Below are 288,358 nucleotides of genomic sequence, written 5' to 3'. Positions count from 1 at the left end.
AAAAGTATGTTATTTAAAAAGGTGTGCCAAGAATCAATTAATCTCCCTTCATTTCTTCAATCAACTCACATTAACACTACTGAGTCCCAGCAAGCTGACACTTATTTCCCCAGATACAAATTGTTTGAAGCAATCCAACAACATCCAGTCAAGTTACAGGAGAGCCATGAACCATGAGGAACTAATGATACGTTACTGACCACCCGTTGGAAAAAATAATATCAAAGATAATTTCGTTCACGTACAAAAACTATGCCGTGGTCAACAAAAATCAAATTGCAGTATGCAAAGCATGCCGGTCGATAATTACAGACAGAGCCGCTTCAACTTCCAACTACGGTTGCTAAGGTATACAATTTCAGGGTACAATAACAGTCTCAAAAAAATATTGTGGTTTCATGATATCACAGTATTACAGAATTTATATTACTATTAGTCACAATGACCCTTAAAAGGAATGAAAATGAAAGGGTTATTTTTGGTTGAACAAACGTTTTATTACTTTAACTGAAATTAAAGAGATTCTAAGTCTGGATTCAATTTTTTTTTTCAATATCGTAGATAAGCAAATGTACACGGTATGATAACGTCATCTTATATATCACGGTATACCTTAAAATTGGTATATCGCTGCAACCCTGCTTCCAACAAACTGACATTATGACTTATTTGGGAATTGAAACTCTAGGCTCAGGACTTGGGACTTTTACGTCTTGACTCGGGACTTGCCTGCCTTGACTAGAGACTCATAAAACAGTAACTTGATCCTACCTCTTCGCGATACAACCCAGGTTCTGCACGTAGTTATTTGTCACCATGAAAAAATAAAGACATCAAATGGAATAAACGCTGTCTTCAAAAGCAAACCTCAGACAGCAGTGTACTGTATTCGGATATCAAATGAGCTTAAATGACAAACATCATTTGCTGACTGAAGTTGAGTGAGTCAGGTGGCTGAAAGGCAGCCGTGTAATTACTCTATTCAAACCTTCATAATGATTTTCTCTCCTTCTATTGAAAGGGTGTCACAAACACTGAATAACTGCCAATTACTAACAAGCTGAATTAAAATGTTTGTGATTGGATTTGAGGCTATTGAATCTGGCAAATTAATTTAGCAACTGACACAAAGCCTTGAACACCTCAGACAGAGACACAGCTAAGCACACAGTGGTAAAAGATAACAGAGGAACAAGTGAACAGCAATTTCATGTGCTTAAAAACACTGTCAATCACTGCTGATCAATTTAAATGAAGGAAATGTAAGACTTTGACATAATGAAATACTGACGTTGTAGGTTCCCTTTCTCTACACCAGAGGGCAGACAATCCTTTACAATGTACAGCTGCAACTTGGATTTCCAGCATTATACGTTATGTCAGCAGTAAAATAAGAACATTTCTCTCCCATCAGCAACATACAGATGATTAAGTGAGCTTTAAGCACAAGAAGGTGCTTCAGTTTTATGTCTTTCTTTTCTGGCAGGCCCTAAGCTTTCCTCCCCAACCTTCACATCAAGACAAAGCGACCCAAATACCACTGGAAAACCTCCTTTCATAATTAAGAGGAAACTTGCAATCACACAGATTTATTAAATACCATGAGATCCCATTCTTCTAGAGAAGTGAATGCAGCTCATTCACTGTACAATCTCAAAATGCCAGCAGCTTTGACTACTTTCTTCTCCCTTAAAATCAAGACAATCTGACTTGGGAAAGAAAAAAGTGACTGCAAATCATTTGCATATTTTGTTTGCAGTTGGACAGTCCATCTGGCTGGCTGAAGAGGTTCCGCTTCGACGAGAGCCTCCAACCAACTTCAATTTCCTCGGAATTCACAAACATTATCAAAGCTTCTTTCATCCTCGTCTGTGCCGTATCAGAATACAGTGACTGACAGGAAACTGGACAAATACCGCCGCTGGGAAAACTCCAGAGACTTTTCGAGGCGCACATTTAGCCAAAAATCCCACTATTTTCACATTCCTTTTCCTGCCTCTGTGCTGAGTCTTGGCCTCAGTATCCCAATAATAAAACCTGTTGTCGTAGGAAATGACAAGTGTTTCAGGCAGCTGTCTGTCGGACAAATGAGTAATTCCGTAACACCACTCACGTGAAACAGATTTATGACTGTAATGAATAGCTGATATTGAGCATCTAGGCTCTGACCTCATCTCGTCCCACAAGAATATAACGAGCCCAGCACAGCAGAGACTAGGGAGTGATGATAATATACTCCACCCCAGGGGGACTTGGACTCAGAGCTACAGGTGGATGCTGGGCTAGAGTTTATGAAATGCTATATATGAGCAGCAGAGGCAAGTGAGTGCCATGTACAGCAGAGCGGACCAAAGTGCACCTCAGACTATATGAGAAATATACTATAAGGTGAACAACTTCAATGTACAGTGTCACTGTTCCCCCAAAAAACACCTCCAACCACACATCTAATGAAATTAAATGGATAAACCTGACCCCAGAAGTCAACCTTACATGCAGCGACATGCTAGCACACGGGACAGTTGCAGCAGATGTTACCAACTTATTTCAATCAGAGTCAGATGGAAATTAGCCTGAGGTTGGTATTGAGTGCTGTTGAGTGTAGCAACAGTGTAAACCATGAAACAGCAGCTCAGCAGATTAAAATATGATATGAATAAGGAAGGAAATAATCACCTAAAGCTTGAGTTTTGAGTTTAAATATGTCTCTGACTCTTAGTGGGTGAAGAAAACGTGACCCTCTGTAGAGCTGCAACTATTAATTCTTTATTAAATTAATCGCCTGGTAATTTTAGGATAGATTAATCAATTTTAGTAATATTTTAAGCTTCTTAAATGTGAATATTTTCTGTTTTCTTTGCTCCTCTATGAGAGTAAACTGAACATTTTTGGGGTTGTGGACAAAGCAAGACATTTGAGGATGTCACTGTGTCCTTTAGCCAACACTGACTGACATTTTTCACCATTTTCTGTCCTTTTAATAGACTCAACAACTAATGGACAGATTAATTGACAATAAAAATAACTGTTAGTCGCAGCTCTACCCCTCAGTGTGATGAAAAGCCATGCTGAGCTTCCCAAGAAGTCTGTTTCAAAATGTAACACTTATACAAATGGACTGTGTGCAAGACAGCAGCCATGTTTAAATCCCTGCAGCCAATTTACAACATTACTCTCAATTACAGTGAGCTAAAGAAAACCCCATGTGGGATATATGCAGCAAAACCAACTCAGCCAACAACAACAACACACAAACATCAGCATTCATCATCATAAATCAACGGCATGAAAAATTCAAGATGCTTGTTCCAAACAACCCAAAAGAAAACAAGCTCAACCATTACAAGTAAGCTGAATTATTCATTTTTTAAAAGCCTACCAATGAAAATACTTGACATAAATATGGCAGCGATATTAAAGCAGGAGACAACAAACAGCAGGCAACAGCCCCGTTAGCTTAGCTTATGGCTAACCAAGCACAAACACCAACCGAACACAGTTAATGTTAGCATTAGCAGCATAAATTTACCTTGCCGAAGTTAAGAAGTGAATCCCCATGTTATGTTGCAGTACAAAAAATCTTTTGGGAACAGCTGCCATGGTCCTGACACAGAAACAGTCCAAGTTCAAGTTGAGTTTGGTGAAGAGAGCTAACGTTATGCTAATCACTGTTAGCATAAACACCTGACAAGGTGACGCTTAATGGCGGCAGCGGCGTTATTTCCTCTTCAAACTCAGCCTGAAGCAACATGCACGGTATTTGGACTGTAAGCAAGCTAGTTAGCATATAAAATGTTTTGTGAATAAAGCAGCTAGTTAGCAAAACAGCTGTAAGGTACCAAGGCCACCCAGAAGGAAGAACGCTGGCAGTTTAAACTGACCGCCTCGCGCGCAGTGACGTCACTGTAAAGGGTGTGTTGGATTTATGCTACAAGGTAAGGCAGCTCTACCTGGGCAATTCAAAGTGCTTTACAGAGCAATAAAATATAAAACATAATAAAAGATACAGATTTACAATAACAGAGCAAAAATATAAAAAGATATAACAGGTAAAATTAATTAATAACTGAGCCAGTCAGTGGAGTTTGTCATGTGTGTGTAGCTGCAGATGTCTACCTTAAGAAGCTAATGTTGTTCAATCCAGGGGTGTAAATATAGACAGTGCAGGCCCTGGGGCCCATGGGGTGGGGTGGGGGGTGAGGGTCTTGCAAATTATTCAGGTTGGCACCTCTAAACTACATCTGTGTTTGGAGCAAAACTCATTAAATTAAATATTGTGCCATTTAATATTGCCATATGCCCTCAAAATCAAAACCCATCTCCATCATAATTTTCTTTTCTTTTCTTTTTTTTTCTTTTTTTCTTTTCTTTTCTTTTGTAAACTAGTCAGAAGCAATGTATAACAAAATTCAATGCTTATTCTACATCAGTTGTTCTCAAATGTTGTGCTGCGTCACACTGGTGTGTGGGATTTTGTGATAACCACTCATTGTTATTGCAATATTCAACTGGACCTATACTAAATGTTATGAATTTTTCATTGACTGTGTCAGTTTGTTATGTGCACCTATTTCCAAATAAAAAACTCTACCTTAAAAGAATTAATTTCATTTAGAAATCCTTCACAGGGAACCCACTTGTCATCGTATGCATGAGGGAATTATAAGTGTTTGTGACACATCACATTATCTTTCATTATCTTACGCTATTTATTGTTTAAAGCGACACTTTCTGGAAATTTTGCAATTTTCTTTGTTTAGGTTAAAATGCTATTAATAAGCTGATGGCACACTGAAATGTAAGTGAATTCCACCAGAGATAAAAACTCAATTCTCATATGGTTCTAAGAAAACTCCGACCAATCACTGCATTTGGACCGAATGCACTGATTGGCAGAGCATCCTGTCTGTCTTCCCCATGTGGAGGCCTCCGACTGACGTAACCGCTCGCGTAACATTGTAGCCTAGCCTGTGAAACATTAGCGTTATCTTCCTTTCCACTTACTAGTAACGTTAACACTACTATCTAATGTTAGTACTGTAACCTTATTCTAAAACCCATCAGTCATCACTGACCCCGGATAAGTTTCAAAACTCGGGGGTTGCGTTTGACTGTGCAGGACAGGTAACGTTATGTGTAGTTTGCTTCTAATATAACATATAACGTTATATGACACAGCATCCAGTTGCTAATGGCTAACGTTAGCCTACCGTAGCATAGCCTCTGAAACATTAACGTTATCTTCCTTGTGCGTTTCCACTTACTAGTAACGTTAACGCTACTATCTAACGTTAGCACTGTAACCTTATTCTAAAACCCATCAGTCATCACTGACCCCGGATAAGTTTCAAAACTCGGGGGTTGCGTTTGACTGTGCAGGACAGGTAACGTTATGTGTAGTTTGCTTCTAATATAACATATAACGTTATATGACACAGCATCCAGTTGCTAATGGCTAACGTTAGCCTACTGTAGCGTAGCCTCTGAAACATTAACGTTATCTTCCTTGTGCGTTTCCACTTACTAGTAACGTTAATGCTACTATCTAACGTTAGCACTGTAACCTTATTCTAAAACTCATCAGTCATCACTGACTCTGGATGAGTTTTAAAACTCTGGGGTTGCGTTTGACTGTCTTGGTTGTAACATTACACTCGCTCTCCTCTTCCGTGTATCTAACGTTACCTTGCCAACGGCTATGTCTGTCATAGACGTAATGGAGGAGGGGGGAGTAGGCCTTTGGAGGGAGGTGGAGTTGCAGGAGCAGGGGGATGGGACTTTGGAGGGAGGCGGGAGTTGTGGATGTTCAAATTTTTTCTAAGTGCTGTGTGAAATGAAAGAAAGGTAAGAGTAACTTTAAACAGATGTGTTATTGGTGCTTTGATATAATTTTAAAAAGTTAAAAGTGAATTTTTGAATCATTTTGTCAATAAATATTTCATGAGTAATGGTTGGTTGACAACTGTTATTTGATATTAGTGAATAAAAACAAACATTTATGTCGTGATAAGAGTGATAACACACGTCATAGAGGCTGTTGTGCACAGATATAAATACAGGTGTGCCTTGAGATTTTGGCTTGTGCTTTGGGCACAAAACGTTTGATAACCACTGGTCTACATGAACTAGAAAAAACAAGTTTCAAGTGTGTCTCGTGTATAGAAGAGGTGGCGGGGCCTTTTCCTTGTCTGTGCCCAGGGCCCCATTGTCTCATAATACGCCCATGGTCAAAGGAGTTCTTGAGGTTTAACACATTTCTAAAGGTTTTGGCTGCCTTTGACTTTTGGAGTATAAACAGTTTTGAAAGAGCCTGGGAAACAGTCTTTACAAGTGAAATGCCCACTGGCCGAAAACATAAAAAATAACTGCAAGCTGCTTGACAATGTAATCAAAACAGCGTCTTAGCTTATACCTCAGTAGACTGTGTGAAGAAAGAAGCAGGGTAATCAGTAATCACTAGCTACGCCAGGGAGCATTTCTATTTCTGCAATATGTGTCCAAAAGAGATAAAACTGCATAGCACTGTATATCACAAACAGATGTTTTGGGCTGAGCGCTTAATATCCCACAAATGTTCGGAGAGAGAAGTGAGCAGGACTTACAGGACTCTTCAGTTTAATATCCTCAGCTTACTTTGGGATGACTGTGTCTGATAAAAAGAAGAGACTAATCGCCAAATTACTCAAATGCAGATTTTTATAAAGATGTTTGTTTCCTGCTTTCCTCATCAGTGGGCATGACTGGGCCTCACACAGCCTCTTCAAATACAACTGGCAGACTATCAGAGCACTCAATCAGCATGATGGATAGCAAATGTTTGTTGCATAAACTTGTTTATCCAAATCGTTTTTTCTTGTTATGTAAAGACACTTTCCATTAATCACTGACACCGCGAGACAGAGAGCTGTGATTCAAAAGATGATTTTTTTATTTTCATCCAGTTTGTTTGATTTAGGATCACAGGAGAGTTACGAGCAGGAGACGTAGTCATCGTGACATTGTTGGTGGTCTTTGTCAGCGTTTTCTACCCTGGCTGTGATGGTCAGAGGTCTTAAATTTAGGACATAACTCAGAGACCGGAGACAAACATCCCTCACATTAAGACGTCCCACACCACCAGCTCAATCTGACAGAGGGCTGAGGAATGATGGGAAAGAAGAGCAGGAGAGTTTAGAGATACTTGATGAGGAGTGAAAAGATGTTGGAGAGAGAGAGGCCTCTCTGCTGAAGTCAAGCTTCAAAGCTTATCCAAACTGACAGTGGAGAAATGGACATGGGGACAAAGTTCTCCCAACCACATCCAACATCCTGTTGTGAATCCCACAAATGTGACCTGAATGTGACGTCCATATTAAAGCTTCAGGGACTCCATCGTCATGCTGTCGGCATCCAGGCATCTTTTTCAAGCGATGAGGGTCATTACAGCAACAAGAGGACGACAGAGCTGACTCCTCTAATTCAGGGCAGAGGCGGCAGTAGCTTACAGCAGGTTTTCTAATGTTCATATCACTGATATCAGATCAGTAGCTCCTGTTTAATGATAGTCTTATCCAGCAACACCTCATAATGTTGTATGTGTTGGTATGAAATTGTATATCCATACATACTGAAATTCTGAGGCTCTTGACAGTGCCTCATTGGTCTGGAAATGAGCACTTCTGTCCCTTTTGCTACACAGGGAATACTGAGTTTAATCAGTTCATTGTTGGTATATAATAGCCAGCCTTATCTCCTTGTGGTTGTTTTGTGTCTTTTGTCATTCATTTTGTATCTCTTTGTAGACATTTTGCATCTCCCTGTGGTTGAGTTGTGTCTTCTTGTAGTTTTTTTGGGTCTCTATGAGTTCATTTTGCATCTCTTTGAGGTACTTTTGTGTCTTTTCTGGTCATTTTGCATCTCTTTGTAGTCATTTTGTGTGGCGTTGTGGTCTTTCTGTGTCTTTTTGTCATTGTTTGGGTCTCTTTGAGGTAATTTTTTGTTTGTTTTATTTGATTAATTTTGTGTCTCTTTGAGATCATTTTGTGTCATTTTTGGTCATTTTGTGTCTCTTTGTAATAATTTTGCATCTCCCTGTAATTCATTTGTGTCCTCTTGAAGTTCTTTGGGTCTCTTTGAGGTAATTTTGTGTATTGCTGAGTTAATTTTGTGTCTCTTTGAGGTACTTTTGTGCCTTGTTTGGTCATTTTGTGTCACCTTGTGGTTATTTTGTTTCTTTTTGTACTCATTTGTTTCTCTTAGAAGTATTTTTTTGTCTCTTTCTGGTCATTTTGCATCTCCTTGTGGTTGTTTTGCATCTTTTTGACATTGTTTGGGTCTCTTTGAGGTAATTTTGTGTATAGCTGAGTTAATTTTGTGTCTCTTTGAGGTACTTTTGTGTCTTGTTTGGTCATTTTGCGCCTCTTTGTAGTCATTTTGTGTCTCCTTGTGGTCTTTCTGTCTTTTTGTCATTGTTTGGGTCTCTTTGAGGTAATTTTTTGTTTGTTTTATTTGGGTAATTTTGTCTCTTTTTTGGTAATTTTGTGTCTCTTTGTAGTTATTTTGCATCTCCCTGTGGTTGTTTCATGCCTTTTTGTAGTGTTGTGTTGTTTTGTCTCTTTTTATAGTTCTTTGGGTAATTTTGTCTGTACTTGAGTTAATTTTGTGTCTCTTTGTGGTCTTTTTATATGTTTATTTGGTCATTTGGTTTTGCTTCTTAGTCATTTTGCATCTCCTTGTGGTCTTTCTGTGTCTGATTGTGATCATTTTAGTCTCTTCCTGGTTGGCACATGTTAATTTGAGTGACATTTTGCAGGGCCTGTGCCCAGTGCGCCCAGAAATTCAGCCATGCCTTTATCTGCATGTTTGCATCTTAATTATCTGCCCTAATGGCTCTGTTTAGTGCTGGCAAGTCTCCATATGGCTAAATTTATTGACTCAGCTATTTTTATCAGAGCAAATCCTGAACAATGGAGGATGTGCTTAAGCAGATGTTTCTTCTGTGTTTTTTTCTGTCCTCCCGGGCCTCTTGTGCCCCTGCAGTTTTGTCATTGTTCAGCAAGGTTTAATGGATACAGGGTCGTTGCTCTGCATTAACTCCCACCTCAGAGTCCAGCCAAGCATTTCACAACAAGGACAGTACAGAATTTTAATGTGGTTACATCTGTGCCTGGGCGGACCATCTCCTTCCTTGCAGCAGCTAAGCTACCAGATGTCCTTCAGAGTGCCCGGAGAACATGCAACACAGCTGTTCTATCACATCCTTGATGATGCATTGACGAATCTGATAATCTTTTCGTTCGTCATCAGTGTGTCAGCAAAGTTTAAGGCAATGATTTCCACTTCCCTCAGACAATAGAGTGTTGCAGGGATGGTATTTGTAGACCATCACGGAAGTTAGCGTCACTCTGGTCCCCTCAACAAAAAGCCAGTGGGATTTTTCCATTGGTTTTGAATTAGTTGCTGACAAAAGTTTATCATACATGTTTTGTTTAGCAAGATTATCTTCACAAGTGAACACCACTTTGATGATTTTTGAAGCGTAAATGCAATCACCAGAAGTAAAAAGCCAATGTTAAGGTATAAACGAACTAGACCTTGGTTGCATGACTCCGACAACACCACCATAACGAGACTGTAAAGTCGCGTTCGGGTGTGATGACGCTCTGTAGTCTCATTTAGCCACTTGTTAGCAACTGTCATTTTTAAGAGAGACTTCAAAATTGAAGAGTGGGGTATTTACTGACATAATTTATGTCGTAAATGGGATATTCTCTTGAGCTAATATTAACTACAGATCATATTTTAGGCATCTAACTTGAAAACCATTCAAAAAACACATCGTCTTCCAGATGAGGGAACCAGGACTGCTAAAATGCTAACTCATTTCTGAGTTTTAGGACTCATTCCTGCACCACTGCACCATAAATAACTCACAACAGCTAAATGTTGCATCGACTTTTATTACATTTGATTGTGCTCATATGCAAATTCATACTTCTAGCAGGATTGTCCTGCAATTCAAATTAATACCCGTCCCTGTTATTAGATGTGAACATCTGGCCTGTTTCGGTCACATCCAGCTGGATCCTGTCCCAGCCACGGTGAATGTGGACAAAGAATTGGAAACACAGGTGTCCAGGAAGGGAGCGTTTTTAGGGAGGAATCTGAAGGCGGCCATGCTGAAACGCATCAGGATCCAGGCCACAAAGTAGTACAACTGACATTGTTACCGAGCAGCCTGAGGTCTAAGTGTGTGATGATAAATAGATAAAGAGCTTTTTCAACACCCAGAGGTCTCCAATGGGGAGACATTCCAACAACCTCCCCAGACCGCAAACAACAATAAATTGTCCGAAATTGTAGGCCTTTGACAAATGTTAATAGTTTCAGCAGGGATCATAAAATATTGCTAGGACTTGACAGAGCCAATGTGGAAAGCAGAAAACCATAAAAGCAAGTTTTAGGCTGTGTAAAAGACAGATGTCCACAGTACTTTTTGTCTCAATTGGTCTGAACAAACACTTTACTGTGCATGATGACAAGTTATTGTCCACATACCAGTGACAATATTTGCTTTTGAAATTTAGCAAAAGTTACTTTTATAGATTATTGGCTTTAAAATAGTCATTTTTACTTCTGCCATTAGGTGGCAGCAGAAACAAGCTATAAACACAGCACTAACATCCTGTATTATCACCTTTTAAAGGTACACTGTGCAGGATTATCCCACAGAATAAAGACAAATACAAAAGTAATCCCTCTCAATAATCACTTCAAAGTGTGTGGCAGTGAATATATCTGTAGTGTTCCTGCCCTCTGCCTGTGTTTTCCAGATGGCATCCTCAGAGGCTGAGAAAGACCTCCCAAAACCTGCAGTTTCTTTGATGGCCAATTGAGGCTGGCTCCAAACCAGACTCAATCCCCATAGACCCCCATGTTAAAATACACAGCTTTACAGCAGGAATAAACATGTTTACAGTCTGGTACAAAAACAGTTTTGGTCTTGATAGCTCATTTCCACGTCCATGCCAAATGTAAGAGGGGGGTTGATAACTCAGCAATTTACACATTATTAAGTCTCAAGGTTAAACTGCAGAGTTGCTTGAGTGACAGGCTTTTGTGAGGCACCGCTACAGTCTGTAAGACAGATCCACCCCTTTCGCCCAAATGTAGCAAGAGCAAGAATGCCAAACTTGACGGTAGCTACGTCCATTATTTTATACAGTCTAATTTTCTTCTTTTTTGGCTGTGGTTGGGACGTTTCTGGGCTGCAACTTTTGGGCAGTGGTGTGTAGCCTGCAGCCAATAACAACAGACAGGTGAATTTGGGACTTAATGAAAAAGTAGCAATCAGGTAGCAGCAGTATGCATCCAAGAGAAGGCTATTTAAAGTGCGTACAAAGCCTTTTCCAAACAAGAGTGAGTCTGGAGTTGTTTTTCACTTTCACTGGCAAGCATTTAAGGAGAGGATAGGGATGAAGGGCAATGCGGTACTGGCTCTTTGATAGGATACTAAGTGGTTAGCTTAGTTAGCTTACTAAAGTATTGACTTTTCCAAAACAAATGTAACCTTGCTTCGGTAGTATAGCAGCTTGCAGTAAACATAATAGCAGTGTAGGGACGAGGGGCCAAGTTTAAATGTTCTTTGCAAACATACCTTTAAGGTGACATGTCCATTACTACGAGTGACTCCTTTTGCGTACATGTAGTCATTTGATTTGTTGTTAATGTAAAAATTTTGTTTATAGCAGACTTGTTGTACTCCAACTAATATCTGGACCTGCAGTTTAATTTTTGACGTTGGCTCCACCCACAGCAAACTTAAAACTGCCTACTCCTGCAAGATTTGCATTGGGTCCCACAGGACCCTCGGGATCCCAATGCAGTCCTCTGCACTGTAGCTTATCGAGCAGTTACATAGCAACATTAGCTTTCATTTGGAGTCATGTTTCTGGCCACGTGGCTAATGCTAGTCCAATATTTACTCTGCTTTTTGCTCTGTTTAGGTCTCCACCAACTTGGTCCATGACTACGAGTGACCCCTTTTGCATACATATCGTCATTTGATCCATTGTTAATGTATAAATATTGTTTATAGCAGCTTTAAAATGTAGAATACTATGAGTATGAGTAAAGTTCCAGTCCCGTTTCATATTCATCTCTTCTTACACTATTCTGAATCATTTTACAAAAGTGTGAAAATAGTAACTACAGGCTGGTTGGGCTCTTTCAATATCCACACATTCATAAGTCCCACTTCATATAACTCATCTCATATAAAACATCTTCTCTCTCAGTGTCATATGGTCGTTCATCACTGGCTGTACTTTTGAGGTTTTCTCTTTTTTTAGCAGAAATCGTTCCATAACTGTAATTTCACAAAATATCAGGTTTGACTCTGCTTTGATTGTGTATGTGGTCAGTACTAAACCAGAAGAAAGAAAAACATCTCAGTGTGTCGCACTAATCAGAATCAGGTTTAAAACGTCCACAAAAACAACATCTAATGAAACGGCATCAGCTGAATCTGCCTCAAAAATTTAATATCTGATCTTGACATTTGAAATCTGCTCGCACCACAAAAGAAATACCACCACCTGACTGCTGTGTGGTGTGATCCTGATACTTAATGTTACAACACTGGATATATTGACTCTGATCAAACCAATAAAAAAAGGCTTATATCTTTGACTTGGCTGGCAGAGCAGGTTGGGATTTTCTGAGTTCCAAGAAGGAGAACATAAGCTGACACAGACTTCAGGACTCAAAGCATACTACTCTGCATGTGTGCCGGTCGAGCAAATTGACCATCGCCACGTTTTCACAGTTTCCATGGACACAGGAGAAGTACTGCTAAGATTCAACACCAGCCTTTTACTTTCCTCTGTGATCAGAACAATTGAGCCAAGTTTGGAAGCACACACAACCAGAGCTATGCAGAAATAGACTTATTTTTCAATGTGTAATTTTTAACTGGCCATAAACTTCCTTTTCCATGTCATTAAAATTTACATTGACAGCACCGATATCATCCTCGTGGAGGAGTTTGTCTCTTAGTTTGAGATGAACTAAGATACGGCTTGCACATTTAGTTTCCCTGCCTGTCTGAATATCAATAATGCCAAGAGTTGAGATTCACCCATAATGAAATGCACATGATTCAAAGTAGTAAATCCAAGGTTGTAATACAACACTTTCTGGATCCATAAATGTGTCACATTACATTTAGGTGGACATGTAAATAAATAAATAAATAAAAGAAGGCGGGTTTGTCACTGTCAACCACGGCTGTACCTGTTCGTCCTCAACGAACTCTTCACACCAGAATTTATTAGAAACATTGGCCACGAGCCAGTTTGACACACTCAAGGTTGTGTTTGATGGATGATAACAAAATGTGTTTGCATGTATACTGTGCAGTTTGGTCTGTATGTGTGTACAGAATATGTGGCATTACACACGACAGCCAGAGTCTCCCCTCATGCAAAAAGAAAAACACATCTGTGAGCCACTGTTGGTGTTGTACTATGGTGGCTGAAAAGGGCAAATGTGCTACAGCTTCAGAAACAATGCTACTTTAAAAACATGAAAATCCAAAGCAAACACAAGGACTGAAACATGCTGCAGATGAAAATAACATGCAGCAGAAAGCCAAAAAAAAATAAATCCATTAACAGCAAACATGCTGCAAATACTGAAACAATACAACATCAAAAACACACTAAGTACTAAAACAAATACAACAGGAAAATGCTGCATATCCACTCAACACAGTGGAGGTGGTGGCACATTGCTGCAGTGCCTTACAGCTAGAGGGTTCCTGGTTTGAACCCAGGGTGGGCGACACAAACCCCAGGGTTGGGGTGCCCCTGTGCAGAGTTTGCATGTTCTCCCCGTGTCAGCATGGGTTTTCTCAGGGTACTCCAGCTTCCTCCCACAGTCCAAAGACATGCAGGTTAACTGGTGACTCTAAATTGTCCGTAGGTGTGAATGTGAGTGTGAACGGTTGTCTGTCTCTATGTGTCAGCCCTGTGATAGTCTGGCGACCTGTCCAGGGTGTACCAGCCCCTCCGCAACCCCTAACATAAGCAGCTATGGGCAATGAATGAATGAATGAACAGCAGAGGTTCTCCCCCAAACTGAAAGAGTGACTCCAGCAGATTCCAGGTACAACATCTGAGGTCTCTGTCCAAAAGACACCTTATAAGGTGGTTGAGATTGACCGAACTGACTGGTGATGGCTAACCAACTGGACATCATGTTGCTCAATGAACAACAGACTGGTGATAGATGTAGCGATACTGAGCGACAGCAACATCAAGAAGAAGGAACATCATAAGCTCGAAAAATACCAAGGGCTCAAACAGGAGCTAGAAAAGATGTAGGGAGTAAAGGCAACAGTGTGCCAGTGGTAATCGGAGCACTCGGGGCTGTGACCCCAAAACTGGGTGAGTGTCTCCAGCAGATTCCAGTTACATCTGAGATCTCTGTCCAGAAGAGTGCAGTCCTACGAAGAGCTAAGATACTGCGCAAGACCTCAAACTCCCAGGCCTCTGGTAGAGGACCCGAGCTTGAGGAGGTTGGCCCCACAACCCAACAAACACACAGACAACAACTCGCCTTATCAAACTTGACATAAGGCCCGTTTCCACTGAAGAAGTTCCTGGTACTATTTGGGGGGCAGGAACTACTACAGGAATGTCCTCTCGCTTGGCCCTCTCAATCGCCGTGTCTCCACTGAGAGAGTGGAGTAGGAGGAAGGTTCCTGTAAAGTTGCGGGCTCTGGACGTGATGTAATCGTTGCGTGACCATTTTGACCGGGGCGACGTAGGGGCGTAGGGACGCCGTTAGCGGTGTCTGTAATAACTCAGTAACTCAATAAACGGTCCATGAAAAAAAATATTTTTCCAGCAGATGTCTTAGTTACAGCATGATTGAGCTAACTGGAGTAGTTTCATGTCATATCCGACAACGGGAGGCTTTTAACAGATGACGTCCTGATGTTAGCTTTGCTGCTGCTGTTAGCTGTCCCTGTCAGCTGCAGCCACTGATGCTTTCTAGACATCGTGATTTCCCAAAACTGAATAAATACCACACATAGCAACACAAAACTGCTTTGCTAGCTCAATCATGTTGAAACTAAGATATCAGCTGGAAAAAATATTTTTTTCACGGACCGTTTATTGAGTTATTAAAGACACCGCTAACAGCTAACAGCTAACGGCCAGCCCAGCTAATCTACGATAACCATGTTATTAATTACAAAACGTGCACACATAAATAGTAATGTTTGTTCAGTCATTGTGTTAGACTTTATAAACATCAGATTAGTCTAAACGGTGATATAGTGACATGGAAAATGTGATATAGCTAAACTCTGCTGGTTTTCTACCTGGAAGTATTGGTAAAAAACAAGGTGATTTCCTCTATAGTGAGCCGGTGACAGTTGAAAAATAACTCCCTTCCGGGGTTCCGTTCCCCTGTCGGGAGTTATTTTCAACAGTCACCGGCTCACTATACATTATCCCTTATGGAAGGAACTGAGGTGGTTGCTGTGTTTCTGGTGTGTCTCTTCGTTTACATGGTGGCGGAAGCTATGAACGAGCTAACCCTCGTCTGCTGAGTTTTAAAATGCCGGCTGTTTTGCTGCTTTCTGTTGACGTCACATCCCATCTTGAGTATATCCAATCAGCACCAAGTAATCCCCAAGCCCCAGCCAGGAGTTTCTCGGGGCAGTTCTGAGTACCTACTCCGAGGCAGGGACTTGTTTAGCCCCTGTAAAAGTTCCGGAACTCTGTCCTTCGGGGGTGGTTCCTGAGGTGGAGACACGCACCAATGGCCCCGGCCCTGGCCCCGGCCCCGTAAAATTACCCCAAAGTTCCTGCGGTGGAAACGGGCCTATAGGCTTACATTATGACAGGCTCATTCACGTTAAAATGACCTGGTGGTGCAAATTCACGTTACCATACAACGAGACAAGACTGAGTAACTCTGAGCTGTCAGCAAGTTGCTTAAAGGATGTACTGTGAAGTCCGGGTGAGAAGTATTTTTCTGACCTGCAATTTCTCCGCACCTCCCTTATCTTTATCTTTAACTGAGCCCAAAGGGTGAGGGGTTTAAAAATGTCACTGGGACAACCCAGTGTCAATTACCTCACTGGTATGCTAGATGGCCAGTCCACCCCTGTTCTGCAGTACAAGTTACCATGGCAATTTAGCAAGGATAACAGAGAGCCACCTTTGTAGGTCGGAAAACTCTAAACCACCAATCTAGCTTCATGGTACATCCCTCAGATAAATCAGTGGTTGATTTTTGAAGCAGGAAGAAAAGTGGAGTAAAGAGGCAACACAACATGTGCCTGTTTTTTTCCCCGTTTTGCTTCGTTTTTTTGTTGGCAGTGTGTTTTGGTTGTCTTTCTTTTGTATTTTCACGTCTTTTTGAATTCCCATTGTTTCCCATTGTGAACGGTTGTCTGTCTCTATGTGTCAGCCCTGTGATAGTCTGGCGACCTGTCCAGGGTGTACCAGCCCCTCCGCAACCCCTAACATAAGCAGCTATGGGCAATGAATGAATGAATGAACAGCAGAGGTTCTCCCCCAAACTGAAAGAGTGACTCCAGCAGATTCCAGGTACAACATCTGAGGTCTCTGTCCAAAAGACACCTTATAAGGTGGTTGAGATTGACCGAACTGACTGGTGATGGCTAACCAACTGGACATCATGTTGCTCAATGAACAACAGACTGGTGATAGATGTAGCGATACTGAGCGACAGCAACATCAAGAAGAAGGAACATCATAAGCTCGAAAAATACCAAGGGCTCAAAGAGGAGCTAGAAAAGATGTAGGGAGTAAAGGCAACAGTGTGCCAGTGGTAATCGGAGCACTCGGGGCTGTGACCCCAAAACTGGGTGAGTGTCTCCAGCAGATTCCAGTTACATCTGAGATCTCTGTCCAGAAGAGTGCAGTCCTACGAAGAGCTAAGATACTGCGCAAGACCTCAAACTCCCAGGCCTCTGGTAGAGGACCCGAGCTTGAGGAGGTTGGCCCCACAACCCAACAAACACACAGACAACAACTCGCCTTTTTGAAGCAGGAAGAAAAGTGGAGTAAAGAGGCAACACAACATGTGCCTGTTTTTTTCCCCGTTTTGCTTCGTTTTTTTGTTGGCAGTGTGTTTTGGTTGTCTTTCTTTTGTATTTTCACGTCTTTTTGAATTCCCATTGTTTCTAAAGCTGCCGAACATGTCTCCTAAAGAAATGTTTTGGTCCGTTGTTGCGCATTTGCCCTTGTCAGCCACTGTACATTATTGACTTCAATTTATGCTATGTTTAAAAAGCATGGTTCAGTCACTGTGTGATATTGCATTTGCTCTTTAATGTCTCACTTCAGTCCCAGATGACACTAACTACACGTTGTTTGTCAGAGAACACTGAGTTCGGCCATGTCGTGCTGAACAGTACAAAAGCATTATGTAATATTTTTCCACTCTCAGATTCTCTATCTCAAACCATTTTCATCAATTACAAGGTGCCAAAGCAGCAGCAGGGAGGTATTTGCCACTGAGCCTCTAACCTGTCACTCTGGGCACTGACGTCCAATTAATGAGAATTCAGCCAGGGATTTTCTCCCTGTAAGAGATTATGGAGGGAGGCAGGAGCCATCACTCTCCCACCTTGGGTGTTCCTCACTGAGAAAGACAGCTATTGTCACAACATCCCTGCCTCTAGCTGCTCCGCTCCACTGCCTGATAAGTGGCTGTTTGATTTGCTTCTTTTCAGACTATGGCAGATATTAAAATGCTTACATTCTGACTGTTTCAGACATCAAGTTTAGGAAAACATTGCATACATTAATATATGTTGACTATGTCTCAGTAACTTCTAAACTACGGTACATACAGCATATTCTGTAAAAGCCAGAGATCACACAGCCAGTGGAAGATACATATGGTCCACATGTAGCGTTTCTCGTGGCTGTAAGCAGTTTTGGGGTTTTATTTTGATTTTGAAAATTGCACAGCATAAACAACAGTTATTTATTTCTGGAGCATTTATCAAAGCAAATGTTCAAAGGAAACAACAGCAAGAACAGAATACGAAATAAATGCAAGAGAAGGAAAAGTCTTAGGTAAACACAAGTCTGTTAAAATTATCTTAGAAAATAATGAAACCAAAAATAAGCAAAATTCTCGGTTGTACAATACTTGGCATCAACAGCACAGTTATATTTAGGAAATGTTTGTGTTGGGCAACTGAAACACTCAATTAAGACCAAGATCATAGTTCAGTCAGGAACACTTTAGTTAAAGAAAACTTTATTTCTATTTGCAGTAATATATTTGGCAATATGGCTCTGTCCTGGGGCCTCTGCCTTTCCTAGGCCTATGCAGAAAGCCTCTACGCACCTACACAGACAGCTAAGGCGGAGAGAGCACATCTCTCCACCCTTCCACGTACCTGCATAGAAAGCCGACAGAGAGCACACCTCTCTGCCCTTCCATGCTCCCACATGGAAAGCCTAAGGCACTGATAAGTCAGACACAGCATGAAAAGGAGGAGCTGGGGTGGAGGCAGGTTGCAAAGTGACTTAAAAAAGAAGCAGCAACAGTAGGCAGGCCAGAGCAGTTTAAATAGGGCGCCCTGAAAGAGATTCGCCAATCGGTTGCATAGAAAGGAATCATGTGATCTATCAGCTGACTCCCTTCCATCAGTCAGCTGCGCCATCAGATGATTGGGCTGTTTGAGATCAGCTGATGTAGCTGGGATGTGAGCTGAGCTTGACATCGTGTCCTGGCTGTGGTTGATCAAACTGCAAATGTTCATTTCAGGTCTATCATGGGATGTAACATTTGGGACCCCTGCATAAAAGTCAATGCGTAAAAGTCCTATGAACTACATGTCCATCCACCCCAACCTCCACATTGCAAGAAGTAGTCCACATAACTACATAAAGGAAAAACATCTTCTTGCCTTGCCACAGAGAGTTGCATTGGTCTTATGGCTGTATATTGGCTATAATTTGTCAATGGTGAAAACATAACTGGGCAACAGAACTTATTTTAGAATATGAGTTAGGATCTTGGTCAAACAGCACTACCTAAAAGTTACCTACATCACAGAACTCATTCAGACCCATGGGTCTGTTTCTTTAAAGTAGTATTTTTTAACCTGGGCCCCATTTTCCAATGTTTTTATGTCTAAGTGACTAATGGGAACAAGAATATTTTAAATTAGTCCAGTATTGAGTCTGACGGCTGCAACTGACAGCTGTGAAACAGGCTGCAACATAACCACTCAGGTCACATGCACCCTCATTGTACGTCCACTGAAAGGGTTTGTGAGTGCTTGTTTTTGCCATTGACAGGCTCAGACTGTTAATATACGCTTCTGACAAGATTACGGAAAGGATCCCAACAGAGACAGACCTTTTGGTTAAAGAATTTAACCATGAACAACCCTGAAATCACTACTGCCAAAATCACCAGACTCCAATTAAATAAACAGTGATTTTAGAGTGCATACTTTAGAGCCAGCATGGTTTCACAGCTACCTGGGTGAGTTAGTGATTATTGGAACAGTGGAAAAGATGGCGCAAGATGGTGTTTGTGAGTTTTGTTTTGTTTCTGCTGGCTTTGAATGAAGTGTGTAGTATTGTGATTAAATTATTGTTTATTGAAATGGAGTCTGGTGGGTTTGGCAATAGATTTTTTCGGGCTGTTTCTGGTTAAACAAAAAGGATCTATCTCTGTAGGGATCCTTTCCATAAGTAGTCAGACATCATGTCAGTGGCAACAGCAGAAAATGATGGTGCCCTGAATGGTTACTATGCAGCCTGTTTTGCAGCTGCTGGCAGCAGCCCTCTCACTTAATACTGGAGCAATTTTAAATTTTGTTGTTCCCTTTAGTTACCAAGAGACAAAAACGTAGGGACACCAGTCCTAGGTTTAAAGAAGTCACCCTGAAAGCCACAACAAATTTGCAAACATAGCCAGCTCTGTCACCTTGCCATCTGTAAATGCTGGTGAACAGACAGACAAATTGGTTTAGAAATCCTTTACCATGCTGTAAAGTGATTCCTCTTGTAAAATAGACCTCCATCCAGAGGCATCACAGCTCCAGTGTAATGGTGCATTCGGAGAGCCCTGACACTCTTGCTGTTGTGGTTGTTTTAAGGTGTGCAGGAAAGGAGGATTTTCCTTGTCTCAAAACCTTTGATGTAAAAATGCTACAGCTCCCCGGGCTGCCTTCCACGTCTCGCCCCTTCCGTCAGTCCTCCGCCCAGACAGTTCAGGATGGGTGTAGTCTCGATGAGGAGTGGGCGAACAGCGAATGCCTGCCTCGCTGGCGAAAGACTGTGCCAGCCGAGCATAAAGTCTTCCAGCCTCGAGCTGTCCACCCACTCCAGATCCTGTTCGTCTGTGATTAGCCTGCAGCCTCAGCCTCCTTTAGCTGCTATTCAGAATCCATCTCAGTCTCAGGTGTAAAGTCTGATCTCCATACAACCTATTCAGACTTTTCTGCATGCGATGTCTATCCACATCAGTTATGTGTAATGAACCAGCGCATTTAAATTGGGCAGCGCACAGGCAGGGCACTGATTATTATCTCTGCTTTAGTTTGTCTTGCCTCAGGTTGATGAAATGTCAAAAGCTGTACTTATTAGTTGTGCAAATGTTCAGTGGAATCCCACTTCTCCTTATGACTAAATATTTTAAGCCCAGGGCTAGACATCATAGTCTCTGCTTAGAAATAACTCCCAGCGTCGGGCTCCCTGTGATGAAACCTTTATCTAACACAAAGAGAAATCTTTTGTGCTGGCAAAATAAGGTTTTAATCAGGAGTGTGTCAGTCTGTCTGCTGGCTTTGGGCTTTGTTACTGTCTTCTTGGGAAGGCTCCATCAGCTGCTGTAGTCGTGTTTGTGTGTGTGAGTGTGAAAGAGGGAGAGAGAGAAGGAGAGAAACAGCTTCGCGAGGAACAGACAGCGCTGATGTGATGAGGTGTGACACACAGGGCATTGCTCCATCCCTGTGTTGCAACGTGCCCGGACGCTCCACAGAGACTTTGTACGCTTAAATTGCAGCCGCTTGTGAATGTGCAAATTACTGCAGAGTCCAAACAGGTCCTGGCTGTAACAGCCTCGGCAAATGAGGCAGCTTGAAGAAGAGCAACCAGTTAATTAGCTTTCCCAGCAAAGGGATATCATGTGGTGTTAGAAGACTTTCAATGAGTGCTCTTTGTACTAAACTAACAGCTGCACATCCAGTGTGATTTACTGGTCAGGGCTGCCACTGTTTGTTTGGGAATGCACATTTTGTGCCAGTTTGGACTTTAAACACACCCCATGTGGTTGAGGGGAACTCGCCTCTGCTTCTCCCTCGGACACACAGAATTACAAACTGGTTAAGAAAGAGATGTTTAAGTTCATCCCCCCACAGGAAAGAAGAAACTTTCCTCTGGTTAAAGCCTGCCCCAGACAGGGTGGGAGGAGATGGAGATGAAAGCAGATCCTGAATGTGTCAATGTATGTGTCCCAGAGAGCTTTCTATCTTTGTTTTACTTCTACCCACACCAATAAAATGACTCTGCAATGTGTCAGCAGGCTGGACTGCTTTGAATCTATATCAGAGACTGAAAAAATGTTTCTTTTTGAGTCACCTGCCAGCATCTAAAGGAGAGAAGTGTACTGTCTGTCTCCCTGCCTCTTCCCTCTCCTCTCCCTCATCTCCTGCTCTCTGTGTTTCTCCCTCCCTCACTGCATTTTTCCCAGACTAAGGCGTCCATGGACCCTCTGGCTCCGCTGCTTTCGTCAGTGACTTGGAGCGCTCTGAGAACTTTGTGAACTCTCCGTGTTGGAGTGGGAAGGGAGAGGAAAGGGGAGCAGTTGATGGGACGCAGCCCGGCAGCAGCAGCAGGCTCCTCTGGAGACGGCATTGGGACTCACAGCTGGAGATAATCCCCCGGGTCATGACAAGACAGCGCCTCAGCCTCCTAACCCCCCTGGCTCTGCTGGGACTCCTCGTGGGGCTCGCGGAACTCAGCCGCGGCTCTGCCGGTGAGGATGAGGATTACTACATGCAGGAGCTGCTGACAAGAGAGCAGTACAACCAGGTCCAAGTGCTGGAGAAGCCTGTGGCCTCGATACCTGACAGGCGTGGGCACCCCAACCAAAACCCTGGCAAGAAAGTGCCCAAGGGAAAAGCAGACAGCAGCAGGCAGACGGATAAAACCACTGCTGATGCAAAATCAGGTAAAAGCACTGACATCTCTTTAGACGGACAACTTGAGAACTTTCTCACAGTCTCAGTAGTAAAAGTAAAAACTGCATTGTTGCTCTGGAAGTCCTTCACAACATCATCTTTACAGTGCCACAGGCAACCAATCAGCACTAATGATGTCTTTAAATCATTATAGAAGATCAAAGTTCTGCTGAAAGTTTTGAAGCAACTTTCTGAGCCAGTGTTGCCACTAGATGACAGTGTATGGCTGGTCATTTGAGCTTTTTCCGGCATTAATTTTCATCAAAATAAGAGTAAAAATAAAAGTAGTAAGGATGTGTTTTGGACTTTAACAGTAAAACACAAATGTTAACCCCCAAAAAACCTTTCTGTGTTTTTATTAATCAGCTGATACTTTAAAAAAAGGAATTTTCAGAACAACATAAAGCTGAAAAATCAGTTAGTTTTTGGACATGACTTCAGCTGACTTCAGACGAGCAGCTGATCTCAATTCACATGGTGATGGATGTGCAGCGAAAAAACAATAACAACGACCTCCTCAGGTAGTCTTCCTCCCCGCTCTCCCCTCCCCGTACACATAGATCAGAGTCTCTGTGCGGCTTCTGCACAGCAGCAGGATTAACAGCCTCACCCACGGCAGAGGTCAGGACTTCGTTACACATCGGAGCCAGAACACATGTGAAATCCACGTTTTTTCCCAAAGCAATGCCGTCCTGCTATAATCCACATAGAAACACACGGCTCACAGCTCTCTGTATGGGACACGCAGCACATGCAGTAGCAGGTTTGTAGGTATGTTTGAGATCCTGCCAGGCGATTGGTAGACAGTAACAGGCGTGAGGGGTTTTCAGTTGGTTGGTGGCAGATAATTTAGAGCAGCTGTGTCGACAGTGACCTCATGTCTCAGGCATCTGGATTCACGTGTCTCAGCAGGGATACCTGCTGCAGGTGGTACTAGAGGAGGAATATGATAACAGAGAAATATTGAGAAGTCACTGCTTCTCTTTGATGAGAGCTGTTTATCACACTGCTTCATAGCAACAAGATGCATTACTGCTGTAAGAGGCCCATGAATACTGCAAGGACTGCTTAAAATCACTGACAGCTTTAGTTTAGCTTTAGTGGAAGTTACAAGTCACAGAATCAAATGAAAAACTGTACTTAAAGGAACAGCTCACCCCCAAATAATGACCTGGTCACTCAAGATAATCCTCAGACCTTGTGAGGAGTTTCATGTGGGAACTATTTTCTTCCTCCCGCACAGAAGGAAACGTGCATTGACTCATGGATGAGAAGCTCATGACAGTGTGACATGTACACAACAAAGGTGTAGCATTAGGGTTCGATGTGAGGTGGTTGGGTCATTCTTGTTGGGAGTACACAGCAAGGAGATAGATATTCTCCTAAGCAGCACTTTATGGCTGAATCCAAATGTCCGGACTTTACCGCACTTGCAGACTCGCCAACTTTGCAGGTGCATTCCCAGGAAGTCAGGGAGTGCTGAGGGCTGCCCAAAGCTACAATTCATCCAGTCCACAAGAGGCCTCGAGCGGACTTTCAGCAGACTTCCAGAGAGTCTGCTTGGGGTGCAGACTTCAGCAGACTTCAGTGATTTAATAAGCCATGATTCATTGCAATACAGACATGACATTATGGGTTTTTCAACTGTCGAAAAAAAACCTATGATTGTGTAAAATAGTTACTGATAGTTAGGCCTATTCAATACTTGAATTGTGTGGGCCAGAAATAATATTAAACCACATCATGATACACAGATATGTAGAGGTATAGGCTGTAGAGGGACTGAAAATACATTTTATTATTGCAGCCTATCAGGCTATGCAGTGAAATAGGCTAAACAATTGGCTGAAAAACAACAAAAGAAGGTTTCTAATGTCAGTAATGCCCAATTTATTGAGTTATAGTCCTGTCCTTATATAGACCATTTCAAACTTGACAACATAAACATTCTAATGGGTCCCTTGGTACTTCCTGCTAGAATGTTTGTTAATGCAGTAATGACAGGACCAAAGCTGTTGCCCTAGCAACAGAGCATCAGTGAAACAGTCTATACAAACATTTTCTTCCAGTGAGATAGCGGAAGTACCAGTAAGCTAGTTAGTCCCATAGACTGTCTGTGGTTAGTCCCAGTGGCTACTCTACTCGTCAGCGCTGGTTCTTTTCCAAAGTAATTTGCCTTCAGTTTAGCAAATGCTGATTTATTTTTTAACAAATATTTAACTAATATTAACTTAGCATTTTCTAAAATGTCTTTGTGGAGCTCTGGTATCTGTTGCACTGTCCGTGTCTTACTGTAACGACTAACAACCAGCCCAAGCTACATTTTTGTTTTTGCAAAGGAAAAAAAAACCCAATGCTTTGAGATGGCTGTCAGAGATGGCTTTGGTATGATCACATAATCCAGTTTGAGCTATAACAGGTATATTTCTCAGCTGCTCTTGGAAAGAAGAACAGAGTCCTGTAAACAAACTGTTACCATTGGAAATCGCCCGTATTGGTTTAGTGCCGGAAGTTGCACCCATAATTCACGCAAGGTATCATGGCAGCTAGGACGAAGGTGGATATATGAACAGCAGCAAGTAAAACAGTCTCGAGGGCTGTCCATCAGTCTCTGCCCTCGCAGACTTTACATGACGACAGTAAATGCTACACAGTACATACAACTGAAGTCCGCGAGAGCTCAGTCTGCAGGTCCAGAGGGGGAACATTTGGATTCAGCCTACCTTTCTCCACACTTCAGCAGCTTTACAACAACCAAATGTCCTGGCTACACTTCCTTGTTATGGGTCACATGTTTCTTAACTAACTAATGAGAAGCAAGAAGGAGTAAGACTGAGACAATAGTTCCTACCTGAAACTGCTCACAACAAGGTCTGTGGATTATCTTGAGTAACCGGGTCATGATTTCTGGAAAGAGACATTGCTGTTGAGTTTTTCAAATGCATTTTTTTGGCGTTTTTAGCACCACAAGCCGAGTGCCATCTAGTTCCATTATATTAGAGAGAAGACAGACATGTCTATGGACGATGACAGCATGCGTTTTCTCCAGGTACTCCAGCTTCCTCCCACAATCCAAAGGCATGCAGGTTAACTGGTAACTCTAAATTGTCCGTAGGTGTGAATGTGAGTGTGAATGGTTGTCTCTATGTGTCAGCCCTGTTATAGTCTGGTGACCTGTCCAGGTTGTACCACACGTTTCGCCCAGTGTCAACTGGCTCCAGCCCCTCCTTGACCTTCAAGAGGATAAGCAGTTACGAAAATGGATGGATGGATGGAAGGATGTTAGATAAAGAAAAAGGTTGGAGAACTTTCCCAGTCTATAGAGAAGCATGGAGACCTTCAACTGATCTGAAAGCATAAAATAGTGGATTTAATGGTCCAAGGTACAAAAAGTATGTCAAACCTCACATTTTTATATTGGGGATTTTAATTATTTCACTCCATAACCTCAAATTTTCCTGTTTTATTATGGTTAAAAGACAAAATTAAGGGCGACAATCTTGTATCTCAAATATTGTATTCTTTTCACAAACTATGAAACTTTTTTTATTTGAAGACTTTTGTACTTGAGTATAATTCTAAACACAGGACATTTACTTTGTTTGTTCTCTGATTATTGCCTGTACCTCACCAGCGTCGAGATGATCATATCTCAGAGCCTTCTACTCTTTATCCGTTACACTGAAACCACATACACAGCTGGGAGCATTGTGGAGGATTTAACCTGTCCCCAGAATGAGACGAGGAAAAGACTTTCAGATGTGAGAAGGATTGTTATCACGAGGGGCCTATCCTGACATGACACTCTGTCAAATACAAAGCACACGCCTCACTTCCATGACTCCCTGCCCCGGCGCTGTGGAGCTAGAACAGTGACAGTAAGGTTTGGCATTAAAAAAAGGAACATTGGCACTGAAAGAAATTCCACTGTCAAATAATACAGAGACATTAAAATTCTTTTATTTTTATATCTTTTGCATTCTGATGTGTTTTTCAGTAGCATTCTTCTTCTTATCTTTTTCTTCATGTCACTTCTTTTTCGGCGTGTTTTTTCCAGTCTTTTGCAGTTTAAACTTTCTGTCACTTAATGGGATCGCAAGAGAGTGTGATTTATATAGAGTCTGCATACTCAGGGGGGATTTATACTTGTGCATCAACTCTATGCACGTAGCCTACGCTGTAGTGAGCATTTATACTTGTGCGGTGTCTGTGTCACTCTGCAGTTACACCTCCAAAACACTAGTCGGCGGTGGGGTTTCTGTGAAGTGCTGTAAAGTTTAGTTGATTCAAAACACACATCAAACACACATTAAACATGGCTTAATAGAGACAATTTCAAACACAAGTACACAAATCAGCTTCACTATAACTCGCAGCATTCACAGACAAACACTTGTCTTTATCTGGAAACATTTTCCCCACAGATACAACATGCTAACGTCATTAGCACAAGCCTATGGCATTTTACATTGTATAAATTAGCCTAGAGGCGCCAGGGACAACAGCAACATTTAACAATGGTAAAGTTACATAATTCAGCTCCATTACAACTCACAAGGTTCACTGACAAAACAACTGTCTTATACTAAACACATTTTCCAAACAAATATAACATGCTAACGTTAATAGCACAAGCCTATGGCATTTTACATTGTATGAATTAGCCTGGCGACAAGCAGAAATTTCCTCTGCTCATATGAAGCAGGGCTGCCAAGTTTCAGAAAATGACAAGAGTGAGACTTTAGTGTCACGATGCGTTCGGAAACATTTTTTTTTAACATCGATTTGGCCTGTTTTAACGTCGATTTATACCTTAAGACTGATGTCCTCACCTCCATGCCAGCGGCTCTCCCTGTACTGTGGCCTCCTAATGCTAGTTTTACAGTGGTTCTCAAAGTGGATTCCAGGGACTCTGTGGGTTCCTTTAGGGGGGTCTAAATTGACCCTTACAAGGTCTGTACAAATGTGTACAAATGGAACCAAATGGACCCATTGGGGTCCATTTGGTTCCATTTGTACACTGTCAGAGTTAAGGATAGACCTTGAAATTTAGAATTTTGAGAAACACTGCTTTAGGAGGGTCTAAATTGACATTTACAAGTCTGTAACTCTAACACACACACACACACACACACACACACACACACACACACATTGAGACTAACGTTAGAGTCTCTTTTTCAAGTGTGAACTGGCCAAGAGAAGAGGCAAATAAATGTTACACAGCTCTGCAACAAATACAGGACAATGATAGACTTATAGCAGCCTTAAAACAGTACATATTAACTAGGAAACTCAACAGCGAATCAACAGTGAACAAAATTGGGTAGTTACCTACCGTCCGTCTTCTAGCAAGCAGGAGAACGTCGAGTGGGTTTTAAATGTCGGCGCTGTTGTGTGTGAAAGACAGTTAGAGACGCCAAGACCCGCCTTACGTTGCTTCTGATTGGTTTATATTGCGTGGTGCCTTCCGTGGTTGGTTAGATTTAGGCACAAAGGACTGATGGATTGGTCTGCGATTGGTTATCTCGGTCAGTCAATCAGAGTTACTCGAACTACAGCAAGCCGCGAGGACCAAAGTTTATTATCATGAAAAAAATAAATATAGAGTATTGAATGGGGAAATATAAGCGTGAGAAATGTCAAGTGTGGCGTGTAGTGTGAGAATGGGTCAAATTGCGTGACTGTCACACTCAAAGCGTGACGCTTGGCAGCTCTGTATGAAGCCAGGCTAAATCACACACAAAACTTAAAATGCTATTTTTGTGGAGGCTTTATTGTCTTCACAATTTATTGTTTCTTATCTGTGAAATTAAAGTAAATAAAAGCTTTGTTTCCACTGAGGGAAATGGTTTCATCTACAGAAATAGACAGGAGGTCTGCGTCACCGCGACATGTTACATTTCTGGGAAGGTGCACGTCAGGCTACAGCGTAGGCTCTACTTCAACATAGAGCCTATGTCGTAGGTAGGGCGTCATTTTGACTTTAACTTAGCTTTAAATTCATATGATTTTTGTTGCTATTAAGCCACGTTAAATATGGTTTGGGGTGTGTTTTGAATCAACTAAACTTTACAGCACTTCACAGAAACCTCCACCGCCAACTAGTGTTTTGGAGGTGTAACTGCAGAGTGACACAGACACACCACCGCACAAGTATAACTGCTCACAATGGCGTAGGCCAGGTGTGTAGGCTACGGTGTAGGCTCTTCATAGAGCTGACGTACAAGTATAAATCCAGCTTAAGAAGAGAACATCTTTCTTTCAAGTGTGATATGATGAAAAAAATCTTAAGATTATCAAAGATTATCAAAAAAAAAAAAAAAATCAAAATAATTTTTTTTTAATGCCTGCATTTTACTTTCCAGGAGAACTATTTTTCAGTGCTCATGTCTCCTTTTCCAAAGCAAAATGTAACTTTCCATGCCATAATTTACTGTCAATTATGTTCTAGTTCTACCGCCATGCCTCTTGTACAGTCTGCTTTCATGACTGATTCGAACCTTGAGGCTCCTGGTATCACTGTATCAAAGATCTGAATGAGCATTGGCTCAGTCACTGTAAGTGGGAGACATACTGTAATTGAAAGTGAGGAGCAAAAGAGTTAAATGTTTTCAAATTCTGTGCCCAGAGATTGTCTCTTGGTTCAGACCCATATCCTGAATCTATCCATATGTGTAGGACTGAATCCAACCAAATACTTTGTGTGTGTGTGTGTCAACACTCCCTCACCATTAACAACAATGAATCAACAGTTTTAACGGTCCAGTGTGCAGGATGTAGGGGGATATATTGGCAGAGATGGAATATACTAAAAGAAGTGTGTATCCTTTCGTGTGTAATCACCTGAAAATAAGAAATGTTGTGTTTTCGTTACCTTAGAATGAACCACTTATATCTACTGCTCGTTTAAGGAGATTGCCATGTTGCGCCATGTTGCACCATGTTTCTATGGCAGCTCAAAATGGACAACCCAAACACTGACCCTAGATAAGGCCATTTGCATTTTCGCGCCAGGAGAGCATCAAACATTAAACTGCTTTATCCGGTGTTTTTACCAGTTTAGATCACCATCTATGTTTGTTTTCAGAAGAAGAGACCTCTGTGGATAACTCGGCTCCCCATAAAAACTTCCTGAACGTCTGGATCTTTAGCTATCAGAGAAAAAATGTGAGCACACTTTAGCAGGTGCTGGGGTAGCTGCCCATCTGGGGTGTGCCAAACAGAGTAGGAAAAACACTGATTTGTAACGTGAAACGGCTTTATTCAGCTTTATTCTGTGTTTTTTACCAGTTTCAATCTCCTGGTCCATTTGTTTCGGAGAGGAAGAAACCTCTGCTGATAATTCGGCACCCACTACAAATGCCCCGCACAATGAACTGTGAAGGAATTGTAACCAGGAGAAGTTGCAGCCTGTTGCAATCTGCAATGCCATTAAATCCCCCTAGATCTTACATACTGTTCCTTTAAAGGTGATTCGACCTGTCCCTGCATTAATGTCATTTCCTTCCACAGTGAAAACAGCCAACAAAAAGGCAGACAAGAACAAGAAGAACGGCTTGAAAACCCCAAACAGCATCTCAGAAGGAGAAGGACAATACAGCTCGCTAAAAGAGGGTGAGTGAACAATCGGTGACACTCTGGCTTATTATGGGAAATTCATGATCTCATAAAAATTCATCTTCCCTCTGACACGCATGGATCATTTCTCTGCTTTCACGGGAGCCGTTAGGATGAGAAAAAAGAGACAAACTCTCTCACAGATGACAAATATTTTGGAAAGGGGGAGAGTTTTACAGAGAGCATTTTCCCTGGGAGGAAAAGTTTGGCACTATAAAATGAGGCTCTCAGAAGTGGAGTCAAGCCACAGAGGCACTGATGTCTTCTTTGCCTATGAAGCATTGTGTTTGGTTTCAGTACATCATGGTATATTTATTTAACTGCAGCCAGGATGCCCCAGAAGACTTCCTGTCATGTCAGATGACAGATTAAACTCACTTGACTGAGAGCGTGATTTAGGGGCAAAGCACATGTGCTTTGACCTCAAACTTTCCACAGCTCTGAACGTGGTGGTATTGCCCTTATTAGACTTATTTACACAGTGTCAGGCATCTCTAGCATAACGGGAAACTGTATTTAATAATTCTGGGAGGTTAAGAGTGGCTGTGGTGGCCAACTGTGAATTTATGTGTTTATGTTGCAGCTATTGTAAGGAACCTACCGAGGCAGACAGAAAGGCTGCCATTTTTAATTTGGCACCGGGGAATGGGAGCAGAAAGTTGGATATTCTCGCATGTTGGAAAATGGGAACTCCGTGCCGACACGCCTGGCACAAAGAAGCCCACGCAGTCGAGATCTGGAAGGCTCAGGCTCCCAAAATCACGTTTTCACGGCTGAACCTGTGACTCAACACCGATGTGTTTTCCAAAATTGTCTCAGCGTCTCCTGGTAGCAGCTGATTTATGTGAAATGTAAAAATTATACACTTCCTATAAGCAGCCTCATCCCTCAACGTTAAAAATGGTTTAGCCTCCTAATTTGTAATTAATTGGCCGTTATTGGAGGTGTAGCAGAACCTCAGCGTCTGCCACATCCACACATACTGTAACAATAGGGAATTCATTAAAGGGGTGTCTAAGACCAGGGCAGATTTTCAAAGTTTGATTCAGCAGATATACTTGTTCATTATTCCCATTGGACGTAACAGAAATGTGCTGAAACAGGATGTTTCCGCTCTGATTTTGCAGTTTGTCACATGTGCACAGTCAAGCTGTGGAGGCAAAGTTTGGGCTGTTGAAAAGTAAAGATTGTTTCATAGGTCAGTGTGCGATGATGTTAAATAGTCTTGATGTAAAAGAAAAATCCTTCACTTTTCAATGAAAGGAAGAAAGAGAGACTGTGTAGGGCTGGAAGGAGGCGTATAGGTCAAACAAAACCAGACTTTCATCAAAGAGACCACAGTTTGTGTCATGTGTGAAACCATAGGTCAGTGTTAACATGATGTTATGTTAGTTACGTACGGTTATCGCGCACTGACATCACTCATGACATGTATTTATGTCAGGTTTTGTAAACATGCTTATTTTATCCCAAGGCATGGTCATTCGTTAACCTAAGTATTTTGATGCCTAAACCTAACTGTGACCGTTTCACAACAGAAACGCTAAAGGACGCCCTGTGCGTAGCTATGAAACAGCGAGAGATGTGACAAATGTCTATATTTGCAACCTGGTCTCATTCCAAAGTTGTCGAATAGCGGCGCTTGGGCAGTGACTTCCAGTATCAGACACAGATGAAAAAAGCTATCTTTTCACATTGGCATGATACGTGGCCGGTTGCTGTTATTGTTTAACGGTGCCCAGCGTCGCTAGAAAGAAACCCTAACCCAGACAACAACGTAAGTTACAGGGTCGAAAAGTACCAGTAGGGTGGATGGAAGGTGTGGTGGATGGGTCCAACAACCACCGACTTTCACCCAGGAGGCTGGTGTTTGCTTCCTGTTTGTATGTAAAGCCAAACCCTGTTATTTATTTTTTTTCGAAACCTTAACATGTGGTTTTGTTGCCTAAACCCGACCACGTGATTTTGTTGCCTCAATGTAACAGCATACGCTTGTTGTTGAAGAAAAAAAAAGAAGCTAATTCCCAGTGTTGTACCGATGTTGTAGATTTATTTTGAAAGAGACTGTATGCAAACTGTACATTTCCTGTGAACACGGAAGTGTATTTTGACAACAGACATTGCATGTAACAGGCTGAAGTTGACACGGTGTCCCAGAACGTCAACAACAAACACATCCAGGCTACCTTGCACGCAATATTTCGACGTAGAAAGTCCATGACCAAATATCAATTTGGGACGAGGTCAAAGTGAGAATGTGTTAGTGTTGGACGACCTGGGTTGTTACAGCCTTACTTAGTCTGGTATGACTAGTAGCTTATGTTGGCTATTGTTAGCTAACGTTTTTAAACTCTAGGTCAATGGCTCCCATCTGGTGGGTTGAGGGCCCATTCTGAATGGACTGCAAATGACTTGCGAATAAGTCAAGTTTGTTAAACACACTTTATTTTGAAGTACAATGAATGTCCAGCACAAGCTTTTATTTTCAGGTGCTGTTTCCTGTCGTAGAATGAGTTCATTAATATGCACTGTCCCTTTTTAAATAAATAAATTGAAATTGAAATTGAAAGTTTATTTGCTCATAGTCACTCAGTGGTTTTGTCACAAAACTACAACAAGAAACATGATTGTCATTTCCGACTTGCTGTCCCATTCTTACTGAAAACTGTTCCAAGATGGCGACTGATTCATTCAAATGGAAGTTGTTGGTTGCTGGGCGCTGATGCCAAAAAAGTTGTTCAGACTTTTCCATTTTTGGACAACATGCAAATTTAATATGCTGCCATTTTTGTTCACAGGAGCCACTGTGCAGCAAAGGTTAGTCTCGCCTCAAGTGTACAGACACCACTTGGTACGGTGCTTGACTAAAGCAGTTTGAAGCTTTCAGTACATAAACATGAGGATTAAAACATTTAAAGTATTTCAATACCGCACCACCAGATGTGAATAAAGATCTCATAATGTACAAATCCCACTAAACTTCCTGCCTCAGCAGTAACATCCCAAGTGGCCTCGATAGCAACATATGTCTGTTTTGTCTTTTCTATTACACATTACTGTTATGGCCAGATGCTTTGTCCCTGTGTGGGTCCTCCGTGAAGGATTGCATTCAGATGGTGATAATGATTTAGGGCTTTGCAACATGGCAGGAACCCATTTATTTTTGCCCTGCTAACCTCCATCCTTTGGGCTGCTTTGAGGGCTTGGTTGTCCCTCATGTTCCCTCCATTCAGGAAGTCTGTGGACAGATTCCACGGACGGAGGGTTTTAAATATAGGAATACAGGGTCACAAGTATCAGCACATGTGCTTTATTGCTGTATAGAGTTACTGTGAATACTACACTAACCGGCCTTAGTTACCAGTGGCTAGTTAATCAAGTTTTACTCCTCAGCTTTACAGCAGGAATGAATTTGCTTTATGCACTAAACATAAATTGTCTCATGCATGTGTGGATTTTGGATGCCGATCTTCTCTGTCTCTGGCGTCTTTACAAATCCTGGTTCATGTGATTGACGGTCCTCAGTGTGTCAGGCTCATATCAGGCTGCTGGAACAGTTACACGATGCAAAGCCAGCTTCCTTTATGGCTCAAATATACTGCAGGACTTCACATGCATACATCCTGTAAAAGCAAAAGTAAAAAACCTACAGTATTCTCAGAGAAAATGTCTTCGTCTTCTCTGTGCCTGTTACACTTGTGAATGTGCATGTGCGAAGACAGTCCTGGCTGTATGACAGCAACATGCGCAACATATGCTGCATGTACAAACAGACCGGTGCCCAGTCGGAAATTCTTGCTCTGAAATTCTATCGCCGTGATCCGGGGAAGTCTGCAAACGGCATGATCTGACCCAAAGAGCTGTTGGGCAGCGGGGATTTCACACACCGACCTTGATTTAGCCGTTTGGCACTCACTGGTTGATATCCATTGTAGTGTAAAAGATGAGCCAATCTCACACAAAGAGCTCCATTTAGTGAACACCAGCTTGGTCTCTGCAATCACTTAAAGACAGGCATTTGTTCAAATGAACTGCAAACTCCCTCCAGCAGCAAATGAAAACATTCTTAAGTGATGTGCAGCCTTCTCTTTTAAAGACTGTGTTTTTCTACAATGAAGGCGGAGTGCCTCGAAGATGGCTGCACGCCTGCCAAACCGTTGCTGTGGCATCAGTGGGCGTTACTGGATAATTGCCATACTCAAGGACTTAATTACAAGATGATTAGTCATATGGATGACTGCTAATTGCCATGGTCTGGACTGCCAGTAAAGATATGAACTTTGGGAGTTGTTGCATTGTAGATTACTCACATCCTTTGGTTTGGGCTTAGAGGATACCTGCACATTATCAGTAGTCTAATCTTCCACAGTAATGACCATGTGATTGTGAAGTGGAAACATGAGAGTCAGGTCTGACCTAAATAACCATCATCAGGGTGATGTCATCAGGGTTATCTCAGCTTGGAGACCTGAAAACACAGAATGACAAACAGCACAGGTCAAACAAAAAGACATTATTAGGTCGCTTGTTGGAACCACAGCACGAACTAAAATTCAGGATACCTCAGCCTCTGCTGCTTTGATTTCTTTTTTTAATCTATCTGTGTCCCAACTTTATGGAAGAGCAATTTAAAATTGCTGGAGTGCTCTAAGGGAACTATGTCGTGCAAAAGGTCTTGAAGGATCCAACAACTTTTTATGATTTTGACCCGTTTGTCAGCTCATCCAGTGTCTGCTAATAGGACTGGCACCAAACAGACTCTCAGTCTACAGCACATACCAGTGTTTAAGGATACAGTGGGCATGCATTAAAGGGACAGTTCACCCCCAAATCCAAAATACATATTTTTCTTTTTACCTGAAGTGCCAGGTCGTTCTCAATCCCAACTCGTCAAATTACCACCGCTTAGTCAGTGGATCTTGACGTCAGACTCCGACAGTGCACAGAGACACCCTTCACAGCAACCGGGCAGCAGCAGTTTGTGACCGGCAACTACCGTAGTAAAAAAAGCAAGAAAGTCTGCAAACAAACTCTGGACTTTCACCCTGGAGTCCGCCGTTTATTTCATGTGTGAAACCAAAAGTCAATCGAGTTATTTTAATAGCAACGTAATGTACCATTATGGGTAGCTAAACTAGTGTCGTATATCACGTGACGTACCTACAGATGTACTAACTGTACGATAGTAAAAAACCTTCTTATTTTAAGGCAGACTTTGATGTTTTTTCTAAACCTAACCATGAACCTTTTTTTGCCTAGATGACATAACCGTAAAAAACGAGGTGTACGTTTATTTTGAAAAAGACTGAATGCATGTAACGAGCAGAAACTGCACGTTTACTGTGAAAAGAGAAGTGTATTTTGAAAAGACACGTTACCTCTCTAAGTGACAGCTTACCGGCTCTGAACTGTAGTTGAGAACACCCTGGTTTATTTACATTAATTTTAACTTGGCTCATTATTAGCTGGTTGCTAGCTTCGACCACTCTGCGGAAGGAAGGAAGGATGGTGAGGTGTTCGGGTGCCATTCACAGCAATGGCTTTATTGCAGTCTTCACCACAAAACAACAAACATGGCTTTCTCATGAGGTCAAACAGTAGCCCTGAGCTTATACAGACACTTAACTCTACTGCTATCATCACTACTTGCTGCACGCGTCTTCACCATGACACCCCGAGAGAACTGCTTCCCTCCACATACACAATGAATTACACATCACACCCTCACGTTACTTTCAAGGCCAGCATCCTTAAAGGGGAAAAAGGGTGAGCCGGTAACACACGGTGCATGTAACAAGCGTAAATTGACATGCCGACCTTGAGCATCCAAAAGTGATCCAGAAGGGTATGTAGCGCATCATATTTTGAAGTGTAGGTCCTCTGACAAATCAGTGGTATTTGACAAGTTGGGATTATAGTGTTGGTGGTGCTACTTGTCGGTCAAGATTGTTCTGAGTTGCCGAGTGAGGAGATATCAGCTGTAGAGATGTCTGCCTTCTCTCAAATATAATGGAATTACATGGCACTTGTGGTGCTCAGCGCATAAAATAATGCATTTGAAAAACTCAACTGCAATGTCTCTTTCCAGAAATCATGACCTGGTTACTCGAGGTAATCCACAGACCTTGTTGTGAGCAGTTTCATGTGGGAAATATTTTCTTTCTACTGAATTACACCCACCAACTGTATCACCGTGCAGAAGGAAGTGTGCATCTACTCATGGAGGAGAGACTAAATTTGTAAATATCCCATGTAATTATGAGTCAGTAATTCGTGTGTAGTTTTTGGGAGGCTGCAATCATGTGACATGAGTAAAGAAGGAAGTGGCACTGTAAGGTCAGAGGTTGGGTGGCAGATATGTTACAAAACACAGGATTTTCTCCAGGGACTTTCCTGAAGATATGGGCACTCAGAACCAGGTGAAATTTAGTTAACTTTGAGTCATCTTAAGTTACTTCACCACCATGTTTTTTTTCCTAAACCTTTCCTCCATAACTTCATGATAGGTATGTTATGTAATTCATTGGGCGCTAATTTGAGGGACTATGAACCATTGTAAAATATACACCTGCCAACCATATTACTGCGCAGAGGGAAGTGTGCATCCACTCATCGATTAGAAGCTCATGCTCGTGACAGTGCACGGTCACAAAACACAGGACTTTCACCCAGGAGACAGGTGTTCAGGCCTGTGTGAAACCAAGTGTTATTTTTAAGATAAGCCATCACCGTGTTTCTCTTCCTAAACTTAACCTACGTAACGTTAACGTAGGTTAAGTTTATACAGTGATAGTTGGCAGGTGTTGTTCAGTAGAAAGAAAATAGTTCCTACATGAAACTGCTCACAGCAAAGTCTGTGGATTATCTTGAGTAACCAGGTCATGTTTTCCGGAAAGAGACATTGCTGTTGGGATTTTCAAATGTTCCATTATATTCAAGAGAAGGCAGACATCTCTACGGCTGATATCTCCAACACTCTGCAACTCACACCAAAACAATCTAGACTGATAAACAGCACTACAGGTAAGAGGAAAAATATGTATTTTGATTTTGGGGTGAACTGTCCTGCGTAGGTATTCAGCAATGTAAGAATAGAGCTTTTATTAATTCAAACCCTTCTGACACTGAAGTATCTTTCTTTCATCAAATTATATATCTCTTTCACCAGTACCTCTAAACATGCTTGACAGGTTTGCAGCCGCAGCTGCTGCAGTTTCCCATTTTCTCCCTTTCATGATACTGCCTTCGCCACTTCAACAGTTTAATCAGGAATTCAGGGTGCAGTGAGATGGCTGCGATAAGATGCAAAATTACAAGAAAGGAAGCATTCATAGTGTACAGTCATTAATCATCTGTGAAGATTGAAACAATTTGAAATTCATAACAGTTTAGACATCAAAGCCTTCGTCACGCTGTTAGACTCCATTTCAGTCACACAGGCTCACCTGCTGTAGTTTGGGTTTCAGAAAAAAATAGTGTGGGAAACATTTGATGCACATGAACTTGTCTTTGTTTGTTTTTAACAGGTGATGAAATTAGCTGCAAATTAGACTCATTTGAAGAGAATATTTCAAGATGTGAAGAGTTTCCATTTTGAGTTGTTTGGTTCGGAGGCAGATGAAGAAACAGCAACACTGATAATGGCCGCCATAATAGCAATCACTGTCTGCTCTAATTAGGAATGAAACAGTTGGTTGTTCGCTGTGTGTCGACTACAGTACATTTTCTGTATAAAGCTCCTATTAATAGACCTTCTCATTAACAAACACACTGCAGCTGCTGTCTCGTTTGCTTCACACATTTGAGCTCGCTGTGCAAAAAATCTAAATTGCTCATTACTATCGAATCAAGAAGTCAGGAGCTATACTGTGCTGTAAGCAATGCACCACATGATACATAACATTACCATCACCATCACAGACCAATTTATCATTCTCGTTACCCAGAGTGCCCTCCCATGGGACTGGAGACATTGAAGATTGATGATTTCCAGCTTCACGCTTCAACTACAAAACGCTACGGCCTTGGTGCACACAGAGGTCGTCTTAACATTCAGGTAAGCTGGGAATGCAAAGTGCTGGTAGCTTGGGCAAGCTTAGCAGAAATGTTGGGGCTCGTATTTTACCCTGGGCGATCTCACCTTTCCTCTGAAGCTTCCATAAAAGCGTCTTTTTCCCCCCACAAAGCTGCAATACAACAGAAATATGATCCATAGATAGCATCTTTTAATTTCAGGATCACTTTAAGTTCATATTCCAGCTTCATGAAAAGATGCCGGCCGCGATAACTGTGAATGACATTATCATTCTGCTTCAGCATATTTTTAATACTCATCTCAGCAAAGAAAATAATGTTGCAATCAAACCAGGGGCACATTCCCAAACCTAACAGAGAAGACTGGCATCTGGGAGAAAAGGTATTTCCTGTTAGTGCAAGCTGTGTTGTGGGGGTATTAGCATGTGTACAGTCTGCAACGCGCCTCGTCTTCTGCAGGCTGCGCTGCTCCGGAGCCACACAGTTAGTGAAACATGCACACATGCCCTCTTAATCCGCACAAGACGGCAAGGCATTATGTTTCAGGAATCAACAAAACAAAAGATTTGTTTGTTGGGTGTGTGTGTGTGTGTGTGTGTGTGTGTGTGTGCACCTCTGTGTGTGAGTGCCTGTCAGGGATCATAGACAGGCAGAGATAGTGTCCGTTGTAGAGAACAATTATCTGTAAATCAGGAGGAAAAACATAGAAAGCAGATGTTGCCTGTTGAATCGGGCCTGTGGCCAGTGAGCTTGGTTTATTTCCACTTTCATAGCTTGCTACAGTTTGTTTAAATTCCAGACACCAACAGCTCTGTGATGAATTTAACTTTCTTTTTCGGGGACACAGTGAAACATGAACAACTGAAATACTCGACAAGACGAAAATGACACCCTCTAAATTTGTAATAGTTGTTAAAGAAATGTTCAGAAAGTGAAAATTGTGCCGTTACCCTGCAGAAAAAAGGTCCTTGGTCTGCACCTGGATCAGGACTGGCACCAAAAAGTAATCACCCTCCATATTTCATTCAAAATCAGTCAACAAAGTTGTGACATATTCTGCTAACTGACAGACAAACAGTACACAGAACAGACTCCGGCTTGGCAGAAGTATTTATTTGCAAATCTCACAAATCGTTCAGCAGTAAACTTAGACATGCATTTTTGCTTTAGGAATTTGGTTCAAGGCAGCTAACAGTTACGTCTTGGCTGGGACGTGCTCCTTCTAGCTGCCTGCAAATGAAAGCCTGGGTATCGTTTAGATTGTTTAGTTTTCATTTGTACACATGTGAAACATATTTTTTATCTTTTCCATTTTGGACTTGGATCCAGACAGGAAGTTGGATCGATCAATATGTTGAGCCACGCAACACGATAACATTTGGAAGATGTGTACAGTGTATGTGTATATTTATAGAACTATGATTCCAACTTAGTTTCCAGAAATCCAGCTCTAAATCCAAAATCCAAATCCATCCAATATTTCTTATATTTCTTCAGAGGTACAGGACAAATGCTATTTCATTAAAGCTGGGGTATGCAGTTTTCCGATAATCTGACCACCTGTTTGCATGTGCTTCATACAGTAACCAAGTGTGTTATTTATTCAATCTTATTTTGTTGCAGAGGTATGCACAACACATTCACTCAGTCCCCCTCTTTCTCTGTTTATCAGAAGAAAAATGAGACAAAGTTTAGCTGGTGAGCACCCTGCAGTCCCCCTGGCTTACCCCCTGCCACTGTTTCCCTGGGTGTAATAGCAGGCTGGTGGCCAGCATTAGCACCAGGTCTAACCTGTGTAACGGCAGCAACAGAAAGTTTTCGGGGAGTTGGAGCTGTCTGATCCGAGCCTGGAAATCCAGACTCAAATCTAGAAAGATTTTGAGTCTGACCCTCACCAATACACCCTTCCTACCCAAGGGGCGGCACTAACTGAGGCATATTAAATGCCGCTGCACGCAATTGGATAGCACGATGGCCAATCAGAGCAAAAAACAAGGTGACGTATTCATTGCACTAAGCCCCATTGCTTTGCCGACCAGTGGGGCTAACTGATATATTATGCTTTTGCCGTATCCCATCGGCAAAACGGCAAAAACGTCCTTCCTGGAAACGAAGGCTTCTAGGGCAGTCTTCTGTTCCTAAGTGTAGTTGGCTTAGTGTTTCTTCCAAAGCTAAGTTGAATGGACGCGGTCCTTCGTCAGCTGCCGTCTTGGCTGTTTACTTTTCGACTCCTACAGCGCAGCGCTGTCCTCATCATGTTACGCCCGCACAGAGCCCGCCTCTGTCAGATAGACTGATCTGATTGGTCCGATGGCGATTCACTGGGCTCTGCTCGTCGGGGCCAGATCCCCGTGCAGAGCAAATTAGAATTTGCTAGGGGCGGGGCATCTGGATTTCCAGGTTAGTCTGATCCCTCAGCACAGGTTGAATTTGGGTTGCTGCAGCCATAACTGTGGGTCAGTTCCCAGAGCTGCTGCTGCTCTCCTTCTGGTAAGGTTGTCTGTAGTGGTGGGAAGTGACGAGGAGGACGAGATTTGATTCTTTAGCTAACGTTAGCTACATAAGCATGAACTTGAAATGGCTCTATAAGCAACATTATCTCTCCATCACTGAAATGCAGCACCGATATTAACTTGTGTTTTATTTAATTTGTTGTCAGGCCTTCTCTGCAGGATACTCCCCAATTGAGGCTTTCACTGAAGGGACGTACATTTGTAGATCAGCCAATAGGAACGCCCTCTCTCTCTTTCATGACCTGTGATTGGCCAGAGTCTCCAGTCATGGGCTAGATTTTCTAAAGCTTGAAAGCAGTGCCAGGCGGAGGTGCAGAAGTCTAGTTTTCTCCCAGACCACTTGAATTACAATGTAGGTAATTATGGGAATTTTGCCCCATGACACCAAAATAAAACTGCCTGCCCCAGATTTACTTTTTCATGTTAAAGACTTCGATAAAGACTTTAAATGTAAAGTAAGGAACGTTTTGTCCCAGTTCTAAACTTAAAGGAAGAACTCACCATCTTTTATGTGGATGTCAAATCATTGCTGATGTTTAGGGTAGCCAACTGAAGCCATAAATCCGTCAGTGCGTGCTACTGACAGAGAAAGCTGAATTCTCCTGCGAGTATAGCGATGACAGCAGTGCCTACAGTACATTTACTAGGATGCATTTCGTGCAAGCTTCTGATACCCAAAGGCAACTCAGGTCCTGAGTGGTCCTGGTCGGCCATATCCTCTCACAAGGCTAATGCAGCTGCAGCCTTGTCGGCTCTCTACTGCATTACTACAGCTGCATACTTTGGCTTGAATAAATACGGCTGAAGATCTGAGACAGCCAAAACTCAGAAAAATGTATCCTCGTCCACAACATCCTCTGCACTCATATTTTTGGATGCCATATTTGCATTTGGAAACATAGCTAATGTGCAATACAAGTGAGGAGAACAAGGAAGTCCTGTTTTTTAGCAGCATCTAGAGCACACCCTCGGGCTACTGGGGGTGACAAATGATGGTGCTGGATGCAGGAAGAACGACAGATCTGCAGCCTTCTCTGTCAATGTAGCTCTCACTGAGGAATTTATTCTTCAGTGGACAAGATTTACGCTCAACACGGAGCGGACATCCACATTAAAGGTGACGAGTTTTCCCTTGAACTGACATAATGCACCCTGTAGTGGTAGTTGATGAGGGGGGTGTACAGCTAGGTAGATGGGTAGGTTACAGAGGAGGAGGTGGGTTCACTCTCCTAGAGACAGAGACAGAAAAAGAGGAGGGTATACCCTGCATCCTGCGTATACCCTCCTCTACGCCACTGTCTTTGACGTGAGTATACATAAATGTTTATAAATTATGCCAAGTCCCATTCTCATGTGTTCACATCTTTAAATAATGAGCCAGTGTACATCAAAGAGACCTGACAGTCACTATAAAGAGGCAGCGATAGCATGCAGTCAGCATGTGGCTGCAGTATGTCATTGTGATGTTAACATTTGGACAAAGAAGATGAACGATGTGACCTGTCAGCACACACGCAGCATGTGTGTGACTGTTCACACATGTCGCTCTGAGCCAACACTGTCAACTGGCCCAGCGCGCGCTTCACGGAGAGAGTGGTGTTTTATGGATCATAATTAATTTAACATTTTCAGCTGTTGAACAGAGCAAGTGTCAAGAAAATGTGTCCTCACGTTCCATCGGTATCACGTACACTGAGACCGTTGAATGCTGGGAAATGGGGAGGAAAAAGCCCAGACAGTGATTTCAACGCTCAGCCCTGTCTCACAGATGTGTCCTGTGTTCATTCCCATAACTCACCCTCACTGGCTTTGTTTTTGCCTTTGTTCACCCAATTTAAGTATCATCCAGTCTATTTCGGGTGATGTAACCAAAATGTACAGTAGCTATGCTGCCTTTGTCACGTTAGAAGACACAGAATAAACTCTTAACATCTTAGCCTTGTTGACTTTTGCATGCTTCACCCTCTCCTCTGTTAACTCCTTCAATAAATATGTAACAAAAACAAGCAACACGGAGGCGGTCAGCATTACCAGTCACTGTGTTGCAACATACACAGACTGTGTGTTTGTGTCTCCACATGGACATCTGGAATAAAATTCTGCTCCACACGGCTGTTTCTGGCCCGCAGGCTGGCCTTTATGAAGATGACCTCTATGACGGGGCCTGGTGCGCTGGGAGGGATGACCCGCTGCAGTGGTTCGAGGTGGATGCCAGGAGGCTGACAAAGTTCACAGGGGTCATCACACAAGGCAGGAGCTCCCTCTGGTCGTGAGTAGGAACCCCGCAGACATGCACGCAGAGATGCAGATGGTGGAGGACGAGGATTTTCTCGTCCAAGCTAACTTTAAAGGATGAATGTAGGGGTCGGATTTTGTGCCAGATCTATTTCCACCACAGAGTACGGCTCAATTTGACTCACTCTTGGTACCAGGTCCTTTTTTAACTTTTGTTTTCAACTACAGAAAGTAACTGCTTAGCGTAGGCCGGATTCTCATCTGGTTGCCACAGCAACGCCGCATGAATCAGCTGTGACATCATCTTCAATGCCACACTGACTGAATCCTTCCATCTGCAACCAAACAGGGGAACTCCTGCATTTCATCATTTGTATGGTGTAATTTATGGCATAATTGTGCAGGTTGTTTAGGTCGAGAGAAGGAAAATATGTGGCTGCTATTGATGGTAGCTAGGCTATTTAAAAATGGTGGGTTTGTAAAGGATGTCCCAGTGACGATTCTCAGACCAATCAGTGGTCTGCAGTCTTTTAACTCCAACTTTTAGTATGAGTTCAGCTTGCTCCAAACCTCCTCCGAGGTAGTACCACAAAGAGTGAGTTGAGTAGGGCCGTGCTGTAACGTACCATGCAGTGGAAATATGGCATCAGTTGGTTTAAACCCAGGCTCTGGTGTTTGAAGGTTGTATTAAGAGAACATTCAATTTTCTAAAACGAGAAAAGAAAGCTCTCATATATTGATGATCCAGCACATTAACCATGGATCTTTTTGAGCTATGTCAGATTTTATCAGGTGTCCGCTTCAGCGGCAGCCCTGGCTGGAGGCATTACGTTTTGGGGTTGTCCGTCCATACATCTGTATCCATATTTTTTCAAATCTGGCATAAATGTCCACATGAGCTCAAAAATGAATGAAATAAATTTGGTGGTCAAAGGTCAAGGTAACTGTGACCTCACAAAACTAGTTTTTGGCCGTAACTCAAGAATTCATACGTTAACTAAAACAAAATTTCACACAAATGTCCAATAGAATGAAATGATGAAGTGATGACATTTTATATCCAAAAGGTCAAAGGTCAGATTCACTGTGACATCATAATGTTCAGCAAAAACATTACTCAGTGGCATAACCAGTGTTGGGGTTAATGCCTTAAAGTAATATATTACATTTTAGCAGTAATAAAGTAAGGTAACATGCTACCAACAGGATTTTAAACGTCACGTTAAACGTTACCACCCAAAATACACTGTTTATTGTTTTCATTTTTCATTTATCCACACTGATCCACACTGAAAAACAACAACCCCTGAAGGTTACACTACAATAAGGGTGCAGCTGGTAATTTGCAAATCTGGGTGATGGCATAGCCTGCTGTGCGTTATCATGTTCAGTGTGTTTCCATTAATAAACCCTCAACGTCTACAACATATCCTGTCCTGCTTTTGCGTCCTAAGGCTGCTAGAAAGCAGCAGGGATAAAGAGCTGGTCTCCAGTTTGTTTTTTCCTTGTCCCAGTGATCGACACATCTGGGTGATGTTAGTATATGTTGGACGTGTTTCCATTCGCATCCTCTACAAAAAATGCAGAACAACACCAGCACACCGTCCCGTTCTTATGTATAACTCTCTCTCCGGTGCTGCTGTAGCTGAGCGGCACACCAGGAACCAGCAGGTGGGCCTTCCAGCTCCGGTGTATTAATTTGCGTTCGTCATAGTGATTTAATCGCACGCCATTCTGTTTGTCGTGCTAACCTCAATACTTGTCGATTGTGTTTAATGTCATAACCCCAAAAATATTTATCCATAGCTCATAATTATCAGACGTTGATCCTCTGCCTGTCCCTCTCCATGTCCAAGGTTATTTATTTATTGTAAATGGTTTAGGCTATTTAATTGTTCTATATTGTCATTGTAGAAGCCTAAATTCATTCTGATTTCATTCATATGTGGATGGTAATTTAAGTTCATATTTTCTGGTGACAATTTATGTTTATTCTGACAAAAATGACTATTTCAGGTTAAAATATTTACAGCTCATATATACAGAGTAGTACGTTCATGGTTTAATTCCTTACATTTAAAAATATGTGTATGGTTAAGTTAAAAGGTTAAAAATTCTCAATTGTAAGGTTTTGTGTGATATTAGTGAGTATACTGAGGTTCGCTAGTAAGTTTGCATATTTAATTGCCTGTTGAAACTTAAGTATCGTGGTGGGTGTGGTTACCGCAGGAGACAGGCAGTCAGGCAAGTGGAGTGGAGCCACACAGTTTTTTGACCTCGTTATTCTTGTCATTATCTTATTCTCTTTTTTGTTTTCGTGTGGATAACTTTTGTACCGTGGTTTATTTTTTGAAGTAAACAGTTGAACTGAACCAAGAGGATCCTGTGGAGTTTTTCGTATCATTTTTGTGGATTACGAGAGGGATATGAGAGTGTCAAGCTTAGGCTTCATTAACTAGGAAACTACAGTCATGCTATCATTAATATAAGCAGGGGATTTTAATACAAAGTGGTAACCACTGTATGTGAATGCATAAATGGGTCAGAGCTGCACAGCACTGGATTTGAAATGAACTGTAATAAACTGGAGCTTCTGTGCACTGAATTTCATGGAAACCAATCCAATAGTTGTTGAGACATTTACTAAAACCACAAAAGTCAAAACTCATGGTGACGCTATGGTAAACAGGGAATCATCAAAGTAAGTAGGATTCATCCTCTGGGGCCCACAAATATCTGTGCAAAATTCCATGTCAATCCATCCACTAATAAAGTTGGTCTAGACGAAAGTGGTGGACCCAGAGCTTGCATGGCTAATCAAAATCCAAACACAATAAACGGCCAAAAATCTAATTACATTATGGCACAAGTTTGAATATAACTATGGGAAACTAAACCTGGATGTAGACAGACAGCAATAATTGTTCCAGAACTTTAAACGATTCTTGGATTTTCCTGTAAAGCCAACTGGAAAATTCTACCTCACAAATATAAACAAAACAAGCTTTTCAATCTGGTGCACATGGCGCAGCAGAACCCTCGCTGGCATTTGCCCTTTTCACAAGTCTTTTCTGATCCCTTCACTGTGGGATTAGGGATTTATGAATTTGATTGATTGGAGCACTGCCTCATTCTTTCATCTCTCTTAAAAGGTCACCACATTAGAAAAATAACGCAGGAGAAATAAATATTTTACAGCACTGTCGGCTTGTTCATCACGCTCAGATGATGAGGGAAAGAAGAGGAAGATAAAAAGTAGGGATTATCGTTTAAACTTTACACATTTCAGCACTTTAATTATATTTACAGTAAGTGTTTACTGACATAGCATGAGTCTGCTGTGCGCTGCTAACAGTGTCTGTGAAGATATTATAGTACCATCAGGTCTCCATGGCAACCTATGTGTTTAACTTCTAAATACAAAGAGATGGGCATAATCTCACCTCCCACTGCCTCGGCTCAGTACATAAAGTCTGCGGGTCTTTTTTGAGTATGCAGACATTATTAAACATTTGCTCTAAATATAGGACCCGACTTAACATTCCCATTGCTTCAATTACTGTGCCAGAGTGTGTGTTACTTTAATACTATGAAGTTAGAATATGTTATGTATAACTGTAGAGTAGCACCCTTTCTAACATACTTCACACTAAAAATCCCTGGGTCAAATTCAATCACGTTTGTGTCAATAAAGCATCGAGGCAGTAATGGCGTAAATTTAACTACAATAAATAAATAAATAAATAAAAAATATATATAAATATTAAAAAAAAACTATATAAAAAAATAAAGCATTATGGCAATAAATAAATGAATAAATAAACAAACAAATAAATAAATAAATAAGAAAAAAAAACAAAAAAAAACTTTTGACCAAATAATTACTTCAGTTGGTAAAACAAGTGAATTAAGTTTGTTCGAATCAAGTTAACAAGTGAGATTAACTGGGCTGACAAGAAATAAATCAGTGAAAAAATAATTATAATATATAATATATATAAATAGTTATGTGTGACCAATTGAAGTCATTTTTTATTTTTTTTTATTTTTTCAGTGGGATAGGAAACCATTGGGTCACCAATTAAACTCAAGACAGTATTTGGACTCAGTGATATTTATTTCTTTTTAATTTTTTTTTTATTGTTTATTTTTTTTATTTACAGCTGCCTTATTCCCCCAAACTAAAATATGATTATTTTTGATTTTTGAGCCAGTAGTAGACACACATTTTTAATTGATTAATTTAATTTTTTTAATTGTTTAATTTATTTATTTTTTGTCCTTTTTTAATGAACATTTTTTACATTCAATAAGTACACTAACAAGAGAAAAATAAAAGAAAAAAGCAAAGCAGTACAAAGGGAAAAAAGTCATGACAAATTTCCCTAATTTAAAGCAAGGTGTCGTATATGCTACATACAATAATCATGTGGAGTCTCATTGGCTAAATAAACACATAATTTTCTCCGCCGTGTTTCTCCCAATTAATTTTGAAGTTGTATACAATACGTTTTACCTTTAAACTTTAACTAATGCATCAACAGTTGTGGAAAAAAAATGTGCATATGATACACTTATTATTAGCAGTCAGTATGTTGGCATTTACATTCCTGCAAACCATGGATATATAACGTGTATATTACTGTGCAGAGGATATGTTAAACTTTGTGTTTCTTTACATGTGGTTATGTTCAAGCACAAAACCCACCTGGTAATGATTAAGAGTAGATCATGTTTTGGGTTAAAATGCCTGCTTCTGGTGGCACAATTGCAGCTGAAAATTCTGCCAATGTCTTGCTTAAAAACAACTGGTGCTGTTACTTGTTGGTCTCAAACAGTCATCTGTAGCTTTGAGGCTGTGTCAACCAAGTGTTAAGCCATCCATTATGCCCTCTACCTCTTGATGACAAAGTCAGAACTACGTCACTTTAGAAATGCTGATACGTATGAAACATATAAATGTATTCTATCTGCAGTTTGCAGAAACATACAATGCCAACATTTTCTTCTGGTGACAGTTTGCAGCTACCTAATGACCCTGCCCATTTTTTCATTTGCTTCATTTCAGTTTTTCCACTGAAATTGCAATTCAAAAAAATGTAATTCAATTAAGAACTCGAATACTGCATCAAAGCAACTCATCATCTTGGGTTTAGGAGTCGGTGCTTCAAGTCCGTGTCTGGACCAAATGTAGAGTGTGGACTGGTTGTTGGAGAGGTGCCAGTTCACCTCCTGGGCACTGCTGAGACGCCGTTGAGTTGAGCAAGGCACCAAACCCCCAACTGCTCAGGGTGCTTGTACATGGGCATCCAGTTTGCTCTGACATTTCTCCTTTTAAAGCATGAACTGGTCCTGTTTGTGCATGTGTGTGTATTTCGGGCCTGAGGGAAAACTTCAAATTTCCCCTCAGAGATTAATAAAGTATATCTTCTTCTTCTTGACGGGTGACACAATGGTTCTATCCACAGGGCACTGGGTGAAATAAATCCTATCTTGAAGCTACTGTATATTGAAATTAGGTCAAATGTCAAATGTGCTCACATACTGTACAGTACACACACACACTTTATTCCATGAGCTCTTGAGAAATCCACTCTGAGCTCCCAGAGGACTGTGTGTGTGTGTGTGTGTGTGTGTGTGTGTGTGTGTGTGTGTGTATGTGTTTTGTTATGAAAAAGGTTAACCTGTAGTCATACTGATTGCCCTGGAAATATTCAGTCCAAACTTTTCAACCTTGTCGCCAGAAAAAATGTCGGCACTAAACATTTCTGAAAGGACGGCAGATTAGATACCGCACACCAGTGCAACTGGGCTGGACAGCCACAAAAAAGGTTCACAGGCTGAGATCAATGCAAAAACATTGTTCATTTATTTAACCTCAAAGTGCAAAAAACAATAAAAAGTGAATAAAAACGGCAGCAAACGTCACAGTCCTTGACTATCATCAGTGCTACTGACGTAAGTGCTTCACAGAGCAGATATAGACACACACAGATTCCTACCAGGTGTGATGAATCAGTCAGCTGGTGCCACTAATTAGATGAGATCAACTCTGAGGAGCAGAGGACTGATGACCACATCACAATAACCTGTCCAGTGAGTATTGTACTATTCACAACATCCTTAAACACCAATGTAGCAGAACATAAAAATATACAAATGTACAAAAAACACAACTATAAACAGAATACTAAAAGAAGATAGGAAAAGATATGACAAAGCATGTCCACTAAACATTTCTGCAAACCACAGATAATTCACATTTGCACATTATTATGTCACAGGAACGTTGAAACTTTATGGTTATGGGTAGAAAAAGTTCATGTTTTGGCCTAAAGTACCTCATTTAGGGGCTCAATCCAATGCAGCGATGTTGCGGTAAAAACAACTGCTTTTCATGCCTAAAAAGCCACAGAAAAAAACAATGATGGGTTTCTACAAAACACCCACATTTGGTGTCGAAGAAGCCGCTTGGAACAGCAGTGATTCACTAAAAAATACCTGGTTTTGTAGTCTGCAACGTGGCAGGCATCTGGCATGCCAACCACAATCCCCTCCACCTCTTGGTGACGCAGTGTACTTATATATAACATTACTTTAGAAAACTTCAATTTAATATTTATGAAACATGCAAAGGTAATGATTTCGTAAAGAAGAAAAAATGGTGGCACTGTAGGTTTCTGCAAACCATGGATATGTTACATTTGCATGTTACTATGTGGCAGAGATGGGGGACTTGAGTCACATGACTTGACTCAAGTCAGACTTGAATCACAAATATTATGACTTTAGACTTGCTTGACTAACGTTGATAAAAGACTCAACTTTGACTTTGTATTCATGACTTGATGACTTTGACTTGAGACAGATCACTCGAAAGGCGTCACTTCTGTTTACGTTCAACAATGTTATCAAACACAACGGAGCTAGCCCCCCTTTAAGATAAAGACTTGAGACTTGCTTGTGACTTGCACATGTGTGACTTTCCCCCATGTCTGCTATCTAGTGGATATGTTGACACTTTCAGTCTCAGGAGAGCTGTGGTTTACATGTGGTTATGTTTAGGCACAAACACGTCTTGGTTATGGTTAGGAAAAACATAATAAAATACCCAGTTTTTGGGGCACAATCCCTGCAGGCAACGTAGTGACATCTTGGTAAAAAAACAACCACTCTCAGTGATACTATCTCTGCCAATGGGTCACTACAGAACACCCATGTTTGGAGCCTACAAGGCAAATGGAAACACACCTAAAAAGACGCTGGCAAAACACAGATGGTTGCTACAAAACACCCACGTTTGGCGTCTGAAAAGCCGTTGGAAACAGCGATGACTCACTAAAAAGCAACTAGTGTTGTGGTCAGCAGCTTGGCAGGCATCTGGCCAAAGTGACATGCCAACCACCATTCCCTCCAGATGACCAAGTCAGCTTATGCTACACCACTTTACAAATGTTGATATGATATGATAAATAACAAACATACTAATGTATTGTAATTGTGGTTTGTAGAAACGTGCAGTGTCACATTTTCTCCTGGTAACTGGTTGTTTCAACAAGACTGGATTCTGCATTATATTAATCAGGGAACAATATGGAAAACTGTATAGCAGGGGTGTCAAACATACGGCGACGAATTCCCGCTGGTGATGGATGCAACACGAATGACGCAAAATTGTTATTTACACATTATTAAGTGATGGATTTACTGGTCCGGCCCACTTGAGATCAAAGTGGGCTGCATTTGGCCCATGGACTAAAGGGAGTTTGACACCCCTGCTGTATAGGTTTATGGCCTGAAACTGTATTTTGTTAATGGCTTTAGGGCAGTTTTCCCCCTTAGAAAGGTGCACCAGTCTAGGCAATAAGAAGCAGAGCCCCCTTACCTTTTAATAAAAGGACTTCTGTCAAACAAAAAAGTAATGAACTAAAGGTAAAAGCTATATTTGCGTTTAATCACAGCCCTGTATTCATCAAGGAAACCAACTGCATCTGTTCACATTTTTCCCTGCCATCTTCCTACTCCGACTTTGCCCTGTAATAATATTTGACAACTTTTGGCCTTTGCACTTCCTAATTGGAAAGGGTGGGCACAGACTTCTGGAAACTGCTGTGTAGTTAGAGAGCATGGGGAGATACTCTATCAGGCTGTGTTTGTAATTTTCCTTCAAGGCCAGCACGATCTGAGGGTGCAGAAGACTCCGATGCCTGAGACAGAATTTCCCCCGCAATTAGCTCCGTAGGCCATGTAGCTGTCTGCGGTGCCAGCCCAGGGGCATCGAACAGCACTTTAATTAGCAGAACTGGGAATTCTTACCAGGCTGGACCAGCTCAGCACTGATGTCTTTATCCAGAAGCAAGAGAGTCCCTGTCAGCCTACATACCGCTCACCATGGGCATGATGAGACATTAAACCTTCAGTAAAGTCTTTTTGCAGACAGACATAAAGAATTTTGTGTGATTTTGATGTTTCACCTCTCTGTGCTCTACCTATGGTACTTTCCAAGAATGACACCAGTGTGTTTACAAGTTTAAGCTCAGCAACTACAATAACAAGGTATTTTTCTGTTCCAGAAAGCCGTTTTTTTCCATTTATCTCAGGCAAGTTTTGAAAGAGAGAGAGAGAGAGAGAGATGCAGGACAGACGATAATGACAGTAGCTTACAACAACATTAATGAAAGTAATAATATTAAGTATAATTCTGGCTACTGTGGTACAATATGTTGAAAGTATATATTAATATCTGATAGTATACATATGTGACAATAATCATATGTGTATAATAACAGTAGAAGTATGACTAATGATAACAGCAGCAGCAGGAGGCATCTGGCAGGACCACGGCAGCAGCACAACCACACACGTCACGCTGTCCAGGCACTGCTGCGATATGAGTTAACCTGAGAGACAGTGGAGCACAAAGGCTCCAGAGAAGAAGCCGAGTTAGTGACATGCAGTAACGGGACATGAGAGAGAGAGAGAGAGAGAGAGAGAGAGAGAGAGAGAGAGAGAGAGAGAGAAGGAGAGAAGGTGCCCGGTGTGTTATAGGGGGTCCTCCGGCAGACTAGGCCTAAGTCAGCCTAACTAGGGGCTGGTACAGGGCAAGCCTGAGCCAGCCCTAACTATAAGCGTTATCAAAGAGGAAAGTCTTAAGTCTAGTCTTAAATGTGGAGACGGTGTCTGCCTCCCGGACCGTAACAGGAAGATGATTCCACAGGAGAGGAGCCTGATAGCTGAAGGCTCTGGCTCCTGATCTACTTTTGGAGACTTTAGGGACCACGAGTAACCCTGCGTTCTCAGAGCGCAGTGTTCTGGTGGGATAATATGGCACTATGAGCTCTCTAAGATATGACGGAGCTTGACCATTTAGAGCTTTATAAGTTAACAGTAGGATTTTAAATTCAATTCTGGATTTTATAGGGAGCCAGTGCAGAGAAGCTAAAACAGGAGAAATATGATCTTGTTTCTTAGTTCCTGTTAGTACACGTGCTGCTGCATTCTGAATTAGCTGGAGAGTTTTTAAGGACTTACTACAGCTACCTGATAATAGAGAGTTACAGTAATCCAGCCTTGAGGTAACAAAAGCGTGGACCAATTTTTCTGCATTTTTTCAGGTCAGGATAGGCCTAATTTTCGCAATATTACGCAGATGAAAAATGCAGTCTGTGAGGTTTGTTTTAAATGAGAATTAAAAGACAAATCTTGATCAAATGTTACTCCGAGGTTTCTTACGGTAGTGCTAGAGGCCAGAGCAATGCCATCTAGAGAAACTATGTCATCAGATAAAAAGTCTCTGAGTTGTTTGGGGCCAAGAACAATAACTTCAGTTTTGTCTGAATTTAACGTCAGGAAATTGGTGCTCATCCAGGTTTTTATATCTTTAAGGCAGTTATGAAGTTTAGTTAATTGATTACTTTCTTCTGGCTTCATGGGTAAATACAACTGTGTATCATCCACATAACAATGGAAATTTACAGAGTGATTTCTTAATTCAGTTGACTATTCAGAAAAGTTAAATATTTACAATATTTTACATTATTAAAATACTGATATCAGCCTGTAAAACACTCACCATGGTACGATTAAATTGTAGAACTCTTCAAGGTTACGAAAACATTCCGATATCCTGAAAAAATACTTAGTACCCCTCAGTGCTATCAGTGCCCCTGATTGTTGCATAGAAGTGCAGGTTACGATCTTTGTACTGTAAGGAAATTAATGGAAGCCAATGGACGCTTGGACAGGTAGGGAAAATAGACCCTTGTAGGGTCGGCATCACAATATCATCAGTTTGTTAGCTGGAGGCAAAACACGACTCTCCACCACAGGGCTGTAGGCTACATAGGAGTCTTAAGATGTCGTCTTGTTGTGTTATTGGGAGCCAGAATAGAAGGAGTCATGGCTCAAAACTTATATCACATACAAGCCACCACTGCCTGTCAACAAAAACTAAGACAACTGTGGTTAAATGTGATTAGATGAAAGGCCTGGACAGAGGCGATCATCAAAAATGCTCACATGTGCAACATACACTTCACATCAGGTTAGGGAAAAAGTAAATACATGCAGTAGTGTGTCTGGAGCAGGTGACCATATAAAGAAATCTATCACGAGCTGACGTCAGCTTGTCTCGAAAGTAGAAAAAACCTTTGGAAACAGCGTATTCAGAACAGTCTGAAGCCTGAGGTTTTGCTCACAGAGATTTCTTCACATATGTTTACGCCATTATTTGAAACATCGGTCAATATCAACATCTGATATTTTAACAATGTATATATACAGGACAGAAAATAAGGAAAGAACCGGGCTAGCTGTTTCTCCCTGCTCCAGTCTTTGTGCTAAGCTAAGCTAACTGGCTGTTGGGTGGCTTCATATTTACCGTAAAGACCTGAAAGTGGTACCACTCTTCTCATCTAACTCTCAGTAAGAGAGCAAGTAAGTGCATTTCCTAAAATGTCAAACTATTCCTCTTCCAGAGATTCAAATGAATGAATGAAGTAAAGACAAAATGGCAATTCAGTCGGATTAAAGTTTCCTGGAATTCATAACCAAACCTCGACCCAGCTAAAATTAAAATCATCTGCATGACAAACTTCCCTTTTGCTCAGCTTCCAAAAGTTTAAGCAATAACAGGCCCAAGTGACACTTCTAATATAAATTCTTTGACCTCCTCTCACTTTGTCCTATTTTTAAACAGACTTCCACCCTGTGAGAATTAAACAAGTCTGGATGTGTGCTGAGCGACTTCCTCACAGTCGCCTCATTTGCATTGAATTCAGCCTGATGGATTTTTCTTTTCTCCTTCTCATCACCTGATTTTCTCAAACAGGAGCGACTGGGTGACCTCGTACAAGGTCATGGTGAGCAATGACAGTCACACCTGGATAACAGTGAAGAACGGTTCAAGGGACATGGTGAGTAACAGTCATGACATTTAATACTATATCTCCTGACATATATCAACAAAGTAGGTAATAATTATCACACTGTGAAGCTTTCGAGCTCAAGCGTTATTACTCTTTCTCTGCGTAAACAAGGAGTTTTGTTCTGGGTGTCCCTTGTTGACTGGGACCTGATAGAAAAATGAATTCTTGCTCGAGAGCAATTACAGAGGAAGATTTAGATCTCTGCTTATTTGCAAGCTTAATGAGGTGGGAGACAACAGTAAATATGGATGATCCTCAAGCAGATGGCTCATCGTCAGAGTTACGTCTCGGCACTTGATGTAATTGAATAGACGGAGAAACTGTATGCAGGAATTTATTTACAAGAAAACTAAAACAGTAGCCGACGACTGATCCATTCAACCTGTAAAATAATGACTTATTTTCAATAAACATGCAGATCAAATTATATTTTTGGAAATCATATCCTTGTAGCTCCCTGCTGCAGTTCACATCCCAGATAATGAAATTTTAGTGTAACTATACACTCCCTTGGCTGGTGATGTCATAGATGTGGGAGATAATGTCCCGACAGTAATTTAGTCTACAAGCTACAAGCTTCCCGCCCACCTGCTCGCACACCTTTAATGCCAAATGCCAAACTGCACAGTTTGCCTTGCAAAATGCCAAAAGGTGCAGTGAAGAGCTATGACCGTGGGTGTTAAAAATTTACAATTAACTCCCAGTGGTATTACGGTTTAATTATGTTCTGCAGGTGCATGAATGTCTGTTTGCTCGAGGGTTATGTGGACCAAAGCATGGGAACAATTCTTTTTTTCATGTCCTGTGCATGAATTTATTCAATTTCTAAAGACGTTTTAAAGGAACAGTGTGTAGGATTTATTGGCATCTAGTGGTGAGGATTGCAAACTGCACCCAGATGAAACTTCTCCCATGTGCCAAGCATGAACTCCCAGTTAGGATTCCTTAGGTGTTCATTGCTTAGGAGGTTTTTACCAGGAGCTGAATTATTCGCAAAGGTCTCTTCCTCTCCGAAACAAACGGACCAGGTGATTTAAACCGGTAAAAATACTAAATAAAGCAGTTTCACGTTGCAAATCAGTATTTTTATGATGCTGTTTTGGTTCATTGCAGCTGAGCTGCTAGCCCAGCACTTGCTAGTATGTGCTCACCTTTGCTTTCGGATAACTTAAAATCAAGACATTCAGGATGTTTTTAGCAGGAGTTATCAGCAGATGTCTTTGCATCTCCAAGACAAACAAACCTGGTGATTTAAACTGGTTAAAACACTGAGAAAAGCAGTGTCAGTTAAAAGTCGGTGGTTTTTCAAAGCTGCTTGTCATGGAAAGGCTGCTAAGGACAGTGGCCAATGCGATAACATGAAAACGCGTATGGCACTATCTAAAGCCAGTGCTTGGTTTGTCCATTCTGGGCTACTGTAGAAACATGATGAGGCAACATGGCTGACTTAGTGGATGAGGACCCGTTCCCTATGTAGATATACATAGTTCAGACTGAGGTAACAAAAACTCAATGATACTTATTTTCAGGTGATTATACACTAAAGAAAACATATTTATTATATTCCATTTTTGCCAATATATCACCCTAAATCCTATCCACTGGACCGTTAATATGGACTGTATGTCTATTAGCCTTTAAGAGTGCATTTCAACATCTAGTCAAGGACAAGAGATTACATTCTAGGCAACATCTGGCTCATTTACCACTGTTGATCAAAAGGCATTGTCCATGACAAATACAATGATAAATGAAATGAAAGAGCTAAAATCAACTTTGGTTCACTCTGCAAATAAATCCTGATCTTTATTCACCACCTGTTTGATTTTGTTTGCCTCAGTAGATCTTCACTGGCAACAGGGAAAAGGAGATCCCGGTCAGGAACATCTTCCCAGTGCCGGTGGTCGGCCGATACATCCGAGTCAACCCTCGCTCTTGGTATCACAGCGGCAACATCTGTATGAGAGTGGAGATCCTTGGCTGTCCTATGCCAGGTGACGGGTTTGTATGGACAAAGCAGATGCATGAATAATTCCTGCCAACAGGATTAGACAGGATTTGTTAAAACAGACCTTGGAGCAAAAGTACAAAATGCTCTCAGAACAACATGTATAAGCTTTTCTGATCTGATGCCACAAGAGGATGGCATCATTGTTTCCAAAACAAAAATGTTTTCTGATCTCACTCTGCTATGGTTATGGTTTGACTAGGTTCAGGCATAAACACCACTTGGGTATGATTAGAGAAAGATCATGGTTTGAATTAAATTTACTACTGTTTTAAAGGGACACCTCACCTCAAACTCAAAAATACATATTTTACCTCTTACCTGTAGTGCTATTTATCAGTGGTGTGAGTTTTGGTGTGAGTTGCTGAGTTGCTAGAGATGTCTGCCCTCTCTTCAGTATGATGGAACTAAATGGCACTCAGCTTGTGGTGCTCAAAGCACCACAAAAAGTATATTTGAAAACTCAACAGCAATGTCTCTTTCCAGAAATCATGACCTGGTTACTCAAGATAATCCACAGACCTTGTTGTGAGCAGTTTCATGCAGGAACTATTTTCTTGCCACCAATTGTATCATAGTGCAGAAGGAAGCGTGCATCTACTAATGGACAAGAGGCCTGTGCTTTTGACAGCGCAAGATTTAAACATCAGTGGTTCTAGGTAAGCTCAGGCTATTCTCATGCACTGTTTTCACATTTTACTACTAAAGTAGTGTCCCAAAATTCGTACATACCTTATGTAAGTGCGAGTCAGTAATTCATGTATAACTGACATATTTGGGAAGGCTGCGATCATGTGACCAATGCGCTGACAGGAGTAAAGAAGGAAGCAGTCCTGGAAGTTTGGAGTTTGGGAGGCGGATATGTTACAAAATACAGGACTTTCACTGGGAGTCGGGTCGGTTTCCTAAACCTAACATCCATAACTTCATGTTAGGTATGTAATGTAATTCATGAGGCGCTAATTTGAGGGACTACAAACCATTGTATGAGAGTACATTTGTGAGCTTGCAGTAGATGCACGCTTCCTTCTGCACAGTGATACGGCTGGCAGGTGTAATGTAGTTGAAAGAAAATAGTTCCTGCATGAAACTGCTCACAAGGTCTGTGATGTCAAGTAGGCTATCAGTTCAGGGAAGGACCAAAATGCAGAGTAGTAGGCAGCTTCAATGAAGCTGATAAAAACATCCAAAAACAGGCAGGTAACTGAAAGTACCAAAGAAAGAAGAACCCAAATAAACAGGGATTAAAATAGTCGAACTGACAAGGAACAAAGGGAAACACACAGGTATACATACACAGAAATCTAATCACAAGAACGAGACACAGCTGGAGTAGGAGGACATGGGCTAAAGGAGGAAAATGATGATTTACCCACAACAAAGGTGTGGTGGAGAACACTAGGGTGGAGCAAACAAGACTAATACAGAACAGGTGTGAAGGGAAGACTCTGGGAACAGGGAAGGACTAAGGACAGGTCAGGTGTGACAGAAAACAGGCGGGAAAACACACAAAGACAGGAAGTAAAACCAGACATGACACATGAGGAGAGAATCTGCAAAATAAAATAGGAAACAGATTAAACACAAATGAATAACAGAAAACAAGGAACACAAACAGAAGACCGCAAAGCAAAGTTCACAAGATGAAACAAAAACAGAAACCCAGGATCATGTCACTGCGACCTCATCACATATTGACGTTTGGTCATGGACTTTCCACATCCATATACGACGTCCAAGGTACCCTGGGTGTGTTGGTTGTTGATGTTTTGGGACACCGTGTCAAGTTCTGCCTGTTACATACATTGTCTTCTTTCAAAATACACTTCCATTTTCACAGGAAGTTTAACATTTACATACAGTCTCTTTCAAAATAAATGCACTATGCCTGGCTTTAGAATCTTACAGGATGTGAACACTCTTGGGCGAAAGTCGGTGTTTGCTGGACCCATCCACCACCCCTGCTGCCCAACCTGGTCGGACTTTTGCTTCTTTAGCTTTCATGCTTGTCCCACCGTGTTTCCCCCTGATGCAGCCGGGCGCCATTAACCTATAACAGCAACTAGCAAAGGATACATTTCTTCATTGGTTTCTGAAGCCACATGTCACTGCCCAAGTGCCGGATTTCGACGACTTAGGAGTGAGACGGGGCTCAACATGTGGATTATCTTGAGTAATCAGGTCATGATTTCTGGAAAAAGACATTGCTAATGACATATTGAATATTTTGGCGCTTTGAGCACCACAGGCAGAGCGCCATCTAGTTCAATTCCATTTGAGAGAAGGCAGACATCTCTACGGCCGATATTTCCAATATTTTCCAGCTCACACCAAAGCAATCTACTAAATTGCACAACAGGTAAGAGGACAAATATGTATTTATAATTTTGGGTGAACAGTCCCTTTAAGGGTAGGAGACTTTTGTCGTCACAATGATAAACACTTCAATCATGGTGCAATCACAGTTAATGCTGACTTCTAGTAGGGAATGAAAAACAAATGTGCCTCACTTCCCTGCACTTGTATCTTTCCATGTCACTGAGGTTTTCAGACACTTTTCACTGGAACATTTTCTACTCAAACAACAGTTCCAGCTAAAGCTTTGCACAGCGAGGTCTGTCAAGATTATCCAAAGTACTAACTGGGACATTGTTTCTGGAAAGACAGGTTGCCACTGAGTTATTAATGTCTAATTGTCGAGCGCCAGGAGCGCAACAAATTAAATTAGAATTCACTTCCTTTGCGTTGGGGTGGCGGCAGATGTCTCAGTCGCCTGGCTCAAAACACCAAAACTTTCTGCATGGCTAGATGCCACTAGAGGCGAAAGAGGAAACGTGTTTATTTGTAATTTGGCCGGGCTGAACCTAAACTGCAGGAAATACAGCAGGTGCTCAGCATTTATAGCCTTGACCCACCCGCCATGACCGATCATTCCTCTCCTCTGGTATCACTGCAAATAAAAAACAACTCATCCACCTCCTTCTTTTATGTTTTCTGATTCCCCACAGATCCAAATAATTATTACCACAGACGCAATGAAGTCATAACAACAGACGACTTGGACTTCAGACACCACAGCTACAAAGAAATGAGGCAGGTGAGTCACAGCGAGCCGAAAACAACAGATATCAGCCGCCTGCTTAGTCAAAGACCACGGGGCATGGAGCAATAAAACATCTTGTGTAACCACGAGCCAACACCAGACAAGTTGTGTCCTTGTCAAGAACAAAGTGTGCAACGTTAACAAATGAAGTGAGCGCTGCCAGCCGCATGAAAATGCATTAAGTGTCTCCTGGGTTGTGTCATTACTTATTCATATAGTTGTCATGAACAGTAGCCTGTTTGTACTGGGAAGCAGGACAGCTGTATTTGTCACTGCTTACACTGTGACTGAGTGGTTGTGACGTACAAGTGTAACGCAGCGGCTCCCCTGTGCCAAACAGTCGACGACAGGTGTCCCAAACTGCTGTTATGACCCACACTGCGACTTATTCCAATTAATACTCTGAACGTATGGCTCACTGTAACCCCTAACCCTTTTTCTTTCAGTTGTGACAGCCTGAAACACTGTTTTCCTTCTGTCTTTCTGAACCTTTGAGGCTAAAATGTGTGTCATGCAGGGGGGTCCAGCCTCAATGGACCTTCTCAAAGAAAGAAAGGACTATTTTTAAAACCTTTTCACTCTTGACATTTGTTTTCTGCAAGCACGTACCAGGTTCCCCCTGATCCACAGCAGTTTAAATAGTTCCCATGAGAGGAGTGAAAAGATATCTAGTTAAGTCCCCCCTCCACTCAAAGATGTCTTATTCTTATATTTATGTCCCCTCAAATGTCTGACCTTGATGATATTGACTTGTATTTTTGCAAAGTTTGTCACAAGAGAGGTGTTTTCAAAGCCCAGTCTCACTCCGCAGTCATCGAAATCCGGCGCTTGGGCAGTGAGTTGAGACGTCAGAAACCAACGAAAAAAGGCGTCCTTTAACATCAGCATGATATGCGTCAGGTTGCTGTTATAGTTTAACAATTTGAAACCTCCCGTACAGAGCAGACTTGTCTGTACAGAGAGAAGAGTTAGCATTAGCTAAAGTTTTGACAGCAGACTTGGTGGAATGTGCAGTTTTTGGACGTAAACTTCCTTCCACTATGTACAAAAACCCTATCGTAGCAGTATTATTGTGTGTTTCACAACCACTAATGCTGTGTGCAAGCTAACAAACAACACAAACAAATAAAAGATGCTAACTACACTTACCGTCTGAGTCTGGGTCTGACCGAGGCTCAAACATGTTCAGCTGAATCTCTCACGTTTCCTCTAGTGCATCTGTGGAGTCCACCAGGAATGAGTCCTAAAACCAGGAAATGAGTTAGCATTTTTGTCTCAAAGTCAATGGGTTTTTTGAAAGTTTTTTTGCCTGAAATAAGGTCTGTGTTTAAAGAGACTTCAGAGACTTTAACGTTTTGTTCTGTGACATAAAATCCGTCAGTATATACCCAACTCCTGAACTTTGAAGCTTTTATGTGTCTTAAAAATGGCACATGCTAACAAGTGGCTAAATGAGACTACAGAATGTCATCACGCCAAGCCGTGCTGAGCACGGCTTTACATCCTGTTATGGTGGTGATGTTAAGTTATGTAACCGTATTGTAGTTTGTTTACAGCCTAACATTAGCTTTTTACTCATGATGATTGCATTTAGGCTTTAGTAATCATGAAAATAGTGATCATTTGTGAAGATTATCTTGCCGAACGAAACCTATTTCCAGCGATTATCCGAAATCCAATGGAAAAATCCCATCGGAACCAGAGCGAAACTAACTTCCGTATCGCCCTACAGAAACGTCATCCCTGGTGGACTCTATATGTGCACTGCTCTTTCACTGGTCAGCCAAGTGCTAGCAGCACAGGGGGGCAGGGCAGATGTCAGATCCAGATTTTTTACCATGAGGGAGAAAGAGCAGATCTGCTTCAAGCTCCTTTTTTAGAGATTTTTTTTTTAACTATCAAGAGGGAAAAATATGTTAAAATATTTGTATTAGTATAACCTACTCTGAAACTTGTCTGGAGGAGGACTTTAATGACTGTCTTTGTCTTAGATCACCACTTCTTGTAATGTAATCAGTGGCGCTCCTAGACTTTGGGGTGGCCCCAAAGATGCCTCTTGAGGCCCCCCAACACCCCTGGGGTAATTTTACCTTCTCCTCTTGATTTTTATTTCAATTCTGGTGACCAGGAAGGTATGCTTGTTTCATTGTGCCAACGGTTACACCTAACGTATGTATGACAGTTACAGACAGCTAGCTAACTGTCCTATCTATCCATATCCAGTAACTATGCAAAATTTGCCAATATGAGTGGCCATTGTGGGTCCATTTCCCAAAATGTTTTTTTGAGGGTGGGCTCTCGAACATTGGCCTGGTTTGCCTTTCCATGTCATATATAATAGCCTTGGAAATACTGATATTCTCAGAGCATGGACAATTAAAGGACACTATAAAATAGCTGGAAAAATACAATTTTCCACGTTCTTCAAGGACGGATATAGTATATTACCTTGACATTACCCTGCCACACATATGCTCAGAAGCTCATCTTTAATAGCAGCATTAGTTTCAGTATTATGTTACTATAAGCAGATTAAAACACAGTCAATATTCATTTTCAGTGTGTTTCTATAAGAACAAATAAACACCTAAGTGCTAATGAAGTGTCAAATGTTTTAAAAAAGACTCTGCACTGATCCTACTAAATACAGTCCAGGTATAATTATCAAGGGAATGTTTTATTAAAGCGAAAGAAAGAATGTCACTGCTGACTTGTAATCCTCTGTTTTGTGAACCAAACCAGATGTTTGTTTAATGATTTACTCAGTTAGAAAAGTCAAGATTTAACCCAGACTTAATTAAAACCTCATCACTCCCGACTGGTTAATGGCTTCTGCAGCAGCTGGAGGAGCCACTAAACACAGATTTTTTAACAGCCTGTTAGTCCTGCTGCACTTCCTCTTTGTGTCTCCGCTCATGCCCACATGGGTAAATGATAGTTGTTGCCATTTTAATCAGCTCCTCTACAAACCTGTCTTTATAATTACCTTTACTGCTTTTCAACACGACTCCCCTCTTCACTGACTGGAGTTTTATTTAATAAGACCTGTGTCACAGTACTGGTGATATTGTTTTTTTTTTTTGTTTGTTTTTATTGAAGCAATATTAAAATTCCCAATGACATGGAGATTATTTTTGTACTATGTTGTGGCTACAAGTATGCAGCATTTAAATTAACAATACCACAATGTGAAAATACTTAATAATCTGTTCTCACTGTTGACATTTGACAGGGAAGAAAGAGATCTTTGGCTCAAGATGTCAGAGTGTTCTCTGTTATATCTTTTGTTAGGCGTCACAAATAAGATGACATTTTGTGCAATGGCGGGCATGACCAAAATAGTGCTGATTCTAACCTTGCTAACAGGACCTTTTACATGTTTACACATAAATGTACAGTAAATCTTCCACTAAATTGACAAACGGAGGTGTCAGAGTACACTATGAGGTCACTCTTACAGGAAGCTCCCTGGTATTAGCTTCCTTTCCAGACTTCTGATTGGCCAGCATCATCTTCTTATCCATCTTCTTTGTGTGGCTTTAGCGCAAAGGGTGTATCGGTGCCTGTAAGTTTGGCTTGCCCCTGACAGTGTTTTAATTGTGTTTTTGCATCTTCATTTGTACAGAGATTTTTCCTTAGAGCAGTGCTGGTGTGGACGCGCTATGTTTTGAGAAGAAAGAAGGGGGAAAACAGTTTTCAATACGTGTCAGTTTGGCCTTAAAAGCTTATAATGAGTATGCAGGGTCTTCAAGTAAAAAGCGCTACATTCATGATTGTGCATAAGCATGAGTCAAACCACTTACAAGAAAAAATTTTAGCATTATATATTTCTGCAAACTGCTATTATGTAGAAAATGCATTTCAACAAGGCTGTGGTTAACGTGTGGTTATGTTTAGGCACAAATCCAATTGATGATGGATAGGAAAAGATCATCTTTTGGTTTAAAATAATCGTTTTTGGGGGCACAATCCCAGCAGGAAAAGCAGTAATGTCTGTAAAAATCAGCCGCTTTTCGTGGAACTATCTTCGTCAAACATCGCTATGAAAAACTCATGTTTTGAGTTTTAAAAGCTGATGAAAGAACACACTGACCGAACACTACAAAACACCGACGGTTGGAGCTTGAAAGCCGATAGAAAAACAGTGACTGGTAGCTACAAAACACCTACGATTTAAGCATAAAAATCAATCAAAATACACTGACGTGTTGCTACAAAACACCTATGATTAGAGCCTAAAAGCTAATGGCAAAACACTGATGTGTCGCTACAAAACACCTACGATTCAAGCTGAAAAATCAATTAAAAAACACTGACTGGTTGCTACAAAACACCTATGATTCAAGCCTAAAACTCAATCAAAATACACTGATGTGTTGCTACAAAACACCTATGATTAGAGCCTAAAAGCTAATAACAAAACACTCATGTGTCGCTACAAAACACCTACAGTTCAAGCTGAAAAATCAATCAAAAAACACTGACTGGTTGCTACAAAACACCTATGATTCAAGCCTGAAAATTTATCAAAATACACTGACGTGTTTCTACAAAACACCTATTATTAGAGCCTAAAAGCTAATAAAAGCTAATAGCAAAACACTGATGTGTTGCTACAAAACACCTACGATTGGAGCATACGAGCTGATGGAAAAACCTCTGACTGGTGGCTACAAAACACTATGCTATGATTGGAGTCTAAAATCCTATTGAAAAACACTGATTCATCACTACAAAACACCCACGACATAGAATAGTAACAGTAAGTAACACACTATCCACCATCCCATCCATCTCCAGATGACGATGTCAGCTCATATATTACATCACTTTAGAAACGTTGATATGATTCATATGAAATGTATAAAGGTAATGTATTCATGGCTTGCAGAAACATATAGTGCCAACATATTCTTCTGGTGACTGGGGTGTTAAAAGTACCTGCAGCAAAATGTTCTTAAAGCCCCAGAAAACATGGTTTCAAAACTTATTCTTCAAATAATTAAATATTCCCTACCGAATCTCCAACAATTAAATACAAAAACTCTATTTTATATAATTCATAAAGAGCTGATGCTTCATTATTTATCTTCCACAGCTCATGAAGGTGGTCAGTGAAATGTGCCCCAACATCACCCGGATCTATAACATAGGAAAGAGCCACAGTGGGCTGAAACTGTATGCCATAGAGATCTCTGACAAACCAGGAGAGCATGAAGTTGGTGAGTATATTTAAAGCAACAGGGCGTGACTTAATGTACAACAATAACAACATGAGAGACATCACACTGTGTTCCTCACACTGTTTTTCTCTGTGTCGCAGTGACTGCATATTTAATCTTTCCCCCCATCTCTCCCTTCATATGAACCTGTTGACCAGGTGAACCAGAGTTTCGTTACACAGCGGGTGCCCATGGTAACGAGGTGCTGGGACGAGAGCTGCTCCTACTCTTGATGCAGTTCATGTGTCTGGAGTATCTGTCCGGCAACCAGCGGATACGTCACCTGGTGGAGGAGACCAGAATCCACCTACTGCCATCTGTCAACCCTGATGGGTACGAGAAAGCCTTTGAAGTGGTAGGTCTGCAAGACGGCCATCAGTGACCTCATATCACGCGCTGGGCTCTGGTGAAAACAGCACTAATATCAGCTTCTTCTTATTAGAGCACATGTGGTGCATGGCAGAAAATTGTTAGGAATGATCTGGTGGGATAGGTAACAATGTATGTGTTATATGAGCGAACATAAGTGGACATGGGCTGCCTGTTCTGCTTTAAATACCACTGGAACACATGTTGTTGGGTATCGTCTTAAATCAGCTGCAGGCCTGCTACATTAAAGGCCAGATATTTATGGTAACTAAATAGATGAAGACATTTAAGGGAGGTTAAAAGTAAGTCTGGCTTCTGTAGAGACGATGACATCATGTCATTTGGTGGCCTGATGTGTGAATGTGTGACTGTATGTACTTTATACGCTTTGATTAACAAACGATAACGGTACACCAACTCACCCTTCTGTGTGTCAGCTCTGATAGTAACCAGCTACACACCTCCAGGTGGTTGCTTTTTAATGTACCTCAGGTTTTAACAGATCTGGGCAAAACTGCATTCTCCTACTCTGCACCTTGGACATGAACAATCTCCAAAAAGATCTAAAATTAGAAACACCTATATCCATGAATGAATTTAAGGGCATCATAAAGAATGTGGTGACAGAGACATGTTTGAACAGTTGTTGTTTTATTGTGGACTTGTTTGTCTTGCCTATCTTCTCTCCAGTATAATGGAACTAGATGACACTCAGCTTGTGGTGCTCAAAGCACCAAAAAAATACATTTGAAAAACTCAACAGCAATGTCTCTTTACAGAAATCATGACCTGGTTACTCAGGATAATCCACAGACCTTGTTGTGAGCAGTTTCATGAAGCAACTACTTTCTTTCTATCAAACTACACCTGCTAACCCAACATATTCTTACTCCCAAAACTCGTCAAATACTAACGCTTGCTGGGTGGCCCTACATGTTGAAGCTCTGGTACCCCTCAGTCAGTTTTAGATGCCCAGGGACAGTGTGTCAATTTACACTCATTGTGTTGTTGTTTTCCTTGTTTTTTCATGATAAACTGCTGTTTTCACAGGAACAGCTTCCACTTGTTAAATGCATACAGTCTCTTTTCACAATAAACTTCAAAAATGTTCAAACATGTTAAAGACATGAGGGAACAAAATTTGTTACCCGTACAGAATAAATAACATTTAAGATCTACTACAATAACCTAAAAGCCTATAACAAATATAACACATAGTTAAAAAATAAGCAGCATGTTAAAGTGCGTAATAGTGCAACAATAGCCGATCGCAGTCGCAGAAATAAAAGTGCAGAGAACAGACTTTAATCAGAGTGTTCATAAGCCTCACAGCTTCTGGAAAGAAGCTCCACTTTAGCCACGTTGTTCTTGCTGGTTGATAAAATATTTCATTTTTATGTTTACCTACTCGACCTTAAGTTTATGTAGCAAAAGTATGTGGTTAGGTTTAGAAAAACATCCTAGTTTGATTCATAATAAGTATGTTTGCATATGTTCCTTTCATAGTATGATACACATACTAGCACATTGTGTTAGTATTAGAATGTGTCGGTTCTATTAATTTTGGGTTCATCTGGGACACAAACAGTGGTCTCACAGGTGAAAGTCCAAAATTTGTTTGGCCCGTCCATCTCCACTCCCACCAGCCCTATGCAGACTTTCAATTTCAATTTCAATTTTATTTATAAAGCCCAATATCACAAATCACAATTTGCCTCACAGGGCTTTCCAGCATACAACATCCCTCTGTCCTTATGACCCTCGCAGCGGATAAGGAAAAACTCCCCAAAAAAAACCTTTAACGGGGAAAAAAACGGTAGAAACCTCAGGAAGAGCAACTGAGGAGGGATCCCTCTTCCAGGATGGACAGACGTGCAATAGATGTCGTACCGAACAGATCAGCATAATAAATTATCAGTAATCCGCATGACACAATGAGACAGAGAGAGAGAGAGAGAGAGAGAGAGAGAGATGCAGGTAATGACAGTAGCTTACAACAACATTATTGAAAGTAATAATATTATAGTTATAGTTCTGGCTACTGTGGTACAATATGTTGAAAGTATGTATTAATATCTGGCGGTATACATGTGTGACAATAGTCATATGTGTATAATAACAGTAGAAGTATGACTAATGACTAATGATGGCAGCAGCAGCAGGAGGCATCTGGCAGGACCACGGCAGCAGCACAACCACACACACTTTCTCTCTCTTTATACTAGCGACAAAATTGCCACTGCCTGATGCGTTTCATATGACTGCTTAAGGGTGCCTCTGTGCCTCAGCATCTGATGCCAAGGGACCACTGACCAAGCATCGGTATGTGATGAGTTGGGAGTAAGATCGGGTGGGCCAACCATACCAAATCACTGCACAGAAGGAAGTGTGCATCGATTGCTAGCTCACCTAGCACCACTGAGCTAGCTAACGTTACAGCTCAGCCGAGGAGGATGCTATTAATGTTTACATCTTGCACAAGCACAAGCCCCTTGTCCATGAGTAGACGCATGCTTGCTTTTGGCCAATGATAAATTTGGCAAGTGTAGTTCAGTAGAATGAAAATAGTTCCTTCATTAAAACTGCTCACAACAAGGCGCGTGGAGAACAGACAGCGGGGTGCTATCTAATTCTCTTATATTCAAGAGAAGACAGACATTTCTAAGACTGATATCTCCAACACTCCTCAGCTCACACTGAAACATTCCAATAAACAGCACTACAGCTAAGAGGAAAAACAATTGTAGTTTTGATTCGGGGGTGAACTGTCCCTTTAAGCTATACTTTTGAATTTTACATTGAAAAGGTCATGAGTTGCGCTGCACCCAGAAAAAATGCCCCACTCTGCACAGTTTAGCAGCTTGTAGCCTCTGTTGTTTTAGCCTTAGCTTTAAGTGCTTCATGGTTGCCAGAGTTGACCTTCCTTGACTCTACAGCATGTTTCTTGATAGACCAGCTGTGTCCATGGACTGCTGGGCTTTGTGATCAGCAGGAGGTCTGCAGCGGTATGATTTGTTCATATGTTGCCCCTGAATGAGCTGTGATGAGGTGTGATGATGAACCACTGTCCCTTCTGCACCGGTGCTTAAACTAACACCACACTTCCCAGCAAGCCATCCGAACCATGTCACAGAGCTCCATCTGTAATCATAGAGCTGCTGTTCCCACATCATTCTCTCTTAATTTCCCTCACATTGTGTTTCCTCTCTTGTTCTTGTGCCCAGGGTTCAGAGCTCAGCGGCTGGTCTCTGGGTCGATGGAGCAATGTTGGAATAGACATTCACCACAACTTCCCTGATCTCAACTCCATACTGTGGGAAGCCGAGGCCAAGAAGTGGATCCCTCGCAAAATGTTCAACCACCATGTGCCCATCCCGGAGTGGTACCTGTCCAAAAACGCCTCAGTGAGTCTGACTGACTCTTGTATTATTAATATATTCAATGTGAATATTTCAGCAGCCCTACAGGTAAAGGCATGCAGTTTGCAGATTACGGCGAACAGAAATGTCACATTTGTACCCAAGTGAGTCCTACTCACAGCTGTCATTGTGCACAATATGAAATAACAGCCCATGTGCTGCATCTTTAAAGGAACAGTGTGTAAGATTTAGAAAGATTTAGTGGCGTGACGATTGCAGAATGCAACCAGCTGAAACTTCTCCTGGTTCTACACATTCTCACTCCGACCTCATCACATATCGACGTTTGGTCATGGACTTTCCATGTCCACATACGACGTGCTCTCTCAGGTGAAAGTCAGCGTTTGTTGGACCCATCCACCGCCTATCCCACCCACCACAGTTGGACTTTCGCCACCTTAACTTTCATCCTTGTCCCGCCACGTTTCCCCCTGACACTGCTAGGTGATGTTAAACTATAGCAGCAACATGTCATGCCAACGTTAAAGGACACCTTCTTTTGTTGGTTGAAGCAAGTCACTGCCCAAGCGCCTGATTTCAACAACTTTGGAGTGAGACCGGGCTCCATGGTTAGAACTCTTTCAGTGTTCATTGTTCAGTAGGTTTTAACTGGGAGCTGAATGATCTACAGAGGTTGCTTCCTATCCAAAACAAACAGACCAGATAATTAAAACCGGACACACAAATCAGTGTTTCTCCAACAATGTTTGGCATGCCGGAGATGGGCCGTTAGCCTAGCACTTTCTAATGGGTGCTAGCCTTCTTTCTCTGATAGCTTAAGATCCAGACGTTCAGGAAGTTGTTACCAGGAGCTGAAATTTTCAAAGTCTCTTTCTCTCCAAAACAAACGGATCAGATAATCAAAACCAGGAACACAAATCAGTGTTTCTCTGATGCTGTTTGGCATGTTAGAGATGGGCTGTTAGCCTAACACCTGCTAAAGCCCTTTTTCTCTGATAGCGTCAGAACCAGGTGTTTAGCAAGTTGTTACCGGGAGGCAAAATTTTCACAGAGGTCTTTTTCTCTCCAAAACAAACAGACAAGATAATTAAAACTGAAAACACAAATGAGTGTTTATCCGATGCTGTTCGGTATGTTGGAGGCAAGCTGTTAGCCTGGCACCTGCTAATGTGTGCTAGCCTTTCTGCTCTGATAGCTTAGGATCCAGATGTTCAGGAAGTTGTTACCGGCAGCCGAATTTTCACAGAAGTCTCTTCCTTTCCAAAACAACAAGGTAACATAAACATGAGGATTCTTATTTTCAGGTGATTATACACTAAAGAAAACATACTTATATTATATTATCATCCATTTTATATCCCCCTACATCCTTCACTGGACCTTTAATAACATGATTGCCATTCAGTTTCCAGTAACTTCCCCTACAGGTGACAAATTATGACAACTCCACTTTAACAAACAAATCCCACAGTAAAGACCATCTGCCTCTTGAAAAGGGTAAAACAGCCTCATGGGCAAACTGCCGCTGTCTATTTTGGGAGAAGCGGATGCGTTTGCTATTTGTGATGACAAGGCTGTGAGCAAAAATACACCCGGCGATCTATTAAAAGCTCATCTTCACAAGTGTTTTGACGTTACCGAGAGCCACGAGTGAGTCACACAGAGCCTCCAGAATAGCTGCTGCAGCTGCGGAGCTGGGATCCCCATCTGTGCTCAGGAGGCTGTGAAAACTAACCTCGCTCGCCTCACTGACCGGCCCCACCAGCGCTCAGAGATAGAAAGGCTGGTTTAATTAGGAGTCCCAACATCAGCAGCAGTTTTAACAATATCCTGATTTGTAACATGCAAACACAAGCCGCTGGATGGTTGCCCGTGCTGCCTCTTGATGGAAATTTGTTCACATTTCTGAATAAATATTAGTGAAATTAGTTTACAGCATGGGAGTGTGTGAACAGCATTATCACTCCCTCTTGAGAGCACGCTGCAATGAAATTGTTTTCAGCGTGAGGGAGTTAATTTAACATCAGAGTGCTGAGATGATTTCACAAATTGCATTATCCTCCCCTCCCCTGTGTCCCTGCTATAGGTTGCCGTGGAGACACGGGCTCTGATAGCATGGATGGAGAAGATGCCCTTTGTGCTGGGCGGTAACATCCAGGGAGGGGAGCTGGTGGTGACCTTCCCGTATGACAAAACACGCTCCCAGGGAGTGGCCAGGGAGTCGACCCCCACCCCGGATGACCACGTCTTCCGCTGGCTGGCCTTCTCCTACGCTTCCACCCACCGCCTGATGACTGCCGCCAACCAAAGAGTCTGCCACACAGAGGATTTCGCCAAGGAGGACGGCACCATCAACGGAGCGTCCTGGCACACTGCGGCTGGCAGTTAGTGTCTATAGCTGCCCGGGTGTTTTCCCACTGATCCTAACACTGTGTTATGCAGGATTTCTCTGCTCAGCTCTGAGCCTTTGAGCCATAGCTTTGTTTAGCACACACGAGCACATCTGCATATTCAGCACTGAGCCCCTTTGGCTGTTTCAAAGCTCCTCGGCTTTAGCTTGAAGCATCATGTAAGAATTCAAAAGCAAACAAACAAAGAAGGGCAAAAGTGATTCAAATCCATTTCACTCTTAATTAGCGTCACGACATCTTAGCAATACCTGGACAATACGCTGATCCGTGCTGCCCTACAGATATGTCTCTCTCTTTTCTTGGCAGGTATGAATGATTTCAGCTATTTGCACACCAACTGCTTTGAGCTGTCGATGTACGTGGGTTGTGACAAATTCCCTCATGAGAGCGAACTGCCTGAGGAGTGGGAGAACAATCGCGAGTCTCTTCTTGTCTTCATGGAGCAGGTACAGTACAGAGGCAAAGCGGCCCCCGCAACTGTGCAAGCAAGCCACATAAACACATGCTTTTATTATTATTACAAAGTTATTCCAGGAATATGGTGGCCCTATTAATTTCTTACTCTTCTTGCTAAAGTATTAACTAAAAAATGCTGTATCACGACCATACCAGCTGATTACATGCTCAAGACAATTTAACTGTCACCCAGTGTTGTAGTGGTAGCTACTCTCATATATTTCAATGGCTCCAAGAGGTGGGTACACCCAGTATACCTGCTTATACCCTCCACTACACTGCTGTCATCAGTAGACCTGTCATAATTCTGTTATTGACTATCATACAATAAATGGACATAATCTTGATCATTTTGCTGACCCCAACTTTGCCTGTTGTGAGTAAACAGCAGAGTTTCCTCGCCATTATAAAACCTGTTTGCAGCGATTGTCCCTTTTTTTTTCTCTCCACCCCATCACCCTCTTGTGCGAGTCTGAAAACATTACAACAAAACTTAAAAGATGACACAGTGTAGCTCATTGGTAGCCTACAGCTGCACTTTTGGAGTGGCAGACGCACAGCCCTGATAGCCATTAGCTTGCCATCCACTGACAATGAGCCAAAAAGTTGTTTGTAGTTTTGCCCTTAACCCTTCAAAACCTGAGCAAAATGGCTTGGTTTCTCTCAAAAACATGGGACGGAAGCAATGGAAGAAGAAATGACCCCAAGAAATTAGTGAAAGTAGTGAAAAGAGAAAATTAAAAACAAGAAAATTAGTCAAACCTGGAAAAAGTGCTTGAAAATATCATAATTCTGTAACATTATTTTAAATATAAAATAGTGATAATTCTAGATACAGTTTTTCCTTGGCTTTTTTTTTTTTTTTTCCCCTAGCTTTTTAAAAAATAATTTTCTAAATCTATCAATTTACGCACTTTCTGGAACATTTCTTAGCAAGTTGCTTATTGCCTTTTTCCCCCCATGTTTTTAAAAGAAATTGTACCAATTCACTCAGGGTTCAAAGGTTCAAATACTTGTGACAGGCATCTGAAAGCAGCATAAGAAAAGGGGTGTCACTCCAGGTTTCAAAGGGTTAAACAACTTCATCCTCTACTCTGTAAATCCACCAGCAAACCGTCGACTCCTAGGCTGTCCATCCACGGCCACTGTGGTGTTGTAGCCCGTTCTCATTCCCAGGGCGTCAAATGCTGCTGCTTTGCCGCACCCCCCGAGTGTGATATTGACCCTGAAGGCTGTCTTCAGCATCTCTAAAAGATGCAACGGCCCATCAGGTAACACCAGTGCGAACCCACCTGTGGCAATACAGTAGATGACATGAAGGGCAACTGACTGAGTATAAAGAGCGAGAGAGTCGGCATGCAATGGGAGGGAGGGGAGGTGCACTGGCCAAGCAAAACAAGACTTTCAGCCAAGAGACAACAGTTTGTCAATACACTGACGTCACTGACATGATGTGTTTGTCACGGTCTTTACTTATTTTAACCTAAAACATTATCTTTTTCTACCCCAAAACAAGTAGGTTTGTTGCATACTCCGAACTGAGACATTAACTACATGTTACAGTGTGTTTTCATATGTGTGTCTGTGGTGTTTGACTCACTATGTGTTATATAATTTTTTCGTTAATGATGTGGACTTCACAGGATCCTGCCTCATGTTGCAAGATGTCTTGTATTTAAATATTAAAGCTGGATGAGAAGGAAAGGCGTTAAAACATGATTAACTGTTCTGTTTTACTGATGATCATACATTATATATCATATCATCACATCATGTCATAAAACATTCTGTCAAATTATAAAGCAGACTTTGATAAGGTACGATTCGCACATGGTTTCACAGGCTATGCTTTTTATGTGTAGGTGCATCGTGGGATCAAAGGTGTGGTGAGGGACCTGCAGGGTCGCGGAATTGCTAATGCCGTCATCTCTGTGGAGGGCATCGGCCATGATATTCGCACAGGTACAGTATTGCATTTCACCTGATTCTTATGCAATGCTCTTATGAAATATGAAGTGGAGAGTTTGGAGGTCCTTTGCCGGAAAATTGCGAGCATCAAACACTTTATTTCCTGCATTCTGCTGAACTTTTATGCTTCAATTTATGATGTAAATGGAGCGCCGCCTGTGAGCTAGTCCAGGCAGTCAACTCAAGCTGCAGTGATTCATATACACACGTCATATGTCACTCCCCATTTGTCAGACTGCCCAATCGTAACATAGCATTGGGCCGGCTCAGACCAGGGTCCAACAACAACACAGCTGTGCTCCATTCGTCTCAGATTTCCTTCATTTTCAGGCTGGTTTTGTGGATTTGGAGCTAAATGTTGTGCCTGGGGCACGTCTGTATTAATGACACTCGTTACCTGGAGAGGTTGGAAAAAGATATGTTTCTTCCCTGTTCCAAAACCAAAATCAAACTCTGAAAAGTGTAGGGTTAGCTAGCTAGCTACTGAAGATATAGCCTACTGAATGTATACACATGCTGCTTTTGCTTTGTAATGATTATAACAGTGAAACAAAGACCGACCCTGCTGTACAGGAACCAGTGAAGGGAAGCAGGGAAACTCTGCTGATATTCAACCAGCTCTGTGTCATCACACTGTTTGACAGTGGAGGTCCAGGTGCTGGCAGCCAAACACTGTTCATCTGCACACACTGTGATGCCACACAGCTGGTTCAATATCAGCAAAGTTTCCCTTTCTATTCATTGTCTTGTGTGGCGATCAGCAGTGATGTGGTGGTTCACTTTTACACTGTGATCTGTAGCCTATAGTTCGGCTTTAGCTTCTAACTATCTTTGTCTTTTTAACCTGTTGTTGCTGCTGAGTCAGTTTGACATCCTGGATATATCCTTCAAACACAGACTGTAGACCCCTCTGTCTGCTTCTCTCTGGAATCACTCTTTCATTTTTCCATGAAATGATAAAAGCCCTCTGCTATTTTCATGTTTTAATTTGTTGGGGTTGGACAAATGCACATGTTGTAAATACTGAGGCCAATGTGTCCCCTGCATCTCCTCCAAAAAGTTCTTATGCAGTATTTCAGCTATTAATGCTTCATTTGAGTGAGCAATACAAAACAAATGTTGTCATTGTCTGTTTTGCAGTATGTGGATATTTTCCCTCTTCATCTCCCCAAAAATTTTACATGAGTAAGCTCAGATTTTTGCAATCAAAGCAGCAGAAGCTACCCCAGGGTACACTGACTCAACTGTCTCTGCAACTCACATTATTCGTCCGCAGTGAGTCACTCTTACAGTAAGTTAGTATTCCAGCATAACGTGGAATAAACAGGATAAACAAAAGCAGCTGGAGCAGGTCGGAGTCTGACTCAATTCGCAGTCACAGCCAGTGTTGTCTGGGCCTCCTGCTCTGAATTTGACTATCGATTGTGCATCCTCAAGGCAATCTCTGCTGATGCCTGAAAAAATGCTGCCTTCAAAGCCAAAGGAGCTTTGCACTTAGAGCGTGAAATCGAATGTCCAAAAGGACGTTAACCATTATTATTCCTGGAGCTAAGTATAAGCCACTGTTTCCTCTCAGAAACTTTGCTGCTCTCAGTTGCAGTCAAGAAAGATTTTATATTTATTTTTGAAAACTGTACCTTTCCAGCTGCTTTGAATTGGGCAAAGCAGTTATTCTCTTGGATGAATCACCTGCAGTCACTGAGAAGGCAGGACAGGCAGCCTGGATGCTACACACGTACATCAATATCTCGTACTCATTAGCTTGTTAGCATTTTTTATTGAGGCATTCCTGGAAACAATTAGATTCCCTTCTGCCGTCTGAGCGCAGATGTCCACGTGTCAGGATCAGCAGCAGAAGCAGACCTGCCGTCATATTTCATTTGTCTCTGTGGTTGTTCAGACGTGTCAGGTGGGCGTTTGGATGACCGGAAGGAAGCGACACTGTCGTTTTAGCGAGTGAGTCAAAGGCTGAAAGTACACCACAAGCGCACCAGAGTGTTCCCTGGTCACATAGAGGCAGCGCTCAACAGAGAGGGAGGCCAAGAAAATCCAACATGACAAAGCAGAGCTATTTTTAAAAGATATAAATGGTGATATGGAACACCTCCCTTCACAAGAGAAGAACACAAAGAACTCTCCAACTTTTATTTTAGGATTTGGATGAAGGCTTGCTTTTTGCCACTGCTTAGCAGGTTTCTTCCATTTCAGCTTTCTAGGACAAGATTTGCATTTTGCCACTGTGGCACAAATAATGGGTACTGTATGCTCGTGATTTAACTTAAATGCAATGTTTACATGGTCTCTTATAGCAGTGTTTCCCAACAGGGTCCAGATTTCTCCTTAGTCATTAGTTTGAGGTCCACACGGTTTAATATATTCAGTAACATACTTACATTTGGCCATGGCATTGAGCATTGAGCTAGTTTTCTGTCTCTGCCAAGTAGCTTTTGGTTAGTCTCTCACTCTACAGCAGAAAACAGCACTTCACAATAAAATCTCTGTGCTGGAAATGATTGTACTTAAAAATAAAGTGTGTTTTTATACAAACTTGACACTTTTTGTGAGTCACTTGTGGTCGCTTTTGGACCGTGACCCACCAGTTTTGACCACTGTCTTACAGGGAACGGGCTTCAGGATGCAACATTCATGGTAAAATTGTCGTGCATGAGAGAAAAGTGGATGTTACTAATGGTTGTACCAACAGCATAACAGCCCATGTAAACAATCAAAATCCATCAGTTATACGTAGTTTGTATCTTTTTATTAGATTATTTAGATTTAACATAACGGTTAAGCATTTACATTGATTGAGAGTCAAGGACTTCTAACCGATAGCCATCAATAAAAAGGTGCACACATACAAAGTATACACGCCCACTAGTTACTGTGTAGACTTCCCCTCATCATGTGTCAAGTCTATATAGGAATAGCCCAGGGCGTAGTGAGTGTGACAATGGGTGCAGTTACATGATGGCTTCTCATTCAGAATGAAATAAATCTGAATGAAATCATTCGGAATTAAAGTTTTTCCAGGTAGTTTACATGGGAAATATTCACTCCAAATGAGGGTTTACACGGAAGATCAGTTTAATTGCCTTTATTTGGGTCTGTGCAAGGTTTGAGGCAGGGAAGGTTTCTGATTGGATAGGGGGCGGGGCAGATGTTACGTGTTTACGTTTACCGGAAGAAGAAGAAGAAGAAGAAGAAGAAGAAGAAAACACTGTAGTCCTCGCTCCGGATAACAAGATGCTTAAGGACGCCGTTCTTAGTGCCTTTTTTGGGCTTGTTTTGCTTATATTCTTGAAGCAGCAGTACGACAACAACCTTGTTCTGCTAATGCTTCGTCTGTTGAGGAGAAGAAGGGAGGTAGAAGGTCGAAGAAGGGAGATAGAAGACCTTGCTTTGGCGTATGGAAACTGGTTAGTGCAACGAGTTGTGTGCACGCTACATATGTCATCGCACCAGAAGGGCAAGGAAACGAGCATGCGCAGAAAGACCGGAATGAACTTAAAGAGGAATGAGTGTGTGAGAAATTCTTTCATTCGGAATTAGAAACGGAATATTCCAGCGCCTTTCATCGGAATGAATTTTCAATCGCATTGGCCATTTTCATTCCGAATTAGGTGTTTACAAGATCACTTTTAATAGGAATGAACTTCGATTGTAACTGTCCATGTAAACGCACTCAGTGACAGCTGATGCAAGACATAACAGTGAAGCTGTCGAGTTGTAGTAATTGTATGGTTAGGTTTCAGTTTGTTAGGTTTGTTAGGTTTGTTAAGTTTCAAACTCTGTAGCTCCTGGGTCTTGCTTTCCAACATAGATGAGCGTGTTTGTGTATGTGCATCATGTGTACAGTGCTCTCAAAACCTGACAAAGAAGGCTCCCCCTTAAAAGCCACAGTGCATTTTGTACACTGGAATTTCCCAGTGGTGGCAGAAGTACTTAAAACTCTTACTTAAGTAAAAGTAGTAATACCAGCAGTAGTATTAGCAACAAAATACACTTAAAGTGCCAAAAGTTAAAAAAAAAAAAAAAAAACTCATTATGCAGATTGGCTCATATGATAATAATATTGTATTATTGGATAACTTTAAATAGCATACACACAACGTATCCTCATGCAATGGGTTGTCACAGACTTAACGTGACAAACTGACGACGTACCTGAAATTAACTCAAAGTTCACTTGGTTTTACATGGGGCATGAATGTCGGTCTCCTGGGAGAAGTCCTGTGTTGATTGACCCATCCACCGCCACAGCCTGCCTGCTTATACAGATTTTCACTCTTTATACTACTTCCTTCTTTACTCCCATCAGTACATTTGTTACATGATCACAGCTTTCCCGATTACATGGGTTATATACAAGTTTGGATGCACTACTTTTTGTGGGTATATATACAAACAGTTAATGAGAACATCCTGAATGACAACAATGTGAGCATCCACATTGGTGAACGATGAACTTGTGCACACGCTGCATGCTCCAGCTAAGTCAGCACCCTGAAAAATGGTTATTATCGCTCTTCAAATCGCTCCGACAGTGATCCCAGCAATATGGTTCATTGTTGTCATTTTAGTTCAGACTGTTCTCACAAACTGTTCATATGTTTTCCTACAAAAAGTAATACACCCAAATTCATACATGTGTCGTACACATTTGAAAGGCTGTGATTACGTGACCAAGAAACCGTCCTGAGTAGTCTTGTAAGGAGGCAGGTTGGGGTGGTGGATGGGTCATAAAAACCCGGACTTTCCCTTGGAGTGTCGTGTTGTGAACCCTGTGAAGTCATTTTAAGGTACGTCCTCGCCATGTTTTTTTTTTCCTGAACCGAACCTCAGTGACTTCTCTTGCCTAAACCTGACCTTCTTAATTACGTAACTGTATGTTAAGGACGTAACATCATTCTTGGGGTGCTAATTTGTAGGATATCATATGAACTGTTGTGCATGTATTTTTCGAAAGATATACAAACCGTTCTATACGTTGCGGCGTGGACTCCGCCATCCACTCGAGTAAGACTGAACATTTGAAAAAAGTATTTACAGTTAAAGTTATCGTCCTTGGTGTGGACAGGCCTAACTGCTCCTAGAGTTCAGTGTCAGGTCAGTCTGAACATCAACACCCCAACATATTCGTAGTCACCACCTACGAAAGTGGAAAAATAATGTTTTTTGTATGATTGTTTGTGTTTCAGCTGCTGATGGCGACTACTGGCGCCTGCTGAACCCAGGAGAGTACAGAGTCACAGCCAGGGCCGAGGGCTACAGCGTCACCAGTAAGAAGTGCGAGGTGGGCTACGAGATGGGCGCCACCACGTGCGACTTCACCGTCGGCCGCACCAACCTGTCACGAATCAAAGAAATAATGGAAAAATTCAACAAGCAGCCGATCAGATTGCCTGTCAGGCAGCTCCAAGCTCGCAGGTCCAGAGAGAGGCGCCTGGGAACATAATGACTGTACGAGGAAGAATTAAAAACAAACATCTGCTCCAATCAGACCGGGGTTTGGACCTCTGTCAGATTCCTCCAGAGTGCTGTCAGTGGAATTATGTTGGAAGATTAAAAATGTGGATTAATTTAAACGGGATGCTTTGTTTTTTGTTTGGTTTGGTTTTGTTTGGTCCCCAGGCATAAGCTCTCTCTGTGTTCACTGTCGTCATCTCTTGATATCCACTGTAAAGGTTTATTTCATTCTGTCAAAGGCTAATTCTACGTTTATGACCCCTCTTCTTTGGTTTATATTGTTACATTATTTCTAAGACATCTACCATCATTCATTGTGACATCACCTATAAATGCTGACAGAATATAATCACATTAGAACTTATTTTTTTAAATAAAAGAAAACTGAAATATGAGTTACAGATGAGGAATCTGTCTCAGCATCTGATTTTAACCACTGTGAGGAATGGCCATGACTGTCATTATGTACATACTTATTAACTTATGTAACACAGTTATGTAAAAGCTTTATTATCTCCACTTGTACAATTTCCAGTCCTGTCAGAAAAAAACTTGTGGACTCAGTGGCCTTTTGTGTGTCATTGATTATTTTTTTTACACTTCAGTTTCGGCAAGTTATTAAATAAAGACAATGTTTGCACAAAGTGACATGGGAATTGGATTTTGTTTGTAGTCAATACAATCAATCAATAAATCAATCAATCAATCAGTGAAGACTAGTTTGCAAAGCACCTTTAACAGAAGGTAATGCAGTTTAAAAGTGTGTTTAAGGGACTGTTTGTTGTTTATCAGCCTCCACAGCTCCACCTCCTCATCCAAATATGGTAATTTCTGGTTCAGAAAAACCGAGATGGTGGCGACCAAAATGCCGAACTTGAGGCTTCAAAATGGCGGTCCATAAACCAATGGCTGACCTAATGGTAGCTAAGTCCATTGTTATTATAAGGTATTATAAGCCCTTTTTAAACAGGAATTGTGCAAATTTCAGCAGTGGCAATATAAAAATAAAATCGGGGAGTGCAGCAAAATGCCACCTGCCTACTTTTGTTTATACAGAATGTGCCTTTTTTGGGGCAATGGGGGGCGTGAGCAAGTAACAAAACGTGTAGCTCAGCGTGTGACGTAAACAGTGACGTGGGAGGGAAGCCACGGCTGGTCAGTCCTTCGGCAATTGTCTCATAAGTTGGCATGTTCTTCACTGTTCTTGTCATCTGAAGGTTAATGGCCTCTTTGTTTGCGAGAGTTGCTCATCTTTACAGTGTCTGTCAGGTTTGTGTTTCTCTCTTGCTACTAGCTGCTCGCTAATTCCTGCTATCAGCTGTTTCCTGTTTATCCACCGCCAGTGGGTCGCACGTGTGCGTCATCAACAGCTCCTCCCACAAGTCATCAACAGCCCCTCCCGTTGCGGAAGGCCCCCTCGCTCTGTTTAAACTAAAAGGGTTCCGCCAATATGACTACCCTACGAGGCAGAAAATTGGGCACCTCGGATCAACTCGCCAATCCAACTCTGTGTGTCTAAATGCTCGTAGCTTGCCGGCAAAAGGCCCAACATTCATGGTAAATCTGGCAGTGTAAAAGCGGCTATAGTAAAAAGAATTCTCTGTCCACATGTCAGGATTTATAAAATGGCGGCACAGACAATAACTGCAATGCTGCCTCTATTTAAAGGTACCTTTCTACAACCTCCTCTACCATTGCCTCATTTGTTTTGTCTTTGCCCTCTAGTGCCATGTATTGGCTGTATCTATGCCAGCATGAAGGACTCATGAAAGCGTGAGAGCAGTGACAACATTTCAAACAGATCTACTTTTGTATGCAAATGGAGCATTACACCTCGTTTCCACCTGACTGGTGTCCGTAGCTCTGTAAATATACAGATCTAGTGTCCAATGCATGGAAGTGCATGTCTTTACATATGATGATACATCCAGTAGTTTGGAATATTCACTTTGAACATTACCGGGACAAAAACAGGACCAATACTGCATAGCAACAAATAAATTAAGATGTTGGCCTGCCGGATATGGAGCATGTTTTGTGAAATATTTAATTAAAAAGACGTGAACGGCTGAATGAGTCATAATGGCAATCTGACTGTACATAATGTATAACCATATTTTAGCAGAATAATATTACTTATATACTTATATACTTATATAATTATAGATTCACAATGTGGTAAAAAACTAGATAAACAATTTTTTTTTAATCAGACAAACTCACTTTACGATCAACACAGGCAACTGAATTGAAGGAAAATAGCCTGTTAGCCATTTAGCAGCCTGTCAGCTAAGCTAGCACACTGTCCTACAGTCTCTCAGAAATCCATCTCAAAAGTTAAATTTTTTTTAATGTACAATTTAATGTATTAAGGTAAATTTCGGACCAAAATATTACGGAGGGGAGGAGTTTTGCAGGCACATTAGTATCACGCAGTTTCCCATAGGAAAGGAATAGACTTACACCTGACTTGTCTTTGTACACATGTATAAGTGAGATATGACCGTAGAAGACGAGGAATAAGTTGAAATAATGGCAGCATGGAATGAATTGGTAATAGAGTAAAAAAGAATTCTCTGTCCACATTTGGGGATGTATGGCTGCACAGACAACCGCCGTCTACAACGCTGCCTCCATTTAAAGGTACAGTTTTACAGCCTCCTCCACCATCGCCTCGTTCATTGTTGTGCAAACCTTTGACTCCGCCCTCTAGTGGCTGTATCTATGCCAACATTAAAGACGCATGAAAGTATGAGAGCACTGACTTTTACAACTTTTGAAACTGATCAATTTTTTTTACATAAAGGGAGCAAAATTGAGCCATAACATCGTCTATATCTCATCTGGCCTGGGAACGCCTCTGGATCCCCCAGGCGAAGCTGGAAAGCGTTGATGAGTAGAGGGACGTCTGAAGTATGTTGTTCAGCCTGCTGCCTCCGCGACCCAGTCCCACATAAGCAAATGAAAAAAGATGGAAGGATTAATTTTATTAGATTTCAACAAAGGTCTGGAGACTAAAATATAATGTGTTAATTCTTTCAGAAATATTTTTTTATGTTCTGTCCTTTATGTTTAACATGATATTCCATTTTGAAATAAGAAGGAATTAAAGTATGGTTATAAATTGATTTAAAATGTCAAAACATTAGCAGTGGTGAGTACTTGGATGTTGTTGGTTATTTGTTCTATTAATATTAAAATTAACTCTGATTTCACACTCAATCCTGCTTGATCGAACATCCCTCATAACGGAAATAAGCCTCTTCTCATTTGATTCCTGCAGTGTGTGGTGAGTTAGTATCTTGGGTGTCGAGGTGGAAAGGCTCTAATTATCAGAGCTGCGCTGGGGCTCTTACGGATCACTGGCTTATTCTGACAACAGCACCAGCCTTCCTTCTCTCTGGCCAACATGCAATTATAGGAAGACCTCAACCTCTTATCTCCTCCTCCAAAGGTTATTGAACAGAGGCTCGCACACCTGTCATCATCTCAGAGTACTGGAGAGTATAGGCGCATCAGAGCTTGTTAATATTACCATGCCTTTTGCAGCCCTATACCATAATCAGTGACTCTGAGTGTGAAATAAAGGAAATATATTTGTCACACAGATGATGGAGTGTTTCACAAAAGCGGGTTTTAATCTATAATAAGTTTGTATGTGTCACTGTATGTCAGTCCTGTATGAATTGGCAGTGATACAATGAGAGAAATACTGGAGCACTAATGTTTATTACACTGCTTTAACAAATACAACCAAGTACGGAAGCTGAGAAAGGCCATGCTTGCAATTATTTTTTCATGCCGTTATCTCCAGATCACAAGTTAATTATTTTGTTACTTGAAAAAACAAACTTTGTTATCATGAAAAACAAAACGTTGTTTCCTGTTATTATTGGTGCTTATCAGAGTTTAGGAATGCCATGCCAGCATGCTTCATATCTTACCATATAATGACCTGACTTCAGCAAGAAAATCAAATGAACCAGACACTTCTTTTTAAGTTCTTTATAATCATCCCGTTACAAAAATAAAAAAACATAAAGTCATTAAGTCGTGATAAATAATAATAATCTCTTTTCATTATCTCAAGAAATTAGCCTTTTGTTTTTGAGAGTCAATATGAATTAATATTTGATTAAATGCATATGAATTGAATATTGATATGTTTTTGATATTTTAAAAATATCAAATTAATATAAATCAATATAAATTAATCCATACCACAAGAAAACGAACTTTGTCATCTCAAGACAGTGAAATAATTGACTCTGGATCTTGAGATAACGACATTTAAAGAAATAATTGCAAGCACAGTTGCTCTCAGCTTCTGTAACCAGTGTTGCCAAATATTTTAAAAGAAAAGCTCCTAGAACATGCACGAAAAAGTCACTGGATGTTGCTGCACACTCTTGTACATGCATACTATATGTCTGAAATCATTACATCACTTTTCAACACATTCTCACTCCGAACTCGTCACATATTGACGTTTGGTCATGGACTTTCCACGTCCAGATACGTCGTGAAAGATACCCTGGGTGTGTTGTGTCAAGTTCTGCCTGTTACACGCATTGTCTTCTGTCAAAATACACTTCAGTTTTCACAGGAAATTTAACATTTACATACAGTCTCTTTCAAAATAAATGCACTACGTCAGTACAACCCTGCTAACTGATGTTTTTTTCCCTTCAACACTAAAAGCACATGGTTGGGTTTAGGAAGAAGGAACAGGGTTTGGCTTTAGAAACTTACAGGACGCGAACACCACTCTTCCGGCTGAAAGTCGGTGTTTGTTGGACCCATCCATCATCATTTTCATTCTTCTCCCGCCATTAAACCATAGCGGCAACCAGCCACATGTCCTGCCGATGTGAAAAGATGGCTTTCTTCATATGTGTGTGTGGCGCTGCAAGTCACTGCCCAAGAGCCAGATTTTAACGACTTCGGAGTGACTACAAAAAGATGCAAACCACTGACACAAAACAAGACTAAGCAACTACAAAGTGCATCAGTTGAAGCACGTGACTCACTCCACTCGTGATGTGTCGTGACTCAGTGTTGACTGGTTTCCTGAGTCAAAGTCGTGTGTTTGCTGGATTCATCCATCTCCCCTCACAGCCATCCTAAGTGGACTTTCCTGCTCGTTATACGACATCAGTTGCTCTGAACATCTAATCATGACGTGACTGGGTTTACATGGAGTTGTTTTGTAAGGTCAATGCATCTCATGGACACTAAAAGGTGCACTGTGTGGCCGTATCGGAAGCCAAGGCCCACTGTCCAAGCAACATTTTTTGACTCCTGGGAGTGCGACCGGGATGAAATCTACCTCTAATTTCAATTTTTTAATTTAAGCTGTTGTATCCCCTCTAAAACTGAAGTGTCATGAACAGAAAGGATTCAGACGCTGGAATAATCTCTTGTAAACTCTGTGTATTTTGAGAAAAAACAACTTAGATGGTCAAGTTAAATGAGAATAAAAACAAAGGAGGAGTTCCCAGGAAAAACAATAGGGATCAGTGTCTCTGTATGGTTGCTGCAGAGCCTGAAGTCTCTAACTTTCAGATGCTGCCCTAATGTTGACTCGACTTCCAGGGGGGCTTGAAGAACTGAGCATTCAAAACAAAAACAGAGCCAGGTCGCCCTGTTTAGAAAGCTGTGGAGTTATAAGAGGAGAAACTGGCATAAATCAGCAACAGAGTTCTCTTTCTTAGATTCTGGGCACTTTTTTCTCCACAGAGGCCATTTCATTATTACTGGTGACATCTATCATTTTCTTACACTGCAGAAAAGAGATGTGGTCAGCATTTATGCTGATGTGAAAGGTTTGACAGTCCAAAAAGTGTCTGATGTATTGGTTATAAAACCCAGATGTTTCTGGATAAAAACAAGCCATAAATTCAGTGGAAAAAAAAGGCATTTCTGACCATTAATCAGTGGAGATGTTCATTAATAACAAGAACTTGTAAGACAAACTTCTCCCATATGGACGGCAGACAATCCCTGTGAGTTCAGGTGGGTGTGGATGTTGGTGGGATGGGTGGAGGGAGGGGGGTTGTACAGTGTGCAGGGTGTGCAGTGTAGCCGCTGTGGCCTGCAGCTGTGATACCATGCAGATGTGTGGGAAGACACAGGCACCAGCTGACCTTGCCAGCAGTTGAAAGGCCAGTGCTTCTTCAGAAGTCGGTCCAGCCTTTGAAGTGTTAAAGAGCGCCGGCCTGGATATCACAGGAGTGAGTCGCCACGCAGCGTTGGTAAACCAGCTCTTAACCTCTCTGAGACAGATTAGACTCTCTGCTGGCTGGATGGACATCAAAGCCGACGACCAGATCAGCAAAGAGAGGGATGGTGATTGAAAAGTTTTCTGTTATTTCTCGAAGTTGAAACACATTATTCTGTTAGATTTTGCTCCCTAAAACTTGCTAATTAGTACTACAAGCAAAGCACAACCATTTAATAACAGTCCATCCGATGGCTGAGATATTTCACTCAACACAACAAATGTCGACCTCGTGGTGGTGCTAGATGCAAAGTCAGATGATCATCAAAGCCACTTGACTTTCTCTTCCAGGAGCCATGAATGTCCGTACAACATTTAATGGCAATCCATCCATTAGTTGAGTTATTTCAGTCTGGGCCAAATGGTGGACATTGCGATCCGCAGGGCTATGCCAAAATGTCTCACTCCGACCTTTGTCACATATCGACATTTGGTCATGGACTTTCTATGTCCAGATACGATGTGCAAGGTACCTTGGGTGCGTTGGTTGTTGACGTTCTGGGAAGCTGTGTCAAGTTCTGCCTGTTATATGCATCGTCTTCTTTAAAAATACACTTCCGATTTCACAGGAAATTTTACGTTTACACACAGTCTAAATATTACATCAGTACAACAACGTGAATTGACGTTTGTTTTCCTCCAACAACAAAAAACCATGGTTAGGTTTAGAAAGAAAGAACAGGGGTAGGCTTTATAATCTTACAGGACGTGAACACTGGGTGAAAGTCCGTGTTTGATGGGCCTGTCCGCCTCTACTCAGACTTTTGTCACCTTTCGTTCTTGTCCCATTGCGTTTCCCCCGATGCTGCTGAGCACTGTAAAACTACAACAGCGACCGGCTGCGTATCATGCCGACGTTAAAGGACGGCTTTTTTGGTCAGTGTCTGATGCCGCAAGTCACTGCCGAAGCGCCAGATTTCGACAACTTCAGAGTGAGACCTCGTCGGCCATGCTGCTATGTGGCTTTAGTTTAAATCGACTGGTCCATTTGTTTTAGAGAATAACTGACCTATGCGGATAATTTGGTTCCAGGTAAAAACCTCCTGAACAATGAACCCTTGAAGGAATCCCAACTGGGAAAAGATTCAGCTGGCTGCAATTTGCAATCTCGCCACTAGATGCCACTAAACCTCCCTAAATCTTACACAGTGGACCATTAGGTGATGAATATTTCAAATAGTAGCAAGACATTTGTTTTGTAGCCATGTTGTTTGCTTTGTTAACAAGTAAAATGTTACCACATTTCCAACTAAAAGCCTTCTGAGACGAACATGTTGAATGCTTGCTCTGTGAATCTGTCAGGTGTCTGATTAAACTCTGCAGCAAATCCTCATTAATGACGACAAAAGCATGAGTATCCGCTGTTACCACCTCGCTCAAACAACACAATGGGAGATCAGGATTAGAATGAAAGTAATTTAATAATAATTAACCAGACTGTAAGGTGTGTGAATGGGGCACAGATCTGCAGGATGTGCACCGGATGAGGGAGTTAGAGGAAAGATGACTGCCCAGTGAGACAGTCCTTTAAAACCGCAGCAGCCCCGGCACAGATGTTACAGGTTAAAGTAATGAGCAAACCAACTCCACCCACCTGCAGCAGAGTCACCACTCACAGCTGGTCCTGCTCTGGATTTAGTAAAATGTGATGGTGCTGCTACATGGGAGGTTTTGTAAGAAATATTCAGAGAAAAAAATATACCCTGACTCATTTTAATTGCATAAAAATAAATTACAAATGCAAAAGCTGTGGTTAAAAACCATTACATTGATAAGGATCCCTCACAGCTGATAGATGCGCCCATTATCTTTTCATTTTGACAGGTGCTTGGTATGTGGCAACCAAATATAGAAAACCATAAAGACTGTCAAATAAATCAATTATCATGCTTATCCAGATTTATTAAAGGCCTTTCACACTCACACAGGTGTTTACACTTTGCATTTGTAGCCCAAAACACAGGTGTTTCGAGTTATCATCTCTAATTAGACTTCTGCTTAGACGGGCAGAGCAATTCTGGTATTTGTGATGTTAACAAACTCTGGCACTAAGTAAACAAGACAAAAACAACAGCAAACAAAAAGGCACAGATCTAACTAGTAGCATTAAAGCTGGGGTAGGCAGTTTAATTTGGCTCTGGAAAGAAATCCGTTAACAACCTTTGAGCATATTGTAATTCAAGTAGTCTCAGACTTTAGATAATCTATCTAATAATGGGAGGCCAATTACATGTCCTCTCAGAGAAAAGGTGATCCTAATAGCTGTTGTACAAATGCAGATGCATGTGCACATCCCTTCAGTGAAAGCCCGATTCTACGGCAGAGAATCCTGCAGATAAAGTTGCTATTCCAGCATTGGCAACAACTACCTACACTGCAAAGCAACCCAAAAAAAGGAAGATGGACTTATAAAAGAGAGAATCAAAAAGAGAGTCTGACAATAAAAAAAATAAAACACATGTCAATATCGGCAAAATGTTTCAGAGATGGAGAGAAAATGTTGCTAATCAGAGCTAAAGGCTTGCAGCTGTTGCTTCAAGTTTACTTTTATTTAGCTAACGTTAGCCAGAACCTTGAATCAGAGTGTGTACTCCACTTCACTCCCTGCCACTACAGACCACCTCAAAGGGAGGAGAGCGGGGAGCAGCTCTGGAAAGGGACCCCCAGTCAGGGGCTGCGCCAACCTGAACCCAGCCAGCGCAAACCCTGGCTCAGACTTCCCACCAGATCAGCAAACTTTCTGTTGCTGCTGTTACACAGGTTAGACCTGGTGCAGCTGCTGGCCACTAGCCTGCTGTAACGCCTGGCACTGGGGGCTGGTCGAATTTGAGCCACTGCAGCTGCTGACTGAAGGTCTGTGTCCACAGCTGCTGCCTGCTCTCATCCTGGGGAAGCAGTCCACAGTGGTGGGGAGTGAGGCGGACACACCGTGTGGTGGCCAGCTTGATAATTCTTGTCTCATTTGTAGTCTGACAAACAGAGAGGGAGAGGAGCTCTGTGATGAAATAAGATCCTTTTTTTGCCCTTTCTAGATTTTTGCCTACCCCAGCTTTAACGAGTAATGGATTATATGAATTATTAATAAATATCATTGAGCCAGTCCGCACAATATTAGGACGCTGGAACTGGAATATTTTACTGAAATGTAGCCTTCATTCAGTTTTTTTAATTACACGTGTGTCTCTTCTGTTATAACATAACAATCTGAAGCATAGACAATGGACATAGCCTCCGTGACAACACCCACTGGTTTGTGCACTTCCGTTCTGAAGCCTCCAGTCATTTTGACTGCCACCATCTTGTTTTTTTCGGAGCCAGTAGGGACCATATCTGGACGAGAGGGTGGAGCTGTGGAGGAGCGAGGGGTGGATCTGACTCAGACTGTAGCCACGCCTCGCAGACAGCCTGTCACTCAAGTGGCTCCGCTCTTAAATATGCATAACTGTACCTCCAGTACAATTGTCATAAATGTTGAAATTAACTTTAGGGACCAAAACTGTTTTTGTACCAGGCTGTAAACATGTTTATCTCTGCTACTCTGTTTTGGAGCCAGCCTCAAGTGGCCATTTGAGGAACTGCACTTCCGCACTTCCGCATTTGCTTCATTTTTCAGCCTTGGATGTTGCTGTTTGGTCTGAAATCACTCCCTATTCAATATTCAGTGCACCATATTTACTGTCCACCATTTTATCCGAGTAAACATCTGGTGTAAATTCATCTACAATATAGTGCCCTCAAAAACTACTGGACTCTAATCTGCACCTAAACTAACCAATTCAACTTCCTTTTATTAAATTAAGCTGTTTATGACCCAACAAACAAACAAACAAATAAGACTCCTTGGTGGAAGTACAGAATGACACATCAGAGCAGCAGCCACACATATGTCAAAGCCGCACGGTGTCCACACAGTCAAACAGAAATCATCGGGTGACACATGGGGGAGAAACAAGAGCGCGAGTGGGATAATGAGCACCACATGCTTTTTGTTTTATTGATTTACGAATCACATAGTCATGCTGAATCCTCCATCACAATCCTTACAGATTCTCTTGTCGTTCAGATGTGGAGACAAAAGCCAAGGTGAACTTTGTTGGGGTTGTTTGGAGTTTGGATGAAACAAAGCAGTATTCATGGTCTTTGTTTCAAGGTCTTTCATATTTATGGTTTTGTGGTTTTGCAGCAAAAAAAAAAAAATCCAACAAACATTCATTCTTTGCTATCACTGGCTTCTTCATAGCCTTTTTTTCTTGTGGTTTTCCAAGTACCTGTCAAAAGAGATGTTATTCTATGCCTTTTTCACCAATGACAGGATAAATGTGTCATTTTACATTCACACATTTAAGAAGAAAATGAATCTTCACTGCACGCCTGTAACAAATCACTTGAAAGCATGACGCTTTCTCAGGATTCAGACTTTCAGAGCTTTGAAGTTAACCTCTCTCTCGATGTCAAAGGGTTATGAGGAGGAAAAACAGCAAACATTCCTTTGTTTTACAGAGCGAGGTGTCCACTTTTCACTCTAAGCTGTGCTTTATTTCTCAGTTGACAGAGTGGGCTGAGGCCAACCATGATTAAGCCGCGTGTCATGGTCAGTGCCACCCACCTGAAGATAATCACCGGCTCCTGGGGTGTGAATCAGTGTACAGAATCTCAGACGAGGCCAACTCAGCTAGGCGCTGATGTTGTTTCATTACCACCTGCGCTGTGGTGTGAACAGAAAAATCGCTTCCCTCTGGCTCCGACTGATTGCAGGTGGAAACAGTCCGAATTGCTGCGGATAGAAAAGCTGAAAGTCATATCACTCTTGTCAACCCCCCTCTACCATCCTTGGTATCTTAAAGACATGATTATGGCACTGATTTATCACTGGGCAGATGCAGGCGAGTAAGTTTCAACTGCTCACCAACTTTTTTGGAGCAGTGAGTGCATCTTAACAGTTGTGTTATTTGTTTTCCTCTGATCATGAAATCATCTGAACAAACTGAAACCAACAATAAATTCATCCTATGTGTTGTCTGTGTAGCCACAGCCTGATATAGGTTATACTTCTGAGCCATAGAGCACCACTGTTGTCCAAAAACTATTAAAGTGTGAGATGTACATGTAAGTATCATAAACATTTGTTTGCCACAGAGCTTATTTTCAGCAGTGATCCAAAATCCAATGGAAAAATCTCACAGGCTTTTTGACGAGGGAACCAGGGCGAAGCTAACTTCCATGTCTGCCTACAGAAAGACGTCATCCCTGAAGCACTCTATACACTCTCCAAAATGGCTCTTCCCAAGGGGCTGAGGTTCTACCCAGAACCATTTGCATCTGTAGGCAGCTTTTTGGAAGAAAGAACTCTTCAAGGATTGTTGAAACTCCTCAAATATTTAAACGTTTACCCATGTTTTAAACAGTATTTTAAATGTAGATGTATCTGGAATCCAAGAGAGATCTATGGGTAATGTAGTCAATGACTTTTTTTTACATCTCAGTTCTAGATGAAACCCTTGGAAAATAAAAGGGTTTTCTGTAGAAGCTCCTGGGTGGGTTCTTGTTTGCGCCCGTAGAAGGTGAAACCACTTCACCATAAAATACACTGCTTAAAAAAAATATAATGGAACATTTAAATCACACATCAGATCTTGATGAACAAATAATTCAAGTTGAAAATCTTTACTGATGTACATTGTGTAATTTGTCGAGAACAAAATGACGTAACAACGGTCAGTGGAAACCAAAATCGTCAACCCACTGAGGGCTGGATTCAAAATCACACTGAAAATCAAAGTAAAAAAGTGAAATCACAGGCTGATCCAACTTGTGTGAAGTTTATTACAGCAACTCATAATGTGACTCAGTAGTGTGTATGGCCCCCGCGTGCCTGTATGCACTCCTAACAACCTCTGGGTATGCTCCTGATGAGTCAGAGGATGGTGTCCTGGGGGATCTCCTTTATGGCATCAGTGAGCTCCTGGACAGTCTGTGGCAGTACTTGACTCTTTCAGGCCTGTCACATGTGCTCAGTGTGAACCTGCTCTCATCTGTCGAATGGCGAATCTGCCAGTTATGGTGTTCTCTGGTGAATGCCAGTTGAGCTGCACAGCGCTGGGCTGTGAGCACAGGTCCCCCTAGAGGATGTCGGGACATCGTGCCACCCTCATGCAGTCTGTTTCTGACAGTGTGGTCAGAAACATCCTCACACAAAGGAGCAGATACCAGTCCTGCTGCTGGGTTGATGCCCTTCTATGGCCCTGTCCAGCTCCTGGTATCTACTCCATGCTCCTAAGACTGTGCTGGGAGACATAGCAAACCTTCTTGCGACTACACGTATGGATGTGTCATCCTGGAGGAGCTGGACTACCTGTGCAGCCTGATTGGGCTGCAGGTCCCGCCTCATGCTACCAGTGGTGACAAGGACACTAGCAGAACACAAAACTAGAGAAGAATCAGTCAGGTAGGATAAGGAGAGAGCAACTGTCTGTGGACACATGTAAAACCAATACCTTTCTGGGGGTTGTCTTGCTTTTGCCTCTCCATTGCACCTGTTGTCACTTTGATTGGCACCAAAGCAGCTGAAACTGATTCACAATGACCTGTGCTTCCTAAATGGACAGATTGATATCCTTAAAGTTTAACTGACTTGGTGTTACACTGTGACCATTAAGGCCTAGTCCACACGGACCCGTGTACTTCTGAAACTTTTTTAGGTTCCACTTTCCAAAAAAAATTCATCCACACGAGTGGTGTGATAAAAAAAATACAATATCCACACGAAACCGCAAAACCCGTTACCAAGTGAATTAATACTAGGGCTGTACCCAAATATTCGGATATTCGAATATTTGTTTCTATGGGTAGGTATTCGTTATGAAAATTTGGTATTCGATGTTTGTTTTTTATTTTACGTATTTTTTTTATTTTTTTTTACATATTTTTTTGGTGCTAAATGCAGTCTTTTTGTTGTTGGTAAATGTAGGTTATCAATAAAAATCAAAACTTTTAAATTGCATTGTTAAAAATGTGAAAATATAGTATCCTACCAAATGAGCTTGTGCGCACGGCAGGCTTGAGCGCATCCGTCTGAGGCTGTGGATCAATGCCAAGTTTTACCACTTTATCACTATTCCCTCTAAGTTGTAGCTGTTTTTTCGTTACCTTTTGAATTTAATATGAATTATGGAACCGTTTTGTACAATAAATTATTGTTTAAAGTTTCTTCTTTCTTTTGGAGTGCATGACACAAGTGTGTTTTGAAAACGACCGCGGACTGTCACCTGCTCAACGCATCAGTACCTTTGGATGCCATGACATGTCGCTGCTGTGCAAAACTCAAAGTCTTTGAAAGGAGCTGAGCCTGGCGTAAAACTGGAGAGAGCAGGCAGCACGGCCGCAGCATGGCCACAGCACCCGCAGCCCCCTGACCTGGCCGGATCCAGAGCCTCCATTGACAGGCCCATTGCTGCTTTCGTGGTAGTGTCATTGGGGTAGCTAGCAACAGGAGCAGCCTCCTTCGTTGGTCATTAGGTTGAGCAGCTGGATATGCCATCACAAATAAAGTTAGCACCAGCATGTTTGTTTGGTCTGCCATTTCACTAGCTATTTACCGTCGCTCTGACGTCAAACAGTGGAGACAGGTAATAAAATACTGCGGTTATCCTATCTACATGCAACCGCTGGTACCGGAGTCTTCCAAAAACTTCACCCTGGACTCGCGGTTTCGGGGGCCCAAAAGTGCGGTTGCGTGTGGCCAAACAGCCAAATCGCATAGAATAATACATGGTTTCAGAAGTACACGGGTCTGTGTGGACTAGGCCTAAGTGTTACCTTAAATTTTGTGAGCAGTAGTTCTTTGTAGAACCTCCCATTGTGGGTTCTGGGTGAAACCTTTTACACATGGTTCTGGGTATAACCTTTTATGTTGGGTCTTAGGTAGATCCCACTGAAAGGGTTCCAGGTTGAACCTTTATTAAAGCCTCTACCAGGAGCCAAAAAGGGGTCCTCTATGGAGACAAGCTGAAGAACCTTATGTGGTTCTAGTGAGCACATTTATTTCTAGGAGTGTAGGACCTGAGAGGACCCATTTATCTTCCAGAGAGACAGAAAACTTCTGGAACAAGTTTCATGTTTTTGTTTAAATAAGCTGCCAAAAAGCAAATAATGGATGTCATGGGAACAGAGGTTGGAGCGGTGTTTCTGTGGGGTTGTTTTGGAGGTTTCTCTTTACACAGCTTTAAATACTGGCAGCAGGTTTTTCTGGAGAATTTGCACAACAGCACCAGAGCACTTTGGTAAAGTCTACAGTTTACTTTAATCATCATGGTCAACATCTGAAACAGTCATCCTCCTCATTTTCACCAACAATACAATAATGATAACCAGTGAAACCAAATATCTAATATCACCATCAACAGGTGGAAACAGCAGTCATCATCACCTGTCATCACATCACCACCGTCATCAGCTGTTTGTCAGCTTAGCCATCTGTAGCAGCAGCAGCAGCAGCAGCAGCAGCATCGAGCCAGTGGTTTAATAAATTAGGAAGTACATAACAAAACAGTTCAGGCAGTCAAGTCCGTCACCAAACCAAAATGAGGTATATTACACTCACTTCATTGTCACCCACCAACAACAGTTCAAACTAAATCATTTGCATGTGAAGCAGCACATTCTGTAACACTCAAACAAATACAGTGTCGTCATAAATTACATATCAAAAAGACACAAAAATACTTTTCACGTTGTCATTTATCTAAATCTGTCAACATATTATATTATTTAGCTTGTTTTTCACCAGTAACCATCATGTATGAGAAAAATAACTACTTTACTTCAGTGCAAAACATCAGCGATAAATTACCATAAGCAGAGTTAGGGTACAGGAATACAGATTCTAGATGACTGTGTGTTAATGAACAGAGGTGAATAAGGCAATGCTTGACTCTGTACTGTTCAAGATATTCATATGCCATTGTGAATGGAAAAACTCTAAACCATCATATGTTACAGAATTTAAGGCATCGGTTGTCTTGGAGTGTCATACAGTACTTTGCAATGCATCATATATCCAAGACAACCATTTCTCCTCGGTATGATCATACATTTTTAAAGGGACAGTACACCCCAAAATCAAAAACACATATTTGTCCTATTACCTGTAGTGCTGTTTATCAGTCTAGATTGTTTTGGCGTGAGTTTACGAGTATTGGAGATATCGACCGTAGAGATGTCTGCCTTCCCTCCAGTATAATGGAGCTAGATGGCACTCGACTTGTGGTGCTCAAAACGCCAAAAAACTACATTTGAAAAACTCAACAGCAATGTTTCTTTCAAGAAATCATGACCTGGTTACTCAAGATAATCCACAGACCTTGTTGTGAGCAGTTTCATGTTGGTATTATCTTCTTTCTACTTAACTACACCCACCAAATATATCACTGCGCAGAAGGAAGAGTGCATCCACTGCTAGCTCACCTAGTACCACTGAGCTAGCTAATGTTACAGCTCAGTCGAGGAGGACGTCATTAATGTTTACTTCTCAAGCATGAACGTCACACCCATGAGTAAACAGACACATCTTCGGCACAGTGATAATGTTTGGTGGGTATACTTCAGAAGAAAGAAAATAGTTGAGCTAGCCTCCTGTCCCAGAGTCCTGCATCAGGTTGTTTTGTTTTTTGTCTTTATTTTATTTCCAGGTTTGGTTCTGGGTAAAAAAGGACATGTAGTTGAATTTGTGGTATTGGATGATGAATATATTAAAACAAAATGACACTAATAATAATATTTTAATTAATGTTTTAAAGTTTTAATCCTCTGATTGCTGACTTTGCGTGTTGGCTCTGTCCTCTGTGTCAGCTTGAATATGAGAGCCGCTTCAGTCAGGTGCTTTACTGATAAGCACATTAACTGTTATGGCACGGTGGTGCAGTGGTCAGCATTGTCGCCTCACAAGGTGGGGGGTTCGAACCCCAGGGTTTGGGAGCACTTCAGTGTGGAGTTTGCATGTTCTCCCCATGTCAGCGTGGGTTTACTCCAGGTACTTCGGCTTCCTCCCACGGTCCAAAGACATGCAGGGTAACTGGTGACTCTAAATTGTCCGTAGGTGTGAATGCGAGTGTGAGTGGTTGTCTGTCTCTATGTGTCAGCCCTGTGATAGTCTGGTGACCTGTCCAGGACATACCTCGCCCCTCACCCAACGATAGCCGAGATAGGCTCCAGCCCCCCTGCGACCCCCAACAGGATAAGCGGCTGCGGAAAATGAATGAGTGATTATGATGGGATTAGTGGTTTTGGGTTTTGCATCAGTGGGTCAGGTTGGTTTGCAGATCTAATCAGTCATATGTCCAGGTGGCGGGGCAGGTGTGGTATTACACATTGTGTTTCCAGTTTGGGAGCGGGTCTTGAAAATCAGAACTGTGCATAACTCTATTTTGTCCATGAGTAGATGTACTCTTCCTTCCTCACAGTGATACAGTTGGTGGGTGTGGATTATCTTGAGTAACCAGGTCAGGATTTCTGGAGAGAGACATTGCTATTGAGTGTTCTAATGTATATATAAATATATATATTTTTTGGCACTTTGAGCACCACAAGCCGAGTGCCATCTACTTCCATTGTATTCCAGAGAAGACATCTCTACAGCCGATGTCTCCAGCACTCAGCAACTCATATCAAAACAGTCTAGATGGATAAATAGCACTACAGATAAGGGGAAGAATGATTTGGGGGTGAACTGTCCCTTTAAATGCCTGACCACAAAATAAAATATGTATCAATTAGTAATTACATAAATATTTTATCTATGTTTTCTTAAGGTTTCAGAAAAGAAATGATCTGCAGCTACTCATATTTGGCTCACTGGGCATTACTGATAGTTTTGGCACTGTGTGACACATACAGTATCTCACTGTTGGCCCCTGTTCTGTGTATATAAATCCATTAAAAACCTTTGCAATATTCTGTATCCTCCGTTTTCTGAACTAAGGCGCTGAAGCTCCTCTATCTTCTGTGTGTCAGCTCTATAACAAGTGGAGCCCAGTCGAAGCCCTCTGATACAGAGCTGCCTGTCTTCTGATACAGAACAGAAATGGATATAATAAGTACAACATGTAAGTGAGTCAGATAACACTTTGTCAGTCAAGAGGGCTTAGGTCTGCAAGAACTGCCTGTAGGGCCGATATATACAGAATATGTTTCTATTCAAGGTGAGAGCAAAAAGGTGCAGCCCAGTCTCTGGAAAAATGTTGACTTTGAACATTTCTGCAAACCACAGATACATTACATTTACACGTTTTATATGCATCATATAAACCTTTCTAAAATGACGTCGTGGATGAGTTGACTCTGTCATCAGAAGGTGGATGGGATGGTGAATGGCATGACACCTCGGTGAAACGTCTGCCAAGCTTAAGTCCACTGTTTGACACCAACAACAATAACAAAACCAGCTGTGATTTAGTGTTTCCAGTGACATTTTGCGCTCCAAATGTTGGTGTTTTTTAGTGACCTGTCACTGTTTTTCCAGCGGGGATAGTGGCTCAAAAAAACGTGTTTTTTTTTACCAAGGTATTGCTGCTTTTTCAAGGGAGATTATGCCCCCATAACTGGGCATTTTAACCCAAAACATGATCTTTTGCTAACCATTTCCAGATGGTTTTTGTGCCTGACCACGTGTCAACCACAGCGTTGAAACATAAAGTTACAACATATGAATCTTTAGTGAAAATTCAGTCAGGAAGACAATACTGTTTCTATGCTACAGCTGTAACTTTCGTCTTCACCCTGCCATTCTCTCCTTGCACGCATACTCATTCTCTATCTCTGGCTGTCAGTGTTCGGGGCTGTCAATCGAGTCATCAGCCGATCCACAATCAACCAATAGCACAGCGATACATCTTCTCCATCAGCCTATCATCTCATTGCTTATTTCAAATATGGTTCTTTTTCTGCTGCAGCCATGCGCACCCTCCATCTCCCCATCGTCGCCTAGTCTTCTCAGATGCAGCCGCTATGTGCCTCATCAGCCATCGACCAAAGTCATTGGCCACCACCACCTCCACCAGTGTCTAGACTCCATGGGGGGATTTATCTTGCTGCCACTCAGATGTCCCATGATCACAAATAATCTCCCTCAAATCTGTTAATCTGTACACTTATATTATGCATTAAACTTCATCTTTATTTCCTTCTTTTGTCTCTCCTGATTGAAATCCACTATAGAATAATGTACAAATGTAATGTATCTGTGGTTTGCAGAGACGTACAATGCCAACATCTATTCTGGTGATTGGGTTGGATATTGCCATCTTCTATAAACACCCATCTCTTTAAAAACAGACACGTTGATTGCCAAGTATCTTTCCTAAAAACACCGTAGATGAATCTTTAGCTTTTCATGGACGGCTGTCATTGCTATTCAATATCACATGATGTCAAAATAAAGACATCATACACATTTGCTTTTCCTGTCCATCTCCCTCAAATGTGTGAGAAAGCATGAGGCGGTCTCTACTCCTCTCTGTGAGCACAAAACCCGGCCAAGTACAGCTGATCACGCTCCACTTGACTAAACAACCTGAGGGGCACATGTCAGTCATGACAGCAAAGGCAGCCGGTTTGAAGGCCTATTTCTCCCATTAAAACTCCACTTGGCCGGGTCGGTAAGTCCTTCAGAAACGATGGCAATGTGAAACCCAGAAAAACACATAATCTTACTTTTTCCTTCGTTGACCGTTACACTACAAGGCAACGTACTACAAAAATAAAAGTACCTTAAAATTTGTTAAATCGGGAGCGTGTTTTACCCCATCAAGTCTGAAATAACCTGAGCCGAACTGTGCAGTGGCACCTTCTCTTCGTCTGCGATACAATTTGGGGACTGTCAAGTTTTGGTTAGGCTAGTTGTCAGTGCTACATACAGTGCCGGTGTATCACTTGCAAACACATTGCACAGACTAAAACAGACATACAGCCATTCCCTATCCTTTTATGTAAAGATAATATGAGTATATACTACAGTAATGTCTAACAAAAGCAATATCAGACTGAAAGCTACCCCGGTTAGAATAATGAGGCTATGAACTGGCCGTTCTTCTTGGGTGAGCACATCTGTGTCTCCAGGTGGATGTGAAATCTGCCGTTGCTCATTGTCCTCACAAGTTCACTGCACTCATCTGCTGTTCTGGGGACTCAGTATGCAAGCACAGTGGTATTCCTGCGCAGGGATTTGCCCTTGTCTATAGTCACTTTTTTTTTCTTTTTGGCATGTCAGACCAAATTTAAGCAGACGTGGACAGGAACAACCAATATTTGTTCTCTTCTTCGTGGACGATAAATCAGCCACATATTTTCCTGACAGTTGCCAGGTCGACCCTCAGACCGTATCAGCCTACTCCCTGTCACTCTGCGGCGGGTATGCTGTGGACTTGGTTCTCGTGCCCGCGCCCGGATGCGTTCAAGGAGCTACGCTTCAGCAGCCTGTTGATGATGTCAGCGCACGTCTTCTTGTACTGGTGTCGGAGCAGGGAGTACACGAAGGGGTCGCAGGCTGCCTTGCTGTAAGCTAAGCACTTGGAGACGATTCCCCAGTGGGGGTTGATAGGCACCGCTGGAAATAACTCCACGATCCTGCAGCCAAGCATAAAGAGAGGGTGGTGAGGGTGGGGAGGGGGAGCAGGGGGAAGGCAAGTCAACATGCTGGAAAAGGCATGCATGCCCTGAGCTTATTATGCAGAAATAATAATACATAATACATTTGCAAGACAGTGGGCCCCATGTACCAACGCTCTCGTAAATTTACCTTATATTATCTTAACAGGAGAAAAAAATGAGAAGTTCTTAACGTTCTTAAATGTGCTCTTATCCAGGCGTGCTAAATGATGAATCCTACTTGATCAGAAATTGGAGAAGCGTGGCCAAATGTTTGTTATTAGCATAGGTAACACCGCCTCAGTGCCATATAAGGGCAGGTATTGTGTCATGAGCATGACACATGACAAATAATTGGAAAGGTGCCACCAACTCCTACTCAGTGTACTAGAAAAATGTATAAATAAATTAATAAATCAGTAAGTAATAATAACAATAATAATAATAAAAGCAGCAAGTCTTCATATTTGAGAGGCTGGACCCATGAAAAAATATCAAAGAAAATACAAAATAATTTATTCAATTGAATAGTTCGTTTCAAATATAAAGTTTATTCATGGTTTTTCTAGTTTCTAGTAAAAAAAAAAAAGAAAAGAAAAAGCTGGAGCCATGAAATGTGTTTGCAGAAAAAAATCTTAAACATTTACCAAAATAGTTGCAAATTATTTTTCTAAACAACTGAATAATCATCTCAGCTGCTATTGCTATATTTTCATATGGTTTATGCGCAAAAATCTTTATTGTAAAGTAACTAGTAACTAAAATCATCAAATAAGTATAGTGGAGTAAAAAGTGCAATATTTTCTACGGGAATAAAGTGAAGTAAAAGCAAAAGGTGGCGTGAAATTAAAATACTCAAGTAAAGTAAAAGTACCTATAATTCCTACTTTAGTAAATGTAATACTATGTTACGTTCCACCTCTGATCAGCAGAGGGACACACGTTAATTAAAATTACAGTAGTTGGAATCAATGGACCAAGTATAGTAATATTTCCTAAAATATCTATTAAAACATTATTGAATTCTAATTATATGATATTCATGCATTTTTTATCCTCAAATTTCCTCAATTTTAAAACTTCTGATTTCTCATGTTGGACTAACAGTTTGTGTACAGTAAAAACGTACACTTGGGCAATGACTTCCGTGTCAGATACTGCCAAAAAAAGCTGTCCTTTCATGTCAGTATGATATGCAACTGGGTGCCATCAGTGTGTAACGGCGTTTGACAGTGTCAGGAGGGACTGCGGCCAGAAAACAACGTAAGTGAAGAGGTGAAAAGTGTGAGTGGGGCGGGTGGAAGAAGAGGTGGATGGTTCCAACAATCACCAACAGTCACGTGAAAGGCCAGTGTCTGCTTCCCATATTATCCCATATTCCCAAACGTAAAGCCAAACCCTGTGATTTTTGTTATACTCACTTTGTTGTACTGACATAGTACATTTATTTTGAAAGAGACTGTATGCAAACTGTACATCTCCTGTGAAAACGGAAGTGTATTTTGAAAAGACATAAAGCATGTAAAAGGCTAAAGATGACACGGTGTCCCAGAATGTCGACAACCAACGCACCCAGGGTACCTTGCACGTCGTATGTAGACGTGGAAAGTCCATGACCTAGCGGCACTATGTCACAAGGTCAGAGTGACAATGTGTTACAAAACCTGGATTGTTTTTTCTTATCTTAGTAAGAGCGTTCTCAACTACTCATCAGATTTTCTTTTAACTATGAGAAGGGCAAATTTAAGAAAATCCCAGAAATCAATAGGTATTAAAAATATATGTGAATAAAAATAAGAGATTTTTTTGTATATAGCTTCCTGCATGTTGCCTATAACTTATTATATTTTATTGCTGGGAGCAGGGTGCTTCTTTACTACTGCAGTTACGTAAAGACCTAGTGTTTATTTCCATACAGAGCCATCTAAGTAAGCGCTTAGTCTGTCTTAAGTTATTAAAATGTAGGCAGCTGTGTGTAAATTCACAGCGAGTGCCTACTTTTCATCTCATTTCTCATTTACTGCCAGCAGCATTTCATGTGAGAAAAGGCAAAAGCAGAACCACCGGAAAAATAAAACAGATCTGTCTTAGCAATAATAAGCGTCTGGAAACGAGCCAGTCAACTAGTGTTATTTAATACAGTATTCAACTGAGGGCCGGCCAGCGAACAATAAAGCACTGTGAGTTCTTGGGGGAAAGTACTGTTCTGTATTTCTAATACTGTATGTCTGATTTAAAGAACCTGAAGGCTGTTGTTTGCACCTCACAATGATCTCAGCCGTGCTCATGAAGACATAAAATTGGTGCTTTCATGCTAATTTTTGTGAAGTGTGAAAACATTTTACCATACGTTGTGTCATAAAAGGCATTTAAAAAAAAAAACGCTGATCCTCTTGTCTTGCACTCTGTATGATTACTCTGTCCACAATCAAGCTCTGTCAGCACATTAACACCGGCCTCACATGGGCCAGTCGCCATCACTGGCATTTGCCCACACACTGCGCAGCACCGGAGCGAACAGGAGGTTAAGTCAGCTGCCACAGTGCACAGCGGGGCTTTTACTATACACATGATGACCCTGACAACAAATGAGCATCAGAGAGGCAGCCGAGGAGCTTTTAGCGTAATATATTCAGATGAGTAAACTGCCATTTGCAGAATGAGAGCATGTACTGTGCCGCTGTGGTCATTCATTACCCACAGTTTACTGAAAACACAATAAAACAACAATAAAACACTGAATATTTAACTTTACTTATGACAACCTGCTTTCATTTCAGAAACAACTTCCTCCATTTTTTTAATTAGAGATGTTATTGGGCAATATTTACTATATAAAGTCATTTCATATCCTACCACACAGTCATCTAATCTCCATCTTCATCACCTCAACAGTTTATGAGCAGAGGTGAATTTTAATTAAGATGTAGGGGTACTAAATTATGGAACCCATTTCTCATTAAAGTGATATTTTAAAGGGTCAAGCCACTTAGATTATGAAGCAAATAATCCGTGCTACATACTTATACTATGCATTTTTTGGTGTATATTTTGTCCCCACTGGAAAAGACAAGACAATAAAGTATACTCAAACTCAGACGTTGTAGGCGGTACAGTTTCCTACGAAAAGTGGAAAATGGGTACATATCCAACGTAATCATGCGCTAGTAATTCATGTATAACCCATATTCAGATTCAGATTTTTTTGTTTGTCATTCTAATGCTCCACAAAAAAGTGTTTCAAACATGCCACCAATTGATTATATCCTTGTGAGACCCTGTGTCCTCACATGAGGACATCTCATTTTGGGTTTACTTGACCTTATACTTCATTCCACTTAACTTAGACCTGTTGTCCACGTTCGAGGACAAGTTTTTGGCCCATCCAGTGGCCTTGGCACAGCGCAGAGAAGACGATCAACCTTGACAAGGTTTCTGTCGGTGAACACATGAAAGGATGATTTGCACAACACACTAATCCATGTAAAAACAAGATGGCAGCCATCTCTGCCAAGTCAGTCTGCAGCCAACCCGATACAAAAGTGGACAAGGTCCAAAACCTGATCACATTTTATGGTTGAAACTTGTTTATTTATGATCAATAATGTTTGTAGTTTGATAAAGCATATAAATGTGACTAATTTTTGGGGCATCGGTAGTGTAGTGGATAGTGCTGACGCCCCATGTACAGAGGCGATGCCTTGCTGCGGCGGTCGCAGGTTCGATTCCAGCTCGCAACCATTTGCTGCATGTCACCGCCCCACTCTCTCTCTCACCCCATTTCACTCTGTCCTGTACATTAAAGGCAAAAGCCTAAAAAATAATCTTTAAAAATGTGACTAATTTTAGTAACAGGAACAAGCTAAGACACTGTTAATTAGGAAGCACTCGTTTGAGGACACTGGGACTTAATTACCATAGACAGTGTTTAGTTTTCACTCTGGGGTTTGAACCAGGAAATTTCTTGCTGTGAGGTGACAATGCTAACCACTGCATCACTGTGCCGCTCTAATACACTAACAGCGAGGAGAAATTAAAATTACATACGAAACAAAATTTCAGGTCACATGAACAATGCGCTGATGGGAGCAAAGAATGAAGCGGTTAGCATAGGGAGGGAGGTTGGGGAGGTGGATGGGTCTCAAGATACAGGACTTTCCCCCAGGAGACTGGTGCTCAGGACAGTGTGAGCGAACTTTTAGTGATTTTACGATACGTCCTCACCATGTTTTTTTCTAAACCTAACCTCTGTAACTTCAAATTAAATATGCAACTTTATGTTAAGTGTGTAACATCATACATGGGGCGCTAACTCATAGGATATCATACGAACCATTGTGTGAGGATGGAGTGCTTTTTCCCCCCATTTACGGCAGCTATATGCAATATTTTTCAAGCCAGTTTAGATAATAGGATGCCTGAAAATCTGGCTTCATTTGGGAAATACATGAGAAATTAAGAAAGATTTAAGAAGATTTAAGAAAAAAATCATCCTTCAGAGCCTACATCCAGTCTTGTCTTCATCAGTTTAAAACCATGACACAACAAATGCTGAGGATGACTCATTTTAGCTCCTGCCACCTAACAAGAGGCAGGAATTGTCTGATGATGCTATTTTTAGTTACATAACACAGGTAGGGTGGGAATTAATTTGGATTAAACAACGTCACAAGTTGACAGAATAAATATTTAGCTGACAAATGTGCTACATTTAAATCTCTGGGTTCAAACCAGACAATATTCGGATTAAACAGTCAATTTCTTAGACTGCTCTTGTTTGATATTCTCCCACAATGCAATGCCAAAAGGAAATGGAAGACCTTCTCATAGTCCTAAAATAACTAAAATGAACTGCGGATGTTAAACTTACAGTCATCTTTCACAGTTGCAGTTCAGTGGATGTCTGATGTTGCACATTTTGGGTCACTTCCTGTTGGTATAAAGCACTTAAGTATATTTATATTTTTGCATACTCACTTTGATGATTAGTATTTGGTACACACTGCATAGCATCAGCATGTACACAGCTCCTGATATCAACATACTTAATCATAACATAATAAAAGGAAATTAGGTCAGTTGTTCAACAGACAATGATGTTATAAGGCCTCAAAAATCTTTTTCCGAAATAGTTACTCTCTGTTTTCTGGGAGCTGTTTTACGACCATCCACTGTGTATATATTGTCAATATTCAGGTGGTATGTAGTGCTGTCTTTGGGCAACACTCAAAGAAATTATTTGGTCTATTATCAGGTTTAAAAACTAAACTAAGTCATGTAATTCTAACATAAACAAAAAAAGTAACATTTATGTAATAAACTAAAATAAAAACTGAGATGAATAGACTGAGTTTTTGTATAAGTCTAGGCTCTGTATACACTATAAATAAAAAGTGTATGTAGTGTATAGAAACTTTATATATTTTTATTTTTATCAAACATCTATGTTTTGTCATATTTTAATGCTTATTTATCACCCTTTCCTTTTTTCTCTTGCTTCTGACCTTTGAGCTGCTGTAATGTGGGAATTTCCCTGGTCAGGGATTAATAAAGTCTAACGGTATCATATTGCATCGTATCACATCATTTGGTATCATCTCGTCTATTCTTGTCTTATCTTATTGTACCTTATCTTATCTTGTCTATTCTTATCTTATTTTATCTTGTCTTATCTTGTTTTATCTTACCTTATCCTGTCTTGTCTTGTCTTAACTTGTCTTATCCTGTCTTATCTTGTCTTGTCTATTCTTATCTTATCTTATTCTGTCTTGTCTTGTTTTAACTTGTCTTAACCTGTCTTATCTTGTCTTGTCTATTCTTGTCTTGTCTTATCTTATCCTGTCTTGTCTTGTCTTATCCTGTCTTGTCTTATCTTAACTTGTCTTATCCTGTCTTGTCTTATCTTATCCTGTTTTGTCTTGTCTTACCTTATCTTATCCTGTCTTGTCTTAACTTGTCTTATCTTATCCTGTCTTAACTTGTCTTATCCTGCCTTATCTTGTCTTGTCTATTCTTGTCTTATCTTATCCTGTCTTGTCTTGTCTTAACTTGTCTTATCTTATCTTGTCTTGTCTTAACTTGTCTTATCTTATTCTGTCTTGTCTTGTCTTATCCTGTCTTATCTTGGCTTGTCTATTCTTGTCTTGTCTTATCTTATCCTGTCTTGTCTTGTCTTAACTTGTCTTATCTTATCTTATCTTATCCTGTCTTGTCTTGTCTTAACTTGTCTTATCCTGTCTAACCTTGTCTTGTCTTGTCTTGTCTTGTCTTAACTTGTCTTATCCTGTCTTGTCTTATCTTGTCTGTTCTTATTTTATCTTGTCTTACATTGCTTTGTTTTATCTTATCTTATCCTGTCTTGTCTTTTCTATTCTTGTCTTATCTTATTTTATCCCGTCTTGTCTTGTCTTGTCTTATCTTATCTAATCTTGTCTTATCCTTTCTTGTCTTATCTTCAATTCAATTCAATTTTATTTATAAAGCCCAATATGACAAATCACAATTTGCCTCACAGGGCTTTACAGCATACGACATCCCTCTGTCCTTATGACCCTCGCAGCGGATAAGGAAAAACTCCCCAAAAAAACCCCTTTAACGAGGAAAAAAAACGGTAGAAACCTCAGGAAGAGCAACTGAGGAGGGATCCCTCTTCCAGGACGGACAGACGTGCAATAGATGTCGTACAGAACAGATCAGCATAATAAATTAACAGTAATCCGCATGACACAATGAGACAGAGAGAGAGAGGGAGAGAGAGAGAGAGAGAGAGAGAGAGAGAGAGAGAGAGAGAGAGAGAGAGATGCAGGTAATGACAGTAGCTTACAACAACAATATTGAAAGTAATAATATTATAGCTATAGTTCTGGCTACTGTGGTACAATATGTGGAAAGTATGTATTAATATCTGGCAGTATACTTGTGTGACAATAGTCATATGTGTATAATAACAGTAGAAGTATGACTAATGACTAATGATGGCAGCAGCAGCAGGAGGCATCTGGCAGGACCACGGCAGCAGCACAACCACACACGTCACGCTGTCCAGGCACCGCTGTGATATGAGTTAATCTGAGAGACAGTGGAGCACAAAGGCTCCGGAGAAGAAGCCGAGTTAGTGACATCCAGAATGGCCGAGTTAGTGACATCCAGAATGGCCGAGTTAGCAAGATGCAGTAATAGGATACGAGAGAGAGAAGGAGAGAAGGTGCCCAGTGTATTATAGGGGGGACTAGGCCTAAGTCAGCCTAACTAGGGGCTGGTACAGGGCAAGCCTGAGCCAGCCCTAACTATAAGCTTTATCAAAGAAGAAAGTCTTAAGTCTAGTCTTAAATGTGGAGACGGTGTCTGCCTCCCGGACTGTAACAGGAAGATGATTCTACAGGAGAGGAGCCTGATAGCTGAAGGCTCTAGCTCCTGATCTACTTTTGGAGACTTTAGGGACCACGAGTAACCCTGCGTTCTCAGAGCGCAGTGTTCTGGTGGGATAATATGGCACTATGAGCTCTCTAAGATATGACGGAGCTTGACCTTTTAGAGCTTTATAAGTTAACAGTAGGATTTTAAATTCAATTCTGGATTTTACAGGGAGCCAGTGCAGAGAAATATGCTCTCGTTTCTTAGTTCCTGTTAGTACACGTGCTGCTGCATTCTGAATTAGCTGGAGAGTTTTTAAGGACTTACTACAGCTACCTGATAATAGAGAGTTACAGTAATCCAGCCTTGAGGTAACAAAAGCGTGGACCAATTTTTCTGCATCTTTTCGGGTCAGGATAGGCCTAATTTTCGCAATATTACGCAGATGAAAAAATGCAGTCCGTGAGGTTTGTTTTAAATGAGAATTAAAAGACAAATCTTGATCAAATATTACTCCGAGGTTTCTTACGGTAGTGCTAGAGGCCAGAGAAATGCCATCTAGAGAAACTATGTCATTAGATAAAGAGTCTCTGAGTTGTTTGGGGCCAAGAACAATAACTTCAGTTTTGTCTGAATTTAACATCAGGAAATTGGTGCTCATCCAAGTTTTTATGTCTTTAAGGCAGTTATGGAGTTTAGTTAATTGATTACTTTCTTCTGGCTTCATGGATAAATACAACTGTGTATCATCCACATAACAATGGAAATTTATAGAGTGATTTCTAATGATGTTACCTAAAGGAAGCATATATAGAGTAAATAGGATTGGTCCGAGCACAGAACCTTGCGGAACTCCAAAACAAACTTTGGTACGTAAGGATGATTCATTATGAATGTCAACAAACTGAAAATGATCAGATAAATAAGATTTAAACCAGCTCAGTGCAGAACCTTTTAGGCCAATTAAGTGATCCAGTCTCTGCAGTAGAATTTGATGGTCAATTGTGTCAAACGCTGCACTAAGATCTAATAAAACAAGTACAGAGACAAGTCCTTTGACTGAAGCAATCAGAAGGTCATTTGTAATTTTAACTAGTGCTGTCTCAGTGCTATGATGCACTCTAAATCCTGACTGAAATTCCTCAAATAAATTATTATCATGGAGAAAATCACACAGCTGGTCTGTGACTACTTTCTCAAGGATCTTGTCTTGTCTATTATTGTCTTATCTTGTCTATTCTTGTCTTGTCTTATTTTATCTTATCTTGTCATGTCTTATCTTAACATGCCTTATCCTGTCTTGACTAATCTCATAACTATAGCTCATAAAATGTACCTAATTTATTTTAATAAACTTTATGTTATTACTATTTGAATGATTTTCCCCGTTAAAGTTTTTTTTGTCTTTGTTTTTTTTGAGGAATTATTCCTTATGCACTGTGAGGGTTCAAGGACAGACGGATGTCGTATGCTATACAGCCCTCTGAGGCAAACTGTGATTTATGATATTGGGCTTTATAAATAAAATTCAATTGAATTGAAATTCTATGTATTTTAAATATGTTGTGTTATGTTTTAAATATACCTCCTTTATAGTCACCCATAACGGGGGTGACAATAGTTTCTTTTGAGATGCTTACAGCATTAGAAAAACTTTATTTAATTTTGCTTTTTTGTCATGTAATCTGATCTGTTTACAGTGGAGGTGATGACTCTCCATTATTGGGTTTCTTTCTTCTCCCTGCACATTATATTTTTGTATATTTGTCATGTCCTTTATGTGATTTTAATGTACAGTTTCATTTGAGTTTCCTCTCACATGTCCACTACATCACTTACGTGTCTCACACCCTATGCCTCATGTGACATCCTCTCTATGTCCGGTGATTGATGCGACTGGATTCCACCTAACTAACTGATGCACCCGACGAACTTGAGGAGAAAAGTGCTAATGCAGCAGCAACAGCAGAGCAGAGGCATATTACTTATCACAAGGTCAGCCAATCTCATCTTCCAACTCTGGCCACTGTGGAGAGTAAGCAGAGGAGGAGGTGGTGGTGGTGGTAGGGGGGTGGGAGGGTTGACAGCAGAGGAGGGAGCTTTGGGGGATACCAGCAGAACAAAAGGGCTGCGTACACCGCAGTGTACCAGCGTGGCAGCCATCTCCCGCCTGCATGGTGTCTCTCACCTTGTGATCACATAGGGAGCGAAGCAGAGCATGAAGGTGCCGATGAAGGTGCTGATCTTCCTCGTGGCTCTCTGCCGTCTCCTCTTCTGCTCCTCCAGGCAACGCTGGCGAACACTGGGAACACAGAGTGGGTTTATAAAGACCAGACAGTCTCTCCAGATATCTCACAAAAGACAGCGAGGAGTGGGTGCCTTGAAGGGGTTAAATACAGGAGGCTGCGCTGAGGCAAAATAATTAAAAGCCACTGATGTAACCCAGAGTGACCCAAAGTCCCCACTTCAAGAATTACAATCTCAACTCTAAATGTGTGTGTGTGTGACTTTGTGTCTGGTGCTGGTGGGCTGTGATTTCATGATGACAAGGGCATAGGCTTTGTATCAACATTTGGAGGGATACATATAAAAAGCCAATCTCATCTTTGGGGGTTCTCCACTAGAAAACTGTGAGCATCAAACACTTGATTTCCTGCATTCTGGTGAATTTTCATGCACCAATTTACGGTGTAAATGTCTTTAATCTCGTCAAAATAAAAGTCTTTTACTACATTTATTTTTTGATAGCTTTGTTGCATATGACGTCATACATCGGTGCGCTGTCCAGATGGAGGGCGGACAACTGGAGGCAAAGACTACCAACACTACACAAATGCCTATGATTTGTGCTAATTAAAGCTGCTCCAATCAATCAACTTGGGAAGAAAATAAGGGCCATTTTAAGTCCTGAAAATAGGAGGACATAAAGGGAAGGAAAAAAATCTCACTGAGGGACAGCAGCAGTTGTGGATCAAAAACCTTCATCTTTGGTCTGAAGGAGCAGAGTCAACTAAATATCAAACATGTTGAGTTGGATGCAATTACAATGTGCTGTGACAACTTCTCCATGTTTTTAGCCACGACCCAGATAGGATTATTAGGATTATTTTTTGGCTTTTTGCCTCTATTGAATAGGACAGTCTAAGTGTGAAGGAGGGAGAGTAAGGGGGATGACACGCAGCAAGGGGCTGGAGACCAGAATCAAACCTGCTGTCACTAGAGCAAGGGCATCGCCTTTCATATATGGGCTGCCTGCTCTATCCACTAAGCCACCAGGTGCTCCATGACCCAGATTTTTAACAACCCAATCTTGCTCTTAAATCGCCAAAATCCGTTAATTCGGCAGTGACCTACGGTGTCCATTAACATCGGCTTGATATTCAGCCGGTCGCTGTTATCTGTTATAGGTTAACGGCATCAGGGGTAACAAGGGCGGGACAAGAACCAAAGTTAAGGCAGCTAAAGTCCTAGTAGGGTGGGCAGGAGTGGTGATGGATGGGTCCAACAAACACCGACCCTCACCCGGAAGAGCGGTGTTTGCGTCCTGTAAGATTATAAAACCAAACCCTGTTCTTTTTTACTAAACCTGACCACTTCCTTTTGTTGTCTTAAACTAACCATGTGTTTTTGTTGCCTGAACCTAACCGCGTGTGTTAGCTGTTGGAGGAAATAAAAATGTCAATTTGCAGTGTTGTACTGATGTAGTGCTTTTATTTTGAAAGAGACTGTATGTAAACAGTAAATTTCCTGTGAAAACAAAAGTGTACTTTGAAAGAAGACAATGCATATAACAGGCATGAGTTGACTCGGCGTCCCAGAACATCCACAACCAACACGCCCAGGGTACCTTGCACATCCATGACCAAACGTTGATATGTGACGAGGTCGGAGTGAGTGTTGTTTTTAACTGTGTTTCACCAGACCTTTGGGAACGGTTCACCTAGCCGGTAGAAAATAGTAGCTAAAGTCAGCTAATGTTAGCTAGTAATGTTGACCTGACAGCGGTGCATCCACGTACAGAGCTAAAAGACAGTTCTACTCAAGCACATTTACTCACCCAGCTGAAAACAAGGCAGCAGTTGTTTCAATCGTGGACCCAACTGGATACAAAATACTTATAGTCCACTGGACTCTTGTACGCTTTTGTAAGCTTGCCGTGTAACTTTAGTAACTTTAGGAGGTCTGGAGGACGAGGTGATTTGTAACAACAATTGTGTCCACAAAATCTATTTTCTGTTTTTTAATTTTCTGACAATACCTGCTGCCTGCAGGTTCTCCGAACTTTTATGTACTCACTTTCCATCATATACAAAACACATAGTATGGGGACCGCTCACTTCCTGCCGCCCATCTGAATTTAACGTTACAATAGTCACGTGATTGCTAGTCTCCATATACAGACTCTACATTCAGTGAATGTAGAGTCTGTAGGCAAACCCCGGAGATCTTGCCTCCGGAAGAAGAGCGGAAGAGCCCTGATTTCCGGTTGTAGGCTGTTTGTAGTCCGCGTGATACTGACCAATCACGTTTGAGCCGGCTGCAGTTGTTGCCAAGTTAAACGGTCCGTGCGGTGAACTAACGAGGCGGAACATAATTGGCGTCACTGCAAACTCTGAATCCATCGCAATGGTTCAGCATATTTACTTATATATAAACAGAAGTCAGTAACGGAAATTCGCCTCCTCTGACCAAATCAAACCGGAATGCCAAAAAATCAGGGGTCTGCCCCCAGAGGCTGTATCGCCGTCTGCCGAAAGTCAGACGCCAAATACAGCCGATGGGTTCTGAGAATGTGTGATTGCAAACAAGCTAATGGAGGGGACAAATTCACATGTTTTAAATCAGTGGTTCCCAACTCAATGGGTCGTGGGCCCATTCTGAATGGACTGCAAGTGACTCGTGAAAGTGTCAAGTCTGTAAAAACCACACGTTATTTTGAAGTATAGTGAATTTCCAGCACAAGCTTTTATTTTGAAGTGCTGTTTTCTGTTGTAGAGCGAATAAAAGACGGACAGCTACTTAACGGAGACAGCAAACTAACTCGACGACAGTATGACGCTGAATATATTAAAGTGTGTGGACCTTGAACTAATGACTGAGGAGCAATTTGGACCCCGTGGGTGGACCAGTTGGGAACCACTGTTCTAAATATTGATGGGGACGTGTCCCCTCGGTCCCCCCTGCAATCTACACCCATGCATGATGACACACTGCTTCAAGTAATATTTAATGAAACAGAGGTCGTCAGTGTGAGTAAAAAGAGGCACGAGTTAGAACACCAGCATTATTGTACAGTATGTAACCAAACTCACACTGCTGGATCTCTCTCCCTCTCTCACACACACACACACACACACACACACACACACACAGGCAGAGTACAGCAATCACTCTGGATGGCATTTCAATAGAATCAAATTTTGCATCCCCTCTGAATACTGATGACACAATTCAGATGTCAGGGCAGAGACGGCGGAGCATCATTAACTGTACTGTTGTACAATATGAAATGGGATGATGGCTCCAGCTACGATAACTGCCTCCAGTTTTTTCCTCCTTTTTTGATCAGAGGGGTGATTTGTACAGTTTGTTCTTTTCTTATAGGCGGTCTCCTCTGACTGAGTAATGTCTGTATTTTCTTGCCAAATGTGAGGCTAAAGCAAGGGTTTTTGTCTCAGTTCTGGGGGAGAAACATTTGATTTTGTACACTCTGGTGTATTTGTAAGGATTAGTTTGTGGTGTAAGTGTCTTAAATTTTATTTTTAAAAGTTCTCTGCTACTCTCATGTTTTATTGGGGGGGTTTATTGGACCTGCCCCCAGTACCCCCCCCTGAAATCTGCACCCATGGCCTTCAGGGCAGTGAGAGGTGCTTGGATGCAGGAGTGACACAAACAGGGATAGTAAGTTAAAGGAGCTCACCTGGGGTGTATATCCACCAGCAGCACTAAAGTTTGCATTGTGATAACGTCGATCCTCTTACAGTGAAACCTCGCCACTTTAAGCACTTTGAGGTATGTGACACACAGCACTATAAAAGACAGGAGAAAGGTGAAGGAGTGGAAAAAGACGGTGAAGATAACAAACTGGGTCCGACTGCTCGCCCTCGGGTTGGACAGGGTGCAGGACGCGTAAAGCCGGTGGTATCCCACCCAGGAGAGGCAGGTGGCCACCGTGGAGAAGGACATGGAGTGCGCCCACGTGTACCCGAGCACAAACGCCGCGTCCTTGTGGCGCATTTTGGAGTGGTACCTCAGTGGGAACACCACCGCGATCCACCTGTCGATGCTCAGCGCTGCCATGCTCAGCATCGAGTTGGTGGACAGGAAGGTTTCCAGGAAGCCCACGATCTGGCAGAAGCCGTCCCCTCCCGGCTGAGCCTTGCTGACAAGTCCCACCAAAGTGAGTGGCATGTTGGCCACGGTCAGCAACAAGTTGCAGAAGGTGAGGTTGAGATTGAACAGACCGGGCACCTGCTTGCGGATCTCCGGGTTGTACAGAAAGCAGATCAGCACCAGGATGTTGGACAGCAACGACACTATGATAATCACAACCACCAACACGGAGAGAATCACCTCCGCAGTGTCCATCCTGTGTCCAACTCACTTATCTCCACTTTTTGTGCGCATATCCAGTCTTTGTTGTGCAGCTGCAAAATGGCATTAATCACCCATAACCGCGTCCACGCATCCCCAGATCTCTCCACCGGCGGAGTTCCCCTCTTTTCTCCTCTCCACTACATTTCCTCGAGCCAGCAAAGATGATCCGGCATGATAAGAAGTATGTTTAAGGATTCGTATAAGACGATATTCCCCCTTTTTCTCCCCCTATAAACTACAGGAAACCAGCTCCCGTGCCAAAGCTGCTCTATTCTGGCACTGCGTCTTGCAGTGGGGTTTTGTCGTCCTGTGATGCGCTCTCGAGGCATCACCCCTCCGCACACACTGCACAGTGTGTGGGCTACTTGATCTCTCCCCCGTCTCCTCAGAAACAGTAAAACACAAAGGACATTAATAACAGTGAAGTGGGGATTCCTGCTAGAAAAAGAGATTCCTCAGAGAGTTTCCTTCCTGTCACATTATCCAAATTTACGCATGCAGAAAAAATGTTCTAACTAAAAATGACACATCTGATGTGAGTATAGTTTGTTCTTTTTTTACTTGGACAAAAATATGCAATCTAAATTGAATATGCATGCCATTTTATGATGTATTCAAGGTGTCTTTTCTCATTTAAAGTCTCTTAGATGTCTTGGAGACCTGGCTATGGAGGCAGCAGTGTCATAAAACAAAACAGACAACACATTAATGTAAAGACAACTGTCACTCAATATCCTGTCAAGCAAGGGCGTAGGTTTTGTTTCAGCTTTCCAAAGGGGGAGGGGGCACACATATGTAATCTCTGCAGCAAAATCTGAGCATGGATCACTTACTTTCCTGCATAGTAGTGAATTTTTATGCACATTTTTGTTTATAGAATTCAAATTTTTATTGATTTTGGTTACGACAGTTCGACACATTAAATGAGACGTTCAATTTTGGCAAACAAAAATAGAAATACAATACCAACAGGGTAATAGAGAGAGCCCAGTCCCAGTATGCCAAAAAAAACAATGAAAATAACAAGTTTGAATGAATAAACACATTCAAATTAATAGTGATAATAATTTAAAGAAAAAGAATAAATACAAAAAACAGGCAGGGCAAGACAAAACAAAAATCACACTTCCAGACCCACTCATTTTGTCAAAATAAAAGTCTTCATAGTCTTCATTGAGGGGGTGTTCACCATAACATGAATTCATGATTGCTTCGGACCATCATTTCATTCCCCCACCATGCTCTACTCAAATATCTTTAAGTCTGCCTCATCAAATTGATGAGGAGCAACATCCTCCATTTCCCTGGAAGCCCAGCTGATGACCCCACACTCCGCTGCCCCTCTGGACCTAAATGTGGAGAATCTTTCCTCTGGGATTCATCGCTGTGTGCTGCGGCACGTGAGCCACTGAGGCACTGGAGCAGAGGTGGTGGTTGTGGTTGCAGTGAGGGGAAGTGGGGCGGGGGGCGGGGGGTGCCAGAGTGAGAGTGTGTGGGCGGAAAGAGTTATCGTTACTGCAACATGCATGCACATTGTATTTGACTGTGGAGATGTGATACTACGCAGGGCCACCGTGTTCTCTTCCTTCTCTCCTGGGTGACAAAAGGTGAAAAAAAGAAGACATTTTCCTTGAAAGAGACTCATTAAAATGCCATTCTGTAATGGTGTCTGTGGAGTATAGGGGCTGATGTTAGCTCCCGATGCAAAGAGAAGGCGGCTGCAGGGGAAGGACAAAAAACCCCTGCCAGCTGGGTGTTATTTGAGCTGAAATGCAGCCCCATTCTAGCGATGATGGATGCCTCTCCAGCATTATACTTGCACATGTGATGGGGCAGTCAGCCTTTGGAGAATGGCATACTCTGAGCGCTGTCATGCAACTGCTTGTGCATCTCGCTCCTGTCAGTTCAGGGGCCTTATCAGCATGGAGCCACCGGTTGATCTCAGGCACAAGAGCAGCTTTTCGTAGGCATCCCCTTAACTATTCTTTTCATAATTAAATGCCAGCTCCAGAGACAATAATGTTTGTGAAAGAAGTCATTGTAAAAATACAGTTTTGAGGGGACTGAGTGATACAGATGGAGATTTAATGTGCACGGGTGAGAGGATTGTGATGGATGTTTTTCTTTTTTAAAAAAGTGACTAATATTGGTCGCAACAAAGCCGCACAAACATCCCCATTAAGCATCATGCCACATTAGACAGATGTGCACGAAAATAGCTTTTGATAAACATAGGTGCTGTTTTTCAAAGGCCCCAAATGTCCTCTTTCATTTCACCTGAAAGAGGCTTTATTTGAGGAGAGCATTATGTCTAAATAGATCTATGTAAATGAGGCCTGATTGGAGCCGGACACATGGGCTTTGATGCCTCCTGGCTTCAGGTAATATCACCTTGGATGAATACAGTGCAACAGCTCCTTTGTCTGATGTTGGTTGAGTATGTCTCACAGATTAATTAGAGACACAATAAACACACAAAATATTAAGGACATTTGCCCTTTTTTCTTTAGAAAGTAAATGTGAATGAAGTCAGTCCAGGTAAAAGCCATTATTCCTTACTGATAACATCATCTATCCATCACAAAACATTGATGAGTTTGTGTACACTGTGCATGTAAGTGTAGCAGCAGGTCTATTGATGACTTTCGGGCTGCTACTAACAACTATTTTCATTTTCTACAGCCCTTTTTACACAGAGATCACATTGTAAGGCCGCTACAAAATCCCAGAACCAAATAACAGTGGCATCATGTCGCTCCAGAGTTTCATTTAAGATAGCCAGCAAGGCAGAAGCAAAAGAGGCGTGATGGCCGTGACATGTAACACAACATGGCAATAACAATCATTATCATGGTCCTCTGCTCGGAGGGTAAGGAGCTCCCAGACCTCATTGTTTTCACAATGTGCAGACATTTTCGGCTGCTGTTCTTCTTTGAGTTAGCTGCTAACTGCTATCAGCTACTTTTTAAATCTCCTACGGCAGGTCGCAAGCATATCAAAACGTTGCTGCCCATGATCCTGTCCTGCCAGCTGTCCCTTTTATACAGATATCGTTTCAGTGCTGATACTACCTCCGAAGCCAGTTTAAAGGTGAGACAACTTTGTCCCCAAATTCCACGTTTGTACTGTTTATCCAGAGTGGCGAGATGGCATAACAGTGTGAAATTCCCGCCTTGATGAGGCAGTGTAAAAAGGGCTTATATCTATCCCTTTTCTTTTGATTAATTGAATAAGTGTTTAATATATAAAATGTCTAAAGATGGTAGAAAATGAACATCACGATGCTCAAATTGTTTTGTTCAATCAACAAGCCAAAACCCAAAGATACTAGATTGGGAAACGTATAATAACAGAACAAAGCAGTAGATCCTTAAATTTGAGAAGCTGGAAGCAGTCATTTTTTTTGCATTAAAGATGATTAACTGATTACAAAAAATGACTATCAGCTCAGAGTTTGAGTGCTAGCTAACTTGTTCTTGCTAGTTTGCTTTTATCTGCAGTAGGCAGCTTTTTTTGCATCATCAGGTAAAATAACAAAGTCTTAACTGGTTGCAAGGTAGGTTCAGTATACAGAAGGACAATCAGTGGAGGGAAACAGATCCAATAGGGATGAGCCAGAGTCAGAGTCAATCAACAGACTAAATCCAAAAGAACTAGAAAAGGACACAGGACACACAAGAAGCTAAGACGAACTGGCACTAAGAGAAAACAAGACACACTTTAAGAGGCCGTTTACACGTTGCCGGCTATTTTCATAAACGGACATTTCACTGTCTCCGTTTTCAAAAAGATCTTCGTTTACACTTACCCGTGTATATATACACAAGAGCATGCCAAACCTGTAGGTGGCAGTGTAATGAGAAGCTCAAGCCTTCCATGTATCCATTGTCACCATAGCAACATAAGTCGCACTTTTGACACAGGTGCAAGTTCCGGCGCATACTGTGACGTCGACTGCCTATAACTCCGTTTACCTCCGTTTATCTCAGTTTACATGCAAACGCGCAACCGGAGTTTTCCAAAATCTCCACTCTGGCCGGAGTTTTTAGAAAGAATCGTTTTCAGAGGAGAAATCTCCGTTTGCGTGTAAACGAAGGGCACAAACGAAGGAAGATGTCTCCGTTTATCAAAATCACCGTGTATGTGTAAACGGCCTCTAAATACTCTGGTGAGAGGAAGGATAACAAGACACAGGTGAGGCTAATCAGGGGCGGGACAGACAAAACACAAAGGTGAAGTCATCAAAAGGGAGAGAAAACACACAGGGGCAGGAAGTGACAAGATCTGAAATGAGAGGAGATGTGAGTTTCAAAGGAAAACAGGAAACAACATGAATGAATGAATGAATGAAATTAAAAACATAACCTAAGAAACCTGACCTGTGACACTTGGCTTTAGAAAATCTAGACAGTGACGGGAGACTTTGTCCAATCACAGGTCATTTCAGAGAGAGGGCTGTGTTATTGGCTGTTCTACAAATGCAGATCTGTGTGCAAATTTGCTTGGTAAAACTTGATTCAATGGCGAAGAATCCTGCAGAGAAAGTTGCTGTTTCAGCTCTGGCAATAACTGCCTACACTTGCAAAGACAGACCTATCAAAAACAGAGTCTAAAAGAGAGTAAACAAAACATGTGTTAATATTGGCCAAGCATTTCAGAGATGGAGTGAAAATTTTGCTTGTAGCCAAAGGCTAACAGCTGTATGTAGCTAGCTAAAGCCTTAAATGACAGTATGTCACCTTAGAGGGATTTACAGGCCCACAAATTTGCAGTGAAAACAGGATGGTCACTCTCTTAGAATTGCAACTACTTGACAACATCATGATCACAATCACGATCACAATTATTAAAATGGATGACTAGCAGCCTCCTGTATGAGGTGCATGCTTATGACATGAATGTGTACAAAGAGCACCGAATACAGCATTGGAAACAGGGTCTTCATCTGTATAAAAGTTGGTAAGTGGTGCATTAAGCCAAAAAACTTCGGGGTATTAAACTGCTCAGATCTTCCGTATCGTTGGGCCCATAGAGGAGGCGCACTAGAGATTTCTGGCGGCCAAGCAGCTAGCTTCCGGTTTAGCCTTCTGCGATCTTAAATGGCGATAGAATAAATCAATTGTGTGGCTCTTCTAGAAATACTATCAGACCAAATGGATCAAATCCTGATAGTGAAACGAGTCATTTTGGTTGTGACCCAAAGTATCCACTGATTTACACACGTCTCTTTCCCAATGTAAGTCTGTGGGAAAATGTGTTTTTGGGGCCCAGTGGCATCACGTGACGGGCCTGGAAGTCGTAATTCCACTGTTTGGCCAGTATGTCAAATTGACTTCAAAGCCTGGTGCTGTTGCTAGGGCTGGTTTATGTCCGTGCTCGTCTGGTGGGAGGGGCTAAGGACAGAGAGGGGAGAGCTGTGTTATCTTAATTTAAAAAACCTTCCTACCTTTATTTTGCATTAAATATAATGAAATTCCCCCTACATGACACTTTTACAGGCTTTTCTGAGGACACAGCCTGTACAGCCAAATGTGCGTCTTTAATCTGAATGAAAGACTCATATCATTGTCTTTATTGTGTTATTATGTAAAGATGGATTTTCGCATCACCAAAAATCAGAATTTTGTCAGGGAATCCTTTGTTGTTTACTGTCTTTGAGACAAGTCAAGACATCTCAAGTCTGCAGATGCACTTTGAAGGTAATGTCTCTTGTCAGAAGATTTAACAAGTGCAGGACTGGACTGTGAGAAACGGTAGGAGGAGAGAAGGCCTGCAGCACTCCTCCTTTTTGCTGTGACAGTGTGGATTTGAATTCGCTGCCAGTTCCAATTCCACACTTGACTTCCCTCAGATTGGCAGGCTGGCGTAAGTTTTAAACCTAGATGTATGCTTCAGCTTCTTCGTTTTCCCAACTCACCTTTTGAATATAGACTTGTCACTTATATTTTGAACATATCTCAACTGGTGATGCAGGATTTCTATATTGAGTTGAGAGGAACTGACTTTGGTGTAAATAAGTTGGAGAACTTGTAAAACTCAGACTGAGGATATAAGTGTGTTATGTAACGCAGAGAAGTGCACAGTACATACTGTTTGAGCAGAGTGGTAGCACAGCAGTCTTATGGCTGATAAAGGTCTCATAGGTGAAGACAGGAGGGAGACTCACTCAGACAAGAAGCTTCATGCAGACTGAAATGCCAACGTGCAAGTAAAGGCGAAGAGAAAGTGTTGATACTGTGAACAATAATGCTGAGATGCCAGCTTCCTGTTACCTCTGGCTCAGTCACCACCACTGCAACCCATTTGATGCTGGATCACTGGATCATTCTGCAAAGCTGTTACTTTCATACCTCTCTGCTTATATATTTTTCCCACGGCACTACCGAACTACCTATGTATGCATGACTGATCCAAAGTCCCGCCCCCAAGTGACTGTTTCTAGGTCAGACTTGACAAAAAGAACAAGGTGACACTGGTGTACAACACTGGTTTTGTTTGGTTGTTTAGCCTTTCAAAAGGCTGACAACATGGACTGCAGTATACAGTGGAAGGGTATATTCATGAAGGCATGCTTGACGTCATGTATATCCAAATAAAAAACACCAAAAGTTACTTTGGGGTGTAGCTTCAGATTCATCAGTTAGGACTTGTGTTGGTGTTTCGGCCATGACCGCCCAGCAGAGCCACCCCCCAACAGATCATCAGTTGTGCACCCCAACATCATCGGCTGTTTCGGCCCTTATCACAAGACACTCTCCGTTGAGGCAGGCCCACCACAGGCTGCCTGTTAAATGAGTCAGAAGTTCAACACTGTGAACGTTATGCAGCGCGTTCATGTGGACAGCAAGTGCTTCATACCGCAACCGCTGTGTTTGATTCCACTTCCCTTTTGCCAACCCTCATTCCAAAGTTGTCAAATACTGGCACTCGGGCAGTGGCGTCCGTGTCAGACACTGACGAAAAAAGCTGTCCCTTCGCATTGGCATGATACACGGCCAGGTGCTGTTACACACTGACAGTGACGGCATCGGAGGAAACACAGCCGGACAACAACGTTCAAGCAGGGTGGGCACGAGGTTTGACGAGGTTTATCTTTCACCCGGGATGCCGGTGTTTGCCTCCCAAGCTATTCGCTAGGCTAATTTATACAATGTAAAATGCCACAGGCTTGTGCTAATAATGTTAGCATGTTAGATTTGTTTGGAAAATGTGTTTAGTATAAGACAGTTGTTTTGTCAGTGAACCTTGTGAGTTGTTATGGAACCAAATTTTGTAACGTTACCTTTGTTAAATGTTGCTGTTATCTTGGTTTCATATGAGAAGAGGAAAACTCCACTAGCTTAGGCTAATTTATACAATGTAAAATATCATAGGTTTGTGCTAATAATGTTAGCATGTTGTATTAGTGGGGAAAATGTGTCCAGATAAAGACAAGTGTTTGTCTGTGATGTTTGAAATTATCGATATTAAGCCATAGGTGTGTTTTGAATCAGCTAAACTTTACAGCACTTCACAGACACCTCTGCTGCCCACTGGTGTTGTGGAGATGTAACTGCAGAGTGACACAGACACACCACCGCACAAGTATAAATCCTCACAACAGCGTAGGCCACGTGCATAGAGCTGACACACAAGTATATATCCCGCTTAAGACTTTGCATAAAAGTGGTCTCATCTTCATTGCTGATGCATCATGATCCAGAAGGTCCACCTCAACCAGCTACAACATTAAAATGCTGCATATGATAATGCAATAATGATCCAACATAACTCTGTGTGTGCTGTATATGAATGTTAAAAAAGCTTTCCTGATGAGAGGCTGTTCCCCATGTCCTCCATCTGTATGCCTGAGTGGGCAGTGCACCACTAAAACCCTCCTCAACAATCCGAGGCCCCCTGTCTTTTCACATTAGCTGTGGCGACGTCGAGGAAACCCAGCACCGAGGCCTGAGCTCGCCATCAGCAATTTATAGTCAGAACAGTGTTAATACAGGCACAGGGCTGTGCAGTACAAGCTTATTTTCATTATGGATCCAGGAGGGTTTTGGCGGTGTGTCAAAGCTGCATACAGGCAACTGCACAAGTTGTTAGTATGACATGGTGTGAGTGTTTTACAGTAGGTGCTGACAAATTGCTTTTAGCCTCTTTGTTAATATTTAGCCAGGCCATAAAACATCAGACAATTATCAGCTGAAGCTGGAAAGTTTTCTGCAAATATTTACTGCTCGGCTTCTGTAGGATGGAGTCAGATTTATAACGTAATTATGTAAAACGGTTGAACCTTACAGGAAAGAGCTGTATTTTCTTGACAGAAGAAGAAGGGCGACTGAGTTTGATACCAGAGGGATTTGCACCCCATTACAAAATAAAAGACATTTTTGCACATTCACCCTTGAAGGTGTCAATCCAGGTCAGCTTAAATACGAGGCTCTCTGTCTTCCATCTGTTTATTTCACAGATGAGTTCACAGAGTCATTATCAGCTGTTCTCTGAAGCATGTGCTTCAGCTGAGAGCAAGCACAGTCTGCAATGTATTGATCTTCTTATTAGCAATTCTCCAGCGAAGTACCGGGTGTCAGATTTGTGGTGAAGCTGCAGTTTTTGTATTCAGTGACATCCAGATAAAATACAGCGGAGGATCATATTGTGTATCGTGTTTCCATGGCAGAAGCTTTCAATGTATTGAAATGCACAAACGCTATTTTTTCTAATGGAGTTGACTTGATTAGATTTCCCCTCCACACTGGCATGTGAATTGAAATCTTTCTTCCTGACACCAGTATCGTACAGTAGTAACGTGAAATGGAAAGCAATCCTGTTTTCTAATAGACCTGTTGTGTCTGCTGTCTGAGTGATAGATGTATGTCAGCACAATCTGAAGCTAATGAAAGAGCAGATCTGACAAATAATCAGCTGCTCTTAGTGTCATCAAGATACAAAGCCCGGAGCGACTGACTAAATGTGTTTGAACTTTGACCTTCATTTGATCCCAGTAAAAATGAAACTACATGATAGAATATCCATATTTTTTGGACTATGATGGCTAGGTCGTCAACAGCAAACTCATTTGAGAGTTGGAAACGCTCCTTGGAGGGAAAATTATTTTTGTAGCCCATGAAATATCTGTATTTGTCAATATTAACTGTTTTAACCCCTATAGCTAGAAATCAGTGATCTATAACTGAAAGCTATGAAGGCAAGCATCCAAAAAAATCCATAAAATTTAGTATTGCTCATGAATACAGCTGCGCTCTTAGAAATAAAGGTGCTAAATAGAACTATGTAGGGTTCTTTGGCTTGTCCACATAGGTGAACCCTTTTAGGGGCCATACACATGCCGCCTCTCTTAGCGCCTGGAAAACATGGGGTTGGGTGCTGGGCGCTGCCTTTGTGCCTTTTTTGTGCCAGCTTTCAAAAGTGTGGCAGCAGATTGCGTCTGAGGTTGCTAAGCAACATCAACAAGCATGATATCATAGCCTTTTGACCTGAATTCCTGAGTGCAGAGCTGATCTTCTACCAGGTGTTGTTTATAAGTCTGTAGGCCTATCGTCCATAGGACAGATGTAAAGCTCTGGCAGCCCTGCACTAAAACAATCAACCTCTCCTCCATATTTACCACAGACTGATATTTACAGAAGAAGGGATTGGTTGTTTCTCATCACATGACATGGTGCTCGTTGCTGTGTTCCAAAAGTTGAACTAGACTTATCTCAAAGCGCAGCCCTGGAACCCTGAAAAACAGGTGCTTGGAAATGTGTGCACGCCACGATGGCGTCGCACTGCTGTTTGAGCGCGCCTGCCATGCATCTACTTTGAATAAAGTACCAATTGTCCAGGCAAAAAAAAAAGTCAGAAAAAATAATCTTTAAATAAACCAAAATAAAAAAATAATTAAGACGAAAAAAGGCGACATTTGTGTAGGGACCCTTAGGGTCCTGGTTACAGCTAGAACCATCTGTAGTCCCTTTTACACTGCCCCTTCAAGGCGGGAATTTCATGCTGTTATGCCGCCTTGCCGTTCTATATAAAAGGTACAACTGCAGAATGGGGGGAGCAATGCACCTTTAAGGCAGCATTGGAGGTAGTGATGGTGCTGAAACGATGTCTGTATAGACAGGACAACTGCCAGGATGGGATCATGGGCAGCATTGGTGTGAAATTTTGACAGTGTGACATGCTTTCAACCCACCATGTGAAATTGAAAAAGTAGCTGGTAGCAGCTAACTCAAAAAAAGAAGAACTGTGGCCGAAAATGTGGGAAAACAAGGTCCGGAAGCTCCTTACCCTCCGAGCACAGGACGATATAAACCACCATGTAACAGGGTTGGTAAATGATTGTTATTGCCATGTTAACGCCATTCTTATTTTTATAAAGCACTGCCAACATGAATGTTACATGTCACGCTGGAGGCCGACGCTGTTGTGTTACATGTCGTGCCCATTACACCTGTTTTGTCACTTGATCAGTGACTTCCAGCGTCAGACACCGACGGAAAACAACATCCTTTCACGTCAGCATGATACACAGCCAGTCACCGTTATTGTTTAACGGCACCCGGTGGCGTCAGGGGGAAACGCAGCGGGACAACAACAAAAGTTAAATCAGCGGAAGGGCAAATAGGGTGGGCAGGAGGCATGGGTCCAGCAACCACCGACTTCCACCTGGGAGGCCAGTGTTTGCTTCCTGTAAGATTGTAAAGCCAAAACCTGTTTTTTTTGTTGTTGTTTTTCCCTAAACCCAACCACATGCATGTGTTGGCAAAACATAACCATGTGTGTTTGCTGGTGAAGGGAAAAAAATTGAAAGACACTGCATGCAAACTGCACATTTCTTGTGAAAATGGGAATGTATTTTGAGAACAGACAACGCATTTAACAGGCTGAAGTTGACACTACGTCAACAACCAACGCACCAGGGTACCTTGCACATCATATTTCCACGCGAAAAGTCCATGGCCAAACGTTGATATGTGACGAAGTCAGAGTGAGACTTTTTTGGCATAGCCCTGCGGATGTATTATGTATTATTAGAGAACCACAATACAAGTGCTTTGCTCCACACTTTTAAACCATTAATAGTACTTTGCAGTGATATATTGATTGTATAAAAACAAAACACATGAAATAAACTCACTAAAGTCGGTAACACAGTAGGCCAGCGATACAGTTCACATCACAAACACACTAACAGTAATAAAACTGCAGCATGATTACCAAGATATGTGAAGTGAGAATAAATAATCACAATTAAAGTCATTAAACAATGTGAATATTCCCCAGGATTTAAACGCTACACTGTAGACCACCAGGGTTGCCTTGCTCGTTCTGGAACTGCCGACTAAAATCACAGTTTTTCTGTGAGACACCAACTTTCCTTCTAATTACTCAAATCTTCTACAGCTGTGCAGTTTGTTCCTCTGGCAGACCCAGGAGGGGAACGCAGGGAGAGAAACTCAGGAGGTGCTTAGAAGAAAAATAAATGCCATTACATTGCTCTACTGAAAATCATAGTGAACCCAAACACTGTCAAAAAACAAAAAGTGTCACCTTTGGAGACAATGGTCATTGTTAAATACAGATTTCAAGGCGTATCAGTGATGGAATGTAACGGATAGATTATTACTGTAGCCTTCTTAAGTAAAATTTTGAGGTACTTTTCTTGAGTATTTCTATTCTATGCTATTTTATACTTCTGCTCAACTACATTTTGGAGCCAAATATTTTACTTTTAACTCCACTACATTAATTTAACAACATTAGTTTGGACCTACTAGTTACTTTGCAGATTAAGATTATTAATACAAAATATAAATCAACTTATAAACAGTGGTGTAGTGGAGGGTATACACAGGAAACATTTTTGGCTTTGATCTTTAGCAACACGTTCTCAATCCGACCTCGTCACATATTGACATTTGGTCACTTTCCATCTCCAGATACGACGTGCAAGATACCCTGGGTGTGTTGGTTGTTGACGCTCTGGGACACCGTGTCTTGTTCTGCCTGTTACATGCATTGTCTTCTTTCAAGAGACAATCTCACACTGACATTGAAGGATGGCTTTAAAGGACACAAGTCACTGCCCAAGCTTGGGATTTCGATGCCTTTGGAGTGAGACCTGGTTGTCTTTAGGGCAGTGGTTCCCAACCTGTTTTTTTTAAGGGACCTCTTTTCTGACTTAGTGACACATATTTTTTTAAATTATAATCAATGCATGACAATAACAGCACAGAACAAATGATAACCTCCACACTTAACCCAAATAGTGAATGCAGTAACTGAGGGAAGTTTGCGAAAACAAGCAATTTGGATGAATTTTTTATACGATTGTCTGTCTGTATTATGTATTTTTTAATTTTTTTTAACAATCATACATACTTATTAGTCTTCTTTTTTTGACAAATTCTGTGTTTTCTTCTCCCTGGAGCTTGGTCATTGTTGTATTGGCCCTTTGGTTTGTTTTAACTGCATACTTTTCTAATGCAGGACAAGGTTGTTTAGCAGAAAGAGAAGCCTGTGTTCAGGTTAGAAACCAGTGCTTTACATCAGGGTCACACATGAGCAAAATTAACATTGGCGAATTTTCACCTCCCATTCACCTCCACTTAAAACATTTGCTTGCAGTTGCAAAGTTAAGTCTCAGCTTTGTAAAACAGCAACCTCAATCAACAGCAGAAGAGTATGTGTGGAGGAGATATTGATGCTCCTGTGTCTAACCAGCTGATATTAGCCATGAAAAATACAAGCTGCCCCACATGAGAGATGCTGCCTGGCTGGTAGTGACATGCAATGGAAGAAAAAGGAAAATGTATCAAGAGCATCACATTTGAGGAATTTATTAGCAAGCTAGCTAACATTAGCTAACAAGCTAGCTTTCTGTATGCGTCACGTCAGACACTGCCCACACTCAGCAAAAATATCACCTCAGGCAGTTGTTACACGCCCGCAATCACTCATGTGTGACTGTGCTCTTATGCATCAATGCAAAACTAGACAGATTGTCTAAGTGCATTGTGGGAATGCCTGGGAAATACTGTGGTGGGAGGCAACAGCACTGCAGCACAGTACTGTGCGTCACTGAGAAAATAAATCAATGTGCAGGAGCATCTAAGAATAAAAGCCATGTGCATTAAAGACACTAATCTTTCCTCTCTGAAATTAGAATATGACAAACACATGATTCTCGCTGCTGTTATTTTTTTCTGGATGCCTCTGTGTGTCTGTGCTGTGGGCGTGGCAACTCCCTCACTGTCCTGGGTTCCTGATTACATTCATTCAACTCACCTGCTCCCTGCTGCTCACCTGAGACTCATCCGGTAATCAACCCTGCCTCTCTTTGATGGATACTGACCCTGATCACTGTCTACCTACCCGTCTGCCTGTTTGACCTTCTGCCATGCTCCCAGCAACCCCTCCAACCTTGTTTTGCTTCCCTGCCATCAGCCTCCATCTCCTGGATTTTCCCCCACAGCCACATCCATTATCCTGGCAATAAAACCCCATTCTGGACCAGTCTTTGTCTGAGTCTGTGTTCTGCTTGCAGCTGATTGTAACTCCTAGTGCAAGATTTTGTGTCTAAACTAGCTACGACTTGACATTGGACAACACCAACCACCATAGATCATGTTAAGTATACATATAATTTTATTGTAGAATAGATCACTACTGACTCTCTTTCACACAAAAAAGAAACCACAATGGAGATGGGTTTGCCTTCAGATCAACACGTTCGTCACATATTGACGGTTTGGTCACGGACTTTCCACGTCTACATACGACGTCCAAGGTACCCTGGGTGCGTTGGTTGGGACACCATGTCAAGTTCTGCCTGTTACATGCATTGTCTTCTTTCAAAATACACTTCCGCTTTCACAGGAATTTTAACATTTACACACAGTCTCTTTCAAAATAAACTCACTACGTCAGAACACCGCAGATAGATGTTTGTTTTTGCTTCAACAACAAACGCATGTGGTTGGGTTTCAGAAAAAAGGACAGGGTTTGACTTTGGAATCGTAAGGGACACGAACACCACTCTCTCGGGTGAAAGTTGGTGTTTGTTTGACACCTCCCACCCATCCGACTCGGACTTTGACTGCCTTAACTTTCGTCCTTGTCCCGCTGCTTTTCCCTTGACGCCACTGGGTGGCATTTAACTATACCGGCAACTGGCCACGTATCATGTCAACGTTAACGGATGCCTTTTTCATTGGTTTCTGACGCCACGTATTTCGATGACTTTGGAGTGAGACTTGGCTCGTAGATAGATAGATAGATAGATAGATACATGGATGGATGGATAGAGGGCAAATATAGCAGTTTGCCCCACTTTTTTATTTTAACATGGGTGTATTTCTGAGGTGGCAATCTGAATGAGTTACAAGGGCCTGTTCCTGCCACAAGCCCCCCGTCCCATGGGCCCCAGTGCAACCCAACTGCCTGCACTGTCTGTATTTACGCCCCTGCACCTCCCACACACACACATACACCCACATGTGGACATCTCCAGTTAAACAAGAGCAGTTGCCATCCATCCCTGATAACATCTGAGTTCAACAACCTGCTGTGTGTCTGTATTTTACACCAATTCTGCCTTTTTACCCCCCGCTTTGTGTTGAAAAGTCAATTTTCACATTCACTGATCTAGTTCACTGCGAGGATTAATTTGCTCCCCTAATTTGATTTCACAGTAATTTAATAAATCCCATGAAAAAATTTCATCAGTGTTCCATTCACCTTTGAGAGAAACCTTAATTAGAAACACTAATGCTTAATTATTCTTTTATTTCCGGCTTATCGTAGCCAGCGTGAATAGAGCGCAACAAGGGGATGACAGCAGATTTTGGCTTTGGAGAATTAATTATATCAGCATGATTACATGAATATGAGAGTGTAATTTGTTTTTTTTTCTCCCTGTTTGCATGGAGCGGCTTTAGCTAGCTTGCAGGAGACTGCAATTAACCTCTGGTGTCCCCTCTCCAGCAGCTCTCACACAGCGATGTAGCCGTAAATGTATCATTCAAGTAACTGTTTGTTTTAGTGTGAGGCTCTGTAGATGGAAACTTGATCAGATCATTCAAGAATAAGATCTATTATGTGTGAAGGAATGTGTTAGAGCCTGTTATTATTAAACAAACATACTTGAGATTTACCACCACACTTGTTTAAAAGACACATAGAAACCTGCTTTACAGCTTCAGTGTGTCCAGACTGAATAGCAAAAGCAGTGACTCTTGTGTTTGTTCAGGTGGCTGATTTTTTATGGGGGAGATTATCTTGGAAATTCACTGTCATGATGACACCAGCTCGGTCATTAAATCATGCTCTCCTGCCATCTAGTGATACACTGCAGTATTACAGTCACACTCAAAGCCTCTGCTGAACTGTTATTACCTGAATGAGCAATGAGCTATGGCTGCAGCAAAATTAAATCAGTGGTTCCTCCTTGTGGCAAAGCAAGGTCAGTGCTGTTTTTTAAAATCTACTTCATCATTTTCCTGCTATTTATAGTCCATGTCTTGTCTGTCTAGTGGCATTTGAAAATTGCATGTCCTGCTTCTTGGCATGGGTGTAAGAATTATTTGACACCTTTGAAGTTAAGTGAGAGGTGACCTACAGATCGGGCTTTCAGCCAAGAAGCTGTTTGACAAGCTGAAAGATTATTAAGCCTTTTTTTTTTTTTTTGCATTCCTTAAGACATAAGGTACTGTTCTGTCCAAAAATTTGCACTTACAAAAAAAAAAAAAAAACACCACTGGATCTCTACTTGTGTTTTTTCCCCTCAAATTAAATTAAATTAAATTAAATTAAATTAAATCAAATTAGATTCAATTCAATTTGATTAAATTCAATTTAATTTAACATAATTTTTTAATATATTTTATTTTTTAATTTTATCATGTCTCTCTTTTAATCAATCTCTTTATAAAAGCACTTTGGTCAGTGTTTGTTGTTATAAAATGCGCTCTAAAAATAAACCTAAATTGACTTGACTTCATAAAATAAAAAGTGCTGCTAATATTACAAGTAATTTAAAGGTTTTGTGTGCAACTTTTTACCACAATTAATTATTCTTTGGGGGCTGGGGTCTGCACTGGTGGAATTTGAATTGCTACAGCAGCTAAAATCCAAGCTGCTGTCCACTTCTATGGGGGAAGTAGTGTCCTAGTGGTGGGAAATGAGGCGGAGGGTCCATGGGCTGTGCTAGCTAGCTAATTCGTGTCTCATTTGTTGTCTGAGAAACAATAAATCATCAAATTCAGTGCCCCTTATCGTGATTTTAGTCCCCCCTGATGCTAAAAAGAAATCTTAACATTAGAAGAAGCATTGACATATAAAAATTACTGTGATGGTGGTTTAGCTGGCTAGCTAGCTATCAGAGCAAAATACTGTCTTCGGTGAGAAACGTCATTTAATTCAGCCCAGTTCCAGGGCTGATATCTGGCTCCATTTGCACATTATGAAGCAACCAGCGCCAGCTCAGTGCAGCTTAGTTACAGCTAGTTCACTAACGTTATTGCTCGCAAAATACTATCTGAGCTGATAGTTAGCTAGCTGGCCGAATTACTTCCGCTAATGTGATACCAGATACTAACTTATTTATTATGACAATTGGTATCAATTTAGCCAACAATAATAGATGTAATTGTATAAAGCCGATGTAACCAGGCCAACCTGAGCTAATGCTAGCCAGCTAGCTCTGACTTAACTATCCCACATGGTTGCTTGTAACGTCGGGTAATACTTGAGGCTAATTTGCAAATGACAAGCAACTTATCACGGAGCCAATGATCAAAATGAAATAAGGAAACATTGCAGACAGTAACATTACTCTAAATATGATTTAAATGTATTTTACAGCCTTCTTGCAACATGATGATGCTCAGTCACGGTCAGTCTTGTGTTTGTCACTGTCCAATGCCCAGGTGCTCGCTCACGGCTTCAGAGTGCGAGCACCGGATTGCAGCCTCAGAGCAAGGTGTCACTATTAGGAATTTTATGAAAGTTACATATAGAATGTTTTAAGAAGAACAATATTCCTGATTAATGGGCAAAACGAATGCAAGTAAAGGTGAGCCCACTGTTCGAGCCTATTGAAATGTCACAGGTCAGAGTAAAGGGCCCAAGACAAAATTCCATTTAATCTCTGCAGTGTTTTGGGAGCCGTTGTCCTGCTTCTGCAGCTGGGATGAAGCCACTTCACTCCTCGTTGAGATTACTGCCAGGCACACAGGGGCCATTAATGTTGAAAAGCCACTGCCCCACCTCTTCCCCAGTGCTACCCCGGGAGCCACGAGCTCCATAATGGCTCCCACTCTTCTGAATTAATGGCGCTCACCGGCCGTATGAAAAAAAAAAGAAACGTGATTTTAATTATAGGCCTCGGTGATACCAGAGAGGGAAAGTGAAAGAAGGCGGCAGGGAAACCTTTTGTGCCTCCAGAGGCAGCACAGCCGAGCTAATTCGAGCTTTCATTGGGTCCCACTCTAGAAAACAAGGGTTTTACCACAGGTGAATTCAAACGGGAAATTATCAAAGGCAGTTAATGTCTGTAAATTTGAGTTGTCCCTCTAAAAACATAAGGATCGTCATTATCTCAAAAATCTGTAATCTGTGGGGGAAAAGTAACATCATTATTATTATTTTATGTTTTATGCAGGTGAAGTAGAGTTATAGTCCTTCATCATACCGTGTCGTGTTGTCACCCTTTATGTTAGAAAGTCATTGATTGGTGTTGCTGTTCCCTGCAGGTTGTGAAGCAGTGACAAGCAATTTATTGATCCAAGATTTGTTCTGTTGTTGGCTTAGAGCTGGACTTTAAAATGCAACTTTGAAACAGAAACTTGAAATAAAATCATAAGAAGTTGTGTTTATCGTCTCTTATGATAAACACAAGTGTAGGCCTACTGGTACCTCTAGCATTATTTATCATTACCTTTATTAATGCTTTCATTGCCTTGCAGCCATTGGTCTGACTAAGCTGACAGAGGACGGCTGTTGCAGGCACACACCAGGCTCAGGATGTCCATCTGCCAGTTCTGTAACAGTACCTCAGCGGAGATGGACGGGCAAAGTCAGCACCTACAGTGAATGTTCATAATCCACTGTGAGCAGCCAGTGGAGGATTTATTTAAGGGACAGTTCACCCCATAATGAAAAATACTTTTTTACCCTCGTACCTGTAGTGCTGTTTATCGGTCCATATCACTGTGCAGAAGGAAGAGTGCATCTACTCATGGACAAAGTCTTGTGCTTGTGATAGTGCGAAATGTAAGCATTAACCATTGCTGCAATATTAGCTAGCTCAGTGGTGTTAGCTGAGGTAATAGCTCCTACGTTAAACTGCTTATAGCAATGTCTGTGGATTATCTTGATTAACTGGGTCATGATTTCTGGAAAGAGACATTGGTATTGAGTTTTTCAAATGTATGTTTTAATTATTCATTCATTTTCCGTAACCGCTTGTCCTCTTGAGTGTCGCGGGGGGGCTGGAGCCTATCCCAGCTGACACTGGGCGAGAGGCGGGGTATACCCTGACAGGTCGTCACAGGGCTGACACATAGAGACGGACAACCATTCACACTCACGCTCACACCTACGGCCAATTTAGAGTCAGCAATTAACCTGCATGTCTTTGGACTGTGGGAGGAAGCTGGAGTACGCAAAGAAAACACACGCTGACATGAGGAGAACATGCAAACTCCACACAGAAGGACTCCTCCACCCTGGGTTCGATCCCCCCACCCTGGGATCTACACCCCTGTGCTGCAATGTTTTAATTATTTTCATTTTATTATTTAATTTAATTTAATTTATTAAATTATTCATTTATTTATTTTGCCACTTTGAGCACCACAAGCTGAGTGCCATCTAGTTCCATTATATTAGAGAGAAGGCAGACATCTCTACAGCAAATTTCTTCAGCAGTCAGGAACTCACACCAAAATGATCTAGACTGATAAATAGCACTACAGGTAAGAGAAAAAAATATGTATATTTTATTTTGGTGTGAGTTGTCCATTTAAACTTCGAAGCAGGGGCCAATCCCAGAATACCAGTGAGCACACTATCATTTAGTGCAAAGATAAAGTTCTTACAATTGATTGGGATCTGGTTTTGGTTGAGTTAACCTAAGGGGCAATGAGAAGAAAAATGTTTAGTTAGTTATATTTATTTTTCCAGATTTGTAGTGATTAATTATTTTTGTCTGTCTTTCTTCTACACTTTGTATATCCTTTAACAGGATTTAAGGGAGTTCTTCTTAACCATCAACAAGGTTTTCACATTAAAGCAGATGCATTAAAGGAACATGTCCTGCAGAGAGCAGGGGAGACAGCCAGTCCATTGAACATCCCTTTCACCTGAAACCTAAGAAGCGCCTCTTAAAGAGAGTCACTTGCAATCAGAAAGCCTCCATTTAATTACAACACACAGGAAATTACCGAGTGAATGGGTCAGGCGCTGATAAGAGGCTGAGCCCTGGGGATGACAGCTCCCGAAACCCGAGGAGGCCCAATCTCAAAGCAGACTTATCACAAAGGCCAAGTCTGGAAGCCTGACTATCTGATTGTACTGTCATCCAGATTCATAATTAATATATTTATCAAATTAATCGCTGAAAAGAGCCCTGGCCTCCTGAACAGTAGGCAGATTCATTTGCCACTGGCTCGGCTTACCGCTAATAACAGTGTTGTCAGGGAAATAGGCCCGGAGTGGGTCGATGCCCCAGACCTCATGACAGACAAATTGCTCATCTGTGTAGAGATGATATGGGGAATTTAGAGAGTGAAAGAGAGGAAAAATGTCATTGTTTGGTGACAACCACAATTGCACCCTTGTTTCAGATTGTGAGTACCAAGTTGGGGGAACATGAAAGGGGCATTTTGTGTTTGGGGAGAGCTGAAAATACCCGTTGTTATACCTCTGGTTTTACAAATCACTCATCAAAGGGTCTGTCGCTGCCATATGTTGTTCAAGTGAAGAAGAATGTTTGTAGTATTTCACCAACTAAATGAATATTTAAGTATCATATTACTCTGAGCTCTTACAGCTGTTATTGAACCTGAAAACATGTTTAATGCCATCAATGCTGCAAATTATATACATGTTTTGATTTAAAAAAGTGTCGAGACTGTTTTCCTGTAAGTTTCTCTGCATTAAAATACACAGTGAGATACAGTCATGTGCAGTAGTTCATAAGAATACGGTGATACAGCTCAAAGTGCCCTAAAAGAGTTCAGATATCCTCTATTTATTGGGCAATGGCCAAAATATCCAATACATTTCAGTGAAGTCTGGCGATGAGTGTTTGAGTTAGAATCGTAATTAACAGGGTGCCCCAGGAATGACTCCTAAAACCTGGAAATGAGTTCTGCACTCCCGGCTCCCTCGTCTTATAGTCTGTGGGTTTTTTGAATAGGTTTTTGATTGGATGCCTGAGTCATGTTAAACAGCTTCATGGAACTTAAAGGGCAGGTTCAAATTTCTCTGATCAAATTTTTTTTGGTTGTTGTATTTGTTCTTCCTATCTATAACAGTGTGAGTGATCAGGGACAAAATCCACAGTGTTTGTTCTGTGTGAAAATGCATTTCTGAGTTTCAAAGTTGAAGTTGCAATCCTTATTCTGTTTCAGCAACACCTGTAGTGTGTTTGAAATCAGGCTGATAGTGATGTGTGGATCAACCCACAACCCACAGGCGCACAATGGGAGAAATTTGCCTTCAGGGCTTTCTGGCAGAGAACCCTGAATCTTTTTACTTTCACCCAGATCATAGTTCTTTTTCTTAATCTAACAAAAAAACAAAGAATCTCCGGCAGAAAGCCCTGGCAGCAAGCTTATCACAACAGCCTGCAGGACGACAGGTTTGGGTAAGCTTACTAAAAAATACCACCGGTTCAGTTGGGCGGGTCCAAAAGTGACAAAGCAGCCTTCCAAATAAGTTATCAGTTACTTGCAGGAACACTTTGTGCAATAGCCCATCTTCCACGTTCTTCCTTTCTCTCTGTCACTCTTTCACTCTTTCAAACACACGCACACACACACACACACACACACACACGCACACACATGCCACAGCACTCAGCACTCAACAGTTATCTAAATGAACATATTCAAGGTTATAACTTTCAAGTCTTTTAAATACAAAATTCCCTCAGCAAGAAAAGACTGTCCATGGAAACAGGAAGAGGGAATTTCCAACTAAAAAAACAATACTTTTGTTAGGCTAAATGTACAGCGATCACTGTAGGCGTAATACACTGTTAAATCTGACGAGCTGATCTTAATTTTAAAAAATCTAGAGAAGTGATTGCCTTGAAAAAGGTAGGTAAATATAAGTTGTGTTACCTATATAAGTAAATGTGACTTAACATTATTCCTCATGTTATTTATACCAGCTTCCTTAATTTGTCAGATTTTAAAGTGTATTTTTGATGCATTCCTGAACTGTCCACCAGCAAATAGTTTTTTAATCAATGTTTTTAATAAGATGTTATGCCATTTAAATCTCTTTTTAATTGTGCCGTTTTAAGATATTTTTTTTATTTGAATTTCACTGTAGAGCTACTCACAAATCTTCCAAATGCACCTCACCCACAGCTGAGCTACTCCAGCATGTGCCAAAATAAGGAATGCCTTAAATGCCTGAAGGAATGTACAACAAGTCACCTGAGCCACACATCCACATTGGCATTAGCTCCACAACGGTGTAGTGTGACCACAGACTGACACAAACATCTGAACTGTACGCTTCTCAGCAGGATGTCAGTCAGCCAGGAAGATTTGTGTAAACTACAGCAGGAAGGGTTCATGTGGTTCAAGTGGTCCTCTGTGTCGCAGAAACTAAATGTTGTTCGTTGCAGTTATTTAATCGCTAATGTGTAAGCTTGTAGTGGGTTGGACATAAAACCTCTGTACATTTCTATAAAGCTTCTCAAAATATTAAACAGAGAAACAAAAATAATCTCACTTCCTCTGTTGTTCTTGTTGTCATTGAGAACAGAGCAGATCTCTCCTCTATCAAAGACGACACGTCACCCCTCGTTCAGCAGGAGCTAATTACAAATTGGACACATATGGTTCAATTTAGGACAATAATGAGAATCTTGGAGAGCTGCTGGGTGAGAGTGAAGGGGCCCCTTTTGTCTGCTGGATTTCCATCTGGGCCCCTGAAAAGCATGAAATGGACTGTAATCATTGGTCATCAGCCGAGGTCATCAGTAACTGATTGTGGAGCTGTAATTACATGATAAATGTCTGTATCACACATACACTCGGAACAGACACACTCTAATTTATTAGATCATATGCAAGTCAGTGTCCCACTAAATGTCTACATTATAATATGATATTGAATTATTTTATACTGCTATAAAAAAACACTTTTTGACCTCTGAGGCTTTTATAATTGTCTCTATGTTAGATGTCTATTATTGTCTTGTTCAAAAAGCAGCCTGCAGATGGCAACACTAAGCTTCTTCATTCTTCACACACTAGTTATAGTAATCATCAAAGACTATTTACATCACTATGGACTGTATTTAGAATGAAAAAATCTATAATGTTTGTTAGATATTGAGTAGAAATGCTTTTTTCTCAGAGTAACAATACAAACTGGACTAAAACTTGAAAGTTTGGTGTTACTAAAGTGGAGATTGTTGCCTCAGAGTTAAAAAACAAAGTAATATTGAGAAAATGACCATATGTATAGTAAAAATTCCTCACATACGAGACAATTACAGGCTCTACGGGCAAATAGGGATAACAAAATCAATTAAAAAAAAAAAAAATAGATATCACCCTGAAACTTTCCCTGTTGATAACTTACATTTTTTCCTTTCCTTTTTTTGTTGTTGTTTTTTTGTTTGTTTTTCTCAACATGTTATGTTAAACGTGCAAATGAGGCATTATCTAATTAAATATGCACTGATTTACTTAGATCTCCAGAACAGAAATCTGACCATTGGATAAAGCCAGGCTCAAATTTCTTGTTTCATTTTCATTTTACTTATTTATTTTTGACATATTGGAGTCAAATGTTTTTATGGAGGTGATTTTGGATCTCTCTTTGTATCACTTCATAAATGAGAAATTTACTCTCAACAACCATAAAAAATCCACTTGTTTTTAGAAATTACAGTGATATATAAATTAGTCTATGAACAACATATGAACAAAGCCCCCAAAAAAACCCTGCAGATTGTGGACAGGAATAAAATTGGAAAGTTAAGTGTATTTAAGTGCCACTGAAGTGAAGAGTTCTGGCTCGGAGTTTAAGAAGAAACTCATTTTAAAAGATGAAAAAAGATGAAGAGTAAAACACTACAGGTGAATAAGGCAAACAATGTTACCATTTAAGTATCACCATGAAACTTCCCCAGCTCATCACTTATATTAAGACAATTATTTTTTGTTTTACACGTTTTCTGAAATTTGATGTTTGAATATGCAAATGAGACATTATATTATTAAACTAGTCCATACCCATTGGTAGCTTTGTCACCTTCTACCTATGCCAGTCCTCAATGCCTATGTGCAGTTTGACATAGATTGACCACGTCAGTGAGTAGAAAAACGTGGGTCAGACAGAATGACTGACTGACAGAATGACACACTGACAGTTTCTGTGATTATGTACAGCATACCATACCATGACTTAGTCATACCAAAAATTAGAAAAAAAAACCCCCAAACATTTGGCCACAGGGGGAGCCACAGCGATCGGTCGCATTTCAGCCATTTTTAAGCAATTTTCTGTTGCTATGGCGCCACCCAGTTGCCAATTAGAGTTAAATTTCTCCAGTCACCTTGAGGCGTCCTGTTCTACATATCTACCAAGTTTAGTAAAAATCGATATGGCGGTTAGGCCTAGATAAGAAATTAGCTCTCTAGCGCCCCCATTTTGTTTGATGGGGTCAATAATGGAGGGGTCCCCTCAGATTATGTGTGGTCATATGCCTACAAAGTTGCGTGGTGATCGGTGAAACCCTTGAGATGTTATACACCTTTATGTGATGAGCCACGCCCTCCCAATATTCATTGCCTTATAGAAGCTCAGTTTTAGTAAGTTTTCCAACTTTTGCCAAGAGGAGACTTTAGATATTGGTCCCTAGATTATGTTCACCCAGTTTCATGCAGGTCGATCAAACTTCCTAGGAAGAGACCGATTTTAAGTGTTTTTCAAAAAATTCAAAATGGCGGAAAATCTATATAACCGGAAGTTATGGGTTCTTGAGGCAAATTTGTTCCTCATGAGGAGAGGCATCTCTGTGCAAAGTTTCATGTCTCTACAACATACGGGGCATGAGATATGCCCATTCAAAGTTTGCAATTTCAATCAGTTGCTATAGCGCTCCCCTTTGGCCAATTGATGTAATATTGCTTCATTCGCATCCTCCCATGACCCTCTACCACTGTGCCAAATTTCACATGGATTGACCAAGTCAGTGAGGAGAAAAACGTGGAACAGACGCACACCCACACCCACAGAGTTTTCATCATTATATAAGATTGTATTTTTTTTTTTTTTATATTGTTCACTGGTTTTACCATATTTGGGGCAATACATATAAATGTTCACTACAGTCACTATCTACACTGCAAAAAAGAGCCGTAAGGATAGTTCATAAAACCAGTTATAGAGATCACACAAATTCACTCTAAACTGTCTGTTGGGGTGTGTATGTATGTAATGCGATGTGTCTGGTTGTTCTTGGGTGGTGGGCATGTGTGCAGAGGTGCAGAACCATACAAAGAGTCCAATCTGCGCATGATCACTCTGCTGCTAACTGGATTCAGCTGCAGCCTTGTTAAAAGCACCTGTGCATTGTAACAAACCTGATGAAGCCATGAGCTAAGCATGTTGTTTGTAGCATTTCAAAGTGAAGACTAAGTTAAAAGAAGAAGCAGTTCAGCCCTCTTGTGTGCGGTGTATTTGCTTATTTGCTCAGTCTGGTGTTTTTCATACATTTTAATCTGAAATCTTAAGTAACATACACCTATATGTGTAGTTTGGACATTTTCTAGGGATGTTCTAATACCAACGACTGCTCAACTGTCTTGTTTTCTTTGTAATAATGTTGTTTTAACATGTTGTCCTCCTCAGTACTTATACAGTTGGTGTTTATGCTGTCTGTCAGCAGCCAGTCGAGGCCCTTTCCCACAGTGAGAGCCCGGCTGGTTCAGCTCTGCAGGCTGAATGGACCGGCTCTTCACTTGCCAACGACTGCACCCGGCAGGTAGCGGGGGCTTTTCAGCGAGGCCAGCCTGCATCAATCAACTTAGTTAGAGGGCTCTCTCTGTAATTGCCAACTATTACAATGTGTGGCACGAGGGGTTCAACACTATTTTCAAACATGATGAAATGGCATCAAGGCCTCCTCTCACATCCAGTGATAATTGAACAATTAAACTTTAGCATACAAATTAGCTCTTCATGCGGCATAACTAATCACCGAGGCAGGCCGGGGACAAAGAAGGCTCTCCGGGGTCGATACCAAAACTGTTTTTCCACACTTCGTTTTTGAGCCCAGGTTTAAATGGGTTTATTAGCTCAGTGCAATTATTAGTTTGTCAGTTTTGTTTGCAAAAATCACCTTTAAAAGAGTTATTTCACCTGATTTAAAGAGTCCTATTTTGCCAAAGCTCTTCTCAGCACCCATGCTTTTTCAGGTGAAATGGCCCTAATTACACAGGTGATTGAGACCCAGGACCATTTACTTCAGGTCATCCAGCTGCAACCCCTATTAAACATCTCCATTAGACAGGATTTAAATCACTCGGTTTGATTGGGGCAGTTAAGCTCTTTATACTCTTCACTGTAAAATGCTAATTCCCTCCGAAAGGAACGGACAAGAATCCTCTGAGAGCATATGGAGAATCTCTCACATTAATAATTCAAAGGAAATGAGCAAAAATTAGTGAGCGGAGCATTGGCGATGTCACGTCGCCATTACTTCTGCAAATGGGATATTTGATTTGAAAGACTGAAAATGGAAATATCGTCAGCGTGAAAAATGATCACCCTCTCTACCAGACACTGAATCATCTGCTTGTACGTGAAGTCCGATTCTGACAAACACATGAAATTCATACCGCTATCATTCTCCAGATTATGCTCGTTTCTTTCTACTAGGGTTACTAAGCCTTCTATACAATGGTAGCTAAGCCTCCTAAGTATGAACTCTGATGCCTAATTACACTTTAGGAGGACCTGAAAACCCCTCAGCAACTCCTCACACACGCGGCAGAGCTCTTCAGGTGCATTAGGTGAAAATGACATTAACGTATGGTGGACGCAAGGCTTCAGGAACCACTTGAAGCATGCAACGGTCCTGAAGAGGGCCTGTATTTCCAACCATGACAAAAGGCCGAAGAAGACAACATGGGTCTTACAGCAGCAGTATGTATTGTGACACCAAAATAAGCAGCTGCTGATCCATTTGCACGTACTCCTTTTGAGTATTTAGTGAGCCTAATGCCTTAAAAAGCAGAAAATGTAGTCGGGGTAAAGTTTGTGCGAGACAAACATGCACTCATGACAATGTTTGACACCATCAACTCCTCCGCGGTGGGCAGTCACAGATGGGAAAGATTATGAATTTGATATTAGCTCCGACCAAAAAGGCCAAACTAGGAGCACGAGGCACATTTAATATCTAAACGTGGCTGCTCACACACACGAGTCATTTGCAAGTTCCAATACAAGATGATTATATGTGTTGATACGTGAAGGCAGGAGATGGAAATGATTGGAAATGTATCACGAGGCGGTGATTGTAGACAATATTAAACTGCACAAAGAAGCTTTTGTTCTCGAATTCCTGCGGCAGTTCAGTCAGTATTGCCTCTGCTTTAATTTAATATCTATTTATTTTACTCCATTGTATGGGTTTTATTGAGGTTGCGCCTGCTTTATCGCCCCGATCTCAACCAGAAGTGAAGGTCAGGAGAGGCAGAGTGCCTCTGTTTATTGGCTTCCATTGAGCCCATATGAGCTGATTTGGCTATCTGCTCTTAATATTAAGCTCTTTCATGGTATTTTGTGCTAACCGGATATTGTTTATCACCACATTGAGATATTCTGTGTGTATTTACAGCTGAATTAAATATTCTTCATCACTTTTGTAATATCCTCTTTGTAGGCCTGTGCAGGATGTGAGGATCCTGCTGGATGTGCGAGCAAATCCTTATGTAGACTATCTACGAGCTGCAGAGGACAACACACAATATACAGTATGTTTCATCAGTCTCCTCCCTCATGCTGTAAAATGTAAAATCTTATTATTTTCAGAGAACTCTAGGATAAACTTCTCTACACTGTTACTCTCAAGGGTCACGTTATTATGTATATTAGTTATTTAATCCATTAAATCACCTACATTTTGCACAGCTATATTATAAATTATCACAGCCTATGTCTTAGAATTAATTGGATTATACATTAAGCTATAACTTAAATAACTTTCTTGCAGTCTGAATTATTCCAAATTTCTCCTTTAAGACCTGACTGAAAAATATCGGTACTATCACTTATCTACTTGTCAGTGCCAATCCTAGTTGTTTGTGGAGGTACGTATTGATAAGATTTGCAGAGAAGTGATCAGAGATGTAGCTCTCTGTCTTAGATCATAAAGCTTGTACTGTGTTCCCCAGTAACTCATATTCCTCTAGTATTAAATACTGCTGTAATTTTGTCAAATATTTTAAATGCTATTATGATTTATGTCAAACAGTAATCCCAAACCAACAATAATGGATCAAATGTAGGGCAGGAATACTCACCCTGGGGGCCACTTTTGCAAATTACCAGCTAATAAACAAACATTAATATTATTTATCAGTATTATTAAGTATAGTAAAACTTCAATTAACAGCCTGGGCGATTATTTACTTAAATCACTGAAATCAACAGGGCTATATTTGGGACAGGTTTCCCAAATATATGATCTTTGTTTTCTTGTTGTCTTCAGCGGATACACCCCCAGCACCTCAAGCAAAAAATAGCGCTTATTCTTTCATGATTTTAAAACCTAATTTTATATTTTGTTAATCATTTAAATTTGGCTGTGTGGTTAACAACACAATTTTCTGTGACGTGACAAGCTGTTACACATAGGCCTTTTTATTTTTGCTGTACTTGGACTCCCCATTGCACACTATTATGACCGGCCCTAGTGCACGCTGTCATGCATGTATTGGCTCAGCACACACAGAGACTTCACCAGGGGTCGGCAGCCTTTACTACCAGAAGAGCCATTTTTAACCAAAATAGTAAAAGAAAATCTGTCTAGAGCTGCAAAACATAATTGCTGCAAAACTTTATATGAAGGTAAGACAGCCAATTAAGTCTAAGTCTAGCCTATCTACATTATATAACAGGTCTAAATGAACATTCATTAATATGTTCCACCACAAGGGGGCGACTCTGCAGTTGGATCGTCATGATTGTTCTGTACTATAACTTAAATTCTCCATTTTCCTCCAAGACTTTTCCTTTTTTGGATTTGGAATCCACAGCTAGCCTAGCAATGGAGACTCGAGGTGAGCTACTGCTACTGAGGTTTGGCAAAATTTAGAGGAAAAGGTGCCATAGATTTATGATAAACATTTTAGTTATTTTTCTTATTTGGTATATAGGCTACACATTTTTACAGTTGGAAAATGTAAGAACTACTTAGAGCGCATTCACACCAGGATAGTTCTGGGGACTCTGTTCGATTGGGCAGGGAATGCCGAAAAATTTCACACCTTCATTTGGTTCGGTTCACTTTCACACTGCACTTTTTTAAGCGGACCAAACGCCTGGACAACGTCACGCAGTTACAACAGCTGCTTGCTTGGGGGTGGTATTGCCCGAATCGACCACTGACCAGGAAGAAAAAGAGCATGAGGAAGAAGAAAACCCGGCTCATCGAAAATCCATCCCCTTCAGCCGGCTTGGTCACCACAAAAACAGTGGAGCAACACCAAATTTATGCAGTTTTGGGGTTTCTGTTTTTACGTCTGCCTACGAAACATTTTCCAACTTTTTCTTTCTTTACCTCTGCTTCTCGTGGTTCGCGCTGTTGGCTTTGTTTTTTTTTTTTCAACCCAAAATGCAATTCGCTCTATGTCACTTCCTTTCTTTGGTTTGCTGGATAGTCCGTTTGAATTTCCCACTGTAAGCGAACCGCACCAGGGTTCACTTGCAAGTGAACCGAGACCCCCAGTTTTCAAGCGGACCAAGGTTCGCTCGTTTGGTCCACACTAGAGTTCGAATGGGCGTTCACACCACTTCAAACGAACCAAACTATCCATGAAAGCGGACTAGGGTTCGTTTAAAGCGGACCAAATACATATATTTATAGATTTTATACTTATATAGAAGAGGTATATCATTTTGTTTTAGATAGCTACTGACTATTTGAAAAAAGAAAACCATGATGCAGAAGGATTTGCCATATAGCAAATGGCACTGTTTTTTTTTTTTTTAATTATAACATTCTTTTTTTTTTGTTTTGTTAATAATTTAACTTTAAACACAGCTATATTTCCAAGGTGGCAATCTGAATCAATCGCGAGGGCTCACTCTCTTAACGGGCCCCTCCACCCTAGGTGTCCCAGAACTGCCCGCACTGTTTATATTTACACCCCTGCTCAGACCCAAATTCAGAAAAACAGAGCAGATTTTTTTTTCATGTAAACTTTTTTCAAAATTCTGATATAATAATTTTGTATATTCCCAAAGAAAGGGCTTTTTTTCCTTCAAATGAATGCATTAAGCTTCTGTAGTTACAATGAAGAGCTCCAGAAAAGAACAGCCGCTAAATGTAAGGTTATTTTCTGAGCTGAATATACCACGTTTTTATTGGACATATTAATTTCATGCACTCACAGTAAGTGTGTGTACTTGTGGAGTATTTTTACACTGTGGTGTTGATGTGTATGTCAGGCAGATTCCTAATCCAAAGCATCACCTGAACATCCCATCAAAATAACATCGCCCCCATAAATGCATCACGCAAACACTGCTGCACTGAGTGACGTGTTCTGACGTCATGTCCCCGTGGGTGAAATATGATGCTGCACATGGTGCACGTGGTCTGTTGTTTACCTCTTCCAGGAACACTGGAAGTGCTGCAGCCGGGGAGGAGAGCAGGGGAGAGGAGGGGGGAGCGGTGACATTGTGAAACAGCGTTCCTGGATAGAGTTACATTGCTCAGCATTTGGAGTAGAGACCCCGTAGACCGACATTAACGCCAGGAAAATGTGGAGCTGAATCCCCTCAGTTTTCCCTCTGAACGGCTCTGTAAACAGCGCGAGACGTCATCAGTACGTATGGCTTGGGTTGAGAGCTCGTGCCAGTGTTGTGTGTTGCTCTTTGTTCTCTCCACAGGGTCGACAAGTTCAAGTGTCGTCAACAAAGCTGTAAAACCTGAATGTGGCATGTTAGCATGATGTCAGGATGACTGTAAAGAAAGTGAGAGTGCTTTTACTGTAAACTTATTTAGTTCAACATGTTGAATTTGGCTGGAACAATGAACAGTGTTTAATACTGTAGTTTAAATTCCATGTTGACACCATTTTGAATCTACTGTACAGTATATACAGTAACTAAGGGAAGCCAAGCACCTAAAGCTATGCATTTAGACACACTATTGTGTTAAGCTCCATTGTTTTTACTGTATATATTGGCTTTTAAAGGCACAGTTCAACCCCAAAAAACAAAAATACATATTTTTCCTCTTCCCTGTAGTGCTGTTTATTAGTTTAGATTGTTTTGGTGTGAGTTGCTGACTGTTGGAGATATTTGCTGTAGAGATATCTGCCTTCTCTCTAGTACAGTATAATAGAACTAGATATAACATGGCTTGTGGTGGTCAAAGTGCCAAATAAATAGATTAATAATTAACTAACTAAATAACTAAATAAATAAATAAAAATAACAAAATAAAATAAAATTTCAAAAATAAAATAAATTTAAAAAAAAGAAACAAAAAAAAACGAAAATAAAATTAAATTAAAAAATAAAATAATAAATAAATAATGATAATTAAAACATACATTTGAAAAGCTCAACAGCAATGTCTCTTTCCAGAAATCATGACTCAGTTACTCAAAATAATCCACAAACTTTGCTGTACGCATAGAAGTGTTGGAGATATTGGCCGTAGAGATTTCTGCCTTCTGTAGAACACTGGTTCCAAACTGGTGGGTAGCGGCCCATAAGTGGGTCATGGGTACATTCTGAATGGACCGCAAATGACTCAAGTCAAGTTTGCAAAACACACGCTTTATTTAGAATCACAGTGAATTTCCGGCACAGAGCTTTTATGTTAAAGTGCGGTTTCCTGCTGTAGAGTGAGTGACTAAGGGGGCGATCACACCTACAGGTGGCGCTAGAAACGTGGATGCTTCAAAGACGCTTGAAATGCCTGAAACGCCCTTTCAACGAGCACTCCTTACGAGGAGCGCCTGTAGAACGGGGGTGCATGCGCAACTGGGCGATCAAAACAACCCAAAAGTTGAGATTATTTCAGCTTACAGCATCTACAAACGCGTGTCTAAAAAGACGCCAGAAAAAGAATGCATGTCTAAAAAGACGCCAGAAAGACACTCGTCATAAAAAATGCTTGAAAACCAGTCAGACGCGCCGTATCATAGGGAATCAATTGTTTTACTGGCGTCTCGTTCCTAGTGCTCCTTGTAGGTGTGATCGTCCCCTAACAGACAGCAAACTAGCCCGACGACATGGCCCAATGCAAGTATGACACTGAATGTATTAAACTGTGTGTACCTTGAACTAATGACTGAGGAGAAATCTGGACCCCATGGCTGCATCAGTTGGAAACCACTGCTTTAGAATATAATGGAACTAGATGTCACTTGTTGCTTGTTGGATATTAATCTGTTTTTTTTTATTATTTTATTTTTTTTCTTTAGATAAAGACTAGAATGCCTCAGCTTGGAAGCCTGTTTAACCAGTTCAATCTCAACTCCAGAGATTCAGAAAGTGCCCAAGGCCAGAGCGCACCTCAGACGCCAACACTACCTGATTTCATACAACATGTCAGGTAGGTATTGTGCAAACTTAATAAAACATTTCACTGCTGGAGAGATGGTCTGTTCATAAAGCTGGCCTCTCTATGCAGTAGAAAGAGTGAAACACTTTTGAATTGGTGCCATATGACCAGAGAAAGGCCTGTTGCATCCATCTTAACTGAAGAGATAGAAAATCTAAAGCCCAGTTCAGACCAAAGCTTCCCGATGAGACAAAACCCTTTTAGAACGTTGCAGAGAAAAGTTGCAGCGTTGCGAGCTGGCCGGTCTGAGCTCGACTCAAGCCAGCCGATGATGTCACCTGCAACTCCACTGGTCCGAATGTAAAGCTGGTCACATGTTTGGTTTGAGTTTAAGAGAGAGGGGTGTCTCTTTTCTATCTGGTTGCAAAAAGTAAAAGTAAAATCTGTAGTTTAAGTAACAGCCCTAGAGCCAGCAAAAATGTGCCTGGAGATGAGCACAGAAATCTAGATGCGATGAATCAGCTCAGAACTATCACCCAACTTTTCACTTTGGAAAGTTTTGGCATCTTTCAGCTTATTGTTTTGGTTTTACAGCCGTTACTTTAATGCTTTGCTCTCATATATTCCTATTCCTAAAATAAATACATAAGTCTGCTGTACTCTACCTGCCCAGCACCAAACAGCAGGCCGACAAAGTTAGCGACTAGCTAGTGAGCATAGTGAAGCATTTAGCAGCTGAAGAGCCAGATATGTCAATGTTGGGTTTGCAGCTTGTTCCGCTGTCCCCAAGTGGCCAACATAAAATCAAGTAATGCAGCTTTAGAAGTATTCTTTTGCACAAACTACCTAACGTTACATACCTTTTCTGTTCTTATCTTTTTGATACTTGCACTGTAGGAAACTCACCGGGCTGAGAAAGGAAGATGTTTATAGTAATCTGCGTATCCCCGACCAGTTTCAGACCACCAAAGACGACATCAACATTGTTATCCTCACAGGTTGGTATCTAGAATAAAAAAGAATGCCATGATAAAGCTGGAATCATTCTGTTAGACCTTTTTCACAGAGGTTTGGGCTTGTCGTAGCCTGAAAAGCACAGGTGTTACTAATGACACTAATGATGGCTCTGTTCCATTCAAGTGTTCCAGTAAGTGACAGTGAGCCAGCATGCTGTAGCAGTTATTGTTTTTTTAATTATTTAATTTAAGTCTTACAGTCTAAATATGTATATTATACATATTATATATATACATATACATAGTATATGCAAAAAAAAAATCTTGACAATATGACAAATCTGTAAATGATGATGTTTTACATCACCATATACATTCACCAGCCACTTCATTAGATACACCTGTTCAACTGCTTGTTAATGCAAACAGCCAATCACATGGCAGCATCTAAATGCATTTGGGCATGTAGACATGGTCAAGACGACCTGCTGAAGTTCAAACGGAGCATCAGAATGGGGAAGAAAGGTGATTTAAGTGACTTTGAACGTGGCATGGTTGTTGGTGCCAGAAACTGCTGATCTACTGGGATTCTCACACACAACCATCTCTAGGGTTTACAGAGGATGGTCCCAAAAAGAGAAAGTATCCAGTGAGCAGCAGTTCTCTGGGTGAAAATGCCTTGTTGGTGCCAGAGGTCAGAGGAGAATGGCCAGACTGGTTCAAGATGATAGAAAGGCAACAGTAACTCATATAACCACTGGTTACAACCAAGGTCTGCAGAAGACCATCTCTGAACCAACAACACGTCCAACCTTGAAGCAGATGGGCTACAGCAGCAGAAGACCACACCAGGTGCCACTACTGTCAGCTAACAACAGGAAACTGAGGCTACAGTTCACACAGGCTCACCAAAACTGGACAATAGAAGATTGGAAAAACGTTGCCTGGTCTGATGAGTCTGGATTTCTGCTGAAACATTCAGATGGTAGGGTCAGAATTTGGCGTCATGGATCCATCCTGCCTTGTATCAACGCTTCAGGCTGCTGCTGCTGGTGTAATGGTGTGGGAGAGATTTTCTTAGTACCAACTGAGCATGGTTTAAACACCACAGCCTACCTGAGTATTGTTGCTGACCGTGTCCCTTTATGACCACAGTGTACCCATCTTCTGATGGCTACTTCCAGCAGGATAACGCACCATGTCACAAAGCTCAAATCATCTCAAACTGGTTTCTTGAACATGACAATGAGTTCACTGTACTCCAATGGCCTCCACAGTCACCAGATCCCAAACCAATAGAGCACCTTTGGGATGTGGTGTGTGATGCTATCATGTCAATATGGACCCAGATCTCTGAGGAATGTTTCCAGCACCTTGTTGAATCTATGACACCAAGAGTTGAGGCAGTTCTGAAGGTAAAAGAGGGTCCAAGCTGGTACTAGCAAGGTGTACCTAATAAAGTGGCCTGTGAGTGTAGATTGTTCCTTTGGTAGAAGAATTGTATCCATTTTGCACCTTCAGGAAACAAGCAGTATATGTGGTATTACACTGTCCTGAGTCCTTAATGCTTCACATGGAGTAATGTTTTCTTCTTTCTGCTAAGGCCAGGGGATCTTCTGCATTGATGTAAAACCCTGGAGAGGCACAGTGTCCGCTCACAACCAGAACTGGCACGTGCAAGTTAAAGAAGAGGACCAAAACTTTACCAATACGTGCATTGAGCAGATTGAAGATCCCCTCAAAGCTATCATGGTAAAAAAAACAATAAAAAAACAAAAAAAAAAAAACACATTTCGCTGTAACGCTGAAATGCCATCATGAAACCCTAAATGTCAAACTGTCTGGCACACTTGTGTCCAAGGTCCAATCAATTGTCCAGCACATTGTTTTCATCCGAACTCCAGCCGGGTTAAGAGATTCTGAGTCACCATAACAATTTATATGGAAATTTCAAACACTACAGCGAGGCTTCCTAAACTTCCCGAGTGGCCGCTCTTCATTTGAAAGGCCATAATTATGTTCAGAGGAGGAGGAGGGGTGAAAGCAGGCAGGTGCCTAAACACAGCTGTCACCTTATGTGCCTGGGTCTGTTTGGAGTCATTCATTTCCATCTCTATAGATGCTCAATTTGGACATGGAGCTTGACAGAAGAGTCTGATGATGGCAAACACACACTGCATTATTTAAGTAGTTCTGCTTGAATTGGACGTATTAACTTCATTAATCTACACAAAGCAGATTCGGCTCTGCCGTCTGTGCCAATTTAAAGTTGAATAATTTCTTAAAGTGGGTCCTTTTACAGGATGAAAAGTGGACATCTGCGTTTATGTGCCATTTTGGTCATTATATAACTGTTTAATACAGAGGCATCCTGTGTGAGTGTTGGCACATGCTGACAAATTTCTGGATTAATAAATTCCCTTGGCCCATTAATTAATTAGTCTATCAGCAGCACATTAATAATCAGTCCTGATAATTGAGTATCTCTGTTGGCCAGTGTTTACACTTTGCTTTAAAAAAACACAAACACATTTTTTTCTCCAAATATCAGCTTTTAATTTACTGAAGGAATGAAAATTCCCAAAATTAAAGGGGGCCTTAAGCTTCGCCATTTATGAACTAGATATTCTGTTGCCAACACTTTTTTCTACCCTGGTGACAGTATGATGTCATAATGTGCCAGATTCCTTATATGGTCATGTGCTCCAGGCACACTGCTGTACATTTATACATTATCTGTGTTTCCACAAAGCAGTACAGTACAGTACAGTTCAGTTCAGTATGCTTTGTTTCCGTTTCCACTGTGAAAGGTTGTGGATGGTACCAATGGAACCGTTCTGTACCGTCCCCATTTTTGGTCCCCCCTCTGTTGGGGTACCTAGCACACAGATCTGGTACTAAAAGGTGGAGCTGTGAACACGGCAGTCTGATTGGTCAGTAGAGGACGGTCACTCTGCTCAGGGCTGAGTTGTGGCTGGTTTTGAGGCTCATGTAACCACTGTTCATACTGTGGAGGGTTTTATTAGGAAACTGTAACTATAAAATGAAAGGATGTTTCGGAGAAGTGATGAGTTGGAGAAAATAATAACTTAATTCACTGGGCCAACTTCCGGCGACTTTTAAGGTGGAACGTTAACTTGTAATGTTACTAATGTGACGATGTGAATCCATCAGCACACCTTAAATTTCACTGTGACAACTTTGACCATCACTGTAGTTTTTATATGACACACACAACTTTAGTAATGAGTGGATCTTCAAGTGTTTATATTAATTTCGTCTGGATTATGTGAGCTGCATGTATTCTAATCCTCACTCGGAGAAATAAAAGGGCTGCAGAGCGTAGTTCCTGTGGGCTCCAGCCTCACTAAACCCCTGAGCTTGCCTGAGAAGGACTAAATGCACAAACCCGCTATTTTTAAATATCCCATGGAGAGAGACTCTCACTGCAGCCTGTTTTATTTTGTTCTGAAAGTGTCGGCGTGCAGCCTCGTTCTGTGGACAATAAACAAGGTGCAGACTGATAAAGGAGGAAATACAGTGAGTGCTGGACAGAGCAGTGAGTGACAACAATCCCGCCCATGTTTAAGAGAACTGTTAGCGGTGGAAACACTAGGGTCTAGGTACCATGTCTGAAGGGTTACTTTTGGTTCCAAAGGTACCATACTGAAAGTGCCTGGTGGAAATGGAGCTATTATGTAGCCTACGCTGCTAAATGTAGCTTCTTGATAACGTTGTGTTTAGAAGCTTTTATGGGTGATTTTTCACAGTAAAAAGTTGCTAAACTCTGTTACAGTCATTCCTGGCTGCAAGTACACTGCTAATGTACATGTAGCTACATGCTAACCTCAGGGAAACATGTAATCTTAGTCGCCAATGTTGTTAATTTGTCCCTGATTTTGGATCATATTCCTGCTGGAATATGGCCGGTTGTGTTTAGAAGCTTTTATTAGTAATTTTATACATTAACAAGTGCCGCTGTTCTCAGTTACAGTTATTCCCCTGCTGCTATGACTGTGCAGAGATACAGAAGACCTAGAAATGCAGACCAGTCAGAGCCAGCTGGACTTTTTTGGGAGGGGGGCTTAAAGAGACAGCCAGTAAAACAGAACGTTTGATACAGAGGGGGAATACAGGTGTTCCAGCACAGACAGCGTGAGGGAATTTGACCATTAAAGCATGTTCTAGTAAAAATACAGAATTTAATCAAAGACTGTCTGATTCAATAAAAAGTAAACAAGACTACAAATATGACCAGACATTCAGTACTGGCCGTTTTCACAGTGTTTCCTGGCATTTCATTGACTAGATGATTAATCAAAAATCTTCCTCTTCTCCTTTAGACCAAGACAGCTAACTTATGTGGCCATTTGATGAGGAGTGGAGTGTTGGTGCGCCAGAGCCTCTTCTTCCCCAGGGTTGTCTTCCTCTCTCCAGACTGCAAGCTGGATGAGGAGCTGAGGAAGAGGAGGGAGCTGGTCTCCCACAGCCAGATTGACGACTTCCTCCGGTCTTTCAGGGAGGGCTACGTCGCCTGGATATCAGATGCACTGACTCCCTCCTGGCTCTCTGGTGAGTGGGTCCTAAAAAGATAAACTGTATGTTCAATACACTGCAAACATCTCAATTTTAACATGTTATATTTGTCTATTACTGCCCTTGTGACTCTTTAAAATGCCCAAAAGTACTTAAAAACTGAATTTTTAAAACTTATCTTAAGGTGATACAACTTTTAATACTCAACAACTTGCCATGTCTCATATTTCTTCCAGTGTAATGAATTCCACCAGATACAATAATTTAATGAAGCAAACTTCGGACAGGAATGCCTCTAGATGAACTTTTTTAAAATGTTGTTTTGTCTTGCCTGCAGGTCATCTGTCGTACAGGCAGATGGAGTCAGTGCGGGAGGTCCTGAGGCAGGTGGGGACGTGGGATCTGGTGCGGCTGCACGGTGGCGAGCAGCTGAAAGGAGACTACCAGGGCTGCCAGTACATCGCTCTCAACCGGCAGGAGACGGACACGCTCGAGTTTTCCAGAGTCAGGACTCTGTCAGCTGATTCGCTGTGGGCCCTGCTGGGACACACTCCTCAGGTCAGTCCACAGTGTGCCGGCTCTGATGAGCCACCAGGACCAGAGGTACAGTCTGTAAATGCTGTGCCAATGGCTCCACATCATAATGTAAATCAAAAAGCATGACCAGCAGGTGGCAGTAGTACAATATGACTGACTCACTCTGCTTCCAGGCATTCCCCCTCATGTTCTGGGAAAACACAGGTTGGATTGAGGCTGAAGATTGCAGAACATCACAGCAATTTTACAGTTATTTGAAAACAATTAGAGCCAATCTTAATTACAAATTGTCAGGATATTACTGCATGCACCCCACATTAAGAGACTGCAATAAAATGTTGGTCAAGAGACATTCAATTAAAGAATTTCTCAGGTTGAACAATCTCACTGCACCACAGAAAATACAAGTATAAAGTCCAACTAATTACAGATAAAAAAAAAAGTAATTAGACCTATAGTGATCCTTTTTAAAACAACCATTATTTCACAACCTGGAGAAACCTGAGGCTTTCTTAAACATGTTGGAGCCACTTGTACTCAAATATTCTATTTAATCCAGGCTGTATACAGGTCCTTAAAAAGTCTTTAAATGTCTTAAATTCAGTGTTACAACAATAAGGCCTTAAAAGTCATTAAATAGTCTTATATTTGAATCTATCTAATTTTAATCTCTTGTAAATTCTGAAAATGAGTGAAGCCTTTCTATGTAAAAATCCACATTTCTAATATTACAAATCTTTAAAAAACTATAATCCTGTCATTTTGCTTCATACTTACACTTGTTGGCAAAATGTAGATTAACTTACTCACTCTAATAACCATATACGTAACACTTACCTGCACAAGACCACATATATACTACTTACCTGCAATGCTTAGATAAGTAAAACATGATTCATCCAAAAATCTGTCCTGAATGTGGTTAAAAGGCGTCTTGAGCGGGTCTTATAAGCATTGAATTTACACACTGTAATATGATCAGGAAAAATGCCACAACATTTGTTGTGATTGGTCTAAAGTCTTTAAATCTTGTATGGTCAAACTTTGGGCAAATATCCAACAGTACAACTCTGAAATTTTTAGAGCACATGAAAAATCACACTTTTATCAATAGTCAGTCAGAATTTTTGAAAAATGAAGAAAAACAAGAATTTTTAGAATTGTAGAAAAATGCTTTCCCTATTGTTTTACACTGCATATGTGTGCATGTTTCTAATAATAAAAATAATGACTTTATGAGTAAATAAATAAAAGTCCATAGCATACTCTGCAGTCAGCTTATCACAATTTCATAGATACTAAATACTTGATTGGGCTCCTTGTAGTTTGAAGATACAGCCATTTTCTTTTGTTCTTTTACCAGAACATTTACAAAACTTGTTGGTTTTTATTTCAGAGGTCAACGAGCTTGAGCAAGAAAATTTCACTTAAAGGACCAGTTTGCATGGACTACATTAAAACAGATGTGTATTTCAGAGGTGGGCGTTAAACTGTGGAATTCTTAAGAGAATGATTTAAAGGGTTGTGTGAATATTATGTATAATATAATGTATAAGGAAAGAACAATATAAATCATTAAATAGAGTTGTTGTGTAGATGCTGTTCCCTTGTTGAAGCATCTACTCCTTATGATTATTGTGTTTTGAGAGAGAGGCAGGTAAAATAAATTGTTTTCTCCTCCCTGTTCCTTTGAAATGAAATGACAAAAATGAAATCATACTGTATTCAGCCTTTGGGCACATGGGACTCCTGTTTTTTCCTTAAAAACACAAGTATTTGGAAAAGGAGTAATCCCACGTAATCATAGACTAGATTTGTGCGCCCAGAAAACCCTTCCTCCAAAGGAAATGTAACATTTCAGTTGCAGGCACACAAACGGGTTAAAAAAAACGTGTCACTTTAGTGTGCTCTCTAATTACTGCCTTAACACTTCAGTTTTTTTTTATTAAGTCACTCTGCCTCCCTGCAAATGAGCTCAGCTGATTGAATCGACGCAATTGCAGCATCATTGGATGTGAATAAGCATCATTTGAGCTTATTCACATTCTCAGATCTGCAAGGTGATGATCTGGCTAATTAGTTAGAGATTATCTCTCAGTGTGGCATTGATTTTAAAGGTTGTATTGGCTGATCCTTGGTGCCATTTTTACCTGAATTGATCCACAAACATTTTATTTTGCTTGTGCGTCAGTGTGGCTTGTTAGAGGAATTAGCTGAATGAAGTAATTATTGTTAAGACAGACAAAGGTCAGAGCTCTTACGGCCCCCTGGTCAGCATCCATTACAGCTCTCACACCCCCACCCCCAGCACCCAAACACTCAGCCTGGGCTTTCCTTACAGACTCCACTCAGGCTTTACTTCACACCCCCTCCACCCCAAACATCCAGACTGTATGTACTCTCCCCTCTTGCCTCCAGCTGCTGTGTATTTGATACATGACCCCGCGATCATTAGACGGTCTCCAGCGGGCCCTTTTCTCGCCCGAGGGGACACACACATGGCGATGACCAAATATATTATTTTCAAAGAAATATTTGTAAATGGAGGCGGTGTGCGGCGAGCCCTCTCCCTGTGTTTCACAAAGACTTGTTAAGGTGTTTTACCCCACTTAGTGTGTGCAGATATAGACAGAGGTGAATATTTGTGTCTCATTATCTGATTCCAAGCATTCAGCTGCAGTCACCACCAGGAAAAATAGATTTCGCCATCGGATTTGTGCTTTAAACTCAAATACCATTTGCTTCTTTGGAGTCCACGACTGTGTCTTTGAAAAAAAAAAAAAAAAAAAAAAGAAAAGATCTTTGCTCGTGTGCAGCAGCTGCGAGGGGAAGCTCGGGGGGTGGCAGAGCAACCTGATAGCTCCCTCAGGCGTATTTCCAGAGCCCAGAAATAATGCATGCTTTTGATTTGTTACTTGTAAACACACGGGATAGGAGATATCTGCGATATGACCCACAGTTTCACTCAGGCATCTGTTTGGATGCAAGAGGTGGCACCAGATGCGTCCGCAAAGCCACCGCCGAGCCACTAGGTGTGTTTTCTGTGAGCTCTCGGTCAATTACTCTGCGGAGAATGGGATGTCTGCATGTCCCCAAAGTGGAGAATGATTGAGTGGAGTGGCTGTAATTTATTAATTATGGTCTATATTCTTAGACCACGGTTCTGGCTTCATTCAATTTGTATGGATTGAGGGGTAATTACGGTGTGTGTGTGTGTGTGTGTGTGTGCACGTGTGTGTGTGTGTGTGTGTATTGCAGAGAGAAGATGGAGAGAAGAAGCTAAAGATCTATTCATGTCATAATTTAAAGTGCAGGTTACTTGTGTTGTTCATCTTCATGTCGTCTCCTGCTCTGAAATTTGACTGTTTCATGAGGTCTTTGTGCCAGTTTATATAATCCAGTTTATTCAGGAGGAGCAGAAAAGGAGCCCGTCTCCCTGTTCACGGTCAGCATATGGAGTGTGGACTAATTGCATATTTGAGAAACAACAATTGAGTTCCTGCGACCGTAACTTGACTACTCCGCGCTGTCAGCTGATTAATAGAAGAAAAGCCACCAGGCGAAAGGCTGCGGATTCACTGACAGCATCTCCACTAACAAATGATCAGACCTCAGTTACCGTAGATACATCGTGTCTTCCTGACTCGCCACAGATTCCACACAGCTTGTTAATTTAACTCTATACTGACATTCCTCTCTGTTTGGCCGTCTCCCTGGGCTGCACACGTCACAGGCCTGTAATGGACAGCCTGGTGCGCCCGGTGCTTAGCACAGAAAAGGCAGCGAGGGGAGACATCAACCGCTTTGTGGTGATAATGAATGGAGGCACACAAAAGGCCAGGAGCTGGCCATTTACAAAGGCTGCAAATTCTGCTGTCTAAATAGATGATATTAGCAGCCGCTGCAGCTTTTTGGTCTCTTTTTATGTGGAGAAAAAAGTATTTAGCCATTAAAAGAAAATATGCGGAGTGCCCATTATTAGTAATTATCAATCTTTTATAATAACCTTTCACATATGTTGCAGAATCCCTATGTGTGATGTACAAAATGTAAAAAGAGTGGATGCATTTACCACAGAAACAAGACAGGTGTTTTCCAGACACAAGCCACAAAAATAATACCTGAAAGTTGTTTCACCAACAATGCAATTTATCAGATTGTGTTTCCCCTGGAGCTCAGAGTTCATCAGGTTCATTGGGGACACAGCTAAACTTGGTGAGAGGATGAATTCCGCACTAAAAGGAAATAATTCTGAAGAATTTCCCAGAAACATCTCTTAGCTGCGTTTTTCAACAAAACCGAAAATTGTGGGGAAATTACCAGGATGTTCAGATTTCTGTAATTGCAGCGTCGCTCTTGAAAGAAAACTGGAATTGGAAATAATTTGCGCCAGAGTGTGTGTAGGAAGCTGCAGAGGAAAGCTAACCATGCAATTACGCATGAGAAGGGTGCTGCAGAATCACAAGTGTCTGTAATGAACTAGTGAAGACACCAGCACTTACACAGTGGAAGGCAATGATAAAAGCTGCCTTGTAATAGCGTGTGATTAAACTTGGTAAAAAAAAAAAAAAAAAATCTATTTTTTCACTCGAGCGCTGTGAGCCACTGTGAAGAGTCCCGTGGAGAGATTCTGCATCTGTCAATTTGAAGATGACTCAATGTGTTTCCTCCAAATTCATCACCCAGCATGTAATACCAGTCATGTTTGAGGGCTCTTCAAGCGCTCTTTTGTTAATTTAGTTAAACATCAACCAGTAGGGTTCATGTTTTACACATTCCTACTTAACACAGGTGGAGATTGAGTTTCAGTACATTTGAATACATGTTTAAAATAAAGCTCCAATCCATTAATATTCATTACATAATAATTTCTTTGAATGTGGAATGAGCTGCGGTTGTGCACGACACACAGTCGGTAATGCTATGTTTTATAGGCCTGTACATGGGACTAAATGGTGTCTGTTTATACTGTTATATTGTTTATATGCACAATACATTACACCCTATTATGTAAAAATGTACTAGAGACAAATACTCATATCATAATATGAGTATTTTCAGGCATGCATTGATTTATCGGCTAAATATTTGTATTGGCCGCTGTTCGCCTTGTTGACTGCCATCAGCCTATTAGTAGATAAAATGATATTAACCAATGGTAGTGGCCGCTGTTTTTTTGTTGTGTCACATCAATTTTGCGGGACGCATTTGGGACAAAAGGACGCATTCAAGTCACTATCAATGCATCATGGGACTGGCCCTATTTTTTTCTCTGATAACGCGACATTGTGAACAACAAATCCATGTTGAAAACCACAGGGAGCTAGTCAACACTAGCTGTTAGCCGTTAGCAGCTGGTGGCTGGAACTACCGTAATACTTCAATCAGTAGCCCGGGCTATTATTTGCTCAAATCACTGATCTCAACAGGCCTATATTTGGGACGGGTCTTTAATTCCTTTCACACAAAAATGTTGCTCAGCAAAAATCGAGAAATACAATCAAATTGTTTATTTAAACCAGTATGTATATTACTAGTATAAAAATATGGTTTCAGATAATTTATCACTTATGAATTATTCTAGCTCCGACAGACAGACCATCAGAGAGAGAGTGGCATACCTCACAACACCACTTTACCCTGTTAAAACAATGCTCACAACTTGGATTCATTTTTATGACAAACCCTTTTGATTCTTTTGATCTGAGGACCCTTACGAACTAAAGGAAAATGAATAACTTACAGGGTAATCGAGGAATGGACACATAATTTGAGGTAGCCAATAACTCGGTTTTATACATCCGAAGAACTTTTATTAAAAAAAATGAATTGCTTGGCAACCAGACCAGGCTTATACTTGAGACAGGCCTTTATTTAGTCAAAATGTGTAGCCTGAGCTAGTAAAAGAGACTGGGCGTTAAATCGGACTCTATTCATTAAAAGTGAGTGTTGGGTGAAGGTAAATTATACCGTTCAAATGATATGTTAAAATGTACCCCTGTAAAATATAGTTGTGGTGAGAAACTTGAATAAATACAGCTGTTTGAAGGAGAAATATGTTATGTTTTTAGAGCAATTTGAATAGATTTTTGAGAGGGAATTATAATATATGTCATGTTAAAGAAGTTTATATGAAAGGTTGATTCATAGCTTTATGACTGAATTTGTGCTCATTCAGAGACAGTGTATTGAAGGGCTGAATGACTTTACAACAGTTTAATTATTTTTTTGCAAGGAAGGTTTCTTTGTTTCTCAGGCACAAAAGAGGGAATAAATTCCAAATTCCAAAAAAACCCACAGGTATTTGCTACTGGCTTAATTGTTAATGTAAACATCAGTATTTCAAAATGAGTGTATCCCTACTAAAATTTTGAGTAATGTGTGTATCAAGACAAGAAATAATCTGAAATATTTTATCCTTTTTTTCCCAAACCTTCTGCTTTTTTCAGCCATGTAAGATTGTAAACTGAATATCTTTTTGTTTTTGACTATTAACCCCCAACAAAGTGATCTGATGGCATGGTTTTGGGCTGTGAGAAACTGTGATCATCATTCTCCCCTGTTTTCTGACATTTTAGCAACAAAATGATTAATTTAGAAAATAGTGTGCAGATTAATCAGTAATTAAATTAACTGCTGGTTGCAGCATTGATGATGTGATCATATCATCAGCCTCACTGAAGCTCACTAAAGAATAATTTCTAATAATTATTGTCCAGTCCTCTGCAGTGGTATATTTAATAAGACCATATAGGCTTCATGATTCTCTGACATCATTTAATTTGGCATCAGATGCTGGATTTAGTATCAAACGGAAACTTTTCCTTGGTCGCTGGCCAAGATGTTAATTTTAACTCAGGAAGCTCAGCTATTTGTTTTGGGGACTCAGGATATTACAGTGATCCCCACGGTATAGGTTGTAAGATATGATCAATAGGGATTCATGAATAATGAAGAGGCCGAGTGGAGCAGAGACACTTAATTACAGCTTCAAAAGCCATTCTCGTTAATTGAGGAGAATAAAGGTGGTGAAGTGGACTGAACGGCAACATTAGGATTTTTTATCTGTGACTTTCTTTTTTTTTTTTATCATACAGAAAGACCCTCAGCGAGAGCTAAAAACCACCAGCTGGTAATTGGCAACTGTTTCCTCAAATGGATGCATTTCTATGTTTAACATTTGGTTTATTTTGTGTGCTCGGCCCATTTCCTGCGGCCACCTGTGAGCAGACTATCGTTCTTTTAATGTGAAGGCTAATACGCTGCATATCCAGACAGTGTGTGGCCGCTGTGTGCAGCAGATACAGAATGTAATTGACAGCCCTGCCATCTGTTACAGTTATGTGAAATTATGGATAAACTAGTTAACAGACACTTTGGCCCATTGTCTGTTGTTTTGATAATCACCCTTAATAACGGACGGCATCAATATGGTCTTTAAACCCGATTTGGGAGTTAATGGAGTCAGATGGGGGCAGTCAGTGTATGCTCTGGGGGTAATGCTGTTAGAGATGTTCGTAAAGAGCAAATTAAATCAGTCATAGATTGTGCCCTCTCAAGTCGGCCAGACAACCAGACCCATTGAGGAGAAAAAGGAGGGGGATTCATATTTTAACCTCTCGCAGAAAATGCACTTATGTGGATGGAAATAAAGTCAGAGCCGGGTGAATGGATGTAAATGGTTATTGCCGAGACTCTAATGGCTTCCTGTTAGCCAAGGCAGGTCGGGGTGGAGGCAGAGACGTAGCTATTTAGAACTTAACCGGCCATCTTCTGCGTTCATGACTTTAGATAAATGTAGTTACTGACGTAGATGGGTATGTCACCAACCAAAGTTTAGGCATCTAAATGACGGGCCACATCTAGAGTATTTCATGTAGGAAGTACTGTAGCGATTTGTCAGATGAGATGTTACTGGACTGATGACAGTCTGGGGATTTATTTACTCTCCTCAAACACTAAAATTATTGCGAAAAATGGTCAACAGGAAATTATTTAACAACAATTCTGATTATTAATTTATTAGTAAGTCTTTTAACAAGGAAAAATGAAAAACATAAATTTGTTCTGGATTCTTTCACGTGAGGATATCCTGATTTTCTCTGTCTTATATCAACCTAAATTTAATATCTGTTGGTTTTGAAGCAGTTTGAAGATTTTGATGTGCATTTTTTACTATTTTCAGACGTCTTATTCACTCATCAGTGAATCAGTTATTTGTGCACAGTCTTTTTATCTGTGTTTAAAGTCATATAAAAAGAGCAGTAAATCCCAGCCACAGGTGGACAAACCAAAAATAATCCCCACCCTGAAGCTACAAATATTTTTCCTCCCTACACCATAAATATATATTTTTTTTATATTCACACCAAACACAAGTATTGGAGCCAGTGTAACGAGCAAACAGCACAGAGTGAGAGGTATAACCAAAACAGCTAATTTCGTAAGCAAAATGCAAATCCTCCTAACAGTTTCCATCAGAGTTGGAGTTGAATAAAAAAAAAGATTAATTTAATAATTTAAAAAAAATTTAAATAAATAAAATGGAAAGAAAAATACAATAAACTATTAAAAAAATAAAAATAAATAATTATATAAATAATAATAAACACATGCAAAAACTTGAATTAAATAAAATGTAAAAAATTACTAGTGTAAATAAATACATTATATGTATAATATGGGGTCAGTAATACAAAACTGCAAAATTAGCTGCGTATATTTTTTCTAAATATGTTTAAAATAATTGCAAATTATTCAGTAATTTGAAAAAAAGGTATTGACAGATTTATTGGTTTTAATTTCAACAGGTACTACCAGGGTGCAAAGATTTATTGTTTGCATTGATTTAATTATTGCACAGAATACCTTTAATAAAGGTATGGAGGTTTAAAGGTATACTATTCAGTTTTCTCGATTACTGTTAGGAAAGCGAAAGTATAAGCCAACCCCAGATTCACTCTTGTTTGGAGTTTTGCCTCACTATATTGGCCTTTTTTTTAAAAATGTTTTATTAGCGCAACAGGATGCCTGTTGCTTACAGTCTGGCACCTGGTTGCTGCCTTTTTTTAAAGCCCTGACACCACCTGAGCGCTGTTGGGGTACATACCCATAAACAGCCTGAACATAGAAAATAAGAAAATAAGAAATTTCAGACAGAGTGCAGAGTCTCTGCAGAAAAACACACTGCCACACACTTCTAGTGGGTCATAAGTGATGATTGAGAGGGATTACTTCTGTATGAGTCCACATTATTACATAGTTATGAAGTAAATATACACATTTGTGGTCTCCAAATTTAATCATATGATATCCATCAAGGGAGACGTAGCCAGTCTTGAAATGCACTGACAATTTGAAGAATCCGACTTCATCAAATCACTGATAATCCATTGATAATTCACGCCCCCCTCAGCAGGTTGTTAATTTATTCCCGCAGTGAGCCAAACCACACAGTGTTTACCTAATTGCCTTGTTAAATCCATCCAAAATGACAGCGAACCACTTTTGGTCCGATTCCATCGCATTTGGCTCGTCGACAGGCATGTTTGGTGCCGCCAGAGGTGTGTAAAGCTCAGTGTTCCTCCCCATCTGTGTCTGGTGAGACACGGCGTGGAACAAAGAGCCCATCGTCTGAAGCTGGTGTGGCGTTACGCTCACTCAGAGTTCACCTGAAACACTGCACCCATGGCTCCAGGTAACAGCCCCCGCTGACTGATACCCTGCTGGGATTCCTTGACTTTATCGGGCGAAGAATCTGAACTTTGTGAATGGCAATACACGCAGGTGGTGACACGTCCCTACCCAATTACACGGTTCCTCACATTATTCACCTTTGTCAGAGCTGTCAGACCTTTAATCACAAGTAATTGCATTTATACTGCAAGTTTACTAGTTTTATTTTCTAATTACGATAAGTAAATCCGAGACACCAAACTGGCCAAGTATCTGTGCCATGAACATCCCCACAGGTAGAAGATAAGGAAACCAGTGAGATCCCTATCAGCTGTATGTACGGAGATGTTAGAACGAGCTGTCGTCTTTGAGTTTAAGAGGGTAAAAGGTGAGCAGCGCGGGAGAGGCGGGATTTATGACTATTAGCAGACGGTAAATAAGAAGACAGGAGTTTGTCTCGTTGAAATGTGAGGACTGATGTCATTCACACCGCTCCCCCGACACCGAAAGTGAGAGGCCGATCAGGGGTAGACACCGTTAGGTGAGCTCTCAGCCCTTTGTGTGACACCCAACCTTAGCCCCAAGGGTTCTGTCCTCGCCATTAAGTGTTACACACACACACACACACACACACACACACACACATTGAGGCCTGTCTGTGCTTGAAACAGTGATGATTCTAGTGAATTCACACACATAATGAGACATTAATTTTAGTAACTATTGATCTATAGGCTGCTCAGAGGGTATGCAGCTGTGACGTGCCACATTTAGGATGCAGGTTGCACTTTGAATAACATTTTAATGTCAGTAGCTCCTTTACACTTCTACTGTAATGTAGATACAGTATCATCTTTACCATCAGACACTTGCCTCAAGTGGCTGAGAGGATAACATGCAGTGACAGTTCCTGTATTTGACACACCATCTCCGCTGTACAACACCTGGCAGGTAGGTTGTCTAGACCACACAGAGGCCCCGTCGTTGAGTTCATGCCAAAGACGGCTGCGTATTTTCTTCCTGTATGTAGCGAAACATGGTCAATGTAGCGGTTGATCAAACCTTTGGTTTTCAACCCGTACAAATAGTATTTAAGCTTTACATGCACACTAATAGTCTGATATCTTTCTGAATATGACAGTATTCAGAATTTGATACGGGTCATGTAAACATTTATAGTTGTGCGGCAGACCCTACACCATAACCTATGCCGTTGTGAGCATTTCTACTACTGTGTTATTTTAGTTGATTCAAAACACACATTAAACACACATTAAACATGGCTTAATAGAGACAAATTCAAACACAAGTACACAAATCAGCTTCACTATAACTCGTAGCATTCACAGACAAACACTTGTCTTTATCTGGACACATTTTCCCCACAAATACAACATACTAACGTCATTAGCACAAGCCTATGGCATTTTACATTGTATATATTAGCCGTGCAGCTAGCAGACTTTTCCTCTTCTCATATAAAGCCAGGGACAACAGCAAAATTTAACAAAAGTAACGGCACACAATTTGGCTCCATTACAACTCACAAGGTTCACTGACAAAACAGCTGTCTTATACTAAACATGTTTTCCAAACAAATATAACATGCTAACGGTATTAGCACAAGCCTATGGCATTTTACATTGTATAAATTAGCCTAGCGATGAGCTGAGATTTCCTCTGCTCATATGAAGTCAGGATAAATCACACACAAGACTTAAAATGCTATTTTTTGTTGAGGCTTTATTGTCTTCACAATATATCGTGACTTCTTCTTCTTCTTCTACTGTCTTTAGTTTAGTTTTACTCACTGTTTGATGATCCAGGAGTTTCAGTTGGCTGTAAAGCTGACTGATTTGCAGGATGTATGGAGAGTTTTAAGATGACGTTATAAACCGATTGTCTTGACTGTCGTGTTCAAAAAATGAAAACAAAACTTTCCAAACATTTTCCCAAAGAAACAGGCCTTTACAAAAATAAAGCTCCAATAAATGGGGTATTAAACGACATCATCAAACAATAAAAACCATGATTGTATCTTCCACGCTCCACACTCACTCCTGCACACCTGCCTTCAATTAAAGGTAAATGCCAGGTCAGGTGGTGCATTAGGGTGACTCAAAAATAATAGGAAACTAGGACTTTGTTTATGGTCAGCTCTGTGTGTTGTACACAAACCAACTTACTAGCAGTTTGCAAGGCTTGAGGGTAGAGAGACATGCTAAAAAGAAAAGCCTGTATTTCTGATTTAAAGGAGAAACAAAACACACCTACGTTTTCTCTTTTTTAGAATAAGGGCAAACATTTGAATTTTTGTGCACGTAAATATTTTTTCTTTTAGATTCCTTACCCTTAACCCCTGACTAGTTTCTAGGTTGTTGTAGGCAGTTATGACGAGATTTATATATGATGTTATTAGCACATTTTGCAAACCCATAAACTACTGTGTGCATTGTGCAGTTGCAACCAAATAAGATGCTCATATCAACTCAGAGTAATCCTGCAAAATCTAATTCTGTTGTGTCTTCTTGACAGAAATAATACACATTTAAATAGCTACACATTAAAAACCCTATATTATCAGACAGAGTTTAGATGTTCTCCATAGATACTGTGGTCTGAAAGCAGCCAGTGAGCATGACTGTCTATTACTGTGCATATTTCAATGCAGGTATTGGAGCATTTTCTTTAATTAAAACAACATTTAGACAATTGTGCAGCCATAATGGAGGTAAATGCTCTTTAGATGCTTTCCTATATAGGCAGTATGTGTGTTTCATAGCCTCTCGTGCTGCTCTTGCTATATAAATAGAGCAGTTTTCATGCTTATGTCCAACTTACAGAAACAGTATTGTGTCCACTGCGGTGCTACGAAGATAGAAATACTCAACTTTTGTTCCATTAAATTATTTAATTGCTGATTACTTACTATTACGTTTGGCTGTGATTTGCTAGAATAATTCCTCTCTGATGTCTTTGTGTTGGTTTATGCGCCTCTCTGCCACCAGCTGTCATGAAGCTATTTTTTCATGCATCCCAAATTAATAGACACTCATTCTGAAGTGTCTGATGCTATTGTAATACAAGCCATGTGGCATTCGGCCAAGGCTGCAATATAAGACACAATTGTTGAGTTTTTTTTCTCGCTTTCTGTCTGTTTTAATGCACAGTAATAAGTAAGTAAATGGCGGAAAGATGTGTGTCTGAAATCGCAGGGGCCTTTGTTGCAGATAATTAGGTTAGCAGCAAGAGTGTGCAGGTGTTGAGGGTGTGCTGTGTGCTCGTGTTGTGTTATCGACTTGCTCATATTCGTAGGCTGTCAGGGGTGTCGCACTTCCCATCAGCCCCAAAGCTCACCAACCTCTTCACTATTAAAATGATCACTTTCAATAGCAGACAAAGGAAAGAGGGAACATATCTAGTGCAGGGTATTCTCCCCACCTCTAATGCTTATCTGCCTTTTGATGTCGGTGTAATAAAAGGCCTATTGGGCTTCCACAATGACCTGCAAAATGGACAAGGGCCGATATACTGGGCTCTGACTGTCGCTACCATTAACTAAAAGGCCCAGACATTATGGAGAGCCGGGGATGAAAGAACATGGAAAAAATAATAATTGAAAAATTGCCTAATGCTAAAGTGAAAGAAAATGGGACTGTGAAAAGGCACTGTAATATTCTGTTATCCCCTGTAAATGCAGCCAAACAAGAGATGCAGCGAGGCATTCTTTTTGAAATGGATGTGGTTCAATTACCTGCATGTCTAAATCTAGTTAAGGCTTCCATTGTCAGGCTCAAACATAACAGGCAGTTTTGATGTAGTGTTAAAGCGTATTATGCCCTACAACCTACATAAAATCAAGAGAGGTATGACTCCATTCAAGATGTGGAGGCGAATTAAAAAAGCGTGCAGTGATAACAAGGTTAATTTAATATTTATTCTGTTTCAGACTGCCGTTTGGATCACTGCTCCGAAAAGAGTTGCACGATGTTTTAGAGGGCTTATGGAAAATTTGACAGCTTTTTTAATTCATTTATTTTTTAAGGCTATTTCAGTGGATGATTAACTGGTCTCCAATAAAAGGAGAAGTGATTTGTTTTACCATGTAATACATCAAACTGGAGAAGACCTCCAAATAAGCATGGTATATCTGACAAAAATGTATTGATTAAACATTCTGTCGATTAAAAGAAAATTAATCAGCAACTGTTCTGCTAATTATTTAAGTAATTTTACTAGCCAAAATGCCACTTGAATATCTTGAGGTTTTCGGCTGTTGGTCGGATGAAACAAGCAACTTTTAGCTCTTAATCACTATTTTTCAACAGTTGATAAACTAACCAACTAACTACTCTATTTACCGAGAACATAATGAGACGATTAACTGGTAATGAAATTAATCGCTAGTTGCAACTCTAAAGCATAAATTTTGTAATTTGCAGGTAAAAAGATGCTTACTGTACATTAGGCATCTAGGTTAAAACCAAGTCGGATGGCTTTTTTTAGACGTCTATGACCCTGTTTACATGTGGTTTTAACATGTGTCTCGGGTGATCGGATCACAACTGGGGATAAATACTTGGATTAGTTACTAAACTCAGTATTTCTAGGGTACAGGCCGAGTTACATCAGTACCACTGAGCACAGTTTCACGTGAAATCAATCAGTGCCAAATTACAGTACATGTGGCGGAGAATGCCGGATTTAGACAAGAGGCAGGAGTGCCACGAAGAACGCTGAACTCTAGAAGCCAGCTATAGAGGTCTGACACCGGCAGCCAAGCTCCGCAGAGCCACAGGTTCAACTTCAGACAGGGGGCAGAAGCAACCCCAAGTAGGGAAGCTAGCCATGGAGCTCCGTGGCTGCTCTGTCCACTTCCCATCTAGCCAAAACTATCAATGCAGCGCCGATCTGCCATGATAGTTTCTGTGTCTAGTCTATTTCAGGGCTCGACAGTGCAAGCGTTTCACTCGCATTTGCGACTAAAAATAGGTGTGTGCGAACTGTAAAAAATATTTAGGGGCACATGTGCGCATAAAAAAATCAGCCGAAGCAGCCTATATTTTTGTCAATAAAAAAATATGATAACCTAACCGCAAAAATTGGAGGAACTCCAGCCGCCTTCCCTCTTCCCCGTGTGACACGGTTATGGGCGGTTTTCCAAGCCACTGTCGGCACAATGCGCTCTTGCGCCGCGGTAGCACATACACCATGAATGGGTTTGTCGGCGGTGGTCTGCGCTTTGCGCGCTCTGTGTGAAAAGGGCTTAAGTCCCACTGTCGGCAGCGTGGAAATAAGTCAAAGTGTGGAGGAGATGGACCGGGTTAAGCGGCGGATCTCCGGGGAAGCCTGCTCCGTTCTCCCCGTAGTTCAAATAATTTCAACTCTGAGCGCAGCGCTCGGGCGGAAAATCAGAGCGGTGTGCGACGCCAAGGGTAGCGGTGCCGCTTTGTCAGGCGTTGCTGCCCTCTCCATAGACAAACAATGGGACAGCCAGCACAAAGCGGTTTTACAGCTGATCATGTGTAGAGGCCTTTAGGGACTGTTCGCCACGATACCGCTGCTGGGCAGGGTGGAAATAAAGCCCTTTTCACACAGAGCGCGCAAAGCGCAGACCTCCGCCGACGAACCCATTCATTGTGTGTGTGCTACCGTGGCGCAAGTGCGCACCGCTCTGCCGCTGAGCTGAGTGACGTGCGAGAGGGCGCATGTTGCGGCATCTGCGCGCTGTGACGACACCTCGGCGCCGCGCGTCCAAATAGCAGAGAAGAGCCTGAAGTAGACCCGAAAGGGGTCACCATGGAGCTGTAGCTCCTGAACAAGCCTGTACTCCCCCAAATCCTGTCCTCTGCGCCCTACCCCACGGTGGGCACCGCAAAAGCTCTGTGTGAAAGAGGCTTAAGCTTAAGTCCTGCAGAGTTTCAGAGGACCTGGAGAATGTTTTAGGATAGTAATAACATTATATAAGATAATCATATTGCAAAGATAATATATATAAGATAATAACATTAAAGACAAAATTAAATTGCAATACTTTTTCAAAACTTGATGATTTTACCTTTCTGTACATTTTGTATACAAATTCATTAAATAATTTTGCTTGTAAATGTCTATTTGCATCACGTTTATTATGGAAAACACATTATTTGATCAATTTACATTGTGCCCCTAAAGTTCTTTGTGCGCTCCTTACTTTTTCAACTTAGGAGCACATGTGCTCCTTGGGAAAAAAGTTAGTGTCAAGCCCTGTATTTTCTTTATTAAACTGTTTTGGTAATAACCTATCACTGCCACACACACACATAAATACACAAGCTGACAGACAGAACAGAAGATTAGCTCTATGTGTGATTAGAAAAGAGCAGAGGAGCAGAATTGCTTTTCACAGTCGTACGTCACTGTCAAAAATAGATTTTTGTTCATACAGAGAAAGTAAAATACATAAAAAAGGTACTGTTGGGTACCGGTATCAGTTGAGATGTGAACAAGACCCAACCCTGCTAAATACAAGTGTAAACAGCCACTGATGCATTGCGATCTGATCACTCAAATGTTGCTGAGGTGGTCTTGGATTCATTTGACCACATATCTTTTGTAGTGGAAACAATAATGTGTCTTGGTGCGTACCCAAAAAGGACGTAACACGAAAAAGAAAATAATCAATGCAGGACGTTGTAGTTGTTTTGGTGACAAAAGTGGCGGGAAATGTGTTGAAGTCTACTGACAGCGTTTCTCAAACTGTACTGACACAACTGCTAATGTGACTGTCGAGAGTGTGAAAGTAATGAATGTGGACAGGGTCCTTTGACCTTCTAGCAGAAGTGGTGTGGGCATTAAACGCAAGTGGTCAGATGGAGACACAGTTGTGAACGGCAGTGTATCTCAGCTGTCCACTTGTGTTTGGATCGCCAAAACGCATTTCAAAACCAAGTGTAAACAGGGTCTGTGTTATTTACAACCATTATTTCTACTTAATTTCAAGGACTACAATTTAAATGCAAAGTGACCTGCTGCAAATTTAAGTTTAGTTGTTTAAATGCTATTGAATTAACAGTAATACACTAAAATGTGTTTGCAGCCAAATTTAGCCCTGTTTTGTCGTGAATGCTAGCCATTGTTTACCTGCAAATCGTCAGATTTTTCCGGGTCAAAATGGACCTCAAGTGTGAACAGTATTTAACCCACTCCCTCTCCCAACAAGCCAGAATCCTTACATTTAGTCTACAAGTCCACAGACTAACTAACAGCTTGTACATGTAGAGGTGAAATGTGAAAGTCATGAGCATCTGCTTAGCTGTAGTCAGAGGTCAGGAGGTCTCAGTCAGGGTCACAACTCCACCACAAGCACCGAATATCCAACAACAGTTGTTTTTTTCCACTTGAAGACAGGATGTCTCTGAACAAGCTCTCACTTTCTGTATGTCCTGTTTTCTTCTCTCTTTGCAGGTAACAGTTAAAATGTACAAGCGTGGCTCTCAGGGCTGGCTGGGTAAATCCCTGAACGCCACTGCCACCATCCCCTCCAACACCTCTGTGATCTTCAGGATCAGCGGTGAGGAAGCAGATGCCAAAATCCCAGCGAACACCATTCACAGCATCATGCTCAGCAACTGACAGAAGAGGATAGCCAGCACAACATGGCAGTGTGGGTGTATGCAGATGCAAAAAAAAAACAAACTCTCAATTTAGCTCAGACCTTTTTACTGAGTGCCTTTTACTATGCAGTGTTTGTATTTTATTATATTGTACTAAAAACTTATGAATGTTTTTAAGTGAGCATTTATTGTAAAAAACAAAAAACAAAAAAGAAAGAAAAGAAAAAGACCCATTTGCCAATTTCCCTGATTTTCTGATCCTCAGCGCCAATATTATGCTAATGAAGATGGTTTTAGACAATTAGCCTGATTAACTTTCTCTTGTTTTGAATTTCTAGGGCTGGCCCACACTTTACACTAGCCATTAATTAATCATTACGCCAGCTGATTGTGTCACATCAGTTCAGGATTGAAGTGTTTAATGTGTTAATTGTGGCAGTTAAATACTGGTGGCCTCTAGTGGGATGAGGGCCGAGCATGTTACTGCCTGCACGGGTTTAATGGGCAGTGATTTACGGTCTGTTTAGACGGTGTAACTGTAAGGTGCTTTATTAATATGCTCCACTGTGCAGAGGAGATGATAACATATTCAAGAGTGCACAGCCGCAGCCACCAGCACCATTCATAAGCATGTCTGAGTCACTTTCCATCAGTTACCAGGCTTACACAGCTGCGCTAACAGCTAGCAATTGTATTTACTGTGCCTGGTCGTGGCCAAAATGAAGTTATTTCCATCAAGATATCAGTGCCTTTAGCTAATGCAATAGAAGGAGCTCTCTGTGTTGATGATATCTCTTTGCATGGCATCTCTCTACCTGAAACATCATTACACTCTACTCAAGCTCCTCACTTTTTCAAATGTCTGTTTACTGTTTTACCTGAGGGACAGATTGAACTAACAGCGCTGTGTTGGTTGCAATTGTACGCACACATTTTGTAGACTATGGTTCTTTTTCAGATGTTGGTCAACATTGCTTGAATTTATGATAAATTTTGCATATTTGAACTTGAAGGAGCTGTATACAACGTTTAGAGCTTTCACACATCAGCAAAGAGCTATTATCTATGTAGAGATATAGAAGAGTGATGGTGCCATGAGCAGAGAATGAAGCAGACTTTGAAGTCTTTTTGACATAGCAGCCAAACCGTGGACTTACAACTTCAGGTTCATCATATGATGCCATGGGGCCTCAGAACTTTTCCCATAGTTACATTGTGAAAGACATGCCTGTGAATCAGTGGATACATTTTCTTGAGCTTCACAATCTCCACAAAATGGCTCGTTTCACTATCAGAATTTTAACGATTCATTCGGATATAGGGTCGTCTGCTGGGATGGCAAATGGAAAATAACACACTTGTTTGTGGGGGGTCGCAACAAAGCAAAAATAAATGCTCAGTCAACCACCCAACTGGACTGGACCCAAAAACTGCCAACTTTATGAATTACAGTAGGCGAATATGCAAATGCTAAGATAGTGAAGGAATGGCCTGCCTTACTGTGCCTCTGATTGGCTTACCCTGACCTTGCCACCCTAACCCTAACCAGTCCCACTCCTCTTGCCTAAACCTAACCAATCCAGCTAATGAAGGCAACGAGTACTCGCCAATCATAGGGAATGTAGCTGTCCTCACTATCCTAGGAATTTGCGTACCACAGTTGTCAGGACTGAGAACTGTGACAAAGACAGACAACTAGAGACAGAGAAGGGGGGAGAGGTGGAAGGTGGACTATTGCATGCAAAGTTTCTGTCTTCCTGAGTATTAATAACTTACTTGAAACACTGCTTTTTTACCCGCCCGCTGAAACCTGTGATATTTATATAAGGTTACAAGTAAATCAAAAATAAAAAATGAGCAGTAGCCAAGCACAAGTGAATGGATACTGATCTATGGTGGTGGGAGATATTCAAGATGGCGATGACAAACCTGGTCACTAAAAAATGTACCACTTCGGCCATCTAGCAGCCTGCGCTTCATCTGGAAGATAAACCCAACCTTAGTCTGATAACATTTTTAAAGTCTAGAAGAGCAGCACGATTCAATTATTTCATCCCCATTCAAGGGCTAAAGTGGGAGTTAGCCGCTCGGCCACTGTAGGCCTCTGGTGTGCCTGCTCTGCGAGCACCATGATGTGGAGGATCTAGGTAATTTTCTACCCAGGAAGTCGAGCTTTTTTGGTTCTGCGCACACCACTAAGCACCTTGCATAGGAGTAAATGGGGCCCCGTCTCCAACAAACTAGCCAGTTCACCATGGACATCACTCAACCTCTGTGTGTTGTAGTCCAAGCTTCTCTGTTCTTTGTTGTGGTGGGCAGTCTGGCTGTGCGTGCATGTTTGTACATGTCAGACCATGTGAGTGTGTTCCACTGGCTAGCTAATCACCACTGCTCTGCATTGTGCTCGTACAGTGGTTACCCCCAGTGATGTTAATGGTAGTGAATGCGATGGGTGTACTGCTAGGAAGTTGAGCAGGTTACCAAGGAGGAGGTGGGTACACTCCCCTAAGAATTCCGATGGCTTTTTGGCTAATTGGTGGGTATGGTCAAAACAGACAGAAAAAGAGGTGGATATATCATGTATACCTGTGTATACCCTCCACTACACCACTGGTTACCCCTGATATCAGGACATCGTTGTTGAGAAGTCTAGTGCCCACCCTCTGGTTTTCCTCCAAGTTAGCAATGCTAACTCTGTCACCACTGTTGCCATAGTTAGCACTATAAATGGAGTTACCACCTTTAGCTGCTTGCCGCTAGCTCAGCTACCTCCATGTTGAGAACCTAGTGCAGTCAATCTCACCCCAGGCTTTAAATGTTGCATACAGCTCCTTTCAGAACTAAAGAGTGTCCTCAGGAACTGTTTTCGCCACAGCACTTGACAAACATTTTTAGCAAAATCAGACGATACAAGGATTTAAAGAACTTATTATATGTAGTGTGTGGTGGTGGGTGCATGCAGGGCAATAAAAATGTTTTGTTCATATTTTTTAAACTTCTAGCACTTTCAGCATCAAGCTAACTTATACATGACTGTTAACCTCACTCTTCAGTTGATGTAAGCATGGTTGTTTTATTCATTGGTGTGTGTGTGTTTTTTAGTTGTGGTTTTTATGTTTACATGTATTTGTACTATCTGGTGTCATAATAAACAGATTTGATAATTTAACATTTCTGAGTCAAAGTCACTTGTCACGTAAGGGTCACAAGGTTCCTTCGGAGCTTCATTTGCGAGATGGAGGGCACCCATGGACAGCTCACTCTGCTCTTTGAAAGCATGTAGCGCGTCTCCAGCGCGGTAAAAGACTGGATATTAGGAATGGATGACTGGCCACGGGGACAAAGCAGAGCTCTGTTGGGAAGCGTGGTGGCGAGAGGGAGGGGAAGCTGAGCGGAAATGGACATGGGGATCAGACCAGAACATAGTGTGACAAGGTAACAAGGTAAACTGATCCCAGGCTGCAATTCCTCTGGAAACTGAATCAATGAGGGTTCTGTTAAAATGGAAATCCTCCCGGATATCGAGTTTAGGTGAATCTATAGCACAATAGAATCAAATGTAAATATGTTTTCCTTTGCAGTGAACATGTGCGTCATGTCGAGCTGTCATGACCATCTGTAGGTTACATGTTTTGACATATAGAAAGACTTGGCGAGTCAGGACATCCAGGAAGAACAAAAAGTCTTGACCCTGCACAGACCAGGTGTCCAACTTTGACCCCTGGCCGCTCAGCACGGTCCCAAGGGTTGTCAGGTCAGGTGACTGGTTTGACCTTTCCTTTGTACAGGACATGGAGCTGTAGAGCAGCCCAGACATGACGGACAGATCCGTCTCCAATGACACATGCGAAGGAACGAGCTGCAGCCATTAAGTTAGAAATCCTGCACCACAGTTCTGTATTCATATGGGTCAGCACTTGAGGACATAACTGTTTTTTCTCTCCAAAATGTTTGAAACGCTTCCTTTCACCTGCTTGAACAGCCAAATTCCAGCGCTGAACAAACTCAACAAACAGTTTGACCGTATTCTGTGGACCCCCATCTTGTGCGATTTTGCTGCTTCAGCTTGACTAGCTCAAAGGTCCTGCTCACACGGAGGTCAATGCGCTCCTTTTAACTAATATTTTTCTGAGATGCGGGCCTGTTTCATCTGTAAAGGGCCCTAGAGATGAGATTGTGTTGTAGTGAGAGTCTAACCCCACGGGAGAAGCTGTGTTTACTGTAAGTGGGGAAATGGTTAGGAATGACTCCTGGCTCTGACTGTGCCCTTACATAAACACAATGTGAACACCAACATGTACTGAAACTGTCATTGCATTAGTATTCAGCAGTTAACAATCACTCTGCATCTCTTATCTCCCTGTAAAGATGGCAGCTATCTCAGCTTCAAATGGCTCAGTTTTACACAAGTATTTCTGTTAAATAGAACTTTGACACCACAAACCATTACTCTGGTATCTAGCCATGCAGATAGCTTTGGTTTTATTTGCTCTGGTTTTCTGCACTGCTCACAACATTGATAAAAACAGGACATTTAAACAAGACTGCAGCCATGCTAATGGCTCTGATATACTCGGGCAGAGTGGTGCTTTGAACTCAATGCTAATTTAAGCATGCTAACATGCTCACAACGACAATGCTAACATGGTGATGCTAAGCAGATATAATGTTCACCACTATCAGCATCTTAGTGTAGTTTCCCAACTTTCCCAAATAACTTAGTATCTTAAAATTATAAGAATTTGTCTCAAAAATATGACTTAGTGAGCCTTAGTCAAAATATTGATAAAGTTTCTCATCGTTTTGAGATACTATGTTATTATTTTCAGATACTAAGTCATTATTTTGAGATACTGTGTTATTATTTTGAGATACTAAGTCATTATTTTGAGATACTATGTTATTATTTTGAGATACTAAGTCATTATTTTGAGATACCAAGTCATTATTTTGAGATACTATGTTATTATTTTGAGAGTTTCTTGTTATTTTGAGAGACTACGTTATTATTTTGAGAAACCAAGTCGTTATTTTGATAGCGTTTCTCATTATTTTGAGATACTAAGTTGTTATTTTGAGATACTATGTTATTATTTTGAGAAAGTTTATCATTATTTTGAGATACTAAAGCCTGATTTATGGTCCTGCGTTAAATCAACAACGTCGCTACGTCATAGGGTACGTGGCTACGCAGAAGGCTCGCCGTAGCCCCCGGCGTAGCCTGACGTGCACCAGAGATACTGGATGAAGGGAGATACCCAACTGTAGGCTTATCCAATGTTAAAAAAACGGTTGCTCTTCCTGTCTCCTAAGTGGGCGTGGTTAGCTCTCCCTCCAATCAGAGCCTGTTCTCCCTCAACCCCCCCCCCCTCCCCACCACCGTGTTGAACAGAGGCTCTGTGGATGTCTGTGTATGCAGATCGAGAAGCAGGTGGAATGAAAATACATTCTTCCTATTATTGCAGCCTGTTGTTGCACAAAGCTTGGGCATTTTTTATTTATTACTAGCGGTAAATAACTGTTTGTAAGCTAACTGTGATTTTACCGCCTGTTTATCAAGATCACGAGATCTCGCGAGAACTTGTTTTCTGAGATGGACAGGGCTCAAATAAAGTTAACTTTCTCTTGATCTGTGTGGATGAAAAATACAGCTTTAGCGTCAGAATGTTGGTAAGATGTATGGCTTGTGGAAAATGAACCCAGTATTTACTTTAGTGACTACAGGGCTAAAGAATTGACCATAAATTGTGATCACGTTCATTTTCCTCATTGACGACAATACATTCAGAGCTGCCTCAAGTCTCCTACGGGGGCGTGGCGCTGACGTCACTGAATCAGGAAGTGAGCTGAGTTGGGTATCTCGCATCATCCAATATCTCTGCGTGCACCTCCCCAAAAATGTAACTACACGTCGAGGCGACGCAGACCCAGCGCAGACCGAGAGGGCTGTGATTGGTTTGTTTGGTAGCAACGCATTTCCGGTTCCGTATTCCCAGACTGCGCCATCCCCGCCATCTTTAAACATCTTCTGTTGCGATGTAGATGTTGCACATATGTTGCAGTATTAAGGCCCATTTATGCTCAACGTTCAATACGGATACGGACGGAGCCGTCTGTCCGTGCTCCGCTTTCATTTCTCTGTGACCGGAAAAGCCGGAAGCTAAACAAAGAATCAACTAGAGACGACGATAACCATTCAGGAACGGAACACAGCCTCCTACCGCTCTGGCGGTGAATTGCACCGCGACGAAATGGAGTGATGGAGAAGTTTGAAGGGTTCATGACGGCGTCACGGCAACGACGTAGGTACGTTGTAGGTACGCCACAGGACCATAAATCAGGCTTAAGTCATTTTTTGAGATACTAAGTCATTATGTTGAGATACTATATTGTAATTTTGAGAAATGAAGTCATTATTTTAGGAAAAAATCTTATTTTGAGACATTGTCCTTTTTTTTTTTTAGATATCACAACATTATTTTGGGGACTTACAGGATCTTTTTTTTGTCACATTGTCAGAAAAGGGCTTCCATATAAACCAAATGGACACATTAAAATTGTACAATTTATCCTGATTTCGTCAGGCAGACATTAAATGCCCCAATAAATGTAGCATAGCAATCCATCCAATGGTTTTCAAGACATCTCACTAAAAAGACACACATAGCATGATGGTGACACCAGAGGCTTTAGGATACATCGCCTGTGCATTCTGCATGTCTGCATCAAATTCCAATTCATCCAATAGTTGAGATATTTCAGCCTGGACCGACATTTTCATTCATATAGTGTTGCTAAAAACTCAACAGCTACGATGTCTTAAGAAACATGTCACAGGTAACTCTGGATAATCCAAAGACCCCGCTGTCAACAGTTATTACTCAAACTACTCTGTGCTAAAGAAATAGACCCAATAAGAACTGTTGACATTCGAGACCATATACCAATGAAGGTCAGGACCCTGCTTCTCAAAATTAAACTTATTTATCTGAGTTGTTCCATTCACAAGTAGACAGGGCTTTATATTAAAGGGGCATAAGCTAAACCACTGTCAAAAAGCGTTGTTACGGCTGCTTTAAACACGTAGATACTTACATTAATACATCTGTGATAAAAAAAAAAAATACATACAGTAACTGAATTAAACCTGAAAAAGAAAATTGCAAGACCTTTCTTAGCATCAGTATTCAAATAAAGCTGATGTATCAGAAGGTTAAGAGTGCTTGGTGTAACATAGTGAAAGTTTTTAATGCATTTTATGACCGCATAGTCGTTTTGCCACAATTACAAGTGTAATTGTGGCAAAAACATAACTACAAGCTACATTTTGCAGGCTTTTATACAACTACTACAATGTGATGATGAAAGGAGACAGGCTGTCCCTCTAATGCCCACCAACCTCCATTCTGTGACCGCTACTTTACTGAACAGCAACAAAGCTTTCAGCGTGAAAGCAGCGGGATTCATAAGAGATTAAATGTTTTTCCACCTCTTGCAGATGTTCAAAATTAAGTAGGGTACTCAAAAGTATCATCAAGACTCTATTAAATGTTTAGTTATTAATACACTTCAGTGTTGGACAAAAAAGAAAAGAAAGAATCTTTCAATTGTGCATTCACAAAAGGATAAATAAATGGGCACATGGGTAGCAACAGGCAGGGGGCTGCCAAAATTAGCCAGTCTTTAAACAACCCTCAAAAGCACCACACTTGTAAAAACCTACCGGACAACAAAAGACATACAGGAGTGAATGAAATGAAGCTTCCTTGCCAATTACTGTGGCGAACGTGGCTGCGATGGGGCTTTTTGTGCTTCACACAAGCAGTCTTTTCTCCCCTTGTCCCCAGCTATTGAGAGGGATACATTAGCCAGGCAGGGATGGATGGATGGAGTGGAGAGGAGCACAGCGCAGTCACATAGCTCACTTCACGCCTGGTGTTACAGACCTCTCTTATGACTTCACTCACAGTGCTCACGCAGAATGTGATTTTTTTTTTTTTTATTTTTTTTTTTTTAACAATGTCATTTTCTACCTGCTTTCTAAGACTTGGACAAAAATCCAGAAGCGGAAAATATCTGCTCACTTTTATCCCTTTTGCATAAATATCAGTGGAGATATTCACATGTGGTTTAATTTGTCATTGGGCTGACACAAAATCTATTTTGTTGATAATTTACTAGAGTTAAAATAAACCAGATATGTTTTTAAGGGAGCATGCTCTTGCTTCAAGCAGCTCTACCGCTCTTTTCATTCCCCAAACAATATGGTCTCCCCAAACCAATCACCACAAAGAATGCTAGCATTGTGTGTTTCAGCAAACGGATAAGTTACATTTGCACGTTATTATGTCACAGATACGTTGAAAATGTGGTTAGGTTTGGGCACAAAAAGCACTTGGTTATTGTTAGGAAACGATCATGCATTCTACGTTTCTTTAAACCATAGATACGATACATTTGCACGTTATATAGTGGATACGCTGAACGCTGTGATTTACATGTGGTTGTGTTTAGGCACAAAAAACTCTTGGGGCGAACAAAACTCCATCACTGACCCAAAATAACCACATAAGACATCTTTAAAACCCTCAAATCCATGGGAGCAAACAAGACAACAAAATCCCAGGCTTAGAGGCAGCAGGACCAGCAGTCCCAACACCAGAAGCCTCTCTCCCTTGCTGCTGGCACAGGAGCTCTTAGCACCTCCTTCATGCCAGGTGTGCTGCACCTCGTTAAGTAATGCAGCACACCTGGGCAGCTCTACAAGGGAGGGGAAAGGGACAGCAGCGTAGAAACACATACAGATTCACATACAGAACAGATGTCTTGGTAAAAAACAACCACTTTCCATGATACTATCCCTGCTGACGGGTCACTGCATAACACCCACGTTCAGAGCCTAAAAAGTCACTTGAAAACATTGATGGGTTGCTACAAAATGTCCATGTTTGGAGCTTGAAAGGCCGACGGAAACACACCTAAAGAGATGCTGGCAAAACACAGATAGGTTGCTACTAAACACTCACACTTGAGGCCTAAAAAACCGTTTGAAACGCAGCAGTGACTTGATAAAACACAACAGGTTTTGTTGTTTGGCGGTCTTGAACAGTGGTCTGCAGCTTGGCAGGCATCTTGCCAAGGTGCTATACCATCGAACACTTTCACCTCAAGAGGACAAAGTGTGCTTATATATTACATTACTTTAGAAACATCTATTTAATATGTATAAAACGTGCAAATGTAATGTGCTCATATTTTGCCAGCCCAATTGTGAGAAAAAATGGTGGCATTGTACGTTTCTGCAAACCATTATATATAACCACCCATAGTGGATATGCTGTGATTTACACGTGGTTATATTTAGGGACAAAAACCTCTTGGTTATGCTTGGGAAAATAATCACGTTTTAGTATAAAGTGCCTAGTTTTTGGGGCACAATCCCCGCAGGAAACGCAGAAATGTCTTGGTAAAAAAACAGCCACTCTCAATGATACTATCCTTGTAGATGGATCACTACAAAACACCCATGTTTGGAGCCTAAAAGCCACTTGAAAACAATGACGGGTTGCTACGAAACACCCACACTTGGAGCCCTAAAAAGCCATTGGAAATGCAGCAGTGACTCGTTAAAACAACACATTTTGTTGTTTGTCAGTTTCAAACAGTGGTCTGCAGTTTGGCAGACCAACACCCCCTCCACTTCCAGATGAAAGTGTGCTTATATATTAGTCTGGAAATCCAGACCCAAATCTAGAAAGATTTAGGGTCTGGCTATGAGTAATGCAAATTGCCCAACTCGAAGGGCGACACCAAGCATGCATTTGAAAATATCACTGCACGCAATTGGATAACACTATGACCAATCAGAACAATACACGGGGTGACGTATCCAGAGTGCTACCAGCGGAGCTAACTGGTAGATTAGACTCTTGCCGTATCCGGTCGGCAAAACAGCAAACAAGTCCTTTCTTGCAAAGGAAAGATTCGAGCGCCGTCTTCTGTTCCTCTTTTAGAGAAAAAGCCGAGTCTAACTCGTTCACTGTAGCGGCCAAAGCCGTTTCCAACAACTGGTGTTCATCTGTAGCCATCTTGCAATGTTTACTGACTGATTCCGGACTTTGTCGTCGCAGCGCTGTCGTCATCTGTTTAGCTCGTCTCTGGCCTGCCTATATCACATACACCGATGTGATTGGTGCAGCTCGGCTCCAAGGGCATGGGTAATGAGCATCATTACTGACTGCCAGAGTGACTTGCTGAGCAAATTCAAATTGTGCTCTTGCGAGAACTCTGGATTTCCAGGGTACTTATACATTACTTTAGAAACCCCGATTTAATATGTATGAAACATTGTACGGAGGCACTGTACATTTCTGCAAACCAACAAGGCTGTGGTTCACATGTGGTTAAATACACAGTTTTTTGGGCACAATCTCGGCAGAAAACACAGTGATGTCTTAGTAAAAAACAACCACTTTTCGTGCTACTATCCCTTCTAACGGGTTGCTTCAAAACACCCATGACTGGAGCCTAAAAAGCCGTTGGAAACACAGCAGTGACTCATTAAAACACAACTGGTTTTCTTGTTTGTCAGTCTCAAACAGTGGTCTGCAGCTGTGTAGGCATCGCGACAGGTTGACTTGCCTTGGTGACACACCATCCCCTCCACCTGCCAATCACAAAGTCAGCTTATATATTGCATCACTGCAGAGCTGTTGATATGATAGGTATGAAATGTGTAAATGTACAGTATTCATGGTTTGCAGAAACGTACAATGCCAACATTTCTTGTAGCGATTGGGCTGTTTTATTCCTTTCCCAGACCAATTTTCAAACTTAATATTTCTCCAAAAGCACCTTTTCAGTGAGCGTAATTTTGGTCATTTGCAGGTGGAAGTCTAGGTTAGAAGCTGCTGAAATTTTAATGAAAAGTGAACCTTTTCAGTGACCATATTTTATCTTGTAATTAGGACCTGCTTCACGCTGAAACATGATCATTTAAATGCCTTGTTTTAGACACCTTTTAAAATGCAAATGCTGGCTGCAGCACTGATGTTATGTTTAATTGCATAATATTTTTTTCTCTTTTTTTACGTACATGCCTCTGGACCACCTCAATGAATGCTCGCCTCTTTATTTTCATGGCAATCCTGGCAGGCGCTGCAGGGTCACAGCTACGTGTGCGTAAATGTGCTGCCTGTGACAACTATCAGCAAGGTTAATGCTGCGGATACCCACATCCATCATTCAGTTTCATTAGCGCTGTCCTCTGACCTGTTCCACATAATGTTGTCAAATGTGTCAGGCGCCAGATTATTGGGAGGTATGATGATCAATAGATAAATAAGAGAGAGCTGTGTGCGACGCTGCTGGCACGGCTGCAGAATAAACCTCCATCCAGCATTCTGCCGCCTGTCACAAATCTGAAAAACAAATGGACTAGCCCGAGGCAAGAGCCATCAATAATAATATAATGTGTGGACGATGATGAATTAGAGCCAGACTTCTCAGTGCACTGCCGCTCTATGCGCAGAACCATCACTGGATGAATGCATTGATCTCCGCGTTCACATTAGTTTGCTTAATCTGCATTTGAGTCGATGGGACAACACACTGTTTCACTTCACTGAATTCAGAAAAGTTAATAATGTCCAATAATCAAAAGCTGTTTATGAAAGCACCTCTTTGTTTGTGTGTCATTGATTCAACTCTGTAATGCACTGCAGTCGCTGATCACTCAGACAGAATGCACTTAGGAAATGACAAATGTGTTTTATATTCAATAACATAGATTTTTCCCTGCTTAACCACTGGTTGGAGTTTAAACACACTTTTCCACATCCATAATAAGTACAGACATTAACTAGTAATAACACTGAACATTCCCTTTCAGTTTCTTTCGCTGAACTGTAGTTCTTGGATGTTGAAGGCGTATATGTTACCTGGAAATTGCATCATTCCACATTGTTGTCATGTTGACCTTATATCTATCTGCATTCATACTTTATTCAGTATCTTGTTTTATCAACATTTCAATTTGCTTATATCCATACAATATCTTGGGTCTTAGTATGTGAGAAATGTTTTATGAATGTAATTATTAACTGAAGCGTCATTTGGTTCCATGCTTTAATGTGTAAAAGCCTTTACAGAAATGATTGCTTTAATTCAACTTAAGCCATGTAGCACACTTAAAAATTGCAATCAAATTGTCTTCCCCCCACCCCCATAAAGGGCTTAAAATTGGACAATTTCAAGCCCAATGTAACAGTAAACCTTGAATGCATGTAATGAGAACATGCTGACGTTCTGAATCTGGGTTCAAAGGAGACAAAACCACCACATGCTCAAGTCGTGGTTATATCGGATACTATTCATGTCGAGACTGAGCAGCAAAGATTACATAATCCATGACCTTTTCTTTTGCAGTATTTAAAAGCTGAATAGTGACGTGACACCGGTGTGAGCAGGGTCTACACTCTGCTAATAGATGTAAACATCTGATGTGAGCTCCCAGCTGTCTTGCAAACTCTTCCACCAGTCCAGCCATGACATAGTATGTCACAAAAAATGTTATAAAAATCTCATTAAAAAAAGTCATTAATAGTCATATATGTTCTTGTACGACTCAATCATATGCTGGCTCTCTAAAATGGCACTCAGTTATTAAAACTTTGAGAACCTCGATCTAATTTTGGAACACATTCTCATGCCCTACACATCAAAATATGACGCACTAGGCACCCCTCCAGTGTCCGTTTTGGACACTCAGGGACAGGATATCAATTTACACTCATTACTTGAATTGTGTATTTTCAAAATAAACTCTGTTTCCACAAAAAATGTACAGTTTCTGCTTGTTAAATGCACACCGTCTCTTTTCAAAAACAAATGTAGAACATGGGTAAAAAAAAAAAAGATTTTAGGTTTACTTTCTTAGGTTAAGGCAACAAAGGCACGTGGTTAGGTTTAGTGGAAACATCATGGTTTGACTTAGAATAAGTAAGGCCCTTGCAGAAGGCTGCTACTGCATGATCAAGTGCTTAAAAGCATTTGTGGAGACAGTAGCCTCAGCCATTACCACCAGCAAACACCATCGTCCAAAGACGATCATAATCCTTGTTAAGGCTGGAGAGAAAAGCATCCCACAACCAAGCCTCAGCAGGCAACTGGCATCTGAGAGTTGATCTTGGCAAGCAGCTGCAGTTTCCAATGCCTCAACAACCTTCCGTCCAGAAATGGTCACCTTTTCTGACTCCACCAAACAAGTGATCAAAGTAGAACTCACTGTAGGAGTGAGGAGGACAAGGAGCGCATGGATGAAACCCAAGAGCGAAAACATTCCAAGCTCCAGGAGCAGACAGAGCACTGGAAGAGGTAGGGCTGGAACAACTGCTGTGAGCCAGTTGAGGTGTGATGTTAGGGCTTTGCAGGCCAGTCACTCTGCAGGGTCCTCACAAAGCTGGGGATAGCAGGGCTGGCTAAGAGGAGGGCCATCAAGAATATCATCAATGCCGCAGAGAGAGCAACTAGGTGGCTCTGGCTGAGGAGGGAAGGCCCCGTGGTCTACAGCTGCTGGGATGCAAGCTGAGGACTGATCACCCCGGCTGGGTCGTGTGGGTGAGGGTGTCTGAAACGACCTGAAACACCTGATGACGATGTATCCCAGCACATCCACAAAATGTATTCTATAAGTACGTTACGTGACATACTTCCTTAGCCTAGTATGCTACACATATTAGCATACTACGTCATTAACTTTTGGTTTTAAATGGGAAACAAACAGCAGTCTCCCAGGTGAAAGTCCAGAGTTTGTTTGAAACATCCACCTCCCACTTACTCGCTCTATGTGTCCCTTATCTCTCTTTATACTACTGCATACCACCACTAATGGCTGCCTCGTGCATTGGTGTCTGACACCAAGGACCACTGTCGAAGTGTTGGTATTTGATAAATTGGGAGTGAGACCAGGTTGGATCTAGGACTTTTGTTTCAAATGCTTTAAATGGTCAGTTTAAATGTTAAGTTTTAAACATTTATCTTTAGCAAAATCCCCCCAGACCCTCTTGGAGGAATGGGTCACAGGAGGTGTACATTGAAAATGGTCCACCCCAGTGTTAAATAGGTGTTTACAGCCCTGGTTTGTTTGTACTTTTATGTCTGTTGTCACTTTACCCCCATCATTGAAAAAAGATGCATTACAGCCTAAATATTTGCTATAGTTCTCAAACAATGCTGCAGTCAACCTACATAAACATCTATGAGTTTGCACATAAACTATGTAATATTACACAACAACAGAGAAAGCTAACAGCAGAAAACAGCTCCGAGCTGCTTCGGTTTAACAGAGGTGTCACTTAAGACCCATGAGATCCCCACGGCCCACAACTGCTGCCACAATAGAGCTGGTGTAAATGTTCCTGAGCTGCCATGAGACCACAGTTTCTTGACCTAAATGTCACAGGGTGAACCAGTATATATATATAAATAATGAAAATAATAGAGACTGCAGTTTCTGTTTGTGAAATGTGAGGAAAAAAAGAAACAATTAGATCGACAACAGAGCTGAAATGGCCCATATTGATCTGTGATGTGTAACTTTATGAGCTGGGGTATATCAGCACGGTATGCATACATTTATCCTCTGTTTTATTCTGAGAGCAACAATGAGAAACCGGCATTTAATTGGCTGGTAATAGCTGGCTTGAAATGGTATTCTTCAGGGGATTTTTCCAATAACATCTAATAAAGCAGGTTGAAATGGATACAAGGAGTCAGTTAAATCCCGCCCGCAGTCACTCAGAGGCACACAGGGAACCTGAGCCTCAAAGATGTGGTGCATTAGTTCTGCTAAGCTAACCGTGAATGCTAATTGCAGGAAGGACAAACTGTAACCCTTGCCCCGTGGCCATGAACCCATTAAACAGCACAGAGGGTCTCATAGACATGGAGAGCGTACAAAAGAGGCTGGCCTGAAAAGCCCTGCAATCTGATTTCGGTTTAAATGGGGATAACAAGTCTTACAAGGTCCCCCCTGGGATCTGCCCTCGCTGGATTTTTTTGACAGTATAAAGAAAACTGTCACTCCAAAGCTGACCGCAAATCATACGCACAATGCAACAGGTTCTATGTTTTCAAGTGGAATATGTTATCCGCAGGAGCTGCTATCAGCTCTCACAGAGCCTGACAGGTGGCTCTCAATAGGATGTGGATCAGTTAAGTTTAAGTACTTGTGGTTTTGACCCTGGAGGACATTAACGAACCAGTCATGGTTCAATATGACACCCTATACATGGGAAGGGTGTCCTTCATCAGTAGGAACCTGTCAAGTGCTGTCTCTGTTTTGTAGGCAACACCTTAAACACTTAATCAGAACAAACCTGAATATATAAATCTGTAGAACTAAAACTTTTCAGCTGTTTGGAGCTGAGCGGTTTCCTTTTCTGGGTGAATATCATAAACAGGAGTTCACTTTTCTGAGTGTTTTCACCTTTCATCTCTGCGGCTCTGGTGCCCCCTGGTCATACATTTTCAAACATGACCCCGGTGCACTGGCTGCCCCCCGCCTTCTTTATACACACATTCATCAGTTTGTCAGATGGCTGCACTTTTTTCACTAAAGCATCAATTTTCACAGAAGTGAATGTTTACTGGGGTATCTTTTGCCTAGTTTTTTAGGAAAGGCAAGTATGGATAAATATAGGGTGCTTTGAGTGCTTTATAGTTGAACATGTACAGACAATAGAGTGCTGCAGGGATGACGTTTAATCGTAGGCCGACGTGAAAGTTAGCATTGCCCTAGTTCCCCTGCAGAAAGCCAATAGGATTTTTCTTTTGGATTTTAGATTACTGCAAAGTATAAGCTCTGTGGCAAACAAAATTTATGACACTCCATTTTGTTCCACAAGATAATCTTCACGAATAAGCACCACTTCTTTGATTTTTGAAGCATTATTGCAATCGTCAGGAGAAAAAAAAGCTAACGTTTGGCTATAAACTAAATACACTATGGTCGCATGACTTCAACGTCACCACCACTAAGAGGCTGTTAAGCCATGTTCAGCATGATGTAGCCTCATGTAGCCAATTGTTAGCAACTTTTTTAAGCCATGTAAAGGCTTCAAAATTCTCAAGTGGGGTATTTACTGTTGTATTTAATGTCACAGAATAAACCATGAAAGTTATGCTTGTGTTAACCGCATACTTTATTTCAGGTATCTAACCAAAAATGCATTCAAAAAACCCACTGACTTTGAGGCAAGGGAACCAGGAGAGCTAAAATGCTAACTTATGCCTGGGTTACAGGACTCATTCCTGCACCAGTCTGTTAGAATCAGCAATGCTACTGTAGCAGCTCTCTGAGGCTGTTGGGCTAAATGCTAATGTTGACATGCTAACATGTTCACACTGATAATGCTGACATGTTGATGTTTAGTAGGTATGTTTACCATGTCCCCCATCTTAAAATGAGCCTGTTTGCATGCTAACATTTGATGTTGATTAGATGAAATTAAATGCTAATGTCATCATGCTAACATGCTCACAGTGACAATGCTAACATGCTGATGTTTAGCAGGTATGTTTACCATGTTCACCATCTTAAAATTAGCCTGTTAGCATGCTTACATTTGCTGACTGGCCATTAACAGGAAGTACATCTAAGGCTGATGTAATGTCATTCATTTTACAGGTAACTGGTCTTAAACCAAAGTATTTGACACACAAAATTTAACCTGACAGTAGCGCAAGATGAGAAGCTGAGGCAACTCCATAATAATTACAATTAATCCTTAGAGGGCCTCAAATGTCTTTATCAAATTTCATGACAACCCCTTCAATAATTGATGAGATATTTCAGTCAGGACTTAAGCTATGAGCCAACGGTCACTGACATACCTAAGCAATATCTTTCCCCCGCAGAGCTAGAGCCACCATTTTAGATGTGCACATGCGTGAGTTCTACAGCTACTGTTTAAGATGTGCGCGTGCGCGAGGTCGAGAGGGCGGGGTATCTGTCAATCATTTTTAATGTGGGCAATCAGGGGCTAACACTCTCCTGTCAGTCAAAAATGGGTGTAATCAACAATTAAACTAGGTCTATGCTAGCTAGCTATGCTATTTCTTCTTTAAACAAGTGTTTGTGAAGGCAAGGCTAACGTTCTTTTTACAACAACGATCTTAAATGTGTATTTAGCAGTCTCCCTCCGTACAATACACAACTGAGAGTTTGGTACTCACGCATGTGCACGTCTAAAACGGTGGTGGTTCCTCGGTTCTGCAGGGGGATGTTTTTCTACGTAGGTGAAAAACAAAGTATAGTCTCCTTAGATATTTTCTGGTCCTTTATGGCCAAAACCTGTCAGCTAAATTCCCTATAGTACTATACAGTCTGTCAGTCACATTCTCAAATAAGAGTTGTAAATTAAATCTGGTTTAATAGGTTTGCAGGCCAGATTCTAAAACACAGTACCCCACATTTCCATTTTCTTACCAAGTGATTAATCTGCAGAGCCTAGGAGCCAAAATGGAACCTCAAGCTCAAAACCTGTGACCCTCCTGTCACGCCCAGAGATGTTTGATTTACTATAGTCCAGCTCCCAGGTGAGCGTCCCCTTCACCAGTCAGCCCCGTGCTGCCTGCCTGCCTGGCCTGTAAAGAGATGGATGGCTGCGAGTGTGAAACCTAGCAGTTGGTTACATGGCCTTGAGCTTCAGCGTCTAATTAGGCTCTAATGTAACTACAATGCTCTCGAGGAGATGTTGTCTCGCCCACCAAAGCTCTTTAAAAGCCTCCTCAGGGCAGGGGGAGCTCTGAGTGTGATGCTGTGGCAGGCCACAGTAATGTCCAAGTGAAAAGCTCGGGTTTCATTCCCCAGCTGGGATGTACTGGAAACAGGACGCCAACTTAAGACCTGAATCCTCATTTTGGCTCAGTCTGATGACTCTGTTCAGATAAGACGTGGGTCAGACCACTTTCTAGTAAAGCATATGTCTTAACGTTTAATCAGTACAGACACAGAAGTGTAAAAACAACAATAAAGGGAAGTAAAGAAGTTTTATTTTACGTTATTCATTTTAAATTGTTTTATCTGTATTTTATTAAATTGAACTTATTAACGTATAGTTTTATCTTCTAGTGCTGCAGTTGGTGCAGTGGGAGTTTACCTGTTGAGTTGTGGTGATATAATTTAAGGTTTCGAGTGTCACTGGTTGTAGTTTGGGTGTTCCTCTGTTGGAAAAGGGGTTTATTTTGTGTGTAGTTTTGATTATCCATGGATAAGTTTTAATTGCTTTTATAATATTGCTGTGAGGGACCGTGAATTTCCGTGAAGTTCACCTGTAGTTATGTGAAAGTGAACTTGGAAGTTACATTTCTACAGTTTTATTGTTGTATGGATTAAACAAAACTGATAGCATGCTTTTATTGACCTTCAGATGTGCTTGTTGGTGTTTTGTTTTTTTGCAGACTCAACAGACAGACGTGAGGGTGGTATTAAGCATCTCTAACTAAACACTGTAAAAACACTGGATTGTCCACTGAGGAGGTCATCTGTTGAGTTTAGAGCTAGCCAAAAAGACAAAGCAAGATAAACTAGAAGAGGATGTTCACTGCTATAATCTGCAATCTGGCAACCCAAGATATGTCTTTTTTATTAATCATGTGTAAAGCAATTACTTGCACCATATGAAGTAAACTTCATTAGAAACAAATAGGCCTATCTATGGTTGACACACATCCATCCATCCATCCATCCATTTTCAACCGCTTATCCGAAGATGGGTCATGGGGGCAGCAGGCCGAGCAAAGCATCCCAGACATCCCTCTCCCCAGAACACCTCCAACAGGAGGCTCCCAGGAGGCATCCTGATCAGATGCCCGAACCACCTCCACTGACCCATTTCGACACAAAGGAGCAGCGGCTCTATTCCGAGCTCCCTCCAGATGTCCAGATGTCTGAGCTCCTCACCCTATCTCTAAGGCTGAGCCCAGCCACCCCACGGAGAAAACTCATTTCGGCCACTTGTATCCGCGATCTCATTCTTTCGGTCACCACCCAAAGCTCATGACCATAGGTGAGGGTTGGGATGTAGATGGACCAGTAAATCAAAAGCTTTGCCTTCTGGCTCAGCTCCCTCTTCAGCACAACGGTCCAGCACAGCGCCCATATCACTGCAGACACTGCGCCAAACCGCAGATCAATCTCCATTCTACCCTCACTCTTGAACAAGGCCCTGAGATACTTGAACTCCCTGGCTTGGGGCAGTAACCCGCGCCCAACACGGTCGACACACAAGACAACGAAAAAAAGACCTCAAAAAACTCTTAAATACGTACTGAGACAAGATCATTTTCTGTTGCTCAACTGCTGCCATCAGTGGATATCAGATTTTCAACATCATCTTCATGCAAGCACGTCCCAACATGGTTGGAAAGCTTCGCAATTTGACAACTCATTTTTGGTGTGTAAATATTTGTAGTGTTATAAAAATGAAATAATGCTGCTGTTTGCTTCTTAAAATCTACTGTGTAAGAAACTGCACTGTTGCATGGTGCCACCATGTCTTGAAACAGAAGACAAACCATAGAACAGAATGCTGTCAACATTTTCCTGATGCATCATGTGATTTCCCCACAGCTACACAGCTCATGAAGGATGGTATCATTAACTTGATATAATATTAGAAGCTGGTCCTGAGAGATAAGGTGTCTGGTTGAAGGTCATCCATGCCCTCTTGAGTGAACATAAGAGCCTTTTGTGGTCGGGTTAAATGCACATGACAGGCTGTTGGAGCACAATCACCCATTTTAATTGTCATGTAACGGTTTCATGTAGAGCCAAACTGTCTGCAACACTTCAGCGGTTGGAAACCAGAGCCTGGCCACACAACCACAGATGCGGTTAGCTGTGCCTCTGCTGAAGACACAGGAAAAAAAGAGGGAGATCTGTGGAGACAGGCTTGAAAGGCAAAATGCTGATAGATAATGAAACAGATTTATCTACTGCGTTTTGTTAAGTTAAAGGCCTGTATAAATCCTTTAGGGTGCTGAATAAACATGACTTCATTTGCAGCTCTTTGCATCTGTGTGTTGTTGCAAACATATACAATATGCTTCAATACACCTGAGAAATTAGCTGCTAAATTACATTTTCAGCTAAACAATACAGACAAGAAAACCTTAACAGCTTCAATGGCCACTCAAAGAACTCAATTTTCCAATTTAGCGGAAGCCAAAGATGACAGGAAACAAGGTAATTCACTGTAGCCCCAACAACAAACCCCCCGGTTGCTCTCCGCCTGCTTTGTGGGCTGTAATTATGTCCCAAACTGAATGCCATTTCATATTAAGCTGCAGTCATAATCTAACGTCAAAGACGGGCTCATTATCAACAATCATGGGAATTAGTTACATCATTTAACCAATCCCAACTAATCATTTCCAGGATACCGCAGAAGCAGATAGAGCCATTAGAAAAAATTGGAGCTCTTAAATAGAATAATTGACATCTATATCTCCTCTGCTGCTTTGGCTGAAGGGCTGCAGAAATTGCATTAGTTGCGATTGAAAATCTGAACTGAGGGAAAAAGACATCACTTATACTTTTGCAGGGCACTGCTGCATTGGCCGTTCCCATTCATGTAATGCTGAATACTGCGTTTAAAAAGGTCTGCATCCCATCCGACTCTGTCACCAGTGTAACAACTTGCAAAACAGCAGCAGATGGATTCAGCGATAACGATGGAAGAAGTATTAAACCACTGAAACATCTCTGCTATCACTCTTTATCTTCTATGATAATACAATTAGTAGAATATTTAGGCACAAAAAAAGCAGTGTGTAAGATTTAGGGGCATATAGTGGCATCCAGTGGTGAGGATTGCAAATTACAACCAGCTGAAACTTCTCCTGGTTAGGATTCTTTCAGCGTTGATTGTTCAGGAGGTTTTTACCAGGAGCCAGGAGGTCTCTTACTCTCCAAAACAAATGGCTCAGGTGACTTAAACCAGTAGAAAGACTGAAAAATGCCATTTCACATCACACTAGCTCAGCACCTGCTGATTTGTGCTAACATTTTTTCTCTGATAATTTTAGATCCAGACATTCATAGTGATGAAAACTAGGTTAAAACAGATCATATTTTATTAGTAAAATAATCCACACACTGTTAACTTGCTCCTGTTATTATAAATGCAACATTTGGGTCAGTCAGACCTCATCAGTCATTAACTACTTTTCCACTCTTTACTTCAGCAGCAGAAACAGTCTAGTGTTACTTTAAAGTGTTTCATGTGACATATAAGAGGTAGTTTCATCATCATCCAACTAAAGAGCAAAAAATACTCTATACTCATGTCACATAGGTCCATAGCTCAGTGACACCTGCACGTAATTTAAATCTTGGCAGACGGTGTGTTTTTGGATATTATCAATGTTTCCACATTTTTTGTATCGTTTACATCCCACACCACTGACATTTTACGGTCTCATAGTCATAGACACTTTTGCTACCATTTCATCTCATATCATATGAAGCAGCCTACTTCATTCATGATTCTGATGATGTCGCTCGTAACAAACATTTCTGCCTCTTTCACATGTATGCGCTTGTGGCTGGATAAAAAAATCCAGAGTTGAGTGAACTAGTTGATAACCAGCTTCATAGTACTGGTTATCCAGATGGCTAACGTTAGGATTAGTCAAACCAGATAATGAAAAGATATCCTGGGTAAGTTGAACTGGCTTCGGGTACAGGCCTCAGGAGCTGAATTATCCACAGAGGTCTCCTCCTCTCCAAAATAAACAGACTGGGTGAGTTAAACCAGTAAAAAGATCAAATGAAGCAGTTTCACCCTTAAAAAATAAAATAATCTGTTCCGATGCTGCTAATCGCAGAGCTGCTGCTGACCACAAAGGCTGATACAAAAATGTGAATGGCCCTATCTAGAGCCAGTGTTTGGTTTGTCTGCTCTGGGCTACTGTACAAGGACACTGTACATGGTGGTGCAACGTGGCAGACTCCATTGACAAGGACCTGTTTGCTATGTAGATATAAACGACTCATTCTGAGGTATCAAAAACACAATTCTGATTTATAGGTGATTATACAATAATATATGCCCCTAAATCCTGCACACTGGACCTTTAACGTTTCTATCTCCATATATATTTCTTAATAAACAAGTTCAGAACAATCTCACCGCTGCAGTGAAACCGTAACGATGGATAGCACTCAGGTCTGCAGTGTTTCCATCCTGATAAACCTTAATTAACTCGAAGGATAATGCACCTTTTAAAGTAAGAGAAATCTCAAAATGAGCACCATGACCATTTTATTTTAGCGTTGAACCTTTCCTCCCCTCTGTCGGCTCGATGCAGCCAAGTCATCAAGTTTAGCAGTTTTCCCCCAATTTCCCCCAATAATAAAGCAGGACCTGGTTTAGGCCGCAGACCTCTGATGTCTATCAACACAGGTCACTGTCTGGGGGCAAGTGGAGCCCTCGGCAAGACGAGTTGGATCATCGCTTTCCCTCAACACATCATCAAGAGAACAGCCTCTTCTGCCCCTGACACATTCCTGGCATTTCTCAGCTTTGCTTTTGCAGGTAGTACATGTGACAAAACTGAACACTGTGGGTCAAAACTTGAGATAAAAATGTTTTATTAACAGTCAAAGTGTCACACTTGTATTAGTGCTAAAAGACTGATCTGAGGACAGCTTCAGTATGATATTAAATGAAACTCCATCATTTGCAGTGAACGAAACTGATCATAAAATCAACAATTTGTATTCAATGACTCCAAAATGACCAAACAATAAGCCAGAAGGTTCGTTTAAAAATAGTTTTAGTCAAGAAAAGTGGTAGTTGCTTTTTAGAACAAACATGAAACAACAAAATATTTAACAAGAGCCACTAAAGAGAGGAAACATTTACTTACAAGAAAGACATACTGGTTTTGGAATGGAAAGAAATGCGACAAACAATATGGTAATGGTACACTGGATGCCAGCAGATAACCCAAATGTGATAAAGGCTTCAAACGCAAAGGGAACCATTCAAAGGCAGACTCAGGTTGATCTGAAAACCAAAAACAGGAGAGAACGGATTCAATCAACTCAGGAGAAAACACAAGTTATGTCCTATTCATTAAGGTTCAGTACAGTGTGAGCAAAACAAAGATCTGCTAAGACAGATGTTTATTACACTTGGAACAACCAGAAGAAGAGGCCTATTTCCTATTTTCCAAAGTCACTGTGACATAAGTGGGAACATTTTGTACTGACATTACAGCTAAATTCAACCTTCACAAAACATGAGTCAACCCTCACAATTCTCTCTATGGGAAAACTGGTAAACGATGTGCTACTGAACTCCTGTTTGAGTGGTCTGACTCACCTGATGCAGACTGCAGCTATAAGCCTGACGTAGGTCGGCTGATTTAGGCTGGCATTCTCCCTTCCTTCCGCTACCTGCGTGTTAACGTTTCCTTTGCTATGCGAAACAACAACTCCAAGCTAACAACTCACATGCTGAAAATGGCAGGCTTTGATGAAGAGTTGGATGCTGATCCATTTTTGACATGGCACGTGTCAGTGAAATGTACTTAACAAATGTACCGATCCGTTCCTCACATGATCTCCTGTGATATCGTCTTAATAACGTTCTGCAAGAGCTGCATACAGCCAGTAAATCGTTGTGGTTTTAATGGGTCCAGTGTAGGGCTGCCCTCTTATAGGCGACCAAAAATTAGTCAACGAGAGAGGTCATTAGTCGGCAAGATATCATTGGTTGATTAGTCATGATACTCTCAGAAAAGGCACAAGAGTAGTGCTCAGTGCCCAACCTCACTTTTTCCAGGTGGTTAAAGACACAGCATGTGTACGCTCCCTAATTTCCAGGGCTGGTACCTGCAGTTATTCCACAGGCTAGTTAATAACATGTCAGGCAGGAAATCCAAAGTGTGGGATCATTTTGAGAAGGTGAAGGACGAACCCAAGGTGATATGTAAACTCATCTTCATTGGTCGACTACAAACATGACGTATCATCTGAAACATGGAAATAGCTACATGCCCATTGGCCCACAGCATCATTAACAGGCGGCTCGCTCAGTGTGTGACGTGCACTTGTAGATAAAATATAGGCCTATATTAATGAAGATTCATTAGTACGGTTTTGTATTTCTCTGTAATGTAGCACAGTGTTAACAATGTTACTGATACTATTCTTTCTCACACCTTCAACTCAAACCACTGTGTTGCCACGCCCAAAATAATTCAATTAATATTGTAGATAGATCAAACCAGAGTGTTTTTCCCCTGTGGCAGAGTGATAATCTGTAATTCCAGACCTTTCTTTAACACTGATACCTACAGTGGAGATAAGTCTGGCTACACTAGACCACTGCTACTGTTTGAGTGGAATGTTTCTTACCACAGACTACATACAGACAATCATACATTTTTAAATGGTATTATTACAGTTCCGGGTCAAACACTGATTTAGTTTCACAAAGGTAGTGTTTATTACACGGCTATTGTCATGGATTACATTACACTGTAGAGCAGGTTTCTATCTGTCTGGCTACAGAGTGTATATTTATGGCAGCATGGACACACAAACTGCTGGGAGGATTTTCAAGTTCTCATCTGTCTATCTTTCAACCGTCGGATATTGAAAAGTGGACGGACGGAGATACAGATCAGCATTATGCCGCAGCTGGACGTGCTCCTTGTAAATGCAGCTGCTCACAGATTCAGTGAGTAGCGAACGGTTACACTGAGTGAGGACACGAGAGGTGAGGGAGACTCACTTGGGTTTTGTCTCGGCATCTGTGACTTGGCGGATGAAGATGGCATCCTCTGGGTGGCTGATGTCGCCCTTCTCGTGCATGTATGAGGAGGCGATTGCGAGCATAGTGCCGTCGTTGTTGAAGGCCAGTGAGGCGATGCTGGTCGGGTACCTGTGGAACTGACACAGGCGCTTCTTGTTGAACGGGTCCCAGATGTTCACAAAGCCGTCTGAGCCACCTGGAAGAAGGAGAGGCTCAAGGTCAACCTCAAAAGATTTAGGCCGTGTTACTGCTGAGATATGGATCTGTAATAACTGTGTGTTCATCATGCAACCTTGGCAGCTCAACGCTAAAGGTCATAAGAAAATCCATGAGCTTTATAAAAATAAAATTATTACAGAGACAAACTAAATGTAGGAGGAAACAAATAATCTTTTGTCAAGTACCAACTAGCCGGTCGTACCTGTGGCAAAGGTGTTATGAATACTGTGAAATGAGATGGCATTGACAGGGTAAACATGCTCGATTCCCTCCTCCTTCAGCCTGTGGCATTTGAAGGCATACTTCTTCTTCTGAACCTCTTGGCTCGGGTCCAGGTACTCCACAGCTACACGTCCCTCGATTGAACTCAAGACGTAGCCCTGGAGCCAAGACAGAAAATATGAAGTTACAATCCAACTTAGTTTCATGAACACATGAATCCATATCTGACAGAAGGCTGTCCGAGGAGTAAATTATCTGATAAGTATTAAAGGGTACGTTTGATACTTATAACCTTGGCACTATTTTCCCATGTTTTGGTGACAAAATCTTTCAATTTATGTCCTCTAAAAGAACTGGTTTTTGCTACTGACATGTTTGGGTTATTATTATAAGTGTCTGACTACTTATGGAAAAGATCCCTGCAGAGATGCACCTTTTTGAAGAGTAAGATCCTTTTTAGTTTAACCAGAAACAGCTCTGAAAATTGCTATCACCAAACCCACCAGACACCAAACAAATAAACAGTAAGTGTAGTGTGTGAAGAGCCAGCACATCTTTACATCTAACTGGATGAATTAAGGGTTTGTTTCAACCAAACCAAAGTTGTTGGCTGTCAGAACAGTTGAAAGATGAATGAAGATGTTTAATTGTGTTTCTTTCAACTTAGAAGTGCGTTTTACAGTAGGAGTCTGGTGGGTTTGCACATAGCAATTTTGGGTCTGTTTATGGTTAAACAAAATTATCTTACTACTTACCGAAAAGGTGTATCTCTAGATCATCTTGTCAGACACTATGAATATTAATCTGAACATGTCAGTGGCAAAAACGAGCGCTTTTAGTGGACGTAAATTGTCAGTCTGAACCCGTATGATTACAACGCAGCCTGTTTTGCTGGTGCTGGCTGCAGAGGTGTCACTCAATACTGGACCAGTTTCCAAAAATGTTGTTCCCATTAGCTACTTAGACTACTTAAAAACATGGGAACATAGGGTCCAGGTTGAAAAATACTAAACTTACCCTTTAACTGTTGTCTGTATCTTTCAGTAGAGCTGTGCACACTTTAATTGATAAAAAGTCACTTCTAATTCAAAGTGTACCTGTTTGTTGGGGAAGGCTCTAATGCAGCGAGTCTGATACTTGAGACTGGACTCTCGTCTTTGCTGAACGTAGCCCATGTTCCTCAAATCCCACACCAGGACTCGTCTTCCAGCTGTGCCAACGATCAGCCTATCTCCAGCCACAGAGAGGGTGTACACCTTTCACAAAGGCAAAAGAGACAAGATAAATTAAAAGGAAGACACAACACTGGCAATGAAGTCTTACTTACAACCTACACAAACAAACACATGTAACAATGAACGAGTCAAATTGAAATAAGACCTTCTTCAACAATGTAATATATAACTATTTGACAAACAAAATAACAAGGTCTTAATTTTTTTTTTTTTTTTTGGTATTCAGGCCAACGTCCAATTTAATAACGTGCTTATGTAAGTGCTTTCTGGAACACTATACATCTTTGATGGCTACATCTATCTACACTTGTGATAGGTGTTACTGAAAATGCATTAACTTAAGCAAAGAAGTATTCTTTTCTACTGGCTTGTAGTTCTTCATGTTATGTCCTTCCCACATATCTTGTTTCTTCGAAGAATATATTAAATTAACAAAGCGAGAAGCTCTAAAAATTCCATGTCATTATGACTTTAATATCATCTTATTTGGATTTAGATGTTAACCCTGGGACAGAAAACAGACACAGAGAAACATGTAGGCTGTAGGTTCCTTAGGTGTTCCTGCAATAAAGTCACTCATATAATCCTGCACACGTTTAATGCATTGTTACACAATATTATACAACAGCATACTGTGTCTTTTTTGCTCTACCTTTTCAGGCTGAGTAAAGGTGCCAGCATTACAGGGTGTCCTTGGGTCCCACAGCCGAACCGATCTGTCCCAGCTACCCGTTACCATGACATTAACTTCTGGGCAGTATTCCACACAACGAATGGGGGCATCGTGTGTTCCAACTATTGTATCTGTTCGAGGATAATATCAAAGAGCAACATAAATAAATCACATACAGCAAATTAATTGCAGAGTTATAATGATCTGCGACAGGTGCCCAAAACCGTTTATTAGTACTCTTGTGACATACCTTGGTCTGTGTTCAAATCGTGAGTTTTTAATTGTGCATCTAAACCTCCACTCCAAGAATGTGTCGGGTCCTGCAAATAAAAAAAGGAATGTTATCTGTGTGTGCCAGATGGCTGTAAGGAACTACAGCAAATGTAAAAAAATCTGCGACCTACATAAAAAGCACAGTCAAGAACTGGAGCTGTGTGCTGGTACTTCATCCGCATGGTGTTCCCTCCGACATCATAGAGACGGACGGTGCAGTCCCAGGAGGAGACCAGCAGGAACTGGGCTGTGCTGGGGCTGAACTTGACAGCAGAGATGCTGTCCTCTGGTCCCTGGTTTAGCTTGTACTCGTTCGAGCCTGTCATCTGCAAAGAGGAAACATATTAAGGCTGAAGTTGACTTTAATAAGACCTAGTTGATGCACAATGACATGGTTAAATACAACAGTGCTTTAATAAAAAAACAAGATACAGAGGTGGGCACAACATCAACACCTTACAATGTGTAAACTATCTCAACACCACAAGCCAGAGCTTCAAATATGTCCACAGTTTAATCAAAACCACTCTGACAGCTACAACATTAAGTTTACATAATGTCCATCAGGGAAGCAATAATTAATTGCAGAGAGATGCACTGATTCCTGCAGGTATTATTATATTATGCATCACCTGTTACATTATATTACTGGTATAAATTAATTCAAAACAAGATAAGCAGGAACGAAACCACTGCTGCCACTGACTTAACAGATCAGTGACTATAAAGTTCAGGATTTTTGACTGCTAAATGTAAATGAACATTCAATTATCTTGATCTAAATGTTAAATTAAAACCATAATCACACAGATTTGTAGCTGTATGAGGTTTGCTTTTAGCTAAAACAAAGAAAAAGTCGTTTTATGTTTTGAATAATAGCAGATGGCTCCCTGCTAATTTCCAACTAAAGCATCTGATTACGATCATTTCAGCGAGATATAAAGACATACGGGTCATCATGTTTTGCCTGTCAAAGTTACTGTACATATTCAAGAGAGTAAGCAACGATGGCTCAGTAGCTTATCAGCTTATTGTTAGCCTAGCTCATTGACAGCAGTTGCGTATTTAGCCAACTAGCCTAAGTGAGTACTTAGCTTGCTAAGCTAACATATAAGTTTACTAACATGGCTTTCTGTTGCGAGGCTGGTTGAAGGTTAAACAACACATATATTTTATTTCACACTGACAACTCGACTCTTTCCGTTACATCCAGCAATTATACCGAGCCCACCTCTGCTGCCACCGGTGTTTGCTAACGCTAGCTTGTAGCGTTAACGGTCAAGCTAACGCAGGCTACAAGCTCCGGTGTTGGTCGTTTCACGTTACTTACCGCTTTAGTTTGGTGTGGTTCACACGCGACTTGCTATTTCCCCTAAGAAGTTGATTATTGTTGCTTGGTTTATAGTAAAATATGAAATATATAACGTGGCCAGTACAAAGCAATGTGGCTGCGTGAGGTTAGCTCCTCTCCAAGTAGCCGCTGATGCTCCGGAGGACGCTGATTGGTTGAGACGAATATTCGAGTTCCCGCCTGCGATATGATTGGTTAATTTAACCTTCACGGATACTTCCGGTGTCTCAGCCCAGGTCACGTGACACAGGACTGCTCTCTCTCTCTCTTCCTGACAGTATGGATGTGTTTTCGGTAGACTATGCAATGAGTCTCTCATGTAAGATACAATGCAAATATTATTTTAAGATATATATATATATATATATATATATATATATATATATATATATATATATATATATATGTATATACCATAATTATATTAAAATATATTAAAATCTGTCTATGGTACGATTAGTGTAGCTTTTTTAAAATAACGAAAAAAATGAATATATAGCCTATATATATGTTTTGGTTTTGTTTTGTTTTTTAATTGAATTTTATTTTATTTTTTCATTTTATTTTTTATTTATTTTTTTTTTGCCAGGAGAACTTTGCCCAAATCGATCAACTCTAGTAGAATAACAGTCTCTTATAGGCCAGCATGTCATAAGCTAGCCTACTTCAAGCTATTTGTCATAACATCAGGGGTGTAGATTTCTTTTCAACATTTGGGAGGACACATATGAAATGGGGAGGTATGAGGGTCCTCTGCCAGAATATTTTGAGCATCAAACACCTAATTTCCTGCATTTCGGTAAATTGTAATGCACCAATTTGAGCCTTTTCTGCACCAATTTATGTTGTCTTTAATTTTGTCAAAGTAGAAGTCCTCTAATAGTTGAATGTTTTTACTGGGGGGGACAAATGCACATGTTCTAAACGCAAAAATGTCCCCTGTCTCCCTCTGAAAAAATCTACGCCTATGTGAAAATTTAAGGACTATTTAAACCCTTGATTTTGCCTTTTAATTGTGACCATGGAATATATAGGCTCGCCTATTGTTATCTGCGCAATTATTGGTTATTTATGCAGCAAAAACAAAAGGCCTTTAGCAGGAGATTAAATTGGAAGTAGTTAAAATAGTCTGTGTCTGAAAATGCAACAATTCCAGAATAATACTTTCCCAGATCACGAGATTTAAAAAAAAAAAAGACATCCACCATAATCTAACGATTGAAATTATCCAATTTTAGTATTTTATTTTGGAGGGCACGCTCATCCCTGCAGACCCTCATAATCGGAAAATAGATCACTCCTTACAAGTGTTCGAAAACCGAGATCTTTAAAACACGACAGCTTAATTTCCCATGTACATCACAGTTATATGAAGGATACACTTCTTTTTGGAACGAAATCTTTACTGAGTGTGAGACCATATAATATACAGCATTCCAATAACAATATCAGAGAAAAAACATACACAAAAACAGAGGCTATTTTTGGCTCTTGCATGGCTTTTAAATTACCGGCAAAACATTGCGTCATAAAAACACTTGCCTATCACCTGCAGTTTGTCGGGGATTTATTCTTTTAAGGATCACATGATTGTCCTCACTATTACAAAGAGAAAAAAATGATTTTTTTTGTCTGTAAAAATGAACTACAGCCTAGGTGACGGAGGCTGGCAGCCTAATGTGAAGCCACAGTATTGCACAATATTGGAAAATATCAAAATATTAAATTCCACATGTTCTGCTACAAACACTGACACAAATCTCTGTGAAATACATATGGACAGTCAACCCTGTTCAAAACATTTTTTTCCTCAAACTGAATACATTAAAATATATCCACCCACTTTTGAGCATTGAACAATTTCACCAGTAATAATAATAATTTTAGATTGGAGCCGTAGAGACTTGCGCTTCAGCAGGATGAACGATGGTTACATATAATAATAATAATAATAATAATAATAATAACAATAACATTGTGACTCTACAAAATATACAAAATTTATTTTTTTCCAATGTTGGTCACTCTCATTTAAAAACATATGTACAGCGCGTCATGCCACAGTCAGTGTTAAACAGGCCTCAGCAGTGGGACCGGGTGGGAATAGTACATGTGATGGGGAAAAGCCAGGAGCGACTGGCTGCCCGGTGAGTTTGCAGCGGGGCCCCCGGCCGTTTCCGGGGCTCCGTTCTCGTGGTAAAGTATCGGAACCCGCACAATCCTCTGCGCCGCCGCGTGGCTCAGGTTGGCCGCCTCCAGCTCCGCGGCCAGCTGCCGTTTCCACTTATTCCTCCGGTTCTGAAACCAGATCTTCACCTGCGTCTCCGTCAGGTGCAGGGACGCGGCCAGGCCTGCCCGCTCCGAGCTGCTCAGGTAGCGCTTGATGTCGAAGGTGGACTCCAGCTGGAAGACCTGACTCCTGGAAAACACCGTGCGCGTCTTCTTCTTCCGACACGGCTTCCTCTCGGAGTCCAGTTCGTCCGTTTTCCGCCTCCAGTCGTCCTCCTGGTCTATTTCTTTCTTTGGCTCCTCAGAGTCACTGTCATCCAGCGCGATGTCGTCGTCGGCGCTTTCCTCTTTGGCATCTTGGTCACTTTTTGGGAGATCCGGGGAGCGCCTGTCCGGTGTCGGTGATGCTTCCCTTAGGTTGGCCTTCTCAGACCCTGCAGGAAAATAGAAATAGTATTCAAATTTGATCCTTTTTTGCCTTTGATTTTAATTCATTCTAGACATTCAGTTGATTTATTTTCCCCTTTGTTGTATTATTTATAATTAATAGATAGTTTAGGGACATAATTATTTTTTCCAAAATGTACATGTGTAATTTTAAATCCTACATTACTCATTATCTGACACAATAGGCCTCTTGCTGTAAAATGAATCTTAATTCTGTTCCCCCCCTCACCAAAACACAACATTTCTTTATAGAGTCAATAATATTTACCTCCAGTCCTCAGATGAGTCCCGAGTGTGTATGGGTACCACCAGGTAGACGCTCTCTCCAAATACTGCGCCGATAGTCCAATTCTCTGTGTGGGCAACTCAAACCGAGGGAAAGACAAGTCACCGAGCCGAGAGAAGAAGCTGCCCTCAAACACTCCTTTGGATGAGCCGAGGAACGTTTTCGGCTTCGTGGGTTTGTCTTCGATGTTCAGCAGGTTCTTGATGGAGAACGGCGAGTCCTTTGCGGGTTGGCGAGTCTCTTGCGCATCAGAGTCTGCCATCACCGTTCACTGCCCGATGTGGATCACCATCAAAACTTATCAAGAGGACAAAAAACACTTGAAAAAGATGATCTTACTGTCTGAGTTAAAACTATGCGAGAGAAAAAAGGAGAAGGGAAAAGTGGCCAGATGCCTCCTGATCAGACTGAGAGCTCACTGCGTCAAACTTGCGCCGGATTGTAATGATGGAATAATAAATGCCATCCGAGTTAAAACGCGCTCGGTCTCTGCTATTGGGCAGGTACAATAGCAAATGGGATTTGAGATGAAACCGCGAGGGGCTGTGACGAGAATAGACTCCAAAGAAAAAAGGCCGCGCAAGCGTTTTGGCTCCGGGCTCAACAGTACGCACCCACTTACCATCCAATTAGATTAAAGAGGAGAATGTCTCGGGGTTTTTTGGGGGGCGTGCACGAGCCGCAATCACCTGTCAGTAAATTGAATAAACGGTCCGGGGATTATCACACCTTAACGTGGAGCTGGAAAGGGCTTTGGCACAAATATTACGCAAATTACGCACATTTTACGCACTAATGTAAAGCATCAAAAACATATAAAACAACAACAAAAACGCTTAAAAGCAGCATTACAGGAAGATTTATTATATTCTAATATTTATTTAATGACTCTATTTGTGACTGAACTCCGTGACTTGCTGATGATCAACCTCATTCATGTGTTATTTCAGTTCCACCTGTGTACAGCAGGAAACCAATATGTACCTGCGTTTCTCCTGTAACCAGAGCTCATTGACTTCAGTGTAATTTTATTAGCCAGGAAGTGCTACAGGCGGACATCAAATTGAATGCTTACCGCTGTGATAAAGGCTTTTCAAATCAGCTTGGTACAAAAGCCTGCAAAGCCACGGGGGCAGCAGGTGATGTAATGCACGAGGATGACACAACAAGTCTTGTCTCTGTCACATATTACAATAAAGCCGGTGCTTGGATGCAGCAAATTATATTAGTATGTGCAATGAGACATTAATGTGATCATGTGTGATCAGATTAGATGATAATTGTCATGAGATAAAGACACAAAATGAAGAGGAGGGAGATTTGAAAACCCTCACACTGCTTTTCTCTTAAGATGGAGGCAACTATGAGACTTTAGTGGGGATTTCTGAATCAATAACAGGCCTCTGGAATGTGTTTTAATGTAGAAAAACTTAAAGTACAACCCCAAAAATATGCCTGTCACACAGCCTTTGGATAGATGTTTTTGTATTTATCTATGATGTCACATTTGGCTCTGATACATGCAGCCAAACATGAAAAAAGTACAAAAAAATATAACATGAGATGCGTTTAAGATTCATAATCTAAACCAAACTTGAAGCAGATGCAGAGACCTAATCAAATCAATTGGATTTGCTCAACCTGCAAACATGCAGCCTGTCCTTTTAGCCCACTGAGCGCTCTCCAGCTCTAAAGGACAGTACTGTGTTTTGTGAAAAGCTACTTGAATCCCCGCATAATTAGAGGTCTCATAGCTGTGTTAAAGATGGGGGCGGAGAAAGAGGCTGGTTGAGCTGCGTGTGCCGATGCAAAGTGAAAAGCAGATAGCTGTGTTTTCATCAGATTATGTTCATTAAAAAGGGGGACTCGCACAATGGACGGAGCAAGTCAGAGTGGATGAGAGGAGGGGGGGGGCAAAGCGCAGTCAATTAGTGTTGCAAACGGCAGGAGGACTCTGTTTGTTTTGTTTTAGGGATTTTGGAAATGTGTGCTTACATTTTGTTCTGACTGTCTTCATGAACCTGTCATGTTTTTATCTAAATATATCACTTATAATAGACCACTCATGTCAGATTATTAGTCCTATCACAGGGGCGGAGCCAGAGGGAGGTCCAGCCCAAACATACAGGGTGGGTCATGTTCCCCTGGGGGATTTTATTTCCCCATTTACAGCAGCTATATGACCTTATTTTCAAGTAATATCAGATCATAAAAAGCCTAAAAATATGCAAAACATTGGCAAAAACCGATAGTTGCCATGGAAAAAAAATCTTCCTGCTCTTTCTGAATATTGACGATGACTAATTTTCCACTCCTGCCACCTAAAGAGGCCAACTTGACTGATGTTACTATTTTTAAATTGCATAACATAACTAGGGTAGAAATTTAAACAGCATTTCAAATTCCAAAATTGACCCTTTCACTAAGTCCCGCCCAGATTTCCTTCATTTTCAGGCTGGTTTTGTGGATTTGGGGCTAAATGTTGTGCCTGGGGCACGTCGTGTATTAATGATACTCGTTACCTGGAGAGGTTGGAAAAAGATATATGTTTCTTCCCTGTTCCAAAACCAAAATCAAACCCTGAAAAGTGTAGGGTTAGCTAGCTAGCTACTGAAGATATAGCCTACTGAATGTAAACACAGACTGTAGACCCCTCTGTCTGCTTCTCTCTGGAATCACTGTTTCATTTTTCCAAAAATATGATAATATTTCTTCAGGGAGTGCAGTTATTTCCACAGGAAGGTTGAGGCAGAGAGATAGCATCCATGGGACAGTGGGTGGTAAGGGAAGGTCCAATGGAGACACAGAGTCCTGGCAGATCGAACCACAGTGTACACTCCAATGTGGTTAGTCAGCTTGACCCTTTACCCTTTTGATATGATCAGTAAAGGGTCCCCAGATTCTAGAAAACCTGGCACGAATGCTAATCGAGCTGCACAATGCTGGGCTGTGAGCACAGGTCCCACTAGAGGACAATGGGGCCTCATGCAGTCTGTTTCTGACAGCTTGGTCAGAAACATGCACACCAGTAGCCTGCTGGAGGTCATTTTGTAGGCCTCTGGCAGTGCTCCTCCTGTTCCTCCTCACACAAAGGAGCAAATACCGGTCCTGCTGCTGGGTTGATGCCCCTCTATGGCCCTGTCCAGCTCTCCTTGTGTAACAACTGATCTGCTGGTATCTCCTCCATGCTCTTGAGACAGCAAACCTTCTTGCGACCACATATACGTATGTGGCATCCTGGAGGAGCTGGACCACCTGTGCAACCTGATTAGGCTGCAGGTACCGCCTCATGCTACCAGGACACTAGCAGAACACAAAACTAGAGAAGAATCAGTCAGGTAGGATAAGGAGAGAGCAACTGTCGGTGGACACATGTAAAACCATTACCTTTTGTAGGTTGTCTTGCTTTTGCCTCTCCATTGCACCTGTTGTCACTTTGATTGGCACCAAGCAGCTGAAACTGATTCACAATCAACTGTGCTTCCTAAATGGACAGATGTATATCCCTAAAATTAAACTCACTTGGTGTTAGACTGTGACCATTAAGTCTTCCTTTAATAGTGTCAATCACTACTATTGCAGCAGGCATCAATCTGTTTCCATCCCTGTTAATAAATACGGTTGGGCACTGTCACTGATTGATGACTTTTGGTTAAACAGATACCTCTCAAGCTTCATTCTTCCAAGAGGTCATACATGCACGGCTCTGTATACTCGGACACAGCTTGTCTGTGTTGTGTAAAACAATAGACTTAATGTTACACAGCCCGTGTAGGGCCGTGGAAATGTCATCAATCTCACCTGAAAAATGATCAGTGAGTCATTTAGGCGAGGCAGGCTCTTTACATCTGAAGCACCAGCATAATTAAATTGACATGAAATATCATTAGAGGTGATAGGCTGTTAAATGACGTGCTAATTGACTGTCCTCTCAGTGAGAAGCTGCTGCTGTCACCCTGGAGAGTGCTGCCATCTAGTGACAGAACATGGTATTGATCTGCCTCAGTCACGGCACAGACAGATGGTTTCTCACACTACAGAATACTTCACATTTATTGATATTAAAGTTATTCCTCTATACAGATACTTTCTTGATATGATGTGAAATCACTTCCTCATTTCCCCCAACAAGGAACTGTACAGTATTTACTGAGCATATATGAGTGAGCTCGGTCACAGCCGACCCTCCAAAGGCACTGAAACATTCAAAGAAAATCCCAATCACTTCTTTTAAAACTCTCATATTGAAACATACGGCCTAGTTATGTTATTCTGACATGATTAATCACCATATCTCAAGAACTAGAAGAAGCAGTGTGGAGCAGAGGGAAGAGGTACAGCTTGACTAACAGGCTCATTCCTAGACATGTGGAAAGGTTTGGTAGAAGGCAAATAGAAAAATAACCATTGCACCGGATCAACTTTAACGCTACAGCTGGGGAAATACAACATCAGTAACACGAGTAGTGCCAACTACTTAAATGAAATTCAAAAATACATATTTTTCCTCTTACCTGTAGTGCTGTTTATCCGTCTAGATTATTTTGGTGTGAGTTGCTGAGTGTTGGAGATATCAGCTGTAGAGATGTCTGCCTTCTCTCCAGTATAATGGAACTAGATGGCACTCAGCTTGTGGTGCTCAAAGTGCCAAAAAATACATTTGAAAAACTCAACAGCAATGTCTCTTTACAGAAATCATGACCTGGTTACTCAAGATAATCCACAGACCTTGCTGTGAGCAGTTTTATGTAAGAACTATTTTCTTTCTACCGAACTGCACCCACCAGACAAACCAATGCGCAGAAGGAAGTGTGCATCTACTCATGGACAAGCGAGTAGCGCTCGCAAACTGCCGCTGTTTACTCGCATTTTCATTTCGGCGAGCATGTTAACAGGTTAGAGCATTCACACCGCATCCACTCTACGCGCTGCTCGAAAATAGAAGCGACACCGTTTTTTTGTGCGAGCGTTGTGACCTGTCTCGGCCACCGTAGACATCTCCCCCTTGAATATACGAGACCTGACAGCCACATGTTTCATGCTTTGGAGATAGACGACTACAGATTAATCGAGGAGGTTGAAAAGCATGTTGACCTTGATGATGTCCGACATCCAGTGTATAAAGACAACCGAAGGAAGGACAAGGCATGGGCAGTGGTCGCCATGGAAATTGGCTTTGATAACCCTATGTAGCTAATATAGGCGTGTATTTTGACGGGACAGCAGCGTCTGTTCGGTTTTGGTGTGAATACATGTGTGCTGCCGCTACACTTGCGGACCGCTTCCGGACCGCTTTGCGAACACATCGCTTGCGGTGTAAATGAGGCCTAACTTTAGCTAGCTCAGTGGTGCTAGGTGAGCTAGCAGTAGATGCACACTTCCTTCTGCATGGTGATGCGGGTTGGTGGGTGCAGTTTGGTAGAAAGAAAATAGTTACGACATGAAACTGCTCACAACAAGGTCTGTGGATTATCTTGAGTAACCGGGTCATGATTTCTGTAAAGAGACATTGCTGTTGAGTTTTTCAAATGTATATTTTTGGCGCTTTGAGCACCACAAGCCGAATGCCATCTAGTTCCATCATACTGGAGAGAAGGCAGACATCTCTATGGCCGATATCTCCAACACCAAAACAATCTAGACTGATAAACAGCACTACAGGTAAGAGGAGAAATCTGTATTTTGGAATTGGGGGAGTAAAAATTGGTGATAGTGAGAACAAACATTTATAACTGCAACAAAACTTAACAAAACATGAACGTGGGTCTACAGCAACACATCCCCCAAAGTCATTTTAGGAGCATTAAATGGAGTGTAACACAGCAGAGTTCAGTCCAACAGCCTCCTGTCCAATGTTTCAGTGATCATACTCCTTATCAATGAACTTGGCCATAGTGGACAGCTGAACATTAGTCGTGCCTTCATAAATGGTACCTGCACATGGAGACAAAACCAAGCATTAGAATGAATTCCTGCTGCACAACAACAAGGTCAATTTTGTCAAATTCCCCCCGCACAGCACATGAACCTGCAGCTTTCGCTATCAGGAAACAACGAGGCTTTTTATGCAGCTCAGTCAGCTCCGGAGCCAAAATGGCGGTGATGACAGGCAAAGCGACATTCTGCCCTGGCAGCTTCCTTGGCTGTGTGTCGGTATAATGGCACTCTGAGGGGTCAGACGGGGGAATTCCTGCAGAGTCCAATTACAGCCGCTGCTATCAGCCCTTCTCTCCGCCCCTCTCTGGTCCAATCACAAACAGCTACACCTGACCTTCCCACAGCCCTCGTGAGTTGTGTCCTTTTCCACACTGTAGCTTTAGTCACAGTTTCCTACACCGGCTCTGATGTCAGCGGCGATCTAACATACTGTGTGCAAACAAGTCAACATTTGCCTGGTGGTGAATATTTGTCCGGTCATGCTCACCAATTTTACAGTCTCTGTAGTATTTCTCTATGGGGTAGTCTTTGGTGAAGCCGACCCCTCCCATCCACTCGATGCATTTAGATGTGGTAAGTGTTGCAACCTGAGGAGGGCGAAACAAAACAGATATTATTATGGCTTTATTTTTTACCAGGAAGAAGTGTCATAAAGGTAGCAGCATCACATAGAGCAGATATTAAAGATATTACAAAACATATAACACCGACTTTAAGAATTCATAAACTGAATGAATTATAAAGTTTCAGCAACACAGATGAGATCAGAGAAATAATGCAAAAATGATAAAACAACTAAGTACTATTACAAGAGGGAACAAAATCATTAAAGATACATAAAGTGGATTTATAAAATCATAAAACACATAACCCTAAAGATCACAATATATCAGAGAAATTAGAGTTTTCGAATATCAGTATCAGACAACCCTCTGATATTGCCTAAAATGCCTGAGTAAGCCACTCTATGCACTACTACAATCAACTCAAAAAGTTTTACAGTGGATTAAAATGGCAGTTTTCCCAGAAATCAATTATTCTTTGCCACTGTAAAACGCAAATTTGTGTTTGCTTAGGCCCTGATCATACACAATGTGTTTTAGCAGCTGGAGGAGTCTTTTTGTAATTGGTTTTAAGGAGAATTAAGCTTTTTGATGACCGATTTTGTGTTGCAATGTGCCTCCAGTTTCTGCGCTCTAGGTGCCTAGTGTTTTTGCTAGAGCGTTCTGAACTCCTTGAATCAACCCAGAGCAGAAAAGCACCCAATGTCATCTCTTTTTTGGTCATCTTTTTTCCCCATTGTCCAATTTGATGATTTGAGAGGCGGGCCTTCTGTGGTGGTCACGACAACATGTTTACAGTTGGCAAACAATGGAGGAGAAACTGGTGGTAGCAATTGCTGGATACCCAGAGCTATACGGCCTGATGATAGACAGCAGGTTGTCAAACTGCCCTGAGTCATCCTAAAATATGCCTGGGAGCGGCCATCATGGAGGAGAAGCTCCTGGACCAACTGGTGGTACTCCCCATGATCCACCCTCTTTTTTTAGGGTCTCATGTACCCACACAGATCTCTGTTTCCCTGTGCCCAACAAACTATTTACTGACAGCCTCTCACCCTCAACCTGAGCTACAGCAAGTACCCTCTGCCTCAACATTTTAGGGACTAGATACTATTTACTGGGGGAAAAGACACAGTAGATTGATCACACGGGAAGGTTAATGCAAAGACGTGATGGCGCTGTTGCTTGACAACAATAAAAAGGCACAGCAAGCATTTCTTTTACTAGTGGCATGCAATTTAAATAAAAAAGGCAGTGCGGTGCGTCTCGAGTTTTGCAGCCAATCCAACCAATGAACACAACGAGTATTGGCCAATCATGGGAAGAGCAAGGTGGGTCATTCCTTCACTATCTGGCAAGTTGCGCAGTGCAGCCACTGGCAACTACTGTTTTAGAGCGGCAAAAAACTATCCATTTTCTGTAAATGGAGTAACGATAGCAAAATGTTATCAATTAGGCAATATTTCACACTAGAAACTCACACCAGTATAAGGCGACAGTATGCAAGGCTTTAGTTTGTGTTGCCAATTTCATCACCAACTCATGTCATACAACAATGATAGCGATCATCTCACATCCATACAGGATTAATAGTACACAGCTGTTTTTATTTAATGCAGAGGTATCAGATCGGTACTCGGTATCAGCTGCTATACAAGTTCAGGTATCGGAATCCGTATCAGGAAGGAAAAAAATGGTAGCTCACCTCTGCACTGAAGTATTTAGCCATGCAGGCCTCCTTAATGAAAGGTCTCCCGGCTTCTTTCAGACGAGCAGCGTTGTACGTCAGCAGCCGAGCTGCTTCGATCTGTGTTGCTACGTGGGCTATTTGGTGCTGCATGCCCTGGAACACAAAGAGCACCACAATGACGTAACCACCAGAGTAACGTGACTAATTGCAAATGTGTCATGTGAAAGAGTCAATGTCTATTGTAGATCTTTACCTGGAAGTCAAATATGCGTTTTCCAAACTGCACTCTCTGTCTGGTGTAAGGAATAGTGTGGTCGAAGCAACCCTGTGCCAGCCCGAGCATCTGAAACACACAGTTAGCACATGGAACATGCATTACATTTTGCTATCTTGAATAAAGCACATTAAGTTTGTTTTAAAGGGTAACTGTTGTTTTTTGTTTAAAGGGCCAGTGTGTAAAATGGGTTGAAAACAGTGACATCAGTGGTCAAATTCTAGATTGCAGGGCTCACTCGCTCACCCCTCCCGTCGGGTAAATGACGGTGGCCTCGTAGGGACAAAAAGCCTTGCGCACAAGTTTTTCAGGAGTAGGTCTATCTAGCTACGAGGTGAATATTTATTTAGAAATCTAAACCATGTTACGATATTGTAATGAATCCCTCACGAGCAGGAGACCAGAGGAGCGTTCGGGAAAAAGGCCAGTTTATTTGAGCACTCCAAAAACTCCAGTAACACTCCAGGGGGTAAAAGACTCCGTCCCAAACTCTGACTCTTCTAGCATAACACACACACTTCATACACACATATTCGTTTACCATACCGAGTGGGGACCCCCTCCCCCCTCTGCTCCACCAATCTCCAGCCCGCACACTGACTGACAGTGTAGCCTGTAAACAGAGCTCAGCTGTTTATTTAGCCTAGCAATATCTCCGGACTATAGTAGCTGCAATGGACGACTTTGAACGCGATTTTGAAGAGTTTCTTGTAGCGGACACAGACCCCGAGCCATACCTGTTTGAGCCGGAGCATACAGATGAGGAACTCCATGTGTTTGATGCTGAGCGGGCGAGAAGAGAGGCTGAATGCACAGAATGGGATTTGGTGCTACTGCTACCATCGTTGGGGACATATATCATCAGGAGGAAAAGCGCCGCAGAGAGTGCATCACAAGGAGTGAAGTTGCATCTTCTTTTCCTCGCAGATGACGGTTCGGGTTCATTCTCTCCTGTTGCATGGTAAGTGTGGTCCATTCGCAAACTTTATAACTAAAAAAAACTTTTCACTACTCTCTATCGACGAACTACTAACACACTCTGCTGTTTCCTACTCCTTCTTCCTTCCTTCCGCTGTCTTCGTTGGTTCATTTATACACGCGAAACGCGTCCTCTGGCTGGCTGGATTGTCCACTCGGGCTGCCGTACATACATGGTGGTGCAAGATGGCAACCTTTCTAAAGCAAGGCCCTTGCTATATATATATATATATATATATATATATATATATATATATATATATATGTATGTATATGTATATATATATATATATATATATATATAAAAGCATAATTATAAGGCTACGAAAACCAAACGAATTTTATTTTATAGCGATTATACACTTGTATAAATATATTAATGGGTAGAATATTCAGATTCAGATTCAGATTGACAATAAACCATGCCAAATATTACACACTGGCCCTTTAAGTGACTAATGGGAACCAAATGTTTTTAAATTGGTCTATAAGTAAGAGAGAACACTGAAGCTAGCAGCAGCAAAACAAGCTGCAATGTAATCACTCGGGACATGTCTGCAGCGTTGATTGATGTCCACTTAAAGTGCTTGTTTTTACCCGACAGGCTCAGATAATAATATTTTAGTGTCTGATGACATGATGGAATGGATGCCTACAGAGACAGACCTTTTCGTTAAACAGTAAGATCCTTTTTGTTTAACCAGAAACACCTCCAGAATCCCTATGGCCAAACCTACCAGACTCCATTTGAATAAGCAGCGATTTTATTATTGTAAAACATTCTTCATCCAAGTCGATAGACATCAAATAAATCTCACAAAAAAAATGCCTTGGTTCTTCTTACAACTGTTTTAACAATCACCAGTTCTGGTTTGATTTAAATAAACCCTCAAGTCACCCAGTGAGAGGTCAACTATGCTGGCTCTATACATGCTAAAAATAATGATCATTTAAATGAAGTCTGGTGAGTTTGGTGATGGAGATTTCGAGGCTGTTTCTGGTTAAACAAAAAGGATCGTACTCTTTGACAAAAAGGTCTATCTCTGTAGGGCTCCTCTCCATAATGTTGCCAGACAATAAGAATAAAAATCTGAACCTGTCAGAGGCATAAACAAACACTTTTAGTGACGTACATTGAAGGTGTGCACCTGCCCCAAGTGGTTACATTGCAGCCTGTTTTGCTGCTGTCAGCTGCAGCCCTCTTTGAAAAACAGTTGTTCCCATTTGTCACTTCGACACAAAAACAGGCAGAAAAGGGGTCCAAGCTGAAAAACACCAAAGTCATCCTTTAAGTATATAATTTGAATAAAAATATTTTACCTGAGCTGCGATTCCAATCCTGCCCTCATTCAACATTCCAATAGCATACTTGTACCCCTGACCGATCTGCCCCAAAATGTTCTTCTCTGGTACCTACAAGGAAAAGCAAAAAGTTAGTAAAAGTCACAGCTTGCATTTGTTCCACATCGGTTCGGTGCAGTACAAGGTGCTTAGCAGTGTACCTTGACATTGTCAAAGTTTAGAGGGCAGGTGGATGACGCACGCAGGCCGAGCTTGTTCTCCTTCTTTCCAATCTCAAGACCCTGCGAGTCCCGGTCCACGATGAAGCAGGTGATACCTCTGTAACCCTGGGAAACGAAAGTGAGTTTGTCTTTATGTTTTGTACATTACAGGGGTAAGCATTTGTCGAGACTGAGTTAAAGAGGTCTTTATTTAATATATAAGCCAAGTGCCATCTAGTTCCATTGCATTTGAGAGAAGGCAGACATCTCTACAGTCAATATCTCCAACTATCACACCAAAACAATCTAGACTGGTAAACAGCACTACAGGTGGGAGGAAAAATATGTATATTTTATTTTGGAGTGAACTGTCCCTTTAAGATTTTCCTAGTACTATGAAAAACTGAGTAAGTTGTGGATCTTTCTTGTCTGACAAAAGGCAAAATGAACAGTAAGAGGAGCATTTACTCACAGCAGAGGGGTCTACGTTGGCCATCACCAGGAAAACACCAGCATGCTCTGCATTGCTGATCCACATCTTGGATCCGTTGATGATGTAATAGTCCTTATGTTTTTCAGCACGTGTCTTCAGAGCGAAGGCATCACTCCCCGACTCTGCTTCGGAGAGGCAGAAGCTTCCAACCTGTGTGTCATGACACAGGTTTATAAGGAAGTGCAGGAAAGTGCAGAATGGACACAGCCAGAGATCTACAGTATCGTGTGGTTGGTCATCTAACATCTTCCTGTCATGGCTGCCACACACAGAGATAATAAATTGCTCACCATATCAGCTGACAGTCGGCTGAGGTACTGCTCTTTCTGAGCTGCTGTACCCAGGTTGGAAACCAGTGTGTTGATCAGTGTGTTCTGGATGTCACAGAGCACAGCCACAGAGGGGTCCACCTTCGCCAGCTCCTCAATGACCAGGATGGAGGAGAAGAATGTGGAGCCAGTGCCGTTGTACTCTGGGTCGATCTCAATGCCCATGAGCTGTGAAAATAATATCAGAGTCACTGGATAGAAAAAAAGACCAACACGGTATTAAGTGTTATGACACATCAAAATGAAATGCGTTACATACGCCCTGTTCAAAGAGAGATTTGATCACTTCCTCGTCCATGGCAGAATTCTCATCCATCTTTGACACAAACGGAGCAATGCGCTCTTGTGCGTATTTTTTAACTGTCAAAGAAGAAGACATATGCTTAGTGTTTTAGGAGTGTCTGTCTCCAGCTGTCAGCAGCAGTAGGACACACAGATGGGTGAGAAATTAAAGGAAAAACCAACATCAAGTGTCTCTGTACGGGGTCAGGCTACCATGAGCCTCCAGAACAGCTTCAGTGTTACTTGACAAGTCTATGGAGCTCTACTGAAGGGGACAAATCCCACTCCTCCACAAGATATTCCCTATTTATTTACAAAACCCAAAACCAGTGAAGTTGGCACGTTATGTAAATCGTAGATAAAAACAGAATACAATGATTTGCAAATCCTTTTCAACTTATATTCAATTGAATACACTGCAAAGACAAGATGTTTAATGTTCAAACTGAGAAACTTTTTTTTTTTTTTTGCAAATAATCATTAACTTAGAATTTAAAGGCAGCAACACATTGCAAAAAAGTTGGCACAGGGGCCTTTTTACCACTGTGTTACATCGCCTTTCCTTTTAACGACACTCAGTAAACGTTTGGGAACTGAGGAGACCAATTTTTGAAGCTTTTCAGGTGGAACTCTTTCCCATTCTTGCTTGATGTACAGCTTAAGTTGTTCAACAGTCCGGGGTCTCCGTTGTCGTATTTTACGCTTCATAATGCGCCACACATTTTCAATGGGAGACAGGTCTGGACTACAGGCAGGCCAGTCTAGTACCCGCACTCTTTTACTATGGAGCCATGCTGTTGTAACACGTGCAGAATGTGGCTTGGCATTGTCTTGCTGAAATAAGCAGGGGCGTCCATGAAAAAGACGTTGCTTGGATGGCAACATATGTTGCTCCAAAACCTGTATGTACCTTTCAGCATTAATGGTGCCTTCACATATGTGTAAGTTGCCCATGCCTTGGGCACTAATACACCCCCATACCATCACAGATGCTGGCTTTTGAACTTTGCGCCTATAACAGTCCGGATGGTTCTTTTCCTCTTTGGTCCGGAGGACACGACGTCCACAGTTTCCAAAAACAATTTGAAATGTGGACTCATCAGACCACAGAACACTTTTCCACTTTGCATCAGTCCATCTCAGATGAGCTCGGGCCCAGCGAAGCCGGCGGCGTTTCTGGGTGCTGTTGATGAATGGCTTTCGCTTTGCATTGTAGAGTTTTAACTTGCACTTGCAGATGTAGCGACGAACTGTAGTTACTGACAGTGGTTTTCTGAAGTGTTCCTGAGCCCATGTGGTGATGTCCTTTACACACTGATGTCGGTTTTTGATGCAGTACCGCCTGAGGGATCGAAGGTCACGGGCATTCAATGTTGGTTTTCGGCCTTGTCGCTTACGTGCAGTGATTTCTCCAGATTCTCTGAACCTTTTGACGATATTACGGACCGTAGATGATGAAATCCCTAAATTTCTTGCAATAGCTCGTTGAGGAATGTTGTTCTTAAACTGTTCGACAATCAGCTCACGCATTTGTTCACTAAGTGGTGACCCTCGCCCCATCCTTGTTTGTGAATGACTGAGCATTTCAAGGAAGCTGCTTTTATACCCAATCATGGCACCCACCTGTTCCCAATTAGCCCGTTCACCTGTGGGATGTTCCAAATAAGTGTTTGATGAGCATTCCTCAACTTTCTCAGTCTTTTTTGCCACTTGTGCCAGCTTTTTTGAAACATGTTGCAGGCATCAAATTCCAAATGAGCTAATATTTGCAAAAAATTACAAAGTTTACCTGTTTGAACATTAAGTAACTTGTCTTTGCAGTGTATTCAATTGAATATAGGTTGAAAAGGATTTGCAAATCATTGTATTCTGTTTTTATTTACAGTTTACACAACATGCCAACTTCACTGGTTTTGGGTTTTGTATAAAACCCTTACAACCCCACTAACAAAAGGTGTCCCACAAGGTTCAGTCTTAGGACCACTGCTATTCACTGTATATATAAATGATATAGCTTTGTCTTTGCAAAACTGGAATGTCCACTATTATCCTGATGACACTATTTTATATTGTTGAGCTGTCACTTTGGCAATTGAAAATGAAATGCACTTATGAATGTCAAACCTGTATTAAATGCCGACAAAACAAAATATATGCCAAAAACATTAACTACAGTGCTCTTCAAATCAAGGTTCAAGGTATCTTTATTATCCCCGAGAGGCAATTTGTGTGACAGCCAGCAGTTAAAACAAAGACAACAATTATCACAACAAATAAGTAAACAACCATAAAAGAATACACAAACACATTTAGCAGCCATTTAAGAGACTGATAGCAGCAGGGATAAATGATTTTTTGAACCTATTTGTTCTACATCGGGGGAGATTATATCTGCATCCTGATGGTAGCAGCATGAAATTGTCCCTTAGTGGATGACTTGGGTCAGCCAGGATACATTTAGCTTTTTTCCTGCACCTAACCTGATACAGATCATGAAGGTCATTTAAGGGTGCTCCAGCAATTTTGCTGCACACCTTCACAATGCCTTGCAGGCGATTTCTTTGTTTAAAAGAAAGTCACTCACAACAGGACCATGATCAGTGTCACCACTGTGGAGGAGGGACACAATAACAGAATCATCTGAGAATTTAATGATGTGGCGGCGGTCATGATGGCTTTGACATTCATTATTTTATAAAACAAATAAAAATCTGCACTCTAAATGGCATGATCATGGAACAAGCTCCACATTATAAATACTTAGGCATCTGGACCCATGACAAGTTCACCTTCAAGCCAAATTACGAATGAAGCTTGGTATTTATACAGAACTTGTCCTGTTATCCACTGTCTTATGGAAGGAAGACTGTGGAAGCAATCTTTCCGTCAGTGCTAGATTATGATGTAATTTCTTGCCATGCAGCAGCCTTCACTCTCTGACCCTAAATGCTGTCTACCATTCAGCCCTTAGATTTATAACCAAAGACAGCTATAGTTCTTATCAAAAAGCAACCATTTATTTTTATTTACTTATAAAGGACTTCTTCACAAAATGCCCTCGTATTAATAATTAAATATTTGACATTACTTATTGGCTGGAGAGCCATTTCATTGTCCACTACTTGCAGGCTCACAAAGGGGTGTGTCTGTGACAGCCAATCACATCTGCTAAAAGAAAGCCTCGCGCCTAGCAAATGGGTCAACCACACCTCCTCACTAAGGTAAAAGTTTCTGTCCCTTCCTTGCTCAGTGTTGCTCTGAGAACTTTCCTAAATCACTCCTAAGCAAAAACTCCTTACTAAACGTTTTTAGTGTAAGTTAGGAGCTCCCTGAGAGTGTTTGAATACAGAATGTTTGTGAATACACAGGCCTCTGGTGACTATAAAGTCCTTGGCATTTTATTTACGTCATTTTCATACTCACCAAACCAGTCAGTAACTCCTAAAGCACGGAAGTATCTGTATTTGAAGTGTTTCTCCACTCTTTTATTCAGTTGTTTCCTTTAATTACTCCCCTGTCTGTGTGTTACAAGCCGTGCAGCTCACCTGCTTCCCTCATCATGCTCTCTTCCTCTGAATATGTCTGCAGGGGAGGGAAGGAGACCCCTCCAGCTGCTCTGTCTGAGCCCACATCTGGGGAGGGATTGGTTGACCTGCACCTCCATCCAGCCTGGCAGGCTCCCCCCCAGGGTCGAGAGAGCTGCCTGCACGACTGAGAACAGGACAGACAACAGTGGACATGCCTGTCAGCGTGTTGGTGATAATGCACACTTTGAATACCGGTGCTAAACTCTCGTGTGGGCCATCATTCATGACTAAATAAACCATTTTGTTTCATTGCTCTTATGCTAGCGTTAGCCGTGTTAGCTAGTTACGTCAACAAGAGCCAGCCGAGGTACGTAAGTTACGTAATTCAATGATAAAAGATCGATACAGTGGAAAGATATTTATACCAGTGCCCAATCCCATCAAATATTAATAATATGTCAATAAAATTTAGCCTCACCTTTGAGAAAATCCTGAACAACGGTGCCGCCATGACTGGTTACAAAATGTTTACATGCGCGTATGAGAACGACCACTGGAATGATGCTGCCTTCAGGAGCCCGTTGTGCCAGTCGGAAAAAACTACACTTGTACTTGATTTTATACGTACACTAATGTATTGTGACAGGGAGGGGGGTTGTAATCCAAGAGGAATTTGATTTAATAAAAACAATGTGTTCGTATAACTAGGGAGAGTCTGTGTATTTCAGTGTATGGGGTGGACTTGTGGAATGGGCTGGGTGATGAGTTGAAACAAAGCCTCTGTATGTGACATAAAGATGAACACATTCTTCCTCACAGCCCTGAAGGCAACAGTTGCGTTTGCAGGGGACTCTTACCAAATACGTAAAAACCAAACCGGAAGCGTTCACTTGGTTACAATTCTAGCCGGATATTTTATCCCCTGAGCCTAAATTTCACACTTCTCTCTGCTTAGCGATAATGTTGCTCAGACGCTAAGAGGTAAGGCATGAATTACGTTGAGGTTTTGTTAGATAGTCGGTGTTAATGGAAACTGCTGTACGTTAACGGTTGAGCTAGCTAGCTAAGCGCGTTAGCATTGTTGTTGTAGCTATGAGCTAGCCATCATATCATAGTTAGCAGCTACGTTAGCTAACGTTTCTGTAGGTTATCAGCAGTCAGAAGTGAAAGTAGAGTTGTCACATGTCTACTGAGATATCTGTGGATGTTTTTAGGTGAAACACTGAAGAAGGAGGATGGAAGAGATAAAGACCGAGCCTGTGGATTTTGTGAAGGAATTCCAAGAGTACCTGACCCAGCAAACCCAGCATGTCAACATGATCTCAGGCTCTGTTTGCGGAGAGAAGGAGGCAGGGGAGCAGTTTCAAGCCGGTAGGGATGCAGTAGAATATCTTACACAGCTTTGATAAGTTAAGAGTCAAACCTAAAAGCCATTTTTGGTTTTAGTTGCCCCCAGGAGTGAGCAGAATGGTCTGGACCCTCCGTCTGTGGAGGTGAGCCTGCCCATGGAGGATGGCTCAGAGGTACAGATGGATGGCCTGGAGAGGACTTGCGATGGGAAGTACAAGTGCAGCTACTGCAGCTATGCCAACAAGGGCATGGCTCGTTTAATAGAGCACATCCGCATCCACACAGGTCAGTGTTGACACTGCAGCCATTCACTGAGACAACACCATGCCCAAACATCTGTCTGACAGTGCTGAGGAGCTGATGTACACCAGTCAGCCACACCATTAAAACCACTGACTGATTAAGTTAATAACATTAATCATCCTCTTAAATGTTCTGCTGGGAAACCTTTCATCCACTTGACACGCACCAACCACCCAAACACAGTTGCAGACCAAGCACATCCCTTCAGTGGTCTCCCTAGCAGAACAATGTGCCATGCTGCAGTCAAAAACTGCTCAGAAGTGGTCCGAGGAATGTGACATAGAGCTCAAGGCGTCAACTTGGCCTCCAAATTTCCCAGATCTCAATCTGATAGAGCATCCCTGGTATGGTCAGAGCCAAATCTGATCCATGGTGGGGCTTCTGACCTGTCCAGACATTGACACAGGACCTCTGGGCGTGTGCTGTGGTGTCTGGCAACAGATCCTTTGAGTCCTCTCAGATGCAAAGTGGGGTACCAACCTGTCACGCAAATTCTGTATTGGATTGGGATCTGGGTGAGTTGCTGCAGGGGGCATTGCCATCAGGGAGTGTTGTTGCCATGAGGAGGTGAACTTGGTGTGCAGCAGTGTTTGGGTGGTGTGTGTCAAGTGGCACCTACATGAATGCCAGGACCCAAGGTTTCCCAGCAGAACATTGTATTGTAACAAGATGGTCAGTGTTATTCATTTCACCTGTCAGTGGTTTTAAAGGTCCGGTGTGTAAGGTTCAGGGGGATTTAGTGGCATCTAGCTATGAGGATTGCAAACTGCAACCAGCTGAAACTTTTCCCAGTTAGAATTCCTTCAGTGTTCATTGTTCAGGAGGTTTTTACTGGGAGCTGAATTAACCACAGAGGTCTCTTCCGCTCCAAAACAAAAGGACCAGGTGATTTAAACCTATAAAAACACTGAATAAAGCAGTTTCATGTTACAAATGAGTGTTTCTTCTGTGCTGTTTGGCACACCGCAGATGGGCCAGTTGCCCGGCACCTGCTAATTTGTGCTTACCTTTTTACTCTGATAACTGGAAGATCTTTTTTGTCTACATCATCTTCTCTCATTTTGTTTAATGCCTTGTCTGGAACACATGATACATTTTACTCACTGCTTCACAGCTGTTTACTCTTTCACAGTAAAATATACTTGGTAATATCCCCAATTATCATTTTCTGTCATGTTTGTGGCCTAGGAGAAAAGCCTCATCGCTGCCAGCTGTGCCCGTTTGCCTCAGCGTACGAGCGCCACCTGGAAGCCCACATGCGCTCGCACACAGGAGAGAAGCCGTACAAGTGTGACCTCTGCGCCTTTCGCTGCAGTGACCGCAGCAACCTGTCGCACCACCGTCGCCGCCGCCACAAGCTCCTGCCCACGAGGGTCGCCCGCTCCCCTTTCGCCAACAAGAGAATGCTGAGCTCCCTGCAGAAGAGGACGGGCTCGCTGGGCTTCGGCAGACGGCTCCTTATCAACTTCAGCCCTCCCTCCGTGGTGATGCCAAAGTCGGATTATCTGAACGACTTGTCTCACAAGTTCCACCACCATCTGAGTAGCAGCGAGTATAAGAACCTTCCCAAGGTAGATGATCGTGACAGAGGTGCTAATGGTTTGACTTTTAACAACCCACTGGACCAGCTGTCTACACTCGCTGGCCAGTTAGCCGACCTTCACCCTGAGTCTCAGACTCCTGCATCCCCAGACAGGGAGTCCTTAAAAGACGAGAAGCCCATTCTCATACAGCAGGTCTCTAGCGAACATGCTGCCATGTGTTCAAATGGAGTTCAAACTTCACCTCATAAAAATCAATCTCCCACCTCAGGCCACGGGAGTTGCAGCCCCGCCCCCGGCCTCGGCTTTGAGAACAACGTGAACACTCTGACTGCGAGCGTTAGCAACAGCCAGCCGAGCACACCCGCCCCTGCGCTGACCACACCAGACCAACAGCTGTTACATAAATGCCAGCACTGTGACATTCATTTTGTGGACAATATCCTCTACACGATTCACATGGGCTGCCATGGCTATGAACATCCTTTCCAGTGCAACATCTGTGGCCACATGTGCATAGACAAGTATGACTTTTCATGTCATTTTGCCCGTGGACAACACAAAAAGTGATTCCAGGCAACATGGACGCATATGGAGTCTTGCGTTTTTAAACTTCTATACAGCATCTGACACAGTTTACTACTAGTCCTTTTCATTTTATACTCACTATATTGTTGCCTCACTGCGTGTCTACATGGCTTTGAGCTTTTCATATTAGTTTTAGAGTGATACTAACAAAGGCTGGATGAAACTACTGAAACATTTTGTAATACAAGATACACTTAGGCCCAGGCAAAATACCAATATTACTTAGATATTGTGATGGAAGACTAGATTTTGCTTTAGACTTTGGCTATCGTAATACCTAAGTGTACCATTTCCTGGTTTTAAAGGAATATCTCACCCACAAAACAACCATTTGTGTATCAGTTACTCACCATGTGTTGAATCCATGAAGAAATCTTTCTGGCATGCCTCCGAGGTGAACGAAGAATCCAAAAAGGGCGAACCTCTCACCACTTGTACTGAGCATACATCTGGATAAATGAGACTTACATGAGAGTTACACTGCAGGAGTTGTGTGCGAATGTGTAATTGGATGTTCTGATATCATGTTGCTGATGTTAAACATGGTCACCATTTACCTCAATCCATGAGGAATATTCGCCTTTTTTGGATTCTCCATTCACAGTGGAGGCATATGAGAAAAACAAAGTTTTCTTCATGAATTCAACATGATACATGGTGAGTAATTGATGTACAAATGGTCATTTTATGGGTGAATTATTCCTTTAAAGGCTGCATTACAGTAGAGTGATGCAATTTTATGAACTCTTCTAGGTGTTCTATTATTTGACTTAAACCACGTAGTCATTATATTCACATTACTCATCATTGCATATAAAAAATCTTGTGTAAATATTCTGTGAAAGCACAATTAGTCAGCCCGCAATACTGTCGTAATATCAATATCAGGGTATTTGATTTTCTCCATGTCACCCAGCCCTAAGCTCACTAAATGTAATTTCAACTCGTCCTGCAGTCAGTATTAGTTTTGCAAAGTGGCATCATGACCACTGTCTCTCTACACCAGTGCAGCTGCTTATGTTTGATATATTAGTGTCTCAATACTCTGCAGAGTCGCCAGGATTTCACTAAGCTGCCTGTAGTGAATCACAACTACACAGGCAGCTCCATATGAGACATTTTAAATTAAATATAAACAGTATTGAACACCAAACATTATGAGCCACAGCTCGGTATTCATCATGGAGCTGTTACCAGGGCTGTCCCGAATACTAGTTTTGGAGCATTTTCAGTTTCAGTTTTCAGTCGTTGCACCTAAAATTACATGACCGTTAGCTTCTTTGTTAGCATGCAGGTCACAGTCACATGAGCCATAATAGCTAGAAAGAAAGAATTCTTTGCAACATGGCTAAGCTGTTGCAGTTTGGGTGTTTGCCACACTTTGGCCACGTGCTTGACTTTTTCGACATCTTGCTAGCGAAATCTTTGAGCCTGTTACAGGTAGTCAAACTGTTGGAGTCACAAAACCCGGCCTTTCACTAAATTTAAATGTTACTGTCTAAGAATAATTAATGTTGAATATAGGTGGGAATCACCAGAAGATTTATGATATATGATTTTATCGCAATACTTGAGTCACGATACAATATTATTGCGATTTTAAATATGTTGCGATATGCTGAGTATCACGATAAAATATATTGCGATTTATTACCTTTTTCAACTGTAAATTATGTCTCCAAAGGAAAACTTTGTCAACATCTGTCTTATTTAATAAGTTTTCAGACTGTTCATCTCACTTCAGTCACTTTTATTGCAAAGAAATGTCTAGTGGACTGAAAAAGCAATGATCGTGTACCAAAAGCTGACTTATTTGTAATTTGATTCATTTATATAGTAAAAAAAATCTAATCTTGGCACCGTACGACTATACGATACTGTCACACAAAAATATTGCGATACTAGGTTGCATCGATTTTTTTTTAATTTTACTATTTCATAATTTATTGGCCATTTTGGAGCATTCAGACACTGCTTTGGACATTAAAGTTTAGCTGTTAAACTATAATTTTGTCCACCATCTGTACTGTATATGGCCTGTTAGTCTAATTATACACCATAGTTTCCATCTTAGATAAATTAGTTTGACATATTTCACAATGAGAAACTGAAGTGAGGTGTTAAGAGACTAAATTTTCTGCTCAGAACATAAATGTGTGTCCAGCCAGACTCATTAAAACTCTGCTTGCTCTTCTGATATTTATTTATACCTCACGCCGTAGACTGTAAAAGGTGTCGGCCAAATCAGTCACTATTTTAGAGAACATTTCGATAGTGTTTTTGTTACTTATTTATACCCAAACAATTTTATATTTATCAGTTGTCGCGAGTCATTTTGTGGTACCAGTTTTGAAGAACAAAATCTAAATTCACCGTAGCCACTTCTGTGTAGAGTAGCAGATGTCAAGACACTGTAAAGATCCTGAAGATGTAATGTGAAGTAATGTTAATTTTAATTTAATAGCGTTTGAAAGTAAAGACTTGTGTATGTAATTACCTCATTATGGACATTAAGTGAAAGTTTGAGATCAATGGGGTCTTATTTCTCTGTAAGAACATTGTTTGTATGCTGACACCATGTTTGCAAACTGTGTAGATGACGAGTGTATCCCTGTATCTCGAGTTTGAAATAAGTTTTGAGGAAATAAATTCTTTTATTACAAGATAAAACATTATTCATACATTCTCTTTGTTTCACTCAGTGCCACAAAGATCACACTTTATTTACATTTAAACACAGTGTCACAGATTCTCTTGTGACGTTTGATGTGATTAAAAATGCCTTTGTGCAAATTCACGAGTCGATTCAAGTCATTTATTTTCATTTATGATTCTCAGCAGGATTTCTTTTGTGTCCAGATCAAAAACGTCCATCGCTCTTTTCACCACACGTTCCACGTCAATGTCCTTGTCTTGGGTGAAAGACGCTTCCTGGAGCAGCTGTGTCCGCAGGTTGTGAAGAAACGTTGCTTTGGATTCGTTCAGCTGAGCGGCCAAAGACCTCATGAGCTCAGGAAGTAACTGATTCTCTGAAGTTAAAGGGAGAGAATGAGCATCACACTGGGCTTCAAATGACAAAGAAAATTTCAAATGTGTAGTATGACAGGGACGGATGTTTTCAAGTGGGGCTGTATGAGGATTTATCCACAGTAAGTGTATTACCTGCAGTAGATGGCGGTTTGGAGAAGCAGACAGAAGCTAAGCAGTGTAATGCTGTGGAAGGGGGGCAGTAGCAAAATGTGTTTATGGTGCGTTCAATTTGCACTGCAAAGTTGCAATTTTTGAGTCCCTGAGTCGGACATTTCAACTGGAACGCCCATCTGAAATTGAATTGTGCGATTGACCACACCCAACCTCAAAATCCAAGATGGCTGTAATTGTAAAATATTCTATATATAGCATACACTTAATCTGGCATTACGTTTTTAGGGTAGCTAAAACGCGTTTCATTGCGGCCCCCATCCACAGCAGCACATTGCTTAGCTTCTGTGCCAGTAGTCCTGCCTGCTCCTCCAAACTGGGGGCGTGCCGACCGCCATCTACTGTAGGTAATACACAGACCAGATAAGTACCTCACACATCCCTGCTTAAAAAAATCTAAACTGTCCCTTTAATGAAGCTCGCAGCTGACCTCTGGCAGTCTTCATGGCTTCAGATATGTGGCGTCGACAGGCCTGGTCAGTCTGGTGAACAACACTGGTGGCACATTTCAGGCGGTCCACCTCCTGCACAGATGAGATATTACATAAGATATAAGATCTATTTTAAAGTCCACTATTAACAGATTTGATGGGAGCTACGTCGACACACCTTTTGCTCTGTGTTGTCCTCAGCTGGACTCAGCGGGTTGCTCAGTGCCGAGGAGATCAACTCCATCACCCTCTGGCTGAGGACAAGCCAGACAGAAAGAGAAACAGATGGAGGGAACACATTAATACATGATTTATGTTTGTAAACTTCAGTTTTAAGTGTTAAAGCTGCTTATTCTGCTGCCTTACACATCACGTTCAGACAAATTGTCTGTGGTGCTGAATGAAATGCTGCTAGTCTCCCATGAGTTCTTCTGTGGATTTGGAGACTCCAAACGCTTCACCATCTCCACTATCACCTCAGTGGGAATGGGCGCAGACCTGCTCTGGTTTCGTCTGATGCAGGACTCCAGATCACACTGCAGATACACCTGGCAGAATCCCAAGGAATCTAAAAACACAACAGACAGATTAGTGTGTCAGACCATAAGGTCCTTTATGAACAATTACTTAAGTTAGTGGCCTATGCTGTAGACAGAAAAGAAAGCAGAGTGCTTACACTTCCTTGCAAGTTGGTACACTTCATATCTCATGCTTGGATAGTAGAAGTTGTCATCCAGTAGAAGGAGAAGTGGTGCCCGCTCAGCCTGTGAGCGGTCCAAAGCTTCAGGCCACAGTAGAGCTTGAACGCATCGCTCCCATGCAGCCTTGTTGATCTGACAGCTGCTCGGCAGCTCAGCCAAAACTTGAGGTTTCTCCAAGAACTGCTCGATGCAGCGCAGAACTGCCTGTCTGTGTAACTTCCATTCAGTGTGCTGAAACAAGGAAGAAAGACATCTGCTCAATATAAACATTTTTAGTGCATGCTGAAGATATGAAACTGAATTTACATTGTTATGGCAAGAAACTATACTGATGTGGACACTTTGCTAAAAACCTAAATGAGGAAAAGGACTCTGGTGCCTTATGGTATATGTGTACTTAAAGTTCAAGTATGAGGGATTTAGTGGCATCTAGCAGCAGGCTGCCATTAGGACATACAGACAGGGGGACTACATCTTCAAAAGTGGGCCACTCATCCACATCCAATGGAGGGATGCCTATACATTTTTATACTTCCTGCAAATATAATTCAATTAATGATATCTCCTACATATGTATTTTCTATCTACTTGTCTTGTATCTACTGTTAAGACCTTGTTTTCTTATTTTGAAAAACCACAATCACAAGTGTGTCCTGGGCTGAGAAAATACCCTCCAATGAATGATTAGAGAAAAGTAAAATCAAAATGTGTTAACTATAAAATGACATTTATTTATCATTTAAAGACATATAACTTGTATTGTCAGTGATTTAAGTTAGTTAGTAAATTGTTGCACTTGATCCAGTGGCCTTGGACCAGGGTCATCTGCAGGCCTGTCTAGCAGTGAGTTTGCAAGACTTAAACTTCTTTCATGTGCCAAGCGTGTAAGGCTGCATAAATGTGCAAATGTCTATATCTATGTCTATATCCCTATGAAGCACCTTAAGTCCCAAAAGGTGAAATGCTTTTTATTTATATTTTGTGCGCCTCCGTTTATCTTATGTGAACAAATTAATTACATAATAACTTGTCCCCACAACATAAAATTTGCATACAAGATAATAATTTGTTTCCTCAAGGTTATAACTTGTTCCTGTAAAATAACTGTCTTTTGTGCACAAGACAAAAACAATAAATAATAAATTAAAATCACATTTTGGGTCTTTAGGGGCTCTGTGGAATCCACTCTGTGCCTCATTCTAAGGTAACAAAAACATAGCTATGAATATTATATACCATTTCTGCCAATATATTCCCCTAAATCCTACAAACTAAACTTTTACTAATTATTTAAATTTGAAAAAACTGGAAAAATAAATTAATAAATAAGAATAAATAAAATAATAAATCCAGTTGTCATATTCAAATTGCTTATTTTGTCTGACCAACAGACCCAAACCCAAAAACTTTCTGTTAAATATTATAAAAGCTACAAAAACCAGGAAAAAAGTCACATGTAAGATGCTGCAACCACTATTTTTTTTGGCCCTTTTCCTTAAATTATATATATATATATATATATATATATATTATAGTACCTTTTCTCCTCCTCTCCTCTATCACCTCATGTAATGTCCCTTAAATAAATAATTATACTTTGCTGCAACGTCCCTGTGTTATTACCATAATACAATTATTGTTACTTTTAATGTGTTAATTCTTAATGTTACTAACTAATATTGGTAGTTTGTGGTAGCTACTAGATTAGGACCAGTCTAGTTTAAAAGTATTTACAGTTTCTTGCAGTGTGACACCGTCCTTCTCCACTCTGGTCTGAAAAGCCTGCTCTGGGATCAGATCATCATACGGCACCACCCCGGCTCTCCATCCTCGCTGTGCGGCGGCTGTCACGATGTTCCGGGCCAGCGTGGACTTCCCGGCAGCAGGCAGCCCGCAGAGGACACACAGACAGGCCGGAGCCCCGCTGACACCTCCGGCTGTCTCTGCTGCCATGAGCTACCACAGAGCCGCTTTAAAACTCTGCTCTTTACATGATGTTGTAGCCATGACAGCTGACTTCCGCATTGTGCCGCGTCAAAACACAAGGGAACACGTAACTTCCGGTCATGATGTTTTCAAAATAAAACCCCAGAAAGTGAAGTAAGGAAGGGCAATTTAAAGTTCTTTACAGAGCAATAAAATATAAAAGATAATAAAGGATACAGAAAGGAGTAATGACAAAAAAAGATATATAAAAAGGTCAAATTAATTATTTTACAATTTTAAAAAAATCACCATTAAAAAAGGCAAAAGTGCAGACAAGAGGTGGAAAAATCAAGATTATTTAAAATTACTTGCATTGTTGAAGACAGTTGTTCCCAACCTTGGTGTAGGAACCCCTTAAGACACCCAAGGAAAAAACTGAGGGGTCACTAAATATTTCTTTTACACAATATAATGTGTTCTGTTGCTTTTATGCTTTTATTTTTTAAAAACACTATATTTTCACTGTTTAAGAAACATTCAAATGAGTGAGGACAGCAAATGTAGAAAGGCTGAAAACAAGCAATTCATTTATCATATATACTGATAAATACTATTGTTTGTATATAAACTGGCCCCTGGTCTCCTGTCATTTTGCCAAAGTGGCCCCTGCATAAAGCAAGTTGACTATCCCTGCCCTACAGGCTACAGAGGATCTATGGTTTACATCATTCATTCTTAATTTTGGGAAAGCACTGACACACCTAAAGCGTCTAACCTGCCAAAACACACATGAAGGAGGAGCAGGGAAGGAGAGGTTGATGTCAGGGTAATTTCCACAACTCTTTAACCAACTCAGTGCAAAAGCAAAAAGCGAAGTCACTGCTTCATGCAAATTTCTGACACCTACGTCAGAGTGAAACAAACAAGGGCTACGCTGATAGAACAGCAGCTTTACTACAGTTCCCATGAGCCCTTACTCTTAAAATAAAAAGAGCTTGAAACCTATTGCCTGATCCATTTCTTTATTACAATTAACATCCATGAAATCAAACATTTTAAAATATTTTACTACATATTAACACAAAATACAAAAAGTTTGGTGATAATTTTTAAAAATATTATATGTGCACGTGTCGATGAGTGATAAACAGGAACCTAATAAAACACACATATTCCAATAAATATTTACACCAGCCTTGTCCACCACCACGGCATTACAGTCCGCCTAAAAAAAAAAAAGGTGCTTGCAACAAATCAAAGTGAGTCTTTTGTTATCACAGTGTTTTCAGATTGTCTCTTCATACAGCGTTGAGCTGTGGTAAACTCCGTACATTCACAATACAACTGACGATACTTTGTGTAAAAGGAGAATCAGATTGGTGGCTCCTTGTGTGGGATGGGTTTGGGTACTCCGGGTCCTTGCTTTGGAGCTGCTGGATTTGCAGGAGCACCGCTTTCATCTGCATTCCAATAATCCAGTTCTCCATACCTGAAACTGACAGATGGTGTCCAAATACGGTTAAACTGGTTATACAGGTTTGCTTGCGTGTTTGAGGACGATATGGTAGATAAAAAATAAAAATTCATACCCAGAGATCGGGACTGTGGTAGCTCCTGGATGTCCAGGCTGGAATTAGAAGAAAAACAACTTAAAATCTGCCATGCTGAAAACACATGTACATCTTCTGTAATCCAACATTGCCCTGCCTCCCCTGCTGCGATGATCATTATAAAAACAACAATTTACCCCCTGTGAAGGAGCCTGTACTGGAGGTTGAGTGGTGACACTTGTCTGAACATTGCTGTTTGACCGCCCATTTGCATTTCCAGCATTACGTGACCTAAAAAGAAGAAAGCTTTAATCATCTTTCCATCAAAAACATTGCCTTTAAAGTATCTATCAGTATATTTTTAATGTGAGGTGATGTTTACTTGAGGCGCCTGGCTCCTTTTATGCACGGGTCCAGAGAGTCTCTCCTGAAGACGAAGAGCAGCCCCAGAATGACAAGGACCAGAACAGGAACCACCAACAGGAAGAAGATCAACAGGCCGTTCCTGAGGGAGTAATCTGAGGTAGAAAAAGGTCATGTGTCAGTAAGAAACACTACGGTACAGTAACTGCAACAGTCAACTTGTGTACCCTACAATAACAACAGTGATTTGCTGTTTTTGCAGTGCCTTTTGTTATGAAGTTTTTCTTCTCAAACACAAGACATCATGACAAACTTAACATATATGAATACATCAGGAGTGGAAACAGGAGTTGCAGAGAAGACAACTTAGATTTACTGTATAACTAATGCTGGTAAAACAGCTAAAATACATGGTTCTAGTTCACAATGTGAGGCATCACAGCCTGAGAATATGTTTAACAGTTGTAGCAACTACTATCAATAAAAAAAGCTGCTAAGAGGCTGAGTAGGCTCGTAACTGGGACTTGTTAAATAAAATCGATGCTGAAGTCCAAAGATGCGTTTTATGGTGGTTTATCAAGCAAACAACTGCGATAACTAAAGCAAAATGAGATGAAATGAAATATTATGTCTTGTGATATTACGTGATGTGATTATGGTCAACAGAAAATATGAGAGCCAAAACTCACCCTTTTTGTCTAAAAGTTGCCATGCCAGTGAATAAACAGGTAAAATAATGTGAAACCACACCCATTCCTGTGCCAATTACTACCAGAAGTGAAAGTGACCAAAAGAACACAGCCTAAACAAATAATAAACAGAGCTTAAATACACATAATGGCTCCTACACCAGTCAATGAGCACATTGTTCCTTGTTTCTGATGATTAAAATTTTTTTAATGATACATCCTCAGTATAATTAAAGTTAGTACAGTGACCATTCAAAACATGCCTGTTTGGAACAGGCCGATTGCCGGGCCTCAGATATGGCTGCTTAAAGCTTTCTAAAAGGAAATGCCCAGTTTTACAGCAGAAATAAAGCTGGTACAAAAACAGTTTTGGCCTCTTTCATGACAACTGGACGAGGAGTGATTTTTTTTTATGTAACTCACCCATTTAAAAATAATTAGGACTTAAAGTTATGGATTATTAAGGGTATGGTTGCTTTGAGTGAAAGATGGGTGCCCCTGTTGACAAGTTGCTACCCCAGGCGCAACACTGGTTGGCTAATGTAACCATGGTGTAACCCAAGACCCACAGAGTTTAGGCGTAGCTGTAGCTGTTGCTAATTCACTGTGCTTTCAGTTTATGAAAGTTAATTACAACGTTTTGGTGGACCAAAAAAGTCTTGTTCAGCATTTGGTTGCACTAAATGACCTTCTAAGGATTCAGATATTCAATTTTTCTAAAAAGTACATTTTGTTTCAATGGTTTTCATCTGGTTTTCTGTAGAGAATATTAGCATTAGCATTAGCATTAGTAGGTGCAGTCAGTTTTTCCACCATTTTAGTTCATTTTAGTAACTCTGGTACTTATCATACCCCTATTGTTACTCTGTTAGGCACTGGTTTTTGCCTTTGCTCATAGAAAACACTTCTATCTTGTATATTCACATATTTTGCCAGATATTTAATAATCTATTGTTATTACACTGGGCCCAGTGAGTGACCCTGACCCGGGGAAACCACTGGTCATTCCTATTGGTATTCTGTGAATCATTAAAACTGTGGTTACTGTTAGGGATGCACTGAATATTCGGTAACCGAATATATTCAGCCGAATATTGCAAAAAACACACACATTAGGTATTCGGTGGAATAAGTGAAAAGCAAGGCCGAATAATAGCGGTGTGTTTTGATAACGCAATCAAACAGCGTGTAGTGACAAATGGAGTAAAATGTCAGCAGTGTGGCGATATTTTACTCCGTCCGTCGCTGCACTCGCATTTGCGACTAAAAATAGTTTTGTGCGAGCAAAATAAATCATTCAGCACGCTGTGTGAGTACAGATTTCAACCAGCAGCAGAAACGAAACGGCAAATCCCGCCGGTTGTGGGTTGAACAGGGGTCACAGACACAGACAGGAATGTATTCCTGTCAAATACGGCGGCGCATGATAATGGCTTACCGGCGATGGAGAAGTCCGGCTCCAGGTGAATAACTTGTTGTCACGACTGCCCAAAAGTACCTGAACAGCCGAGCCGTGGCGGCACACAGGTGTGACGTGTCAGAGGAGAAACGAGCCGTTTACATTTCTCTCTCTGTGGCAGGTAACGGCCCACAAACCTCACCGCACTTTAGGGACTGTTCTTTACTTATGAAGAGACTGTTCTTTACTTGTCAGGGGAGGAGGGCGGCTGGTTGATTTTTATTTAATTTAATTATTTTATTTTGATCCCCCCTATGTTAATCACTTATTGATGCTGTTTTTGAAGTACGAATAAGTCAATAAGTAATTTATTCCATTGAAATATCATTGATGTATTATAAAAAAGTGATTTATCTTTTTATAAATGACAAAAGGCACATCTGCCTCATTTTCACTGTGGTATCCTGATACTACTTAGAACCATGATATTTTCACTGGTATCGTACCGTGGGTCCCAATTTTGGTACCGTGACAACACTAATCTGGGGGGGGTTCATCTGCAAAAACTAATGAAAAACTAAAAAAAAGGCATTTGGTATTCGGTACTCGGTATTCAGCCAAGCATTTAATATTATTCGGCTTCGGCCACAAATTTTCATTTCGGTGCATCCCTAGTTATTGTACTTAGTTTTACCATAATTTGAAGCCTTCTCTGGCACACAAATTTAATTCGAGATAAATAAAGTCCTGTTGAATTGAATTAAACTGATTCACAGTTAATTATAGCTGTAAATGCACAGTCTTAACCAAGCTAGCAGCTAGCTACAGGGTTAGCTCCACTCTCTCGGTCACTCCAAAAAAATCAGAGATGGCGACACCAAAACGTTGAACCCGAGGATTCAAAGCAGGAGTACTCAAACCGATGGCTGACAACAAAGTGGCTACGTCTATTATTTTATATAGTCTATGGTGTGTAGTTGATTGGATAACCAGTTGTCACAAAAAAAGGACACACATTTACAAGCTCCTCCCATTTTAGTTAGACGATCTAAGACCAATACACTTTGACATCTTGGCGCAATAACAAGACATGTAATAAGGAACCACCAGCACTAAAGTCATGCCAGCAGAGAACAAAATGATTAATACATGAGTAATATGAAGCCTAATAAAGGACCACTGTATTAGATTACTTTGTACCTAGTGATGCATTTAGAGATCATCATGGCTGATTTCCATATGTTGCCCCATTCAGAGCTCAAGAGTGTGACATTAGGTGAACTGTATAAGGTATGGTGCCTTTGACTTTCTGTGTGCTTTGTCTTGAAAAGTAAAGGTAAACCCACCTATCTGAGCAGGACCGCTGTCTATGCTGCCACCTCGCCCTGACTTGTCACAGTTAGGCGGGGCCCACCCGTTCTTACAGTGGCAGTGCCCTTGGTCATTACACACCTGAAGAGAACATTATAGGGGCAAAGTCAGACTTGTCATCACTGGCTGGTCACTGAGTACAAAGAGAAAAGAAAATGCAGACTCACCCCTCGGTTGTTGCAGGTGGTCTGGGCACTACAGTCCAAGTTGGGCAGCAGAAAGGAGGCGTTCACACACTGAAAGTCTATGCAGGTCTGACAGAAGAATAATGGCATCATTATTTTCACTTTCACAATGACAGTACTTTCCAGGAACAAGTATAATCACATCAGTTACACGTTACATTCCTTCTCTTTGGCTTTTGCACTCCTTAAAATACTTTGTCTGCTTACCTTTCCTTTCTCACAAGGGCTGCCATTGTTGATGTAGCCAGGATCCTGCACGTCGGTGCCAAGGTTGAAGTGTGCGTTAATACACCTTGACCCTTGAACTTCTTCCACACTGACTTGGGCACCAGACGGGGGGGTGTCGAGGTCCACGTTAACACACTGCAACTTTCCACACATGGAGTTTCTGCAGTGGAGGATTAAGAGATCACAGTCACTTCCGACAGCTGTTAATGACTTAAATGTTGGGGTGAAAAAACTCAAACGATCCCAAACGATTTCAATAACTGGGCCCTGAGTGGATGTGGTTCGTAATACATGATTTAGGAGTTTCAACCCTGTGCAGTGGCGCCTTCAAGGGGAGGCCATGGCCCCCCTGATATAATTGCAGCCCCCCCCCACTGGCCAAAAATGATTGAAGGCTGACATTACTGTCTTTAAGACGCTGTGGGGTGCGCATTTTTGATGCTAGGTATCAACCATGTTGGCATAACTTGTCAGGAAGCAGGCTAAATAATGCTCCAAAATTAGCATGGCCATTTTCCAAAAGGTCGTTTGAGCTTATGATATCTAGATGAAAATGGCTTCTATGGGTAACCATGAGTCTCCCCTAAACTTCAGAGGGCTTGTTCCCATAAGTGCTTTGGTCCTTACAATCAATGCACTCCTTCAAAATAAAGCTGTTGTAAGAAAAAAGGACAACAGACCTATTTGAAGAACAGTAAATCACCTAACTGTGCTATATGGATCCATACGTCATCAGCATAATTGAATTTCTGAAATTCAGTTAGAGCTTTTGGTTTTGGTGCCACTGATCCTGTGATCTAGATGTAGAAGTTTTCCCGAGAATTACACACATTACATCATCCCTCAATAATTAAAAACTAGGGTACTTACGCTACAGTACATCTGATGAAGGTTTTGCCGTTGGTTCCACAGTTTCCAAATTGGTTTCCCCTTGTGTTTGCATTCTGGAAACAAATATCTGCTGCCTTGGTTGCTGGATCTGCCCAAGAGAGACATAATATCCAAGATATAATGTTAATGTAAAGATGTATTTTTAATGTATTGTATTTTAATGTATTTTCTCTACATTTTTCAGAAACAGATTTAGCTGCGAATCTTTGTATCAAGCATTACTGAATGTACCTGGTGCAAAGAGATGTTTGCACTGGTAATCGTACGTCTGGCATCGGCCCTCATAGCAGTACGCAGCAGCTTGACCGTCCTGACAGGGCAGGCCGTCCATGACATAGAAGTCCTCGGGACAGGATGCATTTTTGCCATTACAGTACTCAGAGAGATCACAGGTGTTGACAGACTTTCTGCAAGGTGCTCCGGAAACCATGATCTAAAACACAAACCAGTCACATACAAACAACAAAGACGACCCACTGGTTTCTTTTAAAAGAGCAAAGAATTTTTTCCCAAATACAATCTATTGCCTTCACTTAGTGCAGTCATAAACATAGATTGTATAATAAAGACGGATGACATGACAGCTCCCCAAAAGTAAAGCCAAAACACATGGCTGTCTCTAGCGTAGGTCATAAACCCTGCCCCCTCCATGTTAGTGGATGGAACATGGGCCAAACTAAAAACTCATGTCAAATAACCACCAAGTGTTCATTCTTCAGATAAGTTAAGTTTTAATTAGTTATTTACTGCTGCTAACTCTGACCTGAGGTCCACCATAATGCTGACCTGACAGTTGTCGCAGCACTCTCCCTGAGCACAAGCCGACCCAGATGTAAATGTGCAGGTGGCAGCATTACAGCATTTATTGTTGCATTCCTGTATGAAATGGAAACAGAGAAACATTATGCTTACCACTACATTCAAAAGACAGAAAACCTGAAAGAGTCTGTTTTCATATTCAAAATACTGGTCTGCATGTAATCACAAACTTTGTGTGTGTGTGTGTGTGTGTGTGTGTGTGTGTGTGTGTGTCTGGCATGCAGTACTCTACCTCTGGTTTGCCACAGTCACACTGCTCTCCTTTGTCCAGCCGGCCATTGCCACATTCAGCGACTCCAATCACATCTGACGGGGACGGCTGGTTATTCAGACACAAGCCTCCTCCTCGAATGACCAGCTTCTCAAAGTCTTGTTCACTGCAGCTGCTAAAAGTGGGGGACCCACTACAGGGTGGCAGGATAAACCATTAATTAAACATCTATTTGGATAGGCCTCAACTCTACAGAACAATCTCTGAGAATCTTTTGTTGTCAAATTAATTTCAGTAGAAAGACACAGCCTGTGTGCGACACTATGGCTGTAAAAGATACAGAATGTACTATACACTGCATTTAAGTACTGCAGGAATTTAACTACTGCTTTATTACTTCATGTCATGAGGTTAAGACATATTTTGTAGAAGATGTGTTACCCAGCAGCGCCCATGATGCAGCTTTTTCCATCGCAGGTGCAGCGCCCGTTGTCGTGATTCATGCCCAGGTTATGGCCCATCTCATGAGCCACCACAGTGGAGGCAATAGCCAGGTTGTCGTTGCCGTACTGTGGAAACACACCCAGTGCATTCAGTGTTAACATTGTCGATAGTTAATATATCTAAATATGATCCTGAACTCTTATTCATCAGTATTATCAAAATAAATACAAAAAAGAATTTTGGCTACACATGAATTTCAAGAGTGTTTCTATTAGCAGTGCTGATCAAATACAAACCAAGATTCTGCCTATTTCTAGCCTAAAATGTCTTCAGAAACATATTTTAATACACTGTTTAGCTGTAATACCAGAGATGGTGAGCAGGAATTGGCTGCCATACTGTTTTGTGCATAAACTGAGGCTGAAAACACATTTACACAATTGAAATTTCAGAATTTCTCCCTGACTTTTTAAAGACCCAGAATGAAGTTTCCATGGCCATTCATAACATATAACACAAAAAGAACTGTATTGTACACTTTACTCCAAATGTTAATTATATTATAGAATGTGGTATGCAGTCACGGAGCAGTAGAACTCCCAGAGTGCACTGCAGCTTCCAGTGACACTTGGACGCTCTGGGCTGAACATATCAACGTCTCAAATTTGATAATGGCAACTGGGGCTGAAAAATGAAGCCAACGCGGAAGTGCCAAAAACTGCAGTTCCTCTAATGGCCACTTGAGGCTGGCTCCAGAAGCCAGTCAATCCCCATAGACCCCCATGTTTGAAATGTCCTACTTTACAGCAGAAATAAACATGTTTACAGCCTGGTACAAAAATAGTTTTGGTCTCTATAGCTACTTTCCCTTCCTGACACCCTTATATATTTCATTAAGGCTTAGAGTTACGCATAATTACAGGTGGGCGGCTGTCTGCCAAGACAGTCCTTGGCTTCTCAGTCAGATCAACCTGTCACTCCTCCACAGCTCCACCTTCTCACCCATTATGGTTTTGTTCTGGCTCCAAAAAAACCCAAGATGGTGACGACAGAAATGCCAAACCTTAAGGCTTCAAACCAATGGGTGACATCACGGTAGCTACGTTAATGATTTTTACAGTGTATGGCTCAACCACTCTGTCACGACATTATTTTTCTTGCTCCACTTACTCGCCATTATTCAAACATATCAGATTCAAACTCTATTTAAACATAATTACAGCTAGCTGGCGTACATAAAGGAACAGACGAAACACGGGGAAAAAATAAAGAAATATATGTGATGCTAGATAAAACTTTACACATTGAGGCATTTTAGAGGTACACTGAGTCAAAAGCTACAGAAAATAAATTTGCCGTTATGTTACATTGTGTGCAAGGTATCCATTGAAGATCACTATAGTAATTAATTTACTGCACACAACAAAATTCCATAACTTTTCCAAAACTTTGAAGGTGTTAATAATTGCATGACTTTTTTGATAGGGTTTCCATGACCATGGGAACCCTGTTGTGAAAATGAAATCAAAGCACTGTAAAGCACCACAGTGCAAAAGAATCTTAGGAATTCAACTGACCAAACCAAAATGCCTTGTCATGGTGCTTCGAAGACTGAGATCTGGTCGAACCTGTTTGACTCCTGTGTTACTTAGAGCATGCGAGAATGAGCTGCACTTATGGCACCTGCCATGAATAATGCAGACAGTATCAGTTTCTGCGCAAAAGCTCATACTGCCAAAGCACCAAGGTGTCAGCTGGTGTAAGGAGTGAAAAGGGTGTTGGACTCACCACGTTAATTCCTCCTGCGTGCGCTGGGGAGCAGACTGTGCCCACGAAGGCCATACCCAGTATAGCTCCCTCATATGCACCGGGACGACCACTGAGAAACAAGAGGACCAAGGGACGAGTCACAAACTTCAGCGTCATCATAAAACTCAGAGAACAAGACAAAGAACACGCTACTTACACAATGAGTTGACCGATGTCATTCCTGATCTTTGGTAACAGAGTACTCTTCCTCCACTTGACAAACCTTCCCAGCACCTCTCCTGCACGGCCTTCCACACTGAAGGGATTACTATCCTTAAAAATAACCAGGCCCACCAGCACCACACGGATATTCAGCTTCTTGTAATACTAGAATGCAACAGAAAATAAATCATTATAAAGCATGGGGTGGCAGTGGAACAAAAACAATATTAGAATTATGTAGAATAACTTGAAATCTCACCCCATCCAGTAGATTAGCCAGTTCCACCATTTCCTCTCGTACCGCCGTCTCATTTTGTTCCTTATGATTATACTGTATAAAGAAAATATCATGAAGGATCATGCAGTTATGATAGACTGGTTATTTTTGGCACTATATTCCACAGTATACTGCAACATTTAAAGGAAATAGATTAACTGTTACAAGGCTGATGAGTCATTAAGTACAGTAAGTGCTCATTTATCTGGATCTAGTCAAACCCGTTGCAGCCAATTCATTCTCACTCACCACCACTGAATTCACAGACAGACGAACACACTCACCCTGAGATTATCGACCACAAGCGCCAACTCCACATAACTGGTTTGAGGTAAATTGCGCTTCCTCTGTTTAAACAACAAACAGAGAAGAAGGACAAGCAGTCATTGACATTCTCTGCCACTTTCCATTTCAAAACCAGCTCACACTATAAATATACGCTCAGGTAAACGTGGTGGGGCATCCTAACCCGCAGCAGTGAAGTCAGGGATTGCCCAGGCTCAAAGGGTTCGTGGCTTTGCGTTGACGCAGCCTCACTGACGACCCCGCAACGGACGGGCCCCGACTCACTGTCCTTCAGGAGGTACAGAAGGTGCTCATTGGTGGCAGACCGTGGCACAGGCTCAAGTCCGTATGTCTCATTTCCAAGGACGATCACACCTCTACAGAAAAGTAGTGCATGTCCGTTAGAGAAATGCTTTTGTGCCAAAGCCTGGGTGTGGTACTGCAAACCCACACCTTGGCATTACCTCACCAATTTTGTAACTAATAAACCCAATACACTTCCTCATATTAAAGGTCCAGTGTGAAGGATTTAGGGGAATATACTGGCAGCAATGGAAAATAATATAATAAGAACATTTTATTCAGTGTATAATCCCCTGAAAATAAGAATGTTAGTGTTTTCATTATCTTGGAATGAGCCATTTATATCTACATAGGGAGAAGGTCATCGTCTACGGAGATCACCATGTTGTACCACCATGTTTCTACAGTAGCCCAGATCAGACAAACCAAACACTACCTCTACAGAGAGACATTCACATTTTTGTGTTGGCCACCATAGTCAGCATCCCCTGCCAGGACGAGCAGTGTCGGAAATACACTTCATTTAAACGTAAAGCTGCTTTATTCAGTGTTTTTACCAGTTTAAATCACCTAAAAGCCTGCACTATAAGTTCAACTTACCCAGGATATATTTTCATTATCTGGCTTGACTAACCCTAACGTTGGCTGTCGGGATAACCAGTATCCGAAGCTGGCTATCAACTAGTTCAGCCAACTCTACGTTTTCCTCTCCAGCAAAGAGTGCATTCATGTGAAAAAGGCAGGGTTGTTGATTATGATGGACATCACAAGAACCGTAAATGAAGTAGCCTGCTTTACATGATATGAGATGAAACTGTGTTAATAATTACCTGCAGGAATGTTTTGTTTTAGGGACAGCATATTCATCGGAGTGCAAATTAAACGCTAACCTCTAATCTTACTACAGCTCAGAGTGGACAAACCAAACACTAGCTCCTCGGTAAGGCCATTCGCGTTTTTACATCGGCCACTGTAGTTAACAGGCCATCGTGTTTGTTTTGGAGAGGAAGAGACCTCTGCAGATAATACAGCTCCCCGTAAAAACCCTCCGAATGTCTGGATTCTGTTATCAGAGAAAAAAAGTGAGCACACATAAGCAGGTGCTAGGCTAGTGGCTCGTTGCAGTGTGCCAAACAGCATCAAAGAAACACTGATTTGCAACTTGAAAATGCTTTATTCAGTGTTTTGAGCAGTTTTTATCGCCTGGTCTGTTTGTTTTGAAGAAGAAGAGACCTCTGAAAATTCAGCTGCCACTAAAAACCTTTGAACAATCAACACGGAAGGAAATCTAACCAGGAAGTTTCAGCTGAATAAAATCTGCGATCCTCTCCGGTAGATGCCATGGAATTCCTCTAAATGTTATACACTGGACCTTCAAGTGGGGAAAAAATGTCTTTGGTGATTAAAAATTATCTGGATTGTCTAGATCATTAATTTTGGATGCCAAAGTACTGTGGAATGATAGCACAATCCGATCATATGATCATGACACATTTCCACTCAAGGAATGCAAATACTGAATCAGTGCCCAGCTCTTGCTCATATATCACCTAAAAGAGGAACAGCAAGAGAGATGTTCACACCTGAGGCCAGAGCATGTGCTGAGCGCCACCAATGAATCCTCATATCCTTCCACCTCTCCGTGGTAATAGCAGTGCACCTGAGGGGGAAATAAATGGTGTAAACAGGATTGTGGGCTGAAGTTCAAACCAGGCTAATAAACCTGAATGAATGAGTATCAGCTTACATGCAGTTTTGGATATGATGGCTTGTGGTTATCGTTGGCGTCACGTGAATACTGAACAAAGTCTGGGTGTAGAAAGTCTCTGATAAGAAGAGAAAAACAGACAGGATGTTTAAAGGAGTTACAGCAATGTCAGTGACACTTAATTAACTCTGTGCATACCTGTTCTTTTTTAGGTGAAGCAGGTGTTTTCTGTTGTTTATGTTGACAGCATATGACACTGTCTCCTCCTAAAATGGGTAAAACCAAAGTATTCTTGATATCACATTACAGTGTCATTTTAAAAGAGTTAATCAGGGTTGTTACCTACCTCTTTTGGTTGGCTGTTGATGCTCCTTGTCCATCTGTGAATCAGCTGAGGATTTACAATGGAGTACTTTGAAAGTTTTAATGAAAGCCCATTGAAAATGTCTGGAACAAAGGTGAATACATAGAGAAACTGTAAACATAAAGAAAGGTATCCTGTAGTTTTCTAATGCCATTTCCTTCACGACAAAAAGCACCCACAAATAATTCAACCACATACAAAAAGGCAATGAAATGTTTAATATTAAGGATTCTTCCTGAGGAGTTAGGAAAACAGACGAGGAACACGCTCATTTTCACCTCCATCGAAAGACTATTCAACCTCACCTTTGTTGTCAATCCCAGAAACGCAAGACAGCAAAAAAACAGCGACTAAGATGTATTTCCTGACCATGATCCTGGTTAAAGTACCACGGTTATTTCCCCATTACCCTCACGGTTAACATTACGTTATGCCTGCTATTAATGAATACAGGGCTTATGTCTTTGCTTCCTTCTGCTGGTCAGGTGAGTCGTGATGGGTGTGGCTTGCGACAGGTGGCTTGTGAAAACAAACTGCAAAGGTGGAGTGACAAGACTAAATATTTGTCCGAGTATTTCCCATTCTGTAACACGTAACTATATGTTAATGTTATGCGAGTGTTAGCTTACGGTTAAACTATACCTGCGTCATTAGCAACTGTCTCAAGCGGGTGTGTTTCCGTCCTCTGACATTCTTTTGTTCATAATAGCAGACTTAATTGTTGTTAATATTAAAAAGACAGTAAATCTACAACAAAGTCTTACTTTTTTTAGACCGTGCCTGAATCAGAATTTCTTAAAAACTAACTTCTCTACAGTAAAATCGTCGTAGCCGTTATAAACGTTGAGAACTGCTGTTGGAAATCTCGCGTTATTTCAACAGTTTCTACGTCACTGGCGCGCGGAAGAACTGCACTGTTGTTGCTAGGTTCAGTGACAGCCAGAAGTACTACTCTGCGTCTTAACACTAACCAAAAACCAACAAATATTGTCATAGTGTACGTTTAGGTTATTTTTAATAGGAAGCTGTGAGTTTACAAGATGCGTGCTCAAGTGTCTGGCGCTATTCACAATTATTTCTCGGTTGTTTTAAGGAACTGTTGAACTCCAAAGCTAGCTAGCATGTAAGCTAGCTAACGGTTTGTTGATAGTCGTTTCTGGACAGTGTGTCACCCTATTGTTGGACAACAACAAACTGCGACCTAAGGTAAAAGCTTGGTTTATATTACAAGATAAACGCAGCATTTCGTTCAGCATTGGGTACAGGCGAACGCTCATTAGTTAGCCAATTAGCAACACGGATAAATAAGTTGATGTTATGCCCCCACAAACTAACGTCAAAGCACCGGCATGTCCTTTTTAGGAATTGTTAGATAGCGTCATGTATGGCTGCGTACCATTTTTTAAGACTTGCTCACCTACTGAAGAAAGGGCTGCCCACGAAAGAAGTCTGGACAAGAGCAAATAACGCCTCAATCTTGGTGTCAGCTCAGGTTGTATTGTGAGTATACATTTTGTGTCTTTTCATGTTTAAACTGCCAAGAAGCAACCCTGTCTCTAAATAATGTGGATGTCTAATGTTTTGCTTCTTTTTTTGTAGAATGACTGCGCTGACAGACTTTGAACCTTTAGCAAAGAGACTTAGGGTTGATATAAGTGCCCCAACGTCCCCTCCATCTTCTTCCCAAGGTAACTTGGTTAGAAATCATATTTTTCTTTCCTCTGAGTGTATCTCACACAAGTTGTTGGCTTCATTTTTGTATTTGCCTCTTTGTTAAACTGTGTTTTTCTTCTTCAGTCTCATCTTTATGTATTCAGAGCAGAGATAATGCAGTAGATCAAGAAAGGAGGCAAAACAACACAGACACAAAGATGGACATACGGCCAAAGACTGGAGCAGACCGACTGCGAGGTGTTAAGACAAAAGGTTGTCATCAAAGAATTGGCCCCAGACCGCAACAGAAGTTCAGAAGCACTCTTGAACGATGGTTGGTGAAGCCCCAAAAAAGTACAGCTGAAGTGTGCCAAACCCAAGAGGATGTAGAGATGGCTCACGATAGTGCCTTTCAGAGCACCTCAGCTCAGGTTCAGGACCGCCAAAATGCTGAAAAGCCTGCTGTGTCTGACTCGGATGAAGAAACACAACCTTTGACACCACAGGACCTGGATGAGTACAATCCTGTGTCACCAGCTTCCAAGGACTCTGCAGGGAGTGGGCTAACACAGCCACCGTCCCACAATTATGATGGATTAGAGAAAGAAGAAATGGAGACAGACTCATCAGAGAGCTCCGTCAAGCACAATGCCAAAATAACAGACTTCTTTGCAGGGACCTCATCACCAGGTGTTCCTGTGAGACGGGGCAGGCCGAATAAGTCTCCAGACAAACCAGATGCAGACAAGGAAGCTACATCTGCTGTTGTCAAGCCTGATGTCAAATGGCTGGGGACGCCAATTAGTGAGCTAAAGAGAATGCCAGAATGTGGCGGACCGCTTCCTCCACTGAAGGACGTTCCTGGCCAGCACACTGTGATGATAAGGGTTTGAGCAGTTTTTTCTACATCATTGAAACATACAGTAATTAGATGATCAATCCAAGAAAATATTTTTATAATGGCTTTCAGAAAAATTATAATAATGCCATTTGTTTCACTGACTCCCACTGACAGACAGACCTTCTTCAGAGTGGTAAAGTTCCTGTTCCATATCCTACAAAGTTTAGGGATACCTGGGATGATGTCCATGTCAAGATGCCCTGTTCCAGTAGCAACCTGTTTCCTGTACAGGATGAGGTAATGATCCAAGTGTTTATAGATCTGTCAGTATAAAAAGCAGTTGTAGTAATGGATATGTTAAAGTGTTGTTTAAATATCACATTAAGATATGTACTAGCCTTTTAATTGCGCAGACTGTACACCGGTGGTTCAATATGGATCACATAAACAGTGAGCAGAGACCACATCACACCTGTTTTGGCCTCTCTCCACTGGCTGCCTGTGAAGTTCAGAATTGACTTTAAGGTTCTCCTGTGTGTGTACAAAACCCTTAATGATCTGGTCCCATCCTACATCCCAGACCCAGACCTTCTAACACCCTATTCTACGCCCAGGTCCCTCAGGTCAGCGGACCAGGGGCTCCTGGCTGTCCCACACTATGGACTTAAGCTTAGGGGTGATCGTGCCTTTGCTGTGTCTGCCCTCAAACTGTGGAACAGCATAACTCGTTTAAGTCCAGGCTCAAAACCTACTTTTTTTCATTAGCGTTTCAGTCCCCCTGATGTGGTTTTCCCTGATGCGTGCCTGTGTGTTTGTCTCTCTAAATGTGTGAGCTGTGTACCTGACTTTGGTCGACATGAGTTGTTTTTAAATGTGCTTTATAAATTAATCTTAGTTGAGTTGAGTGCTATTATAAGCCTGAATGAAGGCATATTAAGTGTATTACTGCTACCAATTAGGGTGAGAGGATGAGCACTGTGATATTTATTTTGTTTGAAAATGTTCACATATATACCTTCACGTAAGACTGCTGAGTTTCTACAAGCTATGCTGCATATACATGGAACTGTAATGTTTCAGAGCAGATATTTACATCTATTTTTCTTGTCTCAAATCTCTGTGTGCATGAGTGAAACACATTGAGGGCCAAAATATTGAATGCAAATTATGACACAGCGTTGTTATTCTTTGCATATGAAAAGCTGAACTGAGTTCATCCTGCAGAAACCTAACAAAACGTGTCCTTCCACAGGAAACACTGGAACTACAGAATAAGAGTAGGTGGGAGCTGATCAAGGAAGCTTTAAACAGGGAATTTACGAGTCCATTTGAGCTGAGGGTAAGTTTCAACTCTGTGTCCTTTTACTGACAAGACATAATGTATTTCTTTTCATGAAACTTCACAGGTACACTGTAGTTGCTGTTACTAGATTTTGCCATAAGATGGCGCCATAAGCCAAGAAACAAAGTGGCACACAGTCCCTCAGAATTTTGATATTTTGACAGCTTGTTTGTTGAGTTAATACATGTATATCGTAATTCTGACTTAAAATGAAAATTTAAATTTATAGATTTTCATCTCAATTTAATATAATTATTGATATTTTTGTGTTACAGAATGCAATACTGAAGTACAACTCCTCACAGGCCAAGAAATGGGACTTCACTGCATTACGTTTGTACTGCACTAAGGTAAACAATAAATATATATGGTATATTTACTGATATTTGTATGAATATCACTGAACCCAGAAGAAGTAGTGAATGAAGTTTCTTTGTTCTCAAAAATTATTTTCTTTGTGATTTGATTGAATTAATACTGGCATGCAGACATGTAGACACAGATGGAAACACATGTTGACGATGCTGCCGACTAATGAAACATCAACTGTCCAATCATGACAAATAATTGCCCGACAGAAGGCCTCGTAAACCAGCGTTGGTTCCTCTCATGGAGCTCGGGGTCAAAGAAAGTACAGATGTCTCGTTAGTTAGTGAGGATATTATCTTCAGTTTGTGGAAGACGCAGTGATGCGGATGTCTCATTCGACACCAGATTAGATTTAGCTTGGTATAAACAGTATTTAAGTGGCATTGTGAATCAATATCGATAGATACTGTAGGCCTACTATGTAGACATTTTTCTTGTGTTTGTGTCTCTACTCCTTGAAAACCCAGTCATGAGTTCATACAGTACACTCACAATAATGAGCATATCATGCAGAGTGATTGAGAGTCAAAGGTACTTATTTTTTAAAGAAAAGTGTTGGAATAAAGTTTTAAGGATTTGTGAGAAGTTTCTTTCTGAGGTTTTAAACAAATAAAGTCACAAGCTGTTTGGAGTTCTGAGGCTCAGATTATGAGTCTGTATTTTAAAGGTGTTTATGTGATTTTTATTTATTTATTCTTTATACGGTCCCTGGCTAACTCATTTTCTTCACAGGCCAAGGATGAAATAGGCCTGAGTTGCATCATGATGGCCAGAGCGCTGTTGGTTCATTGGTTGTTACTCAGAGTTGTCAGTGTCTTCTCCAGCCTTGTTTTGAGGCCATCCATCATCTTTTGTCTTTTGATGCGCTCTGCGTCATCCTGTGTAGAGAATCAGGGAGGGCTGTACTACTGTCTGGCTCATGAAGGGGATGGGAATCTTCCATTTGGAGAGATGGGCCATGTTGTGACATGAGTGCTGATATAAATCCCGAGCCTGTGAGACAGGACAAATAATAGGCTTTATTTTCCATATAGTAAGGGAGCGCTCATCCACTCTGTGCTGCATCATAGAATACATCAGTTACATGTTTTCAGGAATAAAGTACATGTAACATGTTTTGGTGAATGCCAGCATGTCAAATGTGTTTCTGTCATTTTGAACAAGAACAGTAATGGATTTCTCACGAAAGAATGTTGCAGCCCTTCAGAGGCAAAGTGTGACTCTAGAGAAGTAATTTAATCTTTTGCCAAAAGGTCATGTTTAGTAGCTTGTCAGAAATGAAAATGGCTGACATTACATCCCAGAGAATACTTTACTCCGACCATGTACTGTTGAATCAATTGTGTGCTGTATGTATGTCATAAATCATGTCCCAATGGGAATTTTATAGATAAAATCGGAACATGTTGAGAGGCTTTAGCTGTGGGCCAAGTTGTTGTTGTTGAGGTTGGATTTGAATTGTGTCAAGTCTGCTGTGATGGCAATGTTTGATTTTGTCAGACTGCAAAATGTCCAGCACCATCATATAAATGAAAACAGAGGTGGGTTTAAAGTGAGGTGCCACATAATTTGGCCACTAACTGGTTTGATGATTGAAGTGAAGATGGTATGTCGAAATCAGTAGGTACTTTTACATGCATGCTGATATTCCTGTAGGAGTCTGAAAATGACAGTATTCTGAATGTGATACGGGTCTTGTAAACAGCATATTCTGTATGGATATTCCGAATTAGGCCTCTTTCCAAATGAAGGATTTTCCAAATAAGACGTGGGATGTGCAGCTATTATTCAGGTTTTTGGAGCTTTCTTTGGACATGTATACAACACATTCGGAATATGCGTCTCTGCTTGAGATTTTACCGAAGTTTGCAACACACAGCTTGTTGCCTGTTAACCCTAAGCTCTGTGTGATGTCATGGAACAACTCGCCAACAGTTTTCAAGGCAGAGGTAGAGATGCATACACAAAACAAATGCCCACATTTCTGATCTAAAGGAGAAACACACCTACTTTTAAACATTATGAAAGACTTGGATATCAACAGGCTTTTGGATATGTTTAAATATCACACTGCCAAATTTTTCAAGACAGTGGTGGAAGGAATGAAACAGGGAGGTTGTGTTTGCGCAGTCGAATAAGTCTAAACAAAATCCTGGCACCAGCGACAGACGTTCTACGTTTCCATATTTTAATGTGATAAATGACATGTTAGGTAGGGGTTGGAAGTATCAGAGGCTCCGCGGTACGATATTATCATGATACTTAGGTCACAATACAATATTAATTTTAAACATGTTGCAGTGTGCTGAGTATTGCAATAAAATATATTGTGATATATTGCGATTTATTGCCTTTTTTTCCCAACTGTATATTTTGTCCCAGAAGGAAAACTTTGTCGACATTTGTATTATCTAATAAGATAAAGTTTTCCGTCTGTTCGTCTTACTTCAGCCATTTTATTTGCAGCAAAATTTATGTAGTTGACTGAAAAAGCAATTGATTATATTATTGTAGTAGGCTACCTAAAGTTTAATTAATATTTGTCATATTAATAATTTATATAATTTAAAAAAAATCGATACTTGGCACCGTGTGATGATACGATATTGCAGAAATATCGCGATACTTTGCTGTATTGATTCCCCCCCCCCGAAATAAAACCAAAATATTTTATCCCTGTAGCCTCATTGGTAATTTAGTAAACACTGTAAAACTTGCATATTTGACCCTAAAATTGTGAAAATGAGAAGTGGCACAATTGTTTTTCATGTTAGAAACTTTCATGTAACTTTGTAGAGTCACCTACTATAAGATATTGTAGCTCACATAAAATACGTTTGTTTTATTTATGTTCTATATTATTGCAAAGTTGACACACACAGTTCCTCTTAACAAAGACTGTTTATTGCCTCTGTCCCTTACAGAATTTACTCGCAGCTCAACTGAGAAATAAATCTATTTTTTAATAGTCAAATATGCAACAGAGGCGGTAGCTATTAGGCTACATGTGCAGTATTTGTAATGCATTGATAGGAAGCAGCTCATATAGGCCATTGAATATAGTGGTGGTGTTGAACATATTTAATTTTAAAAACCAATCAGAGAGGATCCTATATATTTGAGTTGTTTCCAGTGCAACACACAAGTAAACAATGCAATGTGAAGGATGGATCACATTTTTTAGTTTGTTACTTCTCCTCTGGAGGAGCCAGATTTGAGACACAGGAGCAGACTTATTTTGAGTGTCAGAGAAACGTAGACATGAATGGCATAGAGTGACGGGCCAGGCACCCTCATTGAATATTCATCTCGGCATGCACAACTTATGAATAACTGAGAAGCAGTTGACAGACAGGGTTGGTTTGGTCCATTTCCCTCTCTCCAGCCCAACCAGTGTTGTATTTACGGTTATGAGCGCGCAAGTGTTTTATTTTAACACGGTAAAACGTCCACAGATGCAGTCAAGCAGATTGCTTTATTGCTCAGACCTGTTGGGAATAGGAACAAGAGTGTCAGTGGGTTGTGTAAATCTGTATGGGAGCTCTGGTTTCGCGCTGCCCACACCCCCGCATCTTGCTTGATTACTTTGTCAGTTTGGCGTGATGTACAGACCTGTATCAAGTCATACCGAGTGTTAGTTCAGTTGATTTGATGCACTATCTTGTGCTGATTTAAAGAGCTTGGCTTATACTACCTCAGCTATATCCACCGTCTCGCCCTGTCAGCTGGCGTCATTTATTACCCCCATAGGAGCAGTTTATGATGTCAACCAGGTCATTACTTATGACAGTGTTTAGTCAGGCTTCCTTTGCCATAATATAAATGTCCTTTGCTAAATCACCAGTCAAGGCTCCTTGTCCTGGGAACACACTGTCCTTTCTGTTTCAAACGCTCGGTCATTAGCATCTCTTCCAGGAAGACTGTTTAATCAGCTGGCATGGCCGTGCAACCTTGATGAAATTGCTTTGTGATTGATCATTCTGACATTTTGAAGCAATACGGGCGTAAATACGGGTAGTATATATTGTCTAAGACACATTAGTGCGCTAATGCAGTATTGTTACTGTAGTATTTGTTTCTGAGGGTATTATTGTAGGCAAACTGTCCAGCTTAAGCCAGATGTTTTTAATGATATGAAGCCATGTCTTTCAAAAGTCAATTCTAAGGGTCCATTGTGTAGGATTGAGGGGGAAATGCTGGCCGATTTGGGATATGATAAGTATGTTTTCTTTTGTGTATAATCACTTGATAATAAGACAAATTGTGTTTTTATTACCTTTTTACATTTATCCTCCACAGTCCTCCTCCATGGAGATCACCATGTTGCAATGCCATGTTTCTGCAGTAGCCCACAATGGACAAACCAAACAGTGGCTCTAGATAGGGCCATTCGTGTTTTTGCTTTTTCACGTCTACGACGGTTTTGTTGGAGAAACACTGATTTTTGTTAATGTGAAACTGCTTTATTCAGTGTTTTTAAATTACCCGTTCCGTTTGTTTTGGAGAGACCTCTGTGATAATTCAACTCTCGGTTAAAACCTCCTGCACAGTGAATACTAAGGGAATTTTCACCGGGAGAGGTTTCAGCTGGTTGCAATCTGCAGTCCTCACCACTAGATGTCACTAAATCCCCCTAAATCTTACACACTGTTCCTTTAAATGTGCAGTGTGAGGTAATAGTCAATTATTTCTTTTTCTTTTTTTCTTTTTTTCTGATAATTTCTGACTATTTTGTGGTTAATCTTTCGGTTTTGTTTGTTTTCGTTTTGTTCGTTTATTTGTTTGTTTTCTAAATTTTTGTTTTGTAGTTTTCCTGTTTTTTGGTTGTATTTTGTTTCGTTTTGCCTTGGATTTTTAGTCATATATTTGTTTTACTCTATGAAGTAATGTCTGCTTGTGTGGACCCCAGGGAGAGTAGTTGCTACCTTTGTAGTGACTAATGGGGGTCCAAATAAATGAATAAATAAAAATATTCAGGTTTTTTATTTTCCACTAGCTGTTTTACTCCTACACGCACAGTATTGTAGGTTGAATAGCGGAATTTTACAATTTTTTTAAGAGGGTTTTGCCATTTAATGTTCTGCATTGCTTATATTTCATTAATATTTGTTTACCAGTAAAATTGTACATAAAGCCTCAAAATTTTGATATGAATCCGAGCTGTTAATTTGATCCGTCCTCTGTCTGCCCTAATCAACCCAAACAGCTAATAATGTCACAGCTGAGTTTTGTGGCAAAACAACAAACATAAACAGATCTCTCGCTCTCTCCAAGGTCCTGGAGCCTGATACTGCTGAACATCTGTTTGACTCCCTGCTGCCAGACATGGTGCAATTAGCACTGAGAGCATCTGAGCTCTGTACCAAGGTAACAGCCATCACTAACCAACAGACACCAGCTCACTGGTCTCCGACACAGTAGATCACTGCAGCAGGTTGATCCCAAAGGTCACGACATGACAAATAATCTTGTGAGATGGTAGTAAAAAATTGTGAGGTCAAGGCACGTAGCTATTGACGGTCATTTGCCCAATGTTTTATAGTCGTCTTGGTCATCTCGTTCTTTGGCGTGTGGATGATAAAGAGCAGTGTGTGTTTGCCACCGACAAAGTCCCATCAAAAGAAAAAAAAAATTATTTGTAGTTTGGTGCATTTAACACTCAAAATGGTCCGCACCGATAAAACCATTACCCAAGCAAACAGCATTGTGGTAATGCAATGCATGTAGCGACAAGTGTAGTAAACTCAGTGTTGTAGGCCATCAAAATTAAACATCAGTCTACATGAGTAGCACAGAAAGTTGTCTTTTGAAGGGACGAGTTGATTTCTATTCCCATAATAATTTTTGCGATCAGTTATTTTTTTTTGGTAGAGTCAAATAGAATATATACGATTTTCACGGTACGATAAACATTTAAAAATTGAGTAGCTAGTCTAAAATTGACCTAGAATTCAATTGATTCTGACCGGAAAACCGGTCTATGTATAAGGCAGAGAGATGTAGAGATTAATACTACTACTAACTGTTATCCATGAATCTTTGTGCAGTCATATTAGCTAGCTAAAGCTAAATTTGCAGCACTTATCCATGAGGTGAACCAAGCTAACATTTGCGTTCTATTAAAACATGTTGGCCAATGACCTTTATTATTATTTCAAGTGTACGGACATTAGGAGTGGGCGATATGGCCCCAAAATAAGACCACGATATTTCAGGGTATTTTTGTGATAAAGATATTCTTGACGATATGATAGATTAGTAAAAAAAAAAATATGTATTATTAATTTTGGAAAATAGAATTGCAACAAAATCTGTGATATAGTTTTACAGTTTGCCTTCAAATATTATAAAAAAGAAACAAAAATTATTTCTCATTTCATTCTGCTCCGTCTCTCTTGGAGCTAAGGGGTCCTTGGACTAAAAAAAGTTGAAGCCCCCTGTACTACAAGCCTGTTGAACAGCAAGCAAATTGAATTAAATCCATCATATCTATCAATATTGCTGTGTGTTCCTTCATTTTGCCAATGCTACTTGTAGCCAAACAAAGTCATTTTTCCTGTTGGTCTTTGATGCAACAAGGTCTCCCCCTGTCATTACAGAGTTACTTACACAGATGCGCTGTTTATTTATAAACCCACAGCCTTTATTAGGAGTCTGGGTCTCTTGTGAGTAAAGATGAACGTTGATTGTAATTATGATGGCTGATTCAAGAAGCACAGAGTGGTGCCAAATTAGTGGCATTAATTCAACTTCTATGCCTCGTTTGGCAAATTGACAAAACAAATTATTTTGACCTTCCTCAGCTGTACCTCTGTTCCTCCTCTAGCCGATACCCCTCCTCAAGCAAGGCACGAACCACTCCATCACCATGTCTCAGGAGCAGGTGGCATGTCTGCTCGCCAACGCCTTCTTCTGCACCTTCCCCCGACGCAACTCCAGAAAGACTGAGTACCGCAACTACCCAGACATCAACTTCTTCAGGTAATGTGGGGATGTGGAAGTTTTATACATGATGCATAGAATTACACAAACGTGCTTCCTGCAGATCCTTAAAAAGTCTTAAAAGGCATTTAATTCATTAATCTTAAAATAAGGCCTTAACTGGTGTTAAATGTCTTAAATCAGTCTTTTAAAAGTCTTAAAAATGCTCAGCAATGGGAAGCAAGATTTTTTGCTTCTACCAACGTCACGCAGATCAGGATAATGAAACCAGCAACTATGATAATTTGTTTCTGGCCAGGATGCTCACAGCAGAGGATTATTGTCTGCTAGCTAGCTGTCACTGTGCAGTTAGGGTTCCAGTTCGGATCTACCCTCGTCCTGCCACGTGGCAAAAAAAGTCATTTTTTGTGTTTCGATAAACATTTGGGCAAACCCTAAGTAGTTGGTGTTAGTTAATTTTTTTTTCTCGTCGGTTTTGGTTATTGTAGAATTGGTTTTAAAACTTAATTCCGAGTGGCATAAAAAAAAGTCTCTCTCAAAAAGTCTTAAATCTCACTTGTGTGTGGCATATCATCTCGTTCACGATAATACTGGTACAATTTTTAATATGATATGAAAAATTCATATTGTAATAGGGCTGAAAGCAAAATTATACCGGCCCCTGCGGTGTTTCCAAAAAGAGGAGCACCTTGAGAGGTGTGGAATAAAGTGTCGCATCGTTAGGCCCGGGCGTCCTGAATGTTCTATGAACAGCCTCGGACTTTTTAGACTCTTTTGGCAAGATACGGTGTGTTACCCTCCCTGCAGAGGGAACTCATTGAGCGGCTCCTCTGGAAGCAGCACAGCATCTCTCCCTCTCCTCTCTCACCGTGCGCACACAGGAGTCGGTGTCGTCAAGTGATTTTGTCATAAACCTTTGGTAATGTAAACATACGTGATGCTCGCTGCCCAACAGAAAACTACATATATGTGAATGTGCGGTAGTTGTGGTATCATAACAGCCTGTCACAGGTTACAGCGTGATGATTAGAGGAGAAATGGCAGAGCATAAAGGTCCAGGTGGAAAAAACACAACTCAGTCATTTAGGATTTTGCTAAAATAGAAGGAAATCACCTGTTCATTTGTATGTATAGATCCCAGGGGATGTTTTTTTGTATTTGGGAGCTGTTTAAATGTGTAATTTGTGGTAGATTTTATTTTGTTGAACTTATAATATTGTATACAGAATCTGAATCTCACTCGGAGTTACTGCTGTTGTTCACAAACTAAAGAAATGAGAGATTATTTTAGTTTAGTTTTTACTGAATATTTGAAGGCAAACTGTTAACATGTTATACTATGTCAATTATTTTGTTACAATTCTATGTATATACATATATTTTACTAATTTGTTATATTGTCAAGAATATTGTTATTGCAAAAATACCCTGAAATATCGTGATATCATTTTAGGGCCATATCACCCACCCTTAGCAGGAACCCTGCATGATCAGTTTGGAAATGATGCTGCCGTGACAACTAGTTTCATTTCCATGAGGGGGCACTACTGTATATGTTTTCTTCATTAATCATTTTATCATCTGGCTTGGTGTCAAACCAAATGTTTGCATTGTACGTAGATTTAATTACACATGAGCAAATATTGTCTTATTGATCAGACACAGTGATCACTCTGAGGTATTTACACCTTTAGCCAGCAATACTTGGCACAACTATACACTGCTATACTATTTGTTGGTCAGTTTTAGCAGAACATTAAGACCCTTTCTTTACGTGTAGTTCAGAGCCAAACCTTTTCCTTCCAAAGCATCAAATATGACAAAGACGAGGGCATGAAGGTATTTTTTTAATCCCTGCAGGCTTTCACTGTGGAGATCGTCTGGGTGGAGTAATGCAGAAACAGTCTGCAGATCCCTGCTCAGTCATGTCCCCCATCTCTGTTGGCATCGCAGTGTAATTACCTAAATGGAGGAGGGAATTAGATTAACATTGACTCAGATGGCTGCTTTTGACAATGGAGAAGGCCATTGGCTGTTTTGCAGAAGGCTGTAACAGAGTTCAATTGCATCAGTATTTCATTCACATAAAGGTCTCTGCTGTGATTTGAAAAGGAAAGCCAGTGTTGTCTTTTTAGCCTGCCGCAAAAAAATGGTCCTGAATCGCCAATTTGGTTTGAGCCAGCTTTGAGTTTCTTTTTGAAATCATTCATGTATTCTTATGTTATTTTTTTGATAAAGATCTGTCGGTTCCAAAGTTATTTTCTTGCTTTTTTTCCCACAGGAATAGGTAGAGGAAATAAAAACAAAGCTGTTTATCCTCGGAAGTTCTTTTATCTTGATGCACACCTCTTATTTGCATCGAGATAATGCTGACTATTATGACTGTTTGTTTGGGTGTGTTTGCGTATTAAATGTTGGATCTGTCACTCCTTCAAGTATTCTTCAATAGCAAACTCTATTTATTATTTAGCTCTGTGTTTTTCGAGACTGGTTTTCTTGTGCTGATGATGCAGAAACCCAGCTGTTACACATACTGTAGTCACTTAAACTGTTTTCCTGAGTTACATCATAGCTTTTTTACATCTGTGGGGGGTATATTGATGTTATATAATTGTGTATTAATTCTCTGTTTCTCAAAGACCATACTGCAATATGTTACTAAAAGCCTGCTCTCACCAGTGGCTGACTTATGTCAAAGACGTTTGCCCCGAGGACTGCAAGACGCACGATTGTTTCTAGGGGCCATGCTGACAAAAAATAAAATGAATGCAGGAGCTGACTTGGATGAATGAGTTTCTCAGCCCTTGAAGGGCTCTCAGTGCATCAAGCTTTTGTCGTAATTTCATTTCACTCACATGGAATTTCTTGTCTCTTTATTGTGGCATGTGAGGCGGGCCGTGCTCGAGACGGTGGGTTTTATGCTGAAAGTGCATTCAAACCCGCCCACTACACCTCACCACCAGCAGCAGCTTTGTGTGTGTGTGTGTATTTGTGTGTTATTTTTCAGGGGGATTGACCTTTTGCCTCCTGAGGACTCTGTTGCTTAAAAGGGACACAGGGCTTCTTAATGTACCCCCAAGGAGGGAGCCCTGTTTCCCTCCCTGTTCCTTTTTTTGTGTGTGTGTGTGAGTGCTGTAAAATGGCACATGAGTGTGACTCTGTGATGGCAAGCCTGGGGCGACTCCATTGTCGTAACAGCGAAGGAACTCCTACATAATCAGCTAGTGACTGAAAGGGAAGCTGAGTGAGAGATGAACTAATTCATATCAAAAGTTAAAGCATGACTGCACTCACATGGCTTAAGTGGAGGTCTTGTGTCTCGACGGCACTGGGGAGTTATTTCTCCTGGTCTTGGCTGGCAGTTGGGAGAAGTTTTCTTAGAGGGCTTTTTTACCGAAAAGGGATTTCTTGGTTAAGATAAAGAAAAAGTCGTGGTTTGGGTTAAAATAAACATATTTTCGCAGGGAAGCGGCCTGCAACAAGAACTTCTCCCATATGCTGCAGTTGTTTAAACTACAGTGAACTAAAAGAGTTGGTGGTTGGCTGGGATGCCATGTTTAACCTTCATGTTTAAAGAGTAATAGAAGAGGAACATATTATGTAGTCTAATACCAAGAACTGAATTAAATGTATAATCTGTTCTTGCCCTCAGGCTGTTTGAGAGCTCATCTTCAAGGAAGATTGAGAAGCTGAAAACCCTGATGTGCTATTTCCAAACTTTCACTGAACAAAGTAGGTGTTCACATTTCATTTTTTAATACATTGCAATACATCGTTACTCATGTCAAGTAAGATACAATATTAAAATGTGTTACTTTACCCCTTGTTTTGCTTTTCAGAGCCTACTGGACTTGTAACATTCACACGAAGAAGCTTGGAAGATCCTCTGAATTGGAAAAGGTGCAGTGTATTGACTCTGTGTACAAAGAAAAATATTATCACCAGTAGCAGTATGATGTGAATTGTAAAATCTCTACAAGGATCCGTTGTCTCAGCGGTAGTCAAAAACTCAAAAATGATTCATTCTTTGTGTTTCAGCTCAAAGACTCAGCTCACAAAGCTCCACATTACGTGTGAAGGCACCATTGAGGATGATGGTTATGGAATGCTTCAGGTAAGACACAGAGCTTCAGGTACATGCACACTGCATAGGGCATTAAGTGTTAGAAAGGGCATCAAAACACCCAATAATTATGCATCTTAATCATAAAGTGAACTATATCAATTTAAGATGAGGCGCCATTAGGCCTCGATCAGACAGCGCTTTTTGTAGCTTGCTGCGTCTTTTTTGATATTTTCATTATTGCTTGGCAACCAACGAATCACCTGTCCTTAGCTTAACCACAATTTCGCTGTCAAGTATACTTACAGATCTGCAGATTAAAGTCTAGCAGAGGGCACTTAGGTACAGGACACAGGGAAACGGAAATCCGTGTCGGTACACAAGATGCTCAGAAAGAGGAGAAATCACGGAGAGTATCGTACCACCTGCTGATCCTGGAGCTTCAGCAGGAAGCTGGTTTAAGGCTTATTTAGGATGAGTTTGGGACAGTTTGACAATCTGCTGTCAAACCTCAGGCCTAATTATGGTTGGTTAAACGTAAGAAAGGAATTAGGACTACAATTTGTTTAGATATGTCTTGCAGCTTTCCTAGGGTGACGTTAAGAGTTAAGACAAACCATGTAGGGTGGTCCACTGAAGGCCCACCTCTCAATTCATCCAATTGGACAATAGGGAAAAAACACCAATGACAACAGGAACTTTTGTGCCCTGAGTTGAATTATTTTCAACCCCAGGTGTTAAGGGCACTCCTGCAAAAACATGTGGTGCAAAGAGAGGAAAAACGCAAGGCTCTGGACAACGCAAAAGAAGCAAGCGAAACACTTCACTATTAAAACCATTGCAAGAAGCCAACATGCTTTGTCTGATCGGGGCTTTAGACCATTATGGGCAATGTGATCTACATAATTGATGAAAATGATAAAAATTAATTATGTGTCAGGGGCATGAAGTCAAAAAAGGTGGGGGGGCACCACAAAGCAGTTACGCTTAGGGCACCCAAATGGTTTGCAGAAGTGTTCTCTAGCCGGCATGATGGTGTGATTTAGAGGGATGTCAATTCTTTTGTTTAAAGGAGCTTTTAGTTTGAGGGATGCTCCACCTTGTGTTTGGTTCCCCATCCGCTTTTCCCTCTGTTGTAGTCAGTCACTGAGCCACCACATTGTCTTTCACCCAGAATGCTTACTACTGCTGAAAAGGCCTTTGAGGGAGGCTGTGACACGTCGGAAGGAGTGTGTGCTGGGACTGGGGTCGAGGCCTCTGAGCCTCCTCTGCTCTCTGTGTCGACTGCGCTTCCTGTACACTGTCAGGACGGCCCGCTCTGCCTTTCACCTTTTGTTTGCCTCCAGTTGCCACCGGCTGACAGTTGATGTGCACACATGACCAGCTCCAGGGGCACACTGCAGCCCCGATTGATGGATGCTCTGTTGGGGTGTTGGGGGGGGGGGGGTTGCTGACAGCCTGTCAAAGCCGACTTTGGAGGCTGGCTCGCTGTCCCAGAGTTGAGTGACCAGTTTGGGGAGATCTGCTCTCAGAATGCTGCTTGCTCCTTTGCAGCTTCTTCCTGGGGGTTGTGACAGGGTTAGTCTGCGCTGGCTATAGGCCAATGAGCAACAACTGTCAGTCCAGAAAATGGACAATGTGTTCCACATGGCTGCTTTCTGACTTAAAAAATAAGTTGTCACGTCTGTGTCTGAGCTGAAATGATGATATGCGGTTTTTTTTTGGTTGTTTTTTTCATAAACAGACCAAAAATAAACAAATAAATCAGTGTCACCCGTAGATCTGCACACAAACCTGAGAAAACACAAGCAGCAAGGCATCAGTCAGCAGTCAGTTTAGCAGCATGTTGTGACTGGAGGGAGATGTTTGCTTTGGACTGTAGGGCTGCTCTCATGTTTTGATATTTGCTACTGGCAGCAGCACACTTAAGTGCTGCTCCTGGGGAGAGCGCATTTCGGCATGGGGGACAGACGTCTGAGTAATGCGAGCACCTCGGGCCACCTTCCCAATGAGCTTGTCAGGGATTCTGTCACAAATAAAAGAACAAGGGCTGAGACCCTTTCATGAGGTGTTTTCCTCCTGTTGGCCAAGTTTGGAAAACTAGAAATTTCACAATCAAAGAAAGCGTTTAGTTATGTGACAAAAAAAATCAGTCGATGCTACAAGGGCATGGATGCTCCATCTCCATCATCCTTACTAATCTGTCTTGATTTGCAGGTGGATTTTGCTAATCAGTATGTGGGAGGAGGAGTCACCAGTTCCGGGCTCGTCCAAGAGGAAATCCGTTTCCTGATCAACCCCGAGCTTATCGCTTCTCGCCTCTTCACCGAAGCCCTGGATGATAATGAATGTCTGATCATCACAGGTCTGTTATTAACATTCTCCTACACCTTGTGTAAAAACTATTTCCACTGAACAAATCCTACTATTCAATTATTCATGATTTAGTCTGTTGATCCAGAGCAGATCAATAATGCCCCTGGGTTCGCTTGTCTCATGCTTGACCTATGATTTGACAGAAGAAGCATAGAAGGCGTTTGTCGTCACACACAGCTTGAAGTACACACTTTCAATTTACCACGTTCTGGCTCAGCAAGAGGCCGAGGGATGTTTGTGGCAGTCGCCCTGTTTTCTGTATCTGTCCTTGTCACTTGTTTTCTTTTTGATTGGCTGCAAAAGGTGAGAGTTGCATCAGTCGGGAGTTGTAGATTGGGCTGTCCTGATTGCTCTGTTGGTGTCTTTCTGTTGAGTAATTCCCACTGACTGTACTTTAGTATCGAGCGGTTGCAACAAACAAGGTTGGGACAGGCCAGTAGACCCGATAACAAGAGCTAGACTTAAGGAGCCCCAGCAGGAGGCTGATGGCTCCTGTCTGTTTTTCCGTCTTCTTTTATCTGTCTAACCCTGTTTGTCTAGACTGTTGGAGCTGCTTGATTGCGTTTGATGAAGAGGTTAGAAAACCATGTTGTGTAACATAGCAATAGCTTTTCAAAAGTGACGGAAGCCTACGGAAGTACATACATGTTATAGCTGGCATAAATAGCTGTAACTGTAGCAATGTATTTTAGCCCAGGTGCCTGGCACAGTGAGGTAAAAACAATTACAGTTAACATTATCAAAAAAATGGTGTATTAATACTGTACAAGTTCCAGTTTTCAGTTTTATCATTATATTAGAGAAAATGGTCTATAAAAGGAAAGTATGCAAAAATATGGGAAAGGCTGAATTCGAAAAAACACCTTCTTCTCCAGCTCTTCCCTCTCCTGTCCTAAGCCCCTTCCACCAGATGACCACAGGCATATGCATGCACTTCATACATTAACCCAGTGTTTCCTATACATCAATTCATTTAATCTTATTTCATTGTAGAGTTCTGCACAGCTCATTCGTTCAGGCCCTCCTTACCCCGCTCTCAATCTCTGTTTATGAGACCACAAATGAGACAAGAATTAGCCAGCTAGCTCTCTGCTTCACTTCCTGCTGCTGTGGACTGATTTAACAGAAGGCAGCTTGGGAGATGAAGCTTTGGTCTGCGGCTTTAGGAGCTTAAATTCAGCCAGTGCAAATACCCCAGTGCAGGGTGTTATAGCGGCAGCACCGGGTCTAAACTGTGTAAAGGCAGCAACAGAAAGTTTGCCGATCCAGTGAGGAGTTTGGGCTGCAGTCCCCTGGAGCTGGGGTTTTTGCTCATTGAGATTGGGTTGCTGTAGCCACTGACTGGGGGTCAGTCTCCAAAGTTGCTGCCTACTCTCCTCCCTGCAAGCTGCTCTGTAGTGGCAGGAAGTGATTCAAGGCTCCATCTAACAATAGCTAGATAAATGTAAACATGCAGCCATGAGCCTTTGGCTGTAGTTAGCAGAAGGCTAAACTCTTAGCAACATTTTCTCTCCATCTCTGAAACATTTGCTGGTATTGACACATGTTATATTTCCTTTACTGTCAGACCCTCTTTTAAGTATGTCTGTCTTCCTTTTGTGGGTTGTGTTGCAGTGTAGGCAGTGGTTGTCAATGCTGGAATAGCACCTTTCTCTGCAGGACTTTGCACCACTGAATCAGGCTTGTACCGAAAGTATTCGCATCTGCATTTGTGAAACAGCCAAGAGGAATGCCCCCTCTCTCTGAAATTGCCTTAAATTAGCCAAAGTCTACCTAATGCCTGAATACAGAGCCAAGAGGAGGCACAGAAGTCTAGTTTTCTCTCTGCTTGAATTACAATACACTCATGGTTTATTGTGGGATTTTTGCCCATTGACGGCAAAATAAAACTGCCTACCTCAGCTTTAAAATTGAATTTTAATAAATGCAAGTCCATTACATGAATCACTGTTACAACACAAACACCCACCACCCATATATAGATTTACTGCCTCAACATTGCATTAACAAGTGGGTTGGATAAGAACAGGAAGTGAGGCAATGGAGCCTCCGCCCTCCTGATCAGCAATCATACCACTGCATCAGGTCTTCTCGCTTTGGCAGAGTCACCTTCAGACTTCTTGCTGGCCATCTCTCCCTCGCCTCCACTTACGCCACTTAACTTTATTAGTGGGGCCCAGAATTAATTATAGCTGGAAGACCTGCCCAAGACCTGCTCCACTAATGGACTCTTCCATTCCATCATCTTTATTAAACCCTGCCCGTATCTCCTGTCCCTCGTTGTAAAAGCCAAGTCCAAGCCTTAGCTGTATTGTGGCCATGTGGTAAATCATATCCCCCTGTGATACGTTCTGGCATACAGTAGGGAAGCTAATGGATCTTAGCTCTGCACTGAAATTTGCAGAAGTGCCCGGGCCTAATTGAATTCTCCTTGATTGCTGGATATGTGGCTGCCATCAGGGCGGTCAAAAGTATAAACAGTACCAAGGAGAAGTCACATGATTCATCGATGTTAATAGTGACCAGAAATTGTGATGCAAGCTTGACGCAAGCAGGAGATATAAAGACATTTATCTTGACTCTGCACAAAATCTTGCTAATTTTTCAACAGTTGAGAAACAGTGTTTAGTTGCCCACTTTTTCTTCAACATAGCAATGAGATGCGCCTCTGACCTTTTACAGTCTCCGGTCCACCACAAATATGAGACACTTTGTTTCCATGTATTTACACATGAAAGGAACAACCTTCAGGAACATTGTGAATCATACCTGCTGATTCTTATGCAACCTATTCGTTGTTTAGAAATCATTTCTAATAACCAGACACGTCTTTCTCCGACCGAGATTGATCTGCTTCTCACTACAAATAACTTACATAAAAAATAAAATATGAGAATTGATATTGTTCCTGAAGGTTGTTTCTTTCAAACGCAAATATAGTTTATCATAGAGGATGATATTCTTGGAGCACCAGTAAAGGTCAGGTGTATGCATAGTGAACACAAAGCTTTCTAGGTTTACGGCAGGAGTGTTAAAAAGTATCAGCTACGCCGACGTCTGTTTTTGGTATCTTGTAGTGAACTTAACATAATTTGCCTTTCTGTATTTCATTTCTAACATAACTAATATAACTGAAATAATAATGTTTTGAAACTCATTTTTAATCCACATTTGTAATTTTTTTTTAACAAGACAGTGGATTTATAAGTATAAAGTAGAACCGTTTCATTTATTGGTAATGCTGTTAGCTCAGTTTCTGCATCTCATTAGAGTTTCTCCAAATAAAAAGCATAAGATTTATTTGCCACTTGGCTGTTGTAATGCATTAGTCATACTGTAAAGCTGTCAGAATATTTTAACAGGGGTGCTCAAAATTTTGATGACTCAGTGCAAATTTATGGAGCCAGTATATGATTGAGGGTCGCACAGGAAATGTTCAGTTGCAAGTTGTCCATCGTAATCACTTACTTAAGCTAAAAAGCGTTGGCATCGATGCCAAAACATAATGCCTACAACACCTGCGAGGTGCCACCAGTTTTCAGTAGCTTTTTACAAGTTTCATTCCTAACTTCAGACTCTAGACTGCGACCAAAATGGTTGCATGTGTGACCATTTTTTTAGAGTGTGGGAGTTAAAAATTCATGTGGTCGCAGTTATACAAGTGCACGATGCGGACTGAAGTCTCTACTAACAATGTCAAGATGACAGTTGATTCATAAACGTGTCTAACGAGTGTTAAATGGGCATCACCAGGTCCATATTACGTCTGGTGTATGAAATGTCTGTATTGTTACTGTGCGACATTTTTACAAACTATTATATTCCGGTCACATCTCTCTCCGGGTCCGAGGATTGTGATGTTTATTACAACTTCAGTTATATCTGCAGCCTTACATTTGACACGAAGCAATGCAACCTCCCCGTAGCAGCTTCGGTTTGTGTTGTATTTGGTGTCTGTGACATGGCAGCTTTTGAGCAAGGCTTCAGAAAGGTGACTGCAGATAGAGAGAGGCGGCAGCGTCAGAACCAAAGTAGCACAGTTATCATTTTCACATTTTTTTCAGCCATTGGATACAAAAAAAGGACTTAAATAATAGTAATGACAACAAAAAAAGGGGTGAGGGGGTGCCCAGTAGCTCTGTGATTAGAGCGGGTGTCCCATGTACAAAGGCTTGGTCGCTGCAGCGGCCCAGTGTTCGATTCCAGCCTGCTGTTCTCCACTGCATGTCATCCCCCTCTCTCTCCCCTTCATGCTTAAATACTGTCCTATCAAAAAAGGTGAGAAAAAAAATCTTAAAAAATTAATTACGCGCAGGTGCGACCAACTCAGAAGGTTGCTTGCACCAGTGCTACCAGCAGGAAAGTAAGTCTGGAGCCCTGTTCTAACCTCACAGACACTTGTTAGGGGGGCACAGTTTGATTCAATCGCCTAATAGTGTAATAAATGTAAGCTATTGAAAGTAAAATATAGAAATGGTCTGCAGATTATTAAAAATATAATGCAGGCATTTCATGTCATGTTCACGGGCCACACTTTGAGTGACAAGAATTGATAACTAATGTAATAAATTCAGATGGTCCAGCATTCAGCTGCTCGTATCATTACCAGAGCCCCCTCCATAGATCATATCACTCCTGTTCTCCAGCAGCTTCACTGGCTTCCTGTTAAATATCACATCCATTTCAAGATTCTGCTTCTCACCTTTAAGGCCCTTCATAATCAAGCCCCTTTGTACCGAACTCCTTCATATCTACACGCCCATATCATCAGTTGCAATCCAACTCACATCATTTGACTTCCATGGGTTCTAGAGCCTTCAGTCGTTCCGGTGCTGGTAGCATAAGAGCTGTCAGTCTAGTGTAGATACAAATGTTCATTTAGCTCCGAGGCTGGAGCAAGTTGAAGTATCTGTTTGTGGCCAGTGGCTGGATTGTGAAAAGCTGTTGCTGTGGTTGTATGGATTGGCTGACCACAGAATAAATCTAAACCTAATGAGTGTATTGCCCATTCTGCTTTTTTCCTTCTGTGTGTTATATTGGCACACTGGTGAACTAGATTAGATACTTAAGTGTCTTATTCCAGCAGTAATTGTGCTTATTACTTTAAAAAAAGCGAGAGGCAGGCTGATTATTAGTGAAATGTCTGTCAAGTGGAGTGCGCTCTAGAGATTCCCTCCCCCCCTCTGCAGCTCCTAATACCTGTTGACCAAGCCCCGCTACTAATCACTTGGTTTATTCACTTTGCAGCGTGAAGCATCTCAGCGAGTGCTCTCGACAGCCAGGTACTAATGAGCGCTAATGAATGGGAAGTTAATTTGTGGCCTCATTTGTTTGACTGTGCTGTTGCCTCCCCACCCTCCGCTCCCCCCTTTCGCTGGTGTTGAGTGGTCCCCTGTGGGCTGGCGGTCAGTCACTGCTTCTCATGTCGTTTCAAGGGGGGGTAATAACTTGACCTTCCTCTTGTCAGGAGACAGCTGCTCCTGTTTCATCCGATCACATCAGGCAGAATCACTAGGGACACGCCCCCTTAAAACCTTTTGTTATTACAATGAATCTTTGTGGCGATTTCTTCTGTTGATTGCCTGTGCAACCATTTCAAAGAATAACCAGTTGTATGTAATTCATTTTCTTAGAATTTTTGCTGTGTATTTTTTTATTTGATTGTTAATATGAATGAATATTTAAATATATTTAGATGGCTGTTTAAGAGCCTGTTGGCTTTACGGGGTGTTATATACCACATGTTCTTGTTAGCATAATTTATCCACCATTTTGAGTTTATAAATGGCAATCATGATAGAGTTTGTAAGTCTCTGTTGAATCAAAAACACACTGATTATCTACGTGAGGATTATTACATCATGCACCTTAAATCATTTTTTTATTTTAGCATCACTGGTAATCTAAACTGGATTTCTGTGCATGTTAACATAGTGTTATCTTACTGCCTTCCAGCCACCAGTAGAAGACTAAAAGTATTTGTTTATTCTAACCATGTTTAAAAATCAAAACTAATGTGGTACTGCTTTGCAGTTGTGTGTGACTAATGTCTCTGTGTGTTTCTTCCAGGTACGCAGCAGTACAGCAAATACACAGGATATGCTCATACCTACCAGTGGGGCGGCAGCCACCAGGACACAACTCCAAGGTATTTATTTTACCTCTATGATTTATGATTTGAAATGCTTAAATAATAACAGGATGCTATGTCTAACCTACGCTTGGGCGGCTGCGGTATCTGTTTTTTCATACCTTTCTGATATTTTACTGTGGTGTGTAATGGTGTTTGTGTTAAAATAAATAAATAAAATGAAGCTGAGCAACTGGTAATAGAAGTCATTGTAGCATGTATGTCATTCTCTAGCCTACAGTGTTTTGTGTCTACTATGCAATTAGTCTGCTTAAGGCGGAATTTATACTTCTGCTTTGTATCGATGCCGTAGCTACCCTACGCCGTAGCCTAACGTGCACCTCCCCAGAAATGTAACAAGACAATAAAGCCTCCACAAAAACAGCATTTTAAATCTTGTGTGTGATTTATCCTTCGGGGATTTATACTTCTGAATTCATCCTGGCTTCATATGAGCAGAGGAAATCTCCGCTCGTCACTAGGCTTATTTGTGAAATGCCATAGGTTTGTGCTAATAACGTTAGCATGTTATATTTGTTTGGAAAACATGTTTAGTATAAGACAGTTGTTTAGTCCGAGAACCTTGTGAGTTGGTGAAGGAGGTGGTACTGCTCCTTTTCGTCCATATATGTAAGATTTTAGAAAACGTGCACAAATATGAACAAAATGAATGCAGAGCACAGGCAGAGGGCAGCATCCATCTCCATATCTAACATTGAGCATATTAGACAAGTCTTGCTGGGGTTAAATACTTATGGCACACAGAATAATAAATACATAGGAAATAAGCCTCCCAATCACACTTGTTGACATTGGCAACGTGTCAGCAATGAGGCTAACAACCTGCTGTTGTAGTCGAACGAAGTAATCTTAAAATAAAGTTATATGAGGCAATGCTCCGAAACAAGAGCAGAGGCATTTTTCTATTTTGCTAATCCTGTAACGTTATTCTGGCCACCAGAGTCACTATTTTTTCAGTGCAGCTGCCAGTTCAACAAGTAGAGACTGACCTCTGGTGGCACGTGCTGTGCACTACAGCACATCACCACAATACAGCATATCGGTTTCAGTTTTGTAGAAAGAGGAGCATCTGTATGATTGACTGTGTAGAATATCAAACCCTCAAGATTTCTGAATACCTCAGAATACCGTTTTATCTTGATACCACCACCAACACCTAGTTAACCCCTTCATTACAATCATTTTTAGCTGTGTTAACTCATGGTAGCCCAATTTCAGCTGGTCCAACTATTGGATGGACTGCTATCACATTTTCTACAGACATTCATGGTCCCCAGAAGATGGATCCTACTGACTTTTGGATCCCTTAGTGCCAAAATTGAGGTTGACCTAAAATGTGGTACACACATTCATGTCTCCCTTGGGATGAGTTGTATTAAATTTAGTGACCCCCTGACCTTTTGTCACAGTCAGGGAACAGTCAGTCACAGTCATAAAGCATGCGTTCTATCAGGTTTTATTGACTTTATTTTTTGGAACTTCCTGTTGTGGATGTAGCTACAAGAAAGAATTCCCCAATTTGACTAAAGCCCAGTTGTTTTGTTGTATGTGAAGCGGTAGTAAACCATTTATTTCATTTGTTTCAGAGATGGCTGGCAGAGAAGATGCACAGAAATTGTGGCGATCGATGCACTGCATTTCAAGACCTTTCTTGAACAGTTTCACCCAGTGAGACTCAACCGAGAACTCAACAAGGTTATATCTTATCTTACTGTATTTATCTGTATTTCCCGCTTGCTTTCTTTGAGTGTTTGTGCTTCTTTTTCTTGTCTTAAAGGTGTCCTAAATGGTAAAGGTGCAGTTAGTGACTTTAATCCAATACACTTTGTCAAATTCAGTGAATATGTCCTCACGCTTTGTTAGCTTTCTGGCATGTTTGGCATTTCAGCCATCGGCATCTTGGTTTTTTGGAGTGGTCGATCTGACTCAATCAAGTGGTCCCACCTTTAAAAATGTGTAACTTTGGGCCGTGATAAAATGTAAATGGGTGAGAAATTTAAAAAAAACTCCACTTGTACAGTTGTCATTAATGTTGAAATTAGCTAAAGAGACCAAAACTGTTTTTTTGTACCAGGCTGTAAACATGTTTATTTCTTATTGAATATTGATATCCTTTAAGGTATTGTATCAAAGTTGGAAACTCCAGTGTCGTGATAACGTTAATCTCCGCTCTGCATGTCACTAAACATGAGTACTGGGTTGTGTAAAGAAAAACACTTGAGAACAAAAACAAAACATTATGTCAGCTCATTGAAAAACGGGTATTTGTAACTTTATGGTGAGTGCTGCCGTAAGTGCTTTTTTTTTGTTTTGTAGACAAAGTTTGTATAATTTATGACAGTGGAAGTGTAGGGGCAATCTACCACTGCTCTTTGATGTTACACTTTGATCTTCCATTGTCATGGCTTTTGAACAGGCTGCAGTAATGTTATGTTTTAACTTTATCTGCCATTTCACATCATCAGATTTTATGACTTCAGTGTCAATCCATTTGCGTGATAATCATGAAACCGTTTCATAACAGAATAACAAATGTAAGCCGAGACGACATTGACTCATGTTTACTTTTCTCTAGGTAAATATTTGAATTGTAGATAAGTGCTTTATGGATATAATCCAGACTGATGGATTGTCATATTTATAGAGAACAAGCTTTATCGTATTCATTACACTGTCCATTAGGCCCAGAATGAATTTTAATGAACATAATTGACCTCGGGGTGATTAATCACATTAATAACATTTACATCACAGATTTTTTTAAATGGGAATCTCTCCATGTGTGCAGTCTTCCCAGTCAGAGATGTCCATTTGTAATAAAAAATCAAGATGTTGATGTTGTCAAGTCAGAAAGCATGGAGGAGTTTGACAGCTCTGACAAGGGTGTGAAGAATGCGCCAACATATAGATCAATTCTGTTTCGAATATTGTTCAGCTAACTGTCACGTCTGCCCTTTCACGGGAAGAATTTATGACTGGTCAGGGGGAGGCTGGGCGCTTACAATTAATTTTCACCATTCACTTTATTTCTAATGTGAAAATTAATGTCCATAGCCCCTCCTGGGATGTCATGTCAGATGCTCTTGTTCATGCATATTGGTTTATTCCGTAATGTGCCATTATTAACATATAAAACCCACGCTATTTCACACCAATTGCAGTTAAATTTAGGAAATAGGTGTGAAATGACACAGTGTTGACAAATGACACAATATTAAAAAAAAAAAAAAAGTATGTTCAGCCAGGCCAACCAACCTTTATTTGCTCATGCACTGAGTGGTGTGTCAGGCGCAGGCCTGCAGGCAAATGGAATTACTTTGCTGCTTTCCATTTATGTTTGATAGCATGGAGACGTTCTATAGGCTTGGTTCTTATAAAACATGCCAGTGATCTGGAACAATAAGGTGATCCCAAGACCTGAGGCTCCTCAGAGCTGATTCTGATTTTATGTACCAAATGACACATCATTCCCAACTTACTCCAGCAACCAAACCTCATGTAGCTGACAACTTGATGTAATGTCATCCCAAGAAAACCTGATTCATTCACAGTTTTGATGACGGAAGGGTAATGGCGGTATCTGAAATTACTCTCCATTTTCAGCCACTTTATTTGAAAGGTTTGCGGTTAATTTATTGTCATTGTGCAAGACAGGGTTGCTCAATGAGATGCAGTTGTAGTCCCTTCATGCTATACAAAAAAGTGTGGAAGATGAGGTTGAGTTGACGAAAGAAGCTGCTCTGTAGTCTGGTGGTATGGCGGCAGATACTTCTGCATTGCTTGCCAGACAGCAGCAGGGTGAACAGGCTGTCGCTGGGGTGTTTTTTTTTCTCCCTTAAGGCTCTGTGAAGGCACCTTGTCTCACCGATATCACTGATGTTCGGTAGATGAGTGCCAATGATGCTCTGGGCGGTTTTAATCACCTGCTGCAGAGCCCACTTTGTGGCGTTTTCTGTCAGGATGCTTTCTATTGCTCTTCTCTAAAAGTTGACAAAAACTTGGCAGGGGGATTTTGCCTTTCTGGATGTCCAAATTTTAAGATTCAAGCCCTCAGAAATTCCCACAATGAAAGAAATATGCAGTGTTCACAGCATGCGTTTGACTTTTTGCATAATGCATAATGATGCTGATTTGGAGGTGTCCAAAATCTCAATAGAGAATAGAAGGTTCTTCCCGAAAAGCTGAGGTTCTTCCCAAGATTATTTGCTTTTTTTGAAGAAGAAGAAGACGACAAAAGGGTTTTTCAAGGGTTCTTTGTGATTCAAGGGTTCCATTACAAACCTTTTTCATCCAAAGAACCTTTTTTAGAAAAACAAGTTCTTCAATTATTGTTGAAAGCATGGGTATTAAAATATCCTCACCCTCAAATATTCAAATGTTCACCCATGTTTCAAGTGGACCTTTTAGATGTATGTGGAATCCCCTTCATCAATTTATTTTACTTGTGTTCTGCCATAGTTGATATCTTTACCATCATGTCATGCTATACGACACCACAATGTCTACTGAAATTCTTCTTTTTTATTTATGGGTACCTGGTACTTGGCATTTTGTATTTGGTTCTAGTTTCGGTTCCCAACCCTACTGCGCTGTTAAAATAGTGAAGTCTGTAGTAGTATTAGTGATTTCACAAAATCTCCACCCCCAAAAACATGACTGTGGACTATGAGTGTTGTAGGTTACCCTGGACTACATCCACCCCGGCTCTTTAGGAGCCTCATGAAGCCCAAGGCTGCTTGACATGGTTCCCTTGGCCCCCAGGCTAACCTGTTAACCAAAAACAATGATTAGATGGAGAGAGATCTGTAGGGGATGTAATCAGTTACTAGTTTTCGAGCCCCTCCTGGGCGACTACTACCACTAAAACCATGATTATTGGGAGAGAGATCTATGGATGATGTAGTCAGTAACTGTTTTTTGATCCCCCACGGGTGACTACTCATCAGCCCCCTTAAGGCTTGGACATACTTTCTGTATTACATGTCCTTGGACAGCTGTGGTCACGTGGACACACATGCAGCTCCTAAGTTACAACTTAGGGTCCACGTCAGCCCCCAGCAGAAAGCGTGAGGGCTGGATGCTGAGCTTACTGTCCTGCTACTGCCAGCATCGGATGAAAGTGAAACGAAGAAGAAGCAGCTGGGTCTGGAGTGAATGTCCCTCGAATATCCAACTTGAAAGTAATTTCACAGTGGTGAGGCGGCTGCAGCTGGCTGGACTGCAGTAACTGTGGATTTGGAACAAAAGATTGGTGTCTGTGTACTTTCTGTGCTTACAAAAAATGGACTGCACGTGGATGTCTGTAAAGGGGTTTGTGCGGACCCTAACGGACATGTTACGCTGACCCCCGCAGACTCGGAATTTATAAAGTGGCCCGTAGAAGCTGGAAAGGCTCTGGACAGAATCACCAGAGAGTGTTTTGGGTGGAAACTTTAACAAATGGTTCAAGGTACCTGATACCCTTTTCCCACCAACATGGGACAGGTTCCATTCCAGTTCCTGCACCTAATTTTGAGCCATTCGGAGGATTTCAACCAAAAATAAATTGGTTTAAACCTGAATAGTTGGCTCCCAGCTGGAACCAAAAAAATAGCAGGTTTTCCATGACCTGAAGTGCGAACCATGACAACATCAGTGAGCATGTCATAGCATGTGATAGCCTTCCACGTCTCATTATTAGTTGGTCCGTGCTAGTTTTTCTGATAAAAACAAACATACACTGTATATAACAACAGAATTTTGGTACCACATCCTCGATTACAATGATTACGCTCAAACACTCAGAAACGCGGGCTGGTTTGCGAGGTAGCACCAAGGTTCCAAGACACTTGATTGGAGCTGGTTCAAGAATCAGAGCTTATCCGGTAGAAAAGGGATATGATAGGATTCCAGGTGGAAGCTTTATAAATTAATAAATAAATAAAAAACCTTTTCTATCACGAACCAAAAATGGTTCTCTGATGGTAACAAGGCAAAGAACCCCATATGGTTCTACGTAGGGAGTTAGGATCTTTTTTTCTAAGAGTGTCAACTTAACTATTAAGTGTTCAGAATGTAGAGAATAGTGAATGATTTCAGATACAGCAAATATTTTACAGTGTTTAATCTCCTTGTGTCTGCTACAGAACACTTGTCCGATCATATCGAATTGTGTTTTGCTTTCCTTTTATATTTCCCTTCTAACATATTGCCGTTGATCTTCCCTTTGCTCCGTTTTTATTTAGGCCTACTGTGGTTTTGCTCGCCCTGAAGAACAAAGCCAAAACCTTGCAGCAGTGGCTACAGGGAACTGGGGCTGTGGGGTTTTTGGAGGTGACACACGTCTGAAAGGTAAGCACTGACGTAACACTCCCATTAGTAGTAGAGCCTGTGGAAAATTGTGCTCGGATCATCTTGGTGCACTTGGCAGTCTAAGCGACCTCTCTTCCTGAACATAACGGAATAAATTTCAGCTTGAAAGACTCCAGCAGATCAGCGCAGGCATCCATTTGTCTTCCGGGAATGCGTTCATTTAGTTAAGGCCTATTCGTCGCCTTCCTTCTATTGATCAAATGACAAAGTTAATATGTTTCATTAATAGTGAAATTGATTGCCTGCTCGAGTACATCAATCCGTTACAGCTTTCTGTCTCAGCCTTGTATCACTGTCACTGAGCAGGAAGCTTCAGGAGAGTTTGTGCTAACCGTTTGCAGTAGCAGCTCTGCTTCTTACTTTCTACCTGAGAGCCACTGCGCTTGCAAACTATACATTCACATTTGTTAATTAGCAGCAGCAACGTAAAGCCCTCCATAGGTACAATCACCTACTGTCTGCTTAATGACAAGCCTCTCGGGAAGAGCTTTGTAATTCAGATGCGGTTCTCCTCCTGCCTTTACCTTCTGGGGCCTCAGATAGCCACCTATTTTTTAATTGTCAGATAATTCTTGGGAAAAGCTGTTGAATCGGAGCTAAGGAGAGAAACTGCTGAAGTGTAGACATATTCAGCTTCTGAAAATGTTGATTCAGTTATGCTCGTTAACTTGCCTCTGTCCTAACCTTCATTAATCAGCAGACATATTTCCAGTCTCTTAAAATATTCACAGCTCTCCGGGGCCAGACCTGGCCTCTCTTTGCAACTAATCCAGAGTTCTCAGTGGGGGTGAGACCTATTCCCCGATTACTTGCCTTTTAACGTACATGCCACAGCGGCTGGTGGTGCTACAAGCTTTTAATGGTAACATTAACTACTAGATGACTCGTCACACTTTGGTTTGTTTAAACTTTTCTGTAATTTCACAAGTAAGAAGGTGATAATGTGCGAACAAACCTGCAGAAAAAAGCCTCAAAGGGACAGTTCACCCCAAATCGAAAATACATACTTTTCCCTTCAACTGTAGTGCTATTTACTACTCTAGATTGTTTTGGTGTAAATTGCTGAGTGTTGGAGATATAGGCTATAGAGATGGCTGCCTTCTCTGGAATATAATGGAACTAGATGGTGACCTGTATGACCTGGGATCAATTCACAGCCTTTGCAGGACATATATTTAAGACGCAACATATGCCTTCAAATGGTGCAACAATGACACAGCACCATAGAACAGTTCACCAAACATTCTTATACTCCTCCTCAGATAAACATCAAGCCTAACTTTCCATGTTCGTGTTTGTGTGTGGGTGTGATTTCCTGCCGTTTCTAGAACGTCACAACTTACAATATCTGGCAACGACATCTGTTTCCCATCACAATGTTTCACCATCACAATGTTTGCCAAGTCACTCTGCTCTTAGACTTCTCCCCAGAGTGAGACCATTCAGGGTTACTCAATTTTACTAACTAACTTGACCTTAAGGGTCAAATATTTCTAGGCCTTTTCGCCACCACAGTGGCACTCAGCTTGAGGTGCTCAAAGCACAAAAAAAAAATACATTTGAAAACTCAACAGCAATGTTTCTTTGTAGAAACCATGACCCAGTTGTTGGCAATAATCCACAGCCCTTGTTGTGAGCAGTTTCATGTGGGAACTATTTTCATTCTGCCAAGCTATACCCACCAACCATATCACTGTGCAGAAGGACGCGTGCATCTACTCATAGACGAGAGGCTCTTGCTTGTGACATCATGAGATGTAATCATTAATGGCATCCTCCTCAGCTGAGCTGTAACGTTAGCTAGCTCAGCGAAACTCTTGAAATCCTCTGTCTTTTAGTGGGGTGGATTGTGGAAGACCAGTGCGGTGACCAGTCTGTGGATTTTCTTGGTTATGGTTTCTGGAAAGAGACATTGCTGTTGAGTTTTTAAAATATATTCTTTCGAGTGTCGAGTGCCATCTATTACATTCGAAAGAAGGCAGACATCTCTACGGCCGATATCTCCAACACTCTGCAACTCACACCAAAACAATCTACATTGATAAAAAGCACTACAGGCCAGAGGAAAAAAAATACATATTTTAATTTGGGGGTGAACTCACCCTTTAAAAGGACAATCCTTCCACTGTAATGAAACAGATTTTATGCCACTCTCACTGTTGAGGTTTAACATGGGCTTCTTCTCCTCCAGCTCTGCTCCAGATGCTGGCAGCTGCTGAGGCGGGCAGAGATGTGGCCTATTTCACCTTTGGTGACAGCCAGCTCATGACAGATGTCCACAAGATGCACTCTTTCCTAACTCAGAGGAAGATCAGTGTCGGTAAGAAAAACAACCCTGCCTGCTTCCTGTTCATGTGCAGCTGTGTTTATGCCTTCCTTTTTGCAGTATGTTAAATTTCACTGCCAAGGGTGAGATAAAAATGATATAACAACATGGTTAATTATGTTTTTGGAATATTTCCTGTTGGGATTTTGTTGTAAACAATGTGATCTCATAAAACAATAATGTGGCTCCTGAAAACTTACTGAAAACTCAACATTTTTTGCAGTGATATGCAGTCCTTTGTAGAGACTAGATAACATACACAGTCTTCTTGTCTCTGTCACAGGGGAGGTGTATGAGCTCCTGGGGCAGTACTACAGCTCAGTGTGCAGGAACTGCCTTGGTCGACGCCCTGACGTCAGCCTCTACTCCTTCATCTACCAACAGGTCAGCTCCTCCCTGGCGCCAGAGGACTCCGACAGGGGCTCGGCTAGACATCACGTCCCTGCAGACTGCCGTTAAGGTCAGGTGGCTGATGAGTCACCGTGCCTTATCTTGGGAAAACGTCACAAAACCGAATTAAAACATTCTCTGTCTGCCTTTAAATTTATTTTTTAGCTTAAATGTTTTTTGTAAGACAAACTTGATTAACAGTGGGGGATTTACCAAATGTGCTCTCCACCACTGGCAGCTGAAAATGACAATCTGGCATGCAGATCCTTTTCACAAAGAACCGGACTGCAGAGGGTGATTAGTTATGACCCTGTCTGGCACTGTGTTCATTTTGCTGCTGCTGGTAATACACCAATGTATTGAGCTTCAATACGACGCAATTGTGATTTTAATGGTGAAGCAAAGGTTGCCATCCATCTTCTGAGTTTGTCATGTTTCCTTTTTTTACACCCACACATATCCAGCCTAATTGAATTGGCTGTCAGAAATCAAGTTAAAGGAAAAGAATAACAAGAACAGGGTTTGGAAAGCTTGGAGCGGTCTCAGAAAACGGTTTGATTTAAAGAGCAGCCTGGCTCTTAAGGGGATAATCTCTTAGCTGCTGCATTCACAGCAAAGTTCTAGTTACAATCACGGGTCCATGAATACATTTTTGGGTTCTTTGCTGTATGTGACACACTCCAAAGAACCCAGATGCGCTTAAAATATTAATTTGATTTGTTTGTTTCTGTGTTTTAGAACTAATTTCAGCATGAAACTGTTATTTTGATGAAAAGTGAGATGTTTTTCTGAAAGATTTTGTTTTACAGCCTAAATAAAATCAATTTAAATGTAAAATTCAGGTTTTTAATATTGCCTACCTTTTATTCTGAAGCGCCATTTGAATAGAGCCACAAATGTCAGCAATACATCTCCGAACAATCAGGCTGAGGGCCTCTTGTCCCGCGGATGTTACAGGCAAAATGAGTTTCCATACAGCCTTGCCATTTATCTTTCCCCAGCTATTGCTTCAGCCTTTCACTCACAGTTTAATAAGGTCATACCTTTTATATAAACTGTACATGACACCTCATTAAGTAAAGAGTAGATCATAGAGTATCCAGTCAGAGGCGAGAGTTGGGCAGTGGGGCTCCTGGGTGATTTCTCTGTCTGTCAGGTGAAACACTGCTTCATTTGCATCAAGAAGAAGCTGTTTGGTGTGAGTCACAGAGGTTAGACCTTTGGCACTTTGTACTGAGGTTATATTTTGTTTTACTTATTGATATGTGACAATATTCTTGGTACAAAATACAGTTTTACCTATGATATTGGGTTCACAATATTAAAAATTGAAGCTGATGTGTTTATTAAAGTAATGATCTCAAAAATTTTCATGTAAATAAATGTCTGTAAAGTCACTGTCTATCGCTGAAGGAGGTGGCGTAATGGGGACTCAGCCGAAGGCCCAGTGATGAAAGCATAAGCAAGCAGTATTACAAACTGGATGTCTTTCCATCCACCTCTTTTTATGCACATTTTCAGTTTGGAAAGGACAGCATTTTTTTTTTAAATATTAAAATATCACAAAAAAACATTCTTACACTTGGGGAAGTTAGAAAAGTTGCTGTATTGATAAAGGTAAATGTGACTAAATGAGATGGACACACAAAGTATGACATACAGGCATGATGTACCATCACTGTATAGGCCACTGTAAGCCATCTTCATCGTCTCTAGAGGTTTTTATTATGCTCACATACACACAGAGCTGTTATCGGAAATGTTCCATGAGCACACAGCTTTGGTGTTAGTGGTTCAAAACTTGCTATTTCCATTGTCCAGTGTGCTCCCCATTACCTATACATTCATTGTTTTCCTTCATTTACTTGCATTCCTTAATTACATCATCTTGTTGCACCCTCTTCTGAAATGTCACCACCTCCAAATATTCGCATAACAGTAGTAGCTGGGCTCAGCCTTAAAGATAGAATGAGGAGCTCGGACATCCGGAGGGAGCTCGGAGAAGGGCCGCTGCTCCTTTGCGTCAAAAGGGGTCAGTTGAGGTGGTTCGGGCATCTGATCAGGATGCCTCCTGGGTACTTCCCATTAGAGGTGTTCCAGAACACGGTGGAGGGATTACATATCTCATCTGGCCTGGGGAGAGGGACGTCTGGGGGTGCTTTGCTTGGCCTGCTGCCCCAGATAAGCAGATGAAAATTGATGGATGGAGTAGTGGATGGAATACACACATAAATTTGCCTTTTTTAAAAACAAAAACGAATTAGCTGAATCTTCATTTAAAATTTGCGCTACATTTGGATGAAAACCCAACTAGTCTTGACATTACTGGAAAAAAATCACAAGCGGTACAAGCTTTTTCCATCGCTCAGCAGTGTTTGGTCAGCTGGAGAGGGTTGGCGGAGCTAAGGCAACAGACCTGGGGCCTCAACGCGTATGCACAAAACTCGGCCTAAAAGAGGCATACGCCACTCCCCACGCAAAAGTTGTGGTGTGTAAAAACAGACTTGATGGGAGAAACTTTCACTCATGAACATTTTGGAGACAGGACATTGGCGACGCAGATGTTGAGGTGAAAGCCTGATTGTAGAAGCTGTCGAATGTTTTTGGCGTGTCAATTTTTAGCTTTTGTCTGTATGTACATTTTTAGTATGGATCCTATGCAGTATTTTATAAATGAGACGCCTGCTCTTCAACTCACCTGTGTGTGAAGCAGCGTGCTGGTCAAAAAAAGTGATTTACTACCCATTACTGGTTAGACTTTTGAAAATTAAAATATTTTTCTGCTACACCCCACAAAATTTGTAGTTTCGTCCTCTTTCCTTTAATTTCTTCCAGTCTGTGCTTGTGTTATGAGTAAACTGTCACTGTCACCAGACAAACAAAAGAAAAGAGTGCCGACTACAGACATTATAACTTTGATGAATCGATTTTGTGCAAACTGCCAACTCACTGACATCACACAGGCAACATTGTCTGGATCTTTGGGAAGTGAGATCCAAAAACAGCCTCTTGTTTTCAGCCTCTTGTGGTCCGATCATTATGAACATGATACTTAGTTCTGTGATGCATGTTGTGACTTTTTCCTCATTGTATGATTATCTAGTTACACGCCTAATAAGCTGTTGTCTGCCCAATTACAGATTACCCAGTCAGCAGAACTTTATTGACTAAATATTTTTAGTTGAATGTTAAATTAGTTGTGTCCCCAGAGTGCGCAATATTGAATGGACTCCTGGGAGCCTGTAAGTGAATGAATGAGGTGTAGGCGTCTCTAAGCTTTGTGCTGTCGGCCTTCATGGAATCAGGACTTGAAATCGGAGGGGGTCTCTCTTTGTAGCTTGCTGAGTTCAAAACAAGCCTTTGGTGACGTCTCTCCCGAGGGGATCCATCATAGACACACAGGGGTATCTTACTGAATTGATCCCTCCACAGTGAGCCCCATGTGTGTCGTTGACCTTTCGGCTGCCATCTGTCATGAAGTCACAAACCTGAACTGTGTCTAGCCTTTAAAACATGATCACACTTTGGCACATGACTGTGTTGTAGCTGAGGTGGAACAGTTAGATAAATAATGCTGATTGCACAGAGCACAGAGGGGTAAGTGCAAAAAAATTATCACATTTTGATTTGTTATCAATCCCCTTTTAGCTCCCTGGATCTAATGTAAGTATCCCGTTTCCTCTTTTTTTGCCATATTTATGAAATACATGTTGCACTATGTAATGGCAATAGAATAATGACACCATCAGTGTTTAGACTGGTTCCCTACAGGCCTCACTTTCACTATATAACTGTCTGTCACTGGTTATGATCTCCTGGGTAAAGTGTGAAGCAGCCGAAACAGGAGGAGGATAGCGCTTTTGTTTTCCCCAGTAGTTATCGGTGGCTATCCCCACTTACCGAAGAGTATAATTTTTAATGGAAGCTGTAACATGAAGCTACGATCAGACACCAAACATTTCAAGCTGTGGACGGGTGTGACAAGCTACAAGTCAAAGCTGAGCTGGCCTCAACTTTTTTTAGAGCTCCAATGATGCGGTGAAGTGTCAGCCAATCATATGTCAAAGCATTTACCGAAATGACGAATGCTACACCTCAAGTGTAGCAAAATAAAATCTAGTTAGCATTGTTAAATGTATTTTTAGCATCCAGGAAGATTGTTTCTGAACCCTGCAAGTTCAGCAGTCAACTGCTGAAGTAGCAAATTTGGGTCTCAGTTGGGGTTTGATGTTGAGAATTGGGGATGTAAGCATCCTGTATTTAAAGTACGCTCAAACATTTGAATTGAGTAATCAATGCCAAGTTTTCTTTAGTCTACTGTATGAATTATCAATGGACCCCTGAGAACAAAACAGTTCATCAGTAGATTCTTTTTGAAGCTGGAACGACAATGCCATATAATCTCTCCACTTTTGCTTTGTTTCGATCCAAGAAGGTCAGCTCTGATAATGTAGGGTGCTGTATTATAAATGTGGAGGCCTATTTAAATTCATTATAAGCTATTTACTTCATATTTCCTTATCATTTTTAATCATTAGCGGGAGCTCGCTGTGGTGTTTGGAGGAGCAACGCGAGGTTGACTTGGCCACAGATTAAAGGCATTATCAGCTGAATATTGATGTGTTTGATGGAACCCTGGGAGCTATGGCTTACATTTGTTTGGACTCGACGCATAAGACGAAAATAAGATTCGTTGTCATGAGCCGCCTTTTGGTAATTATTCATACTTTGTCCTCTCCATGATAGAAATCATATTTTATGAATAGAGATAGATGCTTTTCAGACTGTACATACTGGGTCATTGGAGTACATGTATTTTCCTGTGACCAGAAGTCACTTGTGTAAAATTAAAAATTTAATTTTAGACATCAAAGGCAGTTATGTTTCTCGCCTACTCTCATTAATACGTGTGTTGCAGTTTTCCAAGGGATTTATTAAGAAATGTTTTTGTAATTGGCAACACCCTCAGCACAGGTGCGTTTGGTTAGAGTCGCCAGCTTCCTGCAGCTGAACTCATATTTGTAGTGACACACTTCAGCAAGACACATAGAAGCAAAGTTGTAAAGCTGTGGTAAGGAAAAATGGATCCAAACTAATAAACACTAATTGTCACTGGAGCAAATTACAGCCACTGAGATAAAAGACTGTTACACACTCATGTACGGAAGCTGAGAACAGCCACGCTAATGGCTGCAGCAGTGAGAGCTGAGAACACTGCCTTGTCATGCATATGTGCATCATCTGTTTCACTCATTGTTAACTAAACTTGCTGGGAGAAAATACAGATATGTATGGAAGCCGAGAATGGCCGTGCTTGTAATTATGTTTTCTAACACCGTTTTCATGAGATAACAAGTTAATTATCTTGAGATAACTGAGCCCGTGTTTTTCATAGGGCTGGGTGATACGGAGAAAATCAAATGTCATGATATTTTTGACCAAATACCTCGATTTTATATTGCAACAATACTGTATTGTATTGTTACTGAATGGAGCTTGAGTGCATCATAATGTAATTCAACACAGAGACACAGATTGCTTACAGCTAAAGCCCAGTTCAGACCAAAGATTCACTGCAAGTTTGAACATGCAACTACTTTCACTGCGCCATTTTGCAACGTTCTAAAAACCTGTTGGTTCACACCAATGCAACTAGATGAGACAGTGTATCATCACTATGCAACAATTCTCTGTACCTCCACTCTATTTGCAGCTTTTCAGGCTGTTTTGTGGCTGAATATAATTTATAGCTTCTGAAAATATGAATAAAGATAGTGATAGTGAGATACTGGCTACAGCTGCATCTGTTGTAGTGATGAAACGGAAAAGCATAAAACTAGCATCAGATGGAGAATGTCAGTGTGGGTGGGGCTAAACACATACAGCAAGCGGCAGCAGTGACCCACCGTCCAACACTCGCACACGTCAGGACGAAAACCGAGAGCTCAGTGAGATTGGAGCACCTGTAGTGATGGTGAAATCGAAGCTTCATGAAGCAGTGAAACACTTTGACGCAACTGCTTCAAGAATGACACACTGCTTCGAAGCATTTCATACAGTCAGAAGAGTGACATCTGCTAGCTGTGTGTCAGAACTGCATCTAAGTGGAAGACCTGGAAAAGCCTGTAAGAGGCCTCGCTGTCAGTAGTCACGTGATTGTGGGCGTGCCAAAGCAGGGATCGAAACGCTGTCTCGGAACACTTGTGCTTCAAAAGATCGACACTGTGTCGAGCAAACTGGCTCAAGCCATCACCAAGCACCTGCTGCAGCAAGCGAACGCACCACCTACGGTCATTTTGACTTGACTTCTTCACTACAAGTCGATTGGCTGTTGAAACAACTGACGTGCCTTGCATTCTAAAACCAGACAGCCTGTTCACACTACTGCAGCTGTTCTCTGCAACGTTCTAAAATGGTTTCGTCTTGTCACCAATCTTTGGTCTGAACTGGGCTCAACGTTAACTAGCTAGGCCGTTAGTCTTGAGCTCTACTTTGTAGTCTGCACACAATTAATTTGATGCAATGGAAAACATCATTACTGCCATCGGTGAAGGTCATCTTATTCACCGATAAGGCACCGATAAGGCTGATGGCAGTTAACCAGGCGAATATTGGCCGATAATAATGTGCGGCCGATAAATAGGTACATCCCTAATTATATGTAACAAGAGGAAGCAACCTTTTTTTTGCCTTTGGTGTACCTTTGGCAGCACGGTGTTGTAGTGGTTGGCATTGTCGCCTCACAGCAAGAGGGTTTCTGGGGGTTTGAACCCCAGGGTGGTAGGTACTCCAGCTTCCTCCCACAGTCCAAAGACATGCAGGTTAATTGGTGACTCTGAATTGTCCGTAGGTGTGAATGTGAGTGTGAATGGTTGTCTGTCTCTATGTGTCAGCCCTGTGATAGTCTGGTGACCTGTCCAGGGTGTACCCCGCCTCTTGCCCAATGTCAGCTGGGATAGGCTCCAGCAATATTAAAAAATATGTTTGCAATCAAGGCCATTTTTGGCTTCCGTACCCATCAATGTTTTCTCCCATCCCGTTTAGTAAATCAGTGAACCATAATGTTCCTTTGCAGACAGGATGTTTTTCCTTGTCATGCTCATGTTCTTCTTTTAAATCAAATTTGCGCCATCACAATTAACAAATCTGCGGTCCGTAGTCATTTGTAAATGTCCTCAGCTCTCACTGCTGTATCTTTTAGTGTGCGTGAACTCGGTGTGACCTAAATGTTTCACCGCTTCCTCTGTGTCCTCTGTGGCACCTCAGCAGTGTCATAGCCGCTATTGTTTGATGGTAATTGTGTCTCTCCTCCGGCTCTACACATGCTGAGATGGTTTCCTCGTCCGAGGGCAGTTCCTTCACTGCCTCGAAAACCTGCTTGCATTGTCTTTTTTACTCGGACTAAATAGCCTGCGGTCAAAAACACTCTTAAATATGGGTTGCTCCAGAGGAGGCGGAGGCGGTGTATAAATCCATAACAACAGCAATTATTTATTAGTGACAGCTTTCTCTGGCCATTTTAGTTCAAATGTTTCCACTGCAATTGATCCAAAAGAAAAATCCATTTTTATGTGATAGCTGTGGCTTTTAACCAAACTGACTGCTCGCTCCGTAAGGTCAAGGATTGAGTGAGTGAAGTTATTTTTTGCTCCTAGTGTTATTAGATTGCCTATCTATCATTGGGGTGGCATGTGATTGATACTGACTCGGCTTGAATGAAAGATGGAGCAAGGCCATTGTTGCTCCCACACAAGAGTAGGGAGCCTGATCGTCACAGCAACTTGTGTAGAAGAAGCCTGTGAAGGACATAGAATTAGTCGCTAACTACTTGTGCTGTGTCATTTCTCATGTTAACTCATTTTCTTTTGTTCTCACCGACTTTATTTCCTCATAAAACACACAACCTCAGCATATTTAGTGAAAAAAAAAGCTGGATATGCAATTATGGAAGGATGATTGCTTCAAGTACGTATGCAAAAACTGTTAATTTAGAGACAGTCCACATTTTGCTGACCACTTAAAATTGCATGAACTGTTCATTAGCTTTCATGTATGCTTGCTGATTTCATTTTACCATATATTAGCTGGTTCTAGACATCAAATTTAAATTTCTAAATGCACCAGATATGACTTGATAATTTTACGGTATATGGCTGAATTGGTTTACTTTTCCTGAGTTTATCTGTTTTGAACTGACGGCATCTCCTCGGGCCTTTAATTGCACACTTGTTGCTCCTTCCACCCGCGAGGTACATAACACCATCTGCTCTGTGTCCGCACAAGACCAATTATAATTTCAAAAAGGAAAACTATATTCTGCTCCTTGGTGAAGATTTCATAGTGCTACAGGAAGCTTATTAGGGAATTTGACACGCATGTTTTATTTTTGCATTAAATATATTTTACATAACACCATTATCTGCAAAGGGCCGTGTGTTAGAATGAGTTGCATGCATATATGTTGATGTCAGGTTGCTTTGGTTAAGTTACGGCATCAGACAGATGTCTCTCTCTGGGTTTCAAAGGTGCCAGAAACAGATGTTTCCCACACATTTCAAAGGAGACATTTTACTGGCTCTTGGCCTTGATCATTTTCAGGATATGATTAGATCCCAACACATGGCACCAGTCATTAACTGGGAGAAAAACAAAGTAAAGTGAATAAGTTTGAGTGTGTTTTACTGTACCGTAAGACCCAGACACACCAAACTGACACCACAGAACTAGTGGCGACAAAAGCCAATTGTTACCTCGAATCTGTCTCGGCTAAAAAGTGGCTCATGAACACACCGCAAAGACTACAGCCAATGGCAACGAGCACCTGTGTGAGAGGAAATAACTCTCCGTACCAGCAGGTGGCGATAGTCTGTATTCGTCATTCAAAAAGGGAAACTGGAAAATAGACAGGTTGCATTCAAGATGCTAGTTAGCAGTTAGCACATTAACAAAACAAGACCAAATTATATTTACCATGTGCTGGCATGAAAGCTTTTCTGCTAGGGAGCTTAATGGCTGAAAGAAAATCTAACCTAATACAACAAGTTTGTCCTGATCTCACGGGCCTCTTTAACTTTATCTGTTTGTTTGCTCTCTTCACCTCCATTTCTCTTCTTGTGCGCTAAACTGCACTGCCAATCAAAGTGATTTCATTCACCCACGGGCTCTGCTGTGTCTGACGCCGATTCAATATGCTGAATCAGCCAAAAAAACAAACAGATGACCACAAAAACTAGGGCGACAAATGCTTACCGATGGCCCAACACTGACCAACGGCCAGCTGTTGGCCTGCTGTGCTATATATAAGGTACGGTCATGGAACGGGGGGATAGAGTGGTCTCACGTTTAATCCGCCATGGGAGGAAGTAACAGCGCTGAAACAGTGTCTGTATAAACAGAACGGGAGGACCGCAGGAGATTTAAAAAGTAGCTGTTAGCAATCAGCAGCTAACTCAAAGACGAAGCACAGCAACCGTAATGAGGTCCTGGAGCGTCTTACCCTCCGAGCAGAGGACGAGATCAGCCGCCATATAACAGGGATGGTACATGATTATTGTTGACAAGCTAATGCTATTGTTGTTGTTTAGAAAGCACTGCCAACATTTATGTCATATTTCCCACTTGTGGCCGAAGCTATTATGTTTCATGTCACGCCTGTTAAAACTCTTTTGATTCCACAAAGCCGCGATGCAGTGTATAATCACACACTGGAGTGGCATGAAGTCGCCATTGTTTGCTAACTCCAGATTCACTCTCGTCCGCTTGACTTTTCTTCACACTATATTTGTGGGGGGGTTTTGTGCTGTGTCTGAATTTTTGGTAGCTTTCTCTTGGCTGATGCTGCTACTACCTGGTCGCTACCTTTTTATAATGTCCCGACCACATCAAAATAAGACGGAAATAAGAAAATAAATGCAGAGGGCGGAGTCTCTGCAGATAAATACACCATCACACTCTTCTACTGGGTCATATGTGACAATTTAGAGGGATTACTTTTGTTTTTTAGTAAACAAAACAGGTGATTAATCAATAACGTAAATAATCTTTCACTGCAGTCTTATACTTTGGAATGGGAACCTCAACCAGAACTTTTTCTGACATCTCAAAGTGCTTGATGTGTTTGTTGAATGTGTGTGAGGACTTTGTGACAGTGGACTGTGGGGGAAGCACAACAGAGCAACTTGAGGAGGGGCCCGTCACGTGTTGCAGGTTGACTCTGTGTGCGTCTGTCCACAGAGAGGAGGGAGCTGTCTGCATGTGCCTGTAGTGCTTTTCAGAGCAGCTCTGGCAGAGTGGACCTCTAGGCTCTGCTGTGCACTGGGCTTGTTATGGAGCTGTCACTGTTAGGCTGGCAGCACACAACACAACGACCCCTCTCCTAGAAGCTGGACAGGATATATGTGCAGTGTTAACAAAAGGCACAAGCAAATGAGAAAAGACCTCCGTTTGTGCTTCCTTGACTGTTATTCACATATAAATTAAGCAGCCAAACTATTAGTATTTGTCTGTTTTTTTCTTACAGTGTTTTAAAAGCACAGCTGATTCACCAGCAAGGCCTCACAGGGGGGGTTGAGGATTTCCTGGTAAGAAAGTGAATCCCTGCTGGGCCTTTTTACTGAATGTTAATTGGATTTCATCTGTGAAAGCCCTCCAGTCTTTACAGAGACATCCTTTTTAATCAAAACATAAATGAGACATGCTAAAATCATTGCGAGTATCATAACTCTGGGGGATTTATGACTTGTAATTGAGCTCATTCTTTTATCTTTGAACTCTGCTTAACATCTTATTCATGATCAAGTACTTAATTTGTGATTAAGAGGATATATTAAAGCACAGCTTAAAAAAAGTATTTGGTGTCAGGGCCTATGTGAATGATAAATGCTGCTGTTTTTTGACCTGGGGATGGCATTTAGATTTTTTTATATTCAGATGTAAATCTAATACTATTATGCCTCATGCACGTGCAATCACTAGAAGAAAAGTTGGTATTGTATTTCTGCAAACAGTTGTTAGAATTATACGCTATTATGTTGGGGATACAAGGAATGTTGTCTTTTCAACAGTGCCGTGGTAAACCTGTAGTAAGGTTAAGGTGCAAAAAACACTTTGTCATTGTTAGAAAAGGATGATGTTTTGGCTGAAAATACCTGTGTTTTGTGGCACTATCTCTGATAGCAAAACAGCAACAAGTTGCTAAAAACACCCACATTTAGTGGCTTAAAAGCAGCTGCAAAAACAGCTTCAGGTTGCTAAGTAATACCCCTCATTTGGTGGTTAAAAAGCCGCTGGGAAAAAAAGAGACGAGTCACAAAATAACACCCGCGTTTGGTGGCGACGGGTTGCCAAACAACACCCCTCATTTGGCAGTAAAAAAAAAACACTAGAAAAAAAGTGACAGGTGAAAAACACACATTTTTGTGGCTAAAATGCTGCTAGGAAAATGGTGACGAGTCGCTAAAAAACACCCGCGTTTGGTGGCAAAAAAGCCGCTGAATTAACAGCTGGGTTGCCAAAAGAAATACCCACGCTTAGTAGCTGAAAAAACATTTGAAAAAAAAGTGACAAATTGCTAAAAAAACCCAAAACAACCCACTAAAAACCCACTGGTGGCTAAAAAGCTGCTAATTTAACAGCTGGGTCGCTAAAACATACCCACGTTTGGTGGCTAAAAAGCTAGAAAAATGGTGACGAGTCACTAAAATACACCCGCGTTTGGGTGACTAAAAAGCCGCTGAATTACCAGCTGGGTTGCTAAAAAAATACCCACGCGTAGTGGCTAAAAAACGTTAGAAAAAGGTGACAAATTGCAAAAAAACAACAAACACATTTGCTGGCTAAAAAGCTGCTTGAAAAAAAGTGACGAGTCGCTAAAAAACACCTATGTTAGGTGGCTAAAAAGCCGCTGAATTAACAGCTGAGTCACTAGAAAATATCTGCGCTTGGTGGCTAATAGTCCACTAGAAAAAACGTGACAAACTGCTAAAAAAAAAAACACCTGTGTTTGATGGCTAGAAAGCCACTAAATTTACAGCTGGGTTGCTAAAAAAAAATACCCAAAATCTCACATCGTCCAGTAGTATAGTTTTGTGGCCCGAGCACCTTGATGACCATATTGGCATCTCTACACCTGTCAGGACTTTGTTTGATTGTGGAGGTAAAAGTCTGTCTTTGCAGCTGTTTTATTTTATGCTGTAATGTTTGCCTTTGCTCTGGCAAAAGCAACAGTGAGTCTGTGTCAGCTGAATTTTCTCTGAGTTTAGAGACTGAAAATGCTGTATAGTCTGTCTCTTTGTTGGATAATTGTAAACTGCAGAGACAAAGCCTATTTGTCGTGCCCATCTGAGCTGTCCTGTGGGCCAGTTTCCCTGACAAGTGTGGTTTGAGGGGCCATAAAGCGGCACTGCCACCATTCCTCAGTCCTGTCCTCTATTACATATGAACGAGTGGCTAAAGTGACAGGCTTATTTGCACCAGGACACATGTAGCTAAGATGATGCCATTGCTCCGGCGCCAAACATCACTGGTTCACAAACAAATCTCACTGACAAACTGCTGCGAGCGAGCGCTAACAGAGAGGGGTTAAAGACAGAATACCAGTATCAATTCACCAGTCATTTAGTTTGGATACTCTTCCTTTACCAAGAAGTGGATTAGAGCTTTTTCTCTTCCTGCTGCTCAATTACCCAAGCACCCATAAAAACCTGAAGTTCTGTCTCCAGAGTGAGATATCGTCGCGCTGCTCGTAGCAATAAGAGCGAGATTTAGGATGAGCCTTTCCACTGTGACAGAGACTCGGCAGAGGGGCCCTCTCTGTCACCAGATATTGCGGTCCCCAGCCGCTCATTAAAGATGGAACCATTACTTTACAGCTCCGGCTCGCTTCTCTCTGCTCCTCCTTCATCTGCCTTCACAGCCCCCCTGGAAGTAAATAGACACAAATGAGCTCAAGGAAGCACATGAGCCGAACCTGTGAAAGGTGGCCATACAGTTATTACTTACCGACTGCGTGGTCCATTAAGCTCCTAATGCCTCTGACTATATTTCTCTTAGTGGTTGGACTGAGTTTACTTTTGAAGAAACTCCCCTGTGAACTATGCAGCGTAATGTGTTTGTAGATCACAGTGTGTATGTGTGTGTCCCATGGTGTTTGGATTTCAACTGTGTTTGCAGAACTCCTTTATTCGTCTGATTATTTCTGATAGTGAATGTATTAAAAAGTATAATATGAAGGCTCAGTGGAAGACAGAGGAAATTCTCTTTGACTCTGCTGTACACGTTGTATGTTTAGTTGCAATATGAGCAACATAACTCAACTCTTCATAGAATATCTTAAAGGTCCAGTGTGTGGAAAGTATCGTTTTTTTATTGTTTTATCACCTGGGAATAAGGATCGTTGTGTTTTTGTTGCCTTAGAATGAGCCGTTTATATCTACATAAGGAACAGGTCCTCCTCTCCGCCTTGTAACTTCTAATCGATGTTTCAAATGCTTCAAATCACCGGGTCAGTTTGTTTTGGAGAGGCAGACAGCTGAACTTCTGGATAGAATTCCTTCAGTTTCTGGTAAAAACCTCCCAAGTGTTTGGATTTTAAGTTATCAGAGAAAAAAAAGGGGCTACCAGCGTGTCTGCAAAGAGACAAACAGCATCGTTAAAAACACTGATTTGTAACGTGAAACTGCTTTTTAATTTTTTTTACTTGTTTTAATCACCTGGACCTTTCTCTGTGGATAATTCGTCTCTCAGTAAAAACCTCCTGAACAATGAACACTGAAGGAATTCTCTCCAGAAGTTCAGGCGTGGCACATGGGAGAAGTTTCAGCTAGTTGCAATCTCCAATCCTCGCCACTAGGTGCCACTAAATCCCACAGTGCTCCTTTAATCGTCAGCAATGCAAAGGAAATTGAAAACTGGAATGTGTATAGTCTGTGTATATTAAGTCACATCTTTTATGTGTCTTTTATTGAAATAAGTTTATAAACAATAAACAGTCACCTGATTCTTAATAGGGATAGTAACTGGTAAGATTTTACCGATACCAATGCCATTATTGATTCTGATTATTGTTTCTCTTCAGTGTCAAAGTAAGTGTTTTTTTTCCCTGAGTCTGAACACAGTAAGGAAACCATAGAAAAAGGCATGCATGTGACTCTGGCATGGGTGTATTATGACACAATGGGTCCCTGGGCACAGATATGCAAAGGGCCTCACCACCGCTTCTACATAGAAGAAACACACAGACTTTGTGGTGTTTTTGTGTCTGTTTGTGGTTGTTTTGCCTGTTTTTTGAGTTATGTTGTGTCTCTTTGCACTGTCCTTTGCATCTCTATGTGGTAATTTTGAGTCCTTCTGGTTGATACATGTTAATTTGAGTCACATTTTGCAGGTGAAGGCCAGGGGTTCTCCTGATACTTTGGGCCCCTGTGCCTGTTCTGTCATCCATCCAGGGACTCAGGTATGTAAAAGCTCCACTGATTAAACGTTTTCTTAGTCAAAGAAAACGTGGCGTTAATGTTATCATAGCAGGATATTTACCATCATTAGCAGATGTGCTGTTTGGTTTGGAAGCATTGATGCTCGTGCGTAGAGTGTCAAATACATGGAGTCCCAGGAATTTAAACCCATGTTTCATTGAAAGATGTTTCAGCATATTGCTGGTGCTTCCACTCTTACTTGAAATGATCATTTTACAGACATTACAAGCAGCACTGTTGTTTCCTTTCTTTGTGAAATGAAGCCACTCTTTGTACTGTTTCTATCTCTCTGCCTTGACTTCTTTTGTTGCAAGTTTCCAGCAGTGTAGATGCCTGAGTCTACACTGCTGTAGACTCAGGCATTGATACAGTAAGCTTGGACGCACATGATTTTGATAGATTTGACAATTTGGACTGTCTCCATTTGGACTTCAGCTTTTTGACTTACAAATACTTGATACCTTTCCCCAAGACCAAATGTTTAAAAGTATGTCTTTGAAACATTGGGCCAGGAATTATTTCGTATCCCTTCATTTCCTGAATCAGCTAACATTAACGCTATTCATTCCCAGCTAGTCGACATTTTTGACAGCACTCAATCAAGTAGCAGCCAAGAACCATGAACAATTAACGTTGCGTAACTGAGCACCCGCTGGAAAAAAAATGATAAACATAATTTCATTCACGTAAAAAAAAATTTTAAAAAAAATTATGTGGAGGAAGTATGCAAATTCGCAGGTCGAATTACCAATGGTGATGCAACAACTTCCAAATTTGTTTGACATTTGAAGTTGCACAAATATTGGTTAGCATTGCTAATATTTGCATAGTTAGCGAGCTGATGATAAGCTAACGTTACCTTAACAGCTAAGTTACTTTTTAAAAGACTTGCTTTAACAAATAAATGCAAATTGTAAAAAGCATTCACAGTTTTGTAAATTTAATATAACTCTGTTGGCATTACATTTGGGCAAAAGCACATCAGAACTTGAGACTTGTCAGATGTGACTTAAGACTTGAGTGCAGAGACTTAAGACTTGCTTGTGACTTGCCAAACAATGACTCGGTCCCAACTCTGGACATCAGTGGGCAAAAGCTCTCCCTCATCCTCCTCCTGATCTAGGGAGGTGTGTCGTTGTAGCTTGGTATAGTGCTAAACTCTCAGCCCGCCCACTTTTTAGCAGCCCAATCAGATGTGAAGGAATTGACTTAAATCCCTCTTGAAACTGTACACTGTGCAAATTTTCTCACATTTCACTGGGAAATACCTCACCAAAGCTAAAGACGCTCTAACTTCTGCATCACTGGGACTTTAAACCACATGAATGTCACATAAATATCTGAATTATCTATTATGGAAACTTTAGAAAGTCTCTTTTCATCCCTTTAGACCTGAGGCAAAAAACCCATCAGCATCAAAATAATATTTGTCTCTTCTTTCACCAAACAAGCGACTGAACACACCTCTGCTTTCCCATCTGTCGGAGCTGCGTTCGTTCCTCTTAATGGGTCACTGTAATTCGTGGAGTCAGGAAGCAGGCGCTGCTCCATGGTGTGTGGTTTAGTTACTGGAGTCCTGAGAGCAATGGAGCCACTGGCAGCTGTGGGCTCGAGGATGCTGCTGCTGCTCCTCACTGCAGGCCTCTGTTCATCTCCGCTCCACCCCACACAGCTCCACTCCACAGGGACAATGCTACTGGGACAAATGGCCACCTGGGAGCTGAGCACTTAATGAAGCACACCTCTTTTTTTTCACTCCTCTTCTCCTCAATCAACCCCTTTTTCCTGCCGCCAACAACCCCCCCCATCTCACATCTGGCGTGGCAGCAGAACAGATCCGTTGGGGAACTTAGGGAGTGAGGGAATTGCCTTTTGCAAAGTGTGTGTCCCACATGACCGGAGCCACAAAGCCTACATGCATGCAAACTCATGCCTTTTTATTTGCCCCTCATGACAGTATAGCTATTAGCTGCCTGGTGGCGGTTTTCACTTGTCAAGTGTTTATGAGATATCCTTCAGAACTCATGGCCAGTTCACAAATTTCTCGGCTTTACTGAGACGGGGTTTGTGAGGAGAGTGCAGCGCTCTTAATGAGTTCTTTCCATCTAACTTTTATCCCTCCTGTCGCCTTGGATCCATTCACATTTGGCACTTATGCAAGCGGCTCTCAGAGTTTCCTCATGCTGAACTGTGGGCCGCGCAGGCAGACGAATGGTTGTTACTGCGATGTGAGGAGAGCATTTAAGCGATTGTCTCTTTGCAGTGCTTTTGTGGATGATTGACTCGGGTCTTAAGACGATGGCCTGGCACAACCATTTACCTTCTCGGCTCACATCCAGTCATGAACTCTCATTTTCTCCCTCTTTTTCTCTTTGTTTGTCTCTGCTCAGATAAGTGCATGTGTGGGCTGAGAAGTCTGTGAGCTGAACAGTGTACTTATGATAATGATTACGATGATAAAGCTAATGATTAAAGAAGGATTTCACTGCTGGGAAGATGGTCATTTCATATAACTAGGCATGTTGAGGAAAGACTCAAATATTTTGGTGCTACATGACCAGAGAAAACAGAAGAAAGGGGATGTGGCACTTGAATTTGCTCAAGAGATAGAAAACCTACAACTACTAGAACTGCCTCAACTGGTTAGTTTATAGCCACCTAAAAAAGATCCACCTAGGAAATGAATGTCAGTTTAGGTGACACTATATTTGGGCCAGAATATTTACTGCTTTACCTTGCTGTCAGACAACCTTTTCCGACAGCGAACCGAAACCATCATCTCAAAGCCATCGCTATCCACTTACAAAAACAGTCATTTTTCTTTTGCAGAACACAAGTTGCTGGTCTAATGCTGCCTCTGTCAGTTAATGTTTTGGTAAAGCAAGGAAAATATTTCAAATATTGCGTACACTTAAACTGGTATTAATTTTTTTAGGTGGCTAGAATATGTTCTGTTGCAATAGCTTCCATGCCAGTCATGAATGTGACATCTGGATGCAGCTTTGAAGGCCATACCCCGTTCAT

General features: G+C 41.3%; 10 protein-coding genes across 11 annotated transcripts; 4 read left to right on the top strand and 6 right to left on the bottom strand.

Annotated features, from left to right (window-relative positions):
* Positions 1-21,510: 21,510 nt before the first annotated feature.
* On the top strand, positions 21,511-79,099 carry cpxm2 (carboxypeptidase X (M14 family), member 2). Its single transcript, XM_033610743.2, has 14 exons — positions 21,511-22,227; positions 29,753-29,854; positions 37,804-37,913; positions 42,534-42,673; positions 53,969-54,053; positions 55,909-56,059; positions 59,082-59,170; positions 64,275-64,398; positions 64,557-64,753; positions 67,992-68,171; positions 70,234-70,531; positions 70,865-71,004; positions 72,877-72,976; positions 78,184-79,099. The coding sequence occupies exons 1-14, from the start codon at positions 21,945-21,947 to the stop codon at positions 78,438-78,440; spliced, it is 2,256 nt and encodes a 751-aa protein (XP_033466634.1). The 5' UTR covers positions 21,511-21,944; the 3' UTR covers positions 78,441-79,099.
* A 13,907-nt stretch (positions 79,100-93,006) lies between these two features.
* Positions 93,007-112,647, bottom strand: LOC117247256 (G-protein coupled receptor 26-like). Its single transcript, XM_033611664.2, has 3 exons — positions 111,643-112,647; positions 107,911-108,024; positions 93,007-98,348 (listed from the first exon to the last, which is right to left on the bottom strand). The coding sequence occupies exons 1-3, from the start codon at positions 112,308-112,310 to the stop codon at positions 98,120-98,122; spliced, it is 1,011 nt and encodes a 336-aa protein (XP_033467555.1). The 5' UTR covers positions 112,311-112,647; the 3' UTR covers positions 93,007-98,119.
* Positions 112,648-142,398: 29,751 nt separating this feature from the next.
* Positions 142,399-170,788, top strand: LOC117247255 (uncharacterized). The gene is made up of 7 exons (XM_033611661.2): positions 142,399-142,630; positions 144,242-144,372; positions 145,219-145,319; positions 146,881-147,029; positions 149,621-149,849; positions 150,151-150,371; positions 167,472-170,788. Exons 2-7 carry the CDS (start codon positions 144,254-144,256, stop codon positions 167,637-167,639), a joined length of 987 nt encoding a protein of 328 aa, XP_033467552.2. The 5' UTR covers positions 142,399-142,630; positions 144,242-144,253; the 3' UTR covers positions 167,640-170,788.
* A 19,472-nt stretch (positions 170,789-190,260) lies between these two features.
* bub3 (BUB3 mitotic checkpoint protein) lies at positions 190,261-196,547 on the bottom strand. Of its 2 annotated transcripts, XM_033610681.2 has the most exons (8): positions 196,403-196,547; positions 195,204-195,398; positions 195,050-195,119; positions 194,779-194,930; positions 193,989-194,147; positions 192,872-193,049; positions 192,430-192,646; positions 190,261-190,695 (listed from the first exon to the last, which is right to left on the bottom strand). In XM_033610681.2, the coding sequence occupies exons 2-8, from the start codon at positions 195,396-195,398 to the stop codon at positions 190,686-190,688; spliced, it is 981 nt and encodes a 326-aa protein (XP_033466572.1). In that variant the 5' UTR covers positions 196,403-196,547; the 3' UTR covers positions 190,261-190,685. The 2 variants fall into 2 exon arrangements, with proteins under 2 accessions (XP_033466572.1, XP_033466573.1); XM_033610682.2 differs by lacking the exon at positions 190,261-190,695 and having other exon boundaries at positions 192,426-192,646; positions 196,403-196,543.
* Positions 196,548-197,735: 1,188 nt separating this feature from the next.
* Positions 197,736-200,106, bottom strand: hmx3b (H6 family homeobox 3b). The gene is made up of 2 exons (XM_033610987.2): positions 199,368-200,106; positions 197,736-199,086 (listed from the first exon to the last, which is right to left on the bottom strand). The coding sequence occupies exons 1-2, from the start codon at positions 199,645-199,647 to the stop codon at positions 198,494-198,496; spliced, it is 873 nt and encodes a 290-aa protein (XP_033466878.1). The 5' UTR covers positions 199,648-200,106; the 3' UTR covers positions 197,736-198,493.
* Positions 200,107-203,410: 3,304 nt separating this feature from the next.
* Positions 203,411-215,550, bottom strand: acadsb (acyl-CoA dehydrogenase short/branched chain). The gene is made up of 11 exons (XM_033610666.2): positions 215,439-215,550; positions 214,979-215,144; positions 211,411-211,511; positions 211,113-211,319; positions 210,802-210,972; positions 210,330-210,455; positions 210,148-210,240; positions 207,829-207,918; positions 207,591-207,728; positions 205,810-205,909; positions 203,411-205,319 (listed from the first exon to the last, which is right to left on the bottom strand). Exons 1-11 carry the CDS (start codon positions 215,469-215,471, stop codon positions 205,243-205,245), a joined length of 1,302 nt encoding a protein of 433 aa, XP_033466557.1. The 5' UTR covers positions 215,472-215,550; the 3' UTR covers positions 203,411-205,242.
* LOC117247573 (zinc finger protein Pegasus-like) lies at positions 215,538-221,539 on the top strand. Its single transcript, XM_033612158.2, has 4 exons — positions 215,538-215,941; positions 216,175-216,331; positions 216,407-216,595; positions 217,802-221,539. Exons 2-4 carry the CDS (start codon positions 216,196-216,198, stop codon positions 218,722-218,724), a joined length of 1,248 nt encoding a protein of 415 aa, XP_033468049.1. The 5' UTR covers positions 215,538-215,941; positions 216,175-216,195; the 3' UTR covers positions 218,725-221,539.
* pstk (phosphoseryl-tRNA kinase) lies at positions 221,445-225,110 on the bottom strand. The gene is made up of 6 exons (XM_033612159.2): positions 224,810-225,110; positions 223,051-223,306; positions 222,741-222,942; positions 222,553-222,628; positions 222,374-222,467; positions 221,445-221,771 (listed from the first exon to the last, which is right to left on the bottom strand). The coding sequence occupies exons 1-6, from the start codon at positions 225,026-225,028 to the stop codon at positions 221,554-221,556; spliced, it is 1,065 nt and encodes a 354-aa protein (XP_033468050.2). The 5' UTR covers positions 225,029-225,110; the 3' UTR covers positions 221,445-221,553.
* Positions 225,111-225,379: 269 nt separating this feature from the next.
* On the bottom strand, positions 225,380-238,750 carry adam9b (ADAM metallopeptidase domain 9b). The gene is made up of 22 exons (XM_033611566.2): positions 238,365-238,750; positions 238,042-238,142; positions 237,894-237,961; positions 237,735-237,813; positions 237,571-237,647; positions 235,869-236,061; positions 235,684-235,746; positions 235,382-235,453; positions 235,118-235,287; positions 234,940-235,030; positions 233,149-233,276; positions 232,729-232,900; positions 232,464-232,553; positions 231,909-232,110; positions 231,657-231,765; positions 230,766-230,946; positions 230,541-230,627; positions 230,349-230,454; positions 226,934-227,069; positions 226,749-226,842; positions 226,591-226,628; positions 225,380-226,496 (listed from the first exon to the last, which is right to left on the bottom strand). Exons 1-22 carry the CDS (start codon positions 238,429-238,431, stop codon positions 226,373-226,375), a joined length of 2,448 nt encoding a protein of 815 aa, XP_033467457.1. The 5' UTR covers positions 238,432-238,750; the 3' UTR covers positions 225,380-226,372.
* Positions 238,751-238,973: 223 nt separating this feature from the next.
* Positions 238,974-271,700, top strand: LOC117247208 (poly(ADP-ribose) glycohydrolase). Its single transcript, XM_033611567.2, has 18 exons — positions 238,974-239,265; positions 239,422-239,559; positions 239,659-239,747; positions 239,857-240,599; positions 240,728-240,850; positions 241,806-241,892; positions 242,171-242,245; positions 247,539-247,631; positions 249,091-249,245; positions 252,859-252,938; positions 253,046-253,106; positions 253,245-253,320; positions 255,487-255,634; positions 261,715-261,793; positions 263,383-263,491; positions 268,021-268,126; positions 270,339-270,467; positions 270,757-271,700. The coding sequence occupies exons 2-18, from the start codon at positions 239,444-239,446 to the stop codon at positions 270,930-270,932; spliced, it is 2,445 nt and encodes an 814-aa protein (XP_033467458.1). The 5' UTR covers positions 238,974-239,265; positions 239,422-239,443; the 3' UTR covers positions 270,933-271,700.
* Positions 271,701-288,358: the final 16,658 nt, after the last annotated feature.

Source organism: Epinephelus lanceolatus, chromosome 21 (assembly GCF_041903045.1).
Source record: "Epinephelus lanceolatus isolate andai-2023 chromosome 21, ASM4190304v1, whole genome shotgun sequence".
In the NCBI taxonomy this organism is placed as follows: Eukaryota; Metazoa; Chordata; class Actinopteri; order Perciformes; family Serranidae; genus Epinephelus; species Epinephelus lanceolatus.
The sequence above is the reverse complement of the archived record's forward strand: the minus strand, read 5'-3'. Positions and strand labels throughout refer to the sequence as shown.

Bases quoted from the DNA above. Each gene is read 5' to 3' on its own strand.
- cpxm2 (XM_033610743.2), top strand. From the start codon at position 21,945: ATGACAAGACAGCGCCTCAGCCTCCTAACCCCCCTGGCTCTGCTGGGA. The intron at 29,855-37,803 runs GTGAGTGAACAA...CTCGTTACCCAG, and splicing joins ATACAGCTCGCTAAAAGAGG to AGTGCCCTCCCATGGGACTG. The intron at 68,172-70,233 runs GTGAGTCTGACT...TCCCTGCTATAG, and splicing joins ACCTGTCCAAAAACGCCTCA to GTTGCCGTGGAGACACGGGC.
- LOC117247256 (XM_033611664.2), bottom strand. From the start codon at position 112,310: ATGGACACTGCGGAGGTGATTCTCTCCGTGTTGGTGGTTGTGATTATC. The intron at 108,025-111,642 runs GTGAGCTCCTTT...CTGTGTTCCCAG, and splicing joins CTGGTGGATATACACCCCAG to TGTTCGCCAGCGTTGCCTGG. The intron at 98,349-107,910 runs GTGAGAGACACC...GCTTGGCTGCAG, and splicing joins GCTCCCTATGTGATCACAAG to GATCGTGGAGTTATTTCCAG.
- LOC117247255 (XM_033611661.2), top strand. From the start codon at position 144,254: ATGCCTCAGCTTGGAAGCCTGTTTAACCAGTTCAATCTCAACTCCAGA. The intron at 144,373-145,218 runs GTAGGTATTGTG...CTTGCACTGTAG, and splicing joins GATTTCATACAACATGTCAG to GAAACTCACCGGGCTGAGAA. The intron at 145,320-146,880 runs GTTGGTATCTAG...CTTTCTGCTAAG, and splicing joins CAACATTGTTATCCTCACAG to GCCAGGGGATCTTCTGCATT.
- bub3 (XM_033610681.2), bottom strand. From the start codon at position 195,398: ATGACAGGCTCGAACGAGTACAAGCTAAACCAGGGACCAGAGGACAGC. The intron at 194,931-195,049 runs GTATGTCACAAG...ATCCTCGAACAG, and splicing joins CGATTTGAACACAGACCAAG to ATACAATAGTTGGAACACAC. The intron at 194,148-194,778 runs GTAGAGCAAAAA...CCTTTGTGAAAG, and splicing joins CCTTTACTCAGCCTGAAAAG to GTGTACACCCTCTCTGTGGC.
- hmx3b (XM_033610987.2), bottom strand. From the start codon at position 199,647: ATGGCAGACTCTGATGCGCAAGAGACTCGCCAACCCGCAAAGGACTCG. The intron at 199,087-199,367 runs GTAAATATTATT...ATTTTCCTGCAG, and splicing joins GACTCATCTGAGGACTGGAG to GGTCTGAGAAGGCCAACCTA.
- acadsb (XM_033610666.2), bottom strand. From the start codon at position 215,471: ATGGCGGCACCGTTGTTCAGGATTTTCTCAAAG. The intron at 210,973-211,112 runs GTGAGCAATTTA...CATGACACACAG, and splicing joins GCCGACTGTCAGCTGATATG to GTTGGAAGCTTCTGCCTCTC. The intron at 210,241-210,329 runs GTACACTGCTAA...TTTTCCTTGTAG, and splicing joins TAAACTTTGACAATGTCAAG to GTACCAGAGAAGAACATTTT.
- LOC117247573 (XM_033612158.2), top strand. From the start codon at position 216,196: ATGGAAGAGATAAAGACCGAGCCTGTGGATTTTGTGAAGGAATTCCAA. The intron at 216,332-216,406 runs GTAGGGATGCAG...TTTTGGTTTTAG, and splicing joins AGGGGAGCAGTTTCAAGCCG to TTGCCCCCAGGAGTGAGCAG. The intron at 216,596-217,801 runs GTCAGTGTTGAC...TTTGTGGCCTAG, and splicing joins GCACATCCGCATCCACACAG to GAGAAAAGCCTCATCGCTGC.
- pstk (XM_033612159.2), bottom strand. From the start codon at position 225,028: ATGGCAGCAGAGACAGCCGGAGGTGTCAGCGGGGCTCCGGCCTGTCTG. The intron at 223,307-224,809 runs GTAAATACTTTT...TCCTTGTTTCAG, and splicing joins GTGTCACACTGCAAGAAACT to CACACTGAATGGAAGTTACA. The intron at 222,468-222,552 runs GTGTGTCGACGT...TCATCTGTGCAG, and splicing joins AGGACAACACAGAGCAAAAG to GAGGTGGACCGCCTGAAATG.
- adam9b (XM_033611566.2), bottom strand. From the start codon at position 238,431: ATGGTCAGGAAATACATCTTAGTCGCTGTTTTTTTGCTGTCTTGCGTT. The intron at 235,031-235,117 runs GTAAGTAGCGTG...CTTGTTTCTCAG, and splicing joins GACATCGGTCAACTCATTGT to TGGTCGTCCCGGTGCATATG. The intron at 232,111-232,463 runs GTCAGCATTATG...TTTGTGTTTTAG, and splicing joins AGTGCTGCGACAACTGTCAG to ATCATGGTTTCCGGAGCACC.
- LOC117247208 (XM_033611567.2), top strand. From the start codon at position 239,444: ATGGCTGCGTACCATTTTTTAAGACTTGCTCACCTACTGAAGAAAGGG. The intron at 240,851-241,805 runs GTAATGATCCAA...GTCCTTCCACAG, and splicing joins TGTTTCCTGTACAGGATGAG to GAAACACTGGAACTACAGAA. The intron at 249,246-252,858 runs GTAATGTGGGGA...TCTTGCCCTCAG, and splicing joins CCAGACATCAACTTCTTCAG to GCTGTTTGAGAGCTCATCTT.